Source organism: Onthophagus taurus, chromosome 11 (assembly GCF_036711975.1).
Source record: "Onthophagus taurus isolate NC chromosome 11, IU_Otau_3.0, whole genome shotgun sequence".
Lineage (NCBI taxonomy): Eukaryota > Metazoa > Arthropoda > Insecta > Coleoptera > Scarabaeidae > Onthophagus > Onthophagus taurus.
Window position 1 is genome coordinate 15,332,530 of NC_091976.1, and position 288,358 is coordinate 15,620,887.

Here is a 288,358-nt window from a genome sequence, read left to right on the forward strand (position 1 = left end):
GAAAATTGCAAAATTCGAAAAAATTGTCGATTATTTCAAAAACTTATTTCTCAAGTACTAAAAGTGGTTTTTCAAAACGGCTTTTGCATTCAAAAGAGGATATTTTTATTAATAATTGGTGATATTTCCACAAGGATCCTTCAAGAAATTAATTGTATAGCGAATTTTGAAAATTATCGATGAAAATTGCAACATAGAAAATTTTATCAAAACTTGAAATATTGTTTTTTCAAAAACTAAAAGTTATTTTTCAAAACGTGTTGGTTCGTTGGAAAGAGGACACACTTATTACCACTTTGGGAAATTTTCATACTCATATTCCAAGAAGTGGATTTTATACGAATTTTTAAAACTAAATCGGCGAAAATTGTAAAATTAGAAACAATTTTCGATCATTTCAAAAATGTATTTCTTAATAACTGCACTGAGAGAAATAGATTGTACGAATCGTATTATAGAAAAAATATTATACATGCAGCAATTCATTGTATATGTTACCGGCAATCTGTATAATCCGGTATTCTATACAATACCTAGACAATTTATAGAATACCTAAAACGTTTAGGTAATATATGAAATATTATTAATTTTATACTTTGCCTAGGTATTCTATAAAATACCGAATGCGAAGCCGGTAATGTGTGTAAAAGGCGAGAACAGAAGAGAGAGAATTTAGAGAATTTTACTTACTCAATTCTGAGAGGCCAGTAGATCTACGTCTTGTTTTTACAGAATTATTTTGTTTCGTAAGTTTTTATACTTATTACTCGATTACTTATAAGCAAATGACATTATGTTAGTTAACCCAGAAAAATTTTAAGTTTAATGTAATTTAATTGTAATTTTACTATAAAGGTTATAGATTATAAAAAAGTTTATTATGAGCAAAAATTGATAAATACTGACCAAAATGTATTTATTTTACACATTGCCTAGACACCCCAGGTATTTTATACATTACCTATAGTTCATTTTTTTTTCTATAATACCTGCCAAATTGTTGTAAAGTTGGCAAAATTAACAGGGAGTTTTGTTTTATCATGTTTTGAAATAAATATGTCACACTGACGTTTTAGCTTTCGTTATTCAAAAAAAAAAGGTGCTTAAAAAATGTTGTGGGGTGTTTATTTGCCATTTATTTACCTAGAAAAGGTGTTTTGTTCTATTTAATTCTAATTAATTTTACTTTGTTAAATCGTATTTATCTAAAAATTTATTAGTATTTTAACCTCAACTATTTAGTTGCTGAAAATGTTACTAAAAATCAGAAAAACAACATAAATTTTATAAGGGTCTTAGATAATACCAACAGAAACCCTAAAAAATTTGCATTGACAAGTATTATAGAAAAAAAACGAACTATAGGTATTGTATAGAGTACCTGAATTATACAGATTGACGGTAACATATACATGCAGTAATTCATTGTATTATATTCATTATATTTATTGTACTGAATACAATCTCGTCTCGCTGTCACTATTCGTAGTAAACGTATTATACCTTTATATTTTTAGTGCATAGTATAATCCATTTCTCTCAGTGTGAATGTAATTTTTCAAAACGGCTTTTTGCATTAAGATGAGGATACTTTAATTAATAATCGAAAGTGATAAAAGCGACAGTTCTGTTATTAATTAATGTGATGATGAATTACAAACGAAGAGAAGGAAACTAGACGAAACTACAATAAGAGATTTTATATATTATATTGGGATTGTTGCAATGAGGTTATTAAAGACAAGCCTGATATAAATAATGTTGTATTCAATGAAAAAATTGGGGTTGAACTTGATTATTATCTGCAGTGTCCAATACCTAAAAGAGATACTAATTCCTGTGAATGGTGGAGTACTAAGTAATAGGTTTTTAATATCCTGCCATTTGTTAAAATCCGGCCGGATACCGGATAGTTACCAGATATCCGTTCCACCACTAATTAGTAAGTATTCTTTCATACATATTTTGTCTGTATTATGATATTATTTGGAGGATCTTTTTCGTATTCTTTGTTTACGTAGTATACAAAAAGATACTTACTTACGACTCTTACTCAGGTAATGTACACTTAGCTGAGATGACACAAAATTGGCTACTCAAGACTGGTTTTATGTCTATTATTTATGTTAAATTTCATTATTAATACCTGTCTTAGTGAACAATTAAATTAACATAAGAACCAGACAGGATCACTTATCAACTCCAATGATTAAACTCTAACGTTATTTGTTCATCCAAAGAAAACACATACAACTTTAAGGTACATTTAATTAATCATCCGCTTCATACACAAGATTTTAACTTACAGTATTCAAGTTGTATTATTCTTTCTAATGTTGGCAAATTTATTCAAACATTTTTCGTAATTCAAACTTTCCAAAGATTTAAGATTTTGAGTCTTAACTTCTCCTTTTCTATGTTTAACATATATTGAGTTTTGATAAATTGAAGTAAAATATTTCTTTCATCTCCAACAGTTTATTAAATAAATGAAGTATTTAACTGAAATCTGTAAAGTTGATACAATCCTGTCATTTATAATCAAAATAAAATTTATTTTCTGTTTAGATGAACAAACTAAATTTTATCTGATTATGAAATTTCGCAGTTTAGAATAGTCCAAAATAAGATCTCTAAGTACTTGTTGCTACAGTGAGGATGTATTCTCCTATTCATATATGTACCCCAAACTATGCAGGCTGCCATTCCAGAGAAAAAATCCAGAGAAAATAATTTTTCCGCCGGGACTGAAGTAGCCGGTATGCTTAAGAGATCTCGTGCCATTAAACTTAAAATAGGAAATTCAGAAGCATGAATTTTCCACCATTGTAATATATCTGAGTCTTTATTACACCGAGGCATAGAATAATATTTTTAAAGCTCCTGCATCCATTCTCCTTCGGAAGGCGTAGGATTTACTGCATACAAAACATCAAAATCAATTACTAAATCTAATTAGTTTTACGATAATGCTTTAATATTTTGTCTGTTGCAGCCTGAAAACTAACAATAAGCTGCTCTTCGACAGCGTTTCGATCTGCCTTTCGGTCCCATGAAAATATTTTGCTCTCAATATTATCTATTAGTATATTGATATATACAACCACCAACAATTTGACGTACTTCTCTCCTCCGAGTTTCTTGGAAAGTTTTTGAAAGTTTCTAGTCATTTTTTGTCTTCAAGAGCATATGGTTTTAAATCAACAACATTTTGACACAATGCACCAAGTCCACCTTCAAGAGGTACTTTCAACATATCATTATTGGAATTCCAGTGTGTAGATACGAAAATATTTATAGAAATATTGCAGATATTATTTGCAGAAATACTTACCTGGGAGATTTGAGTCTCGTCTAGAGTCTTGTCTTGTCTGAGTATCGTCTCAAGTCGCGTCTCGAAAACGAGACTCTCGCACGCACCACTAATCTATACGGTTTAAGGCCAGGAGTCTGTCCATAGATTCTTAATTCCCATTTTAAGCATCCTTCAAAATGGAAACTTACCATAAAACTTAAAAATAACATGTAAACAGAAATATCTTGTGCAAAGTAGATTTTGCACGTCTTCAGAGATCAACTTATTCCTCTTTTTCATATTGGATCCTAATAATAGGGGCCATATAGCAGTCGCTGCTCTCCAAGATTAAGATAGCGTTAAGGTTGCTCCTGAGAAGAAATCAAGGTTTACATACTTACGTATGTTCCCAGATTACAACATATAACCAAGTAACTTAGTAAGTCGGCATGAGGGAAGTCTAGGAAATGGCTACAACGCCTCTTTGATTTATAATTCGCCTAAATTATTTAAGTGTTTTAGGCGTTGAACGTGATTAAACTGTTAACCTACCTATGTTTCTCATCTTATCATGTCCTCTTTCCGTATCTGGGCATTAGTTTAGGATTTTCTTTTTCTTTCATCATGAGGTGGTACAGTTCGAGTGCTCTTTACTCATTGTCACCCCTACACTGGGTCTTCATGTTGATTGAGTTTGCAAATTGGGTTCGCCACCAGGTATGATCATGGTTCCACCAGGGAGATCTTCGTCGGGTTACGCTCAGTAGAGAATATTCTGTATAGCTGTGGAGTCTTGGAATCCTTGCACCATATGCCGGTAGAATATGTGAACTATCAGAAACTGATAAAAAGATTTTTTGGGTTAACTTGTCTTTATTATACGTTTATTGTCTAGACAGCAAGTTGACAGCAGATAAATCGTCAGTTTTCGTCAACCATATCTTATTTTGATACAGCCATAAATTATTTAAATGAGTGCATAAACAGCCACACACAGGTGGTGGTGTGGCTAAAATCCACATCAGCAGGAATAAGCTAACATACAACAATCATAAAAGTCAATCAAATCCAATAATCAAAAGTTCTTTCATATAAATTCATATCCAATATCTAGAAAGTGTTTTATTGTCTACTCTAGTTTCCTGCAGAACGCTTGACAGAACTGTACATGGCTGTAGTGTGCCATGCACCACACAAAGTGTGCCATGAAAAGTTGTTTTTAATAAAATGATTTGTTATATAATTTACAAAAAACAAAAAACAGATTAAAAAAATAAATTCTCCATTAACAACCTAAAACGTGGTAGAATAAAAATAATTTTTAAAATTCAATAAAAATATTGTACATGATATTGTACATCATCGTACGATATCATGATGTTATCATGTTATCATGAGTCTCTTTTAGCGATGATAGCCGTCTTCAATGATCGATGAAATCGTTCTAACATTCCATTTGCTTGGGGATGGAAAGATGATGTATGAATTTGTCGTGTGCCAAGTAATGTGTTAAATTTTGAAAAGAGGTTTGATTCGAATTGCCGTCCTTGATCATGTGTTATTGTGGTAGGTATACCAAATCGACTAAAATAATGCCGGAAGAGTGTGGTTGCTATAGTAGAAGATGTGATATCTTTCAGCGGAAAAGCTTCTGGCTATCGAGTGAAGCGTTCGATAACTGTAAGTACATAAGTACAATCTAGGGACGGAGTGAGTGGTCCAATCAAGTCAAATATGTATATGATCAAATCTAATTTTAGGAATTTTGATGTTGATGATTGGCGATTTTGTATGTTTTTGAATTTTTGCTTGTTGACATTTTAAGCAGGTTTTGGTCCAATCATGAATTTGCTTTGACATGTGTGGCCAAAAGAATCTTGTTTTGATTGCATGAATGGTGGAACGTATTCCGGAATGAGATAAGCTATGAATTTTGTCAAAAATTGCTTGTCTGAACTATATAGGAAGCTTGGTCTGGAATATAAATTCTTGGAGATGATGAAGAGGTTTCACACCACAGTTTGATATCGGATTGTGATGTTGTTTGATGTGTTAAACGATAAGATTTTGAAGGATTGTTGGAAAATTGCTTATTTAGTAAGTTTTCCAATTCTGTGTCAGCAAGTTGAGCGTTGCTAAGGGCTAGAAAATCTGGATAAGATGAATTTAGAGATCCGATGTTTGTTCTGGATAGAGTATCTGCAACAATATTTGAATTTCCTCGGATGTATTTGATATCTGAAGTAAATTGTGCAATATAACTTAGATATCGGGTTTGTCGAGGAGTTTTGTCTGTGTACGAAAAAATTGATGCGACAATGGGTTTGTGATCTGTATATACTGTAAATTTATTTCCATGTAACGAATGTTTGAAAAATTTGATAGCAGAGTAGATCGTTAAAAGTTCTCTATCAAAAGTGGAATATTTGGTTTGGCATGAATTAAATTTTTTGGAAAAGACTTACCGTACACCACAACAAAGGTCCAAATTAACTAGGTCTAGCAGTTGTGTCTTGATTTTGGTGCGGTGAATGGTTTCTCTGGAATATTTGGCGGGAAATCAGGTGGTGGCAAATCTTATGGTTTGAGTTGTTGATTGGTTTGACACTTGAGTTTCAGAACTATTGATTAGCGAGCTTCAATATCGGGATCGTTGTTTAGTGAACTTTTTAATTTTTTTCTTTTGGTTTGGGTTGACTTGTGTTCAATTTTAGAATTCTTGACAAACAATTCTCAACTTTGCAGTGTTTCTGTCGGGGTCACCAAATATTGTACGACGATGTACAATATCATGTACAATATTTTTATTGAATTTTAAAAATTATTTTTATTCTACTACATTTAGGTTGTTAATGGATAATTTATTTTTTAATCTGTTTTTTTGTTTTTTGTAAATTATATAACAAATCATTTTATTAAAAACAACTTTTCATGGCACACTTAGTGTGGTGCATGGCACACTACAATGGTAATTGTACAAAATCAAAAGAAATTGCTAAAATGTTTTAGCTTTAAGGCATAAGACAACATTGTTTAATAGTGTCAATGCAGTATCAATACAAAAAGTGGGAAAATGAGAAACAATGAAACGACTAATGGACTAACAAAGCCAAATGAAATATATTAAAATGCCGATCAGGTTTGTATATGGAACATACACGATGCGATAAATTGTTCGACTGGATGCTTGTGAAAATAATATCAATTACTATGACTACTATCATAGAATAATTGTATCAATAGTATCATCTGTAGAATGCTAATATTAACAGAAATAACATCGGAAATGATTTCATAATAAATTCAAGTTCATAACATAATAGCTAACTTCAACAAGCAACTCCAAGGACTATTTAGCACCATTCCATAAGTTCCAACATTACCGATCATAAAACATCCTATAGATTATACAAATGACTCAGTTTACATCAAGGGTTCCTTTTGATAGCAGAAAACATGAAATACATGCTAAATATCGATCTTGGATTGACCGATAATTCAAATTGAAATCAACTACTATCAGAAAAAAACTGTACATGGAAAACACGTGATAGTTCGTATCATCAAGACATTTCATTTGACCATTTTTTGTAATTGGGACTCGTAATTTGAAGATGTAAACCCTAACCAAGAAAGTTTCATTGTCACAAGTTTATGTGATGAAAACAAATCAAAATCAAATTAGTGAATGTTGATTGTGTATTTAACACTTCAGAGTAATCCTGGAAAATCGCCATTCTAGCTTATTATCGCGGACTTAGCAACCATAAAATTATTACCATGATTGCTGTAATTATTAAAATTAATTAGTGCTCCTCTAAATATTATCACATATCTTAGAAACATAATAATAACTATTAAAACAATGATATTAGACAGTTTAATTAATTAAAATAGCCAACTGATTTCTATTCGATTTCCCTTCGACTTCTCTTTTTGTACTCTTAAAGTGAATAAAATTATATAACAGTCGAATTCAACATACTAACATAAAAAACGAATAAAATCGTTAATTAGGTGTTCAGGTAAATTACCACATCCGGTTAAACGATTCCACCGAAATTGTATATCTCAATTTCTTCACCGTTTTAAACCCACTCACTGTATTATGTTTATCGCATTTAAAATACTAATTCACATGAAAAAAATTTGTTTGTATTCAGATAGAGGATCATTTCCGGTTGAGGAATTATCTCAAATTCTCTCTTTGTCATATACATTAATATTTATAAATACAAGATTTTTTTTGATTTAAAAACAATTTGTTTGTAAAATTACCCTTGTTTTATGTTTCTACCTGTTGTTTTAAAAGGAATGTCAAAAAACTGTTTGTAAAAAAATTAAAAAAGATGACCGGAAGTGGTTTATGTTCGCCCTCAACGTGGCAGCGGGCGTGTGACTGAATCTGTTTCGGCTGTGTCCCCCCGAAATAGCTTTTTAAATTTGGACGGGAAACGAGGACCGTTCACACAGGAAGGATGTGGATGGCTCTTTTCTAACTGACTCACCATGTCCGGGAAGGTTTTCATTAAATCAACCCTCAAGTTTCTTTATTATTAATCAAGAAATAAAAAATTTAAAAAGATTATAATAAATTAATGTTCAAATATTTGTCGTATTTAAAATAAAAAAAATATCTTAAGAAATTCTTGTCTAAGAAATGGACAATGCGTTCTAAGAAGCGGATGGTCGACGTGGTTTTCGTTCTTTAAAAAGAGGGAGGAGTTCTATTCGTTTCGTTTCTCTTATATATTCCGAGAACCGGAACGTAACGTAATACTTTGTGTCGTACAGCACGAGTTCGATGTAATGTACCCCCTCTGACTCTGGACCTCGGTCTATTGTTAACGCAAAACATCCGTGTCATTCGTCAGATTTATGGTGTAATGTATCGTTAAAGTACACGGGTTCATCGTTTCTCTCTCTATAGATATTTTCAACAATAACAAAAAATTCTTTTTGAAGAAAAACGTTATATTTAGAACTAAAGATCTTTTTTTATTTTATTTTTTTCATTTATGTTTTTGTCTGGTTTACAATTAGCACTTTTTTAATACCTCGGCTTCTTCGCTTACACTTTTACTTAATCTAATTATTTGAAAACGTTGTGTTATTTTTACTCATTAACACCTCGAAATAACTTTTTTTAAAAAGAATTTAAAGCTATCTTTAACACCTGTTTTAAAGTAATTGTGTTCACACATTGTCAAAAATTCTGTTTTTACTTAAAATATTTGTTATAGATTATTTATTTATACTAATTACGAATGAACAATTTTTATTAATAAATATGATGGATATTGATTCAATATCAACTAACTAGAACAGAATTAATTATTTAGAAGTAATCAGTTATTGATTTTAGCTAATATTGGATTACCGTTAAACCGTAAAAACCGTTTTTTTTGATATCTTGATTAGTTTTTGAGAAATTAATTCTTAAAGTTGACCTAAAAAAATTTGCCGATTCGCATTACATCATGTTTTAGGGTTGAATTCAAAAATATATTTCTAGACAGTGTGTGAAACAGGGAGTACGAAATTTGGTGTATCGATTTAGAATTCTTAAACAATTTTAATGGTAAAACTCTTTTTTGATACCTCAATTAGGTTTTGAGAAATTTATTCTTAAAGTAAGTCTAAAAAATTGCAGATTCGCATTGTATTATGTTTTAGAGTTGTATTCAAAAATTTATTTCTAGACAGTATGTGAAATTAGGTGTATGAAATTTGTTGTATCGATTCAGAATTCTTGAATAAGTTTAATGGTGAAAGCCGTTTTTTGATACCTCGATTAGTTTTTGAGAAATTCATTCTTAAAGTGAGCCTAAAAAATTGCCGATTCGCATGGCATCATGTTTTAGGATTGAGTTCAAAACTTTAATTCTAGACAATGTGTAAAACTGGGAGTACCAAATTTGGTGTATCGATTTAGAATTCTTAAACAATTTTAATGGTAAAATTCGTTCTTTGCTATTTCAATTAGTTTTTGAGAAATTTATTCCCAAAGTGAGCCTAAAAAATTGCCAATTCGCATTGCATCATGTTTTAGGGTTGAATTCAAAAATGTATTTTTAGACAGTGTGTGAAATTGGGAGTACGAAATTTGGTGTATCGATTTCGAATTCTTGAATAAGTTTAATGGTGAAAGCCGTTTTTTGATACCTCGATTAGTTTTTGAGAAATTCATTCTTAAAGTGACCCTAAAAAATTGCCGATTCGCATGGCATAATGTTTTAGGATTGAGTTCAAAACTTTAATTCTAGACAATGTGTAAAACTGGGAGTACCAAATTTGGTGTATCGATTTAGAATTCTTAAACAATTTTAATGGTAAAATTCGTTCTTTGCTATTTCAATTAGTTTTTGAGAAATTTATTCCCATAGTGAGCCTAAAAAATTGCCAATTCGCATTGCATCATGTTTTAGGGTTGAATTCAAAAATGTATTTTTAGACAGTGTGTGAAATTGGGAGTACGAAATTTAGTGTATCGATTTCGAATTCTTGAATAAGTTTAATGGTGAAAGCCGTTTTTTGATACCTCGATTAGTTTTTGAGAAATTCATTCTTAAAGTGAGCCTAAAAAATTGCCGATTCGCATGGCATCATGTTTTAGGATTGAGTTCAAAACTTTAATTCTAGACAATGTGTAAAACTGGGAGTACCAAATTTGGTGTATCGATTTAGAATTCTTAAACAATTTTAATGGTAAAATTCGTTCTTTGCTATTTCAATTAGTTTTTGAGAAATTTATTCCCAAAGTGAGCCTAAAAAATTGCCAATTCGCATTGCATCATGTTTTAGGATTGACTTCAAAAATGTATTTTTAGACAGTGTGTGAAATTGGGAGTACGAAATTTAGTGTATCGATTTCGAATTCTTGAATAAGTTTAATGGCAAAACTCGTTTTTTGATACCTCGATTAGTTTTTGAGAAATTCATTCTTAAAGTGAGCCTAAAAAATTGCCGATTCGCATGGCATCATGTTTAGGATTGAGTTCAAAACTTTAATTCTAGACAATGTGTAAAACTGGGAGTACCAAATTTGGTGTATCGATTTAGAATTCTTAAACAATTTTAATGGTAAAATTCGTTCTTTGCTATTTCAATTAGTTTTTGAGAAATTTATTCCCAAAGTGAGCCTAAAAAATTGTCAATTCGAATTGCATCATGTTTTAGGGTTGAATTCAAAAATGTATTTTTAGACAGCGTGTGAAATTGGGAGTACGAAATTTGGTGTATCGATTTCGAATTCTTGGATAATTTTAATGGTGAAAGCCGTTTTTTGATACTTCATTTAGTTTCTGAGTAATTTATTCTTAAAGTGAGAATAAATAATTGTCGATCCGTATTACACCATGTTTTATGGTTGAGTTCAAAACTTTAATTGTAGACAATGTGTGAAACTGGAAATATGAAATTTGGTGTATCGATATAGAATTCTTAAACAATTTTAATGGTACAACTCGTTTTTTGATACTTCAATTAGTTTTTGAGAAATTTATTCTTACAGTGAGCCTACAAAATTGTCGATTCGTATTGCACCATGTTTTATGGTTGAGTTCAAAACATTATGTTTAGGCAGTGTGTGAATTTGGGAGTACGAAATTTGGTGTATCGATTTAGAATTCTTGAACAATTTTAATGGCAAAACTCGTTTTTTGATACTTCAATTAGTTTTTGAGAAATTTATTCTTAAAGTGAGCCTAAAAAATTGCCAATTCGCATTGCATCATGCTTTAGGTTTGAATTCAAAAATGTATTTTTAGAAAGTGTGTGAAATTGGGAGTATGAAGTTTGGTGTATCAATTTAGAATTCTTGAACAATTTTAATGGCAAAACTCGTTTTTTGATACTTCATTTAATTTTTGAGAAATTTATTCTTAAAGTGAGCGTAAAAAATTGCCGATTCGCATTGCATCATGATCAATAGTTGAGTTCAAAACTTTATTTCTAGACAGTGTGCGAAATTGGGAGTACGAAATATGGTGTATTGATTTAGAATTCTTAAACAATTTTAATGGTAAAACTCGTTGTTTGATACTCCAATTAGTTTTTGAGAAATTTATTCCTAAAGTGAGCCTAAAAAATTGCCAATTCGCATTGCATCATGTGTTAGGGTTGAATTCAAAAATTTATTTCTAGACAGTGTGTGAAATTAGGTGTACGAAATTTGTAGTATCGATTCAGAATTCTTGAATAATCTTAATGGTGAAAGTCGTGTTTTGATATCTCGATTAGTTTTTGAGAAATTTATTCTTAAAGTTAACCTCAAAAAATTGCCGATTCACATTAAATCATGTTTTAGAGTTGAGTTCAAAACTTTATTTCTAGATAGTGTGCGAAATTGGGACTAGGAAATTTGGATTAGTTTTTGAGAAATAAATTCTTAAATACAATATCTAATGACACATTTTTAGTGTTAACTTTAAATATCTATATCTGGTTTATGTGTAAAATTGGGGGTACTAAGTTTGGTCTATTGATTGAGAATTGTCATACAATTTGAATAGTTTAGCCATTAAAAATTAATAAATTGGTACTTTAATAAATTGTTATGAAATTATCAGCATTTATAAATAAAACTAAATCCTATCAAAAATTAAATTTAATTAGCAATTAAATTTATTTTTAATTAAACTATTAATTAATTGAAGTGGCAAACACTCAACTAGCTGGTAATTTAGAAATGACACTGATAAACCAACGATACTTGTAAAATCCCCATCGATAGATAATGGAATATTAAATTCAAATTAATTGAAGTGCTCTATACTATGCATCTGGTGAAACGGAGTCAAGACAGAATATGATGGTTACTAAGGAGGAAGGCAAACATACTATGCATTATTTTGGTAATGAGCAGTTGATTTAGATCAAAGAATCTACTGAAAATGCAGGCGAGGTGTAAAATCTTGCTAACAAATTGAATTAAAAATGGAAAACCAGTGTCAAGAGTTTGGTAAGGAGGAATAGATACAAAAAGCAAATTTTTTGAAAGGGTGCAGATTTTGAATAAAAAAACAAAAATCAGAAGTAACAACTATATTTCTTATAGCAAATATATCTTATAGCAAGGAGTGCTACAGATTACAGAACCAGAATGTAAAGGTGAAATGGTGGAATACATATGTCGCTAATGAGAAATGGATGTAAACGCAGAAACTACTAAAGAGAATGGGTCCAAACAGATCCAAAACGGGTAACCTGCTACACAGAAAGAGACATACATAGAATGTCCAGTCTGAACAGAATTAATACTGATTATAACAATATGGAGAAATATGTATTAGAAATATAGCAGAAACAAAAGCGAGAAATTATAAAGTTGAGAGGTGCTATTTACCAATATGGGATGGAATAACATGTTTTAGAAAAACAAAGAGCTGAAACAGAATCCAGTTTCTCCTAAATAACAACAAAAATATACAATAATGGACTACAGCCAAAGTGTACTATCAGTTAAAAAGAAATAGGGTAGCATCTGCTGAAGAAAAGTCGAGGTTAATACTAATGGAACCTATTTAGAATTATAGAACGCAACCAGGTAGAATGCAAAGTTTACAAATATATATTTGTTAATTTATTAACTAGACTCTCCATGTTAAGAGACACGTGGTCGTTAAACCTCGAGTTTGTAAAGTAATGAATAATGTTCTTCCATTATTTAGTACTTTCCGGGTAGTTGAAACATCCATATATAAGACAACTTCTTTCTCTATTGAAAGGGCAAATTTTTTTTATAAATAGGAAAAACACAGAAGAAGCTGTAAACGTACAAGATTATCATTTTCGTAAATAAAATCGATTACGTCTGCTAGGATCTAAAAGAAGGTAAAAGCATAAGCTTCTGGACAACCATTTCCTATTGGTATTTGAATGGACGAAACTAAATCGCAGAAAAACTGGAGAAATCTGGGCAGGAGGTAAACATGAGCTATTGTCCATTGATAATACGAACATCGACGAACTGTGGACTCTAAATACATATTCAATTTTGATTAAAGGAGCATCACATTTCGTTCAAGTTACACTATAGGCGTTTGGTGGGGTTTTAACATCACTATAGGAATCAGTTTTACACAATTTAATGGATAGAGTACTAAAAAATATCCAGAAAAAGAAGATTCAGGATTGGTTATGTCTTTATAAGAGTTGCTCATGACAGAGGCGTGGATTCAACTATCGTCTAGTATCTTTAGAAATATTAGAAATAACTAGTATTTCTAAAATGCTTGACAAGAGATTTAGTTACAGTACGATTCTTGGAAAAACGGTGAGCTTCAATCCAATAAATAATTTTTAAAGTAGTGTATTTATTTCCGCTTATAGTGTCTTCTTCACGACATGATCGGTAACGTAGACAATGAATATGCCGGTAATATTATCTTTATATTCAAAGAAAGGTCAACACTGGAAAGAGTTGGGGGTAGAGATAAAGATCCGGAAAAGTAGGAACGGTGTGCTCAGGTGGAAGATGGGAGATACAGTAATAATATGGTCATAATAACGAGGGAAGTTCCAGGGTATTTGATGAAGGATGGTAGAGAGGAGGAAAAAAGTATGATTGCGCGATTTAGGTGTATACAGAAAGTGATAATAAAAGATATTATATATGTATATTATCTTTATACTCAAGTGAACCTATCTGTTGAGGATATCTAACTAGTTCTAGCAAGCTTAAGCAGTATATGCGCAAGGTGTGAGAGTAGAAACCTCTATGTCAACTACATTGGATTCAATCAACTAACTAAACATTCTTTGAAGAATGTTAAATATATGATTATCTAAAATTAGCTATATAAAGCAGAGAGATACTTGGAAGATGAAAAGAAGAAGAGTTTGTCACCCATAAAGAAGTTTTAGTGGAAGATTAAAAACAGGACCTGATTGTACTTGCGAAATCTATGACTGGTTTGTCTGTTGAAAAAAAAAGTATATGTAGAAAAGCTTTATAATGGCCTCCCGAAAAATGAGATGAATTCTTAGTTGTGTGGTCTTGTTGATAGAAAAGACATTGTAGGTCATCGCGCAGTTTCTGCAAGTTCCAAGCAAATAACATCATTTTTTGTATATCACGTATACAATTAAGTCATTAAGAGTGCAAGTAGGATTAAAGTCTACAAGTTTAGCCACAAGTTTGGATGCCATAAATTTGGTGAACGTGTATAAAAATACGAAAGAAGCAGGAGAAGCAAACGAAGGTACAAATGAACTTTACACTGCTATAGCTGACATTATTGTGACCATGATACATCCACAAGTTATAATCTATATCTACAATAGTGTAATTTCTATCGCTACCATTAAACTCGCATTCGCAGGCTGGACCAAATCTATTCGCTAGAGGAAGATGACAAGATAATGTGAAACTAGAAAGTACGTGAGCCTTGTTTTTAAGTTTAATGGCTACAAAATGAACAATTCAAAAATTTCAAAGAATAGTGAACTCTTAGTTTCTAAAAAAATGCTCTTTCTATACATTTATTTCAATCCTGAGGGTCCCGACCCAAATGTAATGATTTATTTGGTTTTTCAATAATAACTAATGGATTTCCTCTATACTCGTGAAGACTTCTTTCTTCAATGTAATTATTCTGCCTATTATGTCAGTATCATCTGTGTATCCGAGAATTTGAACTAAATTGACAAATATTGTCCTAGATGTTTTCGCCTCTTTAATTATTTTCTCTGGATTAAACATTCTAGTTGTTGCATTGCATGTTGAATTGTTCTGTGGTTGTTTTTAGTTTGAACAGCAGACGTTGTAGATTATCTTAATTCTCAGTCGTTAGGATTACATCATCAGCGTACCTTATGATCTATATTTTACAATTTACCATATTGGCAGAGAGACTCACAAACAGACCACCTAAACGCTGGCATGAGACTTGGGCGTCGTCATCACAAGATAACAAGCCATAGGAATGGAGGTGGGAAGAACTAAGTTTTGGAAGAAAGAGGAGAGAAGAGGAAGAAAGAGCAGAAATGGAAAAAAACAGGGTAAAGTAAAGTAAGAAGAAGACAAAGAAGAAGATGTTTTTTGCTGGGTATGATCAGCTGGGCAACATACTATGATACTATATTATTATACAGGGTGATTTATTAGCTCACCATCAAACTTTGACATATGATAGCTAATCCAATTACCAAAAAAAAATGTTAATGAATATATGTCCTGTTTCAATTATTTACGAAATTATAACACTTTAAAGTTTTAATTTTTATATCATAATTAACTGCAACATTTTTTTAAACACATAAATATTACAAATATTGTTCAAAATAGCTTCCTTCCGCTAGAATACATGCTTCACCATACAACGACGAATTAAAGAGTTCTTCAGGCGAATTAAATGTCTGGTTGATGTCTTATTTCAGTTAATTAAGTGTTAATTTCCACTTGATACACAATTTGTTTCATATAATCCACTTGTTTGGGAAATATTGGTTTAATCACTCCACAACTACTCTTCCACGATGAGGTGGAGCAACCTCGTGCTGGTACCACATATTTTGAATTACATAAAGAGGTATCTCTTCAAGTAAATCAAAAAGTGTACTGTTCAAGAAAAATCTGTGATTTACAGCGTTCAAACGTCCATCAAGTACATGCAAACCTAGTAAATTGTTGTTAAATATTCCACCTTAAACGTTGATGCTAAAACGTTGTTGAAATTTCCTTGGTCTAATCGCATGCGGATTTTGTAATGCCCAGATATGTTCATTATGGTAATTATTCATACCATCTCGTGTAAAACATGATTCATCTGTCCAGAGAACATTTGAAATGAAGTCATTATTTTGGGCATGTTGCTGCAATAACCATTCACAAAATGCTAACCGTTGCTGATTATCCCCTGGCTGTAGAGCTTGAACATTCTGTTTACGATACGGATAAAGGATTTCGCGGTTCAATACGCGCCATGCAAAATTTTGACTTACATGTATGTTGTGTGCTATTTTTCGAGTGCTGATGGAAGGATTATCAATGACAGCATTAATTACAGCTTCTTCGTCCTCTACATTAACTACATGCGGTCGAATAGCTTTTGCTGGAGCAGGATTACCTGTTTCTCGTAGTCTTCTGAAAGAATCGCTAAAATCTGAATAATATGCCAAATGACGCTGTGGAAATCTTTCTTGATATTCTCGTACTGATTGTCGAGCATTTCCATTGCAATAACCATACACGAAAATGATATCAGCATACTCTTCAGTGTAATAATCATAGATTAGATATAATATATTTGTTATATAGATAGGCAACAATAAACGTTTGATTGAAATGCGCAATTAGTTTTGGATACTGTCACCTACAGCGCTGAAATCATTGGCAGGCGGGAAATATAAATTAAATTTGTTATTTGAAAGTTTTGTCGATGTTTTTTACGAAAACATTGCTTGGCGACAAAACTTTACAAATTGTACAAAATTTTATACACATTAAATTTTGTCGTTTACAATGTTTTCCAAAAAAGAAAACATCGAAAAAACATGACTAGGTTATTAAGTAATTATTTGGTACAGGGTTTATTAAAAAGTCTTTAAATGAATAACAAAGACTTCCTTTTAATTTTATTATATTTATCCAATGCTGCTTCCTCATGGCTGATTATAACATCAATCGAAGTACTTATTATAAAGCAACAACAACAAATCGCTCTTTCTTCAAATCGCTAGCAACTCTTCCTCTATACACAATACAATCATGCAATCAAAAATATTACTATGTCAAACCTGGTCAAACCAGCCAAACTGACAACTCAAAAAATGGCTAAAATGGGTTCTGTAATCGAAAGCAACGCTATAAGTGACAGTATCCAGAATTAAACGTATGTTCCCTACTTCATTAATACGAGTGACTGGTGCATGGTATTATTATATGTTGATAGAAATAATATTGTTTTGCCTGTAGAGTAGATCTACAAGGACAAAGTTGAGACAAATGACAAGAAATTGCAGCATGTGGCAACGGTTCTTCAATACATACCAGAGGAACATAGGTTATTTTAAGATAACTTTATGACGTTACCCAAAAACTAATAGAAATCTGAGCGATGAGGAAGATTCATTATCAACGTTCATTCAATAAACAGTCTCTCGAATAACTTTTATTTCGTGAATTTGATAATTTTGTCAGAATTGATTGCAAAAACGATAACATTCCATAACTTTCAAAAATGCATAATTAACTAATGCGTTTGAGTATTAATTGGAAATTTTAGGAGAAAGGCACTTTTTTTGAGGTGTTTATTTTGAGTTCATATCTTGTTAGAAGATTATTAGTTATTCAATTGTGGTAACAAGATTGAATGTTTCATTATAATCTGCTTGCCAGTATACTAACTAAATAATTTATGATTCCAACTAGTAAATATGTTTATGTTTTATTGACAACTTGTTTAGTATAATTTTTAACCATTATATTTAGTTTGAAACATCAAAATCTGTCAAAAATGATCGTTTTGAAATGAAGTAGTCAAAATTGTTTAGTAAACGTGGTACTTTAAAAAAATGTGCGTGCTATGCATCGCAATACGTTACGTTTTTCTCCTTATTCCCGCATTTATTGTAATTTTCGTCGCACAAGGTCTCCTCAACCTTTTAGATAGATATCACTCAAGTCGGTAGTAAACATCATAAAAAAAAATTGATTAAAACGCAGCAAAAAGAAAAATGATGCAAAGTTCTATACGTGAGTCGATATGGTTTTAAAGAAAAGAGAAAAAAGGTAAAAGAAAAAAAAGGTGTCGTATGGAAGAGCAACGGCTGCGGACGGCTGCTGCTGCCTCCGAGAAGAGAACCCGCGCAGCTGCTCGCCCTCTTCTTCTACTCGGTCTTCTGGTTTCTTCTCGAAGGCCCCCGGGTCTCCGCAGGTAAGTTTTAAGTCCACCGTCCATTGATCGCCGTCCTTTCTTCAATGGACGAGAAGAGAACGAGCGCGAAGAGAAGGTCGTCGTCGGGGACGACATCGAAGAAGAAGAAGAGGTCCGGTTATGCATGGGCTGATGTTGGGTGGGTGGAAAGCAATGCAATGCAAAGTTCTTCCGTTCAACTAAGAATATCGCACAAGAAAATAAAACCAAAAAAATAATAATAACCGAAAAAGTGTTGATTAAAAATTAAAAATATTTTAAATTAAATAAAAAATTAAAAAGATTGTGAAAATGCTACTAGAATGAATAATAAATAAATAATCGTGGGTAGAAGATGAAGAAGTGAGGTCATTTATCCGATGATATTGATGGAGATCTAGAGGAGATCCGGAGAGAGAGATCGAAAAAAAGACTCTTTTGAAACAGGATATGATCTTGGCTGGAGATGTTGCTTGTGTCTTTCCCACGCGGAGAGCCCCTCCACCGGAAGTACTACACCGGCGGCTGCTGGAATCCAACGGCCTCTGAGTACCCTCCGCGTCCCCGTCGCCGCTCTTTCCTGCAAGAACAGGACCGGATTCCAAGAAACTAAGATCAATGTTTATTTCAAACAATCTTAAGTAATCTTTGTTGGTCAATAAAAAAAATTGGAAAAGAAAAAATGGTTAATACTGATTTTTAAATTTATTCTTGCACGTTTATATTTGTTGATTATGTTAACCATTTTGTTTTTGTCTAATCAATATTTGAATATATTTACACCAAATTTTAGGATTATTAATCGTTGTTATTAACGTTGTCCTTAATAAACTTTAAAAAATCATAAGAAATCTAAATTTTGATAAATTAAGATGAAATTCAAAAATATGATTGTTATAAATAATTAATGAAACAGATCGTTTTGGATTAAATATATAATTCTTGTTAATACGATCCTGAGTATTACCGCCATCCGCAACAAGCTTTTCTAACGCCTTCCGTTAAGTCCCTTCCCTCTCTTTTTTTCAACCTCCAGCTCTTCACGATCCGGAGATATTGGCCTTTTTCATCTCATTTCCGGTTATTTCACCGAATAATTTCTTAGTACCGCTCGTTTCTTATTCAATTGCAAAAGCCCTAATTGTAAAAAAAATCAAATCATTTTCATCTCCGCTCTTAAATTTTTTATCAACCTCATTTTTCTTATAATAGATCAAATTTTGAATCGATTTTATTAATAATAACTTAAAGAATTAAAATAAGAAATAACTGTTTCAATAAAAAAATTGTTTAAAAAATTTCTTTTTTTTATTGAATGAACTCGATTTCATTCATTCAGGAAAAAAATCTAACTGAATGAACCGAGAGATCCGTGTAACACGACGAAGGCGCGCTTCTTTTCTCGTCACAGTGTGCGAGTGTGTGTGTCACACTCATTGACAATTTCTCAATTCTGCGAACCTCTGAGGATTTTCACAATCGCTCCTTTTGAAGGCTTTTTCTTTCTACGGTGTGTTTTGCGTGATGTCACATCACGTTCATTCATTACTTTCCGATCATTTACTACGGATTATAATTTTTTTATTTTAGATATCGAAGCGACATCTTTCAACGATTTTCCAAACTGAGTAAATAAATAATGAAGTGATCTAGATTTTTGGGAGTGCATTTTGTTCTAAGTAGGAGAGATCTATATGTTATTTTACAATTATTTTATTCTAGATATCTACTTAATAATAAATTTTTAAAATTAATATTCAATGTTTTTAAAAATATGTGCTTTGGGTTTTTCCAAAAATTCTTCTGTCCATTTAAACAAAAACCCAAAACGTTAAATCCATAAAATGTTTTAAGAAGTTGTTAAAAAGCAATTCGCGACCACGTACTAATTGACTTTGACTCGACTTTTAGCAAGTGGTGCAGAAAAGAAAATGAGATTACTAAAAAAGAGTCTTTAAAAACACCTCATTGTTCTAAAAGCTTGATGAAATTAGTATGGAGTATTTATAGTAGAGTTTCAAAGTCAAACTCAATTTGAAACTTTGAAGCTTAATTTTGACAAATTTTTAATCGTTAAATAAGAATAGAAAAATTTATTTTGAAATCGTTTTTAATACATAAAAACATCAACCTTCATAACCACTATGTGTTTTTTATAGTGATAGAACGGATAGTGATTTTGCGAAAAGCTGGATATTCGGCATTCCCTTCAGCCGGATATCCGATTATCCGGCATATCTATCCGGCCATTATGGTTATAATTTCTGGTCCATTTCTGAAGTGATACTCTACATTGCCACATAATTGCGATATTTGAATAAAAATGAAATTAATAAGAAAGCTGATAAGATATGTCAACTTATTTCGATCCAAGATAGAAATGAACTTTTTTCATGCTGATTTAACTAACGAAGCAACTCGAAAAAGAGGATACTTTAATTAATATTTGGCGATATTTCCACAAGGATCCTTCAAGAAATAAATCTTATAGCGAATTTTGAAAATTGCAACATTTTATCAAAACTTTAAATCTTGTTTTCTCAAAAACTAAAAGTTATTTTTCAAAACGTGTTGATTCATTTTAAAGAGGACACTCTTATTATCACTTTGGGAAATTTTCATACTCCTAAAATAGGATGTATGTAAAAGTAAAAACTTTTTGAGAAATACTAAAATGTCTTAATTCTATTCAAGCAGACATGTTTCGAAACTAATGTTTCATCTTCAGTACATAGAATATTATACAATATAATGGAATAAAATTATGTTAGTAGGTGGGGTTCAGGAATAGATCTAAATCTCTTTTAACTCGATCTCGATCGTATCTCGATACCTTCCAAGATTTTATCTTTATTATTGAAGATTTTTAATTTTTGATTTTGTTAAATTTAATTTAAATTTTATTTGTAAATTAAGTTAAAAGAGATTTAGATCTATTCCTGAACCCCATCTACTAACATAATTTTATTCCATTATATTGTATAATATTCTATGTATTGAAGATGAAACATTAGTTTCGAAACATGTCTGCTTGAATAGAATTAAAACATTTTAGTATTTCTTATAAGTTTTTACTTTTACATACATCCTATTTTATTATATTAGAGAAATATGGAGAATTTCATCCCATTTATATTTCATACTCATATTCTAAGAAGTGGATTTTATACAAATTTTTAAAACTTAATCCTCGAAAATTGCAAAATTCGAAAAAATTGTCGATTATTTCAAAAATTTATTTCTCAAGAACTAAAAGTGGTTTTTCAAAACGGCTTTTTGCATTAAAAAGAGGATATTTTTATTAATAATTGGTGATATTTCCACAAGGATCCTTCAAGAAATTAATTGTATAGCGAATTTTGAAATTTATCGATGAAAATTGCAACATCGAAAATTTTATCAAAACTTCAAATATTGTTTTTTCAAAAACTAAAAGTTATTTTTCAAAACGTGTTGGTTCGTTGAAAAGATGACACTCTTATTAACACTTTGGGAAATTTTCATACTCATATTCCAAGAAGTTGATTTTATACAAATTTTTAAAACTTAATCCTCGAAAATTGCAAAATTCGAAAAACTTGTCGATTATTTCAAAAATTTATTTCTCAAGAACTAAAAGTGGTTTTTCAAAACGGCTTCTTGCATTAAAAAGAAGATATTTTTATTAATAATTGGTGATATTTACACAACGATCCTTCAAGAAATTAATTGTATAGCGAATTTTGAAAATTATCGATGAAAATTGCAACTACGAAAATTTTATCAAAACTTCAAATATTGTTTTTTCAAAAACTAAAAGTTATTTTTCAAAACGTGTTGGTTCGTTGGAAAGAGGACACTCTTATTAACACTTTGGGATATTTTCATACTCATATTCCAAGAAGTGGATTTTATACCAATTTTTAAAACTTAATCCTCGAAAATTGCAAAATTCGAAAAAATTGTCGATTATTTCAAAAATTTATTTCTCAAGAACTAAAAGTGGTTTTTCAAAACGGCTTTTTGCATTAAAAAGAGGATATTTTTATTAATAATTGGTGATATTTCCACAAGGATCCTTCAAGAAATTAATAATTGTATAGCGAATTTTGAAAATTATCGATGAAAATTGCAACATCGAAAATTTTATCAAAACTTAAAATATTGTTTTTTCAAAAACTAAAAGTTATTTTTCAAAACGTGTTGGTTCGTTGGAAAGAGGACAATCTTATTAACACTTTGGGATATTTTCATACTCATATTCCAAGAAGTGGATTTTATACCAATTTTTAAAACTTAATCCTCGAAAATTGCAAAATTCGAAAAAATTGTCGATTATTTCAAAAATTTATTTCTCAAGAACTAAAAGTGGTTTTTCAAAACGGCTTTTTGCATTAAAAAGAGGATATTTTTATTAATAATTGGTGATATTTCCACAAGGATCCTTCAAGAAATTAATAATTGTATAGCGAATTTTGAAAATTATCGATGAAAATTGCAACATCGAAAATTTTATCAAAACTTAAAATATTGTTTTTTCAAAAACTAAAAGTTATTTTTCAAAACGTGTTGGTTCGTTGGAAAGAGGACAATCTTATTAACACTTTGGGATATTTTCATACACATATTCCAAGAAGTGGATTTTATACGAATTTTTAAAACTTAATCGGCGAGAATAGCAAAATTCGAAAAAATTGTGGATTATTTCAAAAATTTATTTCTCAAGAACTAAAAGTGGGTTTTCAAAACGGCTTGTTGCATTAAAAAGAAGATACTTTAAATAATAAGTGGTGATATTTCCACAAATATCCTTCAAGAAATTAATTATATAGCGAATTTAGAAAATTATCGATGAAAATTGCAACATCGAAAATTTTATCAAAACTTCAAATATTGTTTTTTCAAAAACTAAAAGTTATTTTTCAAAACGTGTTGGTTCGTTGGAAAGAGGACACTCTTATTAACACTTTGGGATATTTTCATACTCATATTCCAAGAAGTGGATTTTATACGAATTTTTAAAACTTAATCGGCGAGAATAGCAAAATTCGACAAAATTGTCGATTGTTTAAAAAATTTATTTCTCAAGAACTAAACGAGATTTTTCAAAACTAGGGATAGGTACAATCTTGGTCTTCGATAAAGTTGGTTATTCCAGAAAGCCGGTCTTCAAATCAGGGGATTCGCACAGTTTGGTACTATAGCCTTCGCTATTTACGCTATACCGGGTGTCTCTTAAAAGTGGCTCACCCCCATATTTTTTTTATTATTAGTGATATAAGAAAACCATTTGAAATGCATAATTAGGCCGTTAAAACGGATTATTACGACAGGAAATCATTTTCTTTGTGCTTCCGATTATACCGGAAGTGAGTACTAATTTCGCAATTTTTTTAAATCTATAATTTTTTTTTCTTCAGTTGGGCAGACAGCATAATTTCACATAACTTTTACATGAAAAAATATTCACGATCGTTATAATTTTTGAAAAAAAAATTATTTTAATTGTTTTTTAACGTAGTACCTTCGGAAAATGTATTACATTTGACGCATAGTAACTAGATTAATAGAATAAACTACGTTATGTTCCTCGTGATTTACTATTTCTCGAGCAGTGATCACTGCTATGCTTTAGTCCGTGGTTCTTTTTTAATAATGGTGTAAATTAACAGTTGTATTAAATTAGTTTTAAAAGAAAAACTCGAAACAACAAGTAAATTTAATTCAATTATAAGGACAAAAAAACTAATTTTCTAAATTTTCAAAATGCCCTCCGCCTCGATTTTGACATAATTGTATCTTCCGTATTGTCGATCTAACAACTAGACGTAATTCCTGCGGAGATATTTGGGTAATACAGTTTCTAACACGATTTTCTAATACCTCACGAGACCTTACAGGTGTATTATACACCTCATTTTTGATTTTGCCCCACAAAAAGAAATCTAAAGGTGTGAGGTCAGGTGATCTGGAAGGTAAAAAGATAGGAATAAGGAGAAATGAGAGAAAGAACCGGTTTGTTTTCACCGTGGTGGCCACTTTATTGGTCCATTATTACCAATCCAATCGTTATTGTACTTTCTGCTTAAAAAATCAGTAACCACTCTGCTGTTGTGAGGTGGGGCGCCGTCTTGTTGGAAAATTAGTCCATTATAAGTTCCAACTGGTAGGTCTTCCAGCAAATCCTCAATTCCATTATTAAAGAAGTTGAGGTGTCTTTCCCCTGTAAGATGACCACCAAAAAAGATTGGACCCCCACCACTCTTTCTCCAATGATTCCCATCCAACAATTAAAACCAAATCTTTCTTGGAAATTCCCTTCCTCCATCAAATACAAATTTTCTTGTGCCCAATACCTTTTATTATTTCGATTAAATATACCAAAGTTAGTAAATCGACTCTCATCTGTATGAATTTTGAAGGGAAATGCATTATCGTTTTCACAATACTGGAGTCGTCTTTCATAATCATTCTCGTACAAATGTTGATGTAATTGGTATTTGTAAGAACGAAGTTTGTTTTTTTAAAATCCTCCACACCGATGTTTTTGAAATTTCGCACTGTATTGCAATCTCCCTAACTGATGCACTGTTGTTATTTTCGATACATGCCAATACATTTCGTTCCGTATCGCTACTTACAGTGTATCTAAGGTTTCCATTATTGACCGGCTCTGTTTGCATTTTCGCCACAATTTTTGGAAAGTAATGCCTTGTTGGGTGGCGACAACCAGGAAATCTCTGCGCGTAAAGTCTAGCAGCAGCAACTGCGTTTTTTCTGCATTCTGCAAATATTAATATCATATCTACTTTTTCGATTTGCGTGAATTTTTCCATAATTTAAATTGAAATTAACGAATATTGTCAACTAATGAACTTAATTACGTTACTTAATTTACGTTATGTCAAATTGCTAGCAATTTTGTTTCCATAGCCACCTTGATAGATTTTAATCAAAATAAAGTAAACAATCCAAACCATAATGTACAATGGACATTGTACATTGTAATTTACTATCAGCTACAGAACATTTAGTGTAAAAGAACAAAAAATAAAAAATAAAAGATCAAAAATAATTGAATTAAATTTAGTTGTTTGTTCGCGTTTTTCCTTTAAAACTAATTTAATACAACTGTTAATTTACACCATTATTAAAAAGAACCGTTGACTAAAGCGTGGCAGTGATCACTGCTCGAGCAATAACAAATCAAGAGGAACATAACGTAGTTTATACTATTAACCTGGCTACTATGCGTCAAATGTAGTAATACATTTTTCGAAGATACTAAAACGTTGAAAAACAACGAAAATAACTTTTTTTTCCAAAATTATAAGCGATCCTGAAATTTTTTTCAAGTAAAAGTTATGTGAAATTATGCTGTCTACTCAACTGAAGCAAAAAAAATTTATAGATTTAAAAAAATAGCGAAATTAGTACTCACATCCGGTATAACCGGAACTACAAAGAGTATCATTTCATGTCGTAATAATCCGTTTTAACGGCCTAATTATGCACTCCAAATGATTTTCTTATATCACTAATAATAAAAAAAAATATGGGGGTGAGCCACTTCTGAGGGACACCCGGTATATCAGATCGCTAGTAAGTAGCAATACAGTGAAGCATCGAAATCTATATGTTACCAGTAAAGTTTGTCAATTTCAGGCGAAACATGAATTCTTCAGTCTTTGAGATCAACTAATTCAGCTTAGGTAAAACTGGTTTGGCTTAATTATAAATATTAACATAGGCTAAACTGGCATGATCTAGTTACTTACTTTCTGTTGTATTGGCTGCCAGTTTTCTACAACTTTCGCGTCATCGTGCTGTTACTGGTTATACGAATTTGTTACACCCAAACTGGATAAATGATCAGGTTTTTATTCGAAAATCATAATTTCTAGTTTCTGTTGCTTAAATTAATATAGATAACAACAAAAATAATCAGCTATATCGGCATGCATAGCCATAAACGAAGCGGCTACAGAATGTTTAATCTAACCGAGATTACATTACATTACTTTACCAACCTTGCACCGCGGCCCTATGAATCTATTGTACCGCCGTAAATGACATTATCAGATTACACCGTGCAATTCAATGCTCTTAACGAATATTAATAGCTTTCTCGTGAAAAGTCATTCAGATCCTTTGGGGAGATAAACTGCGACCCAAAAATCGAGAATCTGATACGATTAACAGCAGGGCAGTAGCATAAAACAACCGTCTCCTCGTCCTCCGAACATAGTGGGCTAGATTCAACAAGTTGAGGTGTGTTTCTAATCGGTAGTGCCCAGTAAAGACACCCATTAGAACTTTAATGCTGCTACGAGTAAGTCCTAAAATATTCCCGGGTTTGACAGTAGCGATGTTAATAAACACCTTAGCATGCCTCATTCCAGGAGAACTGGTTCACACTAGGCGAAGTCTCTCTTCAGCCCACAGTCTAATCCTATGTTTGACCATCGCAAATGATACATCAACTGCTAGCTCTGGCCCCACAAACGCTTTGGCGCTGCCCTCTCGTACTAGCTCATCTGCCGCTTCATTGCCAGCAACCTTAGAGTGGCCTGGGAACCAGATCAAATAAACTCTGTTATGACAATTCAGTGTGTTTAATGTTCTTTTACAGTCACTAACAAGAACCGATACCGTTTTCACGGCCTGCAAAGCCTGGAGAGCGGCTTGACAGAGAAAAATCGTACTGTCATGTTCTTCACCCCTTTCTCAAGAAGGATTTTAGCACCCATGTCAGTAGCAAATACTACCGTCTGGAATACAGTACAGTACGTACCCAGGCTGTAAGCTTGCTTAATCTGAGGTGTCTGGCAGTGTACTCCCGCCGCGACCCCTTCCGGCATTTTTGATCTATTTGTGCACATGCAAATATCTGCCTGGATCAGACAATTTTCGTATTCGATAGAGGACAATCTGGTATCGAGCATTAATCACTGATAGTGATCCCGACAAATCTGACGGCATTGATAGCACAGTATCAGTGCTTATAATGTCTTCCGCAGTGCATTGGTAGGACATGTCGGAACAATTTTTGAGCATATTGCTTAAATCTGTAAATGGTAGTTTTAGCACTTTCTCTATATGCAAATGCAAAGGAGGTAGGCATCCATTGCTAGCGTTGGCGTTGTGCTTCTCGCACCGCTTATCTAACCGAAATAGTCAATACCCAATTTTCAAGTCAATATTTTATATTTGTGTAAATCATCAACAATAAATGTTTATCTTCGCGGATGGTAAATATATTTGTCCGTCACTATTTGTGATTAAAGCATGTGTAGATGTGTATTGGTCTGAACGTTAACGGTTCAGTCAGTCTTAGTGTTGGCTTAAAACATTATCTTCCCATTTTAATGGACAACTAGGACAAATATTTAAAAATTATATTTAAGTGATAGAGGTAGTAAAAACAGGATGCAGGATGCCACTACATTTAAGAAGGTTTAAAAGGTTTGCACCGTACAAAAACTTATTTCACGGAAGAATGAAATATACCTTATATTTCTACTATTTTCCTGCAGTTGATTGGCTGAGACATCAATAATATTTGTAAACGACACAAAGGAAATGTAAACTGTATCTACCTGTGTGTGAAACGTGTCAGCAAGAAAAGACGAAATGAAAGAAAAAAATTATTATTATTAACAAAAGAACTCGAAATTTTTGTGAAAAATTAATTCTTTTTCAATGATCTTTTAATTTAATAATTATTGAAGCAAAATAACATTTGTTTTTGCGGTATTTGTTTAAAGAGTAGGAAAGAAGAATGAAATCTTCAGAAACAAACAAAAAATCTTTTTTTTATATTTCGAGTAAGAATAAAAAGTAGACGTACAAAAGTACTTGCTAATACGTTAATAAATAAGACGCCTTACTTGGAAAAAAAATAGAAAATAAAACAAGAAGCATAGTCTTAAAAGAACACAATTTTCATCGTTCCTTTCTGATGAACAAATTGGCATTGGTCACCGTCTTGGCAGTCTTTTCTAGTTTCGCCTCTTTTCCCTTCTTCCTCGAATTGTTCTTTTTCTTATTGTTGGCTTTTACATCATCCTTTTCCAAAGAACATGACATTTTCTTATTCACAGTCGATACTTCGTTGCTTAATTTTGATGTGAAAGTTTGAAGAGTTTGAAGCTTTGCAGTTGCAGCAAAATTTTTTAATTTGCTTAATTTTTTTAATTCTTCGTTAATCACTTTTCCACATGGCGTTGACCAGTCGACTGTTGTTTGTCTTTTAATACTAAAACAATTAATAATAATTTTAATAAAATTTGTAAAATAAAGCGACATTTCTTACGATTTTTCTTTTTTAACTAATTTTTCTTTATTCATTTCTTTTCCTTCTTTTTTTAATACTTTACTTTTTTTATCTTTATCATGCTTTTGATGTTTCTTTTTTGTTTTTAACGGGGGATTATTTGTAATACACATAGAATTAGTGTCCCAAATTAAAGGCGTTGTAGAATCCAAATAGTCATTATCACCAACGCCAAACCACAACTTATTTCTTAACGAAAGTAATTTAGCTTGAACTTCAGCCAATTGACGTGCAGTACTTCGTTTATTCTCCAACAAATTTTTAACGGTTGGCCCTTGATTTCCGGTTGTTCCTCTTTGCCAAGATTGGGACCTAATTCTTGTTTCGGAAATCAGTTCATGCGTTGATATACTTTGTTTCTTTTTATTTAAAATTATTTCAGTATCGGAAAAATCAACTGGAAGAGTCACAACCGGATGTGGTTTCGATTTCGGCAAAGAACGAATTTGTTTCTTCTTTTTCTTCTTTTTTTTTGCAGTTTTTGTTGGCGGTTTTATCATTTCAGTATCTGTGTCACTTGAAGAATCCACATCGGAAGTGAAAAAATATTCCATTTGGGAATTAAAATATATTCCGAAATTGGCTTTTGACATCTGTAATTTAAGAAAATGTTTTAAGTATACCATCAAATTTGTTGCTGGTTATAGGGCAATTGATACCCTAGATGGTTGAGTTAAAAGTCTTAGAAAAACGAGAAATCAATTCAGCTTTGCTCAGAATATAATTGCTAATAAAGCTAGAAAATATGCACTCGGTTTTCATCTATTCTAATCTGACAGAATTAGGATGGGGTTAGATTTTGCTCATCAATTGTACTTAAAAGTTCCAGAACAAAAAGTCTTATACTTGGCTGCATGGCAGAAAAAAGTGATCTATTTATAGTGTGATCCATTAAAGTGTCAATATGCCACCATCGATGAAGAGATTTGAAGATCTTTTTCAATAAAAGTGGATTATGCAAGAGAGACATTAGTATTGCTGTATTCAGAGATACCATCTCCAGTATCAGTAAAAGGTTTATGTTTCTTCTAAGAAATCTATGCCTTGATGACACCAACATAGGAATAGATAGGGTGAAAAGTGGTAAACTAAGTGTTATACATGATATGTTTTCATTGTTTAATGACAATTGTATGTCCAAATATGCAGAGTAGGAGTAAATATAATCATTGATGAACAAGTGGTAGGATGTCGCGATCTCTGTGATTTGAGTTTTGACTACAGCTTAGCAAATCCATTTTGGCAGGTCAGTCGCAGAAAAGATGAAGTGCAACAGTAAATCGCTGAAGTGAGATGGGCGAAATTGTGACAACAACAATCAAATCATCAACTTCAAGAAAACATTAGTTATGCAAGGTTGCAATCAAAAAATTATAACTCCAAAATTTGAGGTTTTGGAGAAATGGTCTGCAATATATTAAATACTAACTAAATTCGCTTTAAACTGCTTTTTATTTCATAACGATATCTCAATTAATGTTTGAGATACGGTTCTTTTAACATATTATAGGTAGACTTGGCAATCTAGTTACATTCAGCACATTGAAAATTTATCAAGAAGAAGAAGTTACCAATTGGGATAAGTGAAAAGTTATCTCTGGAGTTATCATAAAGTAGTGAATACCAAAAGACCTTAAACGTATATAAGGTATAATGCACTTGTGTCCATAAAGAATCGACGAGACAAACTGAAAATAACACGCAAATATCTTTACTCTAACGAGGTATAAAGTTATATAAGAATAACTCTTCGTTGCATTCAGGGAATCCTGGATGATGACATAAAAATAGAGATATTCCCGAGAATACACAATATGAACATCACGCCCATCTGTCAGTCCCATTGAAGCATGTGGGATATACTTAACAATCACACCAGCAGTATCACAGCTGAAGATGTCCACCAAAAATTTGCCATAACGCGAAGCAGCATATAAAAGCAAACTCTAAACTACGATAAATTGCCCCATCGAGAGCATACCTAGGAGATGTATGAGCTTCAATTATCGGAAATCGATAAAAACTTTGTTTAATCGGTTTAATCCGTATTTTATGTAGAATCCAAATTTCATAACACGTCGTATTTGACTTTAGTAAGTTTAATATAGATTACTAATAACTAATTCATCAAAAATATCTCCATAAAACACAGACGATTTAAGATGGAACAGTTAGAGAAGACCGAAAAAGAAGAAAAGTACCAACAGAATTTAATAGATAGCTAAGATTGGAACATACATATCATTGGCCAAAAATTAAAAAAACTATGACTAAAACAGTGGAGAGGTAGATGACATAAAAACCGTTAATTATAATCAAAAACGAACAAACAGGGGAGGGGGGAACGACACAGTGAAGGAAAACATACAGTAGAAGAAACGAGCATAGATTCTTTTTCTTCCTCAATGGCTCTATGATCGTTATCGATTCCTGGCCCATCCACAATTTTTGCCTCATAGCCTCTTTTTCAACCTTTCCGGACCAAGCATATCCCTGGCATCAACATCCGTCTCGATCTCCCATCTTACTCTTAACCTTCTCCTAGGTGCGCACCATGTATTCTCCTGTTAAGCAATTGCTTCGATAACCTTCCCTATTTCATCTTGACCATATGTCCTACCCATTACAATCTGTGGATTTTGAGGTACTCTTATAGTATTATAGTATTGACTCCTTATAGTAACTGTATAGTTCTTGCATATTTCCATATATTATTGTCATATATTGGGCCTACAAACCTGCTCAAGATATTTTTCTCGAAGACGACGGCTGTTTGTCAGTTTATGAATTAGCGTTCTGGTCACAGCCTTATATCATGTTAATACAAAGAAAGGTATGAAACAAGAAGATAACCTGAGCCCACTACCATTTGTAATATTTGTGGATCAAATAATTAAAAAATTTAAAACAATAACAAGACACCGATTAATTCATAATAGGTTATTACAGACCGACACCGATAAAGACCTTCGACCTACTCTATGCAGACGATATAATACTGATACCAGGTATGAAAATAGAACTACAAAGAAAAATTAGCAGCTAGAATGATTGCTTAGAAGAAAAGGAAATGCAAATAAATGCAGGAAAAAGGTTATGCACATAACGAAAGAAGATAGATAAATTTCAATAATTGGGCACCATTATTGCTAACAATGGAACAATTCACAGAGATAATACACAACGAAATACAAAAAGCAGGCAAATACTATGGAGAAAACTACACAGGATTAATTTAAAAATAAAACCACAAGAGATGATTTACAGCAAATAATGTTAGCGGGGCAAATACAAAAATAGTTGAGCTGGTAAGGACACCTAATTAAAATATCAGAAGAGAGAATTCCCAGAAAAATAATGAACATAGGAATTATTGGAAAACGGAACACTGGAACACCCCAACGTTATGATGGGAAAATGATAAAGAAGAAAATATAAATAAATAAATAATATGCTATATATAAAATATATAGCATATTTTATAATAATTAATCGATCACAACTTTTACATATCATTGAAAACTTTTTGTCATACCTGTTGGGGCATTTACCTCGTTTCAAGGTTTTGTTTTGTTTTTGAGAGCGTTCAAGCGACATCGGAGCGTCTTGTCGGTGTTTTCCAGTAACAAACAATTCTTTTCTTAGATGACTGAAAAATTCTTCGTAAACAATTCAAAAACAGTCTTTATTTAGATGAATCTATACATATAACATAAGCATTCAGTGTACTAATGTCTACCATATTATAAAAAAATGTCATCTTCTTGATTATCATATGACTTAGTTCCATTTTAGTTAAGAATTATTTGTAACATGGCTTTATCTTGGTAACAAAATTTTGTTGAATCTCGCGTGATGACCAATTTTCCAGAAATTCCCAATTTATTTTTTCGAATTGTATCAAGCAGTGTACGATTTATTTCTTTCATTTTTTTAGCTAGGTCAACACTTGTATAAAAGCTTATCAGTTGTCATATTTCTCCCAGATCCTTCCAACTATTTTATCATATCCAAGATAATACATTGCTCTTGGTTGCGTTCAAGCTGGTCTCAAATTTTTCCGATGTATATTTGCTAATTATAAGCATAAACTTTATCCCATACCAGGAGATTTAGAAAGAATATACTGTTTGATGGGCATCTTCCACGGAATGTGAGTAACTGTACGACGACAGTTTTATTTTCATGGGGTACGTATGCATCTTGAAATAAGAAAGTTCTAAACGGTAATAATTTGTCAAAATCTTTATTTTTTCTTCGTGATTCAGCAATGGAAAAATTGGGAAATATTTATTTAATTAATGTTAATGGCGTTGTCCTTATTCGTCTTATCGTCCTATAAACTCATATGAAGGTTATGAAAATTGTTCTTTCTGGGAAGGTTGAAGATTGGAGTGATTGAATGAAAGCGTATCAATTACATAAGAAATTATTACGTTATCCTTCTGTGGAGACAACCTATACCTTTCTAAAGCTTGGCAAAAGCAGCGCACTAATGTAATTCCAGATTGTTTCTTGAATGTTTTGTTGCACTGGGCACGCAAACTTCGTTTCAGATTCTAAAATCATTCTGAAATATCATTCTAAGGCTTTGGATTTACGATTTGTGTGTGGTAACTAATTTTTCTTGTTGGTTTTTGAATTTTCATATCGTTTTGCATTTGATGTCTCGAGTCTGAGTAATATAAGAAAGTCTAAAATTTAGACAATAATTCCAAATTTTTTCATACAACCTTCAACTTGTAATTGGTGCGCAGTGATTCTTCTTGTATTTGGAAATATAATTAGTGTTGTATAATCATCCATTCTCTTGCAGTCTAAAATCCAAATTGTAGAAATTAAAACTTTCTTTGAAGATCACCTAATGCCCGACTTTTCTTGAAGTCAATTTCTTTCCTGAACAAATTTCTAATATTCACGATTTCTAATTTGCTGATTTCTTCCAGAGAATAACTAAAATGAAGTAAATGCATAATCGAATCACGAATCATTGACATCGAGAAGAAGTTTCGAGTCAGATGAATTTTCGAGGTTGTATTCTTCAGCAAAATCTATTTCACTGGTGTTATGTAAAATGATAGTAACATCCTCATCATCTTAACTAACAATTTCACTTTCTTCTTCAATCCACCATTTTCCGGCCATGATTACAGAACAATTGCGGAGAAGTGTTAGAAATTGTATGAACGCAACCAAAATGTAGAAAGTTTAGGAATCTGCACTGTCTCAACGATAGTGCAGATCATCTTTTCACGATGATGGTGAAAAGATCGGGAAATTCGTGCCGAATGATTCGCCTGATCGCTGGTGCTCGTTTGTCAAAAGTTGTCTTCACTTATGAGAAGATTTTCACGCTCCACAACCTTCAGAACCAACGATAACTGCTTAAGAAGCATCAAGAAGGGTCAGCAGAAGCCAGGTCGGCATCAACGTCGTTAGCAATCAACAGTGAGTTTTACAAGACTTTCTGGAGGCTGGTGTCATATTCGTCCAATTCGACAATTGTCATTTGCGAAAAGCTGTTTTTCAGCTCCCAATAGATTACGCCTGTTGGGTCTATCTTACAATTAGAGCCAAAAAGCTCAGGAACATAATATGCCACGTAGAAGGACTTAAAACGACTCTGGTACGCGCCCGAGATGAGATTACGGTAAACATGTGTGCAAATATCGTCGGATATTTTCGATAACAAGTAAAAGAATGTATTGAGGCAATTTAGAAAATTTGTAATTTTTTTGGATTAAATTTATTGTTATTATAGTAAAGTTGTTTATTTTTTGAATGTGTTGTTTTATTGAATTGTGTGGTAGTTGAAATATTTAAAAAAAGTACGAGAACTTTTTGAGCACTCTGTATATTGGTAAATGTGGATAATAAATTGTAGCAAAAAACAATTATTGAACTCAACTTACTTGAACTAATAATAAGCAACATTAATAATAGAAAAAAAAATTTTACCGGCAGTGTTTTTCTTGGTTTTGGCGGAGGTGATTTAAATACAATTTGGTTTTTAGATTTTTGAGGAACAATTTTGCTTTTAGAAGGTTTTTTTGCAATAGCTGGCGATGGTGGTGGCACAATAAAAGGGATTTCTTCGATATCGTTATCGCCACCCTCTTCATCTGTACCACTCGTTGTTACACCGGAATCACTTCAAACAAATTCAATTATTTAATATTTTAGACAAAAAAGAAATGTGAAACTCACCTAGAATAATCTGATAATTGAATATTTGTTGGTTCATCAGCATTTGAACCTTCTTTTACTAATCTATTGATGATTTTTAATCTTAAAATTTCCTGAAATTTAAAAAAATAAAAACAAAATCGACAAAGAGAAACTAATAAATTTTATGTTCAAAAAAAGATTTATGTTTTTATGAAAATTTCAAAAACATAGTAAAAGATTATGTTAAAAGTGATGAAGAGGGTGACGACGTAAAGAAAAACCAAGTTATTTGATACACAATTTTTGATTTTCACCAAAATTCTTGTATAGCTGTATACCTTTCTAGGATCATCATCGTAGAAATCCAATAAAGTTTGGCAAAAAGATTTCCCCATTTGTTCGTAATCGGAGGTATGAAAATGAATCTCTGATTTCGTTGAAAGTGTTGAACCACCAAATGAAGCTTCCATAGTGAAACTATTAGGTATTCCCATCATCCACATAACAACACGTCCAGTTCCTTCTTTACATTTTTGAACGCGAAATCGGCAACTTTCGAACGAAAACTAAAAGAAAAAATTATTTAAAAAATTAAATAAAAACAAAATTAAATAATAACTTTATCTGCAGCGTTTTTATGTAACATCAATGGAAAAATTTGTTCGTGTAAACGTTTTTCAGCCCCCCTACGATTCTCACAACCGTAAATGAAGATATTGTGTCTTCGGGAATGGGCGTGAAGATCACAATACATAGCAACACCGCATTCTTCAAGAAGTCTGAAAAAAAATTATTATTATTTTATTTATTTGATTTTATTATTTACCTTCTTATCATGAGCTTTGTGTACCAAATTGACGGATAAGCTTCCCTTATTACAGTTCTATATTGTCTGTTTAAATCCCTTCCGGATAAAGAACATCGATTATTACCCACAATAACCCCATCCGGATTTAACATTGGCACTAATTTAAAAATGAATTTATCGCGTAATTCTTTAGCAGGACCTGAATCGCCTGTTAGAAAGTCTAAAAACCCTTTCATCATCCACGAAGATGGGGTTTCACCAGGATGAACTCTGGCAGTTATCACAATTGCAGATTTTTTCTGCTAAAATTTGATACAAATTTAGCTTAGAATTAAGATTTAAGAGATTTATATTTACATCTCCGGTTACTTGAGGGGACGTAATCGTTATGTAATAAACATTATTTCCAGCTAAAGTCTTACATAACAGCCTTAAATTACTAAAAGTACTTTTGATAGGATGTGTAGTTAGCTCCTGAAGGTAATTTTGAAGATCAGAATAAGTGTATGGGTAACTATGAGCTAAATAAATGGCATCATCGTCGTGGGGAAACTCTAAAGTAAATGTTAATGTGTATAATTGTTGTTGATTTGGATCATCGGGAGTTCTAAAAATTTATTTTTATTAAATTCTTAAATAGGATTTTTTGTAACTTACATCGACTCATTACAAAAATAAGTAATGTTATCACCACATCTTCTCCACCCGATCGAATGTAATTGAGCATCTTTTTCTGAGTACATCAACAATTTCATTCCTTCGTTGTAAAGACTACCATCTTTACTCAAATTAACGATTGAAAAACGATAAAGTACGTTTTTTCTGGTACGCGTTATCCTAAAGTAAAACCATTGCGTGTGTTTGCTAGTGTACATATCGTTTCTTAAGTACAATTCGTAATACGTGTTCGTGATTTTTATCGCTTTCGCCAAATTTCCCGATTCAAAACGCGATTCGAAACGTAAACAATCCTCTTCCGGTGATGGACAAGTTGATAAAAGATATCTACTACCTCCAATGCTTGATCTATTAAACTAAAATTGTTATATTAAAAAATCGCAATAACAATACAGTAAAACTTTGATATAACGGAGTTATATGAGGAAGGGAGTGTTCGTTACCACCAAAAAGAAAAATTTTTAATTTGCACTTTAAACTGTTTGAATGAATAATTTGAATGCACATAAATTCGAACAGTTATCCACAGGTGAACAGCTCGAAGGTCCGTTTGTGACGTCACGCATGGGTAGGCAACTACTATTTCACACTTTGAACTAGAAGAGCGTCTCTTAAGACGGCTAAACCTGAATGTTTCTAGTTTTAGGTCTAGTGTTAGTTCTAGTTTTAGTTCATTCAACAAAAATATACAACAATCTAATCCTAAATAACAACTAAAACTAGAACTAACACTAGCATTAAGGCTAACCCTAGATCGAGAACTAGAAACATTCGGGTTTAGCTGTGCGTCTTTTAAAACGGCTAAACCCGAAACTTTCTAGTTCTAGCGTTACTTCTACTTTTAGTTCAATGAAAACTATACAACAAACAAATGCTGAATAACAATTAAACCTGAAACTAACACTAGCGTTGTTGCTAAAGAACTGCAAAAAAGAAAAAATATTCTTGTTAAGCAAAATACACAAGAACCTAGTCAATTCACTTCCAATATTGTAAGTAAAGAAATATCATATGCCCAAACAACATCAGATAAGCAAGATCAAAACAGAACTGTACTTATAGCACATCACACTGCTAACCACCTGGAATGCTAATGGTGTTCTAACGCATGAAGAAACAATTGCAGCTTTCTTATCATTACAGATGATTGACATTTTACTCATTACAGAAACACATCTAACAAAACAACAAACTATTAATATAAGATTTTGCAAAACATACCACGTCAACCACCCCAGCAATCAAGCAAGAGGTGGAAGCGCAATAATTATAAGGGAAAATATTGAACACCACGAAGAAGTCCCCTTGCAAAAGAAGGAAATATAGATGTATGTAGTTGGTGTGAAAATCAATAGTCAAAATATGACAGTTGCAGCAGTATATTTTCCGCCGAGGTACAACAAGAAAGAAGATTATAAAAGCTACTTACACCATCTTGGAAACAAATTTCTCTTGGGTGGCGATTTTAATGCAAAAAACACAGAATGGGGATCAGAAGTCACAACTACAAAAAGGAAAGAACTACTGATGCGGATAAGAGACCTGATTTATTGGACTTCTTTATATCAAAGACGATCTAGCTTCGAATCATACAGCATTGGTACTGACTTTAAGTGAAAAGATTATTGAAAAGGAAAGAAAACCAACCCTGACAAATGTTTCAACGAATTGGGGAAGCTTTAGATTGGAACTTGAAGAAAAATGGGGTTGAGCGTTCAACTGAACACTAAAGAACAACTGGAAGATGAAGTGGAAAACTTTGTACGACATATTCAGCGTGCAGCATGGGATAACACAAAAGAATTGAAACGTAAAACTGCTGGCAACAATTATCAGTTGCAGAAAAAAGAAGAGCTAGAAGAACATGGCATCAGACAAGACATCCATTCGATAAAAGTAAATTCAATAATCTAACACAACAATTAAAACGAGAAATAACGAAGATTAACCGCCGTTAAGGGAAGTAATTATTCATTATGGAGAGGAACAAGAAAGCTCAAACGATCTATTACTCAAAATCCACCTCTGAGAACTGATAATGGAACGTGGGTAAGAACTAATAAACAAAAAGCATAATTATTTGCAAACCATCTAGAAAAAAAAACTTTCCAGCCAAATGATATAAGTTCCGATTGTGAAGAGATCAAAGAATATGTTAATACTAATCAACGTATAAAACATGCAACGCCAAATGAAGTTGTTAAAGAAATTAGGAAGAACATAAGTGCAAAGAAAATACCAGGTTATGACTTAAACTAAAAAACCTCTCTAGAAAAGCAATCTTAAAACTAACGTATTTAATAAATGCAACGTTTCGTTTACGTGGAACCTAATATGTGGAAGATTGTAGAGGTAATTATGATATCTAAACCAAAAAAATCACCATATGTTGTGGCTTCATACAGACCAATCTCGTCGCTTCCAGTAATCTCAAAACTCTTTGAAAAACTGGTATGGTATGGTATGGTGAATTAGTATGTCTTTTAGGTGTTGAACACTGTAGATAATAATCAAGTTCAAGCCCATTAGGACTGTTTTCATTAAATACAACTTTATTTATCATTAGTAACCTCATTGTAACAATCAATGAGTTGATTGTTACACAAGTTTTCTTCTCTTCGCTCATCACATTCATTACTAATAGAACTGTCGCTGTTATCACTTTCGATTATTAATGAAAGTATCCTCTTTTTAATGCAAAAAGCCGTTTTGTCGACAATTTTTTCTAATTTCGCAATTTTCGCGGATTAAGTTTTAAAAATTCGTATAAAATCCATTTCTTGGAATATGAGTATGAAAATTTCCCAAAGTGTTAATAAAAGTGTCTTCTTTCCAATCGACCAAACCGTTTTGAAAAATAACTTTTAGTTTTTGAGAAAACAATATTTGAAGTTTTGATAAAATTTTCGATGTTACAATTTTCATCGATAATTTTCAAAATTCGCTATGAAATTCATTTCTTGAATGATCCTTGTGGAAATATCGCCAATTATTAATTAAAGTACCCTCTTTTTAGAGTTGCTTCATTAGTTAAATCAGCATATCTTAACAGCTTTCTTATTAATTTCATTTTTATTCAAATATCGCAATAATGTGGCAATATAGGGTATCACTTCAGAAATGCACCAGAAATTACAACCATAATGGCGGATAGATATGCCGGATAACCGGATATCCGGCCGAAGAGGATGCCGAATATCTGGCCTCCGACTTTTCGCAATAATACTATCCGTTTCATCACTAGCTTAAACCATTAATAAATCAAAACCAAGTTATTCCTGAGTATCAATTTGGATTTAGAGAAAAACATAGTATAATTGATCAAGTACACAGAATATCTGATCTGATAGAAAACTCTCGAAGGAAAAAAAATTTTCTCTGTTATATTTATTGATGTAGCCCAAGCATTAGATAAAGTATGGCATAAAGGCTTAATATATAAAATTAGTAAATTATTGCCAAAACAATATGTGGATGTCCTATAATCTTATATTACAGACCGATTTTTTCGAGTCAAATACGGAAACGAATTTACTGCTTTAAAAGAGATAAAATGTGGTGTTCCACAAGGTAGTGTACCTGGGCCAATTTTGTACCTAGTATACACAAACGATCTGCCAGAGGACAATGGTGTATAATAGCAACCTTCGCTGACGATACAGCTAGATAACCTAGATAAAAAGCTCACCTGGGTGGTACATATATAGAAAAAACTGGAAGAACTACGAACAAGAAACAGGCAATAAAGCTGGTTAATTGGAAGACCATCAATAGACAATAAAATACTAATATACAAGCATATCCTCAAACCCGTATGGCTGTACGGGATGCAACTATGGGGAAACCATACAAAGTTTCCAATATAAAATTTTGAGAAACATCGTGAATGCGCCATGGTATGTTAGGAACAAAGATATCCTGAAGGATCTTGAGAGCACGGATGTATATAGCGAAATAAAGCGGTTTGCTCAAAAACATAAATCTAGAGTTGAAAACGTCCAACGAAGATTAAAAAGGACTAAGCAATTTGATCTTGCCTAGTGAGTAACAGTGCTAAATATTGAAAAAGCAGAGTACGGTGCGGTAGTATAATTTAATAGTGTCTTCTGAAAATCAATGGGCCATCAGAATATTAGTCACTTTAGTGTCTAGATTTTAAAAATTTAATATACAGGTGTCTCACGTAACTGATGTATAATAGATAATATTGTTCGTTCGTTATATCGAGGTTTTACTGTATTAGATAATTACGTACGTAATTAACAGCGTTTATAGGATAATATTGATAAATGATGATTCCACATTCTTCTCCGATGGGTTTTGGTTGAACTTCTTTTCCGGTTGGACTATAAAATGCTTCGGGAAATGATGGAACATAAGGAATATGGGTGATTTTCTCTTCTATTACCTAAAGAAATAAAATCAAATTAAAGTATTTGTTTAATCAATAAAAGAAAAAAATTAATAGTATTACTTGACATTCTGTTGGCCAACGAGGCGGTTGCAAAGGACAATCTAAATCTCTACCGATGGATTCCTTCGAATCTTTAAATCGGACGACTTGCGATAAACGATCCTCTTCAAATTCGATTGCGTTCGCAGATTTTAATAAAAAATTACATAAGTAGCTGTCGGAACTGGCTTTTCTCGGAGTTAATGGAAACAATAATTGTTGTAAATTTTTAACACCTTCTACAATTAAAAAAAAAATTAATTTATTTATTTTAAATTATTTTCTTTCTGCTTATTTTAATATTTACCTTTTCCTGGTGTAATTTCTTCTTCCATCGAAAACGGTGGCAAAGCAGTTGAAGTTAACGAAGCCATTATCATCTAAATTCATCCATGATCTTGAGTAGAAAAAATTCGAAGTCGATCTTGATTTATTTATTTTAATTTGTTTTTGATTTATTTTTTTGGTCTTAGTTAATCATTGTTCCGAAACGCGACTGATTTCCACAGGATTTTCTACGACTACTTCAAACTTCAACTTCAAATGTCACTCAGAAAAAGAATTATTTTTCCGACATCGCTATGGAGAAATAACCGATCGTTTTCCCTTCCTTTATGAACTACCTGACGACCACATGAAATTCATTGATCAAACCGTCTGAAACGAAAAGGAAAATTTATAGGTATTTTTAGCGACGAAATCCTATTACAATTACATTTGTGGATATTTTTACTTTTACGATTCTATTTTTGGAATTGTCGTTTTCTTTTAACCGATTGGATTTAATTGGAAAAGTTTTATTTTGGGAATAAAATTAAGAAATTTATATATTTGCTTATTCGAAATAGATATAAATAATATCTATATTTCGTTTCGATTTCTTTCGAAGGTCAACTAACAAGGGAAGTGTCACAACTACCCCCAATCGATTTCTAAGCAACATGATACAGCGATTGAACCAAAGTAATGTTTACGAATTTTTTTTGTTGATGCGGTAAACGCCCCTGGTAAGTAATAAAATATGTGGATGGATAATGTAGGGGTGGTGGAGTAGCGTTTTTGTAAGAGATTGTTATTCCTGTAGTATAATTGATGTTTAGTTTTCACATAACTATTGGTATTTTTTAGATCTCCTATTTATGATTTAAAGTTATTTATTGAAATGCTGGGGTTTCTTTCGTTGGTACTTCCTTTATAATTGATGAGATGGTTGTGGTCGGTGACTTTACCATTAATTTCTTGATTGAGAGTCAATCTTAGGAATCTCTTAGAAGTACATTTGAGATGTTTAACTTGCGTGAGGTAATCCCTTCTTGATTAAATCTTTTTATCTGGTACCCTGTTGTTAATTATAGTACAACTGATCTTGGCTTCTCTACCCATCTGCTGATTTTTTGTCAGCTAACCATACAAAGTGCGGGAAGTGTATCTAAATTTGTAAGATTCCGCAAATTTGCCTTTTCTGCTTTTGCACCCATTGAGCTTAAATTATATATTTGTTAACTGATTGATATTTCGTTGTTTTTCTGTGTTTATATGTTGGCTCAATAAAGTGTTATTATTATATCTTTGATTCAATTAGTAAATCACATACATCACAAATTTTTTTGAAAATTGTAGTCCCTAGATCTGAAAAATTACTGTGCTTTGGTGATTTCAACATTAATGCCTTTGATTTAAGTGCTAGTTATGCTAATAAATTTATTTCTGAAATTGAACTATTTAATTTAAAACAAATAAACTCACCTAGACGTGTACCGACTGTCTCGACACCATTAATAGACTTTGTTCTAGTTGATATTGATGCTCCTGTTGAGGGCTATGGTGCTCGTCCTGTCGATGATATTGATGACCACAGATTGATTTCTGTTACTTTTAGTTCTGATGTTTCATATAACTAGGTCTCTTACCTCTACGGGCTTCAAATATTTTACCAATGAATTTTTCTTGAATGATTGAAAAGGATCGACTGGTATAATTTATTATTATAGACTTCAATAAACGATAAAGTAGATTTCTTCAATACTTCTTTTTTTTGTTCTTTGAGCTAGAATTATGATTAGGGTAAAACGCCAGTAATTGACCGTCTGTCAGTGTTTAACCGTTTTTGTAAAAAAATGTAAAAAATAAGGATCCAAGGAATATCTAAAAAAATTTAAATATATCCATAAATAGCCACCAATCTACTCTTCACCCCTAGTATGCAAAAAGTCCACGAACACACCGTTCTTGAGTTTTTGGTGTTTAGTTTCGCGCTAATTGCCGGCCTATTCGCATCGTGCTAAAAAGCGTAATTTTTATGTTTAGAAATTCGCTCAAAAAAGGTAGTACTATTCAGCCGTTTTTGCATTTATGATGTTTTTTTTTTGTTTTCCAGTGATCTAATAATGTTTTCTATTGGTTATATTAAAAAAATACCGCTTTCATTAATTATTTGTTGAAATAAAGCCTGTCAATGACTGGTAGTTCTAAATTTAATTAAAAATTAGTGTTTGACCAAACGGTCAAATACTAGACGAATTGATTATTTTGTAACCTCACAAGGATTTATGTTTGATTAATACAATGGAAAAATGTGTAATACCTGTTTTTAAAACTTTTAAAACTTATATCTTCCCGTTTAAGTTGCTTAATGTTTGACCAAAACTTTTATACTTTAAAAGTAAGATAAAATCAGTTTAAATATGCGGTCAATTATAATTATTGGTTCTTCTTTTGGGTCATTTATAGGACACAAACACTCAAAGCTGAGCTTTTTAACCTCTTTTAAATTTTAAAAAGATTATTTTCTATTTCTTTAAACCTTTTTTATAACAATAAAAGTACTTAAACGCACTTAAGTAGTAATGAGTCTGTAAAATTAAAAGGATAAAAGGTTGGTAAAACACTGACTCTTGTAGTGATCAATTATCAAAAAATGGAAAATCTATATGGAAAATTTAGCAAATATGAATCAGGTAAACTTTTTTTTCAGTGCCAATATGACAACAAAGCCTAAGTTTAAATATAGTGAAGAAGATCTTCAAAAGCCTCTCGATGCAAGTAGTGGCGGTTTATTTTATGAAAAAGTTGACTGCTTTTTCATAAGTTTGATGTTTAATGTTCCAAAGTCATCTTTTATTTATAAAGAAAAAGGAAAAACACCAATGCAGAGGAAAATGGGCCCACCAGCTTTTTTAAATTCTGATGAAGAAAAACTGCTGGTTGAATGGTTGTTTCATTCAGCAAATAGGGGCTTTCCTGTTACAAAAATCCAGTTTTTGGATAGTGTCCAACTGCTGAAAAAAGAGTTAAAACGGGATAATATTTATAATTTCAAGGACGGAAGGCCAAGAAACACTTGGTTTAAGGGATTTTTATCGCGACATCCTCAAGTATCTATTCGATTATCTGAAAACCTTACTGCATCCAGAGCTCGTGTCACAGAATCCTCGTTAAAGCTTTGGTTTGCAGAAGTTAAATCTTATTTGGTCACTAACAATTTACTGCATATATTAAATGATCCTAAGAGAGTTTTTTTTTAACCCGAAAGAGAACAAAAATCTTGCAAAAAAAGGAGAACGAAATATGGTCCTCCTATGGTAGTCTATGCCTACATACGATTGCCAAAAAAGATTGTTGATAAAGTGCCCGAAGATTGGGGAGTAGGCAGAACGGATAGTGGTTGGATGACAGGGCCATCTTTTTTTGAGTATATTGCAAATATTTTTTTTAAATGGACATAGACCAGAGAATTGCAGATGGGCAGAAGAATCAAATTATTTTGGTATGCTTGCACCCAAATGCAACACATATTTTACAGCGGTTAGATGTTGGTTTTTTTCGTCCATTGAAAACGAAATGGAAACAAGCGTCCACAAAATTTGGGTGAAAAGTCAAGCCAAGAACATTTTGCTCCTGTTTTAAAAGATGCCCTTGACAGTGTTAATAATAACCCTTTGAAATAGTTTCAGGGCATGTGGATTGTATCCTTTTGACGAGACGCACATTAATTTTAAAAAATATTTTAAAGAAGATATCAATATTATCTCTATCGAAAATAGTCCAGTACAAAACAAAGCCTTTGATCTTATACAATATATGGAGAAGGAGATGCGACCAGAGAAGCTGAGGAGTTTTCAGATAAGTGGAGATGTTTGGGAAGGATGCATGGAAGACACAAGTTTATTTTATCTTTAAAATTAAAATGTCAAGACTTCGCAGAAGAAAACGAACAACAAATTCAACAAAAGGACAATGCTGAAGAAACCGTAAGGGTAATAGTGCATCAAGAAGATAAGCCTGACTCTTATGACGACACTACTTTTCAAACACATACAGATTTAATTAATAAATCAGCATTGTCGTCAGGTATTGATAAATATATTAATGAAGAACTAGACAATTTTAATGATTCTATACAAAATCTAAACATTGATTTATTAGAAAAATCTGATATGAGAATACCTCTAGATGAACATGAGTATCAAGTTCTTATCGAGAAGTCACAAGAAAAAACCCCATTAAAGTCGGTTGACCAAACCCAAATAATAAATGTTTCAGATTTGGAAAAGGGTTACATTGACCCTTTAAAACCTTTGCAAGAAAGTACACTACGAAACTCGAAGGAACATAGGCAAGAAGATGTAGCGGGAAAAAAAATAATAGATGAAACAAAAGAAAATATTCCTATACCTTTTAAAAAAGCATTGTTTTAAAAAAAGGAAACCCCTCTACAGTTGCATCATCCCTGGAATGGCAACTTACCACTTAAGAAAGGAAGAGGCAAATGGGCTAGAAGAAAAGGCAAAGGAAGAAAGAAAACAAAAGAGAATAAAAAAAGTGAACTCAAAGCCTGAAACTACAAAAACATCAAAACAAGAATTGAAGTCAAATTGTGTTGTGGAAGTAGGAGAGTACTGCATTGTGGACTATAACGGTTCTGAGTTCCCTGGCGAAGTTTTAGAAAAAAGTCAAAGAGAAATCAAAGTTAAGACTATGACACCCAGCGGAACAAACTGGAAATGGGCAGAGTGTCATGATATTTTATGGTATGACTTGACCAAAGATTTTATTTCAAAAATTCAAAAATTTAAACCAATTAACAAACGGGGAATTTATGAAATTTGTAATATTAAGTAAAAATATTTTCTAGCTAATTAGTTAAGGTAATTTTTTTAATTTTTTGTTATTTTGCGTGAAGATTTTTTTAGTAGTTTTTGTTATTTTAGTTTTTTTTGCAATTTTAGCCAAAGATTTGTTTAAGTTATTTTATTTTGTTTACAAAAAGGCTTCCGTATTATATTTTTGCATTTTATTTTAAATAAAAACGGGTTTCATATTTTATCGTATATTATTTAAAACATAATTGCTTGACATTATTAACTTGGACCTCTTAAAGAGTCAAAAAATAAAAACAGTTTTTTGTGAACAAAATAGTATAGAAAAATAATGAAAATGAATATTATATTAAGAATCGGTCAAACATTCACGGTTTTAAGGTCAAAGACTAGATATTATTGGTCAAATAATGTAATCAAAGTGGTCACACAATAAGAGAAATACTGTGTTTCTTTTTAATTTTTAAAAAATATAAGGTAAGTAACTTTAAATGAATCAGATGTGTATTTGGTCATATTTTGATCATTTTATTTAAAGGCACAGAGATCTACAAGAAAAATAACATGGCTCGGTCAAACGGTGCGTTTACCCTACTCTACGTAATCATTACTGTCCGTGGATAACCGATACTATTAAGACTCTCATTGATTTGCGAATTAAAGAGTATATAATAGTTAAGAGTTGAGGAACATCACCAACTCAGTAATTCGCCGTGAACGCAAAGTAAATCTCACATTTCTATTTGATAAATAGGTAAAATGATAATCTCGCATGCTTTGGGGATCCTTAGGTCGGTCGGTATTTCTGGTAAGAAGTACAAGTCTGTTCCATCCTCGGTGAGAGATGCTAACGATATAAATAATTACTTTCTTTCATTTCAAAATCAATCTGCTTATGACCCTGACTTATTGCACTTTTACCAGTGGTATTAATCTATCGTTTCTAAAGGAAAGAAGCTTTGGGCGCTCAATCAAATTAGAACAAATACTGTTGGTAATGATGGAATAACAAGGCAAAAACTTTTTTGAAGTTCTCCAGTGATGTAAAGCTTGCCACATAGTAAACTGTTACATTAAGAATTCTATAATATTTCCTGATCAATGGAAGGGTGTTCTTGCCGCACCTGTTCCTAAACTTAGTAAGGCCTCTCAGTTGCAGGACCTGCGGCTAATAAGTACTTTATCGGCACTTTCTAAAGTACATGTATGTTGATTTTTCCGCCAGTACCATAAAATTTGATTAATATTAATTAAAAAATCCTTATACTAATAATATATGAATAAAATTTAATAACGTTTGTTAATAATAGCTGAAATTTCTACTGGTTTATTATACATAATTTCGTTTTACATGCTTCGACTATATGGTCATTCTCAGAAGCGCTAAAATTGACGAAATAATAAGGTTTGTTAAGAAATCAGATTCTTCAAAAGCGACCTTCCAATTTTTCAGAAAACAAAAGTATTCAACCAATGTGCTCACATATGAAGCAACGACGATGTCCGCAAAAAGACTGTGTTACAAACCAGGATCTAAAGCAGAAAACCAGAGTAACGAATATTATATATCAAATAAACATACTGAAATGAAATTAGGTTAAACATGTGGACAGAATGAAGGACGAAAGATGGACAAAATGATTGATCGAATGGAGACCAGGCACTGATAAGCGTAATAGAGCTAGATTCAGGAAGCTCAAAACAGGGAAAGATGGAAAACCATGAGGGAGACATGTATTTAGCAGTGGACGGCAAAGGTTTCGAGAGAAAGTTTACACCGCTGTTTTAGTGATTTTCGCAGAAAATAATATGTTGATGCATATTGGTCTGCCTATGTCATCCTTAGTAGTCAAATAAGTGACAGTTCTTTTATTCTTCTACGCTAACGGCCCGTTCCTATTTGTCGTGATACGTTTTTTTTTTATCAGATGTCGTCGCCTGTGAGCCTATTCCCACTTGTCGGATGTCGTGATCCGTTTTTTTATCGGATTTCGTAGCCTTTGTTCACACTAAGTAGTCGGATGTTGGATTCGGTAAAAGCTCGAGTCAATTTCGGTATTCTCCAGTAGGCAACGGTGTACGATGGACGTCGACGAAGCTCTTGTCGTGTTATACTATTTACGACGTAAACATAGAAAATCAGAAAATAGAAGAAATTTTTGGGTGCACCCAATCCCGAAGGAAAGATTTTATTTAAGAAGTTTTCAGACCTAACGAAATTGAGAAGTGACGAACAGAAGTTCTTTAATTCTTAATCTACAGGCAAGAGTTTCAGTAAACATTAAGTATCAAAATACAAGGTTTAGAGATTGTATTTGTCAAGAAGAAAGGCTGTCTATATTTTTAAGGTAAGAAAAGATACATTTATTTACGATTTTATTTATTTAACGAAAATAACACAAGTCAAATGTTATTAGGGAAGAAGTAATCATTTGATATTTTATTTATTTAACGAAAATAACAAATCGAAAGATATCAAAAATTACCACCAAAATGTCTGAACTATGTTGAGGCGTTGACCAAGTAGAAGAAGCAGACGATGCTGGTTCGACAGTGTGGTATGCCGAATATCCAGATTCACATGGGAGTTACATATTCTGGTTTTGTGTTGATTCTGTGCACAATGCAAAATTTGGTGTGCACACTTGATTTTCTCGTTTCTTTTTAGTTTTTTGAATCAATGACAATACATCAGATTGAAACTCTAACGTATCGGCATCGTGAAATGAGATTACGGCCGATAGAACCCCTTTAAAAAAACAAAACATTGGATGGTCGGCTTGCACTGTTAGTCTGTTTTCCAATAACAGGCTTATTTGTCGTCCAAGTCCGTGGTTCTTTGCTTTTTTGAAATACTTGGTGATGATTTTGCAATCATTTGAGAACTGCCTTCTGCCTCCATATTTGTATTGGAGTCTGATACAGATGTTGAACTCTTCCTAACTGAACCCTAACTGAGGAAAACACATAAGAGTGGTGAAACCAGCACTTAGTGGGTCGATGTATTGTAATTATAAAGATTATTTTTCATTTGTTTTACTTGCCGTTGTTGATGCAGAATACCGTTTTATTTTTGTTAGCGTTGGGTCGTATGGAAAAGAATGCAATTCCTCCATATTCAAAGAGAGTATCTTTTGGCAAAAGTTAAATGACGGTAGTGGAATATATCAAAGGCAAGACCTCTTCATGAAAAAACGCAAAAAACATGCCCTGCGTTATTGTAGGCGATGAAGCTTTTAGGTTGTCAACAAATTTATTGAGACCTTTCGGAAGTATTCATTTGGATCGACGGCAATCGAAATTGTGAAAGTTTGTGCAGTATTACATAACGTTGCAAGAGGAAAGAGTGGTCTCAACTACTAAGATATCCAGTATGCAGTCCTAGAGGAGCCCCGATGCAGGCACAAGTACCTAGTTCTCGTGGTGGTCCTGTTGCAAATATTATACGAAGCGAATTTGCGAAATACTTCACCTCACCAATAGGCTCTGTGCCTTGGCAGACGGCAATGATATCATAATTAATATTATACTTATATTAGGGTTTTTGTTTCTTTTCGTGTTTTTGACAAATGTATTAATTGGAAAAGTTATAATGGTTACAGTTTACAATTATCTAGATAAGTTGGCAAAACTGTTGAGCAATTTCAATAATTTAAAACATGTTGCAATTTTTAGAAGCAATTTTAAATCACTTTGAACAATTTTGCGAAGCTGAAATTGTTTATCTTTTAATTTTCTTTTAAGTTTGGCTAGTTTTTAGCCAAGATATAACTAGTGCAGCTGCTGTTCATGTACATAATATATAATGCCCATGAATCAATTAAATCAGGCCTAACCAACAATTAGTGGTGAGTGATACATAATATGGTAAAAAACAACAAACATAGCAAGTATTTGAGTCAGTTAGAGAATAAACTCTGATATTCCATTTTATTGGCTTTTTGGATTATGGATGATGAATGAAATTCGCCCTTTGAACTTCACAGTCCACTCATCCACGCATGTTTGCTTGCCCGGTATTCCAAATGAAGCATCCAGAATATTTAACTAAAGCTATCTATTATAAAGCTAAAGCTATCGATCTTGGATATAATGGTATATAACTGACATTGTTCCTCGACCAATATTCTTGCGAATTGGCCAAAGGCGTTCTGCCCGTGTTGATTACATTAGCAATAATTTTATCTCGAGGTTCCAAAATAATTAGTTTTTATTAAAAAAAAAATCTGTTATACAATTCTAAATTATTTCGCCAGGTGTGCCTTTATGTATTGGTTAGTTTTTTGGAAAAAACAATCGATGTGGTTCTCAATCATGTATTGTTTAATTTAAAGCGCCATCTCTTAAAACGTAGCTAAAGTTCTGAAATGTTTTATAAGCGTCATATACGATTTCTATAATTTCTGTAAGGAAAACAAATTTCTGTGAAATTACAGCAGTAATACACCTTTTTGTCAACAGATAGCGCCAGTATGAAGAATTTTGAAATTAAAATATTTAAATACTTTCATACTTTGATTATCAAATTAAATAAGTTAAAATCAAACGTTAATACATGGCACAAACTATTTTTCTTTAGAATTAACAATAATTCAATGTTTACGTTTTCAATTTTCACCCCCATAAATCTGTTTGCTCTTACCTTTCTTCTTAATTATCTCATCTTAAACTTGACGTTTTAAACGACTCTACCTGTAGTTGAAAATGTTCAACAATTGACCTTTTCACACAATCGAAGTCTTCATTTCGTTCATTCACACGCTTACCAACAAAAAATTTAATTGAAAAAGACCGCCTTTTGTGTTGAACCCACGGTAACATTTCTTATAATATATGTTTGTCGTTGACGTGTGCCGTCAATACAAGAAGCTCTTTTTCTATACGCATTGAAAAGAAACATCGAAAAAGAACGAAATTTGTTGTTGAAATTGTCGAATATAGTGTAGCTTTTATTGTATTGTATTCGATTCAGGTGCGTTTTTAGGGTAGAATTGGAGATGAAATTAATTCATTCACCACTTGGGAGTAGAAAAAGTGAAAAAGGAAGAAAAATGGATGTCGTTTCATTCATTGAAGTGGAGCTTTTGTCGGTATCTTTGTTGTGAAAAGTGATTTATTAGTTAAGGAAAAAAAAATTTTTATTACAATGTTTTCTTTTTAAATAATTATTTATTTTTGCGAATGTAATTATTTTCCTTTAGGAATTACAAAAAGTGTTTAATTATTTAATGTCAATTCTAGAAGTTTACACGATCGTTTACGGTTGGTAAATGAAAATAGGAGAAAAAAGTGTGAACAAACGGAACTCCAAGAGACCGTTAAGCTCGTTTTAAACCGATTCCGCGTTTGCGGCCGCCGCTCAGGGCGAAGTGTTGTTCGATTTGAGTCGAAATGAGTTTTGGACGGACGCGCCCCCTTTTTCAAACCACCCCTTTTTTACCCTTTTTCTTGGTCCTTTTTTATCTTTTCTGTGACAATTTCTACCTTGTCTATCGTTCAATTAAACGTCCAATTTTCAAAGTAATAGCTATTAAGATTACTTTATTGTTTAAACAAGTAAAGAGGAGACAAAAATGAAAAGAAAAATAAGAAAAGAATCAAGGACAGAAGCAAAAAGTAAATCTGTTTTTATCTTTTTTCTTAGAAAATTCGGGTTTTTATAAAGGAGATCATTTTACAGTTAGTTATTTTCGACTGGGATTAGTATTAACAAGATTTTTACTTGTTAAAGGATTAAAATGTGATTCTTTTTAAAAAAATAACTGTAAAAATTATATGGATACCTCTTCAAAATTTGTACATTTTTTAACAAGTCATTATTCTTAATGCAGTGTATAGAAAATTATTATATACAACAGGTTAGAACAATAGGTTTGTTCAACAGGCAGGAAAACGATTATATTAGCAATTTATAATTTGTTAAACAACCTGGATTCAAATTAATTAATAAACCATAACGTTAAAATTAAAAAGCATTCAGCATTTAATATTTATTCTAGAATCCTTAGACTAGTTGTGCTATTTTGTTTAGGTAACCAAACCTGAATGTCATAGTTCATACAAATACTTAGCTATTTCCATACTTTCATATTTCGCTGTATTAGTGTACCTATTTTCTCTTCAAACGAGTTTCTATTATATTCGTTATTCTCTGTACTGTATCTGTTGAAGGCAGTTTACGTTTGTGTCCAAATTGATGATTGTAATTTAATTGCTTGGCTTAAATTATGATTTGTATTCATTTCAAAACGAGCTTTTCGAACAATTTTGATATTGCAGGTTTTATTCAATGAACATTTTCCCATCGATCCCTTAAGATCTTACTTCGTGGGAAGGTTATCGTGGTTTCGTTATCATTATTACAACTTCAGCGGTATTTTAAAATTTGAAAACATGTTACTTTTAATTGTTTTGCGTTGAAACTATTTCTACACTTGCTCAGTTATTAGCTCAAAGTTAAGAGAGTTGTTTGAGTTAATATTTTTTTCATAGTATATCCCTAAATGGTGTTAGTTTCACTGCTTTTCCTTCCTGTATGCCTTCATATTGTTTAAATATTTGCTCCAGAAGATTTGCCAAACATCTTTTTGCATGTTGTTTCCAGCCCAGTTTCCTTCAGTTTGCTTAATTGGGGACTTGTGTATTATAAGTCTTTAAAGTATTATGGTAGTTCTAAAAATTTATTCTTAATAACTTCTTCAATTTCCTGCCGAAGGGTATGTTTGTGTTAACGTATAAGTCAAGATAAGATACATAGTAAGATAATACAAGATAATAGATTGCTTCTAGTAGCTTCTGGTTTTTAGTTCTAGTTACTCTAGATCCCAAGTTGGTGTGTTTTGCATTGAGTGACCTGATCAGATTTAGTTATTATGCTTATAGAGATAACTTGAATCTCTGTAGTCTTACAATCTAGTTCTTGATGATGCAAAATATTTTCTTTAATTATGACAACACTACCTCATTTGGTAGTATTTTCTGGCTGTATAGTATAATATACTTTATTTCGGTATTTATATTTAATCTATGCTTGATTGGTGAAATGAGTTTCTGATATTAAACATAATTCAATCTTGTCAATCTTTGGGACTACTTATAGTTTTTGTTGATGTTGCAAATGTTGTTGATTTCTTATCCAATTCTTTGCTTTGGAGAACCATTTTTTTTGGGAGCACTTGGGTTAAGATTAATTATAACGTTTCCTCTTCTAGCATCTTTTGCTAATATGTCATTTTTAAGCTTCTATTATAGCTTCAATTAGTAATTGGGTGGATAATATTCACCGCAGTTAACATATTTTGGATGAACATCTGGTAGTTCATCTTTGTAGTATTGGGTCTTTCGCACAATAATCTTGTGAGTGGAAAATTTCTGATATCATTTGCATTGTAGGATTAGTTCTGATTATTCAAGTAATCTTACTTCATGGCCATTAGACTTCGAATTTCGTGGCCATCGTTGTCTATTAAGAAATTAAGTTACTTCGCTATAGTTATTTATATCATTGAAATCTGGATTGATTCCTTTTACTATTACCGAAGATATCGTATTTGTCTTTTTAAGGATTTTGGTTTTCCTTATAAATCCTGAAGGTTTGAGGTTGCTGTTGTAAAAGTGTTAAGGTTGCATTTAGTGTTCTTCATCAACTTGATAAACTATTTCCTCGTTTTGTTCAGGTTGTGTAAGATTTCATACAACCTTGAAAACTTTTCTAATAAGATTACCATTTTGGGTTCATTACTTGATCTAATAACATTTTCTTGAAATAAGATATTGTATTCTTGCATTAATTTTGCTTCATTTTCCGTAGTTGTCAGGCTAAGTTGACGCTATGGAACATATTTGTATTCATTTTTGTACAGATATTAAAAGAAATTAAGTTAAAACTGGCTGCTGTTAAAAGCTGTCCGATCTAGTGTTTATACAAAATAAAATTAAAACAAATTCTTTATTGTAAAAGCCACTTTTTAATCATTTTAAACAACTTGACGTAATTATAACCCTGCTGTCAATCTATCTATTCTCAATCATTTAGACATGTTTTCAATAATTACCAATTAATTTTAAATCGTTTCGAGATCACAATCATTTAAAGGGGGTTGCAATCAGTTGAACGGTTTTGGATTACTATAAAATAAATTTGGTGTAGTAGTAAACCAGTTCTGAATCAGTTTAACAAAGTTTTAATTATTTTTACCCATGTTTCAATCATTTTAAGTAACCTGGATTAGCTATAAAACAGTTTACAATTGTCTAGATTAGTTGCCAATTGTTGGCAAAACTGTTGAGAATAATTTTGTACAATTTTCAACGTTTTGAGAATGTTTTGAACAAATTTTGATGCAGTTTTCTATCATTTTGAGTAACCTGAAATAGTTAGGTATGGACTGGTTATCAATCATTTAGACAAGGTGCCAATGATTACCAATAAGTTGATTCAGAACTAAATCAGTTAAACAATGCTTACCTAATTCCATTATGAAAATTAAATTTTACAAAATTAATTAAAATTTCATGATTTCAGGAAGAATAAGTCAAGTTTTGAACAAAAATTGCTTTTTCAATGGAATTAGATAAAACATTGTACCTAATACATTATGAAAAGCTTTGCTTAACTCACATAATTTGCATATCTCGTGCTCGCACTCCTTTTGGCAAATATTATCTCCGTTACACAATATTAGGCTTTTCATAATTGATTAGGTAAATAACTATATAATGCGTTACCAGCAGATTTCAGTCATCTCTAACAATGTTGCTGAAATGCAATTATTTTTTCTCCAGTTTTCAGGAAGATTTTGAACAACTTGACATAATAGTGAACAAATTCTCAATCATTTAAACGAGTTGCCAAAGATTACCAACCAATATCTGATTGCCAAACCAGGTGATGCACAACTAAATCAGTTAGATAAGGTTTTAATAATTAGTTTCAATTTTCAATCATTTTGAATAATTTTGTAAACCTGCAATTATTTTTCTTTTAATTTTCATTGATTTTGAACAACTTGGAATAATAGTGAACCAGTTTTAAAGAATATAAACTATTTGCCAACGATTACCAGGTTGATACAGCACTATATTAGTTAAATGTACAAAGAGCACAAACGGAAGCAGGTAGATAAGAAGCATGATAAAAAAAGATCCAATAGAGTTCAAACAAATAGAACAAGTTGCAGCTATACAACTAAAACAAATTGAAGAGGAAGAGATTGAAGCGATAATAAAGAACTTGAATAAAACAAACACTAAGGATGTGTATGGAATGACAACAAAATTACTCCAGAATATAGAACCTATAATAAGGGAAATATTGTGTAACCTGTTAAATAAATGCTTAAGAGACGGTGTTTTTCCAAATGAACTGAAATATGTAAGAGTAACTCCAATTCATAAGCAATGGGACCCGAATAATAAAAGTAATTACAGACCGATATCAATAATAATAATATCCAAAGTACGAAGGCTTTCACAGCCGGTGTGAATTAAACTAAAATTAGAACTAACACTAGAAACTTTCGGGTTTTGCCGTGCGTCTTTTAATAAAAGGTTTGACGTTTCGGATGCCATGTTGCAACCTTCTTCAGAAACTGGTTCGAAGTTCGAAGTGACTGAAGTGAATAATCAGTTAACGCTAATTACAAGCTAATTATTAACTAATTGCGTCGCGTCCGGTGTGAAGCGGGAAGAGGACTTCGTGTTCACCACCATCTTCCATGTTCTGCTAAGCTCCCAGCCATCCTCTCTGTTGACGTTATTTTTATGTCGGTGGATCTCTATGGCTTCTCTTGTCAGTCTTTGGTAGTATCTGTTGTCCCTAGCCAGCACCTTTGTTTGTTCGAAGTTTATTCGGTGCCCCTCTATATGGCAATGTTCCGCAACCGCCGACTGCTGGATCTTCTTCAGCCTTACATCTCTCTCATGCTCCTTGATGCGGCACTCGACGTTGCGACCAGTTTGGCCAACATAAACCTTCCCACAGCTACACGATAGTCGATAGACTCCCGCTCCTTTTAATGGAGTTAGTTTGTCCTTGGCTATCGGGAGTGTGTTCCGAATTTTGCTGACCGTGCCGTACCGCACTACGATGTCGTTCTTTTTGAGGTGCCTAGCAATTCGTTCCGTTACACCTGAAACATAGGGAAGACAGATAAATCCAAGTGACGAAAACGAAACGTCAAACCTTTTATTAAAAGACGCACGGCAAAACCCGAAAGTTTCTAGTGTTAGTTCTAGTTTTAGTTCTAATTTTAGTTTAATAATATCCAAAGTTTTCGAAACTGCAATAAAAAGCAGGATCATGGACCACATAAAAGACAACCATCTAATAACACAATATCAACATGCATATCAAAAAGAAAAATCAACAACATCAGCACTGCTTAGTGTAATCCAAAGTATAATAACTGGTTTTGATACGCAAAATTATACACAAGTAGTTTTCTGTGACCTAAGTAAAGCTTTTGACTCAGTGAATCACCAAATTCTTCTGAATAAAATGGAAAAATACAGCTTAAACGATAATGGAAATAAACTCATTGCTTCATATCTTCAGGAAAGACAACAACAGACACACTGGAAGGGAACAATTTCTAAATGGAGAACAGTAGAAACAGGAGTACCACAGGGCTCCGTACTCGGACCAGTTTTATTCCTGTTATATTTAAACGATTTACCAAAAAATATAAAGGCAGACTCAATGTGTTTGTATGTTGATGACACCTCATTCATAAATAGTTCTAAAGACTTAGAAGATCTAAAAAAAACAAATATAACATTAAATGAAGCAAAAAATTGGTTCGAAGTAAACAATTTACAACTGAACATAGAAAAAACACACATACTTACCTTCTTCACAATACAAAACCAGGAGGTCAGAGATAATACTATAATGTTTCTAGGAGTTACACTATCAGAAACTCTATCATGGAGGGACCACATAAAAAAATTGAAAGGAAAATTGGCAACGGCACTATATTGTTTAAGAATTTAACTAAAAGTTTACCGGAGGAAGGAATAAGGAAGGTATATTTTGCGTACTTTTATAGTATGGCGATATAAGGCATACTTACCTGGGGCGCATCTAGTGAAGATTTTTAAATTGCAAAAAAAAGCAATTAGAATACTTAAAAATTGGGTTATAAAGAAAGTTGCAGAGGTTATTTTAAGGAATAATTTAGGGAATTTTAGTGAAGATACAGACTATACTGTATCCTGTTTTGTTTTTTCTTGTCTACAATATGTTCATGCGCAAAGAGAAACATTGGAAAGAAATATAGACTATCACAACTACAGTACACGATATGGAAACACAGCGATCTTGGCTGTGCAGAAAATGAAATAGTTGCAGCAAATAAGTTGCAATTGGCATTAAATTCAATAGAAAACTGGACCAAACCATGGCTAATAAAACTAAATACAAATAAATCGACATACATAAACTTTACTTACAAGAAAGTAAACTATGTCCCAGTACACATAAATGGCAATGCAGTCCCTTACGCCGACACCGCAAAATATCTTGGTATGACGCTGGATGCCAAACTCAAATGGAAAGCTCACGTCAAAAAAAAAACGTGAGAAACTTGATATCAAATTTAGACACCTATATTGGCTTATTGGCAGAAAATCAACGCTATCACTAAGAAACAAGTTGATAATATACAAGCAAGTATTAAAACCAAAATGGACATACGGAATCTAACTGTGGGTTTGTACCTGCAAGACAAATGCAAGTCTGATTCAAAGATTCCAGAACAAAGTACTAAGGTGAATGCACTCTGGTATATAAGAAACACCGACATCCATCGCGACTAGCATCGGTGTCATCAGAAATTACATCATACGCATCTAAACAGGAGAAGAGAATGCATGATCATCTCAACATCGAGGCCATCCAGCTTCTCGACAACGAGGAATGTCCTACGTCGCCTGCAGAGGATGAAGCCGTTCGATTTAGCGAGCTAGTGCCCTAGTCGATTCAAACGCGAGCAATAGTGCGGAATTATAACAAAAACAATAATACCCATTACGTGTGTTTCGCGTATCGCAGTGTACGCGTTTTTGTGTTTTGGTCTTAAAACGGTAAAAATATTATCTATATTATGGGTAAAGCAGATTGGATCACTGGGAAAAGCTGCAAAACATTATCTAGTTTAATTTACTGTTAAAAATAAGTAACTAATTAGTATGTATTTACTAGGTGTTATACAATTGTGCTATGCATAATATAATATGGAAACAATATACTGGTATCCTTACACAGAGTACAGAAGTCACAAAATACTTTCAAATATATTTCAATAAAACTAAATTTAAAACTAATGCTCTACCATCAAGAACAAAACAATTAGACAAGAAGAAATTTAAAGTAGAAGTGAAGAAACGCCTAATAAAAGTGAAATTTATTCAATTCAAGAATACTATGAAAGTAAGATGCCGAGTATTACCTAGTAGAGGGAGAGGAAGAAGAACTTGAAGTCAATTTTATGCATTTCTTTTCTGTGTTTTTCTTTTTTATTGAGGAATTGAATGTACCATGTTTTGTATATTTAAGAAATAAATTATTATTATTATTAAACAAGGTTTTAAAGAGTTACAGGCAGTTTTTAATCGTTTTGAACAACCTGAAATAGCTATGAACTAGTTATCAATCATTTAGATGAGTTGTCAATGATTACCAACCAGGTTAACAATTTTGCAAAGCTGCAATTATTTTTCATTCAGATTTCATTGATTTTGAACAAGTTGGAATAATAGTGAACCTGTTTTCAATCATTTGCAAAAGTTTCCAAAGATTTTCAATCAATTTTTTATCTTTTTCAACATATTTGCAACATTACAAATTTACAAACATTTTTTGCAATTAACAGCTATCAATTTTGCATTAGTTTTAACTATTTGTTTACCATTACATATAGTTCTAATTCTTCTCAAATTCTAATCATTTGGACAAGTTTACAGTGATTACCAGTCAGTATTTACTCCTATCTGGTAGTATTTGATGTCTAGAGAGTTGTTAAACATAGAATTTTGTCTAGAATGGTAATCTGGTAGAGCACAAAAACATTGGTAGGATCATTTTGACGCAGAAAATCATTTTTGTCACAAAAAATCACAGAATTAACACTTTTTCGAGCTGATTGTGGTTTTTCGTTGTATATGTTGCTTTAATATTTTTGTATACAAAACAAAAATATATTCAAACCGCTAAAAACATTTCTTCTATTGTCTAAATAAGATATTCTATTACATGTCGAGCTTTATTTGATTGGTTCAAATTACTTCAGCAAGAATTTGGTTAGACTTTCTAAAAAAACGTTGGGTTGGGTTTACTTGATTGATTGTTGCAAATATGTTCAACCAATTCATAACGAGTAAGCAGTGATAAATTAATTTGTAACTGTCTATGCAATTGAGGTCGTAATGTGTTAGAATGAAGAGATCCATTTTCCGATTAGTTGAGAAAGCTTCATATAATAATGATAAAAGATGATACAATAAAACGTCACCAAAGTATGTATCTTGTATTTTAATGACAAATTAAGATAAAATCACAAAATTTGTTTTGATCAAGATAATTAAAAAATTAAATACCGTAAAACCTAAACTTTTCTAATACCTACAAGTTGATTATTAATATTTTCTTTTTCACGTTAGTGAAAAGATGATATATACCTCGGTCGTTATCTAATTAGGCGTATCCTTCCTTACGAAACGAACGGCGAGTTAACAAGGACGGGCCCGTATCTCTTGTCGAAGCCGGTGTCAAGACTTTACACGACAAATATAACAGATAGTGTCACCGATGTCCGGACCGTGTCATTAAGACGTTCAAGAAAAAGTTTCGATCGGTCCAAGACTATTAATTACAACCTGATCTCAATTTTAAACATTCTTTTTTTCTCATCATATTTTCCTTTTTATTTACCAAGAAATAATGAATTGCTGAAGTTAATTAATTGAACTAGATGTCGAAGAAGAATTTTTCAAAAAATATTTCCCAAAGAATTATTATATTATGAAGGATAATTTTTTCCTCCATAGAAACAAGTTAATTAATTAATTTAACTAGATGTTGAAAAAGATCTTTCTCTCAAAGAGTACCACCGAAAGGATTATTGAAGCTGTTATTTAAAAGTTCACGGAAAGAAAGAGAAGTTGCAATTCATGTTTAAGACGATGATGGACATCGTCGGTTTCTTCTTTAAGTCGGCTTCTTTAAGGTAAGAAAAAAAGGTAGCTCCGTATTATAAGGATCACAACGAGAGTGTCCAACAAATTTTCCTCTATTCAAAACCCAAGATCTATTGTATTTACCGACTTTTCGGGGGGTTTGTTATTGCCTCATGGTTTGTAATGACCAAACCGGCTACTGGTTGGTTACTGCTAATGTTTCTTTACTTTTCAAGAGATGGAGAAGTGAAGACTTTTATTTTTTATGTCGTTTTAAATCAATATGGTGTTGTGTTAGTGTCGGAAAGCTAGAACGAGACGAAACAACAAAAGGTGACGAAGTTGGGCACGATTTCTCACCGTAAATCATTTCAGCTTCGACTTGTTGAATGCCCATTCATTCGATTCGATTCGCTCATTAGTGGCAGCTATTTGATTAATTGTTTTGTTAAGTATTTTCTGGTTCAAGAATCTCTTGCACGTGTTTAACACCACTATTTTTTTTATTTCTTCAATTAATTCCTAATCACCACTTAACAAGTTTTTTATACTCATTAATTGCTTCTACAATCATAAAAAAAATCGTCTCGTCTCTTATCAATATTTGTTTTAATGTCACTTTAGTATATTATTGGTGGAGAATTAAAAAAGGAAAAACGATTTAAGCGAAAAAGACGAAGATAATAAAACTTAAAACGGAAGCTATTGACGGGGTTCTTTTCTCGCTTTTGGTCTTCTTCTATTTCAGTGGCAAAGTCTTCTTCATCGTTACTCGTCTTCGTTTACGTCTTCTATTTTGGTGGCAATGGTGATCTCGTGCGTGAACGGGAAGACGTTATCGGGACGCCGGTTGGCAGCAGTGAAGGCACCGCGGGGTGCCAACCACATCAGGTAGTCGAAGAGCTTTACGAACCGAAAGCTTTTCATATAAAACGTAATCTAACCATCGATCAACTCATTTTCTACCAAGTTTTATTTTGATTATTTTTAATGTTTTTTTGAAATGTAATTAACGTCTTTGTAAATAATAAATAATGTGTTAAAGAATGTAGAAAAATGAAAATAAGTTAAGGCCGAACCCCAAAAAGGTCGAACGTCCGATAAGCTAACACCGAAGTCAAGCCCAATTATGATCAACGTCATGGGTGTCACCGGTTATCGCGAGATTTTAATTAACATCGGAACAATCCATCCGTGCCGTTGGTACTAATTGCGATCCGTAAGTGAGTTAAGTATGCAATATACTTTGAGACGTGCGTGTGTTAGACGCCGCCGTCGAGCTGCTTTAATTAACCCACGAGGAGAGGTAATTTTATGATTCGATAGGTTCGGAAAGTTCTTATATCTTAAAATAAAACCAAAAATCATCAAATACAAAAAACAATCCAACTTTATAAACTATTTTTGCTAAAAACATTCTTATAAGGACATATCTAATTTGTACTTAATATCTAATTTGGAGCTAAACGTTTATAAAGTTGAAAATTTAATCGAATTCTCTGGAGATGAAATTGATCAACTTTAAATCTTAAAGTTAGATCTAAACTAGTGGTGGAACGGATATTCGGCAACTATTCGGTATACGGCCGGATAGTTGTATAGCTGTCTTTGGTATGTCCTCTTCATCTACGGCATCGCCTCATCATATGGTACCTAAAAAAGATTCTGATGACTGGAGACCATGTGGAGCTTACCGCCGATTGAACAACGTTACTGTGCCAGATCGCTATCCGCTACCTCATATACATGATTTCAACATTCATTTGCACGGATCTTTTCTAAAATCGACTTGGTCAGAGCGTATCATCAGATACCCGTAGATGAAGAGGACATACCAAAGACAGCTATAACAACCCCTTTCGGTCTTTTCGAATTCGTTCGCATGCCTTTTGCCCTTCGAAATGCAGCGCAAACATTCCAAAGGTTCATCAATGAAGTACTTTCAGGACTAACCTTCATTTTTGTATATATAGACGATATTCATGTAGCAAGTCGAAATGAAGAAGAACACATACTTCATTTAAAACAATCAATCCAACCGAAAAAATGCATTTTCGGTGTTAAATCATTGGATTTTCTTAGTCATCATGTTTTATCCGATGGCATTCGACCATCGCAATCAAGAATCACAGCCATAACACATTTTCCACAACCAACGACTTTAAAAGAGTTACAAAGATTTTTGGGAATGTTAAACTTCTACCATAGATTCTTACCTAACATTTCAAATATTCTTGATCCCTTACACACACTTTCAAAATTATTTCACTATCAAAAACAAAAAACAATTTCATCAACTTCTTGGACTCTGCAACATGACAACGCTTTTTCTTCAGCCAAAAATCTTGTATCAAAATCTATCTTTCTAGGACATCCCTCTTCACATGCTATCCTATCATTGTCAACTGATGCTTCTAACACAGGTATGGGAGCTGTTTTAACGCAAACCGTCAATGGAAGGTCTCAAACATAAGCGTTCTTTTCCAAAAAATGTAATTCATGCCAAACCAAATATTTCACTTTTGATAGAGAACTTTTAGCGACCTACTCTGCTATCAAATTTTGCAAACATTCGTTACATGGAAATAAATTTACAGTATATACAGATCACAAACCCATTGTCGCATCAATTTTTACGTCCACAGACAAAACTCCTCGACAAACCCGATATCTAAGTTATATTGCACAATTTACTTCAGATATCAAATACATCAGAGGAAATTCAAATATTGTTGCAGATACTCTATCCAGAACAAACATCGGATCTCTAAATTCATCTTATCCAGATTTTCTAGCCCTTAACAACGCTCAACTTGCTGACACAGAATTGGAAAACTTACTAAATAAGCAATTTTCCAACAATCCTTCAAAATCTTATCGTTTAACACATCAAACAACATCACAATCCGATATCAAACTGTGGTGTGAAACCTCTTCATCATCTCCAAGAATTTATATTCGGCAACAGTTCAGACAAGCAATTTTTAACAAAATTCATAGCTTATCTCATCCCGGAATACGTTCCGCCATTCATGCAATCAAAACAAGATTCTTTTGGCCACACATGTCAAAGCAAATTCATGTTTGGACCAAAACCTGCAACAATGTCACCAAGCAAAAATTCAAAAACATACAAAATCGCCAATCATCAACATCAATATTCCTAAAATTAGATTTGATCATATACATATCGACTTGATTGGACCACTCACTCCGTCCCTAGGTTGTACTTATGTACTTACAGTTATCGAGCGCTTCACTCGATGGCCAGAAGCTTTTTCGCTGAAAGATATCACATCTTCTAGTATAGCAAACACACTCTCCCGGCATTATTTTAGTCGATTTGGTATACCTACCACAATAACACATGATCAGGAACGGCAATTCGAATCAAACCTCTTTTCAAAATTTAACACATTATTGGCACACGACAAATACATACATCATCTTTCCACCCCCAAGCAAATGGAATGTTAGAACGATTTCATCGATCATTGAAGACGGTTATCATCGCTAAAGGAGACTCTACTAGATGGAACAACAATCTACCCCTTATCCTACTAGGATTAAGAACATCACTTAAGGAAGATCTAGGTTGCTCCTCAGCAGCATCTATGCGACTATGAGCCTTTCCTCTCCAGTTTAAGAGACACTTTTTCAAAATTAAAACCAGTGAAAAGACGTATTCACTGGTTCACTGTATAGAAAATATTGTACATGATATTGTACATCAACGTACACGGCCTATCCGGCCGTTTTTTATACAGGATAGTTACCAAGTTAAGTTTTAAACCTAGTACTTAGTACTTCACCATTCACAGGAATTAGTATCTCTTTTAGGTGTTGGACACTGCAGATAATAATCAAGTTCAACCCGAATAAGACTTTTTTCATTGAATACAACTTTATTGATATCAGCTTTGTCATTACCAACCTCATTGTAACAACCCCAATACGATATATAAAATCTCTTGTTGCAGTTTCGTCTACTTTTCTTCTCTTTGCTTGTAATTCATCATCACATTCATTACTAATAAAACTGTTGCTGTTATCACTTTCTGTTATTAATTAAAGTATCCTCTTTTTAATGCAACAAGCCGTTTTGAAAAATCAGTTTCAGTTCTTGAGAAATACATTTTCGAAATGGTCGACAATTTTTTCGAATTTTGCAATATTCGCCGATTAAGTTTTAAAAATTCGTATAAATTCCAGTTTTTCGAATATGAGTATGAAAATTTCCCAAAGTGTTAATATGAACCAACCCGTTTTGAAAAATAGCTTTTAGTTTTTGAGAAAACAATATTTGAAGTTTTGATAACATTTACGATGTTAAAACTGTCAAAATTCACTATAAAATTAATTTCTTGAAGGAATTAATTTAATGGCGTGGGCAGAGAATTTAAGGGTTCTATCCAAGGTAATGCCGAGGTAGTTGCAAGTTGGTGAAGCTGTGATAGGAGAAGATTTAATTATTATTGTGGGAGGAGCAATGCGAGCAGGGAGGAAGGGGATGAAAAATTGGGCTTTGGAAGGATTTATTAGGATACGCCATTTTCGGTACCATTCCTCTATGTTTTGAATAAGCGTCTACAACCTTAGGACTGATGATGGAATGTCCACATCATGTGCGACGAGAGTAGTATCGTCGGCATAAAGTAGGGCGTAAGACTTCAGATCGAAGACGTCTGGATTGTCATTGTAGATGTCGTGGCAGTAGACATTGTATAGTGCTGGCGAAATGGGAGAGCCTTGAGGGAGACCTTGTTGAGCGGTGAAACTGTGAGAGTAGTAGTTTTTCATTTTAACCAATGAGAAGCGGTCTGAAAGAAATTTCTTTAGCAGGTTAAGGAGATAAAATGGGATTTTCAACATAGAGTAGACCTCTGTGCCATACGGGGTCGAATGCCTTCCGAACATCCAGGAACACTGCGGCGGAGTGTTGTTTTTGGTAACGTGCGACTTGGATATTTGAGACAACCACTGCCAAGGGATGAGATGTAGATCTACCCTGTTGGAATCTAAATTGGTATGACGGAATCCTCCTTGCAACAACATCGAACAGCTTGTTCTTCAAGTGTACCTCGAAGAGCTTCCCCATTACGGGTAAACAATAAGATAGGACGGTAGGTCAGATAGAGAAGAATCTTTCTTGGGGATGCATATGATGATAGATGTTTTCCAATCTTGTGGAAAATGCTGGGTGGTAAGGCAATAGTTGTATATTTTTCTTATATAGGCGTGGATATCAAGATCCAGCTTCCTTAAGATTTTCCTTGAAATGTTGTCGTATCCAGGGGCTGTACTGGTTCCTCTGTTAAGTAATGTGAAGTATTCTTCCTCCTGCATAAGAGCATCTTGAGACGTTTCGGACGAATTGAGAAAGGCGTGTTGGTACCTCATTGCTGAAGGAAAACACCCTCTCAAGGTATTCAGCCATCCGTAACTCCTGGGTTTCCTGCGACTTTTGGTACTTCGAAAGTTTGTGGACTTTTTGCCAGTAGTTTTTACTTTTGCTTCTGTTGATTTTATCACAGGCCTCGATGTATTTTTCGCTTCTGAACTGCTCCACTAGCTTTAGGATATTTTTATTAAGCTCGTTGAACCTCCTTTTCAGAGCAGGCTCCTCATCGTAAAGGTTACGATCGACTCGGGTGTAATAACAGGGTTACATTTTGCATATTCCTTTATTCCTGCGTTCACTCTTTCCATATTACAAAGCTTATAGTTTTTGATTAAGGTAGGTGCTACTTTAAGTATTCGAGTGGTTGTATTAATGCAGATCACAAGACCTAGTGGTTTTATGTTGTTTGTGCAGAAGATTAAATCAGGCTTGGAGTTGAGATTATTTGCCATGACAAACGTCGGAGGTGTTGCGATGTGCATAAAATTTGACATAGTTACAAATTGGTTGATGTGTCTGTTTTTGGCTGGGTTGGGGTTAAAGTCACCAATTATTAAACAATTGTCATACCGGGCAGCCATGTTAAATATTGTTTCTTCTACCTTACTGAAAGGATGTATATAAACCAACAGTATATGTACTCTTTCTGTGCCAATCATAAAAGTAAAGTGGAGGGCGTTGTTTAGTGGAGAATTTATTCTAGGAGGAATAGCTTTTCCAATTTGTAGTGCATGATCGCCCATAGCCACCGTTCCGCCTCTGACACCCTTGTTCACAATATTTTCCAGTTCTTGGATCATTGTCCAATTTCTGAAGTTAATTAGCGATTTGGCTTTAGTATCAACGAACATCGCACCGTGAATGCGGTTTACAGTAATATAGTTTCCAATTAAGTATATTTTCGAATTTGCAGTTGTCGCCGATTAAGCTTTAAAAATTCGTATAAAATCCAGTTCTTGGAATATGAGTATGAAAATGTCCCAAAGTGTTAATAAAAATGTCTTCTTTCCAATGAACCAACCCGTTTTGAAAAATAGCTTTTAGTTTTTGAGAAAACAATATTGGAAGTTTTGATAAAATTTTCGATGTTACGATTTTCATCGATAACTTTCAAAATTCGCTATAAAATTCATTTCTTGAAGGATCCTTGTGGAAATATCATCAATTATTAATTAAAGTATCATTGTGTTAATACAAAAAGTCGTTTTGAAAAATCACCTTCATCACTAATAGACAACACTTAATATTAATATTATTTTAGCTACTTGCTATCTAGCAGAGTTCTGATGTTTAGAACTTGTGGTGGTAGCAACATTCTCAAGCTGGACTGTTGGAACACAGAACAATTAAGTTGCTTAACCACTAAATATTAAAATGAAATATTAAATATCTCAAACGAAATTCTACAGCGAACTGGACACCGCAGTAAGTAAATAACACAAAGGGGATATATTAATTGCCATGGGTGATGTAAATGCCAAAATAGGAGCGGGTAACAACGGCACAAACAAAATCATGTGCAACACGCCATAGACAGACAAAATGAAAATGGAGAGCTATTCACGGAGTTGTGGTTAAATAAGGATCTCTGTTTAGGCGGTCCCTTATTCCATCACAAGACCTGTCGTAAGATAACTTGGGTATCACCAGACCAGAAAGTGGAAAACCAAATAAACCACATCACGATAAACCGAAATTCAATGACGTGCGTAACAAAAGAGGGACAGACATGGCAAGTGACCATTACCTACTGATTGGCGATACAAATCAATACAATAAATCAATACAAATAAAGTTAAAATCAGTAAAATCAACATACTCAAAAGCAACAAGGACTAAATACAATCTGCTAAAAATGGAAGACTTATAAAAAGGAAGATCAACTAGATAGATTCTCGGAATACAAGAAGAGACTGCATCAGACAGGGGAAATGTAGCTCGGAAAGGAGAGGAGAACAGGAAGAGTGTGAGAAGCTAAACGACAACTAGCCCAACAACAAAGTGAAACTAACAAGTGATGAAAACAGCGCAAAAGAAATAAAAGAAGATGGGTAGACAGACTGCCGGGACAATCTTAATAAAATCATAGCTGAGATAATAAATACAAGAGTAATGAACCAAATTGAAACAAAATTCAGAAAAGAATTTCAGACCAAACAGATAATGCGTCGACCACATTAACAGTTTAGGAATAATAGCAGAACAATGCGTGGAATGGAGAGCCACAATGTATATGGTGTTTATAGACTTCAAGCGAGCATGAAGCAAGCGCTATAACGCATCTTAGAGCTAGCCGAAATCCCACCCAAAATAATAGCACTAATAAAAGAATTATACAAAGATGCAAAATGCTGAGTACTACACAAAATAAAAACCACGAAAGCATTTCCAGTCCTCAAAGGCGTGAAACATGGATGCGACCTGTCCCCATTATTCTTTAACATAGAACAAAACTGGATCATGAATACCACAAATCACCAACAACGAGATTAAACACGATGGTGTGTATTTGTCGAGGCCCTATGCTCCAACCCAGGAGTTTGAAAATTATTGTATGTATATATAAATGTATCAAACGCTGAAGATTTATTACTTTGAATGATAGAGTAAGTTTATCAGGGCATCAAGAATGAATACATCCAAGAATGATTTTCTAGTTCTGTAAAATTTCTATTTTATTTCTGCCAACTTTTTAGAACGCTTCTTGTGTTCCTGTATATTAAATTCTAAGAAGTAAATTAATCACACCTAGCCCATTACTGAAGAGTGACTGGAAAGGCATGGAGGTGATAACTACAGTCTCCTTTTATTTCTTGGGATAGATATCATTGTCATCCAGGCGGATGACAGTAATTTGCTGCTACCTAGATATACCGTTAGTTTCAACGTCAGATGTAAAGCTATTGCGTATGATACTAGTAAACAATCTATGTCAAGAATTTAAGTTAACTCCAAATAGAAAAAAATTAGCTTTAGGGTGTACCGACAGGCTGTTTAAAGGAGAAGTCGCAGCAAGACCCTGTTCACTTAAGCCGATAACTGTCCCGTTATTGATGATTCAGTGTGAGATCGCCAAAAAACTGTTAATAGTTAAGCAGTTATTACATTACCCTGCAGAGGAATCAACTCGGTATATTGTCTGGCTAGATAAAAATAACTTACGCGTTGTTTCAGAGCCACTGAAAGGTAAACAAGTACCTTTATATCTTAAAGATCATTGATTGCCATCTATATGGAGCTCAAACGATGATACCCTCAATTGCAACCTGTGTGAAAGTGTCCTACTTTCAAAGACTTTAGATTAAAAACCTTCAAGGAAGAATTTCTCATTAAAGCACGGATGACGTCAACAAGGTTACCAAGTCTAAAACAAACTTTATGATGACGACAAAAAGTAATCAGTAACAAGAGCATGAACAAGAACCACTACCCCATTCGAACGTAAATATTGAAAAAATTCATAGAACTAGCATCAATTCAAATCTTTTACAAATCATAACAATTGGCAGCTCGACTATCTTTAATATCCTAAATACTTTGGGTTATAACAGTCTATAAGTAAATCAACCTTTCAACTACCAGACAGGGAAAGGTGATATCACAAATAAATGCGCGAGACCTAAAACCGTACTAATGTCCAGTGACATAAGTCCCAATCCCGTCAGACCAAAATCAAACACAATCCAAGCCAAATCCAGCTCATCAACTCTCAAATCACATACACCAAACCTAATTTATATGTATAATATTCAAAACATTACTGTTAAACTTTTCAAACCCAAGTGGCTTTTTTCACAAAACACATGTCGAAAATTTTTCATACAAACCTGTAATTTAAAAAGAGTCCAAACACAAACACCATAAATCCTAATCCTGCCACTTCTCGACCAAAGTCAGTATGTATGTAGTTTCATGTGAGCTTGGTTAAACCACAGGTGGTATAACCAAAGCACTTGGGCCCCAACGGTCCCTTTGTACATCCTCGCGGTTTACTTCGGCCATGTGTAGGTCTATTTGGAGGAGTGAAAGATGTTCGAAAATGGCATCCGATCAGGCTGATACCGCTTCTCGCCTCGCTTTCAGCCGGGCTGGTACTCCAACGTCCAGCAATTTGAAGACGACCCCCAAGCCGGGCTGGTACTTCAACGCCCAGAAACTTGGGTGCATGGCTGAGTAGCGCTCAAAGAGCGCAGACGCGCTTTCAACCCGTTTTTAAGTTCACAACCTCCAACTACACATGTATCTGATGACAACCAGAGATGTTAGACTGCTTGCCGGGACCGACGGCTTAACGTCCCCTCCGAAGGACGGGGAGGCGACTCGGCGTGTATTCACTGGGAATCGAACCCAGAACGCCGACATGGTAGCCCGAGAGCTTACCACGGGACCATTCGCCCCCCCAAAGTCATCCCACGCCCAAAGCAAGTTTGGACCAAAGTCAGTCCAAACCAAATCAAGCTCATCCCACACCCAAAGCACTTACTCAGAATCGAATCTAACCAAACTAACATCAATCAGTTTAAGACCAACCTCAACCTAATCCATCCACGCCCAAAGCAGGAGATCATAAGTCATGTCCAGCTCACCCATACCAAAGTCAGTAGCAAACCAAACTGAATCCAATCTAAATCACTTCCTAACCCATATCTATCCACACCTACATGAAATCCACCTAATCGAAAACCCAACCAGACTGGTTATAAACATATAGGCGTGATAAATTAAAAATGGAAATAATTGACCTTGTTGACCAAACGACATATACCAAGCGACATAGTGATAGTGCTACTATTAGTTCTAGTTTTAGTTTAATTGTGTGAAGTACTTCCAGTATCTCCACGCTTTTTCCTGGGTTTCTCTATTTTATAAAGTGTAACTTCATATATCTTCTCAAAGTCAGGTTAATATAATTCAAAACATTTCGTTGAAGTTTTACGCCAGAATATCGTTGCGACAATACTTTCATCAGGATCGTGTATACACGGTAAGAAATATCGGAATAAATCAGTTATGATAGGATAACTGAAAATCGACCTACCACAGGTATGTTAGATCTATGCGAAGAAAATGCATGACCTATTAGAACTGGTTGGAAAGAGAAGAGAAATAGAAACGAGTTGAAGCATTTGATAGAGCACTCTTCAAAATTTAATGCCGTGATTTGATAGCAAATAGAATTCCTGTGGTAGATTACGCTTAATAAGTTTAGATAGATATGTATTTTAAAGACAAAAAATTGTAAAACTCATCCAATTCTGTAAGGGGAAACAATTTACAAAATTGGTAAAGAAAACCAAGTAATAGGGTAGTTTTAGAAATAAAGAGATGGTATATTTGGAAAAAATGTCATGCGAAGAAAATTGAATTGGGAGTTCGTTGAGAAGTATTATGTTGTATATAAACCGGGAGATATTGAACTTATCATGACATAAATTTTGAGTTTTGGAAGAGTAAACAACAGAGGTAACATTTAACCAGCAGAACATGCTGCTGTAATAATCTTTCTATTGGTATTGATAACATTACCACCACAGTGTCATCTATTAGTAATAAAATCGTATGGTAGATCCAACATTTATACTTATCGAATATAATACTCTGAAATAGCACCCATTAAAATATGAGAGAAATAAAAGCCACAAAACAGTTTGGAAGAAAACTGGACTTCCAGTTATCCGATACAATCTGTGTTTGAACAATACTAGAACAATACAGAACAACAAAGACAATCTGATTTAGAATCGCTAAAATAAAACATGCGAACTCAAATTTTCAACTGCTAAAATTTTCATTTAAAAATTAGTCAAGTGAAAATATGCCTTGCTCGATTTTTTGAATGACGGGTACATCAAAGAGTTTGTAATTGGTAATTGACTCTACAAAAATTATATAACCACAGCAATCAACGATTAGACGTGTTCACGTCCAAATCATTAGATAATACTTATTTTTTCCAAATGATGTAAGAATTACTGTTGGTATAAAAATCAATTAAGATAAACGGAAAACTTTATTATTATCATTTTATTTTTTTAAATATAAAAATTTTAAAAGAAGACCACCGCAGAAGTAACGGTGCAAGGCACGGTGTTCTTTCATACCGATTCATTGATAAGAACGTTCAATCCATCATCGTTTCGGATCGGTATAAGGAAGGCGTGCTCTTTAATGAACCGACAACTTGAAACTCCTTCCTTCTTTGTTTCTCATCGATCTTCCATTCTCTTCTACCGCCTCCTCAACCTTTTTATATCTTATTCTTTTAGAAAAGACAATACTTGACCTTTTGTATAGACACAATAAATAATCATAGTATCACCATCGTATTTCAATCAAATAGATCATAATCAATTTAGATCTATTTTTGAACTCAATTACTAATTCGACGTTTTATGTGTGAATTATGATTAATAGTATTTTGAAAAATAATCTTTACATTTATTTCACCCCTATATAAACATAGACACTTATATGTAATACGTTCGATTCATTCCACGCATAAATTCGTTTATAATAAAATGCAGTAAGCCCGGGATCAAAACACCCCTTCGAAAATGACGGGAGCAAAAGGGGACTGCTAAAGCGCGTTGTAGCTATCGGCTACGACAAATAAGTTATAGTGAACTTCGGGGTTGGGTTGTGTTGGGAAAACTCTCCCCTTAGAGCTTTTGGTGATAACCTTCGTTGATTACGCAACTGGCATAACGCGATCAAAGTCGTAGAAGGGAACACCCACGTACACAACGATAATACAATGATTGTTGGACAATAGGAGAAAATTAATAACACAAATAAAACACGGTGTTGACTGTTCTAATCATTATTATTTCTAATAATTCAATTTGAATTGATTAATAATGCATAACAATACAAGTTTTATTCAAAATTTGGAATAATATTTACTAGTCAGAGTTGACTATACCTAGGGAAAGTATACTCTCACTGTCTTGAGGTAGTAAAAGATGACTTTTTACAAGGAAAGTGTCTACTAGCTAATAAAAAACACATAAAAAGGCAAAATCTTTATTAATACATAAAGAGATAGAAATGTTTATAAAAAACGAATAAAAATGCAAAACCTTTGTAATACATACATATAGAAATGTTTATCATTTATTACAGCAAGGCACAGATTTGTGACACTTTGAGTTGCAAAGCACACCTTTCTTCTTACACATAAACTTCATGGATTTGCATTTAGTGTTGCAAAAGCCTAAAAAATCCTTGTCCACTTCCAAGTGATTGTGAAGTTGCAACAGTCGTCACAGATATTGTTTTATCCATAGGAATTTCTCCAAGAAGTTTTAGCGTGCGCACAGAGCAGCATATGTGAATCAACTTTTACTAAACCAGGCATAGTTAACTTTTCCTAGGAAAAGTTGATCTGTTTGTTTTCAATCAATTGTTACTGATACTTTTAGTAAGATTCGACTTTACCTAGGCAGAGTCAATTCTTACTAACAATCGACTTTCCTTGTAACATTTACATGATTTTCCAATTACATGTGTATATTAAATGTTATGTTATTTTGTATTACTTAATACCCCTTAGTTCCTGCATAATTAAACATTTCAAGATTTATTCACCAACAAAAAGCATCTTAGTCAGCATTTCCAACATTATATCCAATACCTTTCTTAATATTCCTCACCTCATCTTCTATTTCACCTCATCTTATCTTATCTTCTAGGTATACATGCCGATGTTAGGGATCAATCATTTTGTCAATATCTGTTGTTATACTTGAAAGATACGGATTCTATAATATATTTACTCTTCAATCTCGGCTTTTTTCTCTTTCTCTGCCCAATTTTATCTTCACTCTCATATAGCAACATTGCCACCTCCATTAATAATTTCGTTATGACTCGTGTGGTCTTATGCACACAATTTGCATGTGAGTCGTAGAAGTAACATTGCTTTCCTTCACCTAAATGTACAAGTAACGTATATATGGAGAGTTAGTCTTTTATTTTATTTCGCTAAGACTATCATTGAATGCACGTCTTAGCAACCCTCAATCTCGTCGTCTCACACTAATTCAAAATCCAGATTAAAATCTATATCTTCTTTTGCATGGTTGTTCATCTTGTCAATTCATCACAGTATTTAGTATTTGTGAACAAATATGTGCAAATGATGTGCAAGACCTATGTTACTTCCAGTGTAATAACTACATTTTCTGCGGCGCGTTCTTCATTAATTCAACTGGATGTGTAAAAATATGTATTGGCAATTTATTCAATAAGACAGTAGCACAGCTATAGTATTTCTTGAAAACAGGTATCTGGCTGTAAAATATTATAATCATTCAATGTGACCACATAGCTGTTCAACAACAACTCTGTCAAGTACAATCAACTTTTTAAGTGTTGTAATAGGTTATAAATTCCAAAATCTTCAGAGATTTTGACTTTAGAGTTGGGGTTACCACACCACACATACAAGCAGACTTAAAAAAACCAGGTTAAATATATACCGTATCCTTATCATATCCAAGGAAATTATATTAGACCCGATGCCAGTTAATAGAGACAGCATCGCACGTCATATCTTCAATCACATTACGCATGTTATGAATATTATTGTGTTGGCATAATATTTAACTATCATCCTTCTTCCATGCGTAGCAGATGACCAAACCATCTCAAACCTCTTTTCAACCCTCTGTATGACAGTTTTCGCTGCTGGCATTCTGTTTCTAATTTCTTCATTTCGAATTCTCTTCAATCTGGACCTGTCCTTGTACTTCTACATAAAAACCCCATATCCACTGCACGAACTCTTAGTTTATCCCCTTTTCTTCATCGTCTAAACCTTACAGCCATATGTCAATACACTCTCGACCATAGTATTTCCAATAAGTTTCTTATTGTTGTGACACCTTAATTACAACAATAAAAAAAAATACATATAATAACCAACACATTTACAACACCAAACACAACACGGGTCCTCGCCTAGCTCAATTGGAGATTGGGTTGGATAAAATTTCTTTAAGGCGCCACACAGTTGCTCCCGTATTGTCCACGAACTGTGACGTGAAGTTGGTAAAGTGAGTGTTCTAAACAAATGACAAAAATAACAAACACAACAACAACAAAAAAAATAAGTCGAAGATTTGAGTTGCAAAAATATTTTTGGGATTTTATTTGGGATAATACCCAAAGAACGAAAAGCAAAAAAAAAATAGAAATTTAAAAATTTCGCAAAAATCAAAACAAAATAAACTATACAAGGTTCCGAAAACAAAATTCATTGAACAATAAAAAACAACTAAAAAGAAAATCCCTAAATTGAACCCTCACGACTCCGTATATTTGAGCTCAAAATAAAGCCGTAATAATAAAAGAAAAATAAAAACCGAAACCAAAAATAAATTCGCCAATGAAAATTATCTAACAACAAAACAAAAAAAAATTTAATATTCAGAACCAAAAAAAAAAAATGATCAAACAATTACTTTTCGTAAAACAAAAAAACTAATTAATTCGACAGATAAGAAAAAAAAACGGTATACTTACCTTACCATACCTTAGTATTATACATATATAATTAATAACTGAATTATATATAATACTTTTAACTTCTAATTCTTTATTTTATTTTACGTTTTTATCTGACCTTGACTGCGAGAACCTAATCCAGTAAGTCTTCTTCTTCAGCAATGCCTTCCAGAACTTAGAAAAGGATGGATATTGATGAAAGAGATGGAGTATTAGATTCCAAAAATTGACTCCCAATATAAAATTTAATAATGTGTTTTCTTCCAAGAGGAAATGCAAATAAACCAAAGAAAATATTCTCCAATACAAAAGGCCTAAAGCGAAAATAAAGAGAATTAGGAAAAGAAATAGAAATGAAAAAGAAGTGGGAAAAAAAAAAGAAATTTTGTTAAATAACGTAAAGATTGTTAAAGAGTTGTAAATTAAGGATTAAAAAAAAAGTCTTACCTTAGATCTTCGAGGCCTTAACCAGGATAAAAAATTTTGTTTTTAAAATATGATACGAAGAAAATCCGGATAAATCGTAAACAGGAATGAAATAATCACTTCCCAAACTATTTCGCACACAAGTGATAAATCCTTCAAATAAGGAAAATGGAAATTTCCAACCAAATAATTTTAAAATTACCAAAATGGCTATCACCAAAAATTTCCGAAACTCACAGGTGTGGCACGTATCAAAGCTGGTTTTAAAGAGAGCGAGAATCGTCTCTGAAGACTTGTAAAAATACTCTCGTTGTACAAAAAAATGAACGTGCGCATAAACGAAATTTGAATTAGAGAAATAAAAAGAAAATAGGAAAGAGAATTGAAATTAGAAATAAGAGGAATACAAAAATGGAAAATTAAGGAAGTTCTAGACGTACGCTGCTAAAAAAAATACAAACAAATGTATTAATAAACAATAAAAATAAATAAATATATTACGTTACGCGTATTATGCAACCCAAAATCTTCCTTCTTTGACAACACAAAACAAATTTACACCAAAACAATACATTAAAGACGTACCAAAAAATCAGACCGTTACATTGTTATATATATGTTATATATTATATATATTATTAAGTGCTCCCACCAGTTTTCTGAAAATGAAAATTCTCTGGTTTAGGTAGGTATTTGCATGTTCACAGATGGATCAAAAACGCCGGAAGGGGTCGGAGCAGGAGTATACTGCCAGACATCTCGAATTAAGCAAGCTTACAGCCTGGGTACGTACTGTACTGTATTCCAGGCGTAAGTATTTGCTATTAACATCGGTGTTAAAATCATTCTTGAGAGAGGGGTGAAGATCATGACAGTACGAATTTTCTCAGGCAGCCAAGCCGCTCTCCAGGCGATGCAAGCCGTGGGGCCGGAACCAGCAGTTGGTGTATCATTTGCGATGGCCAAATATAGGATTGGACTGTGGGCTGAAGAGAGACTTCGCCTACTGTGGACCAGTTCTCCTGGATTGAGACATGCTAAGGTGTTTATTAACATCGCCACTGTCAAACCCGGGAATATTTTAGGAGTTGCCCGTAGCAGCATAAAAGTTCTAATGGGTGTCTTTACTGGGCACTGCCGATTAAAAGCATGCCTCAACTTGTTGGGTTTAGCCGACGATGTTGAATGCCGACTATGTGAGGAGGAAGCAGAGACGGTTGACCATCTTTTATGCTACTGCCCTGCCGTTAACCGTATCAGATTCTCGATTTTTGGGTGGTAGTTTATCACCCCAAAGGATCTGAATGACCTTTCACCAAGCAAGGTATTAATGGTCGTTGCATTGGACTGCACGGTGAAATTTGATAATGATATCTATCGGCGTACAATAGATCCTTAGGGTTGTGGTGTAAGGTTGGTTGGTCCGCCTACCCGATATAGTCTATGTAATGTAATGTAATGTAATGTAACTACACATAACAACAATGTGGTCAACAGTACATCGAATTATAAACAGCACTAAGCACAACTTTAACACTACATACAGTTAATTTTATCGATAACTGGTTACATAACACTCATCACTAGTTCTAACATAAATTTTTACATTTCCTCCTCTAGTGGGGCTCTCTACTTTAGAAGAGTTATATATATATCTGAATTAATAGCGTTAACTGAACCCTTTTAGTTAACAGGAATCTTACGATCAGTTGTCCAAAAATTTTTTTCCTAAATTTTTCAAGCGTTCGTTTGAAAATATTTCTGCTTTAATAGAAATATCTTGAATATTAATATCAGTAGTCTTTTTTAGTTTATACCTAGTTTTACAGTGGTCGATATCAGTGACTGATTTCAAAATACATAATTTATTTTTAAATAACACCCCATTTTCTCGTCAACCTTTTCACACTCCACTTCTGATATACCAAATACAAGTACGTTATTTCCTCGCTTGTTCCCTCTTCGTAGCTGTTGGTTCTTGCTTATAAGGTCTTCTATATTAACAGTACATCGTGTTTTAATTGTATTAACAATCTTAGAAAAGATTAATTTTTAAATATTCTTGACACACATCCTCAAGGCAACGAGCGGTATCATATCCAATTGCATTGAAAGAACTGTATCTTTTTTATTCTTTAATTAGAACTTTACATTTAAACACAATAGCTAAATACCACAAATTTTATGTCTACTTATGAATACATTTTGAATAGACTAAATTAGCGTACACATCACCATTTTACATTTACAGATCACCATCTATACAAAAGTTATAAGTGTGAATGATTGCGCTTCTTAGATTATTGTACACTACTTCTCGTTCGGTGTTAATGCTTTTCAGTTACTGCCGTTTCATTTTCTTCCTTTCTTCTTCGTCTCCTCGTTCTGTTCCCTTTCTTTCTTGTTCGAGCGGCTTTTAACGCGGAAAAATGAATAGACATATAATTTTCAATAGACACAATACGAAACGAGCGACCGGTCAGTATGTTTTGTATCTGTGTGTGTGTTGTATACGAGCCGCCGCGCTACGATAATTCATAATGAGCAATAAGAAGAGGACTTCTTCGTTTTCAGAACGGTAGCTGATTCTTTGCGTGTGGACGGAGACTCGGTCTCTTCAAAGAACGAAACGACTTTGACGGTCATCGTTCTGGAAAATCAACCGCCCCGGCTTTAATGCAATTATGTAATTGAATACACTATGCGGTTTAAATTTTTTTATTTATTTTTTTGTAGATATTTTTAATTCGTAAATAAAATATCTCTCGAAACCCATCGTCTAATTAAAATTATGTAAATCGCACGAGATGGTAAAATGACACCACACAGTTGCCCTGGAGAAAGATTAAAAAGAAAGAATAAAGGGTAAGAGAGGTACACACACGTGACCTCGGCGAAGACACGTCGAAGACACCGGCGACGAAGAAGTATAAAAAAGGAAAAAAAGAAAGATATAAAAAGGATCCCCCAGGTTCTCGTTTGGCGCTCTCCTTCAGGTAATATCATACGCCGCTATCTGCGTTAGAAATCAACTCCGGGCACAGAAATGTCAATAAGTTGGGGCGAGCACGCGGTGAAGTCGGTCTTTGATAAAAAGTGAAGAGATGACTTTACCTAAAACCGACCTAATTATTTGATTTCACAACAAAAAAAATTAACAATTTTTGATTCTAACGGAAAATGTTTAAAAGACACTATTTGAAAGTAATAGGTTAATTAATCGAGAAGAAGTGAGCTTTTCAGCTTATCCTTACTTATTTACTTCATGTGGTTATTGCAAATTGCATTGAAACTTGATAGTTTTGATTAGCCGACAAGATCTGGTCCCAATTAAAATCGTAATTAATTGCAAGACATTCGACCCAATCTTAAAACCAATCCAATTCATTTCATTCATTTCAATAACAGTTCTTAAAATAACTTGTTTTATTAATTATGGAAAAAATATATATAATTAAAATAAAGTTTCTGTCTCGTTTAGGAGTACAGTTGTTAAAATAGGTGTGAAATTTGTTATAACAAATATGAGTATTTGTTCGGTTTGAATCAAAATATTGCTAAAAACAAAAAGGAAACCCGAAAACTCTGTATCCAATTTACTCTTAGAGCTCGAAGGATAAGTGCTTCCTTAAGTTCCCCCGATAAGCCGTAACCGATCTTTTCAATTCTGGGGGTTGTAAAAAGCCGCCGACTACGTCGACGAAGACGACTAACGCGGTAAAAGGTGGTGGCGGCGGCGTTGACCGAAGCTTCTTAAAGGGGCGTACAACAGTACCTGCAACCTCTTTAATCCCCGTAATGTAAAACCCGAGTCCCACAGTTGTCGGATTCTTTTCTTTTCTTTTCCATCCATCCAACATCACCAGCAGCACCCTTTTTATGATGAAGAAGAAAAATACGTTTTCTCTCTCTCGCGAGATTATCTATCGATAATTCCTTTGGGGTAGATTTTTTTATTTCTATATAACTTATATAGAAAACTAGGTATGATTTTTATGGGGTGGGTTTGTTGAGTCGCACTCCTCCCCTTTTTTATACCACTTGGTGGCTTGGTTGTACCTATTTACCCTCTTCTATTGTTGTAACAACGGCGGCGTGTTTGTGGCGGTATTTTTGTGGTGGCCTGAACAACTAGGTGAGGTGAACTGAGCCAGTTAATAATAAGGGATGAACATAAAAGGAACCGCCTCGATTGTGATTGTATGTGTGTGTTAAGGGCTATTAAACGGTCTGATAACGTTTTTCTCACCAGAAATAAAAAATTATTTGTGGTTCAACAATTTTTTTTTATACATAAAATTCTTTTCTTTAATACCATGTAAAGTGATTTTAAAACAATTATGTCTCAGAACAATTTGTATATAATTCTATGTGATCATTTTGAAGATATTTAATTTATAAATTTGACTATAAACACCATAATTCCAGAAATAAATGCGATTAAGCGTACACTGAGAGAAATTGATTATACTATGCACTAAAAATATACTATAAGGTAATATAATATTTAATACGTTAGTGACAGCGAGACGAGATTGTATTGAAGCATATAAATATAATGAATATAATACAATGAATTGCTGCATGTATACAATGAATTGATGCATATATAATATTTTTTTTATATGTAATACGCTTCGTACAATCTATTTCTCTCAGTGTAGCAAAGACAACTCATCTTTGTGAAGATGTTAATTATCGTGCTTGTTCAATCAACTGTAACGCACACTGTAGATGTAAGTAGAGAATCAACGAATTTTTATTGAAAAAATGTCAAAAGAACGTTTATACACGTTAAGGTATGTGGAGTTGATCTGGAAATCTTTACTATGTTCAATTTTTGTGAAACATATAAGTACCCATAAATCAAACGTTTTCTTAAACTTTTGTGTACCAAAAATTAATCATCTCATTGAAATAGCATGACAAAGTTTTTCAGAACTGCACAAATCTCTTTCGATTAGTTAGTTAGTTAAAGTTAAGTATTCCTTAACAGATGTCCTATTTAAACGATGGACATTACACTAGTATTGAGAAGATGACGAACAGATCTTTGTTTCAAATACGATTAGTTTCTATCACATGCGGAAAGGTGAAGAGTTAAGATAGATGAAGAATTTAACTGTTTACCAAAAATATATGGTACATTTTTGGACTGGAAAAATGTCTATTACTGGATAAGACTGTTTATTACAGACTTTTTACTGCTATCGAATAGATGTATCAAATTTTGTAAATTTAAATGTAAAGATGCAAAAAAGCAGAGTGGATATATTTGACAGCAAGTCTGAGCATACTAAAACTATACACGATCTTTAACTAGCAAAACAATATTGACGTTTTATCATCGATCATTCACATCTTGTATATGTTTCAAATATGAACTCATTAATAACAAAATAAAATATTGAAACAACTTCACGTACATACTGCAAGTAAATGTGTTCTATTATCTATCGAAAGCTCAAATTGCAAATGTAGTTTCTTTTTATTTTACCTTAAACAAGTACATCCACCGCCAAAAACGCCAATACAAGAAACGTACAATTTTATACAACTTTCCAATGAACTGAAAACATGGACCTTCCTTCACATGGACTGGAAATAAAGTTGTTATTGTATTAAATTAATGTGTATAATATTTACCGAAAGTTACATGTAAAAATTCTGAATTTTCAGTTGTTCTAAATCAGCGATTCCCAATTTGATTTAACTATGAACCCCTTAAAATTGTTTGTGTTCGCCATGGACTCCTATACTAAATAAAAAATTAAACCCGTGGAAAAATTAATAAACCGTTCGTTTTATACATAAAGGATATATTTTATTTTATAATTTAACTATTATCACAAATAGCCAAATTAATTAATCTGTTTCTTGATTTACTTTTTACTTGAAGTAACGAAGAAAAATATTGCTCACAAAGATATGCGGTTGGAAAGGGTGTTAAAATTTGCAAAGCTTTGTTTCCCAAATTCGGCGATTCATTGAAAATGTAAGCCCAGAAATCAGACAGGTTTTTTTCTTTGAAAGCTATTTGAAGCTCTCCATTGGTAACTAAGTCAATAAAATCTTCTTCCTTGACCTCCATATCCATATAATCTTTGATAATAAAAGGATCCATGCCTTACTTCTGTCAGGAAGTGGAAAATATTCTCTGAAGGTGCTTCTTAGATTTGCCAAATGACATGATTAGTTGTGGTTCCTCATTTGGAAGTGTATTTTCAGACATGTTTAAAAATGTCGACAAGTTGTGAAATGATTCCACATTTCCGCTTTTGAGTCGATTCTCCCATAATTCCAGTTTTAAAATAGTTGTTACAATCTTTTCTTCTACATGGAAACAATTTACATTTGCACCTGTAATTTTACATTCAAATCGTTGAGTTGAGTAAAGATGTCGGATAAGTACGCCAGTTTGATAAGAAATGTAGAATTATTTACATTTTCTGGGGAAAATTTATCAGAGCGATGTGATTGGAAACGTTGTCCTACCATTAAGAATACATTGATTTCTTTACGTAATTCCCAAAGTCGACCCAGTGCTTTCCCTTCAAAAGCAACCTTACATTTGTATGCATTACCAATGCATAGTGATCGCTTCCCATTCCTTTGCATAATTGTGAAAAACACATATTCAGCGCTCTACTTTTAATAAAATTTATTATTCTGATACACTCATGTAAGACCGCTTTTAATTCTACAGGAATTCTTTTTGTAACCAACGCTTCTCGATGTATAGCACAATGGTACCACTCTGCAGATGAAGATACTTGCGTTATTCTCGCCTTCAGACTTGTTATTCTTCCGGACATAGCTTTGGCACCGTCTGTGCTTACACCAACACATTTCGCCCAATCGATTTTATTTTTATTGAAAAACGTATTTAATTTTTCAAAAATTTCTTCTGCGGTGGTGTTAATTATGAAATCTACAAAGGACAGGTCTTCGAGAATGGCATCTTTATGCTTGTATCTCACACAGCACAATAAAACTGCCTTACTAGTTACGTCCGTTGTTTCATCTAACTGTATAGCAAACCAAGGCGATACACGAACTCTTTGTATTGATTGATCTTTTATGTTTTCTGTCATACTTTGAATTCTTCTTTGCTCTGTATTGTTTGTGTATTGCCAATTATTACAGACACCATAATTTTTGCTGCTGGTAATATGAGAGGTTTACCTTTTTGAGGTATTAGTTGACATACCTTAAAGGAGGCCATTATGGCTGAATTGTTTGATGCATTGGTATGGCAATGTGGGACACGCTTCTTTGAATGTTCTTCAATTGATTTTCTTACTTTTTAAAAAAATCCGTGTTTTTTTGTTGAAACTCTGGGTGCTTTGTTTCAAAATGGTGTCGTAACTTAGCTGGTTTCATAGAATCATTTGCTAGAACCTGGTTGCAAATAACACACTGCGGTTGTGTTTTGCCAGACTCCGAGGACAGAAATTCTGTAAAATCAAAGTATAAATATTCCGCGCCATATTGACGGATCTTCTTCTTGACAGGAAGAGTAGCCGTGTAATTTCGATTCTTTAATATAATCTATGTATGCAATTAATTAATTTCGTATGTTGTAGTTTAAATTTTTACCTTTTTGTAATTTATATGCCTACATTATTTTTCACAAATGGGCCGTGTACCCCAAGTATTGTGGGTCGCTATTGTATTCGCTGTTCTAAATTATCAAAACTTCGCAAAAAGTTGTTTAATGGAAGTCGGCAGTTTTTCTGAAGTTTAGACAATTTCTAACACTTTCTAAATGGTGTCACTTAACAGTAAATGTTCAAGGATTTGGATAGTCCACAACAATTTATCTTCTATCTAAAGTTTTCTGCATTCTATATGCAGAATTTTAACATTTTGCAGTTTAAACAATTGAAATTTTTGCAGTTTTGAACACATTATAACAAACTACCTGGAGTTTTGTTGGTTTTAATTACCATCGAATTTCTTCAAATTTTAGACAATTTAAACACATTTTCCCAGTGATTAAACAATTATGGCACCTCTTGATAGATGTTGTTATATCCAGGTATGTATATATTAAGAAAAGGAACTGATGCTCTTCTTCTCGTCGTGGAACATAACTCCGTTTTCAGCCCCCCGCTTAGGCGTTATCATCCCTGAGCCATTTTTCTGGAACTGTTGTCATCTCTTGATAAATGACAATAAAAGACATGATGGAGGATTTTCCACAGATAATTATGAAACCAACCATGTGTTCCTAAAAATTATCGTGTTTATGCTTACACCAGTTCCTGATATTTGGAAAGAGTTTTTCCATTCACCTGCTCCGTCATTCAACCTTCCATCTGGACTTCCAAGCACCACATGTGTTCATTCTTAGAGATGTGTCAAACCTCATAAATTTTCGTCATCTCAGTACCTAAGAGAAAATATACCAAATAAAGATGAATACTGAACCCAAGAGGAAACAGCTCATATCAAACGAGAATTTGTAAACAAAAACTCGATAATGATAATAAACGAAACCCATTTCAACCCCGCAAATCACTTGATTTAATACCATGATTGAAATGTTTCAGAACCGCAAAAGAAGTTCCTACAAATACGTAACTGGGCAGGAAGAGAGATATTTCCAGAAAAGACGCAGACTGAACTATATACATTGTGAAGTATAACCCCATAAAGCCATTAACGATCGAGATATCTTGGAAATAGATAACTATGTTAAAACAATAGTAAAAACCGAGGAAGCTATCACAACAATGTTTTCATTACTAAAGGAAATGAGATATAAATACTGAAGTTCATAGATTAACTCCTATAATTAAAATGATAGTGAAAGAAGCAAAGAGCATATTCTGGTCAATAACAAAAAACAATCTGGGTTGAGTTAGGTTAATGTGAAGTAAAGCCAAGCGAATATATTGAAAAGAATTGGTGTGGAGGATATTTGTAGAAATTTAACTTTAATGTACCCAGAAGAAAAATAGTAGCCTATTATGATACTGCTAGGAGTCGAGAAGGTTTATGACTTCATCTGCAAAGATCCGGACATAGCAAATTTAGAACAGGAATTACAAGAACTTAGGTTCTGTAGAGAGGCTAGAAGTGGAGGAGAATCTAAACTAAAAAATTTAAATTGGACATATGAGAATAGACTTAGTTGCTCGAACTCGACACACTTTACACATTCTAATTTCCATTAGCTAGATTATTGTATATTAATGTCTTGATCAAGAGTCTTATAAAAGTTATAGACTCTCATTATAAGAAAAAATGTAGAGAATTATTGGTGATAATGATTACTCTAAAATCTGTTTTGGTCATTTTTTCCTTTTGATCGTGTTTGCGTTGTGTCCAGCTACAATAATTCTTCCATTGATGGTATCTTTTAACGGGTCTACTATTCGCTGAAACTCCAAAATTGCCTTTATGTATGTAATAGCAATTACTTGTATGACCAATTAGTCCTTTGTTACACGTTGTTATTGTGAGAGAATATCGTCTGTTATTCAACTACGATGCATATTAAGCTGGAGGCTAACATTATTGAGTATCAATTTTAACGTGTGAAAATACAGGGTAGCAATTATTAAAATTCAGTTATTATTTTGAGGTTGAAAACAAGGTATGCTGGAATTTTGTTGAGGATTCAGTATCATATTATTGTTGTTGTTGATTTTTTGTTGAAAATGTTGATATAAAACAATCAATAAATTCGAGTAGTAACAAGCTGATTATGGATCAAAGAAAATTTGTGACTGAGTAGAAGCTGAATACATCCGATCCAAATCTTATAAGAGCCAAAAATTTGAATAAAAAATTCGAGAGAAAATATCGTCCGAAAATATCAACGAACACCGAACACCGAATCACCGATTGCGATTCAAAATAGCCCAAGCTCGTCGATCAGTATTGCTTCACAATAGATCGGAATCAACCTGAAGACTTTTAAATACATTGTTGTCAAGATCAAAAGCTCTCTTATTATAAAATTCAAACTAATCAGCCATTGAGCGTAATTGCTATTGAACGGCGTTTGTGATTCACCAAATAGTCGAATACGAATTTTAGGTGAATAAGCAGACCAATAAGTAGAATTACCTCATTTGTGGCATTTCACCCCAAATCGATAACAGTTTGGTGTGTAATGTTAAGTTGTGAAATAATCAATGTGATATTCGATGAAGTCAAGGAAAATGATCTCACATTATCATCCAAAGTGGCCCAGATTTCTTAAAAATGTGGTTTAAGTAGGACTGAGCATAACCTCATAGAGTGTTTGAAGTCATGGAAAAACACTTTGTTGAGCGTATTTTGGCTATTGAGTACTCAGAAGCTACTGGAATAGAAATCGCTAGACTAGAATATTCCCATTTTATTCGCAATTTTTGCACGTCGACGACCTGAATTTTGTACAGAAACAGTATATTTGTATCTTATTAAGCCGAAATCGAGTGCTTACACGTTTTTGTGGGGCAATATTAAAGATAAAGTTTATGTAATTTTTTTTAAATTTTAATGCGTATTACAATTTGACCAAGTATGACCAATGACCAATTTAAACATACTTAATTTACTAAAGGCGATGACAACTAAGGTACACTTATTAACGTTCCTTAAGTTTTGTCATGTGAAGTATACTATACTTATTATGTAAGTACACTCTCAAGCTCTGCCTTTTAATAAGATTAAGGGCATTAATTTAAACGGTTTTTTCTCTTGGGTGTTCTTTCTAGTTTAGTGTTATGAAGCAACTGGATGGCTTCCATATTAATGTGACGATGTAGCCTTTCCTCAAGACTCTTGGCGTACTTCCTGATAGCTTGGTCTATGATTTCCATTTCTAGGTCCTTATGGAAGTTGCTGTTCGTAATCTATCAACGAGGTTTCTTAGCACTTTATTCTGAAATCTTTGTTATTAGCACTTTATTGTTTCTTTGTTATTAGCTTTGTTATTTTGTCTAGTGCAATCCCATAGCTGGATAATAATAAATAACCAGATGTCCATATGAGTTTTAATTTCTGCTTATATAGTAACAGCTTATTATATAAAGACATATTGGAGTCACTCCCTATCAGTCAATACATGCTTCTATATCTTATTCGAGTTCTTATCTTTTCTTGTGCTTTCTAGCCTTACTTTGCTTCAAGCGCTATACCCAGGTATTTCGCAGTCTTTGAATATGGAGCTATAGTATTATTGGTATTTACTGATACCTGTTGTATAGATTCGATTTCATTTAGTCTGTTATTGGAATATTAGTTCAGCAATTTATTCTTTTAACTGAATCTGTTCCAACTGCTTATATAGCTGTGTCACCTGCAAAAGTTGTTTTCTATTGTGGGGTATATCGCTTACCTAATATACTTCCCTGGAGTACCCCAGCTTTAAAGGGCTTTAGTTTCGAGTAAGCTTCTTCTTGCTTTATTCTGAAATATCTGTCAGAAATACAGATTTTTAGTATTTCAGAAAATTGTTTCGGTAGGTTTATAATTTAAACCATACCTTATCAAATGTTTTGCTACATCTAAAACTATTGCAGCACACACAATTTTTTCTTGTAAAGTTCTTTCAAGTACGTATGTTATTCTGTGTACCTAGTGAATTGCAGAGTGTAAGATGTTAATTCATGCTGAAGTTTTCTTGGTTAGGGTTTCATTATGACGTCAGCCATTTTCCAGAATTTGGGAATATATCTTAATCTGAAGGCAGCAATGATTACTTTAAGTATAGCTTCATAAGTACTAAGACTTTCGTGGCTAGTGTTTATTACACTAAAACTAGATCTAACACTACCACTATCACTAGAACCAACATTAGACCTAGAACTAGAAACTTTCGGGTTTAGCTTTTCTAGTTCAGATGGTCTAGAAGTTCGTAGACGACCTGATCGCTCAACACACCATAATTTACTTTATCATGGAAGTTTTTATCACAGCTTTATCACAAGTTTCAATCCATCACCATCCACGACACAAGAGGTCAGTGATCCAAGCGAGCAGAAAGGATATGCGACGGCAAGAATTTGAATAAAGAAAATGTATTCTAGAAGAACGGCTACACTCTGAAGAGTATTCCGCGAGCTACAATACGATGCAAGCAGAAGCAAGACAGGGTAGGTATTGTACCAGCCGGATTTATCTTCCGTTCTTATATTTCAGATGGAACGGAATGGATTGTAAGGCGTTTAAAGAAGAATGATATCGTTTATCTTCCGATAGCTAAAGATAAACTAACTGCATTAAAGGGAGCGAGAATCTGGCCAGAGCCGAATAATTACTACTTAAATTACTACAAAATGATGACAAGAGAGGCCATAGAGATCCATCAGTATAGGAACAACATGAATAGAGAAGAGGTCTGGGAACTTAGCCGCGCATGGAAAATGATAATTAACTCGACGAAGTCTTCTCCCCCCAGACTTGACTAATACAACTTGATAACTAGTAATTAGTGTTAATTAAAAAGACGGCTAAACCCGAAAGTTTCTTGGTTTAGAGTTAATTCCAGTTTCAGTTCAAAGTATAGCTTTTCTAGAAAGGCTTTTCAAATACCTCCCCAGTTATTAAATCTAAACTAGGAGGTTTTTTCAAGCAAATATTTTCTTTTATGAAATTCATTCTGGTTCTCCTTCCTTGTCTTCATTTTGATTTAAAGGTTTTTAATTGGAGGATTCTGTATTATAGGTCTTTTAAGTCTTTTAGTAGCTTACGTAAAGTAGTAATCAGTATGATTACCATCAATTTAAATATAATCGATATTTAAAATTAACAGAACCTCAGAACCTCCTCAAAACTTTAGCATTTATGCTTATTTGTTTGCCTTAGTTTAACCACAATAATTCACCCAACTTACAAGGTTCTAGTCCTAATAACAACTCAACTTTCTCCAGTGATATGTTTTTTTAGTTTTTTAATTAGATTTATATTATTAATTAATTAGAGTTAAATTAAATAAAGATATAGTTTTAGAAATTCATTATAAATTAAACTTATTATTTGTTTTATGTTCATATAAACAAGTTTTCTCTTTTTACATTTGACGGCCGTGTGTCTTGCGTCTACTTGTTCCACGTTTTATTATTAAGTTTTTCGGGTTTTAATGGTTCATTACTCAATTTTGATTGTTTTTGAATTTAAACACTTTTTGATCAAGTGCAGAAGAAATGGACTCATTCCTACTCATATAGGTAACAACACGAAGAATTGCGACAATTTGCTGGATACCAACACGTTCAACTTCATTAGGAAGATAGAACACATTAGAGCAGGTGGGCGACAAGTACTCTTAATTTACAAATTAAAATCACCATTGCTAGAGCTAGTTTACCTCATAATGTTTTCTGTAATTTCAAAGATTCATTAAAAGTTAAATTTAACGAAGTTTTCAGTGAGATAAAGGTTGTTAATTGTAGAAAATTTAATCAGTTGTTAATGAGGTCTCACAATAGTTCTAAATTTTGTGATGATAGTACAAAGTGGCTTATTAATTTAACATCGGTGGATGTTCCTGAGGAAGTTCCACTTACCTGTCAATAATACCTATTTCAATGTAAAAAGATTACTTATGTATTTAGAATATATAGTTAAAGATTTGAAAGGTGGCCAAAAAAATGTTGTTAGGGCTAAAATTACAAATATCATTAGTAATTATATGGTTGCAGGCACAAAGTGTGATGGGTTATATCTTCGATTGGTTAACATGTTCAATAAAACAAAAACTTTTCTCAGGGATAATCCTTGATTGATGATTACCAAAGCTGACAAAGGTGCCACCACTGTCATCCTTCACAAAGATGATTACTTAATTACGACCAAAGATATGTTAAGTGACACTAATGTCTACAAGGTTCTTAATACTAATTCGTTGATCTCTGTACAAAACAAAATCAATAATTTTATTAAATTACTTTATGAAAAGGAGTACATTAACATCGGTGAAAAGAGACAACTTACAACTAATAACTCAATCCTTGCTAACGCGTACTTTTTGCCTAAAATACATAAGGAGAGGACACCTTTATGGCCGATCATATCATCAATTGTTGCGGCATCATACGCGTTGTCAGGTCATATTGCTACAATTTTGGGTTCAACTTTTATCAATAGAACTAACTACAACATTACCAACACCTTTCAATTATTTTGAATTTATAACCTTCCTCGGAATCATATTTTAATATCTTTAGATGTTGTTAGCCTTTTTACTGTCATTCCGTTGGATTTGGTTGACAGAATTATTGTAGAGGGAAAATGGCATTTGATTACTGATCATTGTTCATGGGACAAAGACACCTTTTTGCTTGTCTTGAAACTTATTTTTGATACTTCAATTTTCACCTTTAATAACGTAATTTACCATCAAATAGAGGGCACACCTATGGGTTCGAAAATATCGCCGGTTCTGGCTCTGATGGTGATGGATTTCGCGTTGGATGACATTTTGGTTAATAACAACTCGGGTTTTCACATCAGTTTTATCAAAAAGTATGATGATGATTTGATCATTGGAATACATAAAGATGATATATTTGTTTAACAGTTTTCATCCGAGCATTCAGTTCACAATTGAGATCGAAAAAGACAACTGTATTTCTTTCCTAGACACGAAAATGATAAGAAACGAAAATAATAATAAATAATATCATTCAATTTGACTGGTTTGTCAAACCAATGTACTCGGGACGCTATTTGAATTATTTCTAACGTCACAATTTAAAACATAAAATTTCCACCGTTCTTGGCATGAAGCATAGAGTTTCGTATATCTGTGATAATCAGTAAATTGGTTAACAATTTTGTTTTTAACATATTCACACAATAATAGACCTAATATACCTAGAACTAGAAACTTTCGGGTTTAGCCTTTTTAGTTCAGGTGGTCTAGAAGTTCCTAGACAACCTGATCGCTCAACACACCATAATTAACTTTACCATGGAAATGGAAGTTGCAAAACAATGATCTTTTCTAGGTGTTTTGGTCACTAGGAAGACAGATGGGGCACAAGTTTCATTCCATTACTAGGAGAACGGCTACACTCTGAAGGATATTCCCGAGTTACAATACGATGCAAGCAGAAGCAAGACAGGGTAGGTATTGTACCAGCCGGATTTATCTTCCTTTCTTATATTTCAGATGGAACGGAACGGATTGTAAGGCGCTTAAAGAAGAACGATATCGTTCATCTTCCGATAGCAAAAGATAAACTAACTGCATTAAAGGTAGCGAGAATCTAGCCAGAGCCGAATAATTACTACTTAAATGACTACCAAATGTTGACAAGAGAGGCCATGGAGATCCATCGGCATAGGGACAACATGAATAGAGAAGAGGACTGGGAACTTAGCCGCGCATGGAAAATGGTAATTAACTCGACGAAGTCTTATTCTGGTTCTTCTTCCTTGTCTTCACTTTGATTTAAACGTTTTTAATTGGAGGGTTTTGTTTTATAGGTCTTTTAATTCTTTTAGTAGCTTACGTAAGATATTAATCAGTATGATTACCATAAATTTAAATACAATCGTTATTTATTTCGTACAGCTTAATACTTGCAAAAATCCGAAATTACGTTTCTTTTTGGGGCAACATAGTTTGAAAATGAAATATTTGACAATTTATTATTATTATGGCTCTGCACTATGTATTTATTTTGATTTCTATTTAATTAAATTGTTGTTTTGAAATGCATTAATCAGTATGTTTAGAAAAAGCCCATCAAGATTGTTCTAGTTTTTTTGATATGAAGTAAACATTTAGGATTAATGTAAATATAATAAAAATTATTAAAGTAAAAAAAGTAAACATTTTTATTTGAAAACCATGTACATACCATATACTTAAGATGTTAATTCATGCCGAGGTTTTCTTGGTTAGGGTCTCATTATGACGTAATGTTAGGGTATCCAGAATTTGGGAATATATCTTAATCTGAATGCAGCAATGATTACTTTAAGTATAACTTCATAAGTACGAAGGTTTTCATGGCAAGTGTTTATTACACTAAAACTAGATCTAACACTACCACTATCACTACAACCAACATTAGACCTAGAACTAGAAACTTTCGGGTTTAGGTTTTGTAGTTCAGATGGTCTAGAAGTTCCCCAATCGCTCAACACACGATAATTAACTTTACCATGGAAATGGAAGTTGCAAAACAATTACCTTTTCTGGGTGTTTTGGTCACTAGGAAAACAGATGGGGTACAAGTTTCATTCTATCACCATCTACGACACAAGAGGTCAGTGATCCAAGCGAGCAGAAAGGAAATGCGACGGCAAGAATTTGAATAAAGAAGATGTATTCTAGAAGAACGGATACACTCTGAAGAATATTCCGCGAGCTACAATACGATGCAAGCAGAAGCAAGACAGGGTAGGTATTGTACCAGCCGGATTTATCTTACTTTCTTATATTTCAGATGGAACGGAACTGATTGTAGGGCGCTTAAAGAAGAACGATATCGTTTATCTTCCGATAGCTAAAGATAAACTAACTACATTAAAGGTAGCGAGAATCTAGCCAGAGCCGAATAATTACTACTTAAATGACTACCAAATGTTGACAAGAGAGGCCATGGAGATCCATCGGCATAGGAACAACATGAATAGAGAAGACGACTGGGAAGTTAGCCGCGCATGGAAAATGGTAATTAACTCGACGAAGTCTTCTTCCCCCAGACTTTCAAGCAAATATTTTCTTTTATGAATTGGTTCATCTTATTCTGGTTCTTCTTCCTTGTCTTCACTTTAATTTAAACGTTTTTAATTGGAGGGTTTTGTTTTATAGGTCTTTTAAGTCTTTTAGTAGCTTATGTAAGATATTAATCAGTATGATTACCATAAATTTAAATACAATCGTTATTTATTTCGTACAGCTTAATACTTGCAAAAATCCGAAATTACGTTTCTTTTTGGGGCAACATAGTTTGAAAATGAAATATTTGACAATTTATTATTATTATGGCTCTGCACTATGTATTTATTTTGATTTCTATTTAATTAAATTGTTGTTTTGAAATGCATTAATCAGTATGTTTAGAAAAAGCCCATCAAGATTGTTCTAGTTTTTTTGATATGAAGTAAACATTTAGGATTAATGTAAATATAATAAAAATTATTAAAGTAAAAAAAGTAAACATTTTTATTTGAAAACCATGTACATACCATATACTTAAGATGTTAATTCATGCCGAGGTTTTCTTGGTTAGGGTCTCATTATGATGTAATGTTAGGGTATCCAGAATTTGGGAATATATCTTAATCTGAATGCAGCAATGATTACTTTAAGTATAACTTCATAAGTACGAAGGTTTTCATGGCAAGTGTTTATTACACTAAAACTAGATTTAACACTACCACTATCACTACAACCAACATTAGACCTAGAACTAGAAACTTTCGGGTTTAGGTTTTGTAGTTCAGATGGTCTAGAAGTTCCCCAATCGCTCAACACACGATAATTAACTTTACCATGGAAATGGAAGTTGCAAAACAATTACCTTTTCTGGGTGTTTTGGTCACTAGGAAAACAGATGGGGTACAAGTTTCATTCTATCACCATCTACGACACAAGAGGTCAGTGATCCAAGCGAGCAGAAAGGAAATGCGACGGCAAGAATTTGAATAAAGAAGATGTATTCTAGAAGAACGGATACACTCTGAAGAATATTCCGCGAGCTAAAATACGATGCAAGCAGAAGCAAGACAGGGTAGGTATTGTACCAGCCGGACTTATCTTACTTTCTTATATTTCAGATGGAACGGAACTGATTGTAGGGCGCTTAAAGAAGAACGATATCGTTTATCTTCCGATAGCTAAAGATAAACCAACTGCATTAAAGGTAGCGAGAATCTAGCCAGAGCCGAATAATTACTACTTAAATTACTACCAAATGTTGACAAGAGAGGCTATGGAGATCCATCGGCATAGGAACAACATGAATAGAGAAGAGGACTGGGAACTTAGCCCCGCCTGGAAAATGGTAATTAACTTGACGAAGTCTTCTCCCCCCAGACTTTCAAGCAAATATTTTATTTTATGAAATCGTTCATCTTATTCTGGTTCTTCTTCCTTGTCTTCACTTTGATTTAAACGTTTTTAATTGGAGGGTTCTGTTTTATAGGTCTTTTAAGTCTTTTAGTAGCTTATGTAAGATATTAATCAGTATGATTACCATAAATTTAAATACAATCGTTATTTATTTCGTACAGCTCAATACTTGCAAAAATCCGAAATTACGTTTCTTTTTGGGGCAAGATAGTTTGAAAATGAAATATTTGACAATTTATTGTTATTATGGCTCTGCACTATGTATTTATTTTGATTTCTATTTAATTAAATTGTTGTTTTGAAATGCATTAATCAGTATGTTTAGTAAAACCCCATCAAGATTGTTCTAGTTTTTTTCATATAAAGTAAACATTTAGGGTAAATGTAAATATAATAAAAATTATTAAAGTAAAAAAGTAAACATTTTTATTTGAACACCATGTACATACAAAATATGGGATTTCAAATTTACTTATCAAATAAATTATTCCACAAAAACTAAACGATTTAGTACCTAAACTAAAATTATTTCGCAAAAGAGTATAACAAAAAAAAGGAAAAAATCTCCACCCCTATTTGGTTTACAAATCAAATCGGTTGTTGAATAATTACAACAACAAACCCTCTAAACACACGTTAGATATAAAAAGAAAATCGCACGCATGATCCGTTTCGTTTAATAAAAATAAAATCAAAAACGACCGACGTTTCAGGGACCCCAGAGTATAAACGCAAATATTTGTATTGTAGGAATAAAAGGAAGGGACCCAATTTGTCCGACTTTGAAGTGGACGACAACCTCGGTAGCTCAAAATCGGAATCTTTCAAAAAAAAGCCGGTGGTGAAGCTTTCGGATTTTTCGTCCTCTTTTAAGTCCTTTTAAGTCTTTTTAAACTCTCTACCACACCCATGACAAACCTTTAGTAGAATTGGTAGAATTTTGGAGTAAACAGGGTGGTCCTTCAAAATGACAACAATTCAAACGGTTACAAATAACAAATCAATTATGAGAAAAGTATTTTAAAATTAGATTTACTTACGTTTGATGATTTTTGATTAAGCTTTTTAAAATAATTGTTTGAGATGTTTTAAGGTTAACTGTTCGTGGTGTTAATGGTAGAGACGTCGCGACGCCCGGAGCTACCAACCTCGAGGAGATGAAAACGCGCCGACGCCGCGGCGTCCCGTGGACAATGGCGTCAGGGGGATCCACCAATCAAGCGTCGTTAGGAGACGTCCAGTGGCGCACGGTTAATGCTTTAGGGACACGCCTCGAACTCAACGAAGAGTTCTTTGTAAAAGCTCCGAGAAGAACTATTTTAAAAAAACACCCTAAATATAGTTTTTTTTTATCTAAAGTTTTTAATACATAAAGAAATTAATTATTAAATTATTAAAAAAAATCTTATTATTTCCAAGATCATTATTACTTTGATATTAATCGAAACATCTTTGAAACAAAAAAAAGCAAAAATTTTGTTTCGATAGTCTTTTTTTAAAACAAAATTAAAAATGAAGTTTTTGTTAGCAATTTGTTTGTATCATCTAATCAAAAAGCTGTTATTATTATTTTCGCTTTCAAGATAAGAAATTTCTATCTCCCCACTTCTCCTCCCGCCAAAAAAAATTTTTTTTGAATAGGAAGGATGTAGTTGGGCGGGTGCAAACTACGGTGCCGCCCTCTATAGCCGCGGCGGATCATGACGAGGACTAAACCCACGGCTCACTGACACTATGCACAAGCCAGTCTTCGGCTCGCTTCGCATGGTAGCACAAGCGATCAACGGTGGCGGTTGTATGCGTCCAACCCCCATGTGTGAGCACGTGTGACACGCAAACCCTTATTTAAAAAATCGTTTCGAAAAATCTCAAAGAACATCGTGTTAATTAACGACGCGAAATCAACCAGAAAAGAACGGGGGAGATTATTTTTATCAAAAACGCGCGAAATACGTTAAAACAATTTTTTTTTAACTGACAATTATTTTATTTTTGTTTTCGGGGTGCTTTTTAAACTAAAAAAAAAGATTAATGTGTTAGTTTTAGTTTTAGTTTAGTTTTTTGGTGCAACTTTACCAAAATCATCCCTTATTTTACAAACGATTTTAAATTCGAAAAAGGTAAGACACAACAAGTTTTATATTTAATTTAATTAAAGAAATATATATCTTTAATTAGAAACTAAAAAGGAGACTTTAAAGCTCTTTTAATCTTTGACCTCCCTTACATACACACATACAAAAAAGTTAAAAAAAAAACCGTGGACCATTTTCAAAGTTAATGACGTACACGGGGCGCGAGTGCGAAGATCAAACGGTTTTGCGAAAAAGCTTAAAGCTCGCGGGGTCGTGGAGCCGATCGAGGGCACTTGTGTATTCGCGAAGCTTTAAGCCGTCGGCGGTGGGTGCCCACTCGTGTAACGTTAGAGGATGCAGAAGGTCGGGAATAATTGCGCGATTCCTTTGCTGCTTTGGATGGACCGAGGGGGGTGGTCTCCCTTTTTCGACGACGACGCTTTGCACACCGCTAAAGACGCGCTATAAAGGAGAAAAAAAAAGAAAAAGTTTAACAACCGTCGAGGTTCACGACTGTAACGAGTTTTTTTCGATGGTAAAAGGAAAAAGCTCCGCGGTGAGCTTTTTTCTTTCTCGTCACTGACGAAGGAAAAGAAGGTTGTTTGGTGATGAAAAGAGCATTTTATGAACATTTCGTTCTTACTGTTAATGTAAAGGAGGTTATTTTTTTTATATGATAGGGACAAGTTTTAATTTAAATGTTAATTTTTTCGAGTTAATATTTATCATTAGCTTTTAATAGGTTTATTTTATATTAAACATAATTTTGCAGACTAGCTAATCCTCTTTTTTTAAAATAACATTTTTGATTTGAATTGATTTTAATTCATTTTTTGATTAAGTTCGATTTTAAATTTGTTTATAAAAATAAAATTATTTTCGTTACGTTATATAAATGAATCATTTTAACTGAACACTTTTTATGATCAAATTTGAAAAGAACTTTTAAAAAGTAAGATTAAGCTAAACTTAGCTTAGATATAAAATTTATAATGTGTTATAAATTTATAAAAAAAACATCCTACGTTGGTTCGAATTAACCTTTAGAGGACCGGGACCACCACTTAAGTGGTGGTCTATGTTATCAGTCTTTGTATATGATAAATATATCATATGAAGTACATTTTGTATCGATTTTCTTCAGACAATATGTTACCTAAAATCCCGGCCCCCTAAAGGTTAAAAACTTAATCAAAGTACTTTGAAAAAATTTATTTTAAAGAAAATAAGATTGTTAACTTTTAAGTTGAAGTTAAAATTAAAATGTACCTTTTTAAACACTTGGGAGTTAATCTTTGCAATTAAATATTCTTGGTAATTTCGTGGACTTGGTTTCAAAATGCCTCGGGAATGTTATAATTTGAGTCAGAAAATACTAGTTTCTTCCTATTCCTCATCAGAACACCATCTGATTTTTTTTTGTTCCAACTTGCAAATTGTACCAAGATGGTATTTACCCTTTTTTTCTGTTCAATATCTCGTTAACATCTTCACCATGCTCGACGCAATTTAATGAACTTGCTCAGCACCTTTCTATGCCAAAACTTTCTGTAGATTATGAATAGCCCACATCCCTTCAAGTCTATATGAAACTTCATACAATTTTTGCCGTTCATGAAATGTTGCCTAATTGATCTGTTCAATTTTTACGGAGTCAATAGTAGCATTTTGTCTTCTTGAAATTTCGCTGAGAAAATCTTCAATCGAACTAAATTTGGTTAGCCAATCAGATATTTTTTCCGCAATGATCTTACTGCTGTTTGTTCCAAGTTCTTCTTTTTGTTAAATCTGTGCAGAATATAGTTGGTCTTACTATGTACTCAACATTTAAACTAAACAACTTAGGTACTTCTAACTTCTAAGTAACAATGAAACAATAAAAGTTATCTTTTCGTGACAGAGTAATGATCTCAACTATAGGCAACTATAACTTTATGTGGTGACGTTTGCTTTAGCTTAATGGCTGTTTTCTAAACTTCACAGTTAGCTCCAATCTATTTTGACACAAAATTTCGATCTTTGGCCTTATACTGTCCGCATATATTATAAAACAGAATAGGTTCTATCAAATTTCTGACCATCTTAATCGATTTCTGGTAAATATCCCAATGGAGCCTTATCATCTACCAAAGAACATCACAGGTTTCAAATGGATACACTTGATATTCGAGTCATTGACATAGCACAAGAGTTGAATCCCGTAGTTTGTTGAAGATTGACAGTTTGAAGTTTTTCCCAATCAGCCAATAGAGCTGTCTGTTCCACCTAAATTTGATGACCAGAATCATCACGTATGGACAATGGTGCCATTTATATCTGGAGGTCTGCTCGTTTAGCTTTATTTGATGCTGTCAAGAATTGCAATGCTCGCTGTTTGTAGACTCAATGTAAGTAGTGCTATGTCAAATGTGAACGTAACCACAGTATGTCCAGCATATAGTGAATACAGGGTATAACAAAATACGCAGCACAAGCACTTTTGCTTTGATCTCTTTTAAGTCCGAGTATCCAATTTTTTTACTTAACTTTGAAGAGTCTGTCCGAGATGTACGATGGTAACATCCCTACGTATTACTTTGGGAGCAGTGTTTGTTAGTTTGTGTAGCAAGCCTCCGTGCAAAACTTTATCAAAAGATTCTAGGACATTTAGGAGTATGGCCGAGTAGAGTTTCTTTTCTTTTAACGACAGTTCAATGGTCTTGATTACTCAATAACTCTATTGTTGAGTGCTTTTAAGTAATAGTTAGATTTAATATCGTAAAGTTGTTTTCCTGACTTTGGCAACGTGATAACCTCTGCAACATTCCAACATCCAGGAGCTCTCTTTGGATTTATTTTTCGATGGTAAAAGGAAAAAGCATCGCGGTGAGCTTTTTTTTCTCGTCACTGACGAAGGAAAAGAAGGTTGTTTGGTGATGAAAAGAGCATTTTATGAACATTTCGTTCTTACTGTTAATGTAAAGAAGGTTTTTTTTTTATATGATGGGGACAAGTTTTAATTTAAATGTTAATTTTTTCGAGTTAATATTTATCATTAGCTTTTATTAGGTTTATTTTATATTAAATATAATTTTACAGACTAGCTAAAGACTAGCTTAATCGATTTCTGGCAAATATTCTGTACTAAGCTACAAAATTTTCATTTCCAAAAAAATTATTACAACTTCAACTAACCTTATCCTTTAACATAGAATGTTTCAATTCAACTACATTCTCAACCCGTAAATATCCCTTATCAGCCTTATCATCTACCTCTCAATCTGAGTGTATTTCAATCCAACATTAAAAGGAATCCAAAACTAACTTAATCCGTCTTAATTGTATTTCAAATTGTTGAAAAGGATAAAATATCTTAAACTAACCTTCAACCATTTTTAGCAATTCAATCTGAAAATAAAAAATGTTTCAACCCAACTTCATCATCAACTCATAAATATCCCAATTGAGCCTCATTAACCAAAGAATATTACATTTAAAAGAATAAAAGCTATCTTTTTGTGACAGCGTAACGATCTCATAAACGCTCTATCAATTATTATCAACAATACATCTTAGGCAACTATAACTTCCTGTAGTGAAGTTGATGTTTGTTTTAGTTTAATGACTGTTTTCTTAATGATTTTTAAAGATTCGTATTAAATTCTTACTATTTAAAAGTTCATTTTAAAGTTTTCCAACTTCATTAAATAATTCCTAAGAAATTTTTTTCGTTTTCTAATTCACTCCAAACTTTCCAACAAATTACAACGATGTTGATAGATTCTTGATAAATTTTTAGGCAAATTATTCGATTTGTAAGAATCGACTTAGAGGACTTCCAACAAACATGTTACTATTTAGAAGGGTTTTTAAAGGTATCTTTAAATGATTCCAGATAGATTTTTGACAATTTTGTACCCAACAATTTGCCATATTTGTAACTGTTTTCTGGAATTTTTTTAACGATTCCTGATAAATTTCTTACTTCAACTAGCAAAGAAAAGCTTATGCTTTTCCATCATCTTGTAAATGATGTTAATATATCTGTGGTATATTAACCTATTAACATTTATGAACCTCCCTTAACGAAATAATCTATCGAGATACAATATACGGATGGGCAAGATAACCCTAACTGAATTTTTTATGAGACGTTTATGAATGGCTCTCTGAACATACCTACCAGACATAGAGAGCAAGGGAAACAAGAAGGATATAAATCATAGCAAGACACTTAGCGTCTACAAATATTTTTAATTAAAGTATCAATCTCAGGAAAGGAACCAGATTGATCAAAATACCAAAATGTGATTTAACACAGAATCGCGCTTACTCAAATGTCTAGCTTTTGGTAGCTAATTTTAAGAAACGGTTCGTTACCAAATCAACTCAAATGTCTAACGTGTTGTAACGAAATGTTGCAATGTTACGAATAAACTTAATTAGTTTTACTCATATAGATAAAAATAAGTATATATCACAATATTTTGTGAACGTAGATACATATGGACCAATTACAATCTATACACATAAACCTAGGGTTCCTACTTTGATATTTTCGTAATTTTGCCACGTTGCAAACATGAGAACGCCTTAGGATCCGTAATTTTTGACAGTTGGTGGAACAAGTCTTAGAAAGTGCCGTTGAGTAAATCTTAGTGGATTGTCCACAATTACCCCTATTGTACAAGATAGTCGTATAACAATATATAGCGAAGCTGTTCTAACTTGGTATAAAATGTAGCAATTGAATAATGCGAGACCTAATAAATAAAATGAATATAAGCGACATTCCTGCGCATTCAACAAAACTTATTTGCATATTGATTTTGTCAACCGATTCCATTAATTATAATATAATATGATATTATAATTTTCCCAACCTAATCAACATATTATTAATAAAAGCAGTTTCGCATTCACCATTCTTGTCTACTTTTCTTTGAACATGGACATCACGTTTCTGTTGTACTTTACAACACATAGTATTCTTTTTGAAGTTGGTAACGAATAATATGTAGCGTTGATCTAAGGTTCTATCACTATAGATACAGCTATTCCAATATCTTCATCATCAGGATCAAGTTCCATTTTTGCGCCAGTACTTTTACGTCAGTAATTTAATAAAAAGCTGGTTTCTACTACTACCACAAATAGTTACAATCCAAACTTTTTTCGTTTGGATAGAATATATTATTTGAAAACAAATCTTTCATTCTATAAGATATCCTGAAATGTATGAAATAGTTCGCAGAAATTTGATTCTTGTAATTTATTCTTGATTCTAATTAAAGATTCTAAAGATTCCAAGACATTCTAAATATTTTCAAGCGTTTCAAAATATGGTTAATTCCACAATAAAAACGAATTTTCATATTTTTATGGTTCATTATTGTTTCTCATCATCACTATATTTCGAATGAACCATTTTATATCTGGTTTCTACCAATGTTATTATTTCGGCAAGTATTTCGTTTATATTTTAACACTTCCATGGTTCCAAAAAATGGTGAGCTACGTCATTTAGTTTAGTAGATTTGGAATTCTGGCTTTCTTTATAAGATATCTTACAACACGAATAATTTTATTCATACTCAATTAATTTGTTTAGCAACTATTAAATAGAATTACAAAACGGTTTAACATACAAATGCCAACAATTTTTTTTAAATATCTTTTATATCTCTATATTTATAACTATCTTTCTTGTGTATTACTAACAGTTATCTAACAATAGATAATCATATCATTGGTATTAGACCAACCAAAATTACTATTGATAGGAATAGCTCAAAAAGTGAATTAGAAAATGTGATTTATTATGGAGCGCACAAACCTATCGAATCCGCGAATTACATTATTAATTGCGTTCGACAAATTTAGTAACAATGGTATTCAACCAAACACACTCAGAGTGCTCTGTTGCAATAAATCGAAAATACTATTGTTTCTATAGTGTAATAAATTTTTTAAATTTACTTCTCGTAAGCTGTACTTTTAATATAACCAAACACCTGTTAAATTAAACATATCTAAAAATTAAGCATTACTACATAATATGTTTATAATCTACAAATTTCCGCTATGTTATATAATTAATAGGGAATAACAAGACAAGAAGCATAGAAAGAATATTTCCAAATCATAAATAAAGTTAAGGTATCTGCCAAGAATAAAATGTCCAAGTTTACGCAAATACTGGAAGCAAGCAGAGTCTTTCTTGCCATAAGATTAATTTTGGAAATATTAGACCCTCCTACGTTTATAACTGTGCTTTGTGAACAACATTAGTACAATTGTGGTTAGTTTTGCTTTCTGTAGCGTCACAAGTATATCTGAGATATTCACATGGAAATATTATATTGTTTCATTATAGTTAGACCAAAATCTTTTCTGTTTTAATAGCAAGATCACCTGGTTTTCTTCTTTTCAGTCTACGGGCGTTGTCGTGGATGTGATGTCTAGCTCTATGAATTTCAGCAAACCGTATAATTTCAGTTGGAATCCGGAGATCTTTATGTATATGGGTATTTCGAACATACCAGGGAGCATTAACTGTGTTTCACAGCATTTTATTCTAGAATATTTGAATACACTTGATATTCGAGTCATTGACATAGCACAAAAGTTGAATCCCGTAATTTGTTGAAGATTGACAGTTTGGAGTTTTTCCCAATCAGCCAATAGAGCTGTCTGTTTCACCTAAATTTGATGACCGGATGGACAATGGTGCCATTTATATCTGAAGGTCTACTCGTTTAACTTTATTTGGTGCTGCCAAGAATTGCAATGCTCGCAATGTCCAGCATGTAGCAGATACAGGGTAGAGCAATATACGCTGCCTCAATTTTTTGCTTAACTCTGAAGAGTCTGTCCAAGATGTACGATGGTAACATCCCTACGTATTAATTTGGGAGCAATGTTTGTTAGTTTGTGTAGCAAGCCTCCGTGCAAAACTTTATCAAAAGCTTCTAAGACATTTCGGAGTATAGCCGAGCAGACATTCTTTTCTTTTAAGACCAGTCCAATGGTCTTGATTACTCAATGACTCTATTCTTGAGTGCTTTTAAGTAGTAGTTAGATTTAATATCGTGAAGTTGTTTTCCTGACTTTGGCAACGTGATAACCTCTGCAACTTTCCAACATCCAAGAGCTCTTTTTGGATTTAGGTTAGATCTTATCTGATCTGCTACTTCTTTTGGAATAACTGATATAAAGTTATCTGTTCTTTGGTTTTCAATGTTGGTCACTTCTTGATTGTTTTGTCCTAGGTTGAGAATACAAAGCCAGATGTTCAGCAAACATCATTACTTATTGCTTATTGCCTCTGGCATATGATCCAGTGTTGTTTGTAATGGGGGGAACAGAGATTACAGGGATCTTAATCTTCTTGGTTATCTTCTATAGTGAATAATCGGTCTCTTTATATGTTGATAGTTCCTCTAGATATGAGGTCATGGATTCCGCTCTACGATTTTAAAATTCCAAGACCAGAAATAATTTTTTTTAATCCTCTTTGGCTGTTGTTGATTTGTTAAAACTGTAACCTTAGAATCTATCTAAATCCTGAAAACTAATGCGAAGTATTTTCTTAAATACAAATATTAATGTAAACGAGGAAGAATGTTATCACAATACATCACAGAACAGACAGGATTTGGGGTTGACATACAAAGTGCTAAAACAGTTTTATCTGCATGTCAGAGCAATTTTCTTCTTGACAAAATCCTATATTCCTTAAAAAAGTTTCTAGCATACCATATATATTACTAAAAAAACATTCTGGCGAAGATATAATTCATTTTTAATTTTTGTCTTCTGCCTCTTCAATGCCAAATTACATTTTTGTCTTCGATAAAAGTATGCAAATAGTTTATGCCCTGCCCAACATTGTCTAAAATAATGTTGATGCAATAATGGTGCATTATGACATGTGTAAGAAGCAAAAGATATATTACCACAAACACTTTGAAATTTATTTTTATGAATCTTTTCTTCAAAGTAGCGCAAATAGTGATTAAATTTTAAGATACTTACCTATCTCTTTCTAATATCAATACTTGTAGTCACTTTTTAATTTCTATCGAATATTAACGCATCTTTCATACCCTCATTAAGGAATTTCTTTTAGATCTTGATGGTGTTTTCTTTGCAAGATAAAATAAGGATTCAAATAAAAATAAGATACAATAAGAAATCAATTAAGGCACAATTATATCTGAAGTAACTTTTAAAGCATTCAAGAATAAATAAACCGAATTTAAAAAACGATAAAATAAGTCTTTAACCCATCCAATAATTAATGATTAAATATATTTACTTAGTCATTTTATTAGGAACCTTCTTTTCAACCTCAACTTTCTATCTCCTATTGTTTCAAGAAGGGGTCTCGAGCAAATGAAGACAAATTTAAAACGTCCACCGGTATCCCATTGTCTTTGATTGCTTCTCGATGATGTCCGGATTGAGAATGACTTCGCGCAACGTGAACCTTTCAAATTCCCGACTGAAATCTATTTGTTTTCAAAAGCTACCAACAAATTTATTTCATCAACATAAAAGAAATATAATTTATTTTTTTTTACAGATTAATCGTAGAAATTCAGGCTGGGAGCTACTTCCGGTCCAATCCCGTCTACAGGCGGGTTTTCACCCGTCTTATCAGCCGCGAAAACGTTGTCCCTAAGGGACTCCACGTGTGCCGAGGCTTTCTGGAAGATGCCACATAAAGGTAGGATTTGTTGAAATTATATTGTTATCAAAAGATTTTCTTTTAAAATTATTAAACCGCAATCACACCACGATTTCATTTTAAGTTAACCCACCAATCGTTTTCATTTCATTTCATTTCAATTCACTTCATTACAAATTGCGTCGTTGGCACGTGCCAGTTATAAAAAGGCTCAAAAAGAGATCCGGTTAATTGGGGTTGAGTATGGTTTTGATTATAATCTTGATTAAAGACTTGAAGTGGGAGATATAATTTTTTTTGCTTTGAAGATTTTTTTAATGAAATTTTTTATAAAGTAATTTAAATAATAGATTAATAAAAAATTTTCGGTAATTTTCATTTATAATGTTTGAAAGTGTCGACTTTCACGTTTCGCTTCCTCCTCAATTCTCCATGTAATGTTAAGGCTAATGCAATTTGAGCCGGCCGCCACCTAGCGACCATTCCAGGCGTGAGCTCCCTGGTGCCGGTGTCGAATTGAACGGGGACCTCCTCTGTGTAAAGGTCTACCTCCTCTCTCGTTAAGTGGAGATGAAGGACGATGGATTATCTCGAGAACGGGTCATCTTTTAGTGTTCTGAAATTGCAAAATATTCATCACCAAAAATGTTTCGTTAATTTAATGTTTATTTTTGTTTTAAATGTTAAGTTAATCCATATTCGGTGTACTTTGGAAAATTTTAAGTGAGAGGTTTTCTGGTCCATCCGAAGGCCGTAGCGGAGAGCTCTTCCGCTCTGAGAAGCGTAAAATGGAACACAGATTAAATCCTGGGGTACGCACACGTTCACGCCCCTCCCGCCGCGTTCGCCTCGTCGAGGGTTGGAAAAACTCTCGGAAAATGCTTAATGGAAAAGTCGCTCTTGTAAAAATCTAACCCCGACGACCTCGTCGTCAGCATTGCATCTCCACTCTGGCGCGTTAATATATTCACAGGGTTTTAAAAATCTTTCTATTTTTCGCAAAGTGCATTATAGAATAAAATGTTGAAGAGTTTTATAAGTAAACAATTTTTGCCTTTTTTCTCCTCTTTAACAGGGTGGGTTAAGTTAAGTTCTGCATCTCTTTCTGGTTAAAATTTATTCAATTAAAAAAAATATTGTTATCTTTCTTGGTCTTGTACAACAAATCCAAGTACAAGAGGTTCAATGATATATTTACATTGGGCTTAGAGTTATTGTGAGTTTAGAACAACTGATTGTGAGAAGAATCGTTGTTTAAAGCATATTTTGGAAATTACTATGACTTTCTATTCTTCATTCTTGGAGATACATTTGAACAAATTGAAAGCAATTCAGACCCAATAAGATAACCAAAACTATATAATCAAGTACTTTGTTCGATATAGATCGAATCCATAATCTTTTAATTCAAATTGAGAACCATTTATTAATAATTATTGCAATTATACATACACGGAGTGCAATGCGGAAAAGACCTCAATAAAAAAATCACGAATTAGTGCAGTGATTAATCATCTTTATAAGCTATTACTGGGGTCACTTACCTGCGATTGGTCCATATAAGGTAAAGAAACTTGAATAGGTGGGGCCTTCGTTCGGGTTTGAAATGTAAATAATAGATGGAAATGAATTGGGAGTGCTATTTATAATTTTTGTTGCTTTCTGGAGCTTATTTAATATATTGACATTATTGTTTGTCTTTATATTTCTATAATGTCTGGGGAAACTCGGCTAAAACAAATCTTAATAAGGTTCAGGTTTTACAAAACAAAATACTACGCATAGCAGTAGACTCCGAGTGGTATATCTCTAATGATCAACTACACAACGAATTAAAAATTGATAGTATCACAGCCTTTATATCTAAAATGACTTCCCGGTTTCACGAACGCATACAATACACAGAAGTACTACAGCCATACAACCACAGCAAAAAGAACATCCACTGTCGTCTTAAAAGGAAACTACCACAAGACATCTACTTGATTTAAAATACGTTAAATGTTACCATCCAATTTGACTTATGTTTATTATTTTGTAAGTGACGAGGTCCTTTTAGTTATGTAATGTGATATTTATTTAGTATAAGAAAAAGCCTTGTATAGTAATGCTAATTTACTGGTCTGGCAATAAAAGTACTTAAAAAAAAAATATTTCTATAATGATAGCTTCAAGAACAATGTATGCGAACAACATAACTGAACATGAAAAAAACTGGAATGAATAACGAGGAATTGAAGAAATTAAAACACGGAAATGCACCCGAGATAAGATATAAAATCAACAGAAATGATAATTTGTGTCATAGATCAAATGTTATGGATTACAAAATAGTCTTCGACGTGTAAGAGACATACTACATCAAGAAACGTGTCTGACAGTGTCTCTAACAGTACAAAGAGGAATATGAAATAGCCATTCTTCGTACGAGGTCAGAATGCCCTTTCAGTCTAGTATCGACCAGTCGCAAGGTAGGCGAGAGAAATTCAGTAAGAACATGTACCACCTAAAGATTAGCAATATGAGGGACTACGCATAAATTTGCAAACTGATGTGGAAAGAAATTTTTGAGATCAGAAATTCAAAACTGGATGTGACTAACTCATTGACATTCATTGACTATGACAATGCAAGAGGGATTCTGTAATTTTTGATCTTGTTCCATGTAACTTAATTTTATTCCTAAAGGTAAAGGCATCATGATACACAGTTAATGCAACTTAATGAATACTTAATACACTATGTTGATTTATTTTAAATGTCATTACATGTTCATTTCTTGCCCGCATTTAATGATATTCTTGTAAGATATTGTTATGATAACTCATCTATATGTGGACATACAAAATAGTCCAGAAAAGATAGGAGTATACAATACCACATATTTATAATTAAAGAGAGATTTTGAAAATTTGTTTGATAGTGTGGCAAGAAGATATAGATATTCCAAAATATAAGAAACATAATAGGAAAAAGAGATGAAAAATAAAGTATTAAATATCTAAAAATTACTAAAATCACTGAAATGTGAATGAATCTGCATGAAATAATTAAGAAATCTAAAATTAGAGCAAACAAATTGTTTGTTGGAAATACAAACATGTAACGCGATGAAATTTTAAAACGCCTATTTGTAGTTTAACAAGATTTAGCATGAAAACAACAATTATGATACAAGCTAAGCAAAAAGAGATGAAGAATAAAACAAGAATAAAAGTTATTAGAACTCGCTTCACATAAGGCGTAAGCTTGTACAAACACTAACCTTTGATGTTAATGTGTAAGAAGTGAAACAAGTGTATGATACAAAGACAATAACTTTAATTAAACAATTCTGTTTAATTTGGCTGCTATTTGCGTGTTGAGGTCATACCGTTTCATATCTAAGAGTCAGGTCAATAAATTTTTTTGTTGCGCTGTACTGCTTCAATTTCTGCATCCTCTTTATGTTTCTAGTATAAAAACACATAAAATTGAGAAAAAATTGATGTAGAATGCATGTAAAGACTGTATCATGGTCTTTACTAATAAACACCAACTTATAATGTGTTATTGCATGCCATTACATTAGCACAACAAAGCACCGATAGCCTATTAAATTCTTATTACCTCTCCATATTAAGCTTAATATATCTCAACAGCTGTTGTATCTACACTGCCGGCTTCTCTTCTAACTTATATTACTCACTTATGTTATGTAATCCATAGAATTGTTCATATGCATTTTACAAGTTGTTAGCACTTATCTATATTTTATAGAATGCTGGCTACAACTTCGGCAAATCTTTCTCTGTTCTGTACCTCTGTTAATAGTGATTGTGAATTTAGGCCTAATCCTCAACGTTCCTTAGCCATGAACACAATTTGCTGTCCAGATCTCTTCTACTTTTATCTTTGCCTTCCATTAAGTGTTAGTGCCATTTTCACGGAGTACTCCAGAGTGCTAAAAGATTTGCGTTTAATTTTGCACGTGACAAGGCAGCGTGCTCTCTTCGAAAAGTCAAATACAGCTCAATATTATCGGCGTACATGTGTACTGACGAGTGACTAACACATTTGGGCAGTTGAGAGGTGAACAGAGTAAATAGTAGCGGAGCTAACGAAGATTCCTGAGGCACACCAGCTTCCACGGGTAAAAAAACTCCTCATCCAATCTCACCACCTGAACTCGGCCAGATAGGAAGCTGTTGATAAGAGACACTGCCGAATCAGATATACCAACGTAATGCAAGAGGGATAACAGCATTTGGTGGTTGACTTTGTTAAAAGCCTTGATGTAATCTAGGAGCACAACCACTTCACTCTGACCATTATCACGAGCCTTGAAGAGATCATCAGTGACGTATAATATGGCCATGGCAGAACTATAACTGGGTCGAAAACCAGAAATGTAACCCAAGTAGCTTGTCTTTCATCTCCAATTGTCGCATCGAGCGGACTCTTAGTTCCTACTTTTACAAATCTGTAATAATATTTCGGTTTGTTAATAATATCCAGCATCCTAGGTGTCTGAATTTGTCAAACTGTTGTATTATTTTGTTGTAGACATGGACACAACCATTGTTCTTGTTTTTTTACTATGTATAACCTAAAGCCAAAACCATCACTCTCTCTTGTAACCGTGGTAATCAGGTTTCGTAGCCCTTCTTGGCTGTTAGTCACTAATACCGTCCGCATATTTTATATTATTCACAAGTCTTCCTTTAACTTTGGAATGTCTTTTAGTAGTACAAGTTGAAAAGAATTGGTGAGAGTGTCTCTTGGGTATGCTGTTTGCTCCCTGTACAAATTTTTGATAATGTTAATGTCTGATGGGTCTACTCCCCATTCGTAAAGCATGTTTGAGAGCTGCGTGTGCTGTACTTGGTGAAAAGCTTTTTCATACCCTATAAAACATAACTACAGGTAGATCTTGTGATTAATCTCAACATTTTTAAGCACTACATTTAGCCTAAATAGTACCTCTCTAGTACAAGAATAGAAACCAAATTGTTAACTCCCACATATTGATCATATTTTGTATAAGATTCTTAAGGCTATTTTTAAAGCATGCTATTGCAAAAAAGGCTCAGCTAAGTGTCATTTTCCATACACTGTTTGACATCTGATATTCTTAGGAGGATTCGCCCAGCAATCAGTTTTCTTCTAAAATATTTAGTTTCGGATGAGAATTCTTTAAAGTTAAGGTTTAATGGCTCACTGAATACGATAAAAACAGAATAATAAGCATATGGAATAGGAAATGATGTTGATGGTCATAAACCTGTTTTCGTTACATTTATTTTTTATGTCAAAAGTTAACAAACATTTAAATTTCACCAAAAAACAATACTCTAAAATTTGTTTGAATAATATTTAAGACTAATATATGTGCATTGTAAAATTTAGCAACTCTACCATTCATTTTGGAAAACCACTTATCCATTATGCGATGGTGCGTTAGCGACATTAATAACGGAAATAAAGCTTGTGTCAATTGAAATTTTTTTACATTAAAGTATAATAAACAATGTAACATAAGTAATGAAGATTTGTGATTGTTGTTTTCAACTAATTCAGGTTATATAATTAACCAAGAGGTATGAATGGAGATAGATTTATTTACTATGCTATGTCTTGTCGACGACACACAAGAAAAAGTTTATTTGCAATCTATACTTTCATCATAGTGCGCACAAAAATAAAGACATCATTCAACAGAGATTATTGCTGCCAAATGTAGTAAACAAAGAATATGCCTAACTAAACTATATAATAATATATATGAGCGAAACAAAGTAGCGATTTTCCAGGTGAAAATGAAATTCTCAATAACAGTTCTTGTACTCAGAAGATTAAGGATTTTATACACTTCCACAAATTACAGAGCAAATTGCTAAAGTATTATTCCATATACATCACAATAAGATTTTGGAAACTTTTCTACTAATTTAGAAATAATAAATTTTGGTTAAAGTGGTTTTGATTAAAAGAAAGTTTTTTGTTGGCTATTAATAAAAAAAAATAATTACATCCATTAAATCTGTTCTCAACAAAAAAAGAAAATAAATAAAAAGAAATCTGCTCTTTCGACTTCCCCTATAATGGCTTTAGGTTAGGATTTTAGGGTGCCCGCCTAAGAATAACCCCTCAACGGTGAGGATCCGGCGCTATTAAAGGGCAATAAATTTGTAACAGATTTGGAGTACCTTCCATAACAAAACTTAGCACTAAGTATACGAGGCCCGTTAGTACTTGAATGGCTTTGCCGAAGTGGGTTTATACGCTCCCGGGGCCCGCGAGAGAGGATATGTTAGGCAGATAAAAGGGTTTTGAGTGTGTTATAATCCGATGGAACGAACGTGAATGGGGGCCTTACCGGCTTCGTTCTGCCTCTATTTCTCTTGTTAATGTTGTTACGTTGATGCTATTTACGGTTCCACATGTCGGTTTTAGTGAGGGTTAATTTTTTGTTTCAACAAAAATCACAACTTTTTTTTTGACGTGAATGATTTTCCAACAATTTTTTTTTATTAGTTTTCTTTAATTTATTTTCTGTTTATTTCTAGAAGAAGACCTTATGCATCACGCAACGATGGGCCAAAATACAATTTTTGGATGTTCTGCTGCAGGTCATAGTGGTATTAACCAGCTCGGCGGCGTTTATGTAAACGGGAGACCGTTGCCAGATTCGACGCGACAGAAGATCGTAGAATTGGCACATTCGGGAGCGCGACCGTGTGATATCTCGAGAATCCTCCAGGTGTCCAACGGTTGCGTCTCGAAGATCTTGGGCAGGTGAGATAAGATTTTATTGGCAAATTTATGCGAAATTGAAGACGCTTTTTCGATAGGTACTATGAAACCGGCTCGATCAAACCTAGAGCAATCGGAGGTTCAAAACCTCGAGTGGCCACACAACCGGTCGTCCAGAAAATTGCCGAATTTAAACGGGAATGTCCTTCGATTTTCGCCTGGGAGATTCGTGATAGATTATTATCAGAAGGAGTGTGCAATAATGACAATATTCCAAGTGTAAGTTTTTTTTTTTAATTTTCTGCCCATTTATTTTTTTACAAAGAATGCCCATAAATTTTGATACAAAAAAAGCAATTACTGCTACCCAGTTTCGGAAAGATTGAAAGAATGCGCGAAATAGGGTAGGGGAGTTTGGGGTCGGAGTGAAAAGTAGATAGATGGAGATGGAGAAAAGCGACTCTACCGGGATCCCCACGAGCTCCTCTCGTTTTCCTTTAATAAATCCCGAAATAAGAGATATAATGCGCTTGCGTGCACGCTCCATCGATTCTGCGGTACGCAATGCGTAAAAGCCGCCCCTTTCGTAAGTCTCCAGGAGGCGGCAAGTTCTGTTAGATTAAAAAGAGGAGGTCGGACCTTTTAGTAACGACGGAAAATGGCGGTCCGAACCGTCTCGTTTTTGTTTCACATTGGATAAATGTTCTCATTAGGTTTTATGATTACGATTATGTTCGAATGGGGTGGGTTTGGAAAAACCCTTCAAAACGCTTTGTATCTTCAGCATCTAGTTTCTAGAGATGATAAAATATTCATGAAAGAATTTTTTGTGTTGGACAAAAAACTTTTAGGTAGTTATTTGAAGATAATATTTGCTGAATTTGTGGTATTTCTAAAATTTAACATTATTAGATGATGGTCCTATTCGTTTTTATGGCTATCATTACGTTTAAATGAGAAAAAATAATCAGCTTTTAACTTTTGTTGTTCACAAAAGAGATAATATAAATAATAAGTAGAAGACTTTTTCGATTGAATTTGACTAATTAGAATGTCTCAATTGGTAATTTTTTACTAATAAATCTTTCACAGTTTAGCTACGATTGGTGATACAATTTTAAGTTAAAAGTATTCTCAACGCAACATTTTTAGGAATTCAAAAATGTACTCAACATTATAATTTAGTTAATATAAGAAGTAGTTAAAGAAATAAATGATTGAATTATTAGAGTCTAAAGCAAATGTTGCTGTTATTATGTCTTTTGCACTTATTGTATCTGGGAGATGCTGAATGCATGAGATGCTACACAAATGTTATACGAAGAAATCTTTATGTTTAGAGATCTTTTTAGTTATTGATAAGATTGTTTGTGATTGGGACGACGATGCGATATTATTTACCAACCATGTTATTTGCCATCCAGTGATAGCTCTTTGATGCACAAAGTGTATTACGGTTGCAGGAGAGGAAATATCTTGACACTCGAACATAAGCCGCTGTGCATAGAAACAGTTATCAGACATTTCTATCATTTTGCAAAAAGGATAAGACACGTGATATACGACAGCCAGTTATGGATTTTATGATCAAAATGAATTTCGTTTGTTCATAGATCTTCAACTATATATTCTCGACCATAGTGGTACAGAAAGCAAAAATCAAAGCTATATTTGTTGGATCTGAAGTTCGAAATTAATGGACAGTGAGAACTTCACAAAATGTTCTTCAAAAAATTCAAGATATTGTTTGCAGCTTTCTCGTAAAGCACAAATATCCGGATGTCACAGACATGAACGGCTTTTTATTCAAAATTTTTCTGAAGATTGGAGATTTAATGCCTCTCAAGATTCATTTCTTAAATTCCTATCCCGATTTGTATCCTGATAACTGATGCTATGATCAAGGAAACAATTTCAAGTATTATAACTCTTTTTATCTGCAGCTTTAAATTTTATAAGGTGGAAAACATACACAGAAGAAAACCTTAATTAATCTGCTATCATGCTTTTGACATCAAGTGTAAATTTAGAAAACTAACAGCTTGTTTGCAATCATCTTGTATAAGATTTAAAAAAATTGTTTGTCAAAATTATTTGGTACAATTTCAAAAATTACAGACGTCATAGAGAGAGCACTCAAAGAAAGACAAGTTTCCTTTGCAGTATTCCTCGATAAGCTGACAAAACCTGAAGAGTCTGTTCCTAAAACAGACTCTTTAGGTTTAAACAAGAAGGTCCATATACAAACTTAAAGATAGTGCAAGCAGAATTACCCCAAGAAAGCTTCCTTGGACCTCTTCTTTATGTCTTGTATACCAGCGATATACCAAATTTATCTGGTGTAGATTTGAACACTGGCGATGATCACAGATGATACAGCATTATTCGCAGTGGGATCAGACGTGATAGCTTGCAGCTAAGTATTTCAGACCGCCAGCGATGGTATATGGAAGTGGACCAAAAAATGGAACATAAGAATGAGTCAAAATCACTTGATATTAAGATAATGTAGAAGGTTCATGTTAAAATGAAACAAGAAGAAGACCAAAAAAGCATTCTAACCTATCATTGTATAAGAAAACTATTTTATAAAATCAGATCTTAAGACCCGATACAGACAGTTAAAAGTAAATGCGTACCATGGTAAATACCTCATAGTATATAAGGAATAATAATATACCCAGAGACCTAAATACCCCAACTATCAAGTAAGAAATCAAAAGCTGTGCTCAACGAAAAACGACTTCACCTAGATGAGAATGTTATTTAATTGAATCTACACCTACATTCATTCTCGATCATTACATTGCATGACTTTCTTTTACGATTAATATCATCAAAAATTCCACGTAAAACTTTCCATAGTTAAGCCCTTAACTACCAAAGTCACAATTTTGTGTCCTTTTAAGATCATAAAATGTACGCCATGACCTACCGAATATTACAAATATTCTGTAGATAGAAATAATTTTCACTATATTTCATACCTCCCCTTGCTCCATATACGTTAAAACACTTCCTTGTTTCATTTACACTGAAGTCTCTCTATCTATTTAATTTATATGTAAACAACTTGAAATCAACATACTTTCAACGTTTCTTTTTGTAGTAACCAGGTAATTCAATACTTAGTGTCATATACACACGAATTCTTTAGAGTTATATGCCATATACAATTAAATATTAAAATTTGATTTGAACATTTTACATTAATATGCAACTGAAAAATCATTTGCTTTATGTCGTTAGATATCGTTAAGACAGTACAGGCTTTTTACAAAAGAATTAGCAAGTTGTAGAAAACGCTTTGTTTCTGCTTTTCTTTGATGAAGTTCTCTTTTGGCAATTAAGAGAAATTTAGCTGTATCATTTTAGCCGTATTTATTACAACCGTCATTTTGTCGCAAGTGCTGCAAGTGTTGTTCTTGACTTTTCAAACTTCGGGGCATTCTTTTTTAAAAATCTTTTACTGGAATTTATCATCTACAGCTAGTTATGGTGCTTGTTTTTTAAATACATATCAAAAATATATAAATGATGTATAATCAAGTTATAAGTAAGTATTGCAAACTTTAACTTTGCGATGAAAAGACTGTTACTTATTAGGTAACAGCTTTAAGATTATCTAAACAGACTACGAAATTCGGTAGTGAATTGCAGCAGTTCCTCTTTGAGGGATCAAAACTTTGAGAGATAGCGCTGGTAAGAGCACTTAAATATTACCTAATCGTCGATATCTCACCTTGGAAGGTATAAGTTTTATTTGTCTGTGCCATTATGATTTGTAACTTGCACAAAAATAACTTCAAGTATAAAGACACAAAATTACACATGGAAAGTACGAGAATATACTGGTGTTTTAAATTACATGTAAACAAAGATAGACTACAACATATCAGAACTACCATAAGCTACACACCATTCTAATACTTACACTCATTTCAATCCATCTCTTGACATCAACTAGAACTGAATTAAAACGTCTTTGAATTAACATTTTTTTCAGTTATTGGCTTAGAAACTTTAACTTTTTAATACCTTTTCAATTTTTGAAGGCACCTAAGATACCTGAGATAATATATCCTACTCATTCAAGTGATTTTAATTCGGTATCTATCCTCTCCATTTGATCTAAAGTACTTGGTCCATGCTGAAGTGGTGCTAAGGAGTTCAAATTAACGTCATTCTCCGCAATTTTTGTTGTTCTTGAATTCTTCTTCATATAGATCTATGTTGAAGCTGGTTTTCAGGATATCCCTTTTATTCTGATTTATTATTTTTGATTTAGGGAGATTACGCCATATTGCAACTACTATTTCAAAGTGATTATTAATAATAACTGTATTTTCTTAATAAAATTTCAATACGTAGCAAACTTGAGGAGGAGATTTTTATATTATCATATATATGTTATCCAATCAAAAACAAAATTTTTCATATATGCGATGAAATTATCTTAGAAAATTTAAATAGAAAAATCGATTTATTTTAAATATGATATTCTAGAGATTGTAGAGAAATTTTTACGTCGATGTCCGGTGGAGAGAGCGGAACTTAAAGGGGGTGAAAAATACGCCAATAGGGTAAATATCTCGCCATCGCGTTCCCTCGAACGACGGGGATTCCATCGCCCTTTCTCTGTTTGCTCCCTCTCTCTGGGCGCCGCCACGTCCACCATTTCTGTAATCTCTATCTATTTTTATAATCCCCTCGGCTGCGTTCCAGCACACCCCTCGGAAATGGTTGCCACGGTAACCCAACCCCTCACATGCCGACGGCAGAGGAACCGTATTTCCCTCCCGTGTGTACACCAACCAACCCCAAAACCCTACCCCCCTTCGACGTTGTTCACCTGATTTTTTAGTTTATTAATGATTTCGTACTTGCGCAATGACAAATAGAACAACATTTCAAAAGAAAACTCAATTCTTTTTGTTATATTTTCATTTCGGTTTCGTTTGAAATATGATCCTTCTCTAAACTAATTGGATATAAAAGTTTCAAAAGAGTTAAAAGTGTATAAGCCGGCTCTGTGAATAACGTTATTGTGCAAGTAAGTTGTACGGATTTAAGCGTAGGATTTTGGTCTGGTGACGGAGGGGTGGTTGGTAGAAGGAGAAAGGGGTTTAAAACGGCTCGGATACGTTTACCTGGTGGAACATCGTCGGAGTGTAAACGTTGGCAGATCTTGTAGCTAATAGAGTTTGCGGAGCGTTGACATACGACACGTTACACAAACAGACCGCGTGCTCTTCACGCCCTCTGGGCCACGTCGAGCTTTCGAAAGCTTCTGCTGCATGCCATGCTTGAGAACCCGAAACCTTCTAACTCGAAAGCTTTAAAACTTAATAGCTCAATTAATAATGTCTATATTTTATATTTAAATTCATAAAAATGTACACAATTTATTCAAATTTCAACTCTCCATTGAGAAGGGGATGAAAAGTTTTAAATGCGCCATCTATTATTTTAGAAAATACCACAAGACTGAATATTACCATCAAGGTAGTATTGTTCCCGTGAGGGGTTGGGTTTTGGGTGTGAGAAGACGAGAGACTCGACGGGGTAAAAGGGGTTGTAGCCATCCCCTTCGGGTGGCAATCGACGTGGTTAACCGCGCCGAAAAGGGAAATCACGACTTCAGACCCCATCCCGAAAATTTAATTCCTCAAAATTCAATTACGTCCGTTTCATCTTTACGCGCCTCTAAAAAACCGGGGGGTAGAGGCTATTATTAGGCGCGTACGCACCCCCGTTAATTTTTTTCATTATTAAGGGTATTTCTCTGTCGACTTTCCGTCTCTCTTTTTGAAGACCATTTCACATTCGACCGCATCTCAATCGAACAAGCAACACGCTCAGATGGACGCGCACAAAACCGAAACGATGGTGTGCCTTATGCCCAGCACGATCACCCCCTTGCGCGAACGACCCTTTTTAGTATTCCGGTGAGGGTTGCGTCGAGGATTTTTGGCGTTGACGTCGAATTTTTATTTTTTTTTGTTGTCTTCTTGCAAATCCCAATATCAGTTTCTGGATCTGATGTGGTGACATGGGGAAAAACTGTTTTGTCGTTGTTGATGATTGTAAGGGGTGGGTAAGTCGATATACAATGAGTTGTTTACCATTTTAATTCATTACGCAGCAAAAAAGAAATAAAGAATGAGTCGTAATAAAATAAAGGGGAGGAAGTTAATTTTAGATTAAATGCAAATTTTTTTTTAATTATTTTAGCTGATACTAAGCTATTTTTGTAACAAAACTAAACGTAAACGTCGTGGAGGGTTGTGCGCGTGCAGACGACAGACAATGACGAGGTGTTGTCTTACGCATGGTTAGTCGCAAAGAATGAGCCGTAATAACGTGCAGGGATCAACTTTAAGCTAGTTACATGGAGGGGGTGTGCTGCCGCCCCCGTTCGTTCCCGTTTTCGGACCGCGACGGCTGCACGGCATCTGGACGTGCCATTGTTTGCACACTGGGTTTCCCACAAAAAAGCTCTCGTTCCATCCACCTTCTCTTTCCTTCTCGAAACGATGAAAAGAGCTTTGGCATGCAGTTTCTAATAAAAAAACAAATAACAAGACATAGAGCTTTTCATTATATCTTTAAAATTTTTTTTTACACTTTCATATTAACTTAATGAAGGAATAATAAAATAGTTACAAATTTCGTCTTTCATACTTACCTTTATATTGAAGGCTTTTAAGTATTGATTTTTTATGCCATATCTAAATAATTGAGTTCGATCGGTTCTAACTAGAAACATTTTGTTCTTCATTGCCAAAAGTTTTGTTAGTCAATCCAATGAGTTTTATAGTTTCCAAGAAATTTGTTGTCAAAAATGCATTGTTTTGCATTATTTTGTGTCAAATTTCAAGAATTGATACAACTTAATTTTTAAATTTAACAGATTTATTAAAACATTTATTCTTACACTGCCAAATATGTTGTATGTGTAGTGATTGCGAGTATCATTGGAAGTGTTCCACTAAAAAATCTTTAAATATTTCGTCTTTGGTGTATGTGTCTTAAAATTACTAGCATCTTTGAAAGCAAGGAATGCCAGGAAAGTCTCTTCTCATGCCAATTACGTCAAAAAGAGATCATTAGCTTAGTGTTTTTATAGCGTAGAACCTCATGGGCATAAATATTACCTGATTTGCTATAGACTGTAACCTGGAAGCAAAGGATCTATTACCATGTGAGAGTAAAATATCATATAGGGCGAAAATAAATAACGTTCAAAGATTGCAATAAGTGTCCATACAGAAAGCTCCCAATACCAAGGAAATACCAACGCCAGGGGTTCTGAATTGTTATGGTGAAGTTTATCATAAACAAAATCAACTGCAAGAACAAGTTTCTGATGGTTCCTAGTTTAACCATTTCGATCAATCGGTTTGAGAACTAGTTATCACCTTATTATGAATTTTCTGACGGATGAAAAGGTCTATGAGGATTCCTTCAAACTGAGGGTTCCTTCAAACTGATGCTCTCTTGACAGAAAACCATTATCGCTTGAGAAATAGAACGTATGCTGGACAATGGTTGATGAGAGCCATCCGCAGTACTCGTCTCCTTCTTTCTAAATCCAAGAAGGATGGAGATGTGTATGACGAATGACTTTAATCACTCATTGTCCAACATGCGTTCTACCATAGCATACGAAATATTTGATTCTGCATCGATTACTCCTCTTGTTGTTAAATATCTATCAGGTCGTACGATAACTCAGTAAGGTTATCAATTTTTCTCAGCTAGACTATAACTCATATTAAAGCTAGTTTCGTATAAAACTCATCTGTTTAAACCGATAATCGCTTTCTTCATATTTTAGATCATTTTGGTCTTAGTCATTAAATTAATCTCAATTATAAACAAATAATAAACATTAGCACAGAAAAAGTCTCTAGAGACACTCTTTTAACTAGCTTTTGACACCCTTTACTTACGTTATATTTGTTGCAGTTCTTGATATTAGATAGATTTTTCGCTAAGTATACGAATTTGTCTTTAATCAATGCGTGATTCGAAATACCTTAATAATCAGAATAATAGCCATGTTCTACTTAAAAGCTTCTAGTTAGGTACGAGTTCAAGGCTAAATTTTGGCAACATTTTTATCACAGGTTTCATGTACAGCAATAAAGTTGTATCATGCTTCTTTTGATTTTTTATTAAGGATTATAAGATCATTAAATTTCTAGTCCCAGGAACCATATCAGAAATATTCAGCTAAAGTATAACATCCACTTCTAAACAGCATTACAGCTTTCTGGCCAGCTTTAAGATTTAGTTTATTTAATATTGATTTAAGTTTTCCTGCAACATATGATCTTATGATTCCACCACGATACATATATTTTTTGCACACCTTAAGCAAATTTGGAAGTAAAAGTATAAAGTTGAGTATAAAGCAAATATAATAGTGAACCCAAGATACTGCGTCTAGTAATTTAGCTAGAAGCAGACAGTAATTGTCATTCTTCATGACCGATAAAGTATGTTAGTCAGATAACTAGACTTTTATGTTACAGATAATTCCCATAGTAAAGTTATGACTATCTTTATAATATCGTTATGAAAATACCATATAGGACAAAAATAAGTAACATTCAAAGATTGTACGAGTGTATAAGTGTCCGTAAAAAAAGCTCCCAATATCAATAAAATACCAACGCCAGGGGTTCTGAATAGTTATGGTGAAGTTTATCATAAACAAAATTTTCTGATAGTTCCAGTTTAACCATTTCTATTATTTTGTTTGAGAACTAGTTACCACCTTATTATGAATTTTCAATTATGCTTTCGAAAGGCTTATGCGAGACTGTTGACAGAAAACGATCATCGCTTGGGAAATAGCACGCATGCTTGACAATGGGTGATGAGAGCCATCCGCCGTACTCGTCTTTCTAGAACCAAGAAGGATGGAACGTGTACGGCGAATGGCTTTCATCAATCATTGTCCAGCATGCGTTCTACCATAGCATACGAAATATTTGATTCTGCATCGATTACTATCCGCTCAATCAACAAATCAAAGAGGCACTGTTCTTGTTGCTAAATATCTATCAAGTCGTAAGATAACTCATTGAGGCTACCAATTTATCTCAGTTAGACTATAAGTCATATTAAAGCTAGTTTCGTATAAAACTCACCTGTTTAGCTCGATAATCGCTTTCCTCATATTTTAGATCATTGGTCTTAGTCATTAAATTAATCTCAATTATAAATAAATAATAAACATTAGCACAGAGAAAGTCTCTAAAGACACTCTTTTGCTAAGTATACGAATTTGTCTTTAATCAATGCGTGATTCGTAATACCTTAATAATCAGAATAATAGCCCATGTTCTACTTAAAAGCTTCTAGTTACGAGTTCAAGGCTAAATTTTGGCAACATTTTTATCACAGGTTTCATGTACAGCAATAAAGTTGTATCATGATTCTTTTGATCTTTTATTAAGGATTATAAGATGATTAAATTTATTCAGTTAAAATATAACATCCACTTCTAAACAGCATTACAGCTTTCTGACCAGCTTTAAGATTTAGTCCATTTAGTAGAATTTTGGCAACATTTTAATCATAGACTACCAATCATGTACAGCGATAAAGTTGTATCATGCTTCTTTTGATCTTCTATTAAGGATTCATTAAGGATATCAGAAATATTAATTGCCACATTGCCCACTTTAAGATTTAGTCCACTTAGTCTTGATTTAAGTTTTCCTGCAACATATGATCTTATGATTCCACTACCATACATATATTTTTTGCACACCTAAAATAGATTTGGAAGTTAAACATAAAAAGTTGGGTATAAAGCGAATATAATAGTGAACCAAAGATACTGTGACACGCTTCTATTAATTTATCTAGAAGCAGACAGGGAATTGTCACTCTTCACGACCTAAGATATATCAGTCAGATAACTTCAAATTAACAACCGGAGTTTATTCCCAATCTATCAAGTACTACAAAGCTGAACACAATGATCATCACTTTTAAAGGCTTTACTAAAATCTAACCATCTTAAAGCTAAATTCAGTTTTAAATCATGAGCTTTCAAAGCATAACTACAAAACATCGTTTACTTAACCATAGGTATTCATAGAGTTGTTAAAAATTGTTTTTATAAAATAGACAGTAAGTGTTTGGATCTAATTGCAGTAAACAGTTCCATTATAAATATATTAACTCTATCAGAACAGTCGCCTTTGATGATATAGCTTCTGCCAAAGTAAACTTTTATGTTACAGATAATTCCCGTGGTAATATTATGTATATCTTTATAATAGTATCCGCTCGATTACAGTTTCGTTGTTTTGGATTTTAATTCAACAGTATCTAGAGAGAGGATAGAGACAAGGAAAATTGGAGGCAAAGTCATAGGCATAGTATTGCTAGTGATCTATGGTTCAAATGATTTTGTGACACGTCTTACCAGTAAGGAATCGGCTTGAGATAGAATTTATTAAGTTTCTTAAAACCTAAAATAATTAAATTTGTTGGGTTATAAATTCCCTTTAAAATGATTCTTATTTCATCATCATATTTTAATTCGTTTTTGAGCTACGACTCTTTGAATTTCTCAAAATCTAAAACTATCAAAAATGCAGAGTTGGGTTTAACAACGAGGAATTTTAAAAAAATCTAAGATAATCAAATGTGTTGAGTTGATTCTATCAGCTTTATCTATCACATCAATTAATAAGTATTTTACACATATGTATTGTTTTGCCATTTTGGTTTTATGGTGTTCGAAGACATTCTTAGTCTGTTGCATCACCATCAACATTTATTTCATGTATAGACATATCTGCAATATTACTTGTACTATTTCCTGCTGCATTCGACTGCATTTCAAGTAATTTTTATAATTTCGCAAAGAAACCCAAAACTTATTGTCAGTTGTGGCAATGCTACAAAATGCAGGGATAGAAAGGTTGCAGAAAACTAACGTATTACAATTGTATTCAAGATTATTATGGTACTAACTACATTTATCAATGAAAGTTATATGGATGTACAGAAAGACATATTTTAAGAAAATTAAAAGCACAGTTCTGAATAATCATGTGCAGTATTGAAATGAGATTTTCTTTAATACATCTGAATAACATTTCGATTAATTTATTAATTTGTTTAATTTCAGGTGTCTTCAATAAACCGAGTATTAAGAAATTTGGCATCACAAAAAGAACAACAAGCAACTCAAAGCGAATCGGTTTACGATAAGCTGCGTATGTTCAATGGACAAGCCCCTGGTTGGTCTTGGTATCCTGGGGCTCCAACGACACCCCATTTAGGGTTACCACCGGCACCCACTTCCTTAACTAGTCAATTTACAAAGGATGATCTACAAAAACGAGGTAAATAAAAAAGTTCATTTTATCCAATCGTTGCAATCAAAAAACAATGATTATTATCCGGATGTTTATAACGGTTCTTTCAAAATCGACACGTTAAATCGAACATTAGCCGGTTTGCTTGTTTGATATTTGATTACAATTACGCGCATTTGTATCTGTTTCAATGTTTTAGTGCTTTTACCGCGGTTCAATCTATATTTGTGGCGTTAATGAATGTTTGGCGGTTACGTTTCGAAACGAATTTGTCAACCAGTGTTGGATATTTTAAAATAAATCAACGATAATTATAAATACAATATTAAGGTATTATTTCTATGTTTGATGCCGATGAATAATATTATTTGTTGAAATCTTCTTATAAAAACACATTTTTTTATTAGCTTATTTGATAGTTTAGCAAAATTGAAGACTTCTATAATATTTTATTTTTCAAACTGGGTTTTAGTTTTTCAAATAATGAAAATTTGAAAAAACTTTGGACACGTCACCGTCGTTTGGCTCGCGATTGGTTGAAACTGATGAGGTGCATGAGTGAGATACCACTAGAATCTTATGCGCTAGAGGAAGAAATCCGAACGATGCACGTTTGTGTCTTCTTGATCTTACGCGAAAACCTCATAAACGTCACCAAAGCTTTTATAGAGGGGATTTTGAATTTTAATATTAATTATTGCAAAAATTAAACAATTTTAGGATCTAAAAATGTTACCAATTCTTCTATTTTTACATAGTTTATCGATTTTTTGAATGATGGTTCTATTCGATTGAAGGTAACGACCCCATTATCTTCTTCTTATTTAAAAATAGTAATAAATCTTATTAACAATAGTAAATTCTTATAATTCAATAAATAGGGGGGAAATATAAATGAACAAGAGAAAACGTTTGGTGTACACATTCGATATACGTAGTTAGACGGTTATAAAGGACGGGCATTAGATTACAACGCGGTAATTACAAATTCCAATTTCCATAACATCGTAATCACGTTTAACCACAATATCCCGGACATATACACTAACACGGCAAATGATAATAGTCGATATTAATGAACCTGCATGTAATTTCTGCGTTCGCCGACGCTCGGCGTCCCTCCAAATTTAAATGCCATTCGAATTCCGTGTGTGCGAATTTGTGTCTGCACGTGTGTGTGTATGCACGTGTATGTGTGACGGCGCCGTGCCGTCGACAGAGTGGGCAAACCGGAGTTATTCCCGAGCGTGCGCGTCTATAATTTATGAATGAGTTTTAATTAATTGGTATGGTCGTGTTTATTTTATTTTCGGTTGTGTGCTTGAAACGGGGCAGTGGTCACCTCCACCGTTTTTCGACGTCATATAAATCCTAATTAAATCCGTAATTCGATCCATAATTTCCATGCAATTATATTGTAGGGGAAGTGGATTGTGCGCCTGATGATGACACTTCTGAATTTTCACTTTATTTCTTTTTATTGATGCTGTAATAAAAAATTATTAGGCTAAACTATTAAATGTAAAATCGTTTTAAGGCATTTATTATTATTAATATATAAATGCCTTTATTAATAAGTCGCAAAAAAGAAAAAAAAATAATAATACATTCATAGAAAATAGACTTATTTTCTGGACGAAGTTCAGTTTGGTTATTAACCAAGTGCTCTTCCACTTAATCCGGAATATATAGAAAATATCTAAATGAACAAAAATGAAAATCTTTTTAATAATACCAATAAAACAAAATGAAAAAAAAAACAAAATAACAAAATACGACGACATGCGTTAGTAGCTCAGAATATAAAAGAAAATAATGATCACTCAAGCAGGAGGGAGGATTTTAACTTACTCTTGAACGAAATACAGCTCAATCACATAAGGTTCACTGGTAGATCATTGTACGTTTTGGCTATCTGGTAGGAAAAGGATCGGTTCGAGGCGCGGCGTGGTACCGTCAATACATCTTTCCTTTTTACATTAATATTATGGACATCGCTTCTGAAAGATAGGCGTTGCAGCAAGTAAGGAGGCCGTTGACTTTTAATAATTTCATAATGAACGCAAGTTGCATACAGTCTACGTCTGTTCTTCATGTTCAACCACATAGTCTTTGCCCACTTATGACCAATATGGTCATATTTACGAATTCCACAAATAAACCTTAGACAACCGTTCTGGATACGAAGCCCACTCGGCCCCATTAAATTTGGACGTCGCAGTGATTTAATTTGCTTAGAACCAAGCTATCGCACAGAAAAATTTTTAATTTTTTATATAAGACATCCCTATGGGCATACAAGAGACAGAGGGCGCCATACCCACCCCTCAAGCACATGGCCACATGCTCCTCAAACCTCAACTGATGATCCAATGTAACTCCTAAAATTTGTATATCATCAGAAATAGTAAGAGGTTCGCCATCCACTACCCATTAACTGGATATCAAAGCTTTAATTGCTATCCTTGTCACACTACCGCAAAACAGAAGACTTAGATGGATTAAGCACTCATGGCGTTTCGAAATATCAGAAAATAATGCTACATCTGAGTTAAATTTTATGCAGGCATCATCCCAATTATTTGGATTAAAATTCAGCAGAAGCTGTGTATCATCTGCATACAAGTGAATCTGCGAATGCTCAAGAACTTGGTTAAAATCAGATGTATATATAGAGAACAATAGTGAACAACGATAACAAAAGTACGGCTTGCTCAGCCTCTCTAAAAGAAAATACCTCATCAGTAAGGTTCAATAAGATTTCAGCTTGCCTTTCCAAGACTCTAAAATTTTTGACATTACTGGTAGGATACTGATCGGTCTAAAATCCCTTAGGGCAGAAGGGGAAGATACTCTAGGTAATGCAATTACTTCAGCCATCTTTTATGCATCCGGAAAAACTGAATGATGAATAGCAGCATATATTACATGAGTGATATAAGCAATGAGAAAAGGGGTACACGAGTCAATCATTCATACTGAGATACCATCAGAACCACCGCTGCAGTTTTAATGTTATTAATTGTTATAGATACTTCATGTTCATCAACGGGCATTAAAGCTTGCATTATCTGCACTCTAGGGTTTACATTATTTTGATAAAATACGGGTAAGTCGGGATCAGTCTGAATATAAAGTGAAGAATCACCATGAACAAAATAATTATTGAAATCATTTGGAAGAAAAATGTTAGGTACTTTGATATCGATTTTTTTATTTATATTTCAAAGTTTAATCCTTCTCCAAAGAGCTTTTGGATGTTTACTACGTAAGGCGTAATCATAGTACGCCTTCTTTTCAGTCCGTACCGTTGATGTTACCAGATTGTGATGCAACTTGTATGAAACCCAGTCTTGAGTTAGCTTAGACTTTTTGAATTTTTTAAGCGCATCATCTCGAATAGACATTAGTAGTTTAGTATTATCTGTTAGCCAGGGACTGGGAGGCTTTGTAAACCGTCTAGTTTTTAAAGGCGCATGCAAATCCATCAGAGTAAGTAAACAGTTATTATTTCTCCACGGAATTGATTTCAAATCTTTAAGAATTGTGGAAAATTAATGATAGTATAGTAAAATAGATTTTAAACTTAATTTAATTAAGCAATGTTTTAAATTTTATCTTTTGCAATTCCAGAAGATTTTGACATTTTAGCAAAGTAGTTGAGCGAAAGGGTTAACGAAAGGAGTTTATAAACCATTGAACATAAGGTGACCCTTCTGGCTGATATACAACAAAGATTTATTAAGACAAAATATCTTCTGCTAAATTGTAACAATGTGCCACATTTTTTTTAATAAAAATTAAACAATTTCTAACAAAATGTGCAGCCAACAATATTGCAGCCACATACGTGTGGCTGCAATATGTGTTAATCATTTGGATTAATTGCAGTACCTCGATCACAAGCGGCCTTGGCTTAATCAGACGAAGTTATAGGTTCTCCGCCTTAAGATTAGCCAAGTTCGTTTACTGCCTAGGCTCTATAATGTGATTATCAGCTTTCAGTTGGTATGATAAACTTTCTCTGAATCAGACGAAATCACGTATTTCCATAATAATGAGACGAAGTCATAGATTCTGCTCTCTATTTTTAGCTGATTCAATTAATGCCACACCGATACTAAGTTGAACAACATATACTATAATAGCAAGCAATATTATTATCGCAAGCAACCTCAGCTAAACTTAGGACGATGAATCTGTGTAGTATGTATTAGCCAGTTTTGGGTGAGTTTGGTTGTGGAATACCTATATCGGTGTGATATCAATTAGCCCACCGTAAATTTAACCAAGGACAAGACACTGGGCAAGCCACTGCAGTATATATTTCAATTTAGTATCGATGTTACAATTTATTAAGCAAAATTCAACAATTCGTTTGCGACCGAACCACTTTAGGCTGGATATAGCATTGTTTGCAAGACTATGGTTGCAAGCAATAGCAGCTTAATCAAGAGAAGTCATAAATTTCCGCCCAATCTCCGCCCTAAACCTAGAAGAAATCACTTGCTGCTGGGGCGCTGCAATATGTTGACACCTTTGGGATTATATGGTATTATGGTGTAATCATATGTTTCAAATCTTTTTCGAATCATATCCAAATCTAATGCACTTCTTCTAAGGTGAATGCATTTTGGAAAGTTGAACTAAAATTTTGCAAAAATCAGTTTTCAGTTTCTTGATATTAATTGATGTCAATTTTTAGAGATGTTTGGAATCTTTGGCAATTTTTAAAAATCCCTGAAAAACTTAGAAACTCTCTGAAACATATTGAAGAGATACATCTTATGCTTAGAAATCCTAAAATCCTATCTAAAATCCTATCTTAAACTCGTCGAAAATTCTCTGAAAATGTCAATAAATATTTATATATCATTTAAAACTGCAGCACATTCTAAGTAGTTTGAGAATATTATTGGAACTACTATTTGTAAATTTTTGGAATTCCTTAGATATCCATGGAAACACAAAAAGAATCCCTAAAAATCTGCTGGTAATCCTTTTCAAACGATGAAAATCCGGAGTTATAACTGAAACTCCTAGAAAAAGCTCATAAATCTTCGGGTAACCTTGGGTATCCTCAGAAACCCTAACAAACTCTTGGAAATTCTTAACGATCCCTGAGTATCATTAGAAATCCGAGTAAATTTTCTGAAAATCTTTAAAAATTCTTCCGATATTCTTCCTTTGGATAATTCCTGAATATCATTAAAAATCGTTATAAATATTGTGAAAATCCTTGAAAATCTTTGGTAAATCAACATAAATAACTGCATGTTATTAATAACCTTTACATCTCATTGGAAAACTTTATAAAAACTTCTAAAAGATTTTAAAGATTTTTTTAAAAATATAATAAAATATATATATATATATATATATATGAAATCCCTGGAATTCCTTAAGCATCTATGGAAACAACAAAAACTCTGCTAGAACCTACTTTGAAATGCATGGAAATCTGTGATAATTCCTGAATCTCCCTCAAATTACTTTCAAATGTCGAGATAGCCTTAGAAATCCTCGGAATTCTTAATTTCCAACTTTTCTAATATTATACTCTTTGATAATCTTAGTAAGGCCGTAATATCATTGCAAAATCGTTCAAATTCTCTGAAAATCTTTTGTAAATCAACTATGAATATTAATTAATATAATAATTCGCTAAACTTCTTGGAAAGCTTTACAAATTTTTTTGAAATTCATAAAGATTTTTTGGGCATAGGTTAAAATTTCTTTCGATAGCAATGGAAACATTAAAGATTTGCAATCATTTTGAAACGCATGGAAATCCATAATAATCTCGGAAGCTCCCTCAAATTACTAATAAATGTTAAGATAACCTTGGAAAGTCTTAGATATTCGGAATATCCGTAAAAATTCATATATATTCTTAATAATTCAATAACTTCCTTGGAGACAATTACAAATTTTCTGGAAATCTTTAAAGATTGATTGAAAATGGTTTGATATTCCTGGAACTCTTTAGATATCTGCAGAAATCTTAAAAATCGGCCTGCAAAGTAGTAACCTTTAAAGCTCTCTTAAAGTACTAACAACTCCCCAGATAACCTTAGGAATTTTTGGACATTCTTAATAATTCTTGGATATTGTAGAAAATCATAATAAATTCTATAGAAATCCATAAAAATTCTTACAAATTTTCAAATGTGCAAGTCCCAAATACCACTGAAAATGCTTATAAATTCTATGGAAGTCTAAATATATTTATAAGTCTCCAGATAATCTTACAAACTCTTGGATCCTCTACAAATTCTTGAAAATCATTTGTAAATCAATTATTAATAATTCGGTATTCTTAGTAATTCGGAAACTTTCTTGGATATTTTTACAACGTTTCTAGAAGTCTCATATTTTTTGGAAATCATTTGAAATCTCTAGAATTCTTTAGATATCTATGACAACCTTAAAATTCTACTATGAACCATTTTGAAGCGCATGGAAACCCATAATAATCCCTGAAGTTTCTGAAATTACATACAATTTTCGAGATAACCTTACAAATCTTAGACATTCTTGAATACCTGAATGCCATAGTAAATCGTAACACATTTTTTGGAAATTCTTAAAAATTGTTTCAAATTTCCAAATAACCTTAGACACTCTTTAATATTCTTAGTAAGCCCCAAATATCACTGAAAATGTTTATAAATTTTCTGAATTTCCTTGAAAATTCTTTTAATAACCTTGGAGCTTTCAGAATGTTGTCTCTGAATATCATTTGAAATCCATATTAATTCTGATCTATTTTGACAGTTAACCAAAAGTTATCATCTCAATTGACTGCATCACTTTCAGTTTGGTGTCCTATGTATTATTTGATAGTTGACTAAATTAAAACAGAGATTGAAATAAAACTTCTGAAAAAAATTCCGTTGTGGTAATTCCTGAATATCATTAGAAATCCTTAAATCTCTGGATATCTTTTGAAAATTTTTTTGCAAATCGTAGGAATTTCCTGAATATATTTAGAAATCCTGACAACTTGTTGAAAATTCTTGAACGCCTTTCGAAATCCGTAGAATTCCTTATGATTCCTATGAATTCCGAAAAAAAAGCCTTGAATGCCTTAAAAATTCTTAGATTCTATTATTTATAGAAAATTCATAGAAATTTTAACATCATTGAAAAGCTTTACAAATTTCCAGAAATTTCTTCTGGAAATTGTTTGAAATCCTTAAATATATTTTGAAATCCTTATTATAAGTTCCTTGAAACTTTTGAAAGTTCTTTATATATCCACTAGAAATGACTTGAAAATCTCCAGAAATTATTAACAAATCTGCTAATTACATAAGAAACTTCAGGATGTTCGAAGTAATTTCTGAATGTTTAGATTCACGTAAATGATTTGGCAAGTAGTACAGGATAAAAAAATCGGTTTAACCTTTACACAGCGCCCGTTAAATAAAGAAAACACGAGTTTCATTAAATTTCTCGGGGTTAATGTTGATCCTAACTTGACCTGGGCACAATGCAAGGCGGCGATATGTAGTAAGCTTAGTATATTCTTTGAGCAAAAACGCATTAAATATATGGGAAATGTATCTTGAATCAGAGTAATTCGACTGCATAGAAGTACGATACGCATAATGATTGTAAAAATATCTTCATTAAACAGTTTTCTCGATGTAACGAGAATGTAATAAAAATATAACATTTTTTTTTTGTTTTAATTGAAATTTTCACATCGTAGCCTAACATAATAAAGCAAGAAAATTATTCAGTCGTAAATATAATTAAATTTCCTTTAGCAAACCGAAAACTACGAACTATTCATAAGAAATAGGAGTAAACGTAGCGTTACATAACTTCGTCGAAGAACTAAAACTTAATAAACCTAACTATATGGTTGTGACATGAAACTGTTGAGTATCCTTTTAAAATGTACAAGAAATAAAATCGCAAAAGTGAAGTGAAAAAAATATTAAATGTGCTGCTTAAAAAAATAAAAAAAGAAAAGGAAAGGAGAAATGAACATCCTAAATAACAATCCCCTGTTAAAGACCATATAGCACCATTTTCACCAGTTTCTTTCAATACCGAGAGTTTCTCATCCCATTTTTCCTACTTTTCCTCTCCCCCGTACGTGTTTGTGTGTATCAAAATCCCCCGCACATAACGGGAACAATACAAAACACAGCAGTCATTTCTCGACCGGGAGAGTTTTCCACTGTTCCCGGTTTTCCAGCCGGTCCGACTCCCTCCTCCTCCTCCTACACCGCTACTGCCGCCTCTCTTCGGAACCGTTTCGCATCCCATTTTACTTCCGCTCCCGTAAACTCCACCCCATTTCATATCCACCCTCGCCATTTCGTTCTCCTTGTTTTATTTCATCTTCCCAGCAAGCAGGGAGGAGGCCTTTCCCTCAACCCTCTGCCACCACCGTCGCCGCCGCCGACGCCGCTTTTCCTCCCTTCTTCGTCCTATCTCCGTCTTTTGCTTGTAATTTTCGGAGAAAATCTCTCTTTCGACCCCCTCTGCACCGATCAACTACCCCTGGTTCTTCTCCATCTCCTCCTCTTCATTCCAACAACTCTCCGGACCTGGTCGCTTAGCGTCCGCTGTTTATGTTTTCCGCTGCCCGGAAAATCCGGGGAGTTTTAGATTTGCATAATTTTGCGTAGGGTGATGGTAATTTTTAAGTTATAGTTTTTCTAGTACTTTTTTCTCTCAAGTTACTTAATAACCGATGTGATAAACGATATTATTTTGGATTTTTTAATCAATGATTTTCAACCTGTAGTTAATAATATACAATGTAGGTGTTTTAGGGTTCAGATTCAATGTGTTTCTTTCGGCAAACTTTGTTGTTTTCTTCCATCAATTAGCCACAACCTTTCCTATTCAGGAACATTTTTTGATGTGACATATTATTAATGAGATATGTAGAGGAGAAAACTGATCGATTTCAACAATGTTATTGTGTCTCCAAAAAAAAGTGTCAACTTATTGAAACCACCCCATAACTGTCGCCTGCTCCTTACTGGATCTCGCGTTCTAATTACGTCATAGTTATTCCATTCGCTTTATTCCAGCCCTACTTGGACATGGAACTTTAGAAATGTTGATAGAAACTGGAAAAACTTTCACCTAGAAGTCTCTCGCGCAGAAGTTCTGGCCAAGATTCTACGAACTGAAGCTGAGTCAATTCTTCACTTCGAGAAATGTTGGGATTACTTTCTTCTCTGTATATCTCCGCATTCCATTTGTGACAATAAACTTATTTTTTTGTTTGTCAATGCAACTATTGGAATAGAAAGTAATTCCAAGTTCGTCGTTATGGCAGATTTCAGCTTTCTCTGTAAGGTACATTAATAAACATGTACCTACTTCAATTACATCTCTTTTACCTTCTCATTAATCATGCCACATGTAATGAATGAATCAACTAAGCGAGCCATGACTCGTTCTCTATCTTTGGACACTGCCCTGTATTTAGCTTTTGATTTTGTCTTCCATAGAATGTGTCATCAGTTATGTCCAACGTTGCAACAAAGAAATATTTACAGACCATAATTTTTGGTTACATAAGAAAAAATAAAGTTCTCGCTTTTATGTTCTTTTCGGCAATCCAAGTTCCTTCCTTAAAGTTTTATAAGCTTTACTGGCATTTATTAACCGCTTTACACAATCCATTTTTCATTGAGACGGTCCTTTTTCTTATATTTTTTTCTGCAACTCTCTCTGAATTGTATTTGAAATTTCTCCTTATTTTCATTTTTTTTGTGTTGATCTGATTGTCTATCTAAACAGCTCTTCGAGCTTGAACACCAATTTCTGCTGTAAACAGTTTTCTGACAGGATGAGGAGAATTTCATGACGATGATGATTCTTTCTTTCACTACTGATGAATGATTGTGGTTCTGATCAACAGTTTATGTTAACCTATACACTGGAAAGTTGAAGTTCGAAATTTCAAGACGAGTAAGTCTAATTCTTTACCCTTATTCTGTACAGTCATTTCTACTTGGAACACCAGCTCTTTTGAGTTGGTCTAAGTGCTTTCCATTAAGGATTGTCATTTCTGCAACAAATATAGTCCACGTTGCCTTATCGTAATACACCAATCTTCCCAATATCGATTTAGGCAGTTTTGCTTGAGTTAATTAAATCTTTTTGAACTCATATGGAACGTTGGAACACTATTTCTTAATAGAAGCAATCAGCTACAATTTTGAGCTGTGAATTATTTAAGCCCAATAATCAACATTTCACCTTATTAAAATGATAGTTAACCTGCTAGCAGTATATAACAGATTTAAGGTTGGGCCTAGATTATTATCTAGGAATTGCAACCTTAACAGGATGATAGAAACCATCTTCTTCCATTCAATGATATTGGATAGAAGCATCTTGGTGAATAAATGGTAGAATAATAACCATAGTTTTATGAATACTACCAAGTGGATACTTTTACCTTTATCAAATCAATCGGTTCGAAATGTCTCAAAATAAGATCGCAAATACAGTGTTGTTAACGGATTTTGTTTAATATATTGCCAAAAATAGTTATCAGGCTAATTTGATAATTGGTATACATTTGGAAGTCCATGAAAGATCTTCCACAGATTCTACATGAAATCTTTTAGAAATTCTTGGTAACACTGAAATTCTTAATGCAAAAAAATGTCAGAAATTCTTTAATATTCGTTGATACATTTGGAAATCTTTTAATATCTGTGAAGATCATCTTGAAACTCTTAAATATTAATCGAGAAGTCTTGAAAACGCATATACAGCTCAAGTAAAACACAGAAAATTGTAAGAAAATTAATCACTCTTTAAAAATTTTCGGGAAATTCATGGAAATCTTTAAGTACTTCTTGGAATTACCTTGAAAATCTTGATGTATCCAAATAAATCTCAGAATTTCGTTAAAATTCGTCTATATAGTTGGAAATATTTGAATATCTGTGAAGATGATCACAGAATTTTTGGAAATATTTCGAAAATCCCTGAAAACACACTAATCTTAGTTAATCCTTCCAAATTTCTAGAAAATACAAGGAAATCTATTTGAAATTATTAAAAATACCTTCAAAATCTTGATGCATCCAAATAAATACCAGAATTTCTTCAATATTCGCACATATCATGAAAAATCGAGAAAATGTTAGAAATCTTAGTCAATTCTTAAAAATTACCAAGAAGTTCATGAAAATCTTTTATAAATTCTTTGAAATACAGCAGAAATCTTATTGCATCCAAATATACGCCAAAATTTCATCGGTTTCATTTTAGTTTCGACAACTTTCCATTCCTTAAGTTGAAATAACAATTCCAGATTACATCATTTCGGGTCTTTTTCTTAATCCCACGCTTATTTCTTAAACAATAGTTCCAACATACGTCGATGATTAATAAATTATCGTAGGTCATAATGGGCTAAGTTAATTCCACTGGTATTCATGACATGATACTAATTTTTATTTCTTTTTACTTCTTAATAACCGACTGAAGAACATAAAAAAAGAGAATAATTTTTAGTTAATGGTGATAGTAATTTTTCTTAATTCTAAAGGGTTTGATGAATAACAACAAAGTGAAACGTGATGACCGGTTCGTTATTAAAAAAATCCTTTCGGTTTTAGTTCTTTGGTACGTTCTTTCTATGCCTCCTCTCCTCCTTTTCAGAGTCGCGCCGACAGAACGATTTTTGATGTTCACCGGATTATTTCTTCTTCTTGCTCTCTAATCTGAGGGCACGTCAGCTCCGGTTTGTCACTTGGATGACTCGGCAACCCCGTTGTCGGCTCTCTTTGTGTTTCTACTTTTCTCCAGATTCCTTTTTACCATAACACTGAATGATTTGAAGAAGACACATTTTCAAAAAAAAATAAATAAATAAATAAGAAAAAATTTCAAATACGTTTTTTTTTATGTTTCAGCCGAAGCTATGCACGAAAATACGTCTGATGGAAATTCTGAACATAATTCTTCCGGTGATGAAGATTCTCAACTTAGGTTGAGGTTAAAAAGAAAATTGCAAAGGAATCGAACGTCGTTTACAAACGAGCAGATAGATAGTTTGGAAAAAGGTAACAAAAATGTTCTTGTAATCATTATTTTATGGCCATCATTATTTTTGTTATTATTATAGAATTCGAAAGGACGCATTATCCGGATGTTTTTGCAAGAGAAAGGCTAGCTGAAAAAATTGGATTGCCTGAGGCACGTATCCAGGTAACAGCTTTTTTAAATCAAAAAACTGGGACGTTTTGAGTTATTTCTATTAAATAATAAATTAATAAAAAGGTGTAGTCGATTATTAGAGATATACTAGATCCAATTTGCCGTTCTGTTTTCTCCATACAAAACTATAAATCAGAAGCAATTGCGAACCGGTACGAGCATGTCCGAAAAACTCACGTCCTCCCCCATAAAAAATATATATAGCGGTAGAAGTTTTATTGCCGAGACTTGATCCATATTTCAATTCGTTCGCTGCTGGCACACAAAACAATATAATTCCACTGGCGATTCCTTCTTTTTTTTTTTTCTTTTTTTTTTGATTCCTCTCTCTCTCCAATTTTTTTATACGTTGTTTTTTTTGGTTCTCGTTTGGACGTCAGCCGGTTTGACAAAGAAGAATGACGCGCTTGGAAATAAATAAAACTCCCCCGCCCCCCCTTCAACTATAAAAAAAGTAGCGTACTCAACAAAAAAATCGTATGTACATGATGGGAGGGAGGTTTGAAAATATCGAAAAAAAAAGTGGAACGCGCCGCATGTAAAATAAAAATGCGAAAAAATTTCAATCGCGCTCTATTGATATTAAATCGTCCCCGGCCTTTTTTCGGTCTAAATAGCGAATTAAAACTTTTATTTCGCCATTTCGACGTTTGACGCGCGGCAGCAGCAACGAACTCCACACACGAACGTTTTTAACCCGTTCCAGCCGCAATTTTTCGGACTGGAGGTGGAAAAACCTACCCTCTCTCAAAACTCGAAACCGACCGGTCGTTTCAATTTTACATCGGACCCAACAATGGACTAGTTTGCATAGTTAAAATTTAACCTTTTGAATACGTAAAAGGTGCCCGTAACGTGGATTTTTACGCGTTTGAACGAATTTTCAACAAAAAAAAATTTATGTCAAAACTCATTCGGCTTTGAAACAAAATTTAAAACAAAATCTTTTTTGGAAAGCAAAAAAAATTTAAGTAATTACTAATTATAAATATTTTTTACATTAAATTACAATTTTATCAAAATTAATTTTATGTTTCAATCCAAATATGTTTAAATTTTTAAAATCCGACAGACTTTATTCAACCCAAGTCCAATAAACACCTTATTTCTATTTCAATGATAACCCTTAAATTAAACTAAAAAGTGTATGTATTGAAGAAACTTACTTCAAAGTCATTGAGTGCGAGACAGCTTCTTCAGAAAGATGCAAGTTAATTCGAAATCATTCAAATTCACTTGGAATAGTATGTAATCTGTGAGAAATATTAAGATGCGCGGGGAATTGCTGGGAGTCATTAAAACCCATTAATAAGCTTTAGAAGCAAATGTGTTGCCAGACACTTCGATCTAATACCTTGGCATAAGATATTGGAAAATAATTAAAATGAAAGGTAATAGGAGCTACTTAGAGTAAGTTAGGGACATTTAAATGTACTCACAGCCGAGTCGTTGGGAATAATTGGGACTTATAAAATGTGGAAAAGGTTATTCCACAATAATTCTTTCAACAACGAAAATTATTGCGAACTATTTAGAATCAGTGGAGGGCATCTCATGGTTATTTGGAGCAATTTGGAATTATTGAAAGGTATTGGAGGTGTTCAAAAGTATGATGTATTGGAAATAACTTGGATTCGGTAAATACGAAAGGTATTGGAAGCAGATTGAAATCAGTGAGAGGCATATTGGGAGAAACTTGAATGAGCCACTAAAAACCAATAATATTGTAAGATACTACAAGCTATTTGAATTGGGTCCATTGAGAGCGTTTCAAAGCATATGGCAGAAGAGCGCATTAAGAGTATCTTAGATTTAGGACTAGCTACTAAAAGTGAGCGGTTCTTGTAGCCAATGAGTCAGTAACAAGGACAGTAAGATACTAGGAGCTCTTTAAATTCAGTGAGAAACTTTCTGATGTACTAATAACCATTTTGTAGAATTGGGTGCCATTAAGAAGCATTTGTAAGTATTCGTTGTTATCGAGAGTTTTTAAAAGAGTTTAAAAGTTTTAAAATCAAAAAGGTATTACAAGCTATATAGAGAAAGTGAAAGTATTGGGGCACACTGACAGCTTTTGAGAGCAATTGGGGGCCATTGAGAAGTATTGGCAGTATCTGAAGGCATACAATATTGGGAGCAAATAAAAATGAGCTATTCAGAGTACCAAACAGATATTAGGATACTCTCACAGCCGTAAGAAACGATTGGGAGCCCTAGAAACATGAAAAGTTTGGAAGCCATTTTATAAACATAACAAGTTGGACCTTATTGAAAGTTACCTTATTTAGCTGTTGGAAATGATTCTGAAGTTGCGACAAACTTTGGGTTGTACTAAGAATCATTTAGGCTTTTACAAGCGAGAACGTTTCAGCAACAACGAAAGATACTGCAAACTATTTAGAATCCGTGGGGGCATCACACAGTCATTTGGAAAAAGATGTTAAGAATAAAGAAAGGTATTAGGGGGTTTAAAAGCATGAGGTATTAGAAGTAATTTAAATCCAGTAAAACTGAAAGGTATTGAGGGTAATTTTAAATCAGTAAAGAAAGGGCATGCATTTTAAAAAGCCGTTGAGCAAATGGGAACCTCTGAAAGGTATTGAAACCTTCTCAAAGTTTGAGATATTAGTAGAAACTTGAGAGCTATGAATCATTCGAAGCTTTTAAAGACGAAGCAACTAAAAACCAACATCATAAGATGCTGTAAGCTATTTGAAATTAGTGACACACATTATGATGTTCTCACTGCCGAGTAATTAAGAGCCATTGAAAGCTTTGGGAGCGCATCAAAGCATGAGGTACAGGCTATTAGAAGTCAGTGAGAAACTTTGTGATGTACTTCTAGCCATTTAAAGGATCTAGGAGCTAAGGTATGGATCACATTCGGCGGTAGTACGATTTTGACTACCACTGAGAAGAATTTAAAATGTACGTATTGGAAACAACTTGGATCTAGTGAAAACGGAAAGCTTTTGGGAGCTATTTGGAATTAGCGAGAGCATTACGATATGGTGAGAATACTAAGAGGTGTTGAATGTTTTTAAAATAGAAAGCTTCCATTGCTAGCTAATGAAAGCTTTTCAGAGACAGCGAAAGACGTTATAATGCACCTCATAACATAGAGTTGGAGGCCATTAAAAGAGCAAGATATTGAGAACAACTTGGAGCTATCAAAAATGAAAAGTATTGGAACCTATTAATAGCTCTTTGTTAACTTTTACAAGATATTTGGAGACAATGGTAACTATTAGAAGCTATTCGGCGCCATTCAGAGTCACTAAGAAATATTAGAATGTACTGAAAACTTTTTGCAACCTTAAATAGTGAGGTTTTAGGATCTCCAAAAGTCAATAACAACGAAAAGGTCCAAGATATTTGGAAGATATTGTTGGCTATTACGAGCTATTAGGAGTCAGTGAAAAGTATTAGGATCTACGGAAAAATTTACTTTTTGAAATAAATTCTATTATCATGTGGAAACATGATTTAAGGGTTAAGAATTGGCTTAGTTTAAAAGATTTGATAGTTTTTTCCCAATCCAACCTTACCCTATTCCAACATAAACTTTCTCCTTTTCTAATTGCAGTTTTGCATTTACAAATCATTTCAAAGTAGTTTGAAAAACATATAAAAATGACTAGTACTTGATATTCTTAATACTCCTTTGAGATTTCCATTAATTTTGTTTGATTAAAAAAAGAAATTATAAGTAATTTTAATTTAGAGTCAGGTAGCTTCTCCCCTCTTATTACATGAATACGTCTGTACTTCACTTTTCGTTGAGAGGGAATCTTTTATGGTGGCCAACCGGGAGTAGCAATAATATTTATCGTTCCATGTAAATAATGTTTGCACACCGGGGTTGTGTAGACATAAGCGTTCGAGCCGTCTGCCGCCACCACCGCGCTTGTGTTAGGGATGCGGGGGATGAATTTTCGGCGAGAAGAGGGGCAAATTGACGAGGCCGGTTCGAGAATTGGATCCGGCGTGCTGTTGACGCATGTTTTCGAGCCTCGTTTCTCTCCCCCGTATCGATCATCCCTCTACTACTTTAAACTCACTCACCCAACTCAACTCTACCCCCTCAAAACCCAGTTCAAATTCTCAAATTAAAACCACCCCAGATTTAATATTAATCTTAAATACTTTAATACAAATTGTATTTAAGAAAATTTTTGATGAAATCGTTTAAAAGTTTTGAGAAATAAAGAAGTTGTAAGAAAATTAATGGAGGAATTTTGATGACATTTTGAATTTTTTTCATTTTTGTTATAGGTTTGGTTTAGTAATAGGAGGGCAAAATGGCGACGTGAAGAAAAGTTAAGAAACCAAAGAAGAGCAGTCGAACAAGTTGCTGTTAGTCCACCGGTTTCTGCGGGCCGATTACCCATTAATTCTGGTTTTAACTCTATGTATTCATCGATTCCGCAACCAATAGCTACTATGGCGGATACATACAGGTAAGATTTTTTATTCTTAGGAATTATTCAATCCCATTAAAAATATAATTTTATAATCGTACCTTGTTCCCTTCACGAAACTTTTTGAACTGGTTGACACTATCAACCTTACAGCATCTGTATTCCGGGGCAGAACAAAGGTGTCCGGTAGGAATCCGGGGCTCCTGGAGGCCGTCATGTCAACGGCCACGACGGGATTACCGTGCTGTCCAGTCCTGTCTCGTCCCCGTCGAGGTTCCTCGTCGGTTCTGTCTAGTATCCTGCGGCACTCCGCAGGATAGAAGCTCCCAATCTGAAACTCACTCTCCATCCTTTTCCTTTCCATATCTCTTCTTCTCTCCGGCTACTTAATACCGCACCCAGCGGGATACCTTTTTGACTGACAGCGACGTAACAAGAGTCGGTTGTATTTGTATCCAGTCAGTGTGTAGTAAATCCGATGCCGTCCGAAGCTTTTGAGGGCTTTATAAGCTACCGTTTTTCACTTACAACCTCGGTTTTATATCGGGGTTTAAAATCTCTTCAATTTTTTTAATTGATTTTTATTAATCTTTTGATTTGTTTCTTTTTTTCTAGTTCTATGTCAAGTGGGTTAAGCAGCAGTTGCTTACAACAACGAGAAGCCACCGGTTATCCGTATATGTTTCACGATCCTTTGCACTCTTTAAGTTCGTCTTATAATACTCGAGCTGCCGCAGCATGTAATCCTGCAGTTGCTCACGCGCAACCTTCTTCACATCCTTCTTATGCTCCAGCAGGAACACCTACATCTGTTCCGGTATCGACAGGAACTGGTAAGAATCTTGTTATCAAAAAAAAATATTTTTCTTCAAAAATATTAAATTGAGAGAGGTCAGAGGTCTTGAGACCGAAGTTCTCCCTTTAAATTTCATTGTCCGTGATCAGTTTAAAGTGTCGGCGCGGCACAAGAAGAGGGGTGGTGTGGGGAAGAGGGTAAAAGCTGGCCGCGGGGGTTGAAGGGGGTGGTAGAAGGGCGGTTTTCCAATTCTCGGCTCGGCTGGCGCTCAATAATGTGCGAACTAAGTGGAGGTGGGGATACACTCGTTGTTCTGGTTGCAAGGTTCGTTTGCCAGACGGTCTTTCTGCCGCCCTTTTGGCACCACCACCATCACCGCTACTAGCTACGGGGGGTTTACCACCCTCACGCGAGTTTGACCCCCACGGTGGGCCACTTAACCTCGGACCTCCACCGTTCGTACGGCCGAATAAATTCATTTAAACTACCCACCCAATCCAATTTATCATAGTTATAACTAACTCCCTTTTAATTCTTTTTAATTCAATCTATTAAAAAAAATTGATTTAATTTTTTTCAGGTGTAATTTCTGCCGGTGTATCAGTTCCGGTACAAATACCATCGCAAACGCCTGATTTGACATCGAACCTAGCGTCGAATTATTGGCCCCGGATTCAGTGATCTCAACTTTTCGGCTTTCCGCCACCAAGTTTACTGGTGCATCAGGAAAGCCCGGCCCTGCATGAAACCGTGACGCCGCCGAGTGTTACGAATTCCAACCAAGATCCGGAATCTTCCTCTTAATTAAGCGTGCGCCACCTGTGAACGAATGTAAGGAAGTAACCGGTTTAGGGAGGAACTGCAGGGTACTTTAACGTACAAAAATTCTGAAAAAAATTAAATTAAACCAAAAAACGACGTCATTTAAAAAGATTTTCAAAGAAAAATGAATAAGATTTTAACATTAATGAAAAAGAAAACATAATAATAATAAAAACATGTGCATATTGTATTATAAACGTGATTAATGTAGGGATTTTAAAAGAATAGGGGGTTGATAAAGCAACCTTATTAATAATTGTACATTCGCCCGAATCAATGATATTGCATATTTTATCGCATCGAGTTCGTAGTAAGTTGTTAAAATTAACAGTTAAAGAAAAATAAATGAGGAAGAACCACAATAACCGATAACAAAAAAATAAAGATGGAAAGAAAATAGCAATAATAATGATTAATTAATTAATTGTAAACAGAAAAAATCTTATCTCCTTCTCTCTCTGCAATAGCTAATGGTGTAATGTGTTAAATTGAAGAGCGATTTTCCGTTTTACGTTGTCGTTTTTAACAATCTTTTTTACGTCTTGATAGGTTTTATGATCGCTGTGATTATGTTAGGGAAGTGTTTTGAAAAAAATTTTATTCGAATTAAAATCATAAGAAACATTTTAAAACACTTCCCGTTCCTTATTGTAAACACTTATTACTTAGTAATAATAATAAATAGTCGTGCTGTCTCAGTGTGTATAAACGATAAAAATTAGTAATGAAATAAAAAAATTCTGGACAAAAAAGATCTAATTTTATTTCGATTATATTCAGCCTTTACAATCACATTCTTTAATATTCCTATAAACTACAAAAAGAAAATAAGAAGAGATTACAATCTCCTCTAAATATGAAGATTAACTACTTCAACCATAAACGTTTCTTTCAATATTTCTAAGTAACGGAGTGTTTTCCGTTTGATTGTAATTTCTCCCGTTTCTTTCAACAAACACCCTTCCAAAATTGCCACGATCCAAAATATTTGTTGAAGGAGGGAAGGGAGCTCGACCCTTAATATGTCTCCATTGAATATACATCCCCAGGAAGGCCATTAACAGTATTGAAATCATAAAGGTTACATCTAAAAAAAGAAGCAAAATAATATGGTTACAAAAAAAGGTAAGTAACAAAAAGTAATGTTATAAACGTACAGTGTGAGCCAAATTGAGCACTTTTAAAGAGAAACTCCTATTTCTATAAGAGATACAGGAAAAATGATATCAGTGTCTGAGGGTCGATTTTTATAAGAAACTTAATGGCGAAAACCGCATATCGATATCTCTTACTGTTTTAGAAAAACAGGGAGTTTTTCTAAAAAGTGCATTTTCGAAAAGTCTTCTTTTAAAAAGTCAACTATTTAAGTAGAATTCGATGGAATAAGTTAACTTTCTTTCAAAGCAATATTAATAAAAATTTATAAAATTTCCTTTCCAAAAATATAGCACACTTGATATTTTGTTAATGTCTTCTTTGAAATACACAACTTTAAAACTTATGTGTGCAGATTTTGAAAAAGTAGGATTTGGAAATAAAAGAAAAACGAGATTATATTTATAAGTAGTATCAAGATAGTTGGTTACAATGACTTAAAACATAAACAAAAAGCAGATTAAATTACCAAATAAAACTTATCTTATTATAAAACAAGAATAAATATATGGCAACAAATAACAACAAAAGTAAACCCTTGTTCTATAGAAAATGTTCAAAATGCCCCCAAAATGGTTTGTATTATACACAGTCGACATCTTTTTTTAGTCCCTTTTTGCCGAGTTGATAAGCTTATTGGGCCTAATATAAGTGTTGCAAAAGTATTCACAACTGCGGCTTCTAATTACTGTCGGGAACTTATTGGCTGTTTATAGATAACATTTTTCAATCTTCCCCAAAGGAAAAAATCCATAAGTATTAGGTCCGGTGACCAATCCGCCCAGCGAATAGAACCTTGATTACCTAACCCACTGTTTCCCAAAGTGTGGGTCGCGATCGAATATTAGCTGGGCCATGAAACTGTTAGGAACTAATTGTACTACCAACCGTCTAATACATACTAGTTCTAATAAAAAAATTGGTTGATAATAAAAAACAGCCGGGGAATCCCCTCTGTTCAAATCACTCACAATCTACACTAAAAAGAACTAGCTAAATAGCAGTTTTAACGTTTCGTTCTCTGATTAGAGTTTAGTTAAGTACTAAACTCGGGTTTTTTAAATTCATTTTGCGCTTATCGCGTGATACCTTTGTGCTTAGTTGTAGTGTTCGGCAATTCGTGAAGTACTTCCTAGAAGAACTGTGTTATATTATAATAATGAACAAGTGGTTAAAGCGGCCAACAAATAATGCACAAAGCGATGAAAAAATAGACGATGTTATTTCGGATGAAAAAGATGTTACTGAGCCTGATGAGGCTTCCTCTACGAATTCACACGAACCAAAACGTCGAAAAATTGTGAGAAAATATGATCTCGAGTACCTAAAATTAGGGTTCACCTGGAATCAAGATACAATCGATCCTCGAAGCACTCCCATTTAAAACATAAGCCGGTGGATTTTGTTCAAAAGAAATTATTGCATATGAAGCCTACAAAGAATATTCTTTCACATTTTGTAAATATTAATGAAAATGCTGCTTATGCCTCTTATCTTATTAGCCTGAGAATCGCCAGAGCATGTAAACCTTAAACCATTGGCGAGAATTTAGTGTTGCCATCGATTAAAGATGCTGTTGGAGTGATGTTTAGAGAAAATGAAGTAAAGGAAATCCAACGTATCCACTTTCTAACAATACTGTTGCACGAAGAATTTACGAGATGTTCCAATGGGCAGAGGATGAGTTAATTCGTAAAGGGATGAGTCTACCGATGTGCAAGGCCTATCTCAGTTACTTCTTTTCGTGCATTATATATGGCAAAATGACGCGTATGAAGACATCTTGTTCTGCAAACCAATTAGTCGTGGAACGGCCGATGATATTTTCAAAGAAATGGATTCTTATATAAAGACAAAAGGCTTGGATTGGAAGAACTGTGTTGGCGTGTACACTGACGGAGCTAGTGCAATGTGTGGTAAAAATAGCAGTGTGGTCACAACGGTTCTTGAAAGAAATCCCAATGCTTCGTGGACTCACTGCAGCCAGCATAGAATCATTGCTTGATAATTTAAAAATAGTATAAAATACCTCTGCCCTTACAAACACGTTTATTTCAAAAGCTGTGCGAAGAGATGGGTAGTCTTCATAAATCTTTTCTTTTGCATACAGAGGTACGTTGGCTATATAGAGGAAAAGTTTTGATAAGATTAGTGGAATTACGCAAGGAAGTCACAGTTTACTTGGTAGGAAAAGATCAATATCTTGAATCTTTACTGAACAAAGAATTTATTCTCAAGCTATCATACTTGGCGGATATTTTTCAAAGTTAAACGAACTTAATTTGTATCTGCAAGGATCAGAGGGATCCGACATTTTTGCAGTTCACGATAAAATTCGATTGTTCATCAAAAAACTTGTGGAAGAGATGCATCGAGGAAGGCAAATATGAGTGTTTTGAAACGTTTCAAACATTTATCATAGAGAGCGAAATACAGCCTGATATCAATGTAGTGTCTGCCATTTCACTCATTTAATGGTGTTGAAAAATAACTTTCACGTCTATTTTGGGGAAGAGATAAAGAAGTTCAATACAATGAGCTGGATTTGTAATCCGTTTCAAGACAACTTGCCAACTGGATTGTCACTAAACGCAAGTGAAGAACTTATTGACTTATCAGAAGACACATCGCTAAACACCACCTTTAATTGTAAGGAATTAACGAAATTTTGGCTTTCACTTGCTGATACATATCCTTGTTTATTTGATGAAGCCATGAAAGGCTTCCTTCCTTTCACTACCTCCTATTTATGTGAAGTAGGATTTTCAGTCATGGTTCACATTAAAACTAAGTGCCGAAATAAATTGGATGTGACAAATTCATTGCGATTAAAAGTAACTAAAATCGAAATAGACGCTAAAGCGGCAATGGCAAGAAATAGGAAACAAATACATCCGTCTCACTGAATTATCACATCTTATATTTAGTAAATAAAAATCTCATTAATTTGGATGTCTTTTTTTTATTGAACAGACCTTAGCACAGTTACGATATTATTTTATTATCGAGAAGATGTTGTAGTAGCAATAAACAACGCTGCTTCTTTATTTCATATTAAGCAAGGGTACGTTGGTCAGTTTTTACAGTAAGCCCACCTATAATCCACCTTTATCCCATATAAATGTGGTTATTGTGTTAGGTGAGTCCCGAACATTGAACATTTTTTTACGATGGGTCGTGGTCCAGACAACTTTGGGAAATACTGACCCAACCAACAATCACCAAAAGCTACGGTCAATCTTCTAAAAGGTATCATTATAAGATTGCCGCTTCTCTGGATATCGTTCATAATATAAATTTCCTGCAGTCTCTGTATTCTCCCCCGATTGTATAAAACATACCATTATGTACCATTTTGCATAATTTTTATATGACATTATTTTGAAAGTTGATGACAACTAAGTAATACTCTAACGATAAGCACTAACATAATTTCTCATAAACAATGCATTTGCTCTATCGAAACACCGTCAAAGCCTATTAGCCTACTAGTACACACAAAATCTTAAAACTTTCCAAGTTGTTTATTTCAAAGAAGACTACAACGAAATATTAAGTGTCCTATATTTGTGGAAAGGAAATTTTATGCTCTCGTCGAATTTGCAAAAATATATAGGGTGTTCCATTAAAAAAAAATCATTTTTATGTCAATAACTACTAAAATATTGCTTTGAGGAAAAGCTAACTTATTCCATCGAATTCTACAAAAAAAGTTGCTTTGGAAATGCTTTCACAGAAAGAAAGATTTAACAAAAAGAAAAAAGTTATGACGACTTTTCCAAAATGCACTTTGTTGAAAAACACCTGTATCTCTGCAACCGTAAGAAATATCGAGATATCGGTTTTCGCCATTAAGTTTCTTACAAAAATCGAGCCTGAGACACTGATATCATTTTTCCTCTATCTCTTATAGAGAGGAGTTTCCTTTTAAAAGTGTCCAATTTGGCCCACCCTTACAACCGTTGTTTATAAAGAAACGAAATATTTAGAATTTTTTTATAAGAAATTACAGTATCTTATATTCTCACATTACGACTGCAAGCTATAAAAGACTGTCGTTAAAACAAATTAGTCAAAGCCAGCTTTCTCTAATCTGTGTATAGTCTCGTGCTAATTAATTACATTTATTGGGAAATATTTATTTACTACTATATCAGATGTATTTGTATTAAGCGCGTTAACCAGTGTCCAATGATTACAAAATTTGGAAGCTGACGAAAGATACAAATTAACGATCTTCATGGCGTTGGAGTCGCTTGCAAACCGCCTTAATCCAGTAACTGCCATAAATTCTATTTAGGGATTATACACCGTTTGAAGATATATTTATAGACGAGACTGCTTGTGATTGAGGCAAAATATTTAAGACAAGCTGCACTGATTATATCTTAAAGATATTAGGTTCCCGATCGATTTCAAAACTGCTTACTCAATGTCTTACTAGTGACTAGCTTAGTTGTGCTCTATGTTTGATAAACTCATTTGTAGCGCCTAAGTTCGATTTGAAACCAAATGGGAATCTGATACCCAACATTTTCAAGATATAATAAGTGTAGCCTATCTCAAATATTTCTGATGTGATAGAGTAACACTGTTTTCATAGTCTACCAACCGTGTAGCATCTACATTGTTGATCTCCATTTGGGCATCGTTGCACGTAACAAGTATGACTTTTACATTACAATGACTTTTGGAAGAGTATTGGTACCCACAGAACTTGAAATTATTCAGACCTTTCTTTTCAGGCGAAAAAATACACTCATAAACTTTTAGTCACATTAAGATATTCCAGGTTTAGTCGAACATTCAAATCAATCGATCTAACAAATCTGATTGAGTGTTTTGAAAAACTGTTTGCTAAATCACTTTAAGGGCTTGATTATGGTAGTGAGAGAGAAGGAATGGACAAGTTTATGTCCTTTCAATACGACTGTTGTTATATGGTGTACAATGAAAGTGAAATATTCACAACCCAGGCGTATCCAGATATACAAACAGGTATCCTGCTTTATAAAGAAGGTAGGCTTTTTATTTCCCTGTCCATTCCGTTTTTGTTGAAAATGTCTCAGATTTTTTTTAAACATCTTTCGAATGGTCAGGAATTCAACAGGTCTAATAGAATCGCTGCATCGAAGATATCTGTTGTAATTGTCATATAAAATAAAACTCAGCAATGCTGGTAGAATATCAATACGTATTTCAGTGGGTTGGAACATAATCTTTGAATTGGTGATTGTGAGCTGCTGTTTAGAAGTATTGGGTTGCCAGTATGCAGTTGTTATTTGAAAAGCCGTTAATTGAAACTGCTCGAAAATCTATTCACGCATTTTAGTCAGTTTTTATGTCATTTTAATATATTTTTTGGACCAATCCATTCATTCTTGGGTGTGATAGTTAATCCAAATACAATTGTGACAAAAGGTCTAACTTTGGCTGTGGAGATGTCACTAAAGTAATGGTTCTCCCATTTTATTTCCTCCATAATAACTTTTTCTGTAGTTTGTGTACATGTTGTAAGCATATTCATAACGTTTTTGAACCATAGATAAAATTAGATTATCGAATAGATAATGAGTTGAATAGAAGTGCAATTTAATACTGTTAATATTGGCTGAATCTAATGTAGCATCTTATCGATTTTATTTATATTTTCATTTTTTCGTACCTTTGTTTGAACCATTCATATAGTAGGAATTATAATCATTTTGAATGATCTTTGTTGTAATCTTTAGCAAATTACAAAATAAATTGATCGGTGTAAGCAGTCAAATAGAGTCAATATTTTGCGGTTTAGGAATCCACCTTCCTGATTATAGCACTATACTTTCATTATCGCTGCAGGAAACGTATCTCTTTATAGTTGATATAATTCCTGGTTTTACGTTTCTATTTATTTCAACACCATTTATCTCGTATCGTATTTCATCAAATAAAAATAGAAAAGCATTATTAACTAGTTGACCATCTCCAGTCCCTCTAGTCACAGGCAAGTTTCAAACCCAAAGATTTTATAAATACTTATTTTCTCTAGTTAAGTGTGATGTTGATGGGAGAAGATTCATTAAGGTAAGATTGTATATGTAATTTGATTCGAGGAATCAAACTAATCGGCTTCAAGATCATAACTATATCGCACTTATCCCATGCGAAGATTGCGATGGAACATTTGACGCTGGATAATGCTAACAGGATTGTGGTTCTAACGTTTTATTGCAATTTAAATTTCAGATTTCTCAGCAATAAATCGTTCAGAAGTGCGTAGACGTCTCCTAGGTACAGTTTCGCCTTTCTTAGGGGGTATATGCAGGATTAATGCCTAACCACTTTTGGATGGATGGGCTATCCAAATTCCGACGGAAACCAAGATAGAGAATTAGAGTCTTCTGGTCATACGTCGTGATGACGAAGTCGTTTGTGTAGAGATTCTACGAGAATCACGAATTAGTACCAGTGTCCAGCAAATTTTCTTCATTAGTTGTCCGATCGGTCATGAAGAGGAGTCGAAAAAGTGTTCGCGTTTAGATAGAAACCTTCATCGTTCTGTTTTGAACTGTTGCGACAGCCAAATCCGCTAACTTTCATAGTTGTATGTTTTTAAGACATTAAAATCACAGACATGTATGATACCTGTAGTCAGTAACATAAGTAAATGAAAATGTTACGATTTAAAACAAATTTTTAATAATTGCAACCCTAACTTTTAGTTAATACGTCTATTGGGTGACTCATACCTTAGACAGTATGCGCATGGTTATATACTCTGATTATATAAGGAGTTCCAAACTTATTACATTGACTGTAACTTTACAGTATGAGATTTACCACAAGATTTATGAACGAAGTCAAGGAATATACCGTAGTTATTCAGCAACATTTCCGACGTCTCAGGACTACTTTAGAGGGGATGTGGTAAATCACTAAATATGGAGGGGAACGTAAAAATTAATATTACAGGATAACATAAGGGCTCAGCCTAAGTAAGTCTGTTGATAGTATTGACAGTGTGAAGTTCTACATCTACAAACCACAGTAGTCACTATTCAGAGACTATTTCCTCCATTACTCCATTCCTCCATTCTTACGTCCCTAAGAAAGAATTTACTTTCAACTATGTGCCGTAATGCTTACATCGACAGATCCATTAAATCCTCAAACAAAATCAGGTGTTGGTACAGTTGACCAATTGTGTTTTACGTATAGTAGAAGTATGAGTCCAGAAGTGGTAGTAGTGATGGACTTTGTGCTGATAAATTCTCTCCCTCTCCATAGCATTACAATCCGGGGTGGGTCTTCGCTGATTTTGCAATTTACCTCCATTTGCTGTGGACCAACATTAGTTCCTCTGGTCGTTCGATATTTAGGGTCTGTAGATCCACTGCAATATTATCTCTCTACCGCATCCTCAGCCTTCCCAGCGGCCGACTCATCCCATATCAAGTTGAGGACACGTTTGTCTTGTCTCCTAACATGGCCTTTATTACTTTTACTGTATCTGGCAGGGTATATAATTCTCTTTCCGTATATCCTTCTAAGAATTCTTCTTTGCTCGATTTTTAGTCGGCTCTCATTTTCTTTTGTCATAGTCCATGCTGATGAATATTGCTGAGATACATTCTCGTATTCAAGTTAAGTTAAAAGAAACATACTATGTACGGGGAATTCAAGGCCAAAATAGCAAAACTCAGAAGAGAGATCTGAATCTTCCTTAGAAGATTAATTAAATTACGAGTAATCTGGGTAGCTGCATTGTCTTGTTGGCACTCAACATTTTTTTAATCTTCAACAACCGTAGTTTTGAAAGGAAAAGGTATTTTGAATTTACAAAAAGTTTAACGACTTCTTCAAAAACATATGTATGCAAGGGTGGTTTAGGAAGTTGATATGAATTTCTATTAGCCAATATTTGTAGTAGAACTTGCAGACGTGCATTAAAATCATCGTCTTGGGCATAACCTTACGGTTGTAATTGGTGCGCAGCAATTATTCTGTGTGCATAATGATTCTGTCTGACGTCGAACCGAACGTTCAAGCTTAGTGGTTAAAATGATTCTCACTCTCTCAACATTCTTTGACGTTGTATTCTGAATCTGCCTGTTGATCGAAACTGTCAACTTTCAGCTTGGTGCCTTATGCAGACCAAACTTGAAATACGCGGTGTACCACCGACTATCATCATCTACGTGTATATGGCGTATTATTTACCTCAGCTTATTTTAAAACGTTTATTTTGGTTCAGATTTCGTTTTAACGATTTCAGCATAAATGTAATACATCTCACGATGAGGAAGCTATTGACGCAACAGCCTTTATATATAAGTAATCATTTTAAAGCGGTTTAAAATTAGATTTTTTATAATCACAGTAGTTACAAAAATATTATCGCATCTTTAGGTGCTTAAAAATGTTTTTAATTGAACAAGCATAAGAGAAACTTGAGATAAATTACTTTAATCAAATCCATTACATGGATTGTTGCATTTCCAGTAAATCTATTGAGTATCTTGTCCAAAAGTAAAAAGGTCAAGTCACAAATGATGCAATTTATTTTTTATGGACAATTTTAGTTTATACATGCTTGGGCTAGGCCACTTAACTAAATTACTTGATATGACTTTTTTATTAAAACTAATCTTACCTGTTGATTGATACGGTGGATTAACGACAGCCCATTTAAAATGTTGAATAGTTGCCCTATGGATTACGTTTAAAATAACATAACGTAACGTTCCTCCAAAATATAAATCGAAAGGAATTATAAAGATGTAGGCTCCTATAAAACTGGTAGCAATTATGTTCGATGGCCAATGGGATATAATGAGTAATAAAATAGTTATTAATAAACTTATTCCGATTAAAACGCTCCAGAAGTTGGTATCGGAGCGGAATAAACTTAAATCAGCTAAAAAATTTAATTTAACAAAATTATGTTAACAAGTATCTTAGAATTATAACGTCTAAAAATATATATATACCTGGTCCCGAATAATAGAAAACACCCCCGATTAAAAACCCAGCAATAAAATAAGTTAAAGTAACTGAAAGTATTGGAATTTTAAGTTTCCACCAAATCAATAACCAAGCACCACCATAAATTATTCCAACAATACCCAAAGTTACCATTGTTTCTAAAAAAACATCAAAAATTTCAACAATTTTTTTATATAAAAGCATTCGTTCATTACCCCATTCTGTTAAGTTACTATAAGAAATAACAATATAAGTTAATATCGCAGAAACAATAAATCCAGTACAAAACAAATTAAACTGGAAAAATCTGTGACCCATAAAACACAAAAAACATCCATAAAACGCCATAAATCCACAAATAACCCTCCATAAAGTTGTCGCTATAAAAAAATTAAATTAAAAAACATCAATTAACACTTATTTTCTTTGTTTCAATTACTTGGACCTGTACAACCATTATCATCCTTAATATCACATCCATAAGATACAGCGGGAACGTAAGCTGATTTGAACCCATGGAAATCAGTAACAATTCCATAAACCGCCCCTACACCTAAATAATTTACAAAATATCGTCTCATCGGGGCTACGCCCGTCACTTTTGGTATTTTACGACCATATTTTATCATATTTTCGGGAGTTAACATTTTTTCTATCCCCAAGAAATATGATTCCGACGTAAAATCTTGTTCTTCCAAAAATAAATGGTAAAAATCGATCGTGATATTCACAGATTCACATGCAAGAGGGAATACTCCAGGTGGTTGAGCATCTAATGTTATTAAATCTTGACTACTGTGTAATTTTTGATAAGGAGCATCTTCAGTTTCGAACGTTAAATTGCAACCTCCAGGAATAGGAGCTTTTTTTTAAACAGAAACACATTACAAAAAATGATTAAAAAATAACTTATTAAAATTACCTTTAATATCGTATCCAGTGACAACGATTAAAACATGAGTATGATCGATTCCGTTTAAATAAAAATCAAATTCATCGGTGGTTATCATTTGAACTAAACCGATATTGGTTCCGTTTACACCAATATTATCATCCTCCGAAGTATTTGAAGGAGATAAATAAACAGTATTGGAAAAACTGTGTACTTGGATAATGAAAAAACCGAAATTGTAAACGTTTTTAATATGAATTTTAGTTGGACCATGTAATATTTCGCGTATTTTAAAGACATTATTGGTTTCATTCCAATTTGCAACATCTATATTGATTATTCCATCTGAAAATTAATTGAATTAGATTTAAAAAAAATAGGATTGATCTTTTTTAAGTAACAAAAATAAAGGTTAATTTAATTTCAAAATCACGATCTATATTAAAAATCCTCTACAATCAATATAAACACGGTATGTTGATCTTAGCAAACAACCGAGATAATAATGATGAAATATACAGGTGGTTCAAATTTAATGATTATATCACGTTTATTCCAACCTTAAAATAGATAACGTGAATAATTTAGTGACGTCTTGTGATTTTCTGTAGATATCTATAAATTCGTTTAGAAGAAAATTTGATTTTACGTAAAAATCAGTTACCTATTTAATGTAATCTTATTTCTAAAATGTTTAAGTTATCTTATCAAAACACTTAATCAAAAGTTAATTTCGCGTTAATTTTCTGTTGTAGCAACGTCTATATTAATATACGTGGTAACATTATCTAAAAAAGTTATTATTTAGCGAAAATGTTTTTCATAACAGTTTAATTACTCCATGATTATAAGGTGGTAATGTTATAGTATTGATTTTGGTACGATGTATTAACTTTTTTGAACCTTACCTCCTTGAAATTTTCATAAAATCTAATTGTACCTGCTCTTACATGTTTTACCAGCGACTCTAAAGGTGGGTTCATGCAACATGTTTTAGTCGTAGTTGTTGGCATAGTCGTAAGAGTGAAAAGTTAAGGTATTGTGTTATAGTGGTACTGTTCATACAACACCTTACGACTACAATGCTTTTTGTCCTAGTCCCAAGAGTTGTCCAACTTTTAACTTCTTAAAGCTAAAACAATCGGTCGTAACGTGACGCATGCGCACGTTACGTTTGCTTGCGCGTTTGTATTTTATTGTATTAAGGTTATTGTGCGTTATTGTTTCGACAATTATTTCAATGGAGTCAAATGCGGACCAAATTGACTCAGAATTAATAGAGAATATTTTATTAATATAAAAAATTTAAGGTCTAACGCGCGATACATGGTCATATTGCCATGTTACAGTTCCAATACCGTTAAAATATTCGCACAACAAGTCTCTCTTCTTCTGGAACCTTCTTGCCGCATTGTTGCTTCCAACCCATCCTATATTTTGCAGTGACATTGGTTCAGCTCGCCACTGACCATTCATAATTTCCCCTGACTCTGACTGAATAATATCACCATATGCTGGAGGACAATACCTTTCGCTTTGCTGTTCAATACGAAGGAAGTTATGGAAAATTTAATGAATTTCGTTGTTTTAAGTAGGTAGTGGTAACACTTCGGAATCGGAGCATGTTATAGAAAAATTTTTAGATCAAAAGTTGTTGCAAATTTTATTCTTAACAATATTGCTCTCTTGCATTTTTGCTCTCAGATGCGTCAATATCGAGAAAAATACAAAAATATGAAAATTTACTAAATTTCCTTGTTTTACTATTAGCTAATGGTAACATTCGGGAATCGAAGCATATTACAAAAAAACTTTTGGAGCAAAAGTTGTAGCAAATATTATTGTTAACAATATTGATCTCTTTCATTTTTGCTCTTAAATGCGTTAATAGCGAGAAAAATACGAAAATATGAAAATTTACTAAATTTTCTTGTTTTACTATTAGCTAATGGTAACATTCGGTAATCGAAGCATGTTACAGAAAAACTTTTAGATCAAAAGTTGTAGCAAATTTTATTCTTAACAACATTGCTCTCTTTTATTTTTGCTCTCAGATGCGTCAATAACAAGAAAAATAGGAAAATATGAAAATTTGATGAACAAGTTGTCCTTTTCTACTTTTTGGTATCTCTAAAAAAAAACATTCAAAAAACGTCAAAATTAATTTTTTTTCAATTCTTACATCCTCATTAACTATCCTAAACATCTTTTAAATCGATCAGAACAATTTTGATTCCCACCAATCAACTTTTTCAATTTCAAAAATCTTTGAATTTTCTGAATAACGTCCTGTTTGATTCTATTAATTATTATTGTCATTATTAATCACCTAACTACGTTTTTAATCGATTTGAACCATTTTGACACACACCAATAACCTTTTTCTATTACTTGATGTCTTTCAAAAATCTCCAAAAAACCTCAAAATCAATTTTTCTTAAATTTTTCATCCTCATTAAGTATCTTAAACGTCTTTTAAATCTAATTCTTAAACGTCATTTAAATGGCCTCTGTAGAATTCGCCACCGCTGGCAGAGTATACCAAAGGCATTTTCAACGGATTGCCCTGGATAAACGATAGTTGAAAATGTTTTTTTCTAGCCCTAAGTACTGTCCGGGATATGGTCTCATTATATTTTCCATTGGAGAAAACGCAGCATCACCCACAACGAAATGTGGAAGTGTAATGTTGTTTCCAGGCAATTTCTTTGGAAAAGGGATATCTATGTTTCCATTTACAAAAGCTCTCCCGACAGAAGATTCTTTAAAGATAGTGCGGTCATGATTTCTTCCACTAGCTTCAATATCTGCTATAATGAAATCATAATTCGCATCTACACATGCCATTAAAATTGCTGAAGGTATGTTTATAATTGAAGAACCCACTTCCCGATGCTTTTGGTGCTTGCATATGGATGTGTTTCCCATCAACAGCCCCGATACAGTTGGATATGCTTTTTTTTGTAGAATGTATCAATAATTTTATTACTTAATTAAAATTTGTTTATAATATAAAATTAAACAAAATCATACTGTAGGGTTACTATCAACCTTTGAGCGGGTGAAATTGCACCTTTATTTGGTGTTTTTGCTAAAAAAGGTTCAACCAGTCTTAACAATTCCTTAAACTCTTCGAACGACATGCAAACATATTTAAAAAATTGCAAATCGTCTTCCCCTTTCTCCAACATGTTTCTAATCAGAATGACATAATTTCCCTCTAATTTTATTGATTGGTCTTCTGCCAAAACGCCATCGTCTTTTATTTCTTAATCTTTGTGCGATTAATAGAACTGCATTCAAGCACATTACTCAAGCAGCGACAACAATTTTCTTTTTGTTCATTATAAACAAAACAGTTTCACTTCCGATTTCTTTTTTTTTTAATTTGGCATGAGTTGTGGCACTACTGTTTATATGTCAAAATCCTCCTGTAATGTAGTGTGCTTAAATATTGCATGAACCAATCTCTTTCCTTATAGCTACAGCTAAAGCAAACGCTTATGACTATGACTAAAACTAAAACACTTTGCATGAACCCACCTTAAGAGATAATATGTAATTTAAGTATGAAGGAACATTATTCGTACCTACATAATTCGGTGAGTAAAGTATCAAGAAAATGTAGGAAAAGCAAATCTTTATTGAAGACTATGTGCACATTTTATGTATGTGTAACAGCATAGTACTCAATATTTTGCAAAAGTTGCACTTGACAGACACATGGAAGTAACTACAGCGATATTAACAATTGATGACATAATTATCAATGTAGGCGTGGGCTCTAAAATCCACACGTTTGCCAAATCAAATCTATCAAGAATATCTAAGCGAACAACTGGGTTAGGCTACCTCCTTAAAGTCTTTACTAATTCTAAGTAAATGTGGTTAATCTTTTGATTGCGGACACAGTTTCGATATGTAACATGTTTCAGTTGCTAATTTCACGAAAACATCGAATAACTGGATTGGCGATATCTGGAATATCGTGATAGTTGTATAAGTACCACGACAATTATTTTTTATTTATTTTATTTTATTATTCGGGATACATACAGAGAGGAACCCCAATCAAGTATCCTCTAACAAAACAATATTTATATCAGTTTATATACAAAAAAAAAGAAAACTAACTCACTAGAACAACTACGCTCAAATTACATACATATTTCTAAAATGAGAGGTGAGACAATAAATAAATTAATATTGTTTCAATGGGTATTGAAAAAGTGCTTTAAACGTAGTAAGGGTGAGTACGCATAAGCTAAAGACCTAGAGGCAGGTAGATAGAAAAGTGGCTGTATTCGGGTTACATAAGACGGTGCATTAAAGCGAACCTCCCGCACGAGCTCCATGGAATCAACCAAACCACGAACCAATCTATATAAGAACATCATATCAGCAACACCTCGGCGACCACTTAAAGATGTGATTCCAAAAACCAAACAACGCTGGGCATAAGAACAAAACGGAAGGATAAATTTGTGGGCCAGGTATCTAACAAACTTTCTTTGCAAATCCTCCAAATGATCTATATATACAGCGTATGAGGGATTCCAAACCACCGAAGTGAAATTCCAAACACTACCAACATACGCTGCATACAAGGAAATGATGGTCTGGATATTGGTAAAAGGACGTGATACTCGAATAATAAATCCCAATCTTTTTGAGGCTTCAGACATAACCGTATCAACATTACCGCAATAGAGCAATTTTGAATCAAGAACAACGCCCAAGTTCCTAATTTGGGAAGTAACATTTACCGAATGTGTTCCCAAACGGTACTCAAAATTTATATGGTATCTTTTTCTGCTGAATATGATACTATAGCACTTATCGTAATTCAGAAACAAGTAATCTTTTAAGCAATACTCTTACAGACGTTCCAGATCCTGCTGAACCGTTAAACAGTCAGACATGGATCCAATTCCAGAAAAGATCTTACAATCATCCGCGTACTGCAAAAAATTGGAATGAAGAAAGCACTCATTAATATCATTGATATAAACCAAAAACAAAATCGGTCCAAGGTGACTGCCCTGTGGTACGGCCGACGTAACGGACTTAAAATTAGAAATAAAACTGTCCACCTTAACTGCTTGACGTGTGTTCGAAATGACCCGTTTTGCATTTGTACATCGAGAAGTTCATCTATAGATACAGCCTATACTTGAAAGACACAAATTGTACTGATGCGTTCGTTTCCGATTTGGGATCATACTCACTCGAGATGGTAACTGGACTGGATTAATAATAAAAATTTCATACACAGATATCTATCTGTTCACATACAGATGAAAAATATTAACAAGTATTGGAGGTAAAGCATATTGCTAGCAACCATTAGTTGAAAACAATATTCTAGGTAGAAGTATTTACCATTGACAGAGGATTCATGGTGTTGACATAAAATTGTTCTAGATAGATGGGTGCAGATTAAATCAAAAAAATACAAACTACAAACTGTGAAAGCAGCTCTTCTTAGCTCTTATAAGAAATGGAGGGTGCAAACACGGTGTCCCTGATATATAGCATAAGTTATACCGACGTGGATACTAAAGATTAGTTAGTAGTGACACTGATTATCTGAACAGTTAATCAGTGTCACGCTCAAGTTATAGACGATTTCTCACAACACATGTTGATCAAAGTAAAAAGTAGCAGATTTAATCTCAACCTTTAACACAAGGTTGAGATTAAAATAAATGATCTAAAACAAGCAAAATAATGCAGATTTTAAAACACTCAAGTTAACGCTTGCTAAAAAGAAAATAACGGCTAGAGACCTTTTTTCAAAATGGAAAAATGAATTTACAAAATTTTTAACAAGACTCACAGGTCTGAAAAGACAGGTGATGGTACGAAGGTAAGAAGACCGAATGAGTTTTCTCCCTTTTCGAAATGAGCACCAACCAGCTCAATTGTTAGTACTTCGAAAAAACCTAACTTAATTCTTATATTCTGGAGTACTGGTAAATACAACTTTGTACTGCACCACTATTCCATAGACGCATAGACTATACATACAGGTGTAGCAAGAATAAGTACGATAAATTTAAAGACGTGCTATGTATTTTTTACGGACACAATTTACGAGAAGTGGGTTATCGATATTCAGAGAGATTACTATAACTGTTAATCAAAAACTTTGCGTTCCAAGGAGACTACAGTTTATCCATAAAAACGTTGAACATCGTAAAGATCAAGAAAAATTTCTCGAAAATAGAAGGAATCAACACACGTCTATTCTGATAACCATTAAATTAATTTTGCTAACAAAACACATGTGAAATAAGAAGTTTAAGCAAACATGTTCTTACTGTATCATGTGTGTCATATATAAAGTTTATTTTAATTGCTTTTTATTATTCCAAAAAAATACCAAATAAGTTCAATTTTTTACTACAGTAATGTTACTGATGTGTACCGACTATGCATAGGGGATAAAGAAGCAGTAGGTCATATTTTACGCCAATTACTTTCCCCAGAGATCTGAATGGTGCTTCACCGAGTTGGAATTAACCTTTGTTAGGATCCTAGGACAGCACGATGAATTTTGATACGGTTATCTATTGGGGTACAATAGATCTTATTAGTTGCGGTGTAAAGGTTGGTTAGTTCATTCACCTAATGTGATCATTTAATTTGCAAATTAGATCACAACTAAAAGAGATTGTATATAAAAATAAATCGCTCATGGAATTGCAAAAGAATTGTGGAATTTTCATGATGATTCATGCATACCGGTTGTTGTTGCAGATTATTTCTTTTTTAATATTAAAACATTTCTGGAGTTAAATTGTTGAACTTTCTTATAAATACGAAGTATCTGGGAAGGAAATATTGTAATCGTACCAAAATTCGACTTTGAGATTTTGTTGAATATTTACGTTTTGAGTACCTCTGAATTCAGTTTAACTATTTGTAGCGTTGAATCGTAGATTCGTAGTTTTAATCCACACATATATCAAACCTGTGCCATATGGACATGTACTTTAAATAAAGATATACGGTTAATATTATGTATAGAAAAAAAAACCTTCAAATATAATTTTTAAATAAAATCGCTTAATCGGAAGTGATAATAATTTATCTCTCCACGAGGCTAGCCTTTTCAGACAAACTCGCATTTTATATTGAGATAAATTAATCAAATGCTTTTTAAGCCTTTATAATCATAATAAACATTCAGACATAGAGTATCAATCAAATTGGATAAAGTGTTTTTTACAGATTTTATTCTTAAATTATTTAATTTTACATAGATACACTATTAAAACCTGTATTTCCTAAACCATTGAAATCGTTATAAAGAATAGTCATATTTTAATGTCTAGTCAGTTCTACTAGTCGATCATGTGAAACTAAATCTACCACTATCTACATCCCAAATTTCAAGTAACTACTTAAATAGTAGCTACTTTTAATTAGAATGATGTATTCCAAAAATAACCATAGAAAACTGGGACATACAAAGCAGAAGAAAAAATATATAACATGATTTCCTTTGAAGGAGGGGGGGTTGACAACAAACAAATACTATTCAAAAACTGCAAGCCTGACTAGTGGTTTTATTGATAAAATCACGTGCAATAATTACAGAGGAATGACATTGTGCAAATATTTGGTTAAAAAATTTCAAACGGTACAAAACCTACAGTCATTTTCCTGGGATGTGTTTTTGTTGAATGCGAAATTTTTTTATATAAACCAAGAAAATTTTTTTCTTAAAATAAAATAGATAAAAAATAGATTACTCTATAAGTATTCAACTTGTTATCTGCATTTGCCCTTAGCCCTAACCACCAAGAATCTAAGTCTTAAGAACATTTCTCGTGGTGTTTATTCGTCCAAAACGTTGTAATGATAAAACATAATCGATATAGGAACTTCCATTTTTTATACCGAATCATAAATTCTGCGGTTTGCAAAACCATAGTGTATGTTCAATTTGTTAATAATTTTTCCTGTTAATTTTCATTCGCTTCTCTACGTAGCCAGTGCACTCTGTCTTAATTATTTGTATCAAGTTCAGGAACAAACACCTCGTGTGTATTTTTCCTGAATATTACTAGCTGACACTAGATATAGGTGGTCCGTTACTAATGGGACACAGAGCAACAATGAATTCCTTACATTAAATTATTACGATTTAACCCAATTTATCTTAGATCAATTGTTAATAATAACGAAGATACACATTGTTAAAGTTAATACTTTATTTTCGTTTTTCTTTAATAATTTTCGTTGTCAAATAGCATTAATACTCTAGTATTAATTACAACGACAACTAATGTTTACTGAGCATAGTTAAATTTTGCAAAGTACCCTTAAACAGTGATTATCTTGGAAACGCAGAACTTCAGAGAAGATTGGTAGGTATGCCAAATATATGTAAAAATATCTGAGAAACTGTTTCAAGTTGTGTGAGTTATACAAATTTTAACAATAAAAAAGATATGATTACTTTAGGGGAGTTTTTTAAGGCAGGCAGAGCCATCTGAAAGATAAATCAAAACTAATACCAAATTATTATTATCGTCTTAAAAAATGATAAAGTACCAATTTTCATGTTTATAATGTAAAAGAAAACCAAAATCTTCGTTATTAACAATTGGACTAACATAAATTGGGTTAAATCATAATAATTCAATGTAAGGAATTCACTGTTGCTCTGTTTCCCATTAGTAACGGACCACCCTGTTTATCTAAATTTAATGTATACAGTGACAAGAGAAAAATTTGCAAAATTCCATTAACACCATATTTATATGGACAATTATTGCAATAATGTTGAGTTGGCGAAATTACTATAAATAGAAAATAAATAGAATTAGCGGGGAAAGAGCACAATTTGTGGTATGGTAAGAGAAATTGGCGAGTTATCTCAATATCTCTATTTACCAGAGTACCAGTCAAACATTGTTGTTCAAACATTATTGTTACAAAAAGTATGAGTTTTTCACGCAAGTCTTGTGTTAATAACACCGACCATTTCTAATACATATGTGGTAAATTTTGTCAAGAAAAGCAACGAAGGAACATGAATGATTTAGTAGAACAAAGTTAAAGGGCATGTTTTGGAAAACAATTTGGATAACAAGACAAATGGCCAACATTTGGCCCACACAAAGTTTGTAAAACTTACGTGGAATCACTTCGAAAAGGGCTTCCGTTTGGAATACCGGTAACATGGACAGAGCCAAGAAACCACCTTACTGGATGCTACTTTTGTGCTGTGAATGTAAAAGTTATGAACCGATCCAAAAAGTGATCTTGGGTTTACGCAAACGTAGAATCTAGTAAGCAACCAACGCTGCACAGTGAAAATTTGCCAATACAGGTATTTACTTTCTCATTAGACGATTGCTGTGATGATGTTGAAATGTTAAATACTCAGAGTAAAAAAAATAGATTCAACAACATGATTCGAGATTTAAATGTATCTAAGAAATTAGCTGAGATTCTTGCGACAAGACTAAAAGAAAAACATTGCCCTCAACTTTTCATAGATAGCTCAAAAAAAAGTTTGCAATATGTGTTACTGCATAACGGAAATAAATTAGCTTCAATCCCGATAGCTCATTCAACTACTCTTAAGAACGAATATTTCGTTTGTGTTTAAACGACATAAACAAGTTGACAGCTCAATTTGTTTTTTTAATTGCCATGGCCAACCTTGACTTTTTCGAAGATCTTAACATTTTCGCGTATAACTCGAAAACGGTCAATGTTATCAAAATTTTCAAAGAGTAATACCTAAATGTTTCTAAAATAAATTTTCTATTAAAAAGTACAAAAATAAATGTAGGGTTACGAGCGAACAAAAAAGTTCTGAGCAAACAAATTTTAGAGACAGCCTGTATAGCATGGTTGCCGCCGCCCGATCAAAGTCAAAATTGGTTCAATGATTTTGCTTGATATTTGTTTACCCTGTACCAAATTTCAACGCTCTACCATAAATGGTATTGAAAATATTTAGAAAAATGTGTTAACATTTCTGAACTTTGATGGCCCATATCTTGGCCATTTGAAGACTTTTGTAATAATTTTTTTTCACGAATCGTCATCATTTTTACTCTAGTATATGAGGTTAATTTTATGCCAAGGTCACCGGAACACCTGTATAAAGCTTGAGCTAATAAAATAGTTTGTTAAAGCTTTAGATAGGAATGGCGATTGTTTCAAATATATTTGTCATTTATTTCCTGGATATCAATATAGAACCACCATATGACTTAAGTTGAATTGGAAGGATGGACAAGCTATGTATCAGTTGTCAAAAATTTTTTGGGGAATCATAAAGCTGAAGATTGTAGTACACAAAATGCTCCACAATTTGGAAAAATTAGGAACTAATATGAGTATCAAATAGCATTATTTGCGGTGATTATAGCGAAGGACAACGGGAACGATTCCACCAGGACATCAAGGTTATGGAGGAAATATATCAAGGCTGTTGGGATCGCTATATGATGGCAGACTACTGCTGGAAGTTGCAAGGAAAGTGTCCGGACCTAAAACACCATAGAAAATCCCATACAAAACGTTTTTCTTAACTCGTATTAACATGTTTTTGTTTTTATAACTAATTTTATTATTTTTTGTATCATTTATAGCACTTTGTTTATTTGAAATTATTTGATAATAATAAAACAAACGCTTTAAAAATATTCTCCTCTTTTCAAAAATTAATTTCTAGTATAAATGGATTGCCTTTATCTTAAAAAATAGAGTCAATTCAACAAAAATATTATTACTTTCGTATTCAGGAGATAAAAATTACCTAAAATTTACTAATAAACCCCATGTCGCAGAATTAGTGTTGCCTTGTGTAATTATTAATTTTATAACACGTTATTTCCTGAAGATAAATCATCGCCGAAACCGGTGAAAAGAAAAATAAATAAAGAGTATCATGGAAAAGTGAAAAAATCAAAATTTATACTTTTACAATATGAGCTATTTCATTTAAGTTAAGGAGTTTTTGGCCCCTTTTAATGACATTTGCGGTCATGGTGTCTTTTAAAACGTCAAATTTGACAGGTAAATGACATTTAGGGATGCAATCGATGTTTTAACATCGATGTTAAAGTCTATAAAACATTGATACATCGTTCATTATGAACGATATTTTATCTTCGATGTTTCATAAAATAATCGACCATTATTTGATTATTTCCATGTTTGTAGAAAAGAGCAATGAAATATTTGCCACTCTTAGCAACTTCGGTGTCCAACGAGCGATTATTCTCAGAAGTTGACGCAACAATTAATCAGAAAAGGAATCGCTTATTAGGCAATTCCGAGGGCAATTCTATACTTAAAAATAAATTTAAATAACATTATCTATGTGTTTTATCATATTATAATAAATGGACTGCGTTATACATCACTTGACTAAGCGACATTTTATCGTTTTTAGAGATTTTTATGCTGTCTGGTAGGTAAAGGTGTAACTTATCTTAGAAAAAATACAGAATACCGAGAGACCTAAAATACTATTTGTTTTAAAGCTAAGCGCCAATCACGTTATACGATTTCAAGACCGATTTGCATCATACGTCTAAGAACCGACTTACCATTAGATACGACACTTACGATTAGATACACCAAGAAATTCTACAATAGAAAAAATAGATGAACCTACAATTTCGAGTCAGTGTCGTTTTCTAGATGTTAGTATAAAATTGAAAGTTTATGTCTTTTATTTTATATAGAATTTAAATCTAACTAGTTTCGGCCCTTGGCCATCTTCAAAGACTCCACAAATAGATTAGCATCTCTGATCTTATCCATTTTACAAATAACACGGGAGGTAGCGCTAGTTAGCATAAGATATCATTATTGCACATTTTTATTGCACTAAAACTAGAACTAACACTAGACCGAATATTTCTAGGTCTAGTGTTAGTTCTAGTTTTACACTATCACTAGAACTAACACAAGATCTAGAATTAGAATCATTCGGGTTTAACCGTCTTGCGAGACGTGGGACTAAATCCGAATGTTTCTAGTTCTCGGTGTAGTGTTAGTTCTAGTGGCAGTGGTAGGTAGCGCTAGTTAGCATAAGATATTACTATGTTGTATATTTTTATTGAACTAAAACTAGAACGAGAACTAGAAACATTCTGGTTTAGTCGTGAAAAAAACTTTCAGTTGTCAATGTCAACTTTAATTTTATTATTACCTTTAAAGTGAGTCCAAACTTAACACATTTATCTCAAAAAGCCAAAAATTCGAACTTTCAACTTTTAATTTTGACATATTTGTCAACTTCATAAAAAATCCTTTAAAATGAGTCCAAACTCGACATATTTAACTTTAATATTAATGGAAATACAATCACTTCCGGTTTAAACATATATCATGTTTGGACTCATTTTAAAGGATTTTTCACGACGATTACAAATATGTCAAAACTGACGTTGACATTCTTAACCGGAAGTTGACCATAACTTCATTAATATTGAAGATAAATATATCGTGTTTGCACTCATTTTAAAGGATTTTTAATGAAGATTACAAATATGCCAAAAGTGAGGTTGACATTTTAAACCTGAAGTTAATTATCATGTAAATTTTTAAACTTTAATTTTGTAAATTAGTAACTAATAATCTGATTTCGACATTGATATGTGATCTTTTTTAACAAAACAAAAGGAAATATTAAGAAACTTGTTTGTAAAATGGATAAGATGAGAGATGTTAATCTATTTGTAGAGTCTCTGAAGATGGCCAAGGGCCGAAACTGGTTAGACTTAAATTCTATATAAAATAAAAACCAGTTTAAAAATACAAAATCAAACTCTAGATTATTTTCTTCAAAATTTTTTACACAAATCGTCATCATTTTGTCTCTAGTTTTAGTGATTAAATTTATGATAATAAAGTTATTATTATTATTTGTCGCTTAGTCAAGTGATGCAGAACGCGGTCCAAATATTATTGATTATTATGATCATTCTTATAATAAAAATTCAGCCACTCAATATTTTTTTAAACATCGATGTATCGGTATAAAACATCGATGTTTTCAACATCGAATTATCGGTATAAAACATCGATGTTTTCAACATCGATGTTTTTATGGGCGATATTGCATCCCTAATGACATTTTGACATTTCTATTAATAATATATTTTATCAGGAAGAAATCGTAAATATTGCGTTAAATAGATAAATACCCAAATTGTGAATTAGTTTATTTTAAAGTTGTAACTAAAATAAATGTATAGATGTACTTTAAAAAGTTAAACCAAGAAAATTAAAAAAATTGCAACTACGAAGAGATTATTATTACAATTAATTAAGAATTAATTTATTGCATATAAAAATAATTTAACATTAAAACGAACCAGAAAGAATAAACTTACCACTTTCTATTGAAACAACCGTAACGAAAAGTGAGGTTAAAACACCCAAACACATAAAATTTCGTAACCAAATCATTTCGAATCACTTTCGATCGGTAAATCGTGATATTCCAATCAACAATTTCACCATTAGATCGTTTAAAATGGTTAAATTCTTTAATTACGCTTAAAAGAAAACGAATGTAAAAGTGACGTTAAAACGTAAACACGAGTAGTAGGTATGTGGTTTCGGTGATGTCCGCTAGAAAGCAGTAGATGCGTTTACCGTCATGGCCACGGGACGATCAATGAACGGTCGGTAATAGTAAATAGTAGTGTGCGCGTAAAAAATCCTTCTTCTGATGGTTTTTTAAAAAGTTTATTGTAAAGATGGTTTGAGTGGTATTAAAAGCGGTGTCGAGTCTCCGTGTTCGGATAAAAAAAAATTCAAAAATGGGGAAAGATCAGGATTTATTAGAAGCTGCGAGAAATGGAAACGTTGCCGTTGTTGAGAAGATATTGGGCCAAAGGGCCAAGAGGAGTGGTCCATTGGCAAGGTGGGTGTTAGTACAAATCAGCTGTGAATTAAAAAAGGATTTTCGAAAACAGCACACTCGTTAAATGGGTTAGGTTATAAAGATATTTTTTTATTAATCGCACAATATTCGATGTTTATAGGTTAATTATTGCGTACGTAAACAATTGAAACATATCTTTTTGTTTTAAAAGTTGACTCATTTGTTTTTTAAATTAACCACAGCCATATGTGATTCATCTAAACGTTCGTTTATAATTGACCAAATGAATTAATTTAAAATATATATGTGACCTTTAAATGTGATTTGTTATTAATAAGGAAGGAAATTCTAAATTGATTAACCACAAAACAACAAATTTTAATCTATATATGTATAATAATATAACAATGATAAGGCTCTTATCTTTATTATGCAATTTTTTGTATTTCCTCTTTTATCTTATTTTTATTTTTCCTTATATACAGGGGTACCTATAGAAATTACCCAAAAAAATTATAATATGTACTAATAAAAATTAATGTGAATTTATTTTTGTATTAAATTTAAGTTGGTATTATTTCCATATGACAATTATGGTGAAAAAATTTTGACTTATATAAGATATATTTTACCTTAATAAAATTTTGTTGTAGCGCGTTCAGAAAAACCAGTTTACCTGCGATGATTCACAAACACTTCAACTTTCCAACCTTGATGGTATAAGATGTAAAGATTTAATTAAAAATCACTTTTTATGACTGCTAAGGTTGCAACGAGGTTGTATTTAAAATGAAAAGTACTTTAAAGAGTTTCAAATTTTTTTAAATTTCTAACGGTGCAATGTAAAAAATAAATTATTATTAATTTAGGGATTCTTCTGCGCATGTGGACTACCGTAACGAAACTGGCAGTTAACCATTAACGGGGTTTATATGAAGGGTTTATTGCCTAAAGTTCATAACCCACTAAACTAAACTTTTCACAATATCAGCTTTCAAATGAAAAAGTTACAATTTGTGTGATTTGTAGAACGTAATAGTGTTGGAAAAGTCTATTAAAGTATGTATTTCGAAAAACTGCTATTAATAAAAAAAATGAGTCAAATATAAAATAGAATAATTTTACTCAAAAAATGGAGCAAATATTTTTTTTTCATTTTCGAGAAAAAGGGGTGTTCTCACCTGGAGACAGTTGGCAGTTGAAGTATGATTTCAGCAAAACAGTTGCGTTCAACGCGAAGTGTGTTTGTGCACAATTCACATCTTCAGCGACCTTAACCGACCCATACACTGTGATGCAAAACTGTCACATTTGCACGCAGTGTAGATAGATAGCTTTTTCCTAGTCAGATACTGTCTGCCTAGGCAAATAGTAGTTCGTTACAGTTTTATCATTAAATGGCTAGGCAAATACTACGCTTACTTAGTTATTACCTCTCTACGCTTGTTTTAGGCAAATACCATTTTTTCGATACTACAATGCGAGTAGGTACCTGTTCTCAATAAAATAAAGTAGTTCCTATCGTTAACAACCTACTTTTCTTAAATTAAAGTCACTAATGAGTGTCAAACGAGTCAAATTATTTGCGTATCATTTTTAAAAAATGCATAACAGTTTCATATACTATTATTAAGTTTAAGAAAAATACAAACGATTTATTTCTTGAAGACAAATACTAAATACAAATATTTACTTGTTTTAACAATTGTTGCTGGAATGGCATCTACTATAGCACATCATTTTTGTACTGCACTGATATTTCGAAGGCTGGCACTGGCATTTTGACATCCCTTGCCCAGAAAACAGTGACTGTGAAGTGCAGGCCTCTCTTAAAGAAATAAAGCATTCTTGGGGTTGGGTTGGGTTGGTTTAGATAAGTCTTATCACTTTACTTGATGACGTTCCGTTGGAAACACGCCGTGAGTTATCGTTCATATAGGAAGATGCTCCACCACATTTCATCCTTGTTGCTAAGGAGTACATAAATAATACTTTTCTGAATCATTGGGTTGGCAGAGGTGGGCAAGTTGTGTGGCACCTACATTCTCCGCATTGCAATCCGATAATTTTTTTTATACATGTGAAGTTTTCACCGATTCTACTTTAGAAGATCTACGCGACCGAATCAGTCATAGTTTTCGTGTGCTCCGAGATAGCCCCGGAATTCTTGAGCGAGTTCAACAATTAATGATGCCAAGTCTGTATTGCTGACGAAGAAGGACATTTTGAGCACTTACTCTAACGTCTACACTTACCATAACACTTACCACTTACCATAACAAAATCCTAAATAAACGATGTGAAATTTGTTTGTTGTTTTAATAAAAATTTTTACCGATTAATCACAATTTTGGAATTCGTGTGTAACTTTTAAGGAAGCATTTCTAGACACATGTTTCGTCATGCAATTCAGATACTCTGTATAGAGGCCGTAGGAATAGTACGTTGGTGTAATATTCAAAAGCAAAAGGCGAATTTCCATATGTGTGGATATGGTGTGGACCAAATGGATCAATGTGTTTGGTCATGCAATTCAGATACTCTCTGTATATAGAGGCCGTAGGAATAGTACGTTGGTGTAATATTCAAAAGCAAAAGGCGAATTTCGATATGTGTGGATATGGTGTGGATCAAATGGATCAATGTGTTAGTCTATGTAGCCTATATAGTGTCCAGTAGAGGAAAAAAGTGGTGGTAGCCAATCATTACATTATGTTTGGATTTAGCAGTTAGTAATGCTTGATGGCTACGCGTTTTATTACGCAAAGGTTATAATAAATCTCCAATGAACAATTGTCATTCAGAGTGGACATTGCACGGACGTATCTAAAACCTACTACATCGCGACAACCTCGCTTTTCACTAGCAGTGATTGAACGCTTGACAAACCAATTGCGAAATTGGATTGACGGAAATGATGTTTCACGGAAACCAGTTTTTAACCAGTCACCAGTCGATTCGCATGTCGGATCGCCTACAGATTTAAGTTGGTCATCTACCGAATCACTTGGCATGTAGGAAAGTCCTCGTATTTTCATAAAGTTAAGCTAAAACAGCGAACTTCCCGCACTCCATTCCAAAAGCACATTCAGCTGTTTTCGTTCTTCGACTCAATGTATAATTGAATCTTCTTTTCATGTTATTCAATATCCTTGACGCGTAGGGTTTCATCAGATATCGTGTCAACAGTAATAGGAAAAGGGACTATCATTTGCATAGTATTTTAGTGAAGGGGAAGGGATTCCAAGTCCATCATTTTGAATCCAATATTTCATTGCTGATGCGCAAAATATGTCCCCATCACTGTTTGTTCCAGCATAAACTATTTCAAACCTTGTAAAAGTACCATCGACATCGCAGCAAGGCATTAGTATTATTGAATGAAATGGTTTGTAGTTGAAATTGGTAGAACCAGTGTTGAGAAATTTCTCTATACGCACATGTTTTCCATCAATGGCACCTATGTAGTTCTCTAGATTTCAGAGGGAATCTGCATCCATGACTAAACTGAATAAACTAAAATGTATCAAACAGGTTTTGATAGCTGATGAGTAGCTTCGTGTGTGGAGCCTGGTCACTAATTTGGATCATTAACCAGTTACTGACTCATGTAACGGGTTAGTGATCCAAGTTTAGTTCCTTTTCACTAGTTTCGGATGCAGATCGCCTAAAGGGGCTCATACACAGTGATGCAAAACTGAAACATGTTTGCATGTGAGCAAATGTGAAACGATCCAAATTTACATGTCAGTTTTAGTACTACTTTCATAGTCAGTTGCGACTGAAAGGTGCTTGTTAACTATAATGAATGTAATACGGCAACATGATTTATATTTAATTGCTATTGCTATCGCAATAGTAGTGAAGAAGAAGGAAAGGATGAGATCAAAATGGGTAAAATATTGACTGAAAAACCGAAAACAGTATTTTCACACGAATTTACTGTAGGAATTATTTGCGCATGGATGCAATAAATGTCCGACAACGTTTAAGGTACTTTATTAATGATGGGCGCCTGCCTTGGCAACATGATCGTGTTACATATCAAGAAGAACGGAAATGTTAATTTTGAAAATGCACTTACACGACACTGTTTCGTTATCATGCATAGTGTCTTTATGTATCTTAACTAGTGGTGGAACGGATATTCGGTATCCTTCCATTTTTTAAATCCGGCCGGATACCCGATAGTTAACACGTATCCGGCTTTGGCCGGATATTAAAAACCTATTACTTAGTACTCCACCATTCACAGGAATTAGTATTTCTTTTAGGTGTGGGACACTGTAGATAATAATCAAGTTCAACCCCAATAGGACTTTTTTCATTTAATACAACTTTATTAATATCAGATTTGTCTTTAGCTACCTCATTGTAACAATCCCAATACGATATATAAAATCTCTTGTTGCAGTTTCGTATAGTTTCCATAATGGCCGGATAGATATGCCGGATAACCGGATATCCGGCCGCGGGAATGCCGAATATCCGGTATCCGGCTTTTCGCAAAATCACTATTTGATATTTTCTTAAAAACTTCCACTAGCAGCTGGTAACTCTCATCCTTTTTATTTTTATCCATATATTCACTACTTTTCACTTTCCAAAGTCAAGAAGTACTTTTCACTTCTTTAGTATATACTTATAAATTCACACCATAGCCTCTTCTTAATTACGAACAGCCATTTCGTAAACAAACTTGAATAATACGCTTGCGAAGATCAATTTAAAACTGAGAAGAATGACATGAACTGTCTCTACGCGTACAAGCTTGCACACGACGGGCCGTGCAAAATCAAGCTCAGCCAGATCTTATCGTTCCATGTCTAGACCTGACAACGCCATCAGTTTTGGGGCATAGACGATTACATTTGCTCGTGTGTATTAGAGTCGCAGGCTTGGGCCAAATGGTTGTTTCAGGTAAATAGCTTTTTCGTAGTCAGTTACTATCTGCCTAGGCAAATAGTCTTTTTCTATTTATTTCAGTCTAAATTCTAGGTTCTTTCCTAGGCAAATAGCATATGGCTAAAATATTTTCAGGCAAATAGCTCTCAGAAATATAATAAGGCCGACTTTTACCACCTCTTGATGAATTTATCCGATAGATAAATTATCGCTCTTAGCCAATGAGAGCTCTTAAAACCGCTGTAACCATGGTAATTATCCCTTAGATAGTTTATCAGGAGGATGGTAAAAGTGATTTCATTGATTGATACTGAATTATTTCCAGACACTAGTTTATTAATAATATGTTTATTTAAGTGTCCTTGATCATTTCGGAAAAGTAGAAATAGTTATTCTGCGACTTCTGTAGATGTTCTTTAAATCTTTTTTGACTGTGGTTATCTCTGATGTGTTCTCCTGCAGTTTGAGCTCACTGTTTTTTTTCTGACAAACCTGTTCATCCTGCCACGATAAGATTTAACGCCTTGAACACTTATAAATTTAGTCTTAGAAAGCCTGATGTGATAGAGGCCTAGATTCTTATCTTATTTATTTTTTATGATAGGAGCGTTTGTTAGGTGATAACTAATACACCAAGATTTCTCTAAATATTCATCTCAGATCTTTCATCAAGATTTTGAAGTTAGTACCGGCGAAGTTTCACAGCTACTATATACTTTGCTTGGAATGTTATTTACTTCCCATGAACTTGTCTTGGATTCCTTTTGAAAATATAATGCAATAAGGTGATAAGTCCACTTAATAGGTTAAAAAAGCTAGTTCTAAAACATGACATATCACAAAACTCTGCTTCAAGATCAGATGGTATCTAATCTTTTATCACATGATTCACTAATATCATCGCCAAGTTCACTGATTTGCTTTATCGCATCACCTGTTGCAAGCATGCTGTCCATTTTGGTGGCATGTCACGTTCTAACCTACAGATGTTAACGTTGTAGTGTTAATGCAATAACGATATTATTGAATTAGTAGTTTCATCTGTACGAATAACTTTGTACAAATTTTTATACAACTTTTTTATCACACTATTGCATGATTGATTAGAAAACATGTCATGTTCTAGCAATAAACCCTTCATTATATTTGTTTCACTACTATTTGAAATATGGGTCGGGTTGGGTTGATCATATTACTCCTCTTGTCTGTTGTTTATTTTAGTTGGTGGTTGCTCTGCGTTATTAAGAACCTCTTTTATTATATTTTTGAGATACCTTTGTACATTGGGCATTAAAACTTTTTTAAACACTTCATCATGTGGCACGGAAACTTCTTTGAAAAATGGAAGCGAGTTAGTTATAGGAACTAATTCATTTTCAAAATTGCTATATATTTATAAATATTACACGTACTGGTATGAGTGATATATGAAAATAACCACGAATTTAGTGTGTTTAGACTGTGTGGACTAGGTACGACTCAGAAATAAGAAGAATTTTTTGTATGATAGGATATGTGAGATTTTCATCAGTTACAGCAGTGTATGCTTTGAGATGAGAGTACGGTAAAGAACCATCTTGTAAAAGCATTTTGCGGTGGTGTTGGCGGTTTAAGGTCACCAGTTTGGTAACGGTGAAAGCATTGGTCGAGTAAAATAGCTGAACTACATAACGGGGAGAGTGATGAATAGTTTCATACGTTGTCCATAGAAATCAACCTCGCAGCAGACTTGAAATATTTCAGCAAATGTCGAATGTTTTGCGACGATGTTATATTTCAAATCGTACTATGTGCAGCTCCTACAACAATATTTCATGCCTTTAATATATCTTTACATTACTTATCATCACTGTTATTGGAAATAAATACTTCCTACACGCAGAACTTGTAGTCATATTAGTAGAAATATGTGCTGGAATACCGTCCACTTTAAATTTTTCCTCTCACCTTTGTAACTGCTAATATCAAAAAAGTATATTAATGTCAACACCCTATCCATAAAGCGAAAGGAAGTTTTGTAGCACAGTTCAGCGCCATATTTCGAAGAAATATAAATTTAGGTAATTTGTTTTTACACAATGCATTGCATATTGCAAGTGGTTCGTTAATACCTTTTTTGGGCTCCATAACCCTGTCTTAAGATCAACATTCTTCTCCTTTACTTTATTCCCCTTCTGTAACTTACCGGCGCTTATTTCGGTGACCTTGTCTTAAAAATCTGTAATCCTACTACAGAAAGAAAAGAATGGAGAAATTCATCATAGTTGATGTATTAGCCCTTTATTTCAGATAAATTTTCTACGAGAAGAACTTATATCCCATCGGTAGATTTAAGATTCTTAGTGGGGGCATAATTGCAGCTATTTGTAACCTATTTCGAAATGTTGAATCTCCGAAAGCTTGGACAAAGGGAGGGAATCGCATCAATAATATTTGGTTTATCTAAGCGAGTATGACTAGAGAATTTACGAGATCTCTATGCACGATTTCGGTTAAGTCACCTTTCCAAGCCAGTGAATGAGATTGGATAATAAGGTTTGTTACAACGTATAAAGTGTATTCGCGTAGGTACGTAGGTACCCTCGATATAATTGTGTGATACCTCAAGCCGACATGGACTTAAAATTAATCAGAAAAAATCAAACGTTATTATGTTTGGTCCTCAGAAACAAAAACAAAAAGTCATTAATGACTTACAAATTTGTGTAAATAACGAATTACTACGTATTTGAAAAATAGTAAAAAACTTAGGCTTTTTAATCGATGAGGGCCTTACTTTTAATGGATACGTCAATAAATGCGTGCAAAGAGCTTACAGCTTAGCCCTAGAATTAATTATACTAACAGAGCCTTTGTTAATCGTAGTGCAAAAGTGCGCCTAAAAAAAAAGTTTAGTACTATCTATGTTTAATTATGGCGATGCATTGTATGCACCCTTTCTATCTTATGCATTGAAGAGGAAAATTCAAAAGGTGCAAAACACCTATATCAGACTAATTTTTGGGTTGCATCGCAGAGATCATGTCAGCTGTAAGCTGCCGGTTTTAAAGTGGTTGAACATGCAGGGGAGAAGAATGTTGCATGCTGTAGGTTTTTACCATAAATTACTCACTCTACATAAACCAGCGTATCTTGTAAAAAAGTTGTCTTTTCGGGGTGACGTGCACTCGGTTAATGTGAGGTTTAAGGGAAAACTATCTCCACCAATATTCCACACTATGAGTTTTAAAAAATGCTTCTCATACTAGATATGCAAAGTAATTAATGAGTTCCCTTCTGGTTGCGCAGTGACAGAGTGTGAGTCTGCCGCCACCGCCAGGAGGCGCTATGCTGATTTTCTGTTTGGGCAGCAGTGTTCGCAATACCTGTAAATCTCTTAATAGTCACAGCTCTTTGCTTTTGCGTTTGAATGTTTTTGTAATCTTTTTGTTGTACCTAAATTTGTTATGGTATCGATAACGACTTGTTGTGGCCTTTGGCCTATTCCACTTTTTGTCTAATGAAGTGGTATCTATGTTTTAACGTGGACAATGTGCTTTGATGTTGAATAGTTGATTTTAAAATTACAAACATATATCGGTTCATAGCATTTTTCTTTGCTGTACGACTTCTAAAACTCGTCCTCTATTGTGAACGATCTTGGCAATCTGTATCTGTGAGGTTTATCTCACTTATGTCCTTCGTAATTCCGTTGCCCCACGACTTCCTACGTGTTCCTTTCTTGTTTCCTTCATTATTTTCGCATCCATTTTAATGCTATCTTTGGAAATGTTCTCTAAGGCATTCGTTTTAGGTGATACCATATCAGCAGTTTTTTCGCAATATCTTCTAATTGTTTCCTTGAGATTCCGTCTAATCTTCTAACGACGTCCATTTTGACTGCTCTTATTCTATTTTTTCGGCCTCTATTAACTTCCACGCGGCTGCTCCGTAAAATGTTATATATTTTTCAATAGAATTATATAAATTTAGTTTTCACTGTCATAAACGGTTTCTTTGTTGTTTAATTATATTCCAAGATATTTATATTTATCACATTGCTCGATTTTTTCGTTATAGGATATCTCCAAATCGTCTACGTTATTCCCCATACACATATATCTGGCTTTTATTATATTTATTGATATGCCCCATTTTTCGCATTCTTCTTTGATCTTTCGAGTCAGATATTCAATATCACTTTTGTCTTGGGCAATGATGGTCATCTGCAAATTGGAGAGTGAGTACTGAGGTATCATTTAACTTCTTCTACACTTCTTCTTCCAATTGTTTAATAAATATTTTATGTATATTTTGAAAACGCTCGGTGAGACATAACATCCCTATCTGAGCCCTATCTTGAGAGAAGAATCCTGAGATGCTCTATTTCTGGTTTTTTATCTTTGTTTTGCAAAACATTACAAAAATTCATGAACTTATTTGCACAAAAGCTGCAACAATGTGTACAATGTTTTAAATAATATGAGCATTTTTTTAAATAAGTTTCAAAGTTGAGTAGTTGATTAAAAATATTGAAATACTTTTGCATTACACCTTACCAAATTTCAATTCGAAGTTCACTGCGGTATGTAAAGTGTATTAATAAATTCCGAGGTTATTGGAATTTCAAATCGATTTAATTTTGAAGTCACCGTATTTCCGTCCTCTTTACTTACACGATATACGAAAAAAAAATCCTTGGTTATTTCACATTTTTAATAAGTTTTTCTCTTATATTTGTAAATTTCGAGATGAATGGTTTTTTAATCGTCTTTTCATATTAAAACGGAAAGAAAATTTCTTATACCGCAAAATTCATAAATATTTGAAAGAAATTAATGTTCAAACAGAAGAACAACAAAGAACATAATGTCGTTGCAATCAAATCGATTGGAAACTTTGATCACGTCTCTATTGAGTATATTAGAGAGTGATCTCTAATGGTATGAAACAATTTATAGTCTTATATTTAAGTTTTAGTTGATTTATAAAAAATCTTAATAGGCATTTTTAGTTCGAAATAAATGAATACTTATTTTTGAAACACTCCTGCATGTTAATATAGGTCAAGTGTTCTTCCAGCTAAAATAGGTTATCTCTAAAAAGTGGAATTCTTGGGATCGATGCGAAAATCCAGAAAATTTATAGTCACTACTTGGAATTTGAGTAATGTTGTTTTATATTATCATGGATTACTTTTAAAGCGTTCAATACAAACAATTAAATCTTATCTATTAATCTTATAATGATAATAAAAATGTGCACAAGGTACTCAAGAATTTTTAAATTCTAATTTTGAACACACTAATTTTGTTGCTGTATTTTTCGTCTAAATATTTTGATATACAGGATGCCCATTATGTATCTTTACGTCATCGTAAAGAGAAAACTAATCTCTATCAAATGAGCCTAACGAAAGGGTACATTGCCATTTAAAAAACTTCAAGTGTTATTCGTTGCTCATTTGTTTTCTGAAATAAAAACAATTGAATGCTGTCTTATTATGGCAAATAAAATATTAAATAACTATTGCATAAAATGTTTTTTATAAGATATATACTATATTCCATACATAATGGGCATCCTGTATAAGTATTACATTGTTAGTGCGTATTATTTATTAAATTCTGCAAAAAAACTTGTATATACAGTATACATCGCAGTCAGTAGGATTCGAACCTACGCTCCCAGAGGGAATCTGATTTCTAGTCAGACGCCTTAACCGCTCGGCCATGACTGCTACATGTAAAATATATCAGAATATAGTTCTCCAGAAATTAACAACCTACATATTTTCAAAGAAAACTTCATTTTACAATCATAAAATAATCACCGCGTTTAACTAACAACGTTTATTAGAACTTTACGTGTTAAAGTTTCCTCCTCAAACTAGAAAACAATTTGAATTACCAATTTCAAAGAGAAAATGTATTCCTAACGTGTATTTAAAGAGTAATCACTTTCACAAGTTACTTTTAACACAACTTTCACGTACGCGTCGTAATTGAAAAATCACGTTTGAATCATCGTTTGTAACGATTTATTTGCAATCATTCTTTTGATTTATTTTAGTTTAAGAAGAGGACCTGGCGCTAACGTCCAAGATAGCAGCGGTTATACATCTTTACATCACGCAGCATTAAATGGGCATAGGTATATAAATAAAATAAATATAAAAACTTTAATATCACTATTTTATGTGTTACAGAGAAATTGTTAGACTCCTTTTAGAACATGATGCATCAATAAACATCGTCGATAGTAAAGGATCAACGCCTTTACATCTTGCCGCTTGGTCCGGAAATGCAGATATCGCCCGTATGTTATTGAAAGGGCCATCTTTGTGCAACGTCAACTCAACGGTGAGTACCAAAATTAACGGTTTTATTATTTACGGGTTTACTTTATTGCTTTCTCCGAATTGTTTGTTTCCGATCTTGTCGTTGAGAATAAAGAGCTTCATAAATCCGTCAAAGTCACTTTAAGAACCCGCCGAATGTAGGGGGAGGTCGAGATGTACACGAGATGTATACGAGGGGGTGGAATTTGGCTTTTAATTAAGACCTAGAGACCGACCCGTGGGTCCTTGACGATTCCTGTCGCCACCCCTGTCGTCAAAGGTCATCTCGAGTACTCGCCGACCAATTGACAAATGGTCTTTGCGCTGTGGGGTCTCAATGGTCGTGATTAATTCCGAATCTAAATGGACACTCCAAATTTACTCTTGAAAATTGATTTTTCTCTTCGTCCTCTTTTATTTGAACCGACATCACTGTTTAAAATGCGTTTTTTAGATTAGCCTTTTTTGTAATTGTTTCTAGACTAAAGATGATGAGACAGCTCTTCATTGTGCGGCCCAGTACGGTCACACTGACGTTGTAAAGTTACTTTTGGAGTACGGTTGCGACCCGAGCATATGTAATAAAAGGGGCGAAACGGCATTGGACTTAGCCGCTCAGTATGGAAGGTAAGGGAAGAAATTAAATTCCCGGGTAATGTACCGAGAGACGTTTTACTACTAGACTATTCTCTATTCTCTTTGTTTTCGGTGTCTTTTTCTAACAACCAGATTGGAATCCGTTGAACTACTGGTGAGGACACATCCTAGTTCCATACAGCAAATGGAACGTCCACACGGTCGGATGTTTTCTCATACACCTTTACATTTAGCTAGTAGAAATGGACACAAGTAAGTAGATAATACGTTTTTAATAGAATACTGTTGTCAGTGAAATATATTTGAGTATCGTATTTTATTCATGAGTTATTTAAATTTATGTAGACATAAGTTTTACAGTTTAATGAAGATTATAGAATGAGCTTTACATTAACAGGTTTAGTGAGTAATTGAATACTTTATTCCGTGTATATATAAAATAACTTGGCAATAATAAGTAGACATTAATTTGAAACATCATTGTGCAATCTAACAACTGAATTTGCATTCTGACAGTACCGTTCGTGTTTATCAGAACCGAATTAATAAATCCGACATAAAACTTACATATAATTTATGCCTACTTAATTTATGCATGTGTTTCAAATTCACATTTAATATAATAACATTGCAAACACTATGAGCACTGTTTTTCTATTTAATCTTATTTTATTAGTAGTAAAGTGTAAACAAGGTTATTCGTCTGTTACGATGAATTGTGAAACTGAAAATTTATTTCGGCGAAAATTACTTAAGCTTCACATTCACTTGGACCGGAAATGAAAATTATCCTTTGCCGCTATGTTTAATATGTGGCTGTAAAATGGCAAATGAATCCTTCCTCTCTAGTAAATTGAATAAACATTTTAAAACTGCCCACTCTAATTTACAAGATAAATCTATAAGCTATTTCAAGGGACTGTCTGAACAGCAAAGAAAAGCGGCGAATTCTTTTAAAAGTGTGATGACTGTTTCTGATAAAGCTCAAATCGCTTTATCGCAAAAAATATGAAAGCCCATACTTTAGGGGAGTCATTTATTTTACCTGCCTGCAAACAAATGGTCATGACAATGCTAGGAAATGCAGCAGCAATGAAAATAACCAAGATTCCACTGTCCAACGATACAGTTCGCAGGCGTATTATAGAAATGTCTTCCGATATCGAGAAAAATGTATCCAGTAATAAACTTCAAAATTCAAATGTTGCACTTCAAGTTGATGAACAGACATTGTTAATAAGGCGCAACTCATAGCATTCGCCCGTTTTATTAATGAAGATCAAATAGTAAAGTTCCTTTTTTGCAAAGAATTAAGTGTGTCTATAAAAGGTGAAGACGTTCTTAACATTTTGAATAACTACCTAGAAAAATACCAGTTATCATGGTCGTCGTGTGTAGGCGTCTGTACAGATGGCGCTCCTTCCACGGTTGGGTGTGTTAAGGGCCTTACAACTTTTGTAAAAAAACAAAATGATAATGTTATTGTAACTCACTGCTTGCTTCGTAGGGAGGCCTTGATGGCAAAAACGTTAGGAGAAAAATTAAAAGTAGTTTTAGATCAAGTTGTTCAAATGGTTAGCTTTATTAAAACACGACCCTTTAAATCACGTTTGTTCGAACAGTTGTGTATCGATATGGACTCCCAACAAACACGGCTGCTTTTTCACACCGACGGGAGGTGGTTGTCAAAAGGAAAAGTACTCACTCGTGTACAAGGAGCTACGGCAAGAACTTCTTGCGTTTTTTTGAACAGACTTCATTTTTGTAACCTCAAGCGCTGTGAATTTTGGACTGCCAGGTTACAATATTTGGCTGATATATTTCAGCAGCTTAATATTTTTAATTCAAGGATGCAAGGTAAAGAAGAAAATATACCTAAACATCCACTGACAAAATGAAAGCGTTTCAGAAAAAACTGCAGATTTGGAAAAGAAAAGCTGTTGAAGGGAATTTGGAAGAAACACTTCCAATAATTGTCGAACATGTAACAAAATTAGAAGAAAAATTGTGTTCTTATTTTCCATCACTTAACACTGAATAATCACGGAATTATCAAGTAATTTTAATTTAACATTAACAGAAGAAGAACAACTAGCTGTTATATCCAGTGATCGTGGATTGATGATTAAGTACAAGGAATTACGTCTTGAGTCCTTTTGGATTTCTATAAAAGAAGAATATGAGGCAATACCGCAAAAAGCACTGAAAATGTCGCTTCAATTTTTAACCTGTTGCCTGTATGAGCTAGGATTTTCTGCTCTCAACACAATCAAGTCCAAAAGAGAGGAAATCTTCAATGTATTGATGTCTTTGTCGATTCACGAGTGTTAAAAAAATCGGTATCCGGAGCATGACACGGAAAAACTTTTACAACAAAAGTTGTAGCAAATTATACCCTTAACAAAATGCCCTGTAACATTTTTGCTCCCAGATACATCAGTGTAGAGAATTTTTCAACAATATGAAAATTAGAAGAGTGTTAAAAAAATCGGTATCCGGAGCATGATACAGAAAAACTTTTACAACAAAAGTTGTAGCAAATTGTACCTTTAATACAATGCTCTCATTTCTTAAAATGTTCTCTTTAAAACGATATATGACAACCTATTGTGAAATAAGAAATTTGTCAGAAAAGAATATTTAAAAATAGTGTTTTTAATAAAGTTTGGTGGATGACGTTTTTGCGATGTAAACTTTAAAATCTCATTTCCGGTTTATTTCTGGACGTGAAGAAATGATTTATATGTTAAATTAAAGTTATATATAGATTATATATAGATATATTTTTAGAATATTTTGCAGAACGTCTTTTACATTTATCCTTATTATTAAAAATATGATTATTATAAATCTTACTAATGGAGACTTTTATGTTTCGGTTTAATGCTTCATCGATTCAATCGCCGTTGCAACAGGAAACAATGCAACAAAAACAGAGCATCACCAGGGAAATCGAGGAAACTAGTCAACTCAAGTTTTTATGTATTGTAAACAAATGTTGATTTTCTGGCATTGACATTTCATTAGTATACTACTGCGATGTTTGTGATTTGATTTTTTAAAGGAAGGAGCAGGCTCCTCAATGTAGAATTTAGCTCAGCTTTGATATTTTTATGATCTTTCACATGAAAGTTATGCAACATATAAAAGATGACCAATTTGTTTTACTATTATATGATTGCTAAACAAATACTAAACAATTTACACTTTATATAGGTAGTATTTTCAGCCATAGTAATTGAAAAACATATTTAAAATCAAGCGAACAATAGGGTTGGTAATACTGATGTCTAGGTACCCTTTTCTCAGTGCATAATCTCTTTTTCACTCGGACAGATTTCTCTGAAACGGTGTAACAAAACTGTTCCAGTTGACGATAACACAAGATATTAATTTTCAAACGTGCATTTCGTCGAATAGGCTATAAGAATTCAGAATTGCAACTATCCACAAAGACTTTATCAACAGTACGATTCTTTGTAACAATTTAGTGACTGATTTGAAACAAAGCAATTGTGCGTATAGTTAATCATTTAGTTAGTGTGGCCTTACAACAAGAATATCAGAAAGAATTAGTACACAACGTTTTTATGTTTTGTGATGCATATTTATTTAGGAACAATGACTTTCGACGTTCTTTTTGTACTGCTACCTAAATGTGAAAAGTCATATTTCTACTAGAAATGTTGTTAAACGATATTTTGACGACTTAGTAGTAATGTTTAATTGTGCCATTTTCGTTGCGGTCTTCCCACAGTGCAATTTGTTGTCCGGGACCTCTTCTGGATAATTTTTTTCGACAATCTGATGCTGCCTTGTCTTGCGACGTGCCCTGCCCATCGTCACATCAGGCCAGCAACCTTCGCCACTACGTCTGTGATCTTAAAGCGCCCTCGGATCTCCTTATTGCCCACTCTGTCTCTGAGTTTAATCCTCAGTATTGCCCTCCATGGCTCTTTGGTTTGGAATATGTTGTTTTACCGGTTTCAGTCTATCTTCATCAGACCTTTTATCGTTAAAATGGAAAGAAACAGGATAATGCAAAAATTAAAATTATTCAAAGCACTAAATGTTTTAATTTAAAAAAAAAACATATCATTAGAGAAAGTAGACGTGTTATCAATTGTATTATTGTGTTGTGCTTTTGAGGTATGGTTTTCTTTATCTTTGGTAAACAAATATGCATAAATGTTCCGAAACTTAAATTCCGAGTATCTGTCTTGAAATTGATTGCATCCTTACTGTAGTTACGAATTTTGTAGTTATTGCCCACGTACGGTCGTTGGATACTTCTTGCTGTTGTACTTTCTATAACTTCTATAATATGATTTTCGATCGAAACTTGGATCAAGATCTTTGTCTTTATCTTTATACCCACTTCTGCTGATACCTTATGGAACTGCTTCAGTGTATCCCTCAATATTCATATCTTCTGGATTGCTGCTACTTATCAATATGATGTCCTCCAGTGTCAAGATGAATAGTTTGGGTGATATCGTGTCTCTCTGGCGAACACTTCTTTCAACCAAGATCTTCTCCGTCATCATATTGCTCAGTTTGGCCAGTAGTGTTGCATTGGTGTAAATGTGTTGGACAAGATCGTGAATCGATTCTCGTCTTGCCATTGCTTCTAGTATTGCACATATCTCGATGGAGTCGAAAGGTTTTTGATAATCTATGAAGACCAGATGGTGGGGGATGTAGTACTCTATTGTCTATTCACTTAGCATACGTGATATAGCCTTTTCGAAAACCCGATTGGCTGATAAAAGTCGAATTTATTGGTCAAAGGGTTTGTGAATATTCTTGTAAACAATTGGTAGAAGGTGTATAGTAGACTGATCGGTTTGTAGTATTCCATACTCGCGTAGTAGCTATTTTGAACAACAGGATTTCCGAATTTCACCACGCTGTTGGATTCCTCTGTTCCTGCAGGCATCTTTTCAACAGGATGTGCAATACCTCCTCCAAACCACTCCAAACCCTTTCATCTTGACCATTTCGCCTGTTACTCTGTCTTCTCGCGGTGCTTTTGTGTTTCTTATACTTCTGAAAGCAACTCATAGTTCATCACTATTAATCTCTGGTATCTCCTCTGAGCCCACATTTAAGATGTAAGGTAAAACTTCTCGATGATGTTCAGTATATACGCTTTTTCGTAATTTGTTATTGAGGGCTTTATCGTGGGCGTATATAGCGCCAAATAAATTTGGTTATACGCGCGCATACTCTTATCATCGCCTCTTAAATCCTATTGGTACTGTTCGCAGATCATGCGACGCAGGACTTCCAGTGATTGCACCTTCGTCTAGATGGTTTCCTGGTATTCGCGTTGTCTTTGCTCTAGTTTTGCCAAAGTTGGATATGCATAGAAAAGATCTCTTCGAAAACTTTATGGCTTAATTTATTATTAATGCTTCTGGATAACAGTACTCCCATAGCTAAGGAATTATTTAATATTGCGGATGAAAACATTTTCTACATATTTGATGCTATATAGAATATCGCGACATGATATGTAGCATATATTGTCTCGCCAAATCAAATCAAAGAAATCAATGAAAAATAACAATGAGGTTTTTTGTGTATAACATGAAAATACGAGGTTCAACCCTTCGTATCTAAAGACTAAGAGATATTATCAATTTTTGTTTTTAGGCCTAAATTTGGTAACTATTCTGACCATACAAGTCCATGATACTATGTTTCTAGAATGACGTCTAAGTTGACTTTCGTTTTTTTTTAATATTTCGATTTTCGATTTGTTAGAACCTTATTTGCCCAACAACTAATTTCGGAAAAACTCTTAGCACGTCATACATTAGTGTAAATTAATTAGTTCATTTGTGTCCAAGTATAACCAACTTTATTTCTTAACTTATTTAAAAGTAATTAAATTGAATACTCGTACTTTAAAGAATCATTGCCGTTGTAGTATCATAGTTAATTAACACGTCGACTAGAATATATTAAGCATTTTGATGCTTATCAAATAACCACCTCTCCCTGCCACCACCCCACCTCTTGTAATATACAAGTTACGTCACGCGTATGTTAATATTCACGATTACGTCCAGATGCCATAAACCCACTAAACCGATCTTAAGCCCCTCCGACAGAGAATTATTCCGGGTTGATATTGTTTCAATGCAATCGTGCGACATATGCCGTGACTAAATCTTAAATTTCCATAGATTTATGATGTATTTCAGTAAAAATACTTTAATTATTTTAATCCTTCAATTCATTTTTTTTGAAATACCAATTATTTTAGCTTGATAGAGTTAATTTGGATATCTAGAGAGGTTCAGGATATTGAGGTATACACAGAGTTCCACACACACACGGTTCTAGATTTTCCACCTCTTAGGACACACATCCCGTTGCAACGCATATTGGTCATTACATGCCGGGCTAATTATTAGCAGCAGTGGCGGCGGCAGGAATAGGAGCGGAGCATCCATCCTCGGGCCGTGATCGTTCTTGCGCGTTTAATTGGAATTGCTCGGCGTTATGTGCACGTAGTAGGTGAACTGTTGTGCTGCTGCAAACAAGCTGGTGCGTTCAAATGGCTTTCTCTTCGTCCCTCTTGATAGCCGGGGTACGTCCGAGGGTGTGCCGATGGCCGGTTTGGACGTGTTAGGTGTGTAAAGGCATTAAGTCGTTGATGCGAACCAAATCAACTAACCGTATACACCTATAGCTATGTAGAACTTAATTTCTAAAGAAATTTGAAAATTATTTTAGATTAATAAATATTTATGTAATTTAAATGGTTTTACAAAAGATTTAATACCAAGAAAACATGGATTTACATCATTTTTGATATTTTGGAACAAAGTTCTAAATAAGGATATTTTAAATAAAATTAAGAATAATTAACGCCTTTGTGAAATTTGTTTCGTTATCGACCAACTCATAAATAGTAAGCACTTACTCAATGATGAGTCATATTTGGGCACGTCTCTGTTAAATTAATTGCGACCACACCACCACCTCCACTATTTTTTTTTTCTAACAAACATCGTTTCAGGTCCGTAGTCGAGGTGTTACTTAGAGCCGGAATAGACGTGAACGTACAAACACCAGCCGGAACGGCTCTTCACGAGGCCGCTTTGTGTGGGAAACCGGAAGTGGTTAGGACCCTTTTGGAAAACGGTGCCGATCCGAACATACGCGACTCTAATAGGCATACCGTTAAGGATTTATTGAGTCAGTTTCCTGCTAATGCTACATCGGAAATTATGGGATTATTAAAACGTAATTTTTTAATTTTTTTTATTTTATAAGTGAATTTAATCTGTTTTTGTTTGTTGAGATGCAGGGTATTTGCAAGGTTATAAGAAAATACGTGGTAATTTCGGCGACGGTGATGCCGATAGTTTAAGCCAACCATTCCCAATCATTCCAAACCCAGATTCGGACTTAGGGAGTCCTTATGAAAATGTAAGACCTTCTTCAAGGGGTCGAGCTGTTACAGATCCATCTCCAGGATCTTCACCACTTCGATGGGATTTTAGACATGCAAGGTCTGTTGAATGTGTTGAAGATCGAAGAATATCAGGAACATCAGCTACTTCTATGTAAGTTAATTTTTCTTTTTTGATTTTCTTTGGTATATTTGATATGCACCGAGAGAACCTCTAAAAAGATTTAGTGTACACAATGATAAAATTCTTATGAATTCTTAAAATTATTGAAATTTTTATGGTGTCTTTTGAAAATGTTTTAAATTTAGATCATTCCAACGATTTCCAAAGATACATGTGTCCAAAATTTCATTAAAGGATAAAGATCATATGGAATTCTAAAGAAATATCTTGTATTATTTCTTTGGATTTTTATTGTAGAAATAAAGGGTTTTTATGAAAGTTGTAGTGGAAGCGGTCTTCTTTAATATACACGCCTGAAAAGAGTTTGCACAATAGGCTCTTACAGGCCGAGTTGCACGCGTGATACTTCAAATCATCGAAAACAATGGAAGTTATTGAGACTGCAAGTTTCGATTTTCTTGAAAAAAAAAGCTGAAATTTCAGACAAATATATTGATTTTAAAATATTCGTAGTGGAATTTCATTGTATAAATAGAGAAATGTTATGTAGTAATGAAATTAATATTAATTTCCCATAAATTCCGTGAAATTCTATGATTAAATTTTGATAGTTTCAAACAAAATGAAAAAATAAATGGTTAAAATGTATTATGTAAAACTGAGAAAGTATTTTACATGAATTTTTCTTTTCAAACTTTTACTTCAATTTATTATTATATGTACATAAATAAGTTATAGATTATTGATAATGCAGGATATACTTCTGTATGTAAGAATGCTTGAAATAAAAATAATCAATGTATTAAATCTTTTTGTCACACTTTGGTACGATTTCTACCACAAGTTACTACAAACAGTCAGTGCACATTTTCGCATGGTGCTCGCCACAAAATAGTTTCTGGCATCTTGTACAATAATTGGTTGTCATTCTTCTTTTTTTGTACGAGCATAGAGTGCATGTCGTCCTTCTTCCGCGAACCGGTGCAACTTCTACTGGCTTGGCTTTACCCAAAACGTTACTGATAAGTGATCGGAGCAATCGTTGGAGCGTAGGCTACAGTAACCTGAAATGACTCAGTCATGCGATAATCATTGCTTGAATAAAAAGCAAATTGTTATTGTTAATAAAGGGTTTAATAGTTTAATTATGTTTCTTGAATTTTGATACTAAATTTTATATAGTAAAAAAATAGTACTCATTATTAGTTTATAAAATATTCTCTTTATCTTACCTCATCTAAAGAAATGGGTGTGTAAGTTGTTGGTAGAGCTCAGCCATGAAGTTTCTTCGTATTATTGGTTTTTCTTTTTTATCCATGAGATTTTGGTTGTGGATCACATAAGCATTAATACAAGCCGTGTTCACAAGTCCATAAAAAAAGACATCGGCCACCTTTTCTTCTTCTTTAACAGCTTAAGGATTTTATCAAAAGAATCAACGCCGCCTTTAGTTGCGTTATAATGCTCAATCCATTCTGGTTTTCCACTTTCGGCAATCGTAGCACCCTCATGCATTGTTGATAGAAGGCAGTTCTTTTTGACTCCCAAGGATATTGGTTTTTCCTTTCAAGCATAGAGTAGTCCCGGGCAGTCAGCTGATAGATTGTACGATAGCCGTCGTACAACATTGCCAGCTCCGCTGATTTGGATGATGTTTGATATAGATGGTCGTGGTGTGTATAGATGGTGAAGTGAATGAAATTTGAGAAAGAAAAGTAGCCAAGCACTAGAAAGCACCCTTACTTAATAATAAACGTAGAAAACTTCACGCTACTTTATTCTCTCCATTATCTTCCAAAAGTGTAGACGAAAGGAATAGTAAAAAAGAGAACACAATGAAAATCAAATCAGAAAATGATAAAATCATTAACTGCAACAAGATTAATTCTGTAGAGAATAAACATCGAGTCTGCCATTGAATAGGAATACCATAAAAATAAGACATATATATTGAAAAATACTCAATATTTGACTGAAAAGAACGGGATAAGGAAAAATTAAAGCCCACGACCCAAAAAACCTGTAATGGACAAATAAAATGCATGAAAGATGGTGATAATCACATAACAAAACATGAAAAAAGAAGAAAACACAGACAACCTCGATGACTTCATGGTAACAACATCAATCATAGAACAAGCAATTGATTTTTTTTTTAAAGTGGCTGAAATTAATAGAATTACATAATAAGATGATGAATACAAACAGAAATGTAACTTTGGCATACTAGGTCGGTATAAATAGTATATAATCAAGCTCGCGTTGTTCTTTGAATACATGAAAGTAGATGTAATGTCAATAATGGAAACGCATTTTAGTACAAATAAACTGAGAATACTAAACTATATTGTTAAAGCAACCCTGCGGCCTGGGGAAGTACCTGAATATGGTGCTAACAATTTATGCAATGCAATTCAATAGCTAATACCTTTAAATATTTTCACGACGGGATAATTGTTTATCAAAAGACTTAAATGAAAGAAAACTTTGATACCTAGACAACATAGCGGACCACTTAAGCAAAAAAAAACATAATGGTTGGAACAGTAGTAAAACTAATACTAAAGGAAAAAATCTAAAAAAGATAGCTGAAAAACTAAATGTAAGTGTCAGGACCGGAAGAATCAACACAAATCAATGTAGCAAATAACACCGCCAATATCCAGTACGTGTTACGATAATAAAAAATAAAACTGGAAACCTCAAACAGTCTATTGTCAGATCGTTACATAGTATGAACATAGGTAAAAAATAAGGCCTACAAATCTAAGTCAGAAAGACGAAAGGCAATCTATTTAACCAAGAAATCAAAACGGAAATCAACAACAACTACAAAAAGCAGAGATAAAATATTAGAAAATTTAGAAGACGAAATGAAAAGATGTGGCAACAACAGCAATCCCAACCCAACAATAAAATAAAAATATCTTCTTCTTTCTCTTCTTATAGGACGATGTTTTGTTTTTTTACTTTTAAGCCTTCCGCGACACTGCGTCTAACTGTTTTACTATCTTTTTGATGGTCTTCTAGATGCTCATTTGGTGTCTGGTGTTTCTAGCATGGTCCATTAGGCAATCTTTCCAGAGACATCCTATTGAGATAACCTCTGCATTTCCGTCACTTGGATTGTTTTTTTGCGAATAAAGATATATGACTTATGCAGATGCAGATTTATGCAGACGGTTTATGCTCATGGTTGTTGTGTTTATTAATATTCAATAATTATGTTCGTGATGAAACCGAATAACATCAAAAAGATACCTTGTAACCTGATAAGCTCTCTTTTTGATATAGGAAGTTTTTGCAATGTTTGTGTTAAACTGAAAGAAGGCGTACAATTCATTTAGGCCACATTTATGTGTTGATAGCCAGTTTGTGCGTTATCGGGAAAGCTTCTTTTCACAAATATACGAAGAGTAAACTAGATAAATACACTTTAAAATTTTGAGCTTTAGCAGATTATGTCATGCCACATATAGCAGTTATTCAGTGTGCTTAGGTTAGTCCGCCACAAAAAAATGAGTTGAACAACAAAAGTGTAAGAAATTTTGGAGATTCTTGGAAATTGATCAAGCTTTGAAAACTTTATTGAATTCGTTTAATTCTAGGTGTAATTCTAACTCATACAATTTTAAAGAAATCCGTAGAAATCAATCAAATATTCAAACAATTTCCAAAGCTCGTACTGGACTTACTATTAACAATTAGAATAGTTTCCAAATTTTCAACCAATTCTTCTAAAATTTATGACAACTTGATTAATGTATCGAGTGTTGTTGCTGGTTAAAATTATTGGAATGTCAAAAAGTATTTGGAGTACTGATATAAAAAGGAAATTGATTACTTATCCATCAAAATTTCCAATTTTATAAAAATTTTAATAATCAGTTGAATTTTACTTGCAATTTGCAGAGCAAATTTCCACGGAATTCCTTAGAATATCAAGCAATTCCAGGAATTCCATTAAATTCCAGTGTTAACTCAAATATATCTGCTTTGAATGGAGGGGCTTCACTGGAAATTTTAGAAACTATTGGAATTTCCATTCCAAGAAATTTCATGTTTACATAAAAGATATAATTGTATTATATAAAATTTACTCTTTTGCGGAATTTTGAATTAGAAAATATGTTGTGTACACAAATTTTAAAGAGATTTTTCTCAATTTGCACGGCTTGTTGCAATTTATAATTAATTTCATTTCATTTTTATTCATTTTAAATCTGGTTTGTTTTCTTGTTGTGTTTCTTTTTGGTAATGCATGTTTTTTAGGCGCACAAAAAAGCCTTACCAAAGCTTACCGCCAAATCAACGCGTTCGTAATCCGCCGTCATCGCACCGTTCTTTGCATGATTGTCACTCCCCGTGGTCAGGAATCACATTTAGCTTTAGCGAGCAAATCACGATCAAGAAATTGCACGTCGAAGAAGATTTTGTTTCGAGTTCTTTGTCTTCCTACAAAACCGCTTCGGATTCTTCCAGGGAGTCGGACAACAGTTTGTATCAAATCCCGTGCGCTCCCCGTGCCTTTATGGACCACGGAGACGATTTTTTCTTCTGTAACAATCGCGAAAGCGACCAGATCAGTATTTCTTCGACCGCTTCCAGTACCGGATATCCTAGAAGACCGGAAAGCGGTGGAACACCCCATTATGTTCCAATGAATGCCCGTAGTGGACACAGTCCGGGTTCGAACAATTCAAAAGTTTCGGTAAGTTCCTTTATTCGCTTTTATTATTTTGATAAAAATTGTTAAAATAACAAATAATAGCCAACACCACCGAAAAAACCACCAAGGCGTAATTTATCAGTTTCGCCAACACATCAACAACCAATGTCGCAATCCGTTGATGGTTATAACAATCAAGCTTACGAATATATTTGTTTTGCAAAAACCGGAACTAGAAGTCAAAATAATTTAACCGATCTCGAACATGAAAATAAACGCGAACGTTTAGTTCCTGGTAAAAGTGTCGATCAATACGTAGAGATGAATGCGGTTTTTAATATTCCGATAGATGATGAACAACCCCAGAAAAAAGAATTAATGAGGGGTAAAAGCGAAGACTTAGATTGTCGAAGACGCGACGAACCAGTAGCCATAACCGGAACGTACGAAAATATGACCATAAAACAACAAAATCCGCGTCGGAAATTACGCAGAAATGTTTTCGAGGATTTCGATACGAAACGTAGACAAGAAAAAACGACCCCCTGTTCTTCAGCACCGGAAGCTACATTCGTTTCTAAAGCTTTTTTGATGATTAAGGATTACGGTCGTGATTCGAAAACTATGATCAGTAAAGACAAATCTAATAGGGAGAGGATGAATAAGGAAAATAAGCGTTCGAAAAGTCCTAATAACATTTTTAGTTACCCTCTGAGTCCTACTCATTATCAGCAACCACCGACACCCGATCATCCACCACCAAACGCTTTACAAGCGGAAAATAGCATTTTGGATAAGATACGACCATTAAGTCAAGTAAGTTTATAATTTGTTTAAAGAGCAGCTATGTGATATTTTTTTTTCTTTTTAATTTTAATCAGAATATATTTGTGCTTTTTGTTTAAGTTTCATTAATAAATATTCTATACTGTTTATTAATTTGTTTATTTTATTTTCCTTCTTTTTATTTATATTGATTTTTCCTTGTTTATTTATTATTTATTGTTTTTCGAAGTGCTAAACCTCTGAGAAAACAGTTTTATTGTGCAATTTTGCAATTTCATGCGTTTCAAATTTTTCTATAAAAAATCCTAATGGAAATGTTGCTAAATTTTCTGGAATTTTAAGATTATTATTGCAATACGTAGTATTATTGCAATATACAATGATTATTGATAAGATTTTGAATTCAAAAAGCAAAATATTAGGAATTTTAGAAATCGATAGGAACTTCGATATACAGGTGTCCCGAAATGACTGAAATGACAGTTTGTCACTTAAACTTGACAGCGGTATTTGTATTTTTTGTTTTGCTTTTTATATTTGATACATCATGAATGTTTAACGCCCTCTAGCGGCTAAACGCAAATAAGCAATTTTGTATATAGATAAGTTGAGTTAAATCATCATATGTTTGGTCAAGGTACTTGTGGTCTTGCGTTGTACACGTCATTTCCGGACAGCCTGTATGTTCAAAAATATATATCATTAACTTATTATAAAGTGTCATGAAAAGAATTTCATGAATAGTTATTTATTTATATATATAGTTAGTTATTTATATGCCAAGTTGGGAAGTTTTGGCTTCACTAACTAAAAGATTACCTACAGCTGAGATAGCTTGCATCATTTGTTACCTTTTGTACTCATAACCTATATAAAACATCAGGTATTAGTTAGTCTATCACTTCGAAAGCTTCTTATGAGAAGACTATGTACCTGTCATCAACATTTTTTCCTGCTCATCAAAACTTATCCTTAACAGTGGCAACACAGATAAGTTTCGTGCGAATTCATGTCTTCATATCAGTTTCCTTTATTATTCAAAGTTCATGTGATAACTAGATTTACGTATTAATAAATTATATGTCCAACCTAACTCAACTTTGAATAGGATCAATTATCATTTATTTGTGTCTTCGCCAATTGTGTCATCATAATGCATACTTGAAATCCGTAAGTTATACATTTTGTACCTCTTTGGTAAGCAAAACCAAGCAATCTTAACAATTCTTGAGTACAAACTAAACTTGAACTAGTAAACTCTGGAAGTATATCTCTTTTAGTTCTCCGTATTATGATAAATAATTAAACTAATAGGTGTTGTTAAAAATTTGATCGGATATAAGCAGAAGAACATAGTTTGAAGTGATAGTTATGAATATAGAATATAGGAAGATGCTAAAACTGTAGAAAGATTACTGCAGTAGACTAAATCTTGCAGTCAGTTATTGGAATCTCTACCTAGGGGCGGAAAAGTGCCGCAACTAATCGCAATTACATAACGATTTTTATAGTTTCTATCAACAGGAGAAAAGTTGATCCAGCTAGGCGGAAAAATGATCATTTTTGGATTATTCCTCGAATTGCTCTGCCAACAAACACGGTTGGCCAAAAATTAAAATCAAGAATAGATTTATTTGCTCTTCCTGAGATACCATTATACTTACAACATTCAGATAATTGCTCTTAAGAAATGATGCATCGGTTATCTTGGCATCAACTAAAGCAGACGTTTTTGTATCATACTTTCTATATTTGTTAGGCAACATCAACCATCGGAAACAACAACGTCATCTTTCTAATCTGTTCTTTACCATTTGACATATGCTTATTTTACAAAGTCTCATTAGCTTTGTCCAGGCGAAACGTTTCCATTATTTTGTCATCTTTCGTTTTCATCCTTATTTGGAATATAATACCCTCCTTATGTATTAATTAGTTGGCTCAGATTTTCAAGGCGTTGCTTATTACTCGTTTGTTTTTACTCCAATATGCAAATTTTTGAAATCTTTATCTACTTTGTAAAGAAATATCGTTAAAAGGCCTTAATAGAAGAAATACATTATCATTTCATGATTGATAGGCTTATAAGGTGACGTTCTTCAAACAATTCTTCTTTGTGTTTTAACAAAATGGATTTAGGACAAAATGGGTGGTACAAGAACTTTCTTCGTTCAGTTTCCTGGAGGTTATTCTAATTTTCGAATTGGACTCAACCCAACTTAATCCAACTCAAATTACGACTATTAGTTTGGGTAGTATATACATATAAATTATGCGAGATAAATTGGGCGATTTGGGCAGTGTTGAAAAATGTATTACGTGATAAGTCGTATGGAAGAGACGAAATTTTCAAGAATAAAAAATTCTAAATGTTACTTAGGAACTCATTAAATTAAAATTAAGGATCCCTGCTCCAAATTCCTCGCGATCGTTCGGATTAAATTGAAGATCCTTGTACGTAACCTGATGATGCCTGTTAAGCATTCTGGAAAATTAACTCTATATAAGTTGATGGTCGTGCAATATCTTGCAAAATACTCGGCGTTCAAGGATGGTACGTTTCCTTAGTTAGGGGTGCTTGACTCTAAAACCTGCGTTATTGTTGAAAGCAATTCTAGATGGACCGCGTTGAAGAAATCGATCCTTCGGCTACGTTGCCGAAACGTCTCCTGAAATCGTTAGATTCTGAAGATATATTGCTGGTTTAGGAACAAAAGCATTATGATGCAGTCTCACTAAAAGAAGAGGATAAATGATATGCATAAGTGTTCTATGAAGGTATTGAGGAAGAGAACAAAATCCTCTGTGTGACCATTCCAAAAGATTGCTTAGCTAAAGCATCATAATAGGCATTTTAAAATCTGCGCAAAAAGGTATATTATGTATTTTGGAAAACTTCAGCGAAATCCGAATCCGTTTGGTTGCGCAATCTCGAGACTCGGGTGCATTCCGGATAACAACGGTCAGAACGGAAGTTTTGTTATTGTCACTTTAAAATGCGTGTTACGTGTCCGAAATCTCTGAATGCCAGAAAGTAAGTTATGGACTGTGTCATTAAAGGAGGAATCGTAACTTGGTGGTGACGGCCTGACCAGGGTTTGTATTGTATTGTGGTGGGAATTCCTAGGAATGTATGTCATGTCGTAAAAAATACAAGAAGTACAAAGAAATCTTATTTAAGAATAAATAAAACGCTCATTACTAAAAATTAATTATCTTGGACTGTTGCATACAATAATACATGACTTGGAAGTATTGATTGATAAGTGATAAGCATCGGCATTTGGCGTTGAGAAATAGTGATTCGAGGGCAACAGAACAAATCTGATATAATGGATACAATATTTTTGAACTAATGATGATTCTCTTCGAAATGAGACACTTCCAGAATCTCATGCTTATTGGCATTTAGATAAACATTCATTCTAATTGATATTCGTCATTATCGTTGGTTCTACAACCCTGGAAAAGTCTTGACGAGCTTAAGGTTTTCTTCCATTCCTCCCTATTACGCGCTACCGCGCTCCAATTTCTCACTTTGAGTGTCCTCACATCCCCCTCCACGTGGTCCATATACCTTGTCGTTCGCCTTCCTCTCAATGTCTGTCCTACCGGTGTTTGTCTAACAATTTGTTTCGTTGGTTCCACCTCCTTCATCCGCTCCACATGTGCTATCCATCTTAGTTTTCCAATATTTATAGTTATGGTTCATGGTTAAAACGCCTGTTCTTGGATTCCTCGATATATGTGTCTAAGTACAGTAAAACCCCGAAGTTACGTAATAGGTGGGACTGGGTAGGATACGTAAGTCGAAAATTATGTAAGTCGAGTATCTGGATAGGTTGAAGCTAAACTTATGTACAACAAAAGGTAAACCGAAAACATATTCTAAATCAAATTTATTTATGCATTCTAATAACAGTATGAAACAAGCCAGAAAAAAATTAGTATTTTATTTATGTTTTGTATACTAATTTATTTAGATTTAGTCATTTAAGTTGGACGGTTTTATAAAACTGGTAATGGTAGTTTGGTGACACAAATTCTTTTTCTTCTCACGTAGGATTTCTTGCTAGCAGACAATTGATTGTTCTATTCTTCTCTTTACTGTCATAATGCGTTCGTTATTATCTGTTTCTTCTAAAACCTTTATACCATTTTGTATGCAATTAAGCCCTTCTGTTAAATTTGCGATGGTTAGGGTATTTTCCGGTTGTGCAACATCACTTTCTTCACTGTCATTTTGTTGTTGTGTTTCAATCAAATCTTGCACAGTAAGCTCCTCATCATGCGACTTCAAAAGCACAATGACATCTTCATTATCAACTACCAAATCGACTTGTTTTCCTAAAGTCACAATATTTAGTACTACTTCGGTTATATCATTTACTGGCGCTGTTTCTGGTGAAATAGCGAAAAAGTCCGGGCAATGTTTTTCCAAATCCCCTTCTGTGTATTTGAGGAAACTTCGTCCCACGATTCTTTTATCAATCTAATAGCATCGTCGAGTATAATAAGCTTTAAATGTTTTTACAACACCTTGATCCATAGGTTGAAGTCTTTGGGGGCAAAAACACTACTTTGACGCGAGGATCATAGTTGATAAGGTTAGCTGCCTAGTGTCAAGGTGTGTTATCAATAATTAATATCACTTTAAATGCGATGTTTTTAGAGGAACAGTACCGTTCAACTTCCGGGACAAAGTGATTCTGAAACCAGTCTTCAAATAAAGAAGCAGTAACCCAAGCTTTTCGGTTTGACTTCCAAATTACTGGCAATCCTGATTTGGATTTATTTTTTAGGGCTCTGGGGTTTTCAGATCGATACACCAATAATGAATTCAATTTACAATCGTCAGCAGCTTTTCCGTCGAGCATAAGCGTTAATCGATCTTTTGCTGCCTTAAACCCTGGAAACACCTTTTCATCACTTCGTCGACATTGAATATAGTCTGTGAACTATAGCCGCCTTCTTGTATTATATGCTTTAATTAGCCAGGAAAAGTAGATGCAGCGACTTTATCTGCACATGCTGCTTCTCCACTCTGTGCAATATTGTGCCAGTCGCATCTTTTTTTAAAACGACAAAACCAACCATTGCTGGCCAGAAAGGTTTCATCTTCTGCTTCTTCACCAACTTGTGTCTTTAGTTCTTCAAATATCTGTTTGGCTTGATTGCATATAAAATTTTGGTCAACTGGACAATTCTTGACTTTTACTTTGTTTTCGCACCATACTTTAAGTAAAGAATTATATTAGAAATTAACGGCTGAACATTTTTAACTGCGTCGAGAATATTACATTTGTCTTTTATTATTGTAGTCTATACTACACAGTAGTATAGGATAAATTGTATTTGTTTGCTAATTCACATGTTTTCAGGCCTTGTTCAAAATTTTTTAAAATCACATGCTTTATTTCTAATGTCAAGGTTTTGCGTTTTTTTGGAAAATTCGAAGAAACGAATTCTTTCCTTCTCTTTGACATAATAACTAATATGACAGAAAATAAATTAATTTTTCAACTAATGTTTACGTATGCAGTATGTATAACATAATAAAATACTTACGTTATTCTAAAACATTTAAAATCACGTTTTATGATAGGTATGTACTGACTGATTAATCAACTCTCTACAAAGAACTCGCATAAATTGCTCCGCTAATAAATAAATAATAATCATAAATAATCCGCTATTGAGCGAAACAGGGGAATACCCTACAAAAAATATAACGGACATATTACGATCTCCGAATTTACGTAAGTCGGGGTATTACTGTATCTTCCTTTCAAGCGTTCCCAGCAATCTTTCGTTAGCTTGTGTCATTACCCAGGTCTCTGAACCATATCACTTCTAATAAGTGTTTTATAAATGTTGCTTTTTGTTTTCTTGGTTTGCACTGAATCTAAATGAGATTACATTATAAATCTGTCAACCCAATCTGATTCAGTGAATTCTTGGATTATTTATTATGTTTGATTAACAATTTTAAATACAATTTAAATTGAAGAAATTGCACATAATAATAAATACAATAAACATAGTCCATTTACTCAAGTCTATACTTGTAAATGCAAAATTTGTTAGAAAACTTAAATTAAATTTGAAACAATGTTTTCATAAATCAAATTAATTGGCCCATACTTGAAGAGGTTTGCCCTTTATTTATTTTATTTGTGTAAAGTTAAATTTTTTTTTACTCGATATAAAATTAAAAAAGGCAAAGGAAACTAAATTATTTAGGAGTATAAACGAAGATCACGCGATATGGAAACTGAAACCGAAGATGAATTTTTATTAATATACGACGAATCAAGTGGAAGTTTCTCGAGTAGCGTTTCACTTTCCGATAGGAGTGTCGATAACATAGTGGAAGAATATCATTCGGATGCTCCGTTTGCAGGTAAGCAATGAAAGCTGTTTCATTAAATTTTAAACTTGTTGAAATATTCAACTTTTTACGGCTACATACTTTTTAACATTTAAAATTTTTTTTTAACTTTTATTATTAGTTTTTTACTTTTTTTTTTGTTAGTCAAACCTGGTAACTTTAATTAAAATCCGGGAGTTGTTCTCTCATTGTGTTAATTTCAACATGACGCGCTCTCGTCTATCTAGCAGCCAGACCGTTTGTTTCAATTTATTTTCATTTTTTTAAAAACAAATAAAAGAGGTGGACGAGTATATGGGCAAACAGTAGGCTTCCAGTTTTGTTATCGTTGGTTTTGTTGGATGCAGAACCGAAAACGTGTACGTTGACGCGCGCCACGAAATTGCAAATAGAAAATTAATTAAAACTAGAAATTAATTAACTCAAAATTTATAATTTACCATCGTACAAAATTAATTTAACCCCGTCACTATTCCCTCATACACCCCTAACCCCCATATTTCTACGTTTACTCCGACAACATATACACATTTAAACATCGAGCCGATACGTTTCACAGTAAATATAATAAACCGGATATGCGTATAAATATGAGGAGGGGGTGAAGGTAATTAATTTTGTATATATTATGTTTAATGAAACTACAAATTTTCCAACGAGATCATTAACATTTTCATCGATTTTTTTATTTTAAGGCCCCCAAAAACCTTTCGTAATATAACACGAAATTAATAAAACCGTCTCCGCAAAAGTTTACCTTTTCCCTTCGCAAAGTCTGAAACGAACTGTTTGTACTCTTTCTGTGTTTCTCTGTTTCGTTATAATATTCTCTTCTACTTCGGGTACCTTGTTTACCTTTTTCCGTGGTCGCTTTTCACGCTTTTCCAACTCCCGAAGCTTTTAATTAAAATTACAATCCCCGTAAGGTTTATTATTTAAGATTTGTTTGTTAAATCAACAAGTTTTGTTTTTTTATTTCAACGCATAGTCAAATTTGTTTAGTAAAAACAATTCTATGGAATCCTAAATATTATAAAGATGATAATTATGATATTAAGAAAAAAATACTGATTTTTTTGATATTCCACAAACCAAAAAAACATTTCAACTCGATGGAATTAGGGTTTAAAGTCGAAATTTTTAGTTGTAAATTTGCATAAGAATGAACGAATTTAGTGAAAATTTTCCTCAAATAATATAACTTTATCAATGTTCTGATCATTTTTGTTTTATTCCTAGAATATCAGGTGCAATTTATGTTTAATTAAATCAAATTATTGCAAAATTCTCATATTGTCTAACATAATAAGTGGTGTCTTGTGATCTGTCTTACCATCTTTTGGGTGGTCTTCCTGGTGTCCGAGCTGGTTATCCCTCTAACTATACGTGGAGATCAGCTTTCATTCATCCATTTCACATGATCGTTCCACTCTCTCTTGATCTCTATGTTTCTTATCTTGCTGCCCATTCGCACGTATTATTTATTATTTGACCAAACGATCTCTTTTCAGCATCCTGATAAAGATATCGATTTATTGATCTCGTTTTTAACACTTATTTTTCACAAGATATTTGAACTGACTGACTTGTTCTGTGGGCTTGTTTTTTACCACAAGTTTGCATGTCATTTGTTCATCATCTTTCGTTTCTGACTTATTCTTAATTAACATTATATCATATCTTAATCAATTACTGACTTTATCCGTGCTTATTCTATAGCCGAAATTCAACGTCGACACCTCCTGTACAATGTTGTCCATAATCAGATTAAACAGAACTAGTTGTACGATGTTTCCTTGTCTAATTCAGCCTGGTATTGTATACTAGCGACTATGTATTAGACCGGAGTGAAAAACAGAAAAGTTTCCGAATCGAATCGTAATAGTGCGGAAAACTTGCTACTCGTTAATACGAACTCAGAAAAAAAAAAGAATGTTTGAAATCGGACAATATCTTCCGTTCGCGCATCGCATTCAAAGTTTAGGAATTTGAACAGAAATTGAACAGATATACGAAAAATTGTAGGCGGTGTAAATGATATCCGATCGAGCTATTTTTTTGAACGTAGCATAACCTGAAGTACATTACCAGAAAAAAAAAATGCTGGACCGATACTACGCTCTTCGTAAATCCTATTCAAGGGACAAAAACACAGGTAAGAAACAAATGAAGTATAAGGATTTTATTGAAAAATGTTCAAACACATTATTTGATATTTGTGCAAATGTGAGATGACACTTCATTGCTTTTGCGAAAAAGCTTTGACAAGTGTATTTGTCCTACTTGTCTCAATTACAAATAAGATTTCTTTACGGTCAGAGACACCTCAGGCAAGGTAAGATTGGGACGGTGAATACAAAACAATCGCAAAAGCTTACACTAAGGTTGGAGAGACAGATAGACTTAGCTCGTCCCAACCCTCTTGTAGTAGTATTGATCCTCAACCAGAGATAACTTTTGAAGTTGATAATGATAAGTATGATTCCGACTTTCAGTCCGCACACTCTTTGTCGTCTCAATCAGGTTGTTCAAAAACTTCACAGATGCGACTGTCACTTCCTGCAACTGCGTTGACAAGTGATCGATTTGGTGTGTCTGAGAACAACAGCTGCTGTTACTTTTACCGTACTCAAAGACCTAGGTCTTATTACTGATAGTAATAATTTCTATCTTATCGTTGATAGAAACTAAATTAGAAGAGAGAAAGAAAAATGTAGATTAAAACTTACCGCATCGGAGGAGGTAATGGGGTAAATGAACGGTGCGATGTGCATGTACTTCGATGGTAGAATGGATGACACTTTAGTCTTGGTTGATAAAGGAGGCAAACGATATCAATGTGTACAAAAGGAAGAACACGTTTCAGTAATTAAGGAACCAGGCTCGGAGTACCTTTATCATTTAGTACCTACCTCAAAAAGTGGAAAAGACACAGCATTTAGACCATTTTTCGACTTTGAGCTCTAAGGTCGTTTTATATAAAAATTCATAAATCAACTTTCACACTGGTTTACACCAGCTGCAATTCTGGCTATTCTTAACGAAAAATTGCGTTTTCAACCCCCTCCACGGTGTGGAAAGGGGGTGGGGTAGGAGGGGTTGGCATTTTTTTTCTTGTAGTATACTTCAAGATTATGCTATGTACGAAAAATTAGCTCGATTGGACATCATTTCCACCTCCTACGATTTTTCGTATATCCCGTCAATTTTTGTTCAAATTCCTAAACTTTGAATGCGATGCGCGAACGGAAGATATTGTCCGATATCAAAAATTTTTTTTTCTCTGAATTCGTATTAACGAGTAGCAAGTTTTCCGCACTATTACGATTCGATTAGGAAACTTTTCTGTTTTTCACTCCGGTCTAGTATGATTCGCCTGTTTAAATCATTGTTATGTTATGTTACCTATATTTACAATTTGTTATGATTTTGTGCTGTTGGATGGCGTTCTTTTCTCAATTACTAATAACTCAATGTCTTTTAAGGGTACTCTATCAAAGGCTTTCGTCATATCAGCGAAGCAGTTATAAAGGGTATGTTACCTTCTATGGTTTATCTATTATTATTATCCATAAAATAAGGTTATGATCCTCCTTAACTTTCACTTCTTGACAGCACTATCACCTTTACAAAGTTTCCTGCATCATACGACTAAGTACGTCAGAATCAATGTTTCTTCAGACTTCAATAATTTTTTCCCTCAATCCTTCAATGGTCTCCATCGATTTTACGTACACTTTACATTTGAAACATTTCTATAAAAAATCCAATGGCGTTCATGTGCTAACTCCACCCTCCTGAAGGCCTCATATTGATTTGAAATTCCCTTGGATTTTGTTCTTCAATTCTTGTCATTAGTGGAATTCTTTCATTCTCTAATAATCGCAGATATGATGTTCCCGTGCAATTTTTTTTTCAAAATAGACGTACTACGAAGTGATTACCTAATATCTCAACCGTATCTCAACTGCTTCTATTCTCTGTACTAAGCTCTTTCTTACCATGTTAATAATTTCACGATCTTGCTTCGATAGAAGTAAAAGATTGAAATGAAAAAAATTAACTAACCTAGTTATTTACATTTATCGTAATAAATATAATTCCAAGTAGTTGTTAAGGTAACTCTCATAAGGTGTGTGGCGATGATAGAAAAAGGCCCGGTGGTTTTTAACTGCGTTTTCCTTCTATTTTCGTCCATTCCATCGACGTATGCGTTCCATTCACAACGTCTTTGTCGCGCTCATAGAACGACATCTTGTATCTCGCATGACTGCCCTATTTCGACACTCATTCTGTCTTGAAGCGTGACCCCTTTAGCGTTCGTATCTCATTGTCAATCGTTCTCAAATTTGCTTCGTCTTGCTTGTGTTTGCCCTTGTCTCAGCCCCGTATGTCACGATTGGACGTGTTGCTGTTTTATGAACACGTATTTTACTTTTAGTAGTTATGGACTTGTATTTCCATATTACTCCCCGTGAATAGCCAGATGTCATTGCGATTTTATTCCTTTTTATGCGCACTTCTTTTATAATACTTCTATAGTTAGAGATAGTTAAATGACATAACTTGTTCTATAATCTAATGGTTTACTGCGTCCTAGCTTACAACGTATGGGATCTTTGATGATAGTAATTGATTTTACATCAATGTTATACTGGTTGGCCGTCTGGTAGAAAATGTGAACCACGCGTAGCCGATTACCTTCACTGTTAACGTCATCTACGTAACACAGTAACACATCCTGTTGCTTTTTTAACATTTTCAATAATTTTATCCGTAATGAAGTTAAATAAGCAAAGAGTTACGCTGTCTCTTTGGCAACCTAGATTTTCAGTTAGTTCATCACCCAATTTAATAATGGTGTAGCTGCTACTATTAATGTTATTATTTTGGAATCGACTATTTTTTGCTGTAGGATTTTAATCACATCTTCGACTTTCACGTTGTCGAATGCCTATGTTGACAAAGCAGAAAAAGGTTTGTTTAGCCAATTCTTTAGACTTGTCAATTATCTGACCTAAAATAAAGGTTGGCAACCGTGGATCTGTTGCGTCTGAAGCCCTGTTGTTCTTCTGATATTTGAATTACATCACTCAGATCACTAGTTATAATTTTAGTTAGTAGTTTGAAATCAGCGCTGAGCAGTACTATACTCACAGCAGTGATATTGTGATATATCCAAGTTCGCTTTATTATTTTCCTATTGGGTGTCACGTATTTATTTACAGGTATTTTTAAGTTTCTAAGCATTTTCCATATCTTTTTCTCTCCGCTGTGCTGTAAATATCTTCTTTCAATGACTTCGAAAAGTTTTTCCAATCGTATTATTTAATCTCATTATTTCACTATTCATTCGGTTTCAGCTTGTCGCATAATGGTGGTGGTCATCTTTCGATTAGTTAGTTCTGTATCCTCGCAGAATCACGGCTTTGTATGTATTGATTTTCCTACTGCCTATAGATTCCTCTGCTGCCTGATGTATATTTCCCTTTACTTTCCTCCAGACCTCTTCTACACTACCTCTCGTTGCCATTTCGTTATCATTTATTTTCTCCGTAATCTGTTCTGATACAAGAACCTTGTGGTGTCATTGTCAAAGGATTCTAAATTGTATTTTTTTTATTTAATTTGTTTTTCGTATCGTTTGTAATGTCATTCGCAATTTTTCCAGTATCAATTCATGATCACTTCCTATATCTGTTGATTTTGACTTGTGTTGATTCTTGTGGAAAAGGTAGATATTATTTGTTCGTAGACTGTGAAATATGCTTATATTTAGCAGCAGCTCTCCGCTTTGGTTGATGACTTCTTAGTCGCATCGCTGTTTCACTCTGTCGACATCATCATCAGTTAGTGTTGCTTTGGGATGCTTTCTGTTAGGTAACAATTCTTTACTTTTTCCTTTGGTTTGTTGGCATTCGGTGCGTAATTTCTTGCGGTTTTTCGGTCTTCCACTGTAGATCAATATATAGTTGCTATATTTTGTGGATTCCTTTCTCCTCCTCTTGTTAGTCTCTGATATGGCGCAGATATCTACTCGGTGCTTATTCAACTGCATTATAATTTCTTGGTTCTCCTTATTCCATGCTTTAACATTCACCGATCCAAGTCTTATCAGATTCATCTTCCAGTATCCCTTTTCCTTTTTCTCGCTGTGTCGTTACCGTAAGACTATCTTATATCCGAGGTTGATTTGTTGGTGCTTTGAGTAATTTGCGCCACAATCATTAAGTTTTTACCATGGTAATGCGAGGGTTAACCACTAGCAAGTTACTAACCTCACCAGTGAACTTTCCTTCTTTATTTGAACTTGGAACCAGCAACATAGCTGCTGAGCTACTCGATCCAAACATCCTATTTAATGGAAAGTCTTTTGATAATCTAAATAAGTGTGACGACTGTACAGCAGAATTTACTCAAAAATGATAGCGGTATGTTAAAAATATTTCTTGGAATTCAAAGAATCGCTATTCTTCATTCGTAACATTCTTCAAGTTGCCTACGTTTAGAATTTACACTAGTATTCAAAATTTTTACAATTAACTTTCTAAATTGTTTATATATTTTTTAATTCAATAAATAAAATTAAACAGGTTTAATAAAAGGATCTACAAGAGTCTTAGAAACTCTAAGTTCGAATAAACCAATCCCTGCTGAACGCCCGAAAACCTTAAAGAAATTAAAACGGGTTTACGATTCGAATGGTGAAAATGGAAAACACGATAAATCTTATAATAATTCGTCGGGTTCCGAAAAAGAATCTGAAAATAAAGAGAATAAAGATCGATCTTCGGCATTAAGTCCGTTTGATGAACAAGAAGAGTGGGCTAAAATCCAAGAAATTATGGCATCTTTTGGAACTGGATTGGTTCGAGAATCTGTTTTTGTAGCTGAATTAGAAAAGGAGTTTCAAAGTCGTTTAATGACGCTTAGTTTTTCGCAAAATAGTTTAAATTCAGATACGGGAACTGTTGAAAAGTGGTTGCAATCGATTGGAATGGGTGATTACGTTGGTTTATTCATATCAAATGGTTATGATGATTTAGATTTTTTGGTAACTTTTACTTAATCTCAGGTTATTTTATAATAAAAAGGCGGTTTTTTAGAACGGAGTTTTAGAAGAGTCCGATTTGCAAGATATGGGAATCTCAATCGACATCGAACGACAATTAATTTTAAACTCATCAAAACATCTTCCTATAAAAATCAACGAACGCCCTCAAACTATTAATAACAACATGAACGAACAACCTGATAGTGTTGATAATTGGTTGAGAAGAATTCATTTAGAACAATATTCGGAAACTTTCGCCAAACATCTTTATCATGATATGGAAAGAATTAAACGTATTTGGGACGTGGAGTTATCGGCAGTTTTAGATATCGAAAAAATTGGCCATCGAAAAAGGATTTTAGCAAGCGTTTGTGGTGGTGAACATATTACACCTGGACCTAAATTAGAGGATATAAACGCTGATTTAAATATTTTGGTAAGTTTCAATTAATTTGATCCGTTGGTTTTGATATTTAATCAGAGTGCTTAATTTAATTGGTTCAAAATCTCAACACGTTGCTAAAGTTTTACGCTAGAATTAGTATTTCAAACCGACGGGGTGCTGAGAGCGTCGCGACGCTTCCCATTTCGATGATGGACGTAATTCTCGCGCCGTTGCTTTTGTACGGGGCGTGTACAAACATGTTCAACACGTTCGACATACGCCAAAACACACGCCCCAGTTAATTTGCCAATTATCGCTACAATAAATTAATACAAACACGAAGAATTTTTGATAATTTTTTAAATTTTCTATTTCTAGTTAAAAGGTGAAATGAAATCACCATCAACACATTCAACAAATAGTAGTAATACAGGTACTGTTAGACATAGACATAAAAAATCTAGACCAGCTCCACCTCCACCGATTAATAAAAGTAACTCACCACTTAGTGGTTGTAGCGGGGGTGAAGTTAAAGCTTGTAATTCAAGTTCGGATATGTTTGTTGGTGGAACTAATTCGATAAAAGCGCAATGGAGACATCAACCTATTTTGTTGATAACTGGGGATGTGAAATATAACGTAAACGTAAGTTAAAACATCTCTTTTTTTGGGGTAAGTTAAAAAAATTGTTATTTTTGATTATTAGTATTTGGGTTCTACAAATGTAAAAGAATTTAAAGGGACTGAATCGACGAGAAAATCTATACAAAAGATACGAAAAAATCCAGACAGACCACTTCAAGAGATTATTCTTTCCATTTCTTATAGGGGTTTAAAATTTATTAACATTCAAACGCACGTAAGACAAATATAATTATTATTATACCAAAGCTTATTAATATTATTGGTGCCACCTGATTGTTTAAAAAATACTTTGTTTGTATAATCCTTTTCTTGTTTTTTTTTTGTTAGGAATCTATTTGTGAACATGAAATAAGAAACGTTCATTGCGCCTGCCAAGATACTGATTTCCGGGGTTACTTCGCCTACATCACCAAAGACACCAACGATTATTACTGCCACGTTTTCTCAACAAATACCTCTGTAAGTTGTTTTTATTATTTTTTTAACAAAATAATTTACATTAATATAATACTTTAAATAAGTGTAAAACCAGAATATTTGAAATGTTAATAAATACGACATTTTTTATCAAATTTATGTACCCTGTATGTACATTATACAGGTGAATCAAAAAAAAATTGATTTGGAGATATTCTTCTCTGGCTCTACAGCCCTGTGTGGGCTCTGGGCTGTCTCAGCATATCCTTCCAGTTTCCCCTGTCTCTCGCTCTTCTTCGTCATGCTTTTCCATGTCGTTGTATGCCTGATATAATTCGAAGTTCTCCATAGTCTGTTTTCGCTTATTCCGTCAAAGATAGTGCGTAGTACCCTCCTTTCAAACACCCTAAGTGCCTCTTCCTCTCGTTTGGCAACCACCCAAGTTTCTGATGCATATGTTAATACCGGTCGTATTAATGTTTTGTGTAGATTACATTATGTATGTCTGGACAGATTTCGCGACCTTAGCTGTGAGGATACGAGTCCCCAGATACGAAAAATCTTCCACCACCTCCAATATTAAGGCAAAGCATCTCCTCCCATTAAGGCCTCTGTTCATGTTGAAAGGTTTCGACAGTTGTCCTTGGGCGCTTATTACACATTCGACATTTTTCATGGTTAGTTTGACCATCTCTATCAGAGAGCCTGGTATCTCGAATTTATCATCTGGAGATATTAGATAACAATATATGACGATTTAACCCACAATACCTTGTATCAATGTTGCTAATTTCAAAGATAGATGGTGTATAAAATTGTTTTTTCTTCTCCATTTCTAAGCAACGTTTAAAGTTGTAACAGTATCTATTTAAAATTCTATAGTGTTAAGTTTTTAAGCATGATACTTATTTTGTAATTGGTCAGAGAGCCACCTTATTATTTATTTGTTTGCTTGGCGCAAAACTGTGTACAGCTGCTAGAGATCCACCAAGATGCTTGAAAACTAGCTTTAGAGTAATCGCACATGATATATTTTATCGTTCCACCGGTGTGTTTCCAAACATGTCAAACAGGGTTGTTAAAAAGGTTCATGTTCTAGCTGATTATTTACTTAATAGTGTTCCGTTACTGAGCTGTACTGGTTATCTTAAAAGTTCCTTGAATAATTGAAAGGATATGTCATGATCTTACTCAATGAAACCATAAATTTTTGGTGGTTAACGCGCTTACAACAATTAGTACAAGGTGTCCAGAAAGGGTAGGCTGAGGTATTTGTATCTACGCCGTCCATACAGCTGTGCGGTTTGGAGAAGCGCGGTAAGGATAGGTTGTTGCAGTGCTCTTTGGGGATTTAGTAGCTATGTAGTACGCTTATATCGTGCAGAATTTAACGTACGGTACGCTTCAAAGGACGATACGATATGAGAAAATGGATTACAATGTTTGAAAATACCCTCGCACTCTGTTCAAAGCCAATAAATAATTAAAGAAGAGATTGAGGGCATCTTATAGCCTACAAAATCTGGATTCTTCAACATCTCAACATTACCGACTATTGCATCCGAGTAAACTTTGCAAATGAAATGCTTCAACATCACCCTCGAACGTTGAGTGACTAAACGTTCTATTTAGTAATGAAGCGAACTTTTATTTAAATGGTGACGTAATCAAACAACTGGGTCAACGAAAATCTAAGAAACTTGAACGACCTTTACATAGTCCAGAAGTTATTGCTGCCACGTCTGGTGCAGCAACTGCATGAGTTTTAGGGTTTCAACAAGGTGAAGCCAGTTACAACACCTCAAACCAATCACTTAAGGTTGTCAATCAACTTTTCCGGAAAAAGTAATCTCGTGTTGGGGCACCATATACCCCGAGAAGAATACCCACGAAGTCATTCGAGGCTCAACATTTAGACAACATAATCTCTGACATTAAATTTTCCCTATTTTTGTCTAAAGATTAAAAATAAAAGAAAACATTTTCCTGGCTTGTACTGTTTTTTGATTTCATTTACAAATACTCCTATCCTTTCTTGACAGCTTGTATGTGCTTTGACAATAAAGTAGAGCCACATGATAGATCTGATGAATGTCGTGAAGCCCTACGAATATCGAAATAATCGTACTAGGCCTATCTAAGTGAGTAGATGATGTAGAACTGATAGATGAGTGTATAACAGAACACAACCATGGTTCATGGTACAATCATGGTCACTCACTTAGAATTTTGGAACGAAAATAATTAAACAACATCGAACATCGCAGAGAGATATCGGAATAGTTAGAACTCAATAGTTTGCACCCAAATCCTTACCAAGGAAAGTTGGTGCACGATTTTGTATGGAGCATTACTTTTACAACATACAACGAAGCCCAACACTTTTATCAACTTCGAAATCAGGATGACTATGTAATCTGACAAGGCAATGACATTATCCAAAAGTCGTGCATTCGCATTCCGTGGAGTGGCTCATCTCTAATTGGTAACGTGACATCCTTAATTTCGTTTTGGGCATGCCAAACTGAATTGCTTTGTTTTGTTAATGTTTGGAAGACACTTCATAATGTAAATATAGTCTGAGGTACAAGTCATATGCTGAGCATTCTGTTTAACTAAGTATGTATTCAAATGGGCAAATATCCTATATTACAAGAAATCACGGTCACTGGTAGGCGTTGCAAAATATATTTGGATATCAGGTTGATCCAGATAAGAAACACGTAAAAATTATTCAAATGTCTTGCCTAACAGAAAATAATGGAAAATTTCAAATGACCGTGAACCAAAAGAAATCGCAGCTTCATGGCTATAAAGTGAAAATAATTTCGGTCGTCGACGGCCTACCACTTGAAACATCCATAAATTTTCACTAAAGTTAAACAGACATAAAATTAGAGCCCTTAAAAATATATAGTACTCAAAAATATTTGTTGATAGGTATTTGTTGTTATGAAAAGTGGAGGCTAATTAATCTAGCAGTAAAGCAGACGTTTAGATATTGGAGATCATGAAGACAAGAGCCCAAACGTTTTGGATTGATTTGCTTTGGTGTTAGATTAGGTTCGATTGAGGTTAGCGTGGGCTTGTGTCCACCTCAACCCTAAGTTTGGTTTATAACGTTTTGGTTTGATTTACATTTCCGCTTATTTGTAGTAATATTACTTTATGATAATATTGCTTTTGTGTTGGCTTAACTGCATTTGAAGATGGACTAACTTACATTTATTAGTTGGATTGGTTTGTTTTCGAGTTAAGTGGAGTCGGTTTGAAATTGTCTTGATTTGGGTTTTGGTTAACTCTGAGGAGAAAATCTTACCATGCCTAACGAAAAGTTTTCTATTCCTTGTCCATTATAATAGCTAAAACAACATTTGATTTACTTATCTTAATTTATTGTGTCAATTTGAGAAAAAAAGGATATGTCCAAGCGTTGAGTGGCAGCCTTTTCCCATTCTAAGATTTTTATTGAAATAAATCTAAAAATAACACTAACACTAGAACCAGAAACTTTCGGGTTAAGCCGTGTATCTTTTGAAAAAATTTTGGACATTTCGCATGCTTTATTGCAACTTTCTCCAGAAATAAGTTCGAAGTCACAACACTTCACTCAGTTTGTTAGATAAGTAGTTAGATCTTTGTCTTTCCAAAACAAACCATGACACAAGTATAACACAAACATTCAAGAACTTGCCCATTTATTGCAGAGCGTTGAATACGATGGCAACGTAAAATGTCACCCCGTTTTTAACAACACTGCTACCTGTGATTTTATATGGTTAATTTTTATTAATTCTTAGTCTTTGGCACTCTCGAGTGGGATAAATAAATCTTTTAGTGATACTTTGGATACACTTAAATAACTTTCCTTTTTAATTTTAGGTCTATAGTAAGCAAAATCTTGTGAATCTCGTGTTGAGCATTCTCCCAAAATCGACTCTTGTTTAAAGGGAAGGCCAACTGTGTATCCACACCACAATCTCCTTAGCTTAATATTCTTTGGTCCAGAACTTATTTCATCTCCCACAACTTTGATAATTATTTACTTAAACAGTGCTTGTATGCTCAAAGCAGCATCATTTTATGGTCGCAATGCCACGTGTGTTAACAAGTGATCTTTAACATTTCTATCTAAGACACTGATTGTGTCTTGGAGATAATTCTAGTGGGTTTATATTTGTTGCAAGAAAATCAACGAATAAATACACAATTATATCACCTATCAAAATAACAGTTTCGTAACGGCAAAATAAACCCATCAAGACGAGTGCAAAACGAGAACAATTTATTCAGCACATACAAATACTTTGGCAACAATTTAGCCACTTATTATCCCCAACCTTAGAATATTCTGTACATTTATATAATTTTTAGTGCAAAATTTTGCCACCATTTGAACCTGCTTTCCACAAGGGGCAAACAACAAAATTGCCTATATTTGCTTAAGATTAGTAGTGTTAGTTAGGTCATGTTGACCCCATCTATATACGTTATTTTAATAGCAATACAAATTAATTTTTATTTTCAACTACTGTTTAAGGACCAAGCAACTGATATAATATTAACTCTCGGACAAGCTTTTGAATTAGCTTATCAAATGGCATTACGTGATCAAGTAACGAGTAAATCGAAAACAAATAAGCAAGAGTACAACAAACCGGCTGTAAGTCCAGGTTCTTCCCACTGTAAAGATTTTAAAGATTCACCTCGTTCGGTGGATTTTAAATTAAATGGACATCCGTTAAAAATGAAACCTTTAACACTTTCGATAGCAGCCTCAGAGTGCAGTATCGATAATAATCACAGTCAAACTAGGACTCCTACGAAGGTAAGCTTTAGCGATACGGACGCATAGTTTTTATAATCGATTTTAATGGTGATAAATATAAATTCGATTATAAATATTATTTGAAGAAAAAAAAATTTAGGTTTCTTTGAATGTAATAACACTGCCACGACTTTTTTTTGGGTTTTCTCTTTTTTAGTTTTTCTTTTTTAGATGTCATAATCGATTTTTCAAGCTCAATTTTAGACCTTTTAGATTTTTAAAATTGTACATTTTATACTATTATGCATTTACTTCGGGAACAATTCTAACAGGATATTGCCAAAGTACTATCTTTAACATGTATAAAAAAAATAGGAAAAAAACTTAAAAAAGACACGCACATTTTTATTTTATTAATACTTATTACTAATAAAGAAAAAAAAATCTTCCGAAAATATCACTGATTATAAAATATAAAAGAGGTAATAAAATTATTATTAAAAATTAAGATAAATTAACAATAATAGTTATTATAATCGGTACGTATCAATTGAAAATTTAAAAGAAATAAAAAATAATGGAAGAAAATTATTATAAAAAAAAATAAAATGATTGTATATAAAAATTATTAATCTATTTAAAAAATAGAAAACGTAGATTATAAAAAGAAGCTTTTAAATTACTTATTACAAATTACTTATTATCATTATTAAAAACGTTTAAAACTTAGCAAAAAAAAATAAAAATAAAGAGGGTTGTTGCAATTTTTTGGCTTTAAAGTTCATAAAAACTTTTAACTTTTTCGTTAAGAAAAAAACCATTAGAACTAAAAAGTGGTGCTTTTAGCTTTCGCGTTCGGCCATAGAAATATATAATTAAAAGAGAAATCGTAGTTGAAATAAAACGTAATTCGAAAAAAAATCTAAATAAAAAATCTATGTTGTAAAATTAGATTTAAAAACGAGTCTTATAAAAATACTTCTTAAATTTGCATTTTTTTACTTCCCCCGACTATCAAAAAAAAAAAAATAATAATAATAACAATAATCTTGTGCTTTGTACACTCTTTGTTTTGTGTATTTAATCGTTTTTTGTATCGTAATTCATTTTTAATTTAATTTTATTAATTTTCGGAAATGTTTTGAAAATCTGAATAAAATCTAATTTAAATAAACACTAATAAGAAACAGTGAAAGTGTTGTTTTGAAATTTTATGAAAACCAAACCCAAGAAATCCAACTCGCTGTTAATATTTAACTCAACCCCATTTCCTTAATTTTTCTCTCAGGACCCTAAAATCGCAGGATGTCAATATGTAGGGGACGATTCAAGGGAACAACGTGACAGGAAGTACGCTAGATGCACCGGAAGTGAGCCTCTCTACTCCTTGACCATCCCATCCCTTTGATGTTTGACATGAAACGTACCTTATTGATCTATTTTACCACCAAAATGAATTCCCAAAAATGTGAAAGTATAAACTAAAGGTAAGTTCAAATTTTCATTTTCGAATTATTTGTAACGGTTAAACTTTGAGGGTTGATTCATTTTTAATTTTGTATTGGTTGTGGTTTTCAAAAGATTTTAAAAAATAGGGATGGGCAGGTGACATAATAATTGTGGGGTGTAGAAAATAAAAAAGTCTCTTCCCATTCTCATCATCCCCTACTAGTCTTTTCCACCCTGTTTATAAAATAGAAGGATGGTTTAAAAGGGGGAAGAAGAAGTCCGTTGGTGTCACGAACACGTACCCAAAAACGTGGTCCTGGTTGGTTGATTTGGCGGGTTTAATCATTATACTGGTTCGAAATAGGGCCATTGTTGAGGGTTAAATTAAAATGGCCGGCAAAATCATTATCCTCCACTCTCGGTGGTTGGTAATGGTTTTTTTTTTACTTTGGCAGATGTGCAATCTCTTCTCAATTCATCCACGTTTTCATCTCGAAAAATCTGCACAAATACAAAAAGAAAGTTAATTTTTGCCGAGTAATCCATAAAACATTAATTTACACTCGTTAAAGAAACTCCGATACGAAGGGGGTTATTTTTTGCATTAACGATTATCGATGGTGAAGCAGTATATAGGGTAGCTTTTAAAATTTGCATGCAAATCGAATTAGTTCCTTATTGACTCAAGAACCTGCTTCGATTTGGTTGTAAGCTATTTGGGGAAAATGGGGTGCTTCGATTCGGTTTAAAAGCATACAGAGTAGGAAATGAATTCGTGGGTTTAAAATTAACACAGAATTTTAAATTTTATACGAAACATCGAATTGAGATCTAAAAATATAATTTATTTTGAATTTAATCAAATTTGTTATTACCAGGAAATCATTAATATAATAACAATTAACATTACAGATTAAAATTATTGAAATTACCCAATGTATTATAAAAGATGAGAAATCGTTTATAACAATTTAATACTTAATTGATTTCACACGAGTAAATTTATTTCCGCAAAATTATTATGACAGAGAGACTTGGAACCAAATGGAAAGGGATTTCGATAATATTTCAATATTATAACGAAGGGGGTTGGAGTGAGAGGCAATGGTGGGTGATGGTGGAGGAGGAGGAAGGGTGGCTTTCGTCGTGTTCGGGTTCGTAACGAAATTTACACGGTTCAGTGTACCCGATAACGACCTCGGCGCGTACGCCAAATCGAGCGCTTTTTTAAAAAGAAAATCGATTCGCCGCGATTCCATAATGCAAGCCCAAACACGTCCCCGGACCAGTCAAGGGTTTCCATACGAACGAACCAGCTTTTCTACCCTTTTAATGATCAACCCACATTTTGTTTTATTAAAAAAAATTATAATGAGAATCTTAAAAAATACCCTATAAACTATGATTTCTTAAAATCTTTTGTCCTAATCCAAATATTTTTGATTTAATATAAATATTCAAGAAAAGATTTCAAATGAATCATGAATATTAAATCATGAATATGTAATTGAATGCTGTATTTTCTTTCCACCCTATAGTGAGGTCTGATTTATCCTCACAGATTAAAGAAACACCATCAATTATTTCTAAGTCTTCGTCTTTGACTTTTCTTTTTTGTACGGTTTTTTTTGATCCGAAAGTTTTCGTGCAGTTTGTGTAACCAACGTAACTGGCACTGGAGTTATTTGGATGAATACAGTTCATTGTTAGAAAATTGCTTTTTGAACTTGTTTACTATAATAGCTTCAACAAATTACGAACTTATAAGAGATTATGCATATTAATGAATGAAAACGTTTATCTTTTTCAACAACTTACATAAGAAAAGACGATGCATCATTTCTATATAGGGTGAACATATGTCCTATTTCAATTATTTACGAAATTATAACACTTTAAAGTTTTAATTTTTATATCATAATTAACTGCTACATTTTTTTTAAAACACAAATATTACAAATATTGTTCAAAATAGCCTCCTTCTGCTAGAATACATGCTTCACAACGACGAATTAAGGAGTTCTTCAGCCGAATTAAAATGTCTGGTTGATTTCTTATTTCAGTAGCAACAGTTCTCGTGTATTAATTTCCACTGATACACAATATGTTTCATTTAACCCCATAAGTAGAAATCCAATGGATTAAGGTCGGGGGATCTAGGTGGCCAAACAAATGGACCATTATTACCAATCCACTTGTTTGAAAATATTGGTTTAACCACTCGATAACTACTCTTCCGCGATGTGGTGGGGCACCATCGTGCTGGTACCAAATATTTTGAATCACATTAAGAGGTATATCTTCAAGTAAATCAAAAAGTGTATTATTCAAAAAAAAATCTGCAATTTACAGCGTTCAAACGTCCATCAAGTACATGCAAACCTAGAAAATTGTTGTTAAATATTCCACCCCAAACGTTGATGCTGAAACGTTGTTGAAATTTCCTTGGTCTATCGCATGCGGATTTTGTAATGCCCAGATATGTTAATTATGGTAATTATTTATACCATCTCGTGTAAAACATGATTCATCTGCTCAGAGAACATTTGAAATGAAGTCATTATTTTGGGCATGTTGCTACAATAACCATTCACAAAATGCTAACCATTGCTGATTATCTCCTGGCTATAGAGCTTCAACATTCTGTTTACGATACGGATGAAGGATTTCGCGATTCAATACGCACCATGCAAAATTTTGACTTACATGTACGTTGTGTGCTATTCTTCGAGTGCTGATGGAATGATTATCAATGACAGCATTAATTACAGCTTCTTCGTCCTCTACATTAATTACATGCGGTCGAATAGCTTTTGCTGGAGTAGGATTACCTGTTTCTCGAAGTCTTCTGAAAGAATCGCTAAAAACTGAATAATATGGCAAATGACTCTGTCGAAATCTTTCTCGATAATCTCGTACTGATTGTCGAGCATTTCCATTGTAAAAACAGCAAACTGACATATTACAATGATAACTTTGTTTCTGTTAAATGTTTGATTTTACTGACATATTAATAAATTCACCGCAGAAAACTTTAAAGTGTTATAATTTCGTAAATAATTGAAATAGGAGCTATCATATCTCATCAAACGATGGTGAGCTAATAAATCAGCCTGTGTAGCATCACCAAAGTAAGGTTAGAAAGTATTAAACGTTCTTTTATAGTAAATGCAAATCTAACAGTGTATATAACAAGAATTTTTTAAGATTTTTGCAACTTATATTTTGACGAGTAGAGTCCATTTTACCAATGTAGAGTTAATTCGTTGTCTTACCTAAAATGTCATCTCTTCACCCTTCGTCATGAACGCAAAATGTGAAGAATCAGCGTTACAATGATGGATGTATCCATCAAGTTTAATGCATGCAAAGAAAATGTAAAAAATATCCATCGATGAGCATGCCTGACAAGGAAATTCTGAGATTGCACGAACCAGAATTATGGTTAATCAGTCATACAAAACTGCAGTTGATGCAGAAAACGGTCATAATGAGAAAAATGAGCAGAGCAAAGATGATGGAAGTTGGAAAATATCAGTCACTTATAGCGTATTACACAGGAAAGTCGATTTATTAGTAAATTACGTGCTGCACAAAGACGTAGGCAACTATGTGATAAATCAGACGACATCCTCGGTAAAACTAACAAAAAAAGAAATATTTTTTTGGTTCCTATAATATCATAGTGTACTAACACCATAGTTAATTTCAGTGGTACTTATGTGCGTGACGGTGCATTACTGTGGTACTTAATGCAAAAACATTAAAGGCAAAGTGAATTGAAATGCTGAGTAAATGAGTAAAAGCCTCGTTAATACTACGACAATAGTATTAAATGACATACTATTGTAGAAAAAAAGCAATAATGACGACCAACAAAACAACTGTCCTTCTGGCGTCGACTTTTGGTGCAAATGGCAAGCAGCTATAAGTTTTGAAAAGAATTTTAAGCATTCCCCACCCCATCACTTACAGATGCAGAAGCGTAATTTGCAAATGTACTGTGATCTATATCAGGATAACCTTCTAAAACTAAGCTTAGGTGGCTACTCTCAAAATGCTAATAAGGGCTTTAACACCAGTATATTTACCTATTTGGCGGCTGGTAACTTCTACACATTCATGTATCAATTATCGGCCTGTAAAGCAATATGTTCACAAATACGTATACCAAACAAGTATCAAGTTTCGAGACCATCATACTTTGGAAAGTATAATAGATACTAGTCATTCTCAGAAAATGGAGAAGACGGTCTTCAATAGGATGAACGTTTATTACTTGCTTCTGAATTTCGTTCAAAACTGCTGCGGGTTTAAATAAAGTCTTAATTTTATACTTTTACTTTTCTGGAAATAAGAATTTTTTTATCTAATCTGCCTTTGGGCAAACCTTTACCTAACATTTAACTTTCAATACTAACAAAAATTATATTCACTTATACATGTACAGAAATAATGATTTTTAAATCCTCACTTTTGCAAATTTTTGAATTTTCAAGGTAGTAAGATTTACGCATAGCGCCTTTATGCAATTTGAATAATCTTTTTTGATTCTTTTCGTTCCAATAAATGTTGAATATACTCATGAAGATCAGTTCATTTACCCTATTTATTTCATCCCACGTTTGTTTAGGTCTTCCTCTCTTTTTATGCTTTACACCTCTTATCCCCCACATTTATATCGTTTATCTTGTGTTCACCATTCTCTGTAGATATCATTTTCAGGTTCATTCTGTTTTCTGAGTTAGTCATTCTGTTTCTTCTCTCTACTCCTTTAACACATCTCAGATATTTCATTTCTTTTGCCTGTATGTTACTCTTTTGTATTTTACTTACTAATAACACTAGTTTACAAGAAAAATCTCGAAGATTATGATATTTTTTTTATAGCGTAGAATCTTAAGTGCGATTCTGAAAGTGTCTGCAGTTTTTCTCCATCACGTCCAGTCTTCGAGATATCCCCAAAAATGTGGAAAATCATAAATTAAAAAACATAGTAACGGATCATGTTCAGTATGTTTTTTATTTTGCATAGTGTGCTTCTGTAGCTATATGGACATGAAAGTAGAGATCCAGACGAACATTTTGAGGTATTGATGGCATAAATCGGACTCTCCTTTATTTTGCTACCGCCTAAAACAACTCAACAAAATTCGATTTTTTGACATTTTCCCCATATTTTTACACTTCATCGCATGGTAACAAAAAACAATGTATGATCAAAAATGTCTGTCCTGTAGAACATTTAATTCTCTAAATATCGAAGTATTGAACACAATGGTCGAACGTATTTTACCAGAGATATCGTTAATTTACGAGAATCGTACAAAATTTTATTTTTTGCCATTTTAACTGCATTGTTAACACATTATTACGAACAATTTTTTTTTAATAAAGAGGTTTTAACTCTTCCAGGCAGTAAGTGTAAATATTAAATTCACTGAAATCAATATTATTTTATCTGTTCTAAATGTTGTACATGAAGCATATCAAGTAATTAAAATTTATTGGCAGTTGTTGCTAGATCACATTTCTCCACTGTCACTTTTATTCTAATAACTTTTTTTTTACTTTTTCACTGGATTATATTAATTGGTCACGAGAGGCATTGGTTTTGGCAGAGTTTCACTATGCGGACTCGGGTTTTTGGCTGATCTTACAAACGATACCAAACTTTTTTCTGTCTTTTTACTATAGTAACTTTTTTACTAAGTTACAAAGTATACTTTGTTTATACCGTCTAGGTTTATATTATAGACTATTTCATTCATATCGTTAACAGCCAATAAGAATTCGCGGTTTTCAGTCAATTGCGAGTAGTTCAGCGGTTATTTGGCCGTAACCATGGAGAACGATAATACGAACCTTTGTATTATCGCTGTAATACGAACCTTTGTATTATCGCTTGTTTGACATTTCATTAATTTCGAGTCATCTATGAATGTTTCCATAACAATTTATTAATAAATAACTAAAAAATATTAAAATTCTAAAAATATGTATATTTTTATTCATGAAATAGTCTAGCCATATACAACACGACAATCGAAAATACTCGAATCTCGACGTATTGCCTTAAAAAACAAAAAGTTACAGGCAATACGTCTCGTATTATCGAGTATTTTCGATCGTCTTGTTGTATAATGTCTAGAACTTTTATGGAACTAAATTTCATGTTTAATATATAATACTTTACTTATTGTTAGTATAGTGCCACCATCCCTGCTTCCCAGTAACCTTGATAACGTCTCTCCAATGTCATTAAATCTTAATGGAACCACTCGCCTTGTTCGTCACTTTCCGCTCCAAGATTGGTTAAAAAAAAATTTTAAGTTTGATGTGTAGTCGAGGCAATATTACAGATTTTGTATAGATTTCATGTTCATATAGCTACAGAAGCACACTATGCATAATAAAAAATATACTGAACATGAACCGTTACTATGTTTTTTAATTTACGATCTTCCACATTTTTGGGGATATCTCGAAAACTGGACTTGATGGAGAAAAACTGAAGACAGTTTCAGAATCAGCTCTGAAGACTATAAAAAAATATCGTAGTCTTCGAGGAAAAAATTGATTAAAATTTCTAAACTAGTGTAACATATTATGTATATCCTAAGATTTGTCTTCCACAACTCTTCCCTTTTACTAATAAACTTATTCATAGCATAATATAACCTCACCAACTTACTCTTACTTGCTTTTTCTGCGTTACTACTTTTTTAATCTTATTCTTGTTCATTGGCATTGTACACTCTTTTTATATTTTATTCCATATTTCTAAGGCTTGTCTAAAAACTTTTTCTGTTGACGCAATTAATACTACGTTGTAGGTGTATCATACAGAGCTCGTATGGGGGCTCTTCATCCCACCGGGTATCCGCCCTCGGCCTTCAAGAGTTAGTTCTGGTACTGGATCGTTAAGGTGTGTTTATTGAAACATTAAATGATAAAAAAATACTTTAATCTGTTTTAGACTTACGAGAATCGGAGGAGGCTCAACGGAAATCCCTCCTCTACAGCTTTTCAGTTTTCAACTGTTCAATTAAGATGTCTGTGAGTTCATCGATTCTTCCTTTCCAGAGGGTGTTTGGGAAACGGACGCATCTATTTACGTTTTAATTTCTCTATAGTTGCCATAAAAGTAGTTATTTTAGCCGTGTTGCTTCGTTGGCTACCAAATGGCCAGCAATGGTTCGGGCGTTATTTTGCCGATTTCCGTCAATAGCTCGTCTCGAGCTGCTTTTCATCTGTGGAATTTGAACAGAGTATGTTAGGCATTATCGTATTTGGCAACCGCGTCAAGGCATCCGGGGCTATTCTGCTTTCCTATCTTCCATAGATATTTCTGGAAGTAACTATAAAGAGCTGAGTAGAGTAGAAATTCACCTCGCTGTGTTATCATTCGCACCAACTCATTACGTTTTTACCATGCTCTTGTATATATGTGTACATTACCACTTACTCCATCAATTTCTACCACTTCCAAACTTTATTGTTGTTATTCTCATCCTCATTTGGTCCAAAGACCGTCACTATAGTTTTCTCATTCTTTTCCCGTTTTATTACTATTGTTAATATTCTTGCTGAGCATACCCTCCAATCAATTATGTTGTTATGTATGTTATTGCATTTACTCTGGTATATTCAAGTTCTATCAATTTCCATGAATACTTGATGTTGGAAGATGCTGGAAGATCTTTTGTAATCACACTCTTACTTTCTTTCCCGCCTATTACCTAGATATCTTATATTGCATGTCTCCTTTGAATGACTTAAGTTCTCTATATATATTTTTTCCGTTCTGTTTTCTCACAGTATTGCTTTATTTTTCATTACATCATTCTTCACTTTAATTTGTACTTCTACATTGATGAAAAGCATTTCTTCGATTCTTTTATCAACATCCTCGTCCGGGCCTTATTACAACGTTGTTTCTCTTGTTTGTTTAATCAACTTATTCCATTTTATTTGTTCTATTTTGCTTACTTTTTTTAATTTTGAATTCTCAAATAGCATCATCATCTCTAATAGCATCAAAAAAGAAATTGAGGAGTGGTTTAAATCTGAGTAATATTGAAAAACAAACATTTCTTAACCAAGTTTACAGAAAATCTATTGTTAATTAGAAGGTATTATAGTTTTAAATTAGTTAATTTAATTTGTGTCTAACAAACTTAACCCAAATTGATTTATTTATATTATTTAAAGAAGTGGGTTTTCTCGAAGTTTATTTTGATTAGTAATCTATTTAATCGATACATTATTTACGGGAGTGTAACTACTGGGTTACAAGTCTCCCCCAAAACCCTAAACTACAGTATAGCAGAGAGAGGGAGGACTCGTTTTTGGACTAGACGTACGTCAAGTGCAGGTTTTCGCTCGTCCGATGTTCACCCGTTTTCTCTTGTCCGCTTGTTCGGGAAGGGTTTTTTTCTCCCTTTCTAGCAAATGGGGGGAGAGTTTTCGCTCCCCCTTTTTTCCCCGATTCGGAGCAGTCTGCTAATTGGATCGTCGGATTTTTAATTAATATGAAAATTTGCGCCCGTTTAATTCCTGTTTGGACAAAAGCCGTTTTGTTTGCAGTCAGATGCGGGCAGGTGTGTGTGCGTGTGTATTGACGATGATGATGATGACGATGAACGAGATATCTCGTTTTGATTGGGAAGGGTTGATTTTATTAATTTTCTAAACGCGAATTCGTTTTCCTCTGTTTTCACGTTTTCGTTTCAATTTTTTTCAATTTTATTTCGCTTCCTCTTCGGATTTTGTCTCTTGGACGTTGATGGTCGTTACGGATTAAGTTTTCAACTTTACGGTCAGTAGGTACGGTTTTGGTAGCGTTTATCTTGCTTTAACGGGATTAATAGGATTAACGGGTTAAATGCCATCCGGTAAATTTCATTCTTTCACCTCTGGTTATCTACAGAATTATACACTTTTATCCTAAACCTTTCTTTTTTTGTTGAAACTCTTTTAACAATGCGCTCGAGAAATATAACTCATAACTCGACGAAGACGTCGGTTTTAGTTCAATACTACCCGCCACAAGATAGAACCACAGAGGAGAGGGATAGAGGTTCCAGATAATAGATAGATAGATAGATAGATATCGGTTCTCGTTCGGTCCTTTGCCAGCTAACAGAAGGCCTCCTCTCGGCGCGGCGTAACCACAACCCGCTTTGACGCCGGTTTTCGTGTTCATTTCGGCGGAAACGGATCGGAACGGAAGCGGAGATAAGCAGAATAAGAAGAAGAGGTAGACAATGGGGCGTTATGGCTCCGGCAGATGCGCTCCTAGAATGGATTTTTACAATAAAATCATGCGAAGTGCGTCTATTTCATCTCTCTTAAGGGATGAAAATCCCTTGAAACCAACCAGATGTTATTCAAGTTTTTCAAAAGGACAATAATTCTATACTATAATTGGAACCAATTTATCCATTTCACAAAATATATCCTCCCCCTTATTTATTTGCAATAAACGTCATAATATTTTCTATTAACTCTAATTAAATTTATGACACCCTTTTTTAACTTTTAAGCTACGATCTGATTCAACTCTCCCTCTGTTTCTAAACTCTCTAAACAAAAAAACAGTGAGAGTAAAACTCGTCCTAAATACTCTTGAAAGTATGTCACCCCCGATTGATACTAGAGAGGAAAAAAGGAGAGAGTGTTTTCGTCTCGAGTAATCGAATGTTGCCAAACTGTCGGGAGAGAGAGAAGTTGTTGGGTCAAGTGGAAAATTGGAACGGGATGTAAGTGGTACTCGAAAGTACTTTTAAGTAGTAATTCACGTTTGTAACGCTTAAATGAAGTAAATGACATTTCTAATAAGTAATTTTCTTAATTTACATTCAGACATGGTAGAAATTTAGTTAATGTGATTATGCTGAATTATATTATATGAATACGTTAAGATATTAAATCATTGAGTACTTCTCAAAGCTTGAGATGTTACGTTTACATCTGAATAAATGTTATTGTCGAGTAATTCATTATAATAACGGATCATATTGATCATAATGCAGTCAACAGAGAATTGCAAGAGTGTACGTATGATGACAGTTGCTGAAATTTTCCTGTGCTTTCTAAAATGAATCATTAGCTGAGAAGCATAATTCTTCTCAAAACCGGTGTAATTATTAGGTATAATTGTTAGTATGTTGGCTAGACACGACTTCGCTTATCTTTTATAACACCCATCAACATTTGTTATTGATCTCCAGCTTGTTGTTCATCAACTGCTTGATTTGAATGTATCTAAAAAACAAAATGCATACTGAAATAATCAGAATATAGGCACTGTTGGATGCAGATTTAAAACTTCTTTTACACGGTGTAGCTAAGTAAAAAGTGATCTTTTTGGCGTTTATACCGTTTTGGTTTGGCAGCGTCGATTTGTCGAATTAGCTCTGCTCTTTGAGCTAAGGTAATCCATTGATACCGAAAATAAAATTAATTAAGTCACTGCAACTTTTCACCATGGATTATTTAACTGCACAAGTAAAACAGAAATAAAGTCTGTATGCCGAATCTTTTTCTGACAGTGCACGACCTTATTCTTCTTTCATTACAGCTGTTAAGAAGTTCTATACTGAAGGAAGTGACACATTAAATGATAAAACATTATGCTTAGTTGACGTTTAATTAGAGCGTAGAAAATCCACACGGGATTCGTGAAATGAATGCCGTTTTGATAAAGTCGAATCATTATTGATTCGACTTTATTTGGCTTTATCGGCTTTAATTTGAAAAGAAAGTACCAGGATTGCTTCAATATGACTGCGATTGCTAATGCAATTGCTGCGATAAGAAATTCTTGGATACCGCTTGGTCTTCAAAATAAATTCGTCATTTTGGTAGAAAATGTGTCTAAATGGCTAAATAGATAAAATGGCAAATAATATAATTTGCTACTCATATTAGCTCCCAATATTTTTCTTTAATTTTGATTAAATTTTAATTTCGATTAAGTATTTTAAAATATTTTGCATCATTGTGGAACTCCGGAAAATGTTTAACAACTGATATAAAGCTTATTCATGTTTCCAATTCTGGCTGAGTCTTATGATTTGTTCAATCATTATTATTTATAAGAGTAAATATAGTGATATATTCTCTTAAACAAGGTTGAAATTTTGATATGCTTCCATAAGTTTCCATGAATTTGGGCTAAAGATAACGATTTTCCTTAAGTAGTAAACATGAATCAAGAATCAAATTGTTGAACTCATCGTAACAAAAGCTCTGAAGTGTACATCCTTTATCTTCCCTCATTCAACATTTTATTGTCATCAGAGAGGACTTCTGATAAATCATGAAATATCGGTGTTGGCATATCTTCTGATGCAGCGTTGATGGTTACACGTTATACTTTTGATACAGTTTATCATGAGAATTGGAGTTAATACAAAGACTGTAATAATAATGGAATGATACTGTTGCCAAAGACTATCGACAGAGAATTTTGAATGATAACTGGAATTTTAATTACAAGAATTTCAACCTTTTTTGGATATCAAATTGGATATTATTAATGTAACAATTTATCATTTTATTTAGATATTCAAACTAAATCCAAAAGTTTTGTCTTTAATGTGGTATGCATCAATGCTCATCTTTTTATCACCATATTCCTTCGAAAAATAAATTAAGGAAAATGGTGCATTTTTAATCATTATTAAAAAAGGTAATCAATTAATACACTTAATGACTTAGTATTAAATGTAGAGAAATGATTTTTCAAAAGAGTATCACCTTCAAAATGATATAACAACCTATCATTTTATTTTGATTTTCTTCTGAAATGTTACTCATACAAATGGTGTAAAATAATTGATTAAAAAATAATCAATTTGATTCACTTATTTTTGATTCTAAAGAAATGATTTTTATAGATTGAAGGAAAGTGTTCCCTTTGAAATGATATACAACAACCTGTCATTTTACTTTGATATTTTCAAAATGATGCTCATGAATATGGTGCTGTTTTAAGTATATGTTAACAGATGTTCAAATTTAGAAAATTGCATCGGGCTTAATTTTGAATATAGAGAAATGATATTTATATAAAATTGAAGTAAAAAGTATACCCTTTAAAATGATATAATATAACAAACTAACATTTTATTTTGATAGTGTTTCCAACAAAATATTAACGAAAATAATACAATTTTCAACATAATATATTCAATTGAATATACTGATCTTAGTTTTGAATCTAGTAGAAGTTGTTTTTATATAAAATTGAAGGAAAAAGTACCTATCTCATTTAAAATGATACAAAATAACTTATCCTAGTGTTATGATTCTCTTTCCGATATATTGAAATCATGAAAATGGTGCTGTTTTAATCATAATTTCAAAGATGATGAATCGCACTGAGTTTAGTTTTGAATGTAGAAAAATAATGTTTACATAAAATTGAAGGCAAACGTGTATCCTTCAAAATGATATACAACCACCTGTCATTTTATTTTGATTACGTTTTCAAAATGTTGATCATAAAATGGTGAAGCTTTAGTCTTATGTTAAAAGATAATCAACCTCATATCTTGAAAGATAATTAACTTAATACATTACACTGAATTTTGAATAATTTAGAGAAATTATATTTATATAAAATTGAAAGAAAAATAATTCGATTTAGAATTATTTTTCAACAACCTAGTATTTTATTTTGATATCGATTCCAAACTGTTGCTCATGAAAATGGTGCATATCATACGTTAACATATGTTCATCTTTAAGAAATTGCACTGGGCTTAATTTTGAATTTCGAGAAATGATTTTTGTGTTAAATGAAATGAGAAGATACTCCCTTTAAAATAATACATATTTGTATTGTTGCAATACAACCTATTGTATTGTTTTGATATCCTTTTCATTATGTTTCTTATCATAGTAGAAAAGAGTTGTTGGAGAATGTGGGGTAAGATCGGGCACAATAGCTTTGAATTCATATTGATATGATGATTATTTAGATCTCTAATATATTCAACAAGATGGTAGCAATATTTCTACTTGAATGGTTTATTTCAGCAGTTAAAAAATAATACCTCGCGGGATGCCCAAATCATATGTCAATAAATCGTAATTCAATGCATAACATGAACTTGCATAAAGTTGAAAATCTTGGAAATCATTAAAAATACTATTAAGAATTTTACCTTAAGAATTTATCTTAAGATCATATTCGACACCCTAACTGATTTTAAACATAGAACAGATTTTAAAATCAAGTTTTAAGGGTTGGTTAAGTTACAGGGTGGTTTATTAGCTCACCATCAAACTTTCACATATGAAGCTAATCCAATTACCAAAAACAAAATGTTAATGAACAAATGTCCTATTTCAATTATTTACGAAATTATAATACTTTAAAGTTTTCTACGGCGAATTTATTGATAGTCAGTCAAATCAAACACTTAACAAAAACAAAGTTGTCATTGTAATATGTCAGTTTGGTGTAAGATTTAATTATTACATACACGAAGAAACTCAAAATGTACGCTTATAGCACTGAAGAGTATGCTGATATAATTTTCGTGTATGGTTTTTGCAATGGCAAATGCTCGACTATCAGTACGAGAATATCAAGCAAGATTTCCACAGCGTCATTTGCCATATTATTCAGTTTCTAGCGATTTTTTCAGAAGACTTCGAGAAACAGGTAATTTTGCATGGTGCGTATTGAACCGCGAAGTCCTTCATCCGTATCGTAAACAGAATGTTCAAGCTCTACAGCCAAGAGATAATCAGCAACGGTTAGCATTTTGTGAATGATTATTGCAACAACATGCCCAAAATAATGACTTCATTTCAAATATTCTCTGGGCAGATGAATCATGTTTTACACGAGATGGTATAAATAATTACCATAATGAACATATCTGGGCATTACAATATCCGCATGCGATTACACCAAAGAAACCAAGGAAATTTCAACAACGTTTGGGGTGAAATATTTAACAACAATTTACTAGGTTTACATGTACTTGATGGATGTTTGAACGCTGTAAATTGTAGATTTCTTTTAACAATACACTTTTTGATTTACTTGAAGATATACATCTTAATGTAATTCAAAATATGTGGTACCAGCACAATGGTGCCCCACCTCATCGCGGAAGAGTAGTTGTCGAGTGGTTAAACCAATATTTTCTAACAAGTGAGTTGGAACAATATTTGTAATATTTATGTGTTTTAAAAAAAATGTTGCAGTTAATTATAATATAAAAATTAACGCTTTAAAGTGTTATAATTTCGTAAATAACTAAAGTATATATCATCATCATATCTATCATCATGGCTATCATATGTCAAAGTTTGACGGTGAGCTAATAAATCACCCTGTATACGTAGTTTCAAAGTTTTCAAAAATAACAAACAAATGGCACAAATTTTTGAAAACAGAAAACGCAGCCGAAATTGGTATATTTTTCATTAGCTTTAGAATATTGTTAATGAGTCAAGCCGTAATAAGATAGACACTGCATTTAACCTTCTTTTAATATTGAGTCTAATATTCCTAATTATAAAATGTGTAAGCTTCGCTTAGATCTTCTTTGTTAGATGAGCTCCAAGAATCTTGCGTTATTAATCACGACAGAATGACGATGCTAGTTGTTTCGTTTGAGATACTAGTTTTATTACAGCAGTATGATCAAATGTGTCTCGTAATAATTTTCTCGGAATATGCAACCATGACAGCAACATGCATCTGTTGCAGACGATATGTGGAAGCATAAAAACACATTCTTTATCCTGGCTACTTTAATAAGAGCAAAGCTCTTGACATAACAAGAATATCTATATAATATCAATAATATTGGCTTATACCATAAAGGATTTAAGAGAGTTTATACTTAACCACCTACTTTTGTGGTGCACTGCAATTGATCTAAGTATTTCATCAGTATTTAATTTTGCATTGCAGTTCCTCTGCATAGCTGGGTAAAAACATACACAGCATAATTTATCATTGCAAAAATCTGCCATTGCTTGCTTGGTCATTTTAATACAGAATATGGCTTTAGTATAGGCATTGACGATACTCTTTGGGTTGGATATACGAGACTACATGAACTCCATTATATCTCCAAATATAATGATAAAAATCAAATTGAATTAATATAAAATCATTACATTCCGTTTTCTAACCAGATGCATAATAAAACTTATTCACATTTTTTTATAAAAATATTGATTGTTGGAATTTATTTTTGAGATACAAAGTTGTGAACGAGATATATATCACAATATGTGAAAGTATCGGTTTTAATCAAAGCTGAAGCTTATAGGGGCACACTTCCGGGTTGATCTCGTGCACGTGCCGCACCCTCACACATCCGGTTTTACAGTAACGAAGCACGAAAATAGTATAGCAGGGGTTGCTCTGGTTTCATATGTTTTTTTCTGCTATTTGGCACCATTCCATTTATTTATTTATCAATCCATTTGCTACATCAAAAAAAAAATCTCTCTTTCATTGAAGATGTAATTTGAAAAAAATTAAAAAGAAAGGTTCGAGCCAATACTTTGATTTCAAGTTCGACCGTTAAGGGATGAACCAAACATGAGACAGGGTGTATATCGCTTAACTCCGCCCTATAAATAGCACCTCCAATGTGCAGTGGACCGTGAGGGGTAACAGTCCGCCCTTGTTCCGCCCCCTTGAAGGGCTTTACGTGCTGCACCCCCGTTCGACCCTAAGGCATTGTTAGCACGCGTTTGGTTGGGAAACAGTATATTGTCAACGTGAAATTGATACCAACAAAAAAAATTTAGAGGAATCCAAATAGAAGAAAAAGAAAATAGTTTTGTTACAAGAAGTTGAGGAACACTTTTGCACACCACATAATAGAATTTCTCACTTCAGGTGGAAACTAAATCAAACAGGAATTCCGTTAGTTGTGTGTTTGGAAGGTGTTGATGGTGACACTTTAATAGATGGCTCGAGGCTGAGATCTTCCGGTCTTGGTGGCTACCGGAGGGACACTGAGAGTTCCAGAAGCCCTGAAACCTTTATATAGACTTGCCGAATTTTGTGGACCACTTAACTAGAAAACCTTAACGCTCTCCGAAACGGGAACCTCGAAGGCCACCCGAACATCCTCTCTCTTCTGCAGCGAATGCAAAATTACACGGTTCGGACTAGCGGTCCGTGAAACTGGCATTAAGCGCGGTTAAGTTCCGTGCATGGACGCACCGATGGGTTTACGAACGGTCTATTTCCTTCCTTTACGCTTTAAATCATTTCTAGCCATCCTTGATGAATTGTTTTATACAAATTTTTCTGTAGGCGTATTGTTTGGCGAAAAGAAATTTTCTTTAAATTGATTTTTTTAGTTCTTGGTGGACGAAAAAAAGTATAAAATTAGGGATTGAAAGAGAGAAAAGGAGAAGACAGCGTCGGGAAAGTCGGTTCGAATAAAGAATGAGTGGTTCAAACCGGTAATAGTTGAATGGGAACGTTCTGCTAACAAGCTCCGACCTGCAATTGACTTCCCGTACACTCCTTTTAACTAGTTCGGATTATTTTCTGTCTGTTCGGTCGTTGTTAGACCCGGGCCCGTCCTTTAGATTGCGAAACTGGGGGGACGGGCCTTATTATTCCCAAGGGTACAACTCTTGGGGCCAAAGTTCTTCAAGGAACAAAGTGGATTTTATATTATTTTCCCCTTTTTAATTCTTTTTTTTTTTAATAAAACAACATACAATGTCCAGGTACTATTGATTTCTAGAATAAAGGTAATTATTGTTACTATTTTATGTTTTTCGATTTGAACACCATTAAGTTTCTTACCGATTAATTTACCACAAATAATATTAGGAGAATTTACGATCTCACTCTTCATGGGAAGAAATTTGTTGCAGTCTGTTGCAAAATCGCTTTGAATTCTGCCCCAGCAACATAGAGTAAACTTCATTGGCATCAATTGATATCTACTGCCAAGCTCCAAGATAACGAATTTGCCCACAATGGTTGAAACAAAATTGGGTGTTCAACAAAGCATTAAACTAAAGCATCCCAATGTGTATAAGTTGATGTTGTCCTTGATAAAGGATATATGTATATACAAAATTCTCCTGCTGCTTATCTCACTATCGTTCTGCATGATGTCTTTAACTTAATTCATGTTAGTAAGATGGAATTTTTACAATGTGGCTGTTATTAGACAATTAAAATGTAAATTGAAGATGTAAGTATTCATGATGCATACTAAAGGAGTATAGATTGGCTGTGACTAGATTTCGTCACTGCCTGTTGTGAGAGGGATTTTCTTTCTCAAAAAGAATTTGAGAAGGTCATTCTTTACATTAAAAGATGATACGACGAGGTTCGATGATCTTAACTTGATTATGATGAAATGTTGATCTGATATTAAACATACTATAAATATATACTTAATGGCAAATAACTACACTTCTATTTCTATAAAACTATAAATAGTGACTTTCACGTTAGCGTTCTGGATTAATCTAATAAGATTAATCTAATTAATATTAAGAAAAATTAATAAATATTAAGATTCTCCGCCAGCATACTGATGGTAAAAAGAGGAGCTGAAGAGTTTAAAAGGAATTTGAAATCTCTAACGACATCACGAACAGGAAAAAGGAAGGCGAAGATGACGTTCTAGTAGAAATTAACAACCGATTCTCAAATCTAAGAGAAATGGACGAATAGAAGCGATACACTATGATATAAATAGAAACGAATGAGGGTACGGATAAAAACGGACAAACACTTAACCAAAGAACAACAATACATAAAGAAGAAGCACCAAGCTGGAAATTAAAAACCTAACTGAGGCACGAAGGTTGAAGGAATGAAAAATCTAACAAAAAAAAACTAAACTATACCAAAGCAAAGCAAAGGATCAACATTGAAGTAACTCCAGTTCTACATATACGAGTTAAGATCAGAGAAAATATAATAATAAATAATATATTGTTTGATGATTTTCTTTCCATTTTATGTCTAATAAATACAATTCGTTTTTGCACTTAAATGGATTTTTATTTAAATTTTCTCTCAACCGGTTTCGCCATATATTTACAGCATCTTCAGATAGAATGAATCTTCCTATAGAATGAATCATTTGGTATTTCTTTTTACCAAATGATTCATTCTATAGGACACTTTTATAACAAAATGACGTAATCTCCTGAAGATGCTGTAAATATATGGCGAAACCGGTTGAGAGAAAATTTAAATAAAAATCCATTTAAGTGCAAAAACGAATTTTATTTAATAAATAATATAATTACTGAATGTAGTGTTAAGTCGATGAAAACCTAATGAAACAAGACTATCTAATAACTGAAGTAACGAGATGAATGGCGGTAAACCAAAACTTGCTTCAATGGTCCTAGTAGAAATTGATAAAGAATATAGATCTATTGCAATCTAAAACATGATAGCTATCGAACCCCCATGAACTAAGACCGAAATAATTCAATGTAAAATTATACTAACTTTGTGGACACATCCAAAAGGATTGCAATAAGCTATACATATAGTTGCATTGAATGTAATGCCAAAGGAATATGATAAACGAATGCCAAAAACCAAAAACGAGCGCTGTCTGAGACGAGGATCACATTTCAACCTCAATAAGATGCTCTAAAACTGAAATAACTACACCCCTACGAAAAAAAAAACCGCTAGAAGAAGAAATACAAAGATCAAAGAGGAACAAAATGAAAAGAAAAGAGAGGAGCAGTAAGAATGAAAATGATAAAAACGCGAGCAAAACATTAACAGAGATTTATACTGAAATTCATTTCAAGAATTTCATAAGATCTGAAAAAGAAATCTACATCATTGGCTATTCTGTCTGTTATCTCAACAACTATGGAGAAGATTGTATAGCAAAAATTTTAATCTTCTATGGCTACATTTATTTACATTTGTATCGATAAAATCATTTAATAAGTAATAAAATCATTTTGACACTTAATTTAAATATTATAAAAACATCGATTGACAAAAAAAGTTCCAAGTAAAGATGAAACATGATCTTAAAAGTTGTATAGAAAAAAACATGAATGAGGTTCAATGTTATGTTTTCGAAACGAATTATTTTCATTTTTAAAGGATCTGAAGTTTGGCAGTGTTCATAATTAAGAACTAGTAATAAAATAGTGGTTTTGTTGAAGCATGTTTTATGTGTTTGAATATTTATTATTTAGCCAAAACATGTTGCATATACCATCGTTCACACTATTTTAATTTTTAAATAAGTTGAAAAGTAACAAAATTTGTTAGAAACGGTACAACGTCTTTAAATAGGTAATTATGAGATAATATGAGATGGCTCTCTTAGTTGTCACTGATAATGTACTTCGTGGAATTGGCAATAGATTAACTACTATTCTTAATATATTAAATACAGCGCCTCGGCAATGTTAGACGATATTATTCATTTGATGTCTTGGAAAGTGAATCAAACGTACAACACTTGAATAAAAAACTGCCCATCTTCACATCGCCGAGGTCGCTTGATGACGACGCGTTGAAATATTTCAAAGCTAACAATTTCGTGTTGATATATCAAATCCAGCAGGAGACCTCGGCGATTTGAGGCGAAATCGTTCCTTTTACATCTTTTAAAAGATACAAAGTCTCTTATAAGAAGACGTTTACCCTCAAACCGCAAAAATCGGTTGCGGGCGAGACGTTGGAATGCTCTAAAGTTAACGATTTCGTGTTGATATATCAAAACCGACACATGTTCGATTCTGGAGCTTTGTAAAACCCATATGTATGCTGAGGATATTCAACTTTATTATACATTTTCTAATTCAAATTTTGCCACACCCCACTAAAATATAAAATTTGACGCACTAGCGTTGGTGGACATGGCTAACAATGATGATCTTTGGTGGCAGTGTACGAATTGGCTCTGATATTTTGCAAGTTGCTGAAAGATCGAGAAATCTTGGTGTTACTATTGATACCGATTTAAGATTTCGATCACATACCGGTGATCTTCTTCGTTGTACATATGCAACATAAAAAATGCTTTATAATAGTAGACACTTATTGGAGCAGAAACTCCGAATACGTTTATGTGATGTCTTGGTTCTCTCAATCTTTAATTACGGAGATGATTTGTACGGACCGTATATTGACAATGCTCATAGAACAAGGATACAAAGTGTTCAAAATGCTTGTTTACGGGATTTGAAAGAATCTCAAACACATTTAGGTGACCTATGCGACCCAATTTTTCTAGCCCCCAATTAGATAGCATTTTACATATATAGTATTTTGATTATAACAAGAGAACCAGTCAACCGATTTCGATAAACAATGCCCGATTCGAAATCTCTCTTGAATTCCGCTAGAACGCCAAAATAATGCGAAGGTACACGAAAATAACACAAAAATGACCTTTTTTAAGTTGTGATAACTCGTAAACGATGTAGCCGATGATCAAGATCTATACGTCATTCGATTCGTCGTAGTTTCTTCTATCGAAATCACAAAATGCCCGATTTCAATTCTCTCCCGTTAACCTTGTACAGCACTCGGAATGACACCGTGTTCGCCTCGTTGTTTATGTCCGTACACTGAGGGAAATTATTCTTGACTCTCAAGAAAAATTGATTATTGAATGTATTTCTTAGAAAGAAGTATAAAATACTCTTAAAACAAAAATATTTTTTTATTTTAAGAATAGAAATATTATCAAATGAAGTATGTCATATTCTTAGCATCGAAGAATATCAATTTTTTGTATCAAAAAATCCATTCTTGCGTCAATAATTTATAATACTCAAATGAAGAGTTATACAAGATTGTTGTTACATGAATAAGTTTTTCTAAAAAGAAAGATACATTATTTTTGACGTAAGAAATCTATTCTCGATACGAAAATGGGGTTGTTGACGTAACACTAAGATACTCTTTTTCAAGATTATTGATTTACTTTTACTAATGTAAGAATTCGTTTTCTTGGGACTCAAGAATATTTGTATACTTGCTTTGAGAATATGTGGTTTTTCTTCACTCAACAAAATGATCTTCTTGTGGATATATAAGAATATGATAAGCTTGAGCCAAGAGTAATAATCTTCGTTCAAGAATATATTTCTCTCTGTGTATGAACGCTCGAAACTTTAGCCCCCAATATAAAAAAATTAATTTAAACTAAATCGACTATAATTAGAGAACGGTTTGACGGATTTTAATGTTTTATATCTCAATTAAAAGTATGTGTCTGGCTGAATGCGGTTGTCCAACTGCCCGATTCGAAATATTTAAGGATTTTGATTAAAACACAAAAAACGATTAATCAAACACATCAATTATCTCCTTAACTAATTGACCAATTTTAGTCATCAACATCTCAATCGAAAGTATGATCTACAATGAATACGAAGGTGGAAATGCTCGATTTCAAAATTTACTAATTACCTGCGTACGGCTATTGAAATGACCGACTGGAAGTCTAGCCCCCAAACTTTCGATTGAGATATAAAACATTAAAATCCGTCAAACCGTTCTCTTATTATAGTTGATTTAGTTTGAATTATCTTTTTTATATTGGGGGATAGACTTTTTTTTGCAGGAAGTGTTAAACATTGAAGTTCGATTAGTGCGTTTTATTTTAGTAAAATGACGTAAGTTTTATTTGAAATGTTTCGAGAAAACGAGTAATTTTTTTATTGAAAGGTTGAGTTTTAAACCAAAAAACGATTTAAAACCGCTTCGGCCCGTCGTCTTTACATTTTTTGTTTATTCACCTCCAGTATTTCTTCTTCCCACAATAAATTAAGGAGGGGATGTTTGGAAGTTGATTCGCTAATAACGCATTGTAGTTGATGTGCGGGCATTTAAGGGTGATAAAGTAGTTTAGAAAAATAAAACTTATTACTTAAATTAAGTGATAAATGCGTGCTATATTTATGCTAAGTGTTAGGTGATATTAGTGATGTGATATAGGACATCATGGGATTGCTATTTTATGGATGTTGAAGGATGTGAAGGTATCGTATTAATTCTTTTTTTTTGTCACAATAAATTAATTTATCTTTTCTTTCTAGCTGAGCTTCGAAGTAAAATCCAAGGGAAACAACATCTATTCGGTGAGTCGTTTTCAATTTTATTAATTGACCACAACATATCGGGAAAATTCGCGATTTGAACGGTGTAATTTTGCGCTACTCACTGGATTTGTGCTTGAAAATGACGTAAGTTTTATTTGAAATGTTTCGAGAAAACGAGTAATTTTTTTATTCAAAGGTTGAGTTTTAAAACCAAAAAACGATTTAAAACCGCTTCGGCCCGTCGTCTTTACATTTTTTGTTTATTCACCTCCAGTATTCCTTCTTCCCACAATAAATTAAGGAGGGGATGTTTGGAAGTTGATTCGCTAATAACGCATTTTAGTTGATATGCGGGCATTTAAGGGTGATAAAGTAGTTTAGAAAAATAAAACTTATTACTTAAATTAAGTGATAAATGCGTGCTATATTTATGCTAAGTGTTAGGTGATATTAGTGATGTGATATAGGACATCATGGGATGCTATTTTATGGATTTTGAAGGATGTGAAGGTATCGTATTAACTCTTTTTTTTTGTCGCAATAAATTAATTTATCTTTTCTTTCCAGCTGAGCTTCGAAGTAAAATCCAAGGGAAACAACATCTATTCGGTGAGTCGTTTTCAATTTTATTAATTGACCACAACATATCAGGAAAATTCGCGATTTGAACGGTGTAATTTTTCCAGATAAAAACCGTCTGAACGCTACTCACTGCATTTGTGCTTGAAAAACGGTACTATTCAATAAATTTTTGCATTTTGTGCTTGAAAAATTATAAAGCTTTAATTATCAACATTGTCAAAACATGAAATAATTTGAAATTGAGTGTATACCCAGTGTTGTTAAATACCCGGGTATTTATTTTCAAGGGAAAATTCCCTGGATATATACCCGGGGGTATTTACCCAAGATGGGTATTTAGAGGTATTTATAAAATTTTATTCAAATTGAGTTGATGGCAGTTTTGCAACCACTTCAAGAATGCAGAGTCGATTATCGATACACCAAACATATTTATCATTTTTATACATAGGCACTGTTTGGATATTTATCCTGGGCTGGGGTAAATACCCGGATAAATACCCATTTTATAAATACCTACCTGCCGGGTATTTACCCAACGCCCATCACTGTGTATACCACTCCAAATAATACTAGTATAATCTAATTCAAACTTTTTAATGGAACTTTTTAGTCTCTTTTTTTTGTATCAAATAAAAATTTAATTTTTAAGATTTTTAATCTTTTGCATATGCTTTCATGATATATTTACTTATTTAAAAAGAATTGTTTATAGAAAATAATCTTTACATTGTCCCTGAACCAAGTAGGTGCGTGGATTGTCTAAGTTGCTGGTTCATACAATATCTATCCCTGAAATAATCTGAAACTCAAAAATCAAATGATGTTCGTTTCTTGTGATTATCGTTTGAACTAGAACTAAGCAAAAATAATATTATTGGCAAAATGGCGCCTAATCAAATTAAGATATCGATTTTGTTGTTCAAATCGATAAGTTTATCTCAAAAAAAATCATGTGTATATCGTATCAGTTTCTCTGTAGGTCATACGATAGAAAGATGCTATTTGAAAATGCAGTTCAAATTTCAAGTCAATCGAATGAGTAGTTTTTTAGGAATCGTGTTAACCAGATGTAAAATGGATGTTTCGAGAAAAATGCACTTACAGTTTCATATAATACAATGTTACGCGTGTATACGCCTTGTTAATTTAATGTTTATATCTTCTACATTCAGCCAGACGCAAGATTTTCATTTGAGAAATATAACATTAAAATCGGTCAAACCATTCTTTAGTTAAAGCGAATTTAATCAAAATTAATTTTTTCGTATTGGGGGCTAGACTTCCAGTCAGTAGGTACTTGGAGTCATTTAAATAACCGTACGTAGGTAATTAGTAAATGTTTAAATCGGTCATTTCCACCTTCGCATTCATTGTAGATCATACTTTCGATCGACATGTTGATTTGGCGATACTTAACTCCAGGTTCATTGTGTAAATTAATAGTTAAGAATTGAATAAATTACAGTCAAAAACTTAAAACTTAATAATTACCGTCAGTTACGGTTGAGTTGCAATGCATTAAGAGAAGTAAACATGATGAAGGCGTCGAAAAACTTGAATTACAGTTCAAAGAAGAACAAATTGAAAAACTAAAATAGTATATTAAAAAACAAGTTTCGTAAGACACGCTGCACGAATTCAAGTTGAAAAACGAGTGGCGAAGCCACGAGTTTTTTAATGAATGAGTATAATTTAAGTCTTATGAAACGTGTTTTTTATGCTATTTTTTGTAATTCGCGTTTTTATACTTTTTTTTAACAAAAATAAAGTAAATTTTGGCAATGTAGGGAAATAGGTATGTAGCAGTTGGTAACACCGGAACACTTGAAAATAGAAACTTTGAATTGACAATTAGAAACTGTCAAAACACAAAATATATTCACCTGAAAAAAATGTTTGATGTACACCTCCCAAAATAAGAGAAATTGCTCAGAGTCAATGTCCTCATCATTGTGGACCTTGTATCCGATGCTAAGAACGTGTTTAAACATCCATAGACATAAATTGTCACATTGACAACTAGAAAAATTAATGACCCAATGTCACCAACTTGAACTGGTTCCATAAAATGTTACTAAAATCTCATTACAGCATCGGATGCTGTAAGGAGTCTCATTACAGCACCCGTTTGAGTACTGTTATAGCTTCCATTACCGTAGCGAATTACAAAAAACATTTTAAAAATATTCAAAGTTTAAACCAATAAAAAGTAAATTATTTGCAAGAAACATGGTGATGTATAAAATTAATTAATATAATAAAAGGTTAAAAATCAAAAATTACCTTAACATATGAAAGTCGTGTGCATGCTATCGAGTTTCGAAACGGTCTGATGTTAACGTTAAGGAGTTAGTGAGGGTGAAAAGTAAAATTGAACAGAGAGAGGTGAGAAAACCTGCAAGGAGCGGAAAATTTGACTCAAAATATATTTATTTAAGGAATACGGAAAATAATCTATTTTGGAAAAAATCTGTATAATCGTTAATTAAGAGGTCTGGATTAGATTTGTAGTGTGATCTAATAAAAAATTCCTCGTACAGGTCCATCTTTTTGGATTTCTTTAGGTCTTTTAGGACGGAAATATTAGAAAGATCAGATTTATGTCCCATTGTAGTTAAATGTTTGAAAAAGGCAGAATTATTTTTTGAAATGTGTTCTTTTACCTAGTTTTTATGTTACGCCCCGTTTGACCAGTGTAAAAACAATCGCAATCTTCGCAGTTAAGGTTATAAATGCCACTTTTATGGTTTTCATCGAATTTATGTTTATTGTTGACAAGTAATTGACCCAATTTATTACTGGCAGAAAATACAGGAGTAATGTTATGAAATTTAAAAATACGGGAGAAAGAGTTTTGTAAGTTTGGATGAAAAGGAATAGAAACAAATTTAAGTTTTTCATTAAATCTTGGGAAGATCATCCCATTGGTAAAATTATTTTGGGTTTTGTTATAGATGTTTTGAATTTCTTGAAGAGAGTAGCCATTATTTAATCCTATCTTGATTATCTTTTTTAGTTCGATGATAAAGTCAGAATGTTGTAAGGGAAAATTGATTAGTCTATTGAAGAGGAAACGAAATGAAGCAAATTTATGACGTGAACTGGAGAAGGAGGATTTCGGGATAATAGTATCAGTGGCTGTGTCTTTACGGAATATGCTGAAACTGAGTGATGATTTTGAAAAGTCTTTGGAAATAGTAATATCTAAGAAATTAATTTTAGAATCTTTTTCCAATTCAGTGGTGAATTTAAGCGCACTAATGTTGTTAAAGATATTAGTGAGGGCAGTTAATTGAGCCTTATTACCATTAAAGATAATCAAAATATCATCAACGTATCTCTTATAGAATACTATATCCTTGCTAAATAGGGAATACTTCTCCGAGAAGAGAATCTCCTCAAACCAGTTCACAAAAATATCAGCAATGATACCGGAAATTGGAGATCCCATGGGTAAACCATCGGTCATGCGATAATGTTTACCATTGAAGATAAAGAAGTTTTGTTCACAAACTAATTTAATTATAGAAGCAAGATGAAAAATGTCTTTATATTGAACATTATTAAATCTCTTTATATTAATACATAGGAAATCTTCGATTATATTAATGCAATCATTAACAGGTACATTAGAGTACAGATTCTTTATATCGAAGGAAACTAAAATAGATTTATTGTTAATTTGGACTTTAGAAAGTTGTTTTATGAGTTCTGAAGAGTTTTTAGTGGTGTAAATAAAACTTTTTTTGAAAATTGTTGTATAAGAATCTCTGTAAGTGTTTAGCGATTAATTCATTAGGTGTGTTAATATTGGATATGATGGGTCTAATGCTTTTTTCAGTTTTATATAGCTTAATAAGAGATTTGAGTGTAGGAGATAATGGATTCATTTGGGTAAGGAGATTCGTGTTGATGTCGAATTTTTTCATACTTTCTTTACAGGTGTTAATAAGTAACTTTAGGTTATTGTTGTATGTAAGTGTAGGGTCTTTGTTAATGTGATTAATGTTATTCTGCATAAAAAATTCAAAGGTTTTGGAGATTTTTGTCTCCTAGTGTGACAATCAAATTCTTATTATTAATTTTTTGTTTTAATATTCTAACATCATTCAAGATGTTGAGAGATGTTGATGACTAAAATTGGTCAATTAGTTAAGGAGATAATTGATGTGTTTGATTAATTCGTTTTTTGTGTTTTAATCAAAATCCTTAAATATTTCGAATCGGGCATTTAGCCAGGCATAAACTTTCGATTGAGATATAAAATATTAAAATCCGCCAAACCGTTCTCTAATTATAGTCGATTTAGTTTAAATTAATTTTTTTATATTGGGGGCTAGACTTTCGGGCGTTCACACGTGCATAAACAACGAGCCACACGGATCACGATCCCAGGACTGTACAAGGTTAACGGGAGAGAATTGAAATAGGGCATTTTGTGATTTCGATAGAAGAAACTATGACGAATCTAATGACGTGCAGATCTTGATCACCGGGTACATCGTACTACATAAAAAAAGGACATTTTGGCGTTTTAGCGGAATTCGAAAGAGATTTCGAATCGGGCATTTCCACTTTCGTATTGGTCAAAGATTAAGCTTTCGAATGAGACATTGTTTATCGAAATCGGTTGACTGATTCTCTTGTTATAATTAAAATACTATACATGTAAAATCCTATCTAATTGGGGGCTAACTTCGCATAGGTTTAGGTGGGTTGTTTACAAGATTACTTTTAGACAGACGTTCACAACATAAATATTAGGAACAAATATATGCTAACAATACCTCAACATCGACTAGAGATTTTTAAAAGATAGTTAATGAAGTGTGAGCCAAATTTGTTGAATAGTTTTACGCTTTCTGCTTTACTGGAATTTGACTTTCAAGGTGAAATTCAAGTTCTAGTTATTATTTTTCAATGTTATTTTTTAATAAGAAAAATCTTCCGTCATTCATGATAAAGCTAACGACGATTTTCGAACTGTTATGGTTATACAATATAAAAGTGAATTCGTTTGTATGTTTTAAATAATCAAAGTACTTGAAAATTAATATTAACAAATAAAATAACATTTAATTAACAGTTCATTAAGTTTTTAAATTGATTTGAAACTTCTTGGAAATTTCTTTTTATAACAATCTTCTTTGAAATGAAACTGGAAACAATACCAAATATGAATCAATCCAGAAAATCAAACGTGAATTCCCATTGTTTTGAAATTTGAAATTTTTTTTCATGTGCTATGCATTTTCGGATTTAAATTTGGCTTAAACGCAATACACACACAACGCGGAGTGAGTCCCGCGAGAGGACGAGAGCATTCTGTTTTAAACGGGATTGTTTTAATGCCGTTCGTACTAATCGAGTTTGAGCCGATAAGGGTGGCTCCAATCGTAGCTACCACCGCCGATCGCCTCTCTTTCCACCGAAAATACCCCCTCGCACTACGTAACATGTGTATGACGCGATAGTATTCGAAATACTAATTCGGTGTGCACGTTTCAATCGACGGGCATTCAGAAAAATCATTCGACCGTGATTAAAACGAACTTTAAACAAGCGGGCCGACGCTAATTTCCGTACAAAAGGGAGGAGGGTTGATTTTAGTTTTTTTGTTCGTTTTAATGTATTCTTGTCATTAGTATTCATTAGATTCGTTTAAATTATTTATGAAGTCATAAGAAAATTTAATGATTTACTTAGCTATGTAATAAGATTTTAAAATAGCTTAGGACATTTTAGGGTCTTAAATTTTTTTTTGGTTGACGTCGAACAAAAAATAAGGTCTCTGGAAGGTAGATCGGGTGATCGTTGAGGGGTAAGCATCCAATATATCCCCGTCCTGGAGCGTTTATCCTCCGAACTGGACCGTCCGGTAGATTCGCTCTCTCTCCCCGAGATTGTGTCCGGCTCGTCGAGATTAAGTTAGAAATTGGCCCGATCGGACCGTCCTTCATTCACACGCCGTTGGGCAAATCGCCTGTCACATTCTCGTCCGTTCTGTCACGCATCCCGACCGTTCTCCGGAACGTTCCCGTTCGCCAAGTCCCGGGAATTCCCCGGTTTTCCTGGTATAAGTGCTGCCTTTACCTCCCGATGGCACCCAGCTTCGACGGCTTCTACGGCCTCGCATATTGGATGGACACGGCTTTACTCGGCTATCTAGTCCAATCTGAAACCCGTCCCCGAACCCGGTTTTGTCCATTCGAACGAACTGATTGACCATCTTGACCGTTTCCCTAAGAGTTCATATTATCTACCTCCGCGAGATTTTTTTTGCATGGATAACTTTTTTTTGTCAGGAGAAAAACGACTTACTTATTTCTTATCTTTGAAATATTTGCATTTTCGAATTCTAAAATCAATAACATCGAAATTTCATGAATCCAATATGGCATACATAATGTGTTTTGATGACTTTGTACAACCTAAACCTATCCTAAAATCATCAACATCAGTATCACCAGAGGGAATAATATTGAGTACCATCAAACCTAGATATTATTGGATTTCATAAACGATACCCTCAGTTTACCCCAGACTAGATAATAAGCAAATACTAATTAGAGTATTAATTAGTTTATGATTAGTTACTTAAGTATATAGTAAATTATAAATTAATTAAAACTATAATAGATGAGCTTCCAAAAAAACGTGAATCTTAAGTTATTTGAATTATAAATAAACAAAACAGTGAAAAAATCTTTAATATAATAATGAACATAAGTATTTTTAACACTAAACCTACGACGCATAAGAAATTAAATTTTTATTTTTGTATGTCAAATAAGTTAAATACGTATTTACAGATCCATAGTTATGAATCCGTAGACCTCTAAAACAATTGTAATCCCTGTAAACCTTTTTTATACGTGTTTTGTCCAAGTATTCCACGTAAATTTACGATTTTTTTTGATCGCTGATATGGAAAACGTTTCGAAAGTTACAAAGTTACATTTATTTCATAAGTTATTAATAACCGCATTTCTAACGTACAAATTAAAGATTGAGAAAACTTTAAATTATAACAAAAATTCTTGGGTATTTAAAGTGATGTTCTTATCTACTCCTGTTCACTTGTGAGACTTCAGGAAAAGAAAGTGATATTTTGAATATACGTAGAAGACAAAAGAGAACAATATAATTGAAATAAAACTATGTGCATTTATAGATGGATTTTTTAATTTTCAGGTCTACCGGTTTCGATCGTACATTCAATCATCCTCAGGAGCAACGTCATTATACATATTTTTAAAAAACATATTTGTTTGTTATTCAAGCTGTTATCTTCTTGATTACTTAATTCTTCTCCTTTTTGTTACCTTGTTATTAATTCAATAATATTCAATATGCTTTCCTTGCCCACTATGCGCCATGTGTTTGACTTTTTTTGTAAAAAAGTAAAAGAAACAGATGATTGAATGTACGATCGAAACCGGTAGAGCTGAAAATTAAAAAATCCATCTATAAATGCACATAGTTTTATTTCAATTATATTAAAATTGAGATGGAAAGAAATAACCAAATGAATATTAAAAGAGAAAAAGACCGTTATCGAGTTCAGAAAATGAATGTGATGTGGAGGACCGATGTACCGAAATTGCGGCTGATGGTACAGTTTGGCAAGAAATAGAACTAGGCTCAACACCTGGACGACCGTGAATTTATAATATTTTTAGGGAGATTGTAGGCCCGACAGCATATACCAAACGAAATATTATGAAGGGGAAAGTGAGAACTGCATTTTCTTTGCTTATTGACAATCATGTAATGGAGCACATAAGAAAATGTATAGAAGAAGAAGAAGCCTCTCGAGTATTAGGTACTAAATGGAATTGCAAAATTAAATGAATTTATTGCTCTTCTATATGCACGTGGGGTATATCTGGCAAACAACTTCAACATATCATATCTATGGAACAATAAATGGGGACCTGCTTTTTTTTCAAAAACCATGAGCAGGAATGCTTTCTGTGAAATTATGAGGTTTATCAGGTTTGATAAAAAAAAGTCAGCGTTTATAAACAGATAAATTTGCTCTAATCTCTGAAGTATGGTACAAATTCATCGAGAATAGCCAAAATTGTTGCAAGCCTGGGGAACATGTAACCATCGATGAACAGCTTTTCCCAACCAAAACGAGTTGTAGATTTACGCAATATATGCGAGATGTATCAAAATTCGCCAAGCAGCCGAAAGACGGTATGCCACGCTTCCCAATAAAATTATATAAATTGAGACATTGCTCACTTACCATTTACAAAAGTAACCCAAACAAAAAAGTGCTTCTACTAAGCTCAAAGCATAAATCTATAAGCATCGAAAAAAGCGGTAAGCGTATACCTGAAACGTTCAAATTCTACAATAGTACTAAATACGGTATAGACATGACGGATCAAATAGCGAGAACATACTCCGTGAAATCGAAATCGCAAAGATGGCCTGCGCAGATTTTGTTCAATATTCTTGATCTGGCTGAAATCAACTTATGGGTTTTATACAGAAAAACAACCAGCGAAAAAATTCCTAGACAACAATTTTTATTTCAATTAGCTGAAAAACTTGCCGAATATTTGCAACATGAACAACAGGAAGAAAAAGAAATTATACAAGAAACATCAACAACTTCAAGTTCTGATTCTCGTGCGCAAATGCGAAAAAGGTGCCAAATAGGTTTTTGCAAAGAAAACAAAAATCTGTTTCAAATGCAACAAATATGTGTGTGGAAAATGTGTCTTCGAGAATCCAATAATTTGCCAAGTATGCGGTGAATACGAATAGTTTCTTTTTATTTTTATGTTTTTTACATTTAAGTGGTAGGAATAGGTATACATGAAGTATTGCTAGGTTTAGTGTTAATATACCTTCTTCTTCTTCTACTACTTTCGTCTAGGTACAATTCCCCGTCAAACCTCGTGTTTTGTGTTTTATTCTGCAGATAAAGAGAACCAGCTCTGGGTCCATCTCCTGTGAGGTCGATCTTATGGTCTCTTTCCTTTCGGTTGTCCACACATACAAATTCTTGCCATTCTTTTCCTACATATTCTTTCTACATGTTCCTTCCACTTCTTCTTTCTGCTTAACAATGAGAGATTCGGCGTTTATCGTATATATTAATTTGGAAAAACAAAAACTCACGTTGGTCGATGAAAAATTTAACTTCCTTAGCAATTTAAATTCGGTGCAACATGTTTCGGAACATCCTTTCCAACTTCAGGCACAACTTTACATCAAATAAATATCAACTACTATAAGTTACAAAGAAATATATGCAGTCATTGTTCGAGGGACCAATACATAAAATTGATTTAACTTTTATATATAAAATATAATTGATAAATTTGATTTATAAAAATAAAAACATAAAATTGATTTAATTTTTATAATATATATTTTTGTAATACACCTACCAATGAAATGCCATCCTCAGTCAAGTTTTTCTCTTTACACAACTTTAACAACCTCTTAAATACAATATGAAAGACTATTTAGCTCTCATTCAAAAAACGAAAGATATATTTTCTTTCAATAACTTTTTAGTGTTTAAATTGACATTAAGTGGTCTCAAAGTGCTTTTATCGAACTCGACCAATTCCACATTCCCTCTTTCATTCCTTTCCAACATTATCCTCCTTAAAGGTCCTTTCCAACTATATATTTTTATTCTGGGTGTCGCTTCTTCTTCTTTTTTATAACGTTGCATGTATTTTACATGTTTATTTACTGTTGGACACAAGCCTCCCCAGTATGGCCTTAAAATCGTCACGGTAAGGGGGGTTTTTTGCCAATAATTCGTCACGCTGGTCAGACGGGTTGACGAATGTTTTCATTGAGTCGCTTTTGGAGAGTACTAACGACAGCAGAGATGAACGACTGGCACCGGAACCAGCTACTAAACGCCTCTTCCGAAGGACGGTGGCACACCTATTCCATAATCACAAAAGCAGCAATATTTTATGAGCTCGTTGTAACGAACGCAACAACTTATTATATAGTAATGTTGGCGTTTGTGGTCTTCTTCTTTTATTGTCTCTAGTAGCAAAGTCGCGGCACCTATTGGAAAGTATTGCCATTGTTCAGTACTGAATTACATGATCATACCATTGAAATATTGCAATTACTGACTGAAAGAAGTAGAAAAGTAGGGATTACAAAACTTCAACTATATTCTAGTTTATATGATCATTCAATATAGATCACTAGAAATAGTATCCGCAACAACTAGATATTCTAGTCATCTAATGGGTACTGAAATCATCTATTAAATTTTGAAATCAGTTACTAGATACTGTGTTAATCAAAGTTTCAACAAAACCGCTTTGGGTAGAAAACGATAAATTAAAAGTTAGTGTTAAAAGGACACTTGAATTATGTTTACATATAAAATTACGAAGTAGAATAAAGCAGAATAATTTGGGTCAAAATCTAATCTGAAACTAACCTCCGCAACAAATTAAGTTGTGTGTGATGTGATGATTTTTTGGCAACTTTATCCACAGAAGATCTAATTACCACTTTCATCAAAATCCTTAACAAAACAACAACTATTAAGTTTTAACTTTGAAACCGCTACAGATTTATATTAAAATTATTTGCGAAGTTCAAAGTTCATATCTTGTGTTTTATTTACTTATTCAATATTTACTTGCAACGTGGATAACATTCTAATACAATGTGTACATTAAAAGAGTACATCGTTGTATACATGTAATACAAAATTTTGTACTGATATTCTCGGTGGCTAAGAAAATCCAACAGAAACACATGCGCTCGTAATAACAACTTGCTTGGTTCGGATTATGGCATGTATTTTCATGAAAATAAGGAAGGCTGTTAACGGTGTGTTGTATCGCAACATGGTAACGGAGTTCTTGTGGCCACATATAGAAGGTAATCTGGAAGATATGTGGTTCCAGAGGAAAACGAACCTGAAACAATCCATTTATAGGAGTAATGATTTCCGAAGCGAATTATTTTCTCAAATTCCGCTGCCAACTATCCACCTAGGTGGTACAATTTGACACCGTACGATTTCTTCCTCCAGAAGTTTTTAATAGTCTCTATGCTAAAGCAAGTTTTGGTTTGAAACTATACCTTTATCTAAATTTTGAATATTAAAACCACTCACTAAGGGTACAACACTCAATAACTAGTTACTGGAATTATCCATATTATAATTCTGCGATCATCCATTAGATACTGGACAACAACTGATACTTAACGTATTCAGTATCCATAGCATTGAGAACATCTAGTATTACTTTCCTAATAATTTTAGAAAGTTATCATCTTTGTTGCTAACACCATAACATTCTTGGACAATCCTTATCTGAGATATGATTTTTTTAATATATCTTATAGGAAAATTACTAATTTAGGATAAGACAGAACAAGTTGAAGATTAAAAAAATCTTCCCACCTGACTTTAAGGAGATAGGAAACAATTGGAATTTTAAATTAGAGCTAAAAGACTCCATTATGAAATGTCGTATACAAATAATACGATTGGACATATAATGTTTAAAAAATATATCTTATAGGAAAAGCTGTTAAGTTAGATTATGCCAGTAAAAGTGAAAGATTAAAAAAAACATCTTAACCTTATTTTAAGAACATATCTGAGAAGGTGGATGGACTAGCGTTGTCAACAAAGCTATTTTCAGTAATTTATATACGGTAATAATAAGTTATTTTAACTGCAATGGTCCTATTGAAACGTGAGATTGATGATCATCGAATTCATGTTTGTGCAAGTTCTTTCATGTTCTCTCTACTTTTGAATTTCTGTATGGTCGTCATCTAACACCTTGAACAGTTACATTAAAAATCTTATGTCAGACTTGTGGATCATCTTGTTTTATTGCAGAAATTTTTTCACAAAATGAAATTATATATTTTAATATTTAGGATTTATGAACGTCAGCTTCATTTCCCTGACGATATTCGAAACTTTCCAGGAAGGACGAGTGATTCAAAGGTTAGCTCTCTGTATCAGTTTTCATCATTTCTGAACAGGAGACATCTTCAATTTGCAACTTGTGGAGGGACGCAGCTGACTTTATCTACGTTACGAAGCTCGTTTGTGGGTCAAACATTGAATGGAAGTTATTCATCAGTTCATACTTATCCATTCTCATACACTGCATACTGCTGAAGAAACATCTATTCATTTCAAAATGGTGACTGTTCAAAACGGTTACTTATATTATACAACAATGAATCTTGTTTGCAACGAGCGAGACGTACTATTGTTTGTTGCTTTCAAGGATTGAAAATGGTCCCACGGCTCATTGTCTTGCACATACTAATGATAATGATGACAATGATGACACGGAGCTAATGAGGCAGCTGAAAATGAATTAGCAACTTTGTAAAGTACAACTGCAGGCATAGTTATGGACCTTCCACTACTTTTAGTTACAGCTGATACTGAGCAAAGATCAGGGAACACTTTCGAATTGTGTAATACCTCCATTAGAAATTGTTTTAGACACAACTTTGAACTTTTGGGATGCTAATAATGAAATTACCTGCTTTCATTGGTAATTGTCAAAGCTTTTTCAAAACTTTCATTTGAGTGAAGTCTTCAAAATTCACTGGTACAAGTAGCGATGAAATATTTATAAATATATATGTAATAATGCGGATTAGTTGATCCTCATTATGTAAAACCACATAAATTGTGTCAATTAATTTGCTGTTTATGAAGACCGAAAAGTTCGAAAGAAGAAATTTCAAAGTGATAACTTTATGTGTATCTATGAAAGAAATTTATTGAATAAATAAATTTATACGTGTTATTTTTCTGTATACAATAACTTTGCTATGATCAAAAGATTTCATTTCAAATGAGTACAGTTTCAATTTATAATCTCCTAAAGGACAAGTACTTAATTAAATTTCTCCCCCAAATCCAAAAAGTCATTATGCTCTCATAAAGGAACATAACGTTTAACATGAATCCGACCATTTGGCAGAACATATGACCACTGGCAATTACTTAGTGCCTAACGAAGTGTATGATTCGAATATATTCGTTCCGAGTTCGGACTGGGGATGCGTGTCCATTTATCCATTTTCCAACTCATTTTCCAATATAGTTTCATTCAAATCAAGTGTTCACGTTATCTCTTATTACGATAACTAAATATGATCTCAATTTCTCGTACTTTTCGTAATCAAACCTTTTTGTTAAAGTTGTATTTAAGATACAATGGGTTTTTAAGGTGCTGTATTTGGCCGGAAATTATATCCTCCCCAGTTTCTAAATAGTAAGGGCTGTTGATTTGTGGAAAAGAGGGAAGATATCTTTAGACATCTCCAGTTCCGGATTATACTTTAATTGATTTGGGCACGCAGACGGAACCGCTCGCGCGTAAAACGCCTTTATTGTGTCCCTTTTTGTCCCTTTTCTGTTTCCTCCCCGTTTCGTATTTGTGCATGTGCAGATATCCCTAATCATTATCTGTCGTGGCGTTCGTCCCCCTAATTGCACCACCCTTATTTACCCCTCTTCAACATTTACTTTAACAAATAAGCAATGATCATTGTTTCTATGTTTTCTACTTAAAACACAAAAATGAATTGTTCGTATTTTTTTTTATATTATCTAAAAGATAGATTCATCCCCTTTCTTTCATCCATAAACCATTTCGAACATAAAACGTACAAGGAAACAGCTAGAGGGAACGATTTTACATATTTCCATCCGTACAAAAGGGTAGGGACGGTCGGTTTTACCCCCCCAAGCCTTCCCGAAAACAACGTCATTATACAATGGGTATAACAAGTTATTTCTTTCTTAGTGATTTATTGAGCCCGGTAGCGCCGCCTATGCTAATGGCTACATTTATATACGTCGTGAGGGCTCGTTCTCTCTCTCAACCCCTCTCCGGTATAACTTATAGCTTTTAACAGTTAATTTGTTACTTTGATTTACGTACGTTTTGATTTATACCCCTTTGACTCGGATGCCCGGCTTTTTATGTCGTTTTCCTCCCTCTAACGTCACGTTTTTCAAAACGGTTCTCTTATAAATCGACCAATTTTGCATATTACACCATTCACGTCAAAATTTTACATTGATTTATTAAGATTTTACTATTTTAACCGGCGCCTCCGCCGGCTATCTTAATTTTAATTTGTTATATACTTTTTATGTTTTTCTTGATTCACTACAAAACCGAAATCTGTATTAAATCCCAAACTATTGTTCAATTTGCAATAGATACTGTCCACACAATAATACCTTTTAGCCAATTGTGTAGTGAGTGAGTACAGTGATACAAATAAAATTAAATTCGCATCTGTCACTGATATCAAAGGCGCGATTGTTCGCGGATCCGCGTAGACTTAAACCAGTTAGCATAGAGGTGCCGCAAAGCGTGAAGGGTCTTCGTTCCTGGGGGCCGTTTTGTAGGTTCCCTCAGGGGGGCGACGTGGCCAACCGGAGGGTGGTTACGCAATTTACCCTCGCGCCGAATTACATGCCAAAATGGACACGAATGAATCGAGGCTTTTTTTTCGTTTCAAACCTAACAGGAACTCGTGCTATATTCTCATCGAATACGTAACGTTACCAAAAAAAAACAAGAATTAATTTACAACGATATTTTATTGGAAATCAAAAGAGGTGATGGAGTTTATGTGGTGAAAACAATTTTATAGTTTTTATAAAGTAATAAAGTGTTTTTGGATTATGTATCGGCATTAAAACTAGGTGGGAATATTTTTAAGGGTGTTATTAAAACAGGATTTAATGGTTATTTAATGTGCGGCTATAAACTAAAACTTTACGAGAATGGCATTTTTATTTGCTTCCTCCGCATATTTTTTAACCATAATTATTTTAATACATATTTTCGAGTTTAACTGTGAAAAATTTAAATTGAAGGAAATAATGTTGAGAAAAATACAAAGAACACGCGCCGTGGTTACCCTGAAAATTACCCAAGGGAAAAATAGCACACTTTACTGCACCCAGTTAACAAGTGGATGCGGTAACAACCCTTAATAATCCAACACCCTCACCCCTTTTTTTTCGATCATGTGACGCACAATTGTGAAGAACTCTAGTAAAACTTTTTTGATCTTCTTTCTCACAGAAAAAAAGTCTGTGAAGGCAACTGGAAAAAAATCATTTTAATGCCTAGAATCTTAAAGATACAATTATATTTTAATTCCCAAGTATGTGGAAAACGGCTTTTGTTATTCCAATATTTAAATCCAATTACCGTCCTATTTCTATCCTTTCAGCTATCCCCAAGGTATTTGACAAAATTGTCCACGAATATCTTAGTCTGTCTGTTTCTCACTCTATAATCAATGAACAACATGGTTTTTTGTCTGGGCGATCGGTGGAGTCTAATCTGTTGTCTTATGTAAACTTTATTCATTCTGCTTTAAACGAGGATATTCAGATTGACGCAATCTACACCGATTACTCCAAAGCCTTCGACAAAATCGATCATACTATTCTTGTACAGAAACTTTTCTCCTTTGATATTCCAGATGGCCTTGTTCACTGGATTATGTCGTATTTATCTAACCGAAGTCAAGCAATCAGGATTGGTAGCTCTATATCTGGCTACAAACCTATCACATCCGGTGTGCCTCAGGGCAGTCATCTTGGACCCTTACTATTCGTAATGTACATAAATGATATTTCTTCGTGTTTTATATTTTCTAAGTTTCTACTCTATGCCGACGATAATAAAATATTCACAAGGATCGGGTCTAATCTGGATCTGCCTTAGACTACAGGAGGATCTTGACCTGCATGAGTACTGTCGCCTCAACAAACTGCACCTAAATTATGACAAATGCCAAAAAATTACATTTACTAGGAAACGTTATCCTCTTAACTTTCGTTACAACTTTAACGGTGCTGCTATCCCGTCCACGGATAAAGTAAAAGATCTTGGCATCATATTGGATTCCAAGTTGCGATTTCATCTTCATATTGAATTTATGGTGAAGAAAGCTCTACGTAATTTGGGGTTTGTTATCAGGGTCAGCAAGAATTTCACGAATTTTTTGTGTATAAAACCCTTTATTTGGCATTTGTCAACAGTGTGCTATGTTATGGTTCCGTAATATGGAACCCCATGTATGCGGTGTGTCGTGGTTGTATTGAAGCTATTCAGCGACGCTTTGTACGTTATTTGGCACATAAATTTCGTGGTCTTCAACTTGTTGTCACTGCAGCAGCGTCGAATTGTTGCTGACTTGATCTTCCTCTTCAAGCTTGTTAATGGCATGCTGGATACCCCCGATCTTCTGCCTGAGTTGAGTTTCAATGTACCGCAACGGCTTACACGTTTCACCGCTACATTTCGTCTTGATAGATCTAACACCAACCTTTATCAAAGCTCTCCATTAGTTCGAATTCTTAATTCCTATAACCAAGGCTTCAACCATGTACCTCTCTTTGACGTTTCCTTACGCTCTTTAGGAAAATATGTACTAACTAATGTATAGCGGATGTTTTGTTGATCACTTTATCGTTGTATTTATTTTAGTTTATATCACAATTTTTCTTTCTATTAATTTTCGTTATTATGAGGATGCTTTGTTGGGGATATTCTCCCCGTATGCATCCCGAATATGTAATAAATAAATAAATAAATAAATAAATGCAATTGGGTTATTTACTTTGTGCTGACATGATTTCATCAATCGTGCAAACTGGTCAAAGATATGAAATTTACCAACTTGCTGGAAGATTATAACTGACGATCAGATCTGTAGATATTGGCCCTAATAAATAAAATTTTAGCAATTGCTTTAAGGGGGGAAATTCATTTAGAACCGTCAAAAAACTCAAATTTTTTTTTGCATAAAAAGTTGCCTGAACATCTTAAGAATGTGATAGCAAAATTTTAAACCGAAATTCTAAGTACTTCCGTTAAAATAACGTATTTTCCCGGTGCGCGTTCTTCGTGAATATCATACATATGAACCATGTGACTCACGCATGATCACGTGATCAAAAAAATCTATTATTTTTGTAGCAATATCTTGTTTAAGCTCTTGATTCTATGAAGTTTTAATTTCAAATTATTTAAATTGTAGAAGTTACAAACCTTTAACAAGTACATTATAGATAACAATCTACAAGTCTTCCCGGTTTTAATAACTCCGTCTCTTTACTTCTGTGAGAATAAAACGGGATTATTCACTAAGGGTCGCATTAAGGAACACACCTTCATTGCAAATTGTAGAGAAATAATAGGTTTAGAATAATTTTAGTTTCAACGAATTTAAATTCGATCCTGTTCTTGTCTGGCCGACTTTTATTTATGATGGTCATAAAAATCGATGTTGTTTGAAATTGTGGTGTAGTTTCCGATATTTCTCATGGTTTTGACGACCCTGAGAAATAATACTAGCAATAATTATCGCTGGGAAAAATCTAGAAAAATCTTTTATGTTCATCCCTCCCACTAAATCGGATATTATGCTGATAGTAGTCTTGAATGTGAGATATAACTCTTAATATTTAAAATGTCTTCCTATCCGAAATGTCATAATGCGTCTAGGGCGCGAAAACGCCATTTTCATGGGAATCAGCATACTAAAAAAGAAGAAGAAGTCGCAGGACAGAGTGGAAGTGCAAAAAAAAAAACTGTCCACTGGAAAAACTGAACATATTGTATCGAATAGTCTATGTTTTGGGACCAATGTATGGTCTAATAACTGGTTTTTTATTCTATACAACCTCGATTATTTGTTTACGTTTTTTATGAATGTTTTATTATTCTGGACAGATGACAGAATTGTTATTTTATTTATTTACAAAACAAAAGATAAAAAATATAGTAACAAATATATTATTTTAGTACTTCTCAACATTCTCCCCCGCCTTGAAAGGATTGATTTCAATATCCTTCAAACCTGGTAGTGGACAGATATCAGCCGCTGCTCTTAGGTATTCCTTTCCATTCATCATTCATAACTGTTACTACCCTTTTTCTGTTGTCGTTGCCAGGGTGGAATTTAATAATTCGTCCCAATGGCCAATGTTGTGACGGTGAATTTAATTGTTTTACCAATACAATATCACCAACTTCTGGATCCGCGGTGTCTCTATGCCATTTGCCTCTTTGTTGAAGAGTGGTCAGGTAATCTTTATAAAATTGTTTCGAATTGTTGTTGAAGTCGTTTCAATTTTTCGTAATTTCGAAGTTGGTTTGGTATATCATGTGATGTATCCGGCTCGAAGGACCAATGTATGGTCTAAGAACTGGTTTTTTATTCTATACAAACTCGATTATTTGTTTACGTTTTTTACGAATGTTTTATTATTCTGGACAGATGACAGAATTGTTATTTTATTTATTTACAAAACAAAAGATGAAAAATATAGTAACAAATATATTATTTTAGTACTTCTCAACAGTCTACATTCGTATCATTTGATAGTTTTTTACTGTGTTCAGTGCTTTGGCTAATGTTGTTATTTGTTGCAAATGTAAAGATACCATACAATTTGAGGTAGATGGAATGAGAGGTCTTGGGTTCTAGCTCGTTATGCTTTGTCGTTGTGGCCGAAGAGACATAAATTCGGGACCGTTAATTCAAACTGGTTATGAAGTAAATCGTAGAATTGTTTTTGTTATGCTTCTGCTGGGCATTGGGAGGCAAGGAATAAATTTATTTTGCAATTTTATGGATATATGCGACGGTTTGAGTAGTAGTACATACAATAATATTGTTAAACATCAGCATTCAGTCACCAAATCGGTGTTCGAATATTTCATCAGAAAAGCTGTTGAAGAAGAAAAGAAAGAAACCGAAAGGCAAGAAAGGCCAATCTTAAATTAAAAAGTATCTGGTGATGGTTCTTGGAAAAAGCGCGGATTCAAATCATTATAAGGCTTATTGGGTACTGTTCCGGTAAAGTTATCGATGTAGCTGTAAGAAGCAGTTACTGTCAAGCCTGTACATTTTACAAAAATAAAGAAACAGAAGGATATATTGATGTTTATGAAGAACACAAAGAAAATTGCATGAAAACTCACGAAAGGTCTGCCGGTAAAATGGAAGTCGATGCAATTGTAGAGATGTTTTTGAGATCCGAAGAAAAGTTTGGTGTAAAATACGGCAAAATCCATATGGCGAATGTATTGGACATGTTGAAAAGAGGATAAGCTCCCGACTAAGAAGTAGAAAGAAAACATACAAACTTGGTGGAAAAGGAAAATTGACAGATGCTCTAATCAGAAAACTTACGACATACTACAGTCTTGCTATCCGTAGAAATATCAACAGCGCAGAGGACATGAAAAAAAAACGATAATGGCTACTTATTACATGTGCTCTACAGATGAACATCCAAATCAACAATATTGTCCGTCAGGATCCGAGAGCTGGTGCGAGTGGCAAAAAGCTAAATCATATGGGTCGGATTCCTTCCAGATGTCCAGAAACACATATATTCAATTTATGAAGATTTATCCCGGGAAAATTTATTAATAAGATGTTTAGGGGGCCACACATAAAATGCCAATGAAAGTTTCAACTCCACTATTTGGCGATTGGCTCCAAAGCACCTAAATTCTGGCTTGAAAATAGTGGAAATTAGTACTACACTTTTTTGAAAAGTGATCTAAAAATTCCCAACTTTATACCGTTTAACATTTGAAACATGTGAAATATTGTACTGAAAATTGTATACGTCATTCGAGCAAATTCCAAGACTCAATGTCAGTTTAAGAATTTTTCAGAAGAACGTAAGAGAACAGAGTTATATTTTGAACCGTTCGATGAAGTACTCACTCTCATTTCCATATTTTTAAAGCGAACAAGAAAATCTGTGTCCAGAGCTGGAAGGAGAAAATTGGCTTCAATACTTAGTGTTGTGATGCCATGCAGTACTCACTATCTCTCAATTTGGCTTTGCAAAGAAAAGAAAAAAACTATAAATGATTAATCTTAAGTAATATTGAGTCGTCAACCAAAATCCTCGTTTAAAAGCAAATTTCTCTAACCATTTCTATTGTCTTTGATCGATAAAAGCTGTAATTGATGGTCGTAGACTACACCGTTTGGTTAGACTACTACGCTTGCAGTTGTATTTTCCAAATCTGGTAATTCATTTTCAGTTATCTCGCTAGCTCCGTAAAGAATAAAAATAATTTAAAGCTTCGTTTAGACAGGCTTAGGTTCCACTTTAGTGTAATTTGATAAATAAAAATGACAAAAAAATGTCACAACATTACTTATACATATAAAAGACTGATTATATGTACTATATACAAGAAAATGAGTTGTGGGACCATTTCCGTTTCTTAAAAGCAGCAGCTCATTCAGAGGATGCTGTACTAATTCGAAATAGCAACTAAAGTCAACACGAACACCTGGATGTTAAAAACAAAATGCCTTACAATAGTAACGAGTTACACGAAGTTGCAAATTAGCTGTTGTATATAACAAGGCTATAGAACAGGGGATGAGTTTTAAATGTCTTGGTATCAATATTACGAGCAGCAAAAACCTCCAAAAAGAAGTTGCAGCTTAAAGAAAGAAAAGTGGTTTGATATCAGATAACCTAAGGAACATAATACCGTAAAGCAAATATTTGTCCCTAGAGACCAAGGTCTGCATATCTTTGTGAAACAAGAGCAGAAAATGCTACACAAAAAGTATTCTCATCGGAGATGAAGACACTAAGGTTTTTATAGGATAGCAGAGAAATCCTAGAGATGGTTCCGCAGAAGAAGACGGGTATAGAGAGACCATGTTGAACATATGGAAGCTTCAAGACTACCTAGGAATGTCAAAGTTAGACTCCTAAGAATAAGCAAACTCCCTGGATGACCTGGATACGATGGTATGAAAGTTGAAGTCAACTTCCCAGCATAGACTATGAATAATTAAGAAACAAGACAGATATCTTAAACGTCGTAACGAAGATAAAGTTAAAAGCTACGTACTTCCATAAAGTGTTGAAAGTTGATAGGTGTTATGGGTACTCCTATCTAGAAAATGAAGTTCCTGATGTTTATAATACCGAAATATTGGATTATATTTAATTTTAACCAATAAAAGAAGAGAGATTTGTTTAGTATTGAATATTGGGTTTTCAAGTCTCACTTATTCGCAGAAGATGTAGTGTGAGCTGGTGGAGGTAGGTAGAAGTTATAGAAAAAAGAGTCAGACCACTAAACTCTATCCTGTTACAACTGAAGTTTTTTCATTTATTTGTGCGAATTTCTCCAAAACTGAAGAGCATTTTGTAAAAATTCAATTTGCAATGTGTATCATTTACCTTATAATAAAGAAGTACAGAAACATCTTTTTAAAAAATTGTCGACATTCAAAAAAATTCAGTACATGTTATACTTTTTTATAACTAACAAAGCTCGTCGTTACCAGCTCATTTCAGATTTTGTAACGACTCATTGTGACTGAATATTCTCGTCCGCAAATGTTGCAACAATGTTTTGCTATAACATCAAGTAAAATGATTCATGCAAATGACAAGATGACAATGAATCTCTCGTTGAAGGAAATAAAAATCATGTAGCATTGTATTTAAAATAACTTCAACATATCAGTAGTATTGTTCGACTACTAGATGACACGGTTTATAAATTGTTGAAAACAACTTTGTTGGCAATACTAGTTGAAAATTTCCTATTAGCAGCTAAGCTCCTCTTTTTACTAAGCAAGATTGTGTAACTTTATCAAATCTATCGTATGTTAGTTATAAGCAGGGTTCGGACAGTTTAGGAAAGTTAGATAGTTTCCATAAATATTACAACGGGAATTTAGTGGTTGATTCCAGTATCATAATGGATAATTCCAATGTCCGATGAATGATTGCAATATCCAGCGGATGATTCCAATATACATTTATAACAATTCAAGACCTATTTAATGGTTTATTAAAAAATCACGACACACTTTTGCATAATCCGGTAGAGATGCATAATGCGTGATGCATAGCGCAGTATTATGTAACGTGATTTGTGCAGTCCAGGTGTTAGATAATAATCATTAGATAATTAATGACGATGGAGTTGTTAATTTCATTGGTTTCGGAATTACATGACGATTTTTAGAGATTACTCAGCGGCGGATGTGGTTGTCTTGGCTTGTAGCCAAAAGTATCACTTCACAAATTCCTTTATTATATATATCTATGAACTAATAATAAGATAACGTTCTACTTTGCATACTATACATATCCACTTTGTACGACGTAGTTATGCTCTTAAATTTATTACTTGACTCTCTACTGTTCCTTAAATTCTCGGCTTTTGTAATGGCCCTTCATTTTTATGAAAGGTTTAGTTACAATGTTTATTATGTTCTCATTTGAACTTACTTAAGGAATTTATATTTCCCTTTGTTTAATATTCCTTTTAAGCCATGTACTCAGCCTCCATTGACGATAAGGCCACACAAGTTTGCTTACGTGAGTGCCAAGTAATTAGGTGTCCACCATGAAAACACACAAAACCACCGACTCTTTTTCTGGTTTGTTGATCATCGTTTCTAATATTGAAATATGCTAATACATATATGAAATGCTCTCATATATTTCACTTCACTTGGTACCTAGCGGTTGAATTTCTTGCAGGCAAAATCATATTCATCCGACCGACACCTATCCTAAATTCTTTGAATTCCAGTCATCGGTCAACGCTTATCTTTCGGAATAAAAGCCGTCACAAATAACTTAGCCATCACCATTTACTTGTTCTGTTTATTCCATATGACTTTTTTACATGTGTAAATACAGGTGGTTCATTTAACGTGAGACAAGCGATTATCTCGAAAACGGTTCATTTTACATAAAAATGAACCAAATGGAAGTTGTTCTATGCGAAGGGGGAAACCATATGACGATAACATTTTTTGACCTTGATCTTATTTTCAAGATCATAAGAAAATCAAGAGGTGTTAAATCAGGTGATCTGGCAGGCCAGGAAATTGGACCTCCCCTTTCAATCCATCAGAGCTTCACGTGCAATATGTGAAAAATGTGCTGGACACCCATCATTTTGCAGCCACATGTTTTTTCTTTCTTCCCTGCTCAAATCTACAAGTAACGTTGGTAAGACGGCATCTAAAAAATGTTGGTACTTCTCCCAATTCAGCATACCATCAATAAAGTATGGACCGATCAATTTATCACTAATTATGCCACACCAAACATTAACCGACCAAGGTCGTTGATGTAATACTTTACGCAACCATCTCGGATTTTCAACGCTCCAATAATGCATGTTGTGTCTATGGACTTGTCCTTTGTTTGTAAAAGTAGAGTCATCCGAGAATAACACATTACCAACAAAATTGACGTCCAACCGCATTCGTTCTTGTGCCCATTGACAAAACATTAATCGATTTTCAAAATCACCTCCATAAAGCTGTTGATGCAATAAAATGTGGTATGGGCGATACTTGTTGCGCTTTAATATTCTTAAAATGCTGGTCTTCGATATTTCGGCGTCAATTGCAAGTCGTCGAATCCCTCCACGCTAGCTAATACCGCAATTTCATTTTCTTCCGTAGTTACAGTTGCTCGCCGAGTTCTTTTTCGTGATTCCACATTTCGAGTGTTAGTGAAATCATTCACAACTCCGTAAAAGGTAATTCTCGAAGGCGTATTTCAGGAAAACGTTCTCAATACAAAGCTATACTATCAGCAACTTTTCTGCCACTTTCTCCATAAATAAAAATCACTTCGAGTTTTTCTGCCACACTTAGAGTATCCATGATTTAATGACTTAGTTTAAACACTTTGCCTTAATGTAAAACGATGGAATGAATTCAAAATTTGTTGCCATGCAGTTTTTATGCAAATTTAGTTTTACCTGTTACATTTTAAAACAATTCAACCAATTAAGTCTCTGAAAGCGATATTCTGAAAATGCCGACATAAGCAGTTCCACGAACTCTTGTGTTTTATGCGTTATTCTATTATCAAATTGACAAAGGCGGAGAAATATCAGAACCTTTTAGACCTCTTTCCATAGATATTTACGACGAGCCAGGTCACCAAGAATTAAGAACTAAAGATAATGTATCCAAGCGGGTAGGAAAATGTTTAAAATTTCATAAATCTTATTTGTTCTTGCTGGATTATAAACGTTAGTTAATTGTTTCTGAAGGAGTTTCAATGTTTTCCAGATGTTTTGCCGTTGCACTGGCAAAATCACACAGTAAGTTGTTTTTTTGAATTACTTTACTTTTATCCACAGATTCAGATTTTACAATAAAATATATAGGGTGCCATTTATAAAATTGTCCGTGACCTTCATATAACCTTGAAAATAAGGTCAAGGTCAAAAAATGTTATAGTCATATGGTTTGTGCGAAGAGGGCTTCGCACAGAACAACTTTCATTTGGTTCATTTTACATAAAAATGTTTTCGAGATAATCGCTTGTCTCACGATAAATGGACCATCCTGTATTTGCAAATGTTTTTGTTTTTGAATGATTCTGTTTGGAAATCGTTCGAGTAGGTAATATTTCTGCAAGCACTTTTTATGCACTCTTTTATATTTTCTACCATAATCGGTACTTTGTGGTAAACTTATATCCTTAAAAGTATCCCACAGAAGAACTATCCACATAAATCGATTCAACCCTTGCAATCGATCATAACCTTTGCCTAAATCTAAAACTTCACAAGCAAAATTTGATACAAAGGTATCACACTAATGTTGATAAATTGTCATCAAAAAATTTTGTTTCTTACTTTTTTTTAACAAAGTTATAGCACGGACAAAGGTGAGGTTGTGAAGATTTATAAATCTTGGTTTAATCCACTCAGGTTGCATTTTGGGATTAATTCATCTCTTTTTTTTGTTGTTGAAAAATTGTATTATACAGAACTTCTGACATCCTGGTTTGCAACCACTCATCTAATTTAATTCTAAAATAATAACTAAACTAAAATAATTTGTTTATAAATAAACAAGAATCGTTTTTTAATTATTTTATTCTATTTACATTGAATTGTTCGTGTATTATGATTATAAGTTCAACGAAAAGACTTCGCCAATATTTTTTTACTAACATAAATGTGTTGATTGTGTACTGATAAAAAATTTACCTAATAATGTTTTTTTTTAGCAGATTATAAATTGAAAATGTCATAAAATCATAATACCTACATAATTTGTCAAACCAACGATAAATCATAAAGTCCGCAAGGGTTAAGTCGTTCCTTCCGAAAGGTTGACGAGTCGAACCCACACAAAATTACATAAGACCGATAGTAGTCGTCGGTTGACGTTGGAAGTTAATTCAGCGTGTCAAGTAGTGTACAGTGGGCCGTATTATGGGTAGTACAAATCCCCCTATTGACCACCTTACCGTTCCTTATAGAAGCCGATGACCCATTTCACAGAATTTGACGTTCACTGACGTTTCCAGTGGCGTGCTTCCTGGTCCGTATACAAACAGCTTCAACCAGAACAAACAGTCCGGGACCGATGCCTTTATTTGCTAGATTTTCAATACTATATATTTGGCCACCCACAATAATGGGGGTTCGAACTTCGTGGCTGTAGCCAGTTTCAACGGGCTGCGGCGTATAACAGTTGTGGCCGCTGACAGACGCAGATCTCATTACAGATAGGCCCAGATAAGCCGTACAAAGGGCAATACCGATTCAATATAAACAGCGAGAGGGCGGGCGTGGTGCAGACCCGAAATGTCGGTACCCCATCGGATCTACCTCACGCTATTACCAGATAGATAGATATATACGTGTCGGGAAATTACTGTTATCCGAAAATCCGACTATACGTATATTTATATACACACATACAGTATACAGTACGTAGTTTCCAGTTTCGGACTGGACTTATCTCATTGTTCGAAAATTGATTTTACATGCTGACCTCGATTATTATTGTTGTTCGGCGGGGGCTCTACGTACGTGAAATACGATTTCGAGGCGGTCATGCATTTATGCATTTTGCCGAACCCCGATCCGTATCGGATCGGAGGGCGGAAGGCATTTTTGACAGGAAGACCATTTTTGACGGTTACGTTGCTACCGAACAGATATACGCATGGGAAATGATATGATTATTGATTTTTGAATATATCTATGTATCTAAATATGCTGGTTAAACGTGTTGAAGTACACCTTCGTTTTTAAACCCAAATAAACGCAAATAAAATCTCAAGAATAAGAATGTTTTGAGTACTTGCTGCATCAATTGTTAAGTTTACGATTTCCCAGATTACTTCTACCGCAAGTATTAATTCAAATTTTAGTTTAATAAAACCTCTTTATTACATCTCCCGTTCATTTCAAGTTTTCCAAAATAAAACATAAAAGAATCCAATATAAGAAATGGAGTGGTTTGAAAAGTCAATGCCGAATCTCTTCGCCTCTTTTAGATCTTCCAATCCTCCTCCTCCTCCGCACCGTTACCATCGTTTCCCTCGTTTCTGTGCACGGCATAGCACATCGCTTGCCAATTAAGGGAATAGTGCCATGAATGGCATCACGGGCCGGTGGTCGCGAATCGAAGCCCCTGCCGTTCCCCCCTAAGTCCCCAACAACCCTCTCGCGCTGCTCTCTTAGTAATCCCTGGCATCTCCTCCCTTCAGCCGGCGTGTCCTCCTTCAGCCTGCTAATTCAGCTGATTGCCTATTTCCCTGGCAAACTGTGTTGTACATCGCGTTGCTCGCCCTCCGCTCCGTCTTCTCCCCGGTACGTGTACATACCTGTTCGGCGGCGTCGGCGGCGCGGTGTCTTTGTGCCCGTGCAGCCAGGTCTCGCCCATCCGATATACCGAGCGAATACGGGATGAGCCGGCTTCAATTAGTCATAATGCTCCTTGACTCCGTGTCACGGTACACGGGTTATGAATGAGATCGTTCGTGCAGGTTAGCACGCTCTAGCTGGTTGCTCTACCTCTGCCAGCTTGTAGTTACACTCCTAAAACCAGTGTCTATAGAAAACTTGTATCAATCTAGAAACACATAAAGTAATTACTAATGCATATTGATGTTAATTTGTCGTTATACATAAAACATTACTAATATTAGTCATTTTATAATTCAGACAATAATATAAAAAAACCTTCAAAAATCTTTAAACGACTTGGTTGCATAAACAAAGATTGCAAGAACAATATTCATTTTCTTTAATTTTATTTTTCTAACATTATTAGTCAAAAAAATATAATTAAGACAAATAACTTTTTCTTTTTGTACTTCTGATGTTTTTATTTTATTTTATTTATGCTCTACCGGTTTCGGCCACAGCCATCATTCAGGAGCGTCTACGATTAAACCACATACAATTATTAACAAAATAAAATATAAAATAAAAGTGTGATATTAAAAGAAACATGGGTTAAGTTAATATAAAAATAACTTACGTCAATAAGATTTCGAGTAAAAACATTACATGAAACAGGTATACAATAAACAAATACTGAAAACGAAATTTCTGAAAACACGTTTCACTCAAATAAAGAACCTTAAGAACGGAAACGAGAGAAAAATTAATCAAGTTTAATACGTTAGTTTGTGATTTTTGTCATATTTTGCTAATCATTTGTTGAAAGATAGAAAAATCGAAGTATTTGTTTATTGTATACCTGTTTCATGTAACGTTTTTACTCGAAATCGCAAAGAAATTAACGTAAGTTATTTTTAGATTAAGTTAATGGGTTAACTTTAATCTTTTTTGTTTCTTTTAATATCACACTTTCATTTTATATTTTATTTTGTTAATAATTGTATGTGGTTTAATTGTAGACGCTCCTGAATGATGGCTGCGGCCGAAACCGGTAGAGCATAAATAAAATAAAATAAAAACATCAGAAGTACAAAAAGAAAAAGTTATTTGTCTTAATTATAAAGCTGATGAATATGGACAAAAAACCCCTAAAAAAAGATTATAAGCTCTTAAAGCGAAAACTAAAATTAACTAAAAGAAAGTCGAAACGAATTTAACTCTTAAGTGCGTTTGTAAATTCATCGTTGATGTTGTTGTCGAAGTTCGATTTGCTAAATGTGCTCTAAATCGCACTGCTTCACCCCAAAAAGGCTTTTCCTATCATGAATTCTGTATTAAAACTCTTGCTTTTTTATAATTGCCCTATTCGCATGCACAGCCTTTCTGTTTAATAGCGGAATATGTAGTTCTCGTTTCCTTCTCATCTAAATTTCTATACTATTCTTTTTGTTTGCTTTTTTACTATACAGTAATACCCCGAAGTTACGTAATAGGTGAGACCGGGTAGGATTACGTATGTAAGTCGAAAATTACGTAAGTCGAGTATCTGCATAGGTTGAAGCAAAATTTATATACAACAAAAACCGGAAAATATTCTAAATCTAATTTATTTATGCATTCTAATAACAGTATGAAACAAACCAGAAAAAAATTAATATTTTATTTATGTTTTGTAGACTAATTTATTTAGATTTAATCATTTAAATTGGACGGTTTTATAAATCTGGTGAGGGTATTTTGGCGACATAAATTCTTTTTCTTCTCACGTAGGATTTCTTGATAGCAGACAATTATTCGTTCTTCATTACTATCTGTTTCTTCTAAAACCTTTATACCATCTTATATGCAATTAAGCCCTTCTGTTAATTTTGCGATGGTTAGGGTATTTTCCGGTTGTGCTGGTTCAACATCACTTTCTTCACCGTTATTTTTTGTTGCATTTCAATCAGATCTTGCACAATAAGCTCCTCATCATGCGACTCTAAAAACACAATGACATCTTCATTATCAACTACCAAATCGACTTGTTTTTCCTAAAGTAACAATATTTAGTACTACTTCGGTTATATCGTTTTCTGACGCCGTTTCTGGTGAGTCAGCGAAAAAGTCTGGGTAAAGTTTTTTCCAAACCCCCTTCAGTGTATTTGAGGAAAGTTCGTCCCACGATTCTTTTATCAATCTAATAGCATCAAGAATATTAAACTTATCCCAAAATTCCTTAACGGATAAGTTGTCAACGTGATTCATAGATTCATTTAAACGTCTAAATGTTCGTCGAGTATAATAAGCTTTAAATGTTTTTATAACAGCTAGATCCATAGGTTGAAGTAAACTAGTCGTATTTGGGGGCAAAAACATTACTTTGACGCGAGGATCATAGTTGATAAGGTTAGCTGCCGAGTGTCCAGGTACGTTATCAATAATTAATATCACTTTAAATGCGATGTTTTTAGAAGAACAAAGTGATTCCCAAAACCAGTCTTCAAATAAAGAAGCAGTAACCCAAGCTTTTCGGTTTGACTTCCAAATTACTGGCTCTGGGGTTTTCAGATCGATACACCAGTAATGGTTTCAATTTACAATCGCCAGCAACGTTTCCACAGAGCATAAGCGTTAATCGATCTTTTGCTGCTTTAAATCCTGGAAACACCTTTTCATCACGTGCAATAAACGTGCACTTTTCTTCCAGAAAAGGCCCGTTTCGTCTACATTGAATAGAGGCTGCGAACTATAGCCGCCTTCTTGTATTATATTCTTTAATTTACCAGGAACAGTAGATGCAGCGACTTTATCTGCACTTGTTGCTTCTCCACTCTGTGCAATATTGTGCCAGTCGCATCTTTTTTTAAATCAACAAAACCATTCATCTTTTGTTTCGTTACCAACTTGTGTCTTTAGTTCTTCAAAAACCTGGTTTGCTTGATGCAATCATAGTATCTTGGCCAACTGGACAATTCTTGACTTTTACTTGGTTTTCGCACCATACTTTAAGTAAAGATTCCATTTCCACTATCAAACCATGCCGTTTACGAATTAATTAGAAGTTAACGGCTGAGCATTTTCAACTGCGTCAAGAATTTTACATTTGTCTTTTATTATTGTATACACAGTACTATAGGATGAATTGTATTGTTTGCTAATTCACATGTTTTCAGACCTTGATCAAAATTTTTCAAAATTTCATGCTTTATTTCTAATGTCAAGGTATTCCGTTTTATTGGAAAATTCGAAGAAACGAATTCTTTCCTTCTCTTTGACATAATAACTAATATGAAAGAAAATAAATCAATTTTTCACCTAATATGTATGTATAACACAATAATATACTTACGTTATTCTAAAACATTTAAAATCACGTTTTATAATAGGTATGTACTGACTGATTAATCAACTCTCTACGAAGAACTCACATAAACTGAAGGAGCTAGAAAATTTTATGATTCAATCCGCTATTGAGCGAAACAGGGGAATACCCGACAAAAAATATAACGGACAAATTCGTAGTTACGTATCTCCGAATTTACGTAAGTCGGGCTATTACTGTATTGTGTTATTACTTTATTAATTTCCGACTCTTAGTTGTTACGAGATAGACGTATTAAAGTGTTATCAATCTTTTAACAAGATCATAAACTATTTCCTGTCGTTCCAAGTTGCCAGTTTTATCGGTCCACAAACATCCAATTTGGTGTTATCGATTGAAATTCTAAACGCAACGTTGTTGACTTTTCTATGTTGTGCAATAAGATACATGTTATTGGTCAGAAATCGTTCTATAAATTTACTATATTCTACAACTGCCAGGGGACAGTTAATCTTCTTATTGTGACCTTCTTTATTTGTACGACCAACTTTAACAATCGGAATTGCCAACAATTGATTTCTTTTTTCGATCTCACCATTTATTTCCTCGTTAATATAAAGTTGTTGGAAAAACTTAAGGTGGCAATATTAAACTTTGTAACATGAGTTCAGGAATCGAGCAAGATCTCAAGATTGTTATTTTAGATTTATCTATATTAATAGATGATATAAAGACGTGCATCTGATTCAACAAAATCTATTATTCAGTTCTGCAATCATTCAATTAGAAGCTTGGGTGCTTAAATGAACATAAGTATGTGCAAAAATGTAAGGCTGCCTTTTGAAAAATTGCATGCAAGAAAATCTCATAAAAATTTTGATTTCAATATTCGTAGTAATCGCTGATTATTGCTCTATATGGTTCTCTTTCATTATGGTGTGATTGAGCAAGATATTTCTTTGACATCTCATATCATGCAAATACAAACATCTACGTGCTCAAAACTTTATTACTTTTGGAATTTCTGGCTCTTAGTTGTTACGAGATAGACGTATTAAAGTGTTATCAATCTTTTAACAAGATCATAAACTATTTCCTGTCGTTCCAAGTTGCCAGTTTTATCGGTCCACAAACATCCAATTTGGCGTTATCGATTGAAATTCTAAATTCAACGTTGTTGACTTTTCTATGTTGTGGATTAAGATGCATGTTATTGGTCAAAAATCGTTCCATAAATTTTGCTATATTCTACAACTGCCAGGGGACAGTTAATCATCTTATTGTGACCTTCTTTATTTATACAACCAACTTCAATAGTCAGAACTACCAACTATAACTGATTTTTTTTTACGATGTCACCATTTATTTCCTCGTCAACTGTTAATATAAAGTTGTTGGAAAAAATTAAAGTAGCAATTAAACTTTGTACCCTGAGTTCAGGAATCGGGCAAGATCTCAATATTGTTATTTCAGAATTATCTATATTAATAGATGGTATAAAGAGTACATCGAATACCATCTTTGGTTACTGTAGTTAGTTGCGTTTATCAGCCTTCAACTCAGAATACTAGTAATAATCAAAATTTAAATTCATAAAAATCGTAATCTTCTACACTGTCCCTGATATCTGACAACATAATCTCTGACATCTCTTAATACTGGCCACTGTCAATATCATGCTCCTAATCTATAAATATCGACCTTGATTGCATTTACTATTCTTTATTATCTTTTAACATCATTTATGATATTTTCCCGCGTTGTGCTTGATACCTTCGAATGTCGTCCCTGACTTTCCTTAACACCGTTTATGGTATCTTTATGGTGTCTTCGCCAATATCCTTCAACATCATCTCTGATACCTGCCAATATCATATCCGGTCCACTTGAATTATCCACGATATCGTTCATCATTCATGAGGGATACATATGTAAGCCCTAACATCTCAATATTGTCGTGGTTTTTTCTTCTTTTTCTTCTTCACCTATCAATGTAATTGTTGACATCTCGAGTTATCATTAATAACATCTCTCAACATCCTCAAATATCCTCTATAACATCTCTCAACACAATCTCTCAACACAATCTCTCAACACAATCTCTCAACACAATCTCTCAACACAATCTCTCAACACAATCTCTCACATCTTTTAATACTACCCTGACCTTCCTCAACATCTTCTACATCATCCATTATTATCATTATTGCTTTTTGTAAACATTGTCACTGATATTTAAAAACATCACACCACCACACATCTCAGGACGTACTCCTGGTCTCCTTCAAGATATTCTCTATCACCGTTTTATCTGCTATTCTACCATTATAGATCGTTGTCTTCCTCAACAGCCTTCAGTATCGTCCTTAACATCCCTCAACATAATCTTTATATCTTTTAGCACTGTCTATTACTAACTTATAACACTGTAAATACAGTGTGTTAATTAATTATAATGAATTAATTATGATAATTATCATACCCGACAAAGTATGCAACCAATATCGTAGATTGGTATTGCAACGCGAAGAACGTTCCTAAAATCGATTGTCCCATCTCGCTGAACGATTTAGTTATATTCGTTTTACTTATCGGTTTACTTACCTACCGCTTAAAGCAACCGCTAGAAACAACGATAGTTCTAAAAAGAACTGTTTCAAAAAATATAAAGGCAGCAAAAGACGGTTAATGAACAAAGAAAATACGGAAACTCACAAAGCGTACGACAATCACAATAATAACGTTCGATCGGCTATCAACAGTCAACATCTGGTTACAGATTTAAATTATCCAAGCTAACACTACATATTAAGATATGCAACCAATATTACACAGGTCACGTGGGTGACGATAATTAATTAACACAGTGTATACTTTAAATTGAAAACATTATGCTCTGCATTCATGAATATGAAACAAATATTTTGGACTTAAATTAAAGCTTGAAATCTCTTCTTTAAAATTATGTATGACAATAAAATTGGAGAAAGGATTCCAAACGATTAAAAATCAAACAATTGTAAGATATTGTATTTTTTAACAAGATGTAAATAATTTTTAAATTCTCATTTTATTCATGAAGGTTCTCTTCTTCTGAGCATATAAATAAATCTTGAGAATTGCTTTTGCTCAAGTATTTAAATAATACTTGATAATTAATACGTCACTTGTTTGGGTATACAATCATATATCATTGGATCCATTCATTTATTTGAATACAGAACTTATTCTTGTGATTAGAGGATTTTTAGTATAGAATTGATGAATCAGTTGCTTGACATGGCAGAATGAAATAGAACTATGATTTAAGGCTTAAATTAAAGCTTGTAATGTCTTCTTTTAAATGAAAAATAGTAACACAATATATAACACAATATCGTTTCCGATATCTTTCAACATCTTTTCAATCGTCTATCAGATTTCTTCCTGACAACATTATCTATGATATTTGTCAGCACCGAACCTGATGACGTCAAATATCGTTTCTGAGTATCTTAAACATCGTTAATGACATATATCAATATAATCAAACTGCACCCGCTTCTTACAATGTCACCCCCATATCTATCAATATCGCCTATGGATGTCATAGACCTTCCTATACCTTATCGTCACCTTTCAACATAATTTCTGATTCTCCTCAATATCTTCTAGACTCTCTCAAACATCTATTCCATAATCCATAAACATTGGCACTCAAATCAAAAAACCATGATTAACTTGACATAACTTCAAATGAGTTAATAATATGTCTTAATACTGTTCTTGTTCCCTCAAGATCTTTCTTCAAAACTGATATCCTTAACCTAAATACTCCGTAAACTATTTTGCAATATATTTTCTTTTCTGTACTAATAGTGTTTTTCTATAAGCAACGGAAAAGAAATGAGCCTCTTTCCTTTCCAAAACTGACGGGTGTTTCAGAGGATAGTTTTGAAATCTGTTGTCTTTTAAGGTTCGAGTAGGGGAGTCCGGGGCACATTCGGACAGGGCAAATTCACCGCCTAAACTGTCCGAATGTGCCCCGCACACTGTCCCAATATACCCCGATTTGATTTATTTTATTATAAGTAGCTTTTAGCACTTATTTTTCTTCGCATTGGTTTGCACATACATACGAAAAACTGAAAGAGCCAGTATATCAGAAAATGCCATACAAGCGGCAATAACTACTATAGTTGAAACTGGAATGTCTATTAGACAGGCGGCTTCAGTACACAATATTCGAAAGTCGACACTCCAGCATCGCTTGAAAAGATTTCGTAAAAACCAAAATGGAGATTCTGGAAATGATAGCGAAAATGATAAAAATACGTCTAAATATGCAGCAAGAAGTGGGTTTAGTGCTCGAGAAGAAAATGAACTAAAACAATATTTAATACAGACTTTCAATATGCATTTTTCGTTAACATACCAAAACACTCGTGCTTTGGCCTACGAATACGCAGTCAAGCTGGAAAAGAAACACCCTCCTTCGTGGTATATAAACAAAATGGCAGACGAAGACTGGATAGCTGCTTTTATGAAAAGAAAACAAGATTTTCTCACCGAAAACCTAAAAATACTAGACTCGCAAGAGCTAGTGCTTTTAATACAACTAATGTGAAACATTTTTTGACAATTATAGGAAACAAATGGAGAACTGCGGAATTATAGCGGCTACTGGAGTTTCCTTGCCTCCTATTTACATCTTTCTCAGGGTAAGAATAACAGATGAATATCTCTACAGTTCAGCACCAGGCTTTGTGTGTTTTGGAACAAAGGCTGGGTGGATGACTGCTGAAATTATTGTAAAGGTGTTGAAACATATTAAGAAGCATAAGAACTGCAGTGCAGAAAATCTCATATTACTCATAGTTGATAACCACGAGACGCATATTAGCCTTGCAGCTATTTTATATTGTAGAGAAAACGGTACTAAACTACTTTCATTTCCGCCGCACTGCACCCACCAAATGCAGCCCCTAGTTGTCGGGATCTATGGGCCATTTAAATCAAAGTGTAAAGCATCATTCAACGACTTTTTGAGCTCCAATCTTGGGACAACGATTAAAATATATCACATTCCTCAAGTTTCACGTGAACCATACTTGTTATCATTTAGCCCTATAAACATCGTGAAAGCGTTTGCTAAAATAGGAATTTGGCCGCTAAATTCTCAAGTTTTCTCTGAAAATGATTACCTTCCAGCAATGGTCTAACAGGCCTTTCAGCACACCAGTGGCAATTCAGGATTTAGATATTTCCGTAGCAAAATAAGATGCAATGAGGACTTGCCAGGTCCTTTTGGAATCCAAGCTACTACTGACATTATCAAGATGGTGACAAATATTGTTGAAGAGTTGCTTGTAAACGTATTCAAAGAGAGAAAAAAGAATTACACGGTTGCTGATATTCGCCCTTTTCCAAGAGCACCCCCACGAAAGATTGTACGTAAATCCATGCAAGGAAGCTCCAAAATTTACACCGACATACCGGAAAAGGAACGAATTGAAGACATTGAAAGGGAGAAAATGATGAAACAAGCTAAGAAAATGCTACAAGACAAGTCTTTCCATCGAAAAGTAAGAAATCAGAAAAAAAGAAGGTGGTGCCAAAATTAAACACTGAAAAGAAAGTAAGTAAAGAAAAGAAATGGCAAAAGAAAATTCAAGATGAGACATCTTCTTCTGATTCAGATATCGAGGTCCCAAAAACAAAAGAAGGCAAATATTCTTCTCCAGGTCCATGTTGTCTAGATGTGATGAATCACAACATGGACCTAGAAGATGAAGAAACTGATGTGACAGGCTTACTAGAGTTTTAAATAATAATTGAGATCGATAATTATATTTTGGTTAAGTTTCCTACAAAAAAAAGTATCAAATATTACATTGGCAAAGTCCTAGCTGTTGATGATCGATCTGATGAATACGAGGTCAGCTTTTTGAGAAAAAAAGGCAATACAGGTTTTGTTTACCCGAATATCTTGGACGGGTCAGTGATCCCTAGGTCTGATGTCATTTTGAAACTGCCACAACCTATCAAGTCAAGCATTACAAAAGTAAATGCAATAATTAAGTTTCCAATTAACTTAGATATGTATTACGTCATCATGTGCCCAGTGTCGGAGCACATTCGGACAAAGCGCACTTTTTTTATAAATATTACTGATTGTGAGTGGAAAAATATGGCCTATTTTAAAACTTTTAACGTTTTGTAACATGTATAATAGAGCATACTTTGTTGTATCACTAAAAGGTAATAGCTACCTTTCATGTTTGATAAAATAGAGGCAGCTGACCAAAAGTGTCCGAATGTTCCCCGATCTCCCCTACATTTTAAATCCTCTTTCGTTAGTTCAGAGAGCAAATATCGGATGTAAAAAATTTCGCAGTATGTATGAATATGTCCTCTCATTTAGTGGTTTAAAATGCTGCAAATGCAACTTCGTCAATGCTGTCCCGATCCTCTCAATCCACCATGACACATCCTTGAGTGCCTTGTCCAGATGGAGTGTTAGCGAATTAATCACTTTGATCATCCTCAAACCTAATTTCTGTACCATTGCGAACGTTTTTAAATCAGATCAAAATGTAACAATGCGTTAATCGTCGTGTCATTTCCAGAATCTTTCTCTGTGTGATAACCATCTGGCGAGGGAATAATCATACCTACATCTTTAACTGTTTTATTATTTCTTTTACAAGCTTGTCCAGCATTAAGAGTTTTTTACGACTTTGATTTGTTAGAATATATTTTACCCAATGTATACTGTGTGTCTTACAATAATGCTCGATAAAATATTGTTTTATATCGGTGTTAAAACTTTTCGTGGCACTATTTTTGATGAAAACACGAACATAAAGAAAACTTCAAATCATTGTTTATCAATTATTATTCATCATTTATTTAGTTCTACACAAAGAAAATCAAATTTGTTATAACATACGGTAGCTATATTTGCGTTAAATATCCAAATATCCATGCTGGTCTACCTTTTCTTAATTTCTTCAACATGTGTCAGTATTTACAAATTTATTCGGAAGTTTCATGATAATTAATTAATAAATTATTTTGTACTCGTTAAATGATGAATACAAAAGGGCCAACTTCTACTGCAAGAAAACACGTTGTCCAAATTATGATGTAATGGCGTTTATTATAAAATGATGTAACTAAATGGGTTTGTTACAATTGATAGCACAGCCGTAGATTATCTCTGCTTAATTCTCCGTTCTAAATTAAGTCGAGGTCGCTTGCGGACGAGCCATTGTAAGCTGTATTATTTGATATGGTATTAACGTGGCATGTATTGTAGCACCTTGAACACAAATGACCACGGCGCAGTCAGATGGAAAGATACATACATTCCACATTATCAACAAATGCAGCTTACAATATCTGGGTCGCAAGTGACCTTAGCTTAATCAGGTGAAATTATACTATCATATTCTATCAAAGTTCTATTCAAAGTTAAGCCGAGGTCATTTAAAGCCGAGGCGCTACAATGGATTTTACATCGATATAATTTCAAACAATGCAGAATACAAAGCTTTTGTTACAACCGACCTCAGCTTACTCGGTTAAATAAGGTAAAGTTATACATTCCCGATTTTTTGTTTTGTTGATGCAATTAGGCGAAACTAGAAATTAGAAAAAAATATATCACTAAATAAATCTCTAATTGTTGAAAGACACAATTTATAACTACAAACATTTTAAATACGAAAAATACTTTAAATTGAGAAATTAATAAACCATGAAATGATATTAAAGATTCATATTTTTAGATAAAATGTTTCAAATTTTGTTCTAACATTTTGAATGAACTGTACAAAAACACAAACACATCGTTAATGAACCTTTACGTCCCTTTAACATCCCATAACTTCTCTCTTTGTGCGTATCTAACGATCCTATTTAAAGAGTAGTTATGTTGAAAACCTCACAATTGTCCAAGAAGAGACAACATCGGTCACGGTTTATAAAACTTTCCTCTCTCCGTTGTTATCCACTCGACACACGCACCCCTATTATCATTCAATCGTAAATAGTCCGTGCGAAATTAGTGACATCTTCCCTAGCGTCAATGACTGGACGAAATGAAAAAAAAGTTTTTCACCCTCGAGTTGGGTTTAAGCTCTTCTCGCCCCCGAAAAACTTGACACTTATGATAGATTACGAGTAGAAGAGCGATAATAATGATTGTGACTCTGCACAGAGAAAATGTCATCGTACTTCCTGTTTAGTTTTATATGCGAACGATGAAGAAGGGGGTGTTAAAAGGGGAACATAAACTAAAGAATTAACTGTTAGCGATACTATATGGTGTTGTTGCTTTTGTTGCACCCTTAAAGGGGCGTATTGTTCCGTTTTGTATATTGATGATGTCATAACTGTTAAGGGTTGCAAATATTTTCTCTCATTTAAATTCATATTTAAAATTGAATAATTTTCTTTATAACTCATATAAGTTCGATTTTTTAAATCAAAATTCCTTTAGATTTAATTCCAAACAATAGCATTAACACAATGAATTCCACCTAAACACACACATGTATCCAGATTGATTTATGCTGGACGGTTCTCTTCTAGTGATTAATGGTTTTAGTCGTGGTGTAATTGCTAAAATTCTTTACGTTCAAATTCTTTCCGATTAGAAACCAGAATGAGAACGGTTTTAGTTACAGCTCAAGTGGCGTGTGCTGTATTTCGAGTATCGAAACTGTAACGAAATTGTAACGAATGGCCAAACGAAATGTAAACGCAACAATTAATAATGGGCACACGGTATCAGAGAGAGAGAAAGAGTATCTGTTGGTGTGTAGGTTGATGTTGAGCGGGCCAAAACGCACATATATCTCGCATTTCAATAACACATATTGCCGTAGGTACAAGGGCGTGTTGCCATCAATCACTTACGGATGGGCTGAAGTTCCGCTACATTTAGCATCTCACTGGCGGGGCCGCTCCTGGTGATCCGCTCTCCTGTTACAATATCCTGCTGCTACTGCTGGGTTGCCAATGTTATACGTTGCTAGAAACTGACGGCGGACTCACTTTTAAGGGAGATGACGACGATTCGTGAAGGTCTAGATGTGCGTTTTTGGGTTGGGCACTTTTAAAATTAGTTGTAATAAAAATTTTGGGTACGATTTATTGTACGATAGGGACAGTTTTTATTGGATTTGATTAAATGGGACGAAAAATTTCTAAGATATAGAGGTTTGATCTCTTTTTTTATTGGTGGATTAAATATTTATGCAGTAAAACATCGATTTAACGGACCTCGTTAGAACGGACTTCGGATATAAAGGACAAAATATTTTTAAGTCGTACTATTAATATTATCTATTTAATAGAGTATAGGTTAATAGTATAGGTAATAGTATAGGTTTATATCGGTTCTAGACATTATTTTCTTAAAATTAAATTAAATTAACCTTCTTAAAATCTTAAAAATGTACTCTTGAGTAACGCGTGTTTGATTTTGTTTCAAAATATAAACCTATACTCGTAATTTAACTATTGTCCTTCTGAAGATGGTTTAATATAAACCGAAACCGGTAAAGGAAATAAATAAAAAGAATTCCATTTTAAAGGGCAATAAAATTTTTATTTAATCATCAATAATGGAAAGAAAGATTAACAATTTCAAAAAGTATTTGTATGTTGTTCCTTGGAACAGTTACTGCAACGATGCCTAAGGAACATTTTTGATTCATAACGTCTTTCCCCATCAGTTTTAGTACTTACGTTATAGTTAATTATATTGAGAAAAATTGTCCATTTTTGACATTTTGTGATTTATGCTATATTACTAAAAACTAATGATAGATAAATATGAAATAAGTATGGATTATGATTTATTGATGCATTACGAATATTTTTGAGCCATAACGTCTTTCTCCATCAGTTTTACTACTTACGTTATAGTTAATTATATTGAGAAAAATTGTCCAATTTTGACATTTTGTGATTTATGCTATATCACTAGAAACTGGTGAACGATAAATATGAAATAAGTATGTATTATGATTTCTTGATGCATTAGGAATATTTGTTATTCATAACGTCTTTCTCCATCAGTTTTAGTACTTACGTTATAGTTGATTTTATTAAGAAAAGTCGGTCAATTTTGACATTTTGTGATGTATGCTATATCACTAGAAACTGGTGGAAGATAAATTATAAACTGACGAAATAAGTATGGATTATGATTTCTTAATGCATTAGGAATATTTTTGATTCATACCGTCTTTATCCATCAGCTTAGTACTTACGTTATAATTGACTTTATTAAGAAAAATCGTCCAATTTTAACATTTTGTGATTTATGCTATATCACTAGAAATTGGTGACAGATAAATATGAAATAAGTATGGATAATGATTTCTTGACACATTTGGAATGTTTTTATTCATAACCTCTTTCTGCATCAGCTGTTGTAGTTATGTAATAGTTGATTTTATTAAAAAAAATCGTGGAATTTTGATATTTTGTGATTTATGCTATATTACTAAAAACTGATGATAGATAAATATGAAATAAGTATGGACTATGATTTCTTGATGCATTAGGAATATTTTTATTCATAACGTCTTTCTCCATCAGCTTTAGTACTTACGTTATAGTTGATTTTATTAAGAAAAATCGTCTAATTTTGTGATTTATGCTATATTACTAAAAACTGATGATCGATAAATATGAAAGAAGTATGGACTATGATTTCGCGATGCATTCGGAATATTTTTGATTCATGACATCTTCCTCCATAACTTTTAGTACTTAAGTTATAGTTAATTTTATTGCAAAAAATCGTTAAGTTTTAACACTTTGTGATTTATGCTATATCACCAGAAACTGGTGATAGATAAATATAAAATAAGTATGTATTATGACTTCTTGATGCATTAGGAATATTTTTTAATCATAACCTCTTTCTCCAACAGTTTTTGAAGTTACGTTATAGTTGATTTCATTAAAAAAATCGTCCAATTTTGACATTTTGTGATTTATGCTATATCACTAGAAACTGGTGAAAGATAAATGATAAACTGATGAAATAAGTATGGATTATGATTTCTTAATGCATTAGGAATAGTTTTGATTCATATCGTCTTTATCCATCAGCTTAGTACTTACGTTATAATTGACTTTATTAAGAAAAATCGTCCAATTTTAACATTTTGTGATTTATGCTATATCACTAGAAACTGGTGACAGATAAATATGAAATAAGTATGGATAATGATTTCTTGACGCATTTGGAATGTTCTTATTCATAACCTCTTTCTGCATCAGCTGTTGTAGTTATGTTATAGTTGATTTTATTAAAAAAAATCGTGCAATTTTGATATTTTGCGATTTATGCTATATTACTAAAAACTGATGATAGATAAATATGAAATAAGTATGGACTATGATTTCTGGATGCATTCGGAATAATTTTGATTCATAACATTTTCCTCCATAAGTTTTAGTACTTAAGTTATAGTTAATTTTATTGCGAAAAATCGTTAAGTTTTAACACATTGTGATTTATGCTATATCACCAGAAACTGGTGATAGATAAATATAAAATAAGTATGGTTTATGATTTCTTGATGCATTAGGAATATTTGTTATTCATAACGTTTTTCTCCATCAGTTTTAGTACTTACGTTATACATAGTTGTTTTTATTAAGAAAAGTCGTCCAATTTTGACATTTTGTGATGTATGCTATATCACTAGAAACTGGTGGAAGATAAATGATAAACTGATGAAATAAGTATGGATTATGATTTCTTAATGCATTAGGAATATTTTTGATTCATATAGTCTTTATCCATCAGCTTAGTACTTACGTTATAGTTGATTTTATTAAGAAAAATCGTCCAATTTTAACATTTTGTAATTTATGCTATATCACTAGAAACTGGTGACAGATAAATATGAAATAAGTATGGATAATGATTTCTTGACGCATTTGGAATGTTTTTTATTCATAACCTCTTTCTGCATCAGTTGTTGTAGTTACGTTATAGTTGATTTTATTAAAAAAAATCGTGCAATTTGATATTTTGCGATTTATGCTATATTACTAAAAACTGATGATAGATAAATATGAAATAAGTATGGACTATGATTTCTTGATGCATTAGGAATATTTTTATTCATAACGTCTTTCTCTATCAGCTTTAGTACTTACGTTATAGTTGATTTTATTAAGAAAAATCGTCTAATTTTGTGATTTATGCTATATTACTAAAAACTGATAATCGATAAATATGAAAGAAGTATGGACTATGATTTCTCGATACATTCGGAATAATTTTGATTCATAACATCTTCCTCCATAAATTTTAGTACTTAAGTTATAGTTAATTTTATTGCGAAAAATCGTTAAGTTTTAACACTTTGTGATTTATGCTATATCACCAGAAACTGGTGATAGATAAATATAAAATAAGTATGGTTTATGATTTCTTGATGCATTAGGAATATTTGTTATTCATAACGTCTTTCTCCATCAGTTTTAGTATTTACGTTATAGTTGATTTTATTAAAAAAATGGTCCAATTTTGACATTTTGTGATTTATGCTATATCACTAGAAACTGGTGAAAGATAAATGATAAACTGATGAAATAAGTATAGATTATGATTTTTTAATGCATTAGGAATATTTTTGATTCATATCGTCTTTATCCATCAGCTTAGTACTTACGTTATAATTGACTTTATTAAGAAAAATCGTCCAATTTTTACATTTTGTGATTTATGCTATATCACTAGAAACTGGTGACAGATAAATATGAAATAAGTATGGATAATGATTTCTTGATGCATTTGGAATGTTTTTTATTCATAACCTTTTTCTGCATCAGTTGTAGTTACGTTATAGTTGATTTTATTAAAAAAAATCGTGCAATTTTGATATTTTGTGATTTATGCTATATAACTAAAAACTGATGATAGATAAATATGAAATAAGTATGGACTATGATTTCTTGATGCATTAGGAATATTTTTATTCATAACGTCTTTTCCCATCAGCTTGAGTACTTACGTTATAGTTGATTTTATTAAGAAAAATCGTCTAATTTTGTGATTTATGCTATATTACTAAAAACTGATGATCGATAAATATGACTATGGACTATGATTTCTCGATGCATTCGGAATATTTTTGATTCATAACGTCTTCCTCCATAAGTTTTAGTACTTAAGTTATAGTTAATTTTATTGCAAAAAATCGTTAAGTTTTAACACTTTGTGATTTATGCTATATCACCAGAAATTGGTGATAGATAAATATAAAATAAGAAATGGTTTATGATTTCTTGATGCATTAGGAATATTTGTTATTCATAACGTCTTTCTCCATCAGTTTTAGTATTTACGTTATAGTTGATTTTATTAAATAAATCGTCCAATTTTGACATTTTGTGATTTATGCTATATCACTAGAAACTGGTGAAAGATAAATGATAAACTGATGAAATAAGTATGGATTATGATTTCTTAATGCATTAGGAATATTTTTGATTCATAACATCTTCCTCCATAAGTTTTAGTACTTAAGTTATAAATTTTATTGCGAAAAATCGTTAAGTTTTAACACTTTGTGATTTATGCTATATCACCAGAAATTGGTGATAGATAAATATAAAATAAGTATGGTTTATGATTTCTTGATGCATTAGGAATATTTTTGATTCATAACGTCTTTCTCCATCAGTTTTACTACTAAAGTTATAGTTAATTTTATTGCCAAAAATCGTCCAATCATTAGAAACTGGTGGTATATAAATATGAAATAAGTATGGATTATGATTTATTGATGCATTAGGAATATTTTTGAGTGATATCGTCTTTCTCCATCAGCTTTAGTATTTACGTTATAGTTGATTTTATTAAGAAAAATCGTTAACTTTTGACATTTTGTAATTTATGCTATATTACTAAAACTGATGATAGATAAAATGAAATAAGTATGGTCTATGATTTCTTGATGCATTAGGAACATTTTTATTCATAACGTCTTTTTCCATCAGTTTTAGTAGTTACGTTATAGTTGATTTTATTAAGAAAAATCGTCCATTTTTGACATTTTGTGATTTATGCTATATCACTAAACACTGCTAATAGATAAATATGAAATAAGTATGGACTATGATTTCTTTCTCCATTAGTCCTCCGTTTTCAGGAAATGCACGGCTAAACCCGAATGTTTCTTTAATGCTAAGTGTTAGTTCTAGTTTTAGTTGTTATTCAGCGTTACACTGAGAGAAATGGATTGTACTATGCACTAAAAATATTCTATAAGGTAATATAATATTTAACACGTATAGTGACAGCGAGACGAGATTGTACTGAAGCATATAAATATAATGAATATGATACCATGAAGTGCTGCATGTTTAATATTTTTTCTATATAACGATTCGTACAATCTATTTCTCTCAGTGTAGATTGTTGTATATTTTTCACTGAATTAAAACTAGTACTAATACTAGACCTAGAACTAGAAAATTTCTTGTTTAGCCGAGCCGGATGTTTCTAATTCTATGTCTAGTATTAGTTCTAATACTAGTGTTAGCTCTAGTTTTAGTTTTTATTAGCGCTAGATAAATATAAAGCCAGGTACACAACGCAACGGTGTGGATAGGTCTCCGAATTTGGTGCATTAAGATTATTCATTCAAACAGTTTAAAGTGCAAATTAAAAATTGTTCATATCCTTTATGGTCATAGTCTGTTATATCGAGGTTTTACTGTATTACGACAAAAGATTAGAAATCAATTTTGAAATTCCAATCCAACTTATTACAATTTTCCTTTTGCACTTCAAAAAGATTTTCAAAGTGTCGACAACAACACCTAACAAAGACGAACCAAACGATTTTAAAGCTCCAGGAATTGATCCTAGAGATTAATTTGTAACAGATATTCCCTCGGGTTCACTTTCTATACTCGGGTCTCTTTCACACCCCATCTTTGCTCCCTTGAGCACAATACGCGTGTTAATGGCGTCTCCGTTCGACCACAAATTTAAATCCTCCCTTATCTCGCCAACGAAAAAAGCTCTTCCGACTTTGTACTTCACCGCCCTTTACTGTTATACGTTTTAAGATGGTAAAAAAGAATGCGTTTCGTTCAATACTTTTTTGGATACTTTTAAATTCTAGGTGAAAAAGTTTTCTATCGACCTAGATATATACCTGAGGGTGATGGACGTGCCTGAAACCATCGCGTTGCCCAACAGCTCTTTGTTTGCAGTTTTTATAATCGAAATTCAGCGAGGCGCACTTGATATGCAACAGTTTTCAATGAGGACCGTTGTGTTGTTCGGATCGTACACATCTGATGAATGCGTTCCTCTCGCTCTCTCCACGCGGCCGTTTTTTTTGCTGTTGCTGCCTCCTCGTTCAAACAGTCGAATGCCTCCCGTTGCGTGTTTGTTTTGCGGCATTCTTTTATCTTCAATAGAAAAGCGGCGAAGAGAAGAGAAGAGTGGAGAAGAGGAGAGGTCGGTGCGTGTTTTGCATTACTTTTGCGAAAGGCCCTCTGCTGATGATGACCATCCGAGCATGTTACAGCTTTACTTTGGTTCTTTTATGAAAAAAAGGATGATCATCTTTTCATATTTTTTGCCTCTGTATCTATTTTTTTTTGTTTCGTTGTGGATTAATATCGCGTTTCGTTATTCCCATCGCATGCTGGTTCCTCTCCATTTACTCGGATCTATCGGTATGCATTACAGTTTTTGCGATATAATTCGGATACACACGCGGAACGTGGCGTTTGAAATGTAAATTTTTTTATTCGATCTCGACATGTATATATGCAAAGTAGGTTCTTTTTCCGTTCTGAAGGGAATGATCGGGAAGGACTTCCGGTTTAAATCTTTTCGGCATTTCATAGACGAGTGCGCATTTGCAATTTTATCTACTTCGTCCACCCCTATACCCAATTTGAATATTGAAATTCATTCATGTTACCGATCAGGACGTTTGCATCGTTAAGTAATTCTCTTCTTTCAATTCAACCGGAAGGATGTTATTTTAAATTATTCAAAAATGATAAAAAGAATTAAAATTATTGTAATGCTTCGATATAAATTTGAAGAGAATTGGGGGCAAATCAATAAAAAATCTCCACGAATACTAAATTTTTAAAAAATGTTATAAAGTTAAGAGTCCATCACGGTTGGAAACGTATCTGAGTGCTAATACTTCCATCGTGTCAAATATATATCGGTTCAAAGCAGTCCTCAGTAGCTGTATAACCCGGGTTCCCATATAGACATTTACAGTCACTCTCTACGTATCATTGTATTTCGTACAAACGCTTTGATGTCTCACATCCCATCCTCCTGTATCCGATTTTAATATGTTTCGCACTGATAGTGTCAAATATGACGGGCCCCCGTCGTCATCCGGGGAGGATCCAAGTGTTTCAACGAATTGAGACGTCAAAGTAACGATTTCCCCCCCATTGGACACGCGTCCGGCACGTGTCCGCGATATTAACGTTTTTGCGTTTATAAAACTCCCCCGTTAAATTGCGCTTTAATACGATTCGATATGCGAGATCTAAATAAAAATGAGTCGCGTGGCACTAGTTTTACTAACGTGAGATTACTTTGATATGATGTAATTATGTTATTAAATATATTTTTTGATTTGTTTTAATTTTTTTCTTTGCAAAAGAAAATCATTACAATCAACTGATTACTTTGTGCAACTAAAAAATCCTTTCAAGTTCGATTGAGTCATCATGTAGCAATAAACGTAACAAAAAAAGAATGGTACCACCACAAATTGTCCGAAAATGTCTGCGTTTAAGCCGCAGCACGTGTCTTTCACTGGTAATTTCGAGCAATTTATTACTAATTCCCCAAAATCGGCGCGGCGAATGCTGTTGAAGGCAGCAGCAAAAACGTCGAGATCTCGTAGTTTTCGGGTGAACTTTAGAAGGGTGTCTTTCCCTCGGCGAAATTTAGGGGTGTCGTCAGTAAACGGCGGCGTCGGCGTCGTCGAACAATAGATGCTGGACACGTGGCTGCTTGGTGATGCCACGTGGTCGGCGAGTGTGTAACCAACGAGACGCGAAATTATGTTTTTTAGAGCTTTCTGGGAAGAGAATGCAGCAGTAAATGGTTGTTTGCTTTTTCAGTACTCGATTTTGTTGAATGCATAACAAATTTCGTGTGAAATATCAACATTTCGTCTAATTAAATAATTAATGAAAATATTTTATGTTGCCATTTCTTCTTCGATCTTTTATTAGTGTTAGATTTACTTTTAAATTGAAAAGTTTCTCGTTTAAGGATTTGTTCTTACTTTTTATTTATTTACTTTCTATCTGAAATATCTCGCGCTTATTCAAAACGACTTGTTGCATTAAAAAGAGGATACTTTAATTAATAATTGATGATATTTCCACAAGGATCCCTCAAGAAATGAATTTTATAGCGAATTTTGAAAGTTATCGATGAAAATTACATCAAAACTTCAAATATTGTTTTCTCAAAAACTAAAAGTTCTTTTTCAAATCGTGTTGGTTCATTGGAAAGAGCATACTTTTATTAACATTTTGGGAAATTTTCATACTCATATTCCAAGAAATGGAGTTTATACGAATTTTTAAATCTTAATCGACGAAAATTGCAAAATTCGAAAAAATTATCGATCATTTCAAAAATTTATTTCTCAAAAACTAAAAGCGATTATTCAAAACGGGTTATTGCATTAAAAAGAGGATACTTTGATTAATAATTGCTGATATTTCCACAAGGATCCTTCAAGAAATGAATTTTATAGCGAATTTTGAAAGTTATCGATGAAAATTGCAACATCGAAAATTTTATCAAAACTTCAAAAATTATTTTCTCAAAAACTAAAAGTTATTTTTCAAATCGTGTTGGTTCATTGGAAAGAGCATACTTTTATTAACATTTTAGGAAATTTTCATACTCATATTCCAAGATATCGATTTTATGCGAATTATTAGAATTTAATGGGCGAAAATTGCAAAATTCGAAAAAATTGTCGATTAATTCAAAAATTTATTTCTTAAGAAGTAAAAGTGATTTTTCAAAACGGCCTTTTGCATTAAAAAGGGGATACTTTAAATAATAATTGGTGATATTTCCACAAGGATCCTTCAAGAAATTAGTTTTATAGCAAATTTTGAAAATTATCGATAGAAATTGCAATATCGAAAAAATATCAAACTTCAAATATTGTTTTCTCAAAAACTAAAAGTTATTTTTCATATTGTGTTGGTTCATTGGAAAGAGCATACTTTTATTAACATTTTGGGAAATTTTCATACACATATTCCAAGAAATGGAGTTTATACATACGAATTTTTAAAACTTAATCGACGAAAATTGCAAAATTCGAAAAAATTATCGATCATTTCAAATATGTATTCCTCAAAAACTACAAGCGATTATTCAAAACGGGTTATTGCATTAAAAAGAGGATACTTTAATTAATAATTGGTGATATTTCCACAAGGATCCTTCAAGAAATGAATTTTATAGCGAATTTTGAAAGTTATCGATGAAAATTGCAACATCGAAAATTTTATCAAAACATCAAAAATTATTTTCTCAAAAACTAAGTTATTTTTCAAATCGTGTTGGTTCATTGGAAAGAGCATACTTTTATTAACATTTTGGGAAATTTTCATACTCATATTCCAAGAAATCGATTTTATGCGAATTATTAGAATTTAATCGGCGAAAAGTGCAAAATTCGAAAAAATTGTCGATCATTTTAATAATAATAATAATATATTTTATTGTCGTAATAAACCATTACTACAAAACGTCATTGAATACATAAGAAATAAAATGAAATATCAATAATACAAATATACATTTCATGGCAATTACACACTACACATTACGCATTACTCCACTGTAGTATTAACTACAAAAACTGAGGAACAAATGTCAGAATTGATTCATTTCAATATAGGTAAACTGCAAAGTTGGTTTTCAAATATCAAACTTAAACTTACAAAAAATAAACGTTATAATAATAGGAACTAAATAACATTAAAAGAAAATTAACCCGTATTATTAATGAATACCCGTGTACGTTCGATTTGTTTTAACGATTTCCATAATGTAGATAATTTTGTCGACGTTGATTTAAAAAATAAAAAAAAAAAATATTTTAGAGCGGTTTCTGATGATGAACTGTTCAAAACAGTTCGAAACGTTAAATGTATTGACAGTGGAATAAATAAAAAATCAAGAGGAATCTTCATATATTTAAATTTTATAATCATCAAAGAATATAAATCCTCTTTAATCATATAACTAATTCTAATTAAAAAATTAACAAGAAGAGAAGAAGAAGAAAAAAGAGAGAATAAGGTTACTATAATACAAGAAATGAATTAATTTTGGTTTAGAAAAATTTAATATTAATCAACAAACATGTATAAATAAACAACTAAATGAGTCAGAAAAGATTGATGATGCCTACGGCTATATATTAGCGCAAAACTTGAAAAGAAGGAAAGCGCTGGGAATGGACTAGATTACACCGGAAGTCATCAAAAGCGTGGTTGCAGCGGAAACACAGGTAAAGTCAACTATGTAATAACAAGTTGCTGCGCCCCAGCAGTCCAGAACAGAAGCTAGGATGAATAATTCTGATCGAGAAAGCGGGTAAAGAGGAAAAATCTATATGGGCCTTTACATAAAATGTTAAGGAAAACTACACGTAACCTGTGATTTCGCGTTTTTTCGGAATTTATAAAGAGGTTTTGTAAAAAATCAATGCGCGTTTAAATCTACCGTATCTGTAATTGAAGAATTTTCAAATATGCAAATAACATCGAAAAATTTAGCAGAGAGAAAATAACGTACATATATAACTTACGAAATGTTTTTGGGTCTGCATCATTACGATTAATCAGTATTATAAAGCGCTATTTGGCTAATATGGCTAATATAACGCAATAATTACTTTAAATGAGTAAAGAATGTACTCGATTATCAACCTCTATACGTAATTCAATTCGCCATGCTTTCTTCTATCGAAATCACAAATTGCCCAATTTCAGTTCTTTCTCCTTAACCTTGTATATTCCTCAGAATAATACCGTGTTCGGCTCATTGTTTATAAACGTTTGAAAATCTAACACCCAATAAAAACGAATTAATGTAGATTAAATCGATTAGAAGTTGAGATTGTTGGCGGATTTTAATGTTTTATATCCCAATCGAAAGCTTCGGTCTTAATAACCGATTCAAAACATGTAAAAATTAATTAATCAAGCGCATCAATTATCTCCTATCAATTTTAATTATCAACATCTAGATTAAAAGTATGAATCTAAGAAAGTCAAAAAACTGAAGTATATCACGCTATTAAAAAGAATAATATGTTGTTCTATCGAGACAAATTGATTGATTGAAAATTTTTTCAAACAACTTACTAAGAAGCGACGAAAGAAGATAGGATGATACGATTCGGTTTTTTTCGATCTTTATATGGATTAGTTATCATTTTTACATCAACTATTTTCAACTGCATAGGGAAATATTAAGAAGCAAACTATAGTGCGTATCTTCAAATAAAAGCCTTAATTATTATTTATACAAATATCGATCATTATATTTGAAAAAAAATATACAGTGCTAGCGTAAAGTAACCCCCCCCTGTTTAACTTCCGAACAAATTGAGATATCACTATGAACAAAAAAACGTCAGTTTCTATATTTTATCAGCACAAATATTTTCTTATGGAAAATTTTGCCATCACTTTTAGTTTTTCCGGAAAATAGAACAACTTTGTTTTTTTAAATGGAACACACAGTATATTATGGTATCTTCCGAAAGATGAAAACAATACGAATCCAACGGTACCTCACAATCAAATATCGGTTTATTAGTTTTTCGCATAAAAATTAAACAAAATGCGGAATTTTGCCGGAAAAACCAACGTATCTTCGTCGACTACCTGTCGAAATGCAATCGGCCAGGTAAATGGTGGACGGTCGGTATACGCTCGAGCTAAGACGGATTTAAAATTGCAAGTTCAATTACTTATTTTTTTTAGAAATGAAATAAAAGTTGTTTGGAAGTATATTAAATTATGAATTAATCATATTTTATCAAAAAATATTTATAAAGAAAAAAAGTCAATATAAGAAATGAAATTTTCTTATTAAAGATTTTGCTAGTATAGGTAACGGTTGAAAAATTTGCTTAGTGTTGTTATTGAATAATAAAAGAATTTTTTATTTATTAAGAATCAAATATTAAGTAAATTGTTCGATATGATTACCTTGAACTTCTAGGCAGTGGTACCATCTTTGTGGTGTTTCCTCTCTCACACGGCTTAACATGTGATCAATATTTTGGCAGACGTCAATAATTTTTTGTTTTAAATCCTCAATACTACCCAACGGAATTTCATATACCTTGGATTTTAAATAACCCCATAAAAAGAAATCTAAAGGTGTCAGATCTGGTGATCTTGTTGTCCATTAAAATTTTTATCAAGATAATTTCGTACCATTGGCGCATAATGTGGAGGTGCTCCGTCTTGATGAAACACTAGTTCCATTTCAAAATCGTCAGAATTCTGTTGTACAATTTGCAAAAGTCTTGAAAAAAAAACATTTACTTTCTAATGAAATTGAGTGATAACGTCACGATATTCATGTGGATTAACATCACGCCGATGCAATTTTCCACCCAAAAAGAAAGTACATTCATCACTGAAACAAATATGTTTCAAGTATAATCGATTTCGTTCAACCATATTTGTCATTAGCTCACAAAATTCTGTTCTTCTATATCAGTGTCATCTTCTTAATTCATGAAGCATTTTTATTTAAAATGGATGATATTCATTTTTCTTTAAGTATTTCTACGTCTTCCAACAACGACGCGGAAATATTTAACACATCACACGTTGATGCGATAGCAGCAGACGACATCATGGGCACATTAAATACTTCTGTTAATATCTGACGACCAGTTCTTTTGCGGTCTTCGACGCTTCCAGTTTCCAAAAACTTATTCACAAGCTCTCTTAAATATTTTCGACTAATTGGATGTTCAGGAAATCGTTCCTTAAATTGTCGCCCTGCTTCATGTAGATTTCTGTCAGCACGAGCGAATATTAAAATTGCTTCGATATTGTGCTCTAAACTCCTTCTAGCCATTTTGATCTCGCCTTTCTTTGGTTATACTTGGTCGGGTAGAATTCAAAGATAGAAATGAAGGAAAATATTTGCATGCTGCCTTAAATACAAAATTTCAAAGTACCTACAAACTTTAAAATTGTTGTTATGACAATTTTTTCTTAGAAGTTTTAAAAAGAACTTTCTTTTTATCCTTTTCTTGTATTGATTGCTTCATAAAAACATTCTAAAAGAATTGCTGATTTTAACCCTGATTAATCCGAGCGTAGACCGACCTTTAACTGACCGTCCACCATTTATCTGGCCCATTGTATCTCGACAGGTAGTCAACGAAGATACGTTGGTTTTTCCGGCGAAATTCCGCATTTTGTTTAATTTTTATGTAAAAAACTAATAAACCGATATTTGATTGTGAGGTATCGTTGAATTCGTATTGTTTTATTCTTTCGAAAGATACCATAATATACTGGATGTTCCATTTAAAAAAACAAAGCTGTTCCATTTTCCGGAAAAACTAAGTGATACCAAAATTTTCCATAAGAAAATATTTGTGCTGATAAAATATAGAAACTGACGTTTTTTTGTTCATATTGATATCTCAATCTGTTCAGAAGTTAAACAGGGGGGGGGGTTACTTTACGCTAGCACTGTATAAATAAGAAGAGAGTGTTTCTACTCCTCATATTTCTCCAAAATTCTTCGGTCTTGACCATTGCCATATATTTCGATTAGAACATTCTTCGGGCCATTTAATTCCATCTTTTCTTAAAACATACTTACCACTTTTCATATTATACTCGACATCTTGTTCAATATGAGGGAAACACTATCGACACTTACGTAATCTATTCTTCTTTTCTCTCTGGATCTTTACAGCTACATCTTCTATGGCTTCTCAAACAACCGACTCATTTTCATATTAATCCAAAATTAAAGAATTCAAAATAATATGGAATTTAATCAAATGCGAATGACTATATCCATTTATAAAATTTTTTACTCTAATAATTTTGCCTATAAAATAAGCGTCAAAGTTAAAATAAACATAAATCTTTTTATTTTCATTTCGCCTCAGTAAGCGAAAGAAATAAGTATAGATCAAAAGCTATCTATTTCTTGCTATTCGTTGCTTTGAGCTGATCATCATCAAGCCATGGTTTTGGCTTCATAAGTTTTATAGTCAAGATGTTGAGTCACTTCTGTTGCTACGTACAAATATTTTTTTTAAAATTTACTTTGATATTAAACAGTGGCTTCACTATTTATAAAAAAATGTAGTAAGATTCTATACAATGTTGTTAACAAAAAAAGTGTTGACTGTGGTTGTGGATAAACAAGCTTCAGAAGGTAAAGTATCAATCACTACCGACCAGAAGCGAAAGATGTTACATATGTAGGGAAACAATATCTTTTTCACTGGGTCAGTTACGTATAAATAATGTAATAGGTAAAAATGCAATATTGTGAATTATTCGGTTATCGTTAGAGTATCATTTCTATGGCACTACAGCCCAAATTGAGACCTGAAATCATGTTTTGCCTCTCAATAATGCTTCTTTTTCATTTCTTTTCACTTCTTCCTGCTATATCTTTATTATTATGAGTATACAGTGCTAGCGTAAAGTAACCCCCCCCTGTTTAGCTTCTGAACAGATTGAGATATCAATATGAATAAAAAAACGTCAGTTTCTATATTTTATCAGCACAAATATTTTCTTATGGAAAATTTTGCTATCACTTTTAGTTTTTCCGGAAAATGGATCAGCTTTGTTTTTTTAAATGGAACACCCAGTATATTATGGTATCTTTCGAAAGAATAAAACAATACGAATTCAACGATACCTCATAATCAAATATCGGTTTATTAGTTTTTTACATAAAAATTAAACAAAATGCGGAATTTCGCCGGAAAAACCAACGTATCTTCGTTGACTACCTGTCGAGATACAATGAGCCAGATAAATGGTGGACGGTCAGTTAAAGGTAAGCAATTCTTTTAGAATGTTTTTATGAAACAATCAATACAAGAAAAGGATAAAAAGAAAGTTCTTTTTAAAACTTCTAAGAAAAAATTGTCATAACAACAATTTTAAAGTTTGTAGGTACTTTGAAATTTTGTATTTAAGGCAGCATGCAAATATTTTCCTTCATTTCTATCTTTGAATTCTACCCGACCAAGTATAACCAACGAAAGGCGAGATCAAAATGGCTAGAAGGAGTTTAGAGCACAAAATTGAAGCAATTTTAATATTCGCTCGTGCTGACAGAAATCTACATGAAACAGAGCGACAATTTAAGGAACGATTTCCTGAACATCCAATTAGTCGAAAATATTTAAGAGAACTTGTGAATAAGTTTTTGGAAACTGGAAGCGTCGAAGACCGCAAAA

The 288,358-nt window shown here is 33.2% G+C and overlaps 4 protein-coding genes, 1 long non-coding RNA gene and 1 other non-coding gene across 12 annotated transcripts; 2 read left to right on the forward strand and 4 right to left on the reverse strand.

Moving 5' to 3' along the window:
* Positions 1-27,922: 27,922 nt before the first annotated feature.
* On the reverse strand, positions 27,923-41,128 carry LOC111416194 (cytosolic carboxypeptidase 2-like). 3 transcript variants are annotated; one of them, XM_071200214.1, is made up of 12 exons: positions 40,884-41,128; positions 40,598-40,815; positions 40,379-40,531; positions 36,103-36,479; positions 35,803-36,052; positions 35,464-35,744; positions 35,257-35,416; positions 34,976-35,203; positions 34,677-34,768; positions 34,428-34,620; positions 28,449-29,062; positions 27,923-28,391 (listed from the first exon to the last, which is right to left on the reverse strand). In XM_071200214.1, the coding sequence occupies exons 1-12, from the start codon at positions 40,954-40,956 to the stop codon at positions 28,079-28,081; spliced, it is 2,952 nt and encodes a 983-aa protein (XP_071056315.1). In that variant the 5' UTR covers positions 40,957-41,128; the 3' UTR covers positions 27,923-28,078. The 3 variants fall into 3 exon arrangements, with proteins under 3 accessions (XP_071056315.1, XP_022903924.2, XP_071056316.1); XM_023048156.2 differs by having other exon boundaries at positions 35,464-35,747; XM_071200215.1 differs by lacking the exons at positions 34,428-34,620; positions 34,677-34,768 and having other exon boundaries at positions 35,464-35,747.
* Positions 41,129-93,624: 52,496 nt separating this feature from the next.
* Positions 93,625-94,337, reverse strand: LOC139431792 (uncharacterized). The gene is made up of 2 exons (XR_011641849.1): positions 94,256-94,337; positions 93,625-94,175 (listed from the first exon to the last, which is right to left on the reverse strand). It is a non-coding gene; the product is annotated as an uncharacterized lncRNA (long non-coding RNA).
* A 631-nt stretch (positions 94,338-94,968) lies between these two features.
* On the forward strand, positions 94,969-141,061 carry LOC111416196 (twin of eyeless). 2 transcript variants are annotated; one of them, XM_023048158.2, is made up of 10 exons: positions 94,969-95,335; positions 103,857-104,000; positions 110,510-110,738; positions 110,780-110,975; positions 121,858-122,074; positions 133,960-134,109; positions 134,172-134,254; positions 138,539-138,723; positions 139,300-139,517; positions 140,061-141,061. In XM_023048158.2, the coding sequence occupies exons 2-10, from the start codon at positions 103,988-103,990 to the stop codon at positions 140,159-140,161; spliced, it is 1,392 nt and encodes a 463-aa protein (XP_022903926.1). In that variant the 5' UTR covers positions 94,969-95,335; positions 103,857-103,987; the 3' UTR covers positions 140,162-141,061. The 2 variants fall into 2 exon arrangements, with proteins under 2 accessions (XP_022903926.1, XP_022903930.1); XM_023048162.2 differs by having other exon boundaries at positions 110,795-110,975.
* LOC111416195 (transmembrane 7 superfamily member 3-like) lies at positions 141,041-164,913 on the reverse strand. Its single transcript, XM_023048157.2, has 7 exons — positions 164,696-164,913; positions 151,347-151,661; positions 150,864-151,286; positions 150,640-150,804; positions 150,430-150,582; positions 150,093-150,356; positions 141,041-141,389 (listed from the first exon to the last, which is right to left on the reverse strand). Exons 1-7 carry the CDS (start codon positions 164,769-164,771, stop codon positions 141,175-141,177), a joined length of 1,611 nt encoding a protein of 536 aa, XP_022903925.1. The 5' UTR covers positions 164,772-164,913; the 3' UTR covers positions 141,041-141,174.
* Positions 164,914-164,945: 32 nt separating this feature from the next.
* LOC111416192 (ankyrin repeat and SAM domain-containing protein 1A-like) lies at positions 164,946-210,876 on the forward strand. 4 transcript variants are annotated; one of them, XM_071200683.1, is made up of 18 exons: positions 164,946-165,231; positions 176,149-176,229; positions 176,285-176,438; positions 176,898-177,043; positions 177,146-177,265; positions 184,047-184,273; positions 184,338-184,596; positions 188,839-189,277; positions 189,338-190,051; positions 196,265-196,424; positions 199,898-199,945; positions 203,006-203,466; positions 203,519-203,902; positions 204,230-204,496; positions 204,558-204,710; positions 204,824-204,955; positions 209,454-209,741; positions 209,899-210,876. In XM_071200683.1, exons 1-18 carry the CDS (start codon positions 165,128-165,130, stop codon positions 210,067-210,069), a joined length of 4,308 nt encoding a protein of 1,435 aa, XP_071056784.1. In that variant the 5' UTR covers positions 164,946-165,127; the 3' UTR covers positions 210,070-210,876. The 4 variants fall into 4 exon arrangements, with proteins under 4 accessions (XP_071056784.1, XP_071056787.1, XP_071056786.1 ...); XM_071200686.1 differs by having other exon boundaries at positions 189,049-189,277; XM_071200685.1 differs by having other exon boundaries at positions 209,913-209,966.
* On the reverse strand, positions 175,735-175,816 carry TRNAS-AGA (transfer RNA serine (anticodon AGA)). Its single transcript has one exon. It is a non-coding gene; the product is annotated as a tRNA-Ser (tRNA).
* Positions 210,877-288,358: the final 77,482 nt, after the last annotated feature.

Coding starts and splice junctions, on each gene's coding strand:
- LOC111416194 (XM_023048156.2), bottom strand. CDS start 40,956: ATGATAATGGCTTCGTTAACTTCAACTGCTTTGCCACCGTTTTCGATG. Junction 40,532..40,597: donor GTTGGCCAACAGAATGTCAA/GTAATACTATTA, acceptor TTATTTCTTTAG/GTAATAGAAGAGAAAATCAC. Junction 36,480..40,378: donor CTATAAACGCTGTTAATTAC/GTACGTAATTAT, acceptor TAACAATTTTAG/TTTAATAGATCAAGCATTGG.
- LOC111416196 (XM_023048158.2), top strand. Junction 110,739..110,779: donor GTCTCGAAGATCTTGGGCAG/GTGAGATAAGAT, acceptor GCGAAATTGAAG/ACGCTTTTTCGATAGGTACT. Junction 134,110..134,171: donor GATAGATAGTTTGGAAAAAG/GTAACAAAAATG, acceptor TTATTATTATAG/AATTCGAAAGGACGCATTAT.
- LOC111416195 (XM_023048157.2), bottom strand. CDS start 164,771: ATGATTTGGTTACGAAATTTTATGTGTTTGGGTGTTTTAACCTCACTT. Junction 150,357..150,429: donor TTTCTATTATTCGGGACCAG/GTATATATATAT, acceptor TAAATTTTTTAG/CTGATTTAAGTTTATTCCGC. Junction 141,390..150,092: donor TCCACCGTATCAATCAACAG/GTAAGATTAGTT, acceptor TTCTTTTTTTAG/ATGTAACCTTTATGATTTCA.
- LOC111416192 (XM_071200683.1), top strand. CDS start 165,128: ATGGGGAAAGATCAGGATTTATTAGAAGCTGCGAGAAATGGAAACGTT. Junction 177,044..177,145: donor TTAGCCGCTCAGTATGGAAG/GTAAGGGAAGAA, acceptor TCTAACAACCAG/ATTGGAATCCGTTGAACTAC. Junction 209,742..209,898: donor AAACTAGGACTCCTACGAAG/GTAAGCTTTAGC, acceptor TCTCTTTTTTAG/TTTTTCTTTTTTAGATGTCA.